Source organism: Bombina bombina, chromosome 5, assembly GCF_027579735.1.
Source record: "Bombina bombina isolate aBomBom1 chromosome 5, aBomBom1.pri, whole genome shotgun sequence".
In the NCBI taxonomy this organism is placed as follows: Eukaryota; Metazoa; Chordata; class Amphibia; order Anura; family Bombinatoridae; genus Bombina; species Bombina bombina.
Genome location: NC_069503.1, coordinates 339196048 through 339484405, shown reverse-complemented (window position 1 = coordinate 339484405; position 288358 = coordinate 339196048). Strand labels below are relative to the sequence as shown.

Here is a 288358-nt window from a genome sequence, read left to right as displayed (position 1 = left end):
TTTTACTACCCCTTTAAGAATTTGATCATGTGAACACCATTCCCTATTTAAGGATCATTCACCCTCTGCTCGCTGCTTGGTAATTTGATATCTTAGGATTGTTTCTGAGCCACAGAGCAGTTAAACCTACAGACGTTCAATATAAAATATATACCAATATATTCTGAAAACCTCATCTACAACTTCGTATCACAGGCATCATTACCTGGTTATCATCTGCATCACAGATTCCAAATTATTCAGCTAACTCACTTTCACTGCTTAACCTGCAGTATTCCTTCACCGCTCCTCGTTTCAGCTTAGCGTGTGACGTCACGCTCACTCAACACTCTCAAGCCTGCAGCTTGAACGGATCTCAGCTGTGTTTCGGATTCAAACTTTTGTCACAGCCATTGTGGTCCGGACCGAGGATTTGAATACTCCAACTTACCAATTACTCCAACATAATCCGGAATCTCAGCAACTTCATTACGGTACAGTGTACTAATACAATATTATTGCTCATACAACTTCTACTATACCTGTGCTCTTTAAGTAGTAGCTGGACTTTCTAATATAAGTATCGTTTTAAAGGTATACCTTAACTATTGCTATCAGTATTGTGAATTACAACTCTAAGCTGATATTTATTATAAAAGGCTTGTTAACTCATCACCAAAGTATGCAAACTGAACTTAGGCCTTCTCTAGTTCATTAACCCTCAACTATCATATGCACAAATATAATTAGTTTGTTTCACTTATTACTGATACAATATATATATTTTTTATATTCCTCACACATTACCATATTCTTTAAGATTACCACCTTAATGACGCCTCCATAGGTCACCCTCAGTCTATGAGCAAACATAAGGCAATAAGTTTTCTAATTGCCTGAAGTGTGGTGTGAGACTGAGTGGAGAATATACCCATATATTCAGGTTCTTGTATATATATATATATATATATATATATATATATACAACAGGGTAATCACTAATAATTAAGAATCCTAACACTCACACCATCAGCGAGTTTCTATAGATGCGGACATGTCCGCTGCAAAAGCTGTGACTACACTAACCCAAGTACAACCTTCACCTCAACCCAAACAAGCAATACCTATCACATTAAGAACAGGATTAGTTGCACCTCCACATTCATTGTCTACCTAATTACATGTAGGGAATGTGGGTTCCAATATGTGGGTATCACTACTCGCCCTCTCAAAGATAGGGTAAGAGAACATTTAACCTTCATAGATGAAAGTTCACCTAGAACTCCGGTAGCTAAACATTTCCATACACACACTAATCATATTAGAAACTTCTCCTTTCAAGCAATAGAACATATAGACAAAGATCCCCAAGGAGGTGACAGGGTGAAGACACTTCTCAAGAGATCCCACAGGGATCAATAGAAGATATGATGTAAATCTATTCATAGAGTAACCTATAGATATTGACATCTTTCCACCTTCTTTTCCTTTCCTGAGCTCCAATAAACTAGCTCAGGAACATAGATAAATTACTTAATTTTTCCATGGATTGTAGACGATTCCTCTAATTTTAATTTTAATTTTATATTCTATATTTCCATATTTTAATTTTCTATTTTATATACGCATAAGATCTCTTGATTAGTACACAAGCTTTCTTAGCACTATAGATATACGGATAAGACCTCTTGCGGGCTCACATGATCTCTTAGCAAGTTTAAAGATGTTATAAAAATACAGAATCAGAAAAACTTATGATCAATATATGGTTTTCACAACCTGAATATACACATATACTTTATCTCTAATCAGAACTGTCATGAAGTGCCATATACGATCTTATCTCTAGCAGTTCATAAGTAACATGTCTGCTATCATAAAATCTCATTTCCTATAAGCTATTAGATAGGACGCCTATTATAGCTCAATCATTCTTAATCCCATGCACAAACACTCCTTGTATATCAGAGAGAAATAATTAATTAATTGATAATTTAGGGACCAATTATAGGCCGTAGCCTAATTATATACTACACATATCCCTTGCATATATGTATGACGCAATGAGGACCATACTATACTCTCAAAAGCAACGGTTGATCCCCACAATGATACCCCAACATCAAGTTTGACTTTTATGGTATTTTTGTACCATTTTAACCTAGAATAAACTTTAATCATGCTATCTATTCAAGTATATTTCTAGTATTATTAGTCTTTTTGCCTATATTTTGTTTATATTTTGTTTATTTAACTAATTTTTTAGATTATTATATTTCCTACTCAGTGTATAACACTGTGTATCATTTCTCTATATAAGAGAAACTGTATGTATATATTACACCCATGTCTCTCTTTTTCTCTCTTTTGTGTTTTAATGGAATATGACTAATAACATCAACACTGTCATTATCCTTAACTATTTAAATTGTGATGTAAGAAAACTGATTTCCTTTTCACTTTCATGTTAAGATGTGCAAAATAATCTGTAATATTACGTTTTTATGTTAATGTACATTTTCCTTTTTTTGTATATCTTTCCAATGCAATAAAATATCATCCTTTAGAGTTAATACTTTGGCTTCCACAGCTGAGCTTAAGTGATCTACCTATTACCTAAGATCAACCCACACTTTTTTAATTGGCTGAAGTAGCCTATTTAAGCTCACCTGTGGCACCCAAACCACTATCTCTGAAGAAGCGCATGTGACATGCACGAAACATGTCAGTTAGTTTAATCTGTCCTTGCTAAACTACTTTACAGAAGAATAAACTCTATTGCACTGGCCATCAATCCGGACTTGTTCTCTTTTTTTTCTTTTGACTATCTGATGCAAGGGGACTGGTGAGGATATCATTCATCAACAATTGGTTCAGATAGAGAGCTCCTTTTTGTAATAACTGTTGTGTATGTATATAAACACAACCATCTTTAGTGATCCCCCTAACAATTACACATAACATGAACATTATAGTAACTGTTGTGTATGTATACATAAATACAATCATCTTGAAAAAATCCCACCCCCAGCACATATATTTGTAAAAATATAACAAAGAACAGTGTGTTCAGGAAAAAGTGTGTACAGTCCCGACTATTTGTATATAAGGGGACAAACAGTTAATATGCTTGTAGTGTCCACAACAATGGATGCCAATATAGTTCCTGTATAAGGCAGTCCACTTCAGCCTAAGTGTCAGGGGTGATAGTGTGTACACAGGGTCAAAAGGTGCCATAGACTCTTACCCTCCACTGGTCTGGTGGGGTGCCTGGGCATGCTGCTGTACTTCCTCTCGGATAGGCGATGAGACCCTTCCCGGGAGGGTGCAGTATGCGTGTCCTTCCTGGCGTGCAAAGAGATCCGGCTTTGTGAGCTAGTGCGTCACCCCTGAAGTTGATAGGCTCATGTGAGTAGCAGGTCACGGAGGGGCGGAGTGTGAGCACGGGATCAAAGTTGGGATAGCAGCAACTGAGCAGAAATGCAAAGCGGTATGCCCAACCGCTAGTAGACAAACTTGTAAGGAAAAGATGCGCTGACTCAAAGGTAGAAATGCTGGATAACAAAAGGTTTATTTGCAGTCCAAAATCATTAACAAGTGAATTAGGTCACATTCAGGAACGCCTGACGCGTTTCGCGCATGCGTGGATGCGCTTCTTCGGAGGCATGTCAGTTAGTTTAAGCTGTCCTTGCTAAACTACTTTACAGAATAATAAACTCTATTGCACTGGCCATCAATCCGGACTTGTTCTCTCTTTTTTCTTTTGACTATCTCCATGATCCCTAATAAGATGCAGAGCGCATCTATAAGGCACTGATGTAAGGGGACTGGTGAGGATATCACTCACCAACAATTGGTTCAGATAGAGAGCACCTTTTTGTAATAACTGTTGTGTATGTATATAAACACAACCATCTTTAGAGATCCCCCTAACAATTACACATAACATGAACATAACCAGAAAATTGTGGATAGGGATATTTAACCACTATCTCCATAGACCCTGTTAAAATGCAGTACGCATCTATAAAGAGCTTATGCAAGGGGGCTAGTTAACAATTAGCTCACATAAAGAGCTCCTTTTTATAGTAACTGTTATGTATGTATACATAAATACAATCATCTTGAAATATCCCACCCCCAGCACATATATTTGTAGGCCTAACATCAAAAATGGAATAAATCAAAATACAAAAGCTTTATTTAAGGAATGACTGAAGTGGATAAATGTATGTAAACTCAGTCATCTTCAAAATGTAGATTGTACATTTAGTCATGAGTTTCTTACCAAAAATTGATTAGATCAAATTGTGAATTAAGTCCCTTGGGGACCCTAGTTTTTAGCCGGAAAATCCAAAAAGTTTCTCTCTCAGCTAGAATCTCATCTTTGTTCCCTCCCCTTCTTTTGTTTTTAACCTGTTCAATAATGGTCCATCTAAAGCTATCTGCTTTTTTGTTGTGGACCATAGTGAAATGGCTAAAAAGGGGTGTTGTTAGTGTACCCTGTCTTATATCTGAGAGGTTTCTTTCATTCTCGTCTTCCCTGGTGGTAAAGCCTGTATACTGAAGATGGTACTCCACACACGTGATTAAATAAACCACATATGTGGAGCAACAGCTCAAACAATGTTTTTAGTAAAAACTTCACCAGTCACAGTGGATTGGAATTGGTCAACCAAGGTCACCTTTTCACAGGCTTTACAAGCCGCATAATTACACTTAAATCTTAACCACAAGGAACCACTCTTGGGTGTGATATTCCTTAGTTCTGTAGGGGCTACTATATTGCCTATCGATTTATTTCTCCTGTATGCAAACTTACATCCTGTTTTGGTTATATCCTTGAAATCATCATCAGCTTCTAGCATGCCGAAGTGTGACTTCACCACTCTACATACGTCATGATACTGGTTCGAATAATCTGTTATGAACATGATTTTATATCCCTCTTGTTTGTTCTTAGATATTGACTTACGGTTTTTGGTTTTATTTTTCAATACATCCGCTCTTTTAATTTTGCTCACTATTCCCTTGGCCTGCTCAATGATCCATATCCTCTCTCTTTCAATTTCTTTGTTAGATTTTCTGCCTCTTCTTGGTAGACACTCTCCTTCAAGCAGTTGCGTTTAAGGCAAATACATTGCCCTTTTGTAACTGTCTTGAAGACCCCTCTCAGATGGCAACTCTTGGCATGTAACAAGGAGTTGACAGATATTGGTTTATAATAAACCAAAGTCTCTATCTGTTCTCCATGAACACCTCTCAATGTAATTTCCAAGAAGTTGATCTCCTGTTTAATATACTCCGAGGTGAAACTGATTCTGACTGTATTGTTGTCTAGCTCTTGGGTGAAATCCAACAAACCCATTTTGTCACCTTTCCAAATAAACAGAATATCATCTATGTATCGCTTGTACCACACAATGCTTTCTCTGTGAGGGTTCCCATCACCATAGACGTGGAACAGCTCCTACAAACCCATAAACAGGTTGGCATAGGAGGGGGCAAATTTGGCCCCCATAGCTGTTCCACACCTCTGCAGATAGTAAACCCCCCAACTCAAAGTAATTGTGGGTCAAGAGAAACTGTTCTACCCTTAAAAGATAATTAACATAATCTTGATTACTGTCAAAATGTTTGGATAGAAAAAAATCCAAGGCTTGTAAGCCTTTTTCATGTGGAATACTTGAATAGAGGGACTTCACATCAACAGTAAGCCATGTGAAGCTCCTGTCCCATTTTACTCCGATCAGCAAATTTAATATTTGTTTCATGTCCGATATATAGCTTTCAAGAGTGCTCACAATAGGCTGTAATATATAATCTGGCCACTCAGATAGATGTTTCAAAAGTGAGCCTAATCCACTCATGATTGGTCTCCCTTTCACTTCTTCAGGGGACTTATGGACCTTGTGTAAATGATTAAACACTGGCGAAGTAATTGGATTCTCCACTAGTAAATGATCCTTTGTTTTCTCATCAATATACCCAAGGTCCACACCATCATCTATCAAAGATGAGAACTGTCTCTGAAAGTTTTTGACTGGATCTGTCTTTAGCATGGTATAGTATTGCCCTTCATTTAGCTGTCTATGGGCCTCAATGACAAAATCTTGCCTATTCATAAGGACCACAGCTCCTCCCTTATCCGCTGAGCGGATAACAAGATCTTCATTTTTTCCTAATATTTCTAGGGCCTCTTTCTCTTTTCTGGTGATGTTATGTCCTTGTGTTAGATCAGTTTTATAAAACAGATCAGTTAAATCCTTCTCTATCCTTTCTTGGAATCTCTCCAGTATTTTCCCTCTATTCTGAATTGGATAGAATCTCGAGTTGGGCCTAAATGAGGGCACTATTATCTCAGTATCCCCGTCCTGAGCAGAATCATCCTGGAGAGATTCCAAAGCCAGTAAGCTGCATACATATTGGAAAATGAAATCTCCTGTCTCCATTTTATGGTGACTACCAACATTACTATCCTCAGCAAATTGACTGGAAGTATAGTCAGACCTGTTGGAACTTTTTTAACGTTAAATTTTTATCAATTTATTAATGTCTTATAAAGTTTTGAACAAATTAAAATTGGCGGTGGGCACAAAAGAGAGCCCTAGACCCAGAACTTTCATTTCCAGTTCATTCAGTGTATATGTTGATACATTTTTCACATTTCGTTTCTGTATTGGGAGGTCCCTTGTCCCTGTCTCAGATGGTATTGATTCTCCTGTCTCTGGAGTTGTTGTCTGTAGCCGTGTCCTCGACCACCTCTTCCCCCCCCCCTTCGGATGTGCCCTGAGGATGGAAAAAACCTGCTCCAGTTGTGCTTGTTCTTCTGCATTTCATCCATTTCTCTTTGGCCATTTGCATGGTCATCCACTCTGTATTTGGAATAGGTAGTTCATACTTGCTTTTTGAGGATTGGTGGCAATCTATTCGGTCCTTATTTAGGTCTCACTGCTGGTGGTCTTTTAGATGGACCTGGTTCGCTACTGATGACCAACTTCCAATACTGGGGTGCCCATTCTTCACCACCTGATGCAGAGCCTTCTTCCATAGATTCAGCTTCACTTTCATAGAAGTTTATTTGCTTTCTTGTTATAGTCATTATTGGCGTTAGCACTGCTACTGGTTTTCCTCCTTCCTCTTCCCCTTTTTCTCCAAGTGTTAGGTTTATAATTTTCCTTAAATTGTTCTTTTCTTTTCTGAAAACAATCCTTTCTATTTCATATATACACTTGACCCAAATCATAGTCCTGCTGGTCACAGATGTATTTGGAGTGTTTGATTTCTAGCAATAATGCCTCAGACAGTGTCTCCTGTAAGATTTTGTCGAACTTAGAATAATTTGGTTTCTCACTCATTTTATTTAATTCCTCCTGGACCAGAGATATTTTCTCCACAATCTCACCCAATGCTTTGGTCTTGTACTCAATGATAAGTTGGATTAGTTTCAAAGAACATTCTGTGAGGTTGTTATTCCAGAGTTATATACACCTTTTGTCCTCTGTTACAAATGTCAGAAATGTATTTATCCTGAGGACTCTAGGAATTAAACCCAGTTCATAATACTTCTTTAGTGTCCATAAATCCCACTTAATCTTGTCTTCCTTCTTTAGAAGGAAATCCATTTCCTCAAATAATGTTACTAGTGAAGAGATGGAGCGATCTGTATTAAATACTTTGTTCCATGATAATAAATCCCTCTCCTGGGCCATGCGTAGTGTAAAGTAATTTGGTGGAATCCGTAAATCCCCTTCTTGTCCCTCTCCTGAAAGCATAATGCCTGCTCTGATTGGAACAATTAGAGCAATGTGTACCCAAAACACCCCCGGAGCCTGGCCAAAGACCCCTGCAAAATAGAGCTTTAATATGAGTGGAGAAGAACTAAGTTGGTGGTGTTACGGCAAATAACTCTCCAAAATCATGTATTATATGTAGAAACCAAAACAGTACCAAATGTATAATTCCTTTTTCTTTGAAACATGAGGAAAGGGCAACAACAAAACTCACACACACTTCTGATGTATATTCACAATATCAAAGATTAATTTTTACCACTGTGTGCAAAACACCCTCTCAGAGTGCAATAATATCTTTCAACAGTGGATATGGTTGCAAATACAGTTCATAATAATGGGAAATAAAACCAGTTCTGCTTCAAGCCTCCCGTTTTTCACATGCAGTATCGCTAGCTGATTGCTTCATTGCAATCTCGTAATTAATGTGTTATTATGATACTCTGAACACTTGGTATTAAGCGATCTCCCATGCAGCATTCATTGTGCCGTCTAACAGTCTGGCAATCTCACCGCAATGACATCCTATGTGTTGGCAGTAAGTGTTAAGGTTAAAGTTCAGTAGCAGTGTGGTTTTCTCCCAGTAACTTTAAGATTATCTAGGTGCAGGTAACATTAGTGATAATGCAGAATGTCTTACCCGAAATCCTAGGTTTACATATGTTCAGGAAAACCGGACCTGGCAGTTGCTATTGCTCAACTCCAGCTTCATGCGACTGTTCCGCTGTTTGGCTGTGTGGCGTGTGACGTGCTCTCATTTAGAAGCCGGTCCGTGTTGTCATTGGGTAATCCTGAAGGTGTGTGTGTGAGTGGCCCTCCAATACAGAGCAGGCTATTCGCTCAAAGATCCGTGCTTCACTGTGCGGCCCAAGCTTGCAGGAGATCAAAGAACAGACATAAAAAAGGAGCACCGGATCAGCGAATATTACAATTTCAAATGCTTTATTCTTAAGATTAAAAATAGCTCATAGCATTCAAAGGAGAGTTAGCAGGGTAGTTTTGGCTATTGTGCTGTACTCCAAGCCACTAAAAAGTATTTGCCACAATACACAGTTTAAAAACCAACACCTGCTGGTTCATTGGACAGATTCCCACCAATAGGTGATCAGAGCATATTTAAGTGTTTCTAGGTGCTACCCTAACATTAAGCTTCATATATATTTATACATTCTTAGAGGGGCAATTTTGTAATAATAATAATAGTCTGTATACCCCACTGTTTAATTATCATACATATGATCACAATATTATGTTATTTGCTCCTGCTCCTGTATTTCTTTTTTTTTTTTTAAATAATTTTTATTGAAGTCATAAACAATTATAACAAAGGAGATATATCCAAAAACCAATGTCAGATAAAAGGTATACAGTGCTATTACAAGAATATTGCCAAGTCAACTAACACAAATTATGCCAACCTAATATATGTTTATGAGTTTAAAAAGTAGTGCATAATGACAGTTATTATCAGTGTGATGAAGCCAAAATTAGCTAGGGATATGGAAGAACAATAAGGTTGACTAGGCAATAAAAGCAAATAGAAGGGACCCTTCAAGTCCCTTTATTCAAAACGTTAGCAAGGCATTTGGACTATCTAAGCTGAGACTTCAGTTTTGTATTTTTGCATAATATGACGATTAAAACTGATCCCTGCGTTACTCTAGAAAAACATAAATTGGAGTGTTGATTTGAAAAATATTGAGGCAAGGCGGGGGTTGGCTTAATGAGTTTAGGGAAGGGGGAAATCAGAGGTGAGTAAAGTGAGTTAAAAGGGGTGGGTGGGAGGGCGGAGCCAGTTAGGTTGTTAGGCTGGTAGAAACTCTTGGGCCTCTGAACTATTAAGTATAGAAATTAGGGGTATATGCATTGAGATCCCTCTGCAAACATAATGGGCTAGCAGCACTAAGTGACAGCGCTTGCCAGTTACACACTTCTGCCAAGAGATGTATAGCCCCTCAGTTCATATATATGAAATGATGCTATTACTAAATATTCAAAACACCAGATTACGCACCAAGCTAAAGGAGCAACAAACATTTGAATATATATATAGATGAGCTAATCAACAAATTCAACTGACATACTAGTAGTACTTATGAAACTAGCCAAGAAGCTCACATATTGGATCTCAGTAAATATAAGGTTACTTAGCCACTGATATCATCTCAGAGTACCTAACTGCTCATAACATTAACAACAAGGATAAGTCCTGGAAATATATATCAACCTCAAATGAAGAGCATATGGAAATCAAGGGGTCAAGCAATAAACAGTTAACACATGAGACCCTATGTATATATACACATATATATATTTATATATATTAATTAGCAAACCTATGACTTAAAGTTAACTATGGATTAGAAATAATTTTTACACTCTAAGAGAGATGTATACCTCACACAGTTAAGAAATAGCAGTGTATAATGATGGGGTATTTGTCCACATCTAAATTGGTAGGACAGGCTGGTAGCGTACCTAGGTATGATGTAAAAGTATGTGTCTAGAGAAGAGTAAACTCTGCAAGGCATGTATGTGTTATCAGTGAGGCTCTACATAAAATATATTTACAAATATCCCATACTATAAAAGTATTAAGAGCGCACGGCATTAGAGTAGTATGCATAATCTTATTGAGAGCTTCTATTCATAGACAGCATAATGGCTAGTAGTAAATATGCAAAGCCTGTAATATACTACAGGATCTCAAATATGTAATATGTCTTAGGAAGAGTGGAGTGTGAGGGTAATTGAGCACCTTAGTGCTGTTGGGAACCTTCCTATAGGTAGTATTATATCCAAAAGCAGAGAATAAAGAAACACCCTTGGGAGGGAGGTTAGGTGAGCCAAGAAGTCAAACTATTTTTCTTTCTGACCTACTCAAAGAAACAAGTGCTTAATTATAACATGAGACTTACTGTGTGCATGAAAACATGTCATCAAACAGTACAATAAACTTGTTGCAGATTTAGAATAAACCTGGGGAGGGATACGTTAATTCTGCTAAAGGAGTATGCCATTCACAAAGTATATCAGTAAATTAGTGCCAGGTACAATATGTTGGGCACCCTTATCAAGCTTGCCAGCTTTCATTAAAATGCCCCAATAGTAAGAACCCAGCATTTTGTTCAGGCTGCATATTCAAAATTATCAGCCTATGCTGGTTTTTGAAACTTTCAGCAAGACATCAGGTAGCTGTCTGACAAGAGACTGGATAGATTGGTGAACACACATCCAGCGGCTGCCTGTCCCCTTTGTATAGTATTGTTCCTTGTAACTACCAAACTGATGCAGGGATCTACCACACATTCTCTGTATTGCCAAAATCCATATTTCAGCCCACATAGTCCTGAGCAATTCGTCATCTCCTCCCGGGGGGCCAATGCTATCATCCCAGTCCATGAGAATGGAGGGTGATACGGAATCCAGTCTCTCCATGATAGTAGACTGTCTATATTGTCACTCAATGTAATCAGAATGAAAATCCACCCCTGCTGCTCTAGCTTGTGATGATCGGTTCTGTATTAGCATTTCTTCATGCTGTGTATGCCCTATTTGATTGACAAAGGTCTGCGAGAGATTCTGCCACTTACAAAGGACCGCTGGTTCCGCCATATGAGACCCAGAGCTCCATCTATCTGCCTCACATGCCTCCGTAGGATCCTGAGACGCGTCTGCTCTCCAGCACGGTATGTCTTGTACATGATATGTGATCCCTTCCTCTGGCCCACAAGCTATTGGTATATCCTGTTTCAGCTCTACAGCAGCCCTCAGCTCCTTAATATGCTTGTGTTGATGAGCATCTAAGGAGAGTAGCAAGTTGCACAGCAAAGTTATAATTTGTCTCTCCATGGCTGAGGCGATTAGGAAAGAATGATCTCTGGCAGTAACTACAATGCATTTTACAAGATGGTGGCTTACCCCATGCGGCAAATATACCAATCCGGGAGATATCTGTGCCTTTGTGGGATCTAACACTTATGAATTCTTAACATGCTTATAATGATGAGTTATTTGAACAAACCGCAGGAGCTATATAAAGAAACATCTTGCTGTTTCGGCTGCTGGCTCCGCCCGCCCTGCTCCTGTATTTCAATACTTCTATCTCTAACTAAAAAGCAAGATTTATGAGGAAAAGAAAATAGCCAAAAATTGTGAATGAGGATAAATAAACACTATCTCCATGATCCCTAATAAGATTCAGAGCGCATCTATAAGGTACTGATGTAAGGGGACTGATGTAGATATCACTCATCAACAATTGGTTCAGATAGAGAGCCCCTTTTTGTAATAAATGTTGTGTATGTATATAAACACAAACATCTTTAGAGATCCCCCTAACAATTACACATAACATGAAGAAAACCAGAAAATTGTGGATAGGGATATTTAACTACTATCTCCATAGACCCTGTTAAAATGCAGAACGAATCTACAAAGAGCTTATGCAAGGAGACTAGTTAACAATTAGCTCACATAAAGAGCTCCATATCAGACATGAAACAAGTATTACATTTGCTGTCCGGAGTAAAATGGGACAGGGGCTTCACTGTTGATGTGAACTCCCTCTATTCCAGTATTCCGTATGAAAAAGGCAAGCCTTGGAATTTTTTCTATCCAAATGTTTTTACATTAATCAAGATTATGTTAATTATCTTTTAAGTGTAGCGCAGTTTCTCTTGACCGACAGTTACTTTGAGTTTGGGGGGTTTACTATCTGAAGAGGCGTGGAACAGCTATGAGAGCCAAATTTGCCCCCTCCTATGCCAACCTGTTTATGGGTTGGCGGTAGCTGTTCCACGTCTATGGTGATGGGAACCATCACAGTAAAAGTAGTATGTGGTACAAGTGATACATAGATGATCTCCTGTTTATTTGGAGAGGTGACAAAGTGGGTTTGTTGGATTTCACCCAAGGCTTAGACAACAATACACTCGGAATCAGTTTCACCTCGTAGTATAATAAACAGGAGATTAACTTTTTGGATATTACATTGAAAGGTGTTCATGGAGAACAGATAGAGACTATGGTTTATTATTGCCATCCGAGAGGGGTCTTCAAGCCAGTTGCAAAAGGGCAATTTATTCGCCTTAAACGCAACTGCTCGAAGAAGAGTGTCTACCAAAAGAGGCAGAAAATCTAACAAAGAAATTGAAAGAGAGAGGATATGATCACAGGATCATTGAGCAGGCCAAGGGAATAGTGAGCAAAATTAAAAGAGAGGATTTATTGAAAAATAAAACCAAAAACCCTAAGTCAATATCTAAGAACAAACAAGAGGGACATGAAATCATGTTCATAACAGATTATTCAAACCAGTATCATGATGTATGTTCTGGTGAACTGCTTGTGCAATTTTAAATGCCAACAGTGTATGCTGTTGGCATTCAGCGATGTCAGTCGGACATGATATGCTACAGCGTATCATGTCGGACAGACATTGATAAATCTACCCCATAGAATCAATGTCTCTAAATAGGTAGCACTCCGTTAGTGAAGTGAGAAGTCACTGGGCATCAGATAAATCTCAGACTTTTAGACCTCGTATAGGCGGTAGAGTAGTGTGCTGACCCTCTAAGTTACCAGAGACATGCTGGAGAATGAGTAGTCTTTTCCAACAGTTCAGAACACATAAGCAGGACTACCAATAAACAAGAAATATACCTGTATTGAGGAACAGTATTCCCAGATCACCCAACGAATTTACCCCACACACTGTCTTTCAGTTTGCTGTATGCTGATCTGTGCGTTAAGCATGAAGTAAAGAGACTGGTCTGCTCTCTAAAGGGATTGTCAGTTATTGATCACTGGCGTTCAAATTGATTTTAAAAAATGAGAGTTAGCTTAGGTTCCCTGTAAGCTGCATATCCTATATCAGTAAGAGCAGGGGATTGGTGACAATGACTAACAAAGCACCCATATAGACTTTGAGACCTCCCTGTTATAGAGCCGTTGGATTATATGAGTAAGGCCCTGCTTAACCGCTTTTTTGTGGGTACCACTGCCTTGCTGGTGCTCCATGTAAAGGCAAGTACCTCTTTCCTACTTGTTTTAACTGCCTCGGTTTCTTTCCAATTCTGTCTGAAATCCGTTAGCTAGCCGCAGGGCGTCATGGCAAAGATCGTGTCTCCAGGCATCCTAGAAATCATCCATGTGGGCATGGGATTTGACAGGGTTTTTTGTGGGTCAGGGTTTGCCAAAGTCTGCGCTGTGACCAAAAGGGCCCCCCATCCCTGCAAGCCCTATCGGTCATGCAGAGATAAGGACTGTTATCCTCCTCTACCAGATCGCAACCAGCCTGTGTCTGGAGGGTTCCATTTTGAAGCCTCCCTCCAAAAAGTATAGCGCACAGATCTCTCTTTAGGTCTTGGTCCGTGCCTTCCATCTTGCCAAAGCCTCCATTTCCACACAATGAATTATATGTGAATATTATTCAAGATAGTGCCTTTTAGTGGCACCTTCTTATGGTTAATGATTCCTTCTTAGAAATAAAAAGGCAGTCTAAACTCAACTGCTATTACCCCATGTGTGTGTGTGTGTGGGGGGGGGGGGGGGTGCTGAATCCTCATGGTGAGGACGCCGCCCTAGGTTCCAGAGGTCCAGATATGCACCCAGTCTTCATAAACTCTGTAAGTTTTAGTATCTTTCAGATCTACAGTTCATGATCTAATCAGAGCTACAAATAGTTTTAGTCAGAGTTGCAGGATGAGCTCGATAACCGTCGGGATAGCCACAGCTATTGCAATCTAACATGGCCACTGCCTAGACACGCAGCCCTCAATGTAGCTTATTTAAAGTATTGTATATATCTTAAAAGGGATTTATTGTTGCTTGCTGTGTTTATTAATTTAAACATAAATACATATTTGAAAATATATGTTTATGTTTAAAATAATAGAAAACTACATTAAATACTTTTTACTCTATAGATATCAACAATACTTTAAAAAAATATGCAATGTACATGACTATGCATATTATTTAAACATTGACCCCTAAACTGCCATAACCTAATACTAACTGTAGAAGCTAAGGCCCTACACAAAATTATTCAATATTTAAAATTATGCATTGTTAAGTAGAATGCACATTATTTAAATGTTTGCATATAAATTAAAATTTAATTAATGTTGCTTGTTGTGTTTATTACTTATTATTAAAGATAGTATAATTAAAATTATAGTTTTACATAACTGAATGACTTCCCCCAGTTTTGCTTTTAAACATTGCTGTGAATCTGCTAGTGAGTGCTGGGTTTTTTGTGGTTTGTGTTAATGTTTGTAATGCTCCCCTGCGGACTTGACACCCAGGTTGCTCGGGGGTTAACTGCCTGGGTTGCTGGGAACTTTGCAGCTGTCTGTCAGTGTTCAGGGCTGTGGAGTTAACAGTGGCTTAGGATGTGTACCCAGTCCAGTCTGTGAGTGCGGTACATTCCTGTGTTTTGCATTTACATAGGGGAGGTTACAAAAGCCTGTGTCACCCTGGGAGGTTCCCAGTTGGTTTGTTTGGAAGTATGCATTGTGTGGGTGCTGGTTAGGGTCCCAGGAAGGGGGAGACCTTGTTGTGGTCCTGGGCTTGATCCTTTGGCGCCAAATGTAACTGACTTCCCCCAGTTTTGCTTTTAAACATTGCTGTGAATCTGCTAGTGAGTGCTGGGTTTTTGTGTTTTGTGTTAATGTTTGTAATGCTCCCCTGCGGACTTGACACCCAGGTTGCTCGGGGGTTAACTGCCTGGGTTGCTGGGAACTTTGCAGCTGTCTGTCAGTGTTCAGGGCTGTGGAGTTAACAGTGGCTTAGGATGTGTACCCAGTCCAGTCTGTGAGTGCAGTCCATTTCTGTGTTTTGTATTTACATAGGGGATTTTACAACAGCCTGTGTCACCCTGGGAGGTTCCCAGTTGGTTTGTTTGGAAGTATGCATTGTGTGGGTGCTGGTTAGGGTCCCAGGAAGGGGGAGACCTTGTCGTGGTCCTGGGCTTGATCCTTTGGCGCCAAATGTAACTAACTTCCCCCAGATTTGCTTTTAAACATTGCTGTGAATCTGCTAGTGAGTGCTGGGTTTTTTGTGTTTTATATAAATATTTATATATATATATATATATATATATATATATAATGTATATATCCAAATCATAGAACCAAGCACTCAAAGAGTGATGTTTTACTTTTTAAAATAAATCACTACCCATCTCAAAATTCCAAATGGTTGTTAGAAACAACTCCACAGATGAAGACAAAACTGCACAACTCAAAGAGATGTATAATACATTTACACAACGACAATACAGAGGGCAACAGATTGATGAGGAATATCAAACAACATACTCTTTGACTCAGCAACAGATTCTTGAAGGTATCACCGAGAGGGGGAATAACAACAATCCTAACAGGATGACTTTCGTAACTGAATATAGCCATGACAAAAAAGCATATGCCAGTATACTTGATAAACATTGGTGGATAATATCAAGTGACAGAGGGTTTCCTCTACAAGAAACCAGTGCTCCCTGGATCAACTATCACAGTGGGAAATCATTGATGGACTTACTTATGAGACGAGACATGACAGCAGCATATACACAACATGTCTACAGAAGAAGAAGGTGGGATGTTTTAAGTGCACAGGTTGCACCACCTGTAGTGGATTAACACAATGTACGTATTTTGTCCACCCTTGGACAAACAAAAGATTTATGATCAGACACCAGGTTACCTGCACCACTAAGTTCATCATATATCTACTACACTGTGTGTGAGGAAAGTTTTATGTTGGCAAAACCAACGACGACCTGAGAACCAGAATGGCCAACCACAGGGCAGCCATCAGAGCTGCGATTGATAAAGGGAGATTTGGAGCAACCTGTGGCGAGACATTTTGCCAAGAAAAAACATACTGTGGTGGACCTTAAATATGTGATTATCGATCATGTCCCCCCACCTATCAGAGGGGGTGACAGAGAAAAGACCCTACTACAAAGAGAATCCAGATGGATCTATGCCCTGGACACTCTGATCCCCAAGTGACTCAATACTCAGTTGGACCTACACTATTTTATTTAACAGCAAATGTAATAGTTTAGATGATGTCCATGGTGTAGATCGGTAGTACTGTAAGACTGATTGACAGGTTTTGGTCTCTTAACATGTGTGTGACAGTATAGGAATGTCAATAGTAATGTATATGTCCAATGTATCACACCTGAGATAATGGGGCTGGTCATGTAGTAAGATCGGGTATTTTTAGTCACAGAATAAAGATTGAGGAGGAGACACTAATACAGAAGAAGACTGTAAATAAATTTATAAGTATGTATGTAATGTTAGGGTTTACAGAACAGATTTTCCATAGACTAGCAGCTTGTTTATAGGTTGTCGTAATGAATAGGAAAGGATGTAACTTAATTTGATGTATATACCTAGAGGAATAATGTTTGCTATATCTGTATTTTCATGTTGTATAATTACGATAAAAAAGAGCTATTGGTCCGCGCCAACTGTGCCCCTATATGCCTAAGGGTGGTGGTACCTAGTTACCACCAAGGGAATGTATAAAGTGGATAAATGTGTGGTCCCTCAGGCGCCTTACTAACGGAGGCAAGGGGATAGCGATGATAATAATTATGTATAACTAGAGGTTAAAACTTGAACAGTTTATTACAACAGTTTATTACAGGTGTATCACAATTTATTCAATAGTGAGAACAAATCTAATGATATAGTCATGGATCCATGAAAATACTTGCTCCAAAAATATACATTAAAAAGTACACGTTAAAAAATACACATTAAAAACACGCATTAAAAATACACATGAATTACAACAATGAAATAAAAACCAATAGACAACTTCCGATATTACATGGAAGGCTAATAATATCACAAAGGTATTCAGACCCACGGCGGGGTACAGTACAATGAAAGTAACAGGGTGGTGAAAATATGTGAAAAACAGGTGTGGAAAACTTCCTGGGATTGAAAAAAACTCCCTGTTTTGAATAGGATAGTCCGCACAGGTCCTCAAATAGTCTGTGAAGTCTAATAGTGGTAAAGATAAGTGCAGCAGTAAAATCAAGTGCAGCAGTAAAATCAAATCGATGTTAAACAATAATTGAGTGCGGCGTGTGGAATCGAAAGTGCAAAAAATCCAAAAATGCTTTGAAATAAAGTCTTCCAAGTGTTAATGAGGTAGAGAAAGATCCTAATATTAGGGAATATTGTACGTGGTGTGGACAATAGAGAAAAAACAACAGTAGATGAAAAAACCAAAAACACATATCCTGGGGTGAAAAAATAACGTGGAAAAAAAAATATACGGCTAGATTTAGAGTTGGGCGGTAGCCGTCAAAACCAGCGTTAGAGGCTCCTAACGCTGGTTTTGGGCTACTGCTGGTATTTAGAGTCAGTCATTAAAGGGTCTAAAGCTCACTTTGCAGCCGCGACTTTTCCATACAGCAGATCCCCTTACATCAATTGCGTATCCTATCTTTTCAATGGGATCTTTCTAACGCCGGTATTTAGAGTCTTGGCTGAAGTGAGCGTTAGAACTCTAACGTCAAGACTCCATCCGCAGAAAAAAGTCAGTAGTTAAGAGCTTTCTGGGCTAACGCCGGTTTATAAAGCTCTTAACTACTGTGCTCTAAAATACACTAACACCCATAAACTACCTATGTACCCCTAAACCGAGGTCCCCCCACATCGCCGCCACTCTATTAAAATTTTTTAACCCCTAATCTGCCGTCCGCACGCCGCTGCCACCTACATTATAGCTATGTACCCCTAATCTGCTGCGCCTAACACCGCCGACCCCTATATTATATTTATTAACCGCTAATCTGCCCCTTCACCATCGCCTCCACCTGCCTACACTTATTAACCCCTAATCTGCCGAGCGGACCGCACCGCTACTATAATAAAGTTATTAAAATTAATAACTAGGTAACTTATTAATTAAGTTATTTGGGGGTCTTTGTTATTTTATTAGGGGGCTTAGAGTAGGTGTAATTAGTTTAAAATTGTTGTAATATTTTTCTTATGTTTGTAAATATTTGTTCTTTTTTATTTTTTGTACTTTAGTTAGTTTATTTAATTGTATTTATTTGTAGGAATTTTATTTAATTTATTTATTGATAGTGTAGTGTTAGGTTTAATTGTAGATAATTGTAGGTATTTTATTTAATTAATTTATTGATAGTGTAGTGTTAGGCTTAATTGTAACTTAGGTTAGGATTTATTTTACAGGTAATTTTGTAATTATTTTAACTAGGTAACTATTAAATAGTTCTTAACTATTTAATAGCTATTGTACCTGGTTAAATTAAATACAAAGTTGCCTGTAAAATAAATATTAATCCTAAAATAGCTACAATATAATTATAATTTATATTGTAGCTATATTAGGGTTTATTTTACAGGTAAGTATTTAGATTTAAATAGGAATAATTTATTTAATCAGAGTTAATTTATTTCGTTAGATTTAAATTATATTTAACTTAGGGGGGTGTTAGGGTTCGGGTTAGAGTTAGCTTTAGGGGTTAATACATTTATTATAGTAGCGGTGAGCTCCGATCGGCAGATTAGGGGTTAATTATTGTAGGTAGCTGGCGGCGACGTTGTGGGGGCAGATTAGGGGTTAATAAATATAATATAGGGGTCGGCAGTGTTAGGGGCAGCAGATTAGGGGTACATAGGTATAATGTATGTAGCGGCGGTATACGGAGCGACAGATTAGGGGTTAAAAAAATATGCAGGTGTCAGCGATAGCGGGGGCGGCAGATTAGGGGTTAATAAGTGTAAGGTTAGGGGTGTTTAGACTCGGGGTACATGTTAGGGTGTTAGGTGCAGACATAGGAAGTGTTTCCCCATAGAAAACAATGGGGCTGCGTTAAGAGCAGAACGCCGCTTTTTTGCAGGTGTTAGGTTTTTTTCAGCACAAACTGCCCCATTGTTTTCTATGGGGATATCGTGCACGAGCACATTTTTTAAGCTGCCCGCGTCCGTAAGCACCGCTGGTATCTAGAGTTGCAGTGGCGTTAAATTTTGCTCTACGCTCCCTTTTTGGAGCCTAACGCACTGAAAACCCAGCCATTCTGTGAACTCTAAATACCAGCGGTATTTAAAAGGTGCGGGAGAAAAAAAGCAAGCGTAGCTAACGCACCCCTTTGGCCGCAGAACTCTAAATCTAGGCGATATTTAGGTGTCTCACAAAAAGTGTAACAAATGGTGACTCAAAGCCTGTAGCTCTGAGGTTCCCAGAGTGTTCAGATTTAGAAAAAATGTTTTAAAAAATCCAATTGTGACCTAGAAAAAAGAAAAAACAACAACATTGCACAATAACGTTTTCACAGTATTGGAAATATTGAAAATAGGCTTACCATCCAGTCAAAGCGTTTCGGCCCGTGATAGGCCTTTATGAAGACTGTATTTTGGTAGGATCGGCTGCCTTTAAAAGCTTAAGAACCGGAAGTGTTGCCTTAGTGTACTTCCAGTTTCACGATTTTATATATTTGATTAACCATAAATAAACGGTACTAATTAAAAATATAAACTTCTTTCATAGTTTATATAAATATATATATAAATTATTTATATTGATAAAAGGGATTCCTGCCCGTTAGTCATCATTGCATTGCCACTCCGTTTGTTGTGACGTCACCTCCGGTTTGGTATTATGGAACTTTTAATCGTTCCAACTACTATCTATTTGTGTCTATATTTCTAGTAAGACTATATTGAATTTGATTTCATAGAGGGTCGGATGTATATTTATCTATCGTTTAATTTAGCCGGATTTTTAGGTCCGATATTTAGACCTTCCGATTGGTTGTGACGTCACAATGGGCGTCTGTGGGAGGATATATCTATATTGTCATGCGCTCCAGGGATATTTCTTCTTTTGACATTAATTGTAAATATAACAGTTCGAGCACCTGCCACAGAGTCAAACAGTTCGAACCCCTGCCACAGAGTCAATAGGAGAGTTAATTTAGAAAATACCTAGTCGTCAAACTTACGATATATTTCTAAGGGTCATGCCATAACAAAATGGTTTGTTATGTCTATGGAGTTATGATTTTCGAGATATTCCAAGATTCAGGATGTAGTCATAAGTGTAAGATCACTGCATTAATGTTATTGAATTAATGTTATGTCAGTAGTCCTATCCTTCTGGTGGGGTGTTAAAAATACCTCTGATATTAAATACGATCAGAGGGATCTGATCTCTTTAGTGCTAATAAAGATGTAGAGCCATGGCTGTTTCCATGATGGAATATAGTCGATGTATGAATTACTCGTTGTCATTGCACAAGTCTATGGAAGCGATTTGGAATCGTATATAGTTTTAAGTTAAACAAATGTTTATCTGTGAGGAATTGCCCATAATTGTAAATGCATATAAAAATATGAATATAAATATAAAAATGTGTGCTTTGCTACTTTCTATTCTATTATATTCTTGTATTTTCTTTCTAATGTTAGTTGGTGGTGTTTATTATATATAGGGCACGAGAGTGCATATACAGTGTCATATTCCCTAAATGGATGGGAATAGCCTGGGAGTTATCAATCTTTTTATGTAGGGGGTGTGTGGAATTCTATTAATTCCTTTTATGTGTGACTTTTGTATGGAGGGATATGCCATTGTGCCTAGGTGAGACAGGTTAATTTGTTACCTAAAAGGAGTCGTTATGTCCGATCTCTTATAGAAGTTGGATCATCGATTTTCCAAGGGATATAAACCCTAAGTGTTTAGAGCAAAATAGATGTAAAAGCATAGGTTGACTTAGCTAGGAGCATGTTTCAATTACATATAGATAAAGAGATTTATCTAAAGAATTGATATCTTCATTATTTAGACCAAAAAGGATTGAATCAAATATAGGGGAGTAATTGAGATCAAAAAGGATTGGATCAGATATAGGGGAATCATTGAGCCTCTGTATAATAGAGTTTAATTTAGTAAATCGAACAGTCACTCTTAGACAGTGGAACCTACCGTAGAACTAAGTGTCTATTAATGCGGTGGAGGGTTAGATAATCTGGCCCTTGTATCAGATTATAGCTGGTTGGTTTCAGATGTCATATGGGTGAGGCATTTCCCTATGCTCTCATTCTGCATATATCTATTCACTTTTCACTTAGAATGATACTGGGTGTTGACTAAGATGGAGGATTGTCATTTGATTATAAATGGTGCTGTGGATGGAGGTTTGTCACTTGATTATAAATGGTGCTATAGATGGAAAAAGCTTGGAAGGGTTAGGATAACTTTGAATAATCTCAAAGGCAAAAGCAGCAGGATTTTCAATGATATTTGAAAATCCTAAGTGGCTTTGGATCAATAAAGTGAGAATTTTTGAGCATATTACAGAGTATATAACAGGCATATTTATACGGATAATAGAGACCCCACATTTATAAAGCCTGTTCTTTTAGCCATATAAATACATATGTGGGTACTATAAGGTACATTTCAGATGGTTTCTTATGAGGTTCTTGTTTAGTCATCATGTCATGTTCAGGAGGTGGAATAGATCTTCTTTATTGTTCAGCCCTTTTGGATAAAGGCAATCCAGATTAAAAATCCATTTCGATTCAGCTGTTAGTAAATTTTTCTCGAAATCACCTCCTCTCCATCTTTTATTCCCCTTTTGAATGCCCAGGAATTTCAGATCTTTCACATTTCCCTTATGTTTAAGTGTAAAATGTTTGTATAGTGGTGTCTCCAGGCTGCATTTTTCAATTGATAATAGGTGTTCACGTACCCTATCTCTAAGGTACCTTGATGTTTGGCCTATGTATTGTAGCCCACATGAGCACTGTAGCATGTATATAACACCTTTATCATGACACCGTATCAAGTCGTAGATCTTAAAGCTTTCTCCTGTGTTATAACACTTGAATGTTGAGGTTTTAATTCCATGTTTACATGCCTTACAAGATGGACATGGAAAGAAACCTTTCACCTTTCTTCCAAAGGCATCTATCACTCCTGGTTTTTTCTTTCTCTGCATACTCGGTGCTATTATGCTTTTCAGATTTTTTGTCCATCTATAAATGAACCTGGGTTTTAGAGGTAGTCTTTCCCCAATCACCTCATCTTCCATCAGGATTGACCAATGCTTATTGAAAATGTTTTCAATAATGTATTTGTTCGCACTATATTCAGTGATCATTGGTACATCGAGTGGTCCGTTTAGTTCTTCTTTAGGTCGTTCAACTTTCTTCCTGTATTTGGTTAGCTCTGTACGTTCTATGTTGCCCACTTCTTCGATTTTGTTTTCCAATAGACTTTCAAAATAGCCCCTTTCCAAAAACTTGGCCTTTATCATTTGGGATTGTTTCTCCCATCCTTCCTGTGTGGAGCAGTTTTTTCTTATCCTTAGTAGCTGCCCTTTATGGATATTCGTCTTTCATTGTTCGTGGTGACAGCTTGTTCTGTGTATGTAGTTGTTGCTGTCTACAGTATTGAAATGTGTGGAAGTTTCTATCCTTCCTTTGTTCACGGCGATTTTCAGATCCAAAAACACTATCTCTGTAGTGCTTGATTCTTACGTAAATTTCAGATTTTTTACATTCTGGTTCATGACCTCTATTGCAAAGTCCAGATCTGCCTTTGTCCCCTTCCATATGATAAGAATGTCTTCAATATAGCGGCGATAAAGGACCAGGTCCGCGCCTGCTGGGCAGGAGTCCCAGAATATGCGTTCCCATTTCCCCATATAGAGGTTCGCATAACTTGGCGCGAACCTGGTCCCCATTGCTGTTCCACAAACGTGTTTGTAATATGTTCCGTTGTTGAAGAAATAATTGTGATCTAGAATGTATCTGATACTACTCAGGATGAATTCCATCTGTTCTGTTGGTATTTCAGAATCATTTCTCAGAAAAAACTCTACCACCTCGATCACTTGCTCGTGGGGGATACAGGTGTACAACGATGTGACATCACATGTTGCCATTATGAATCCATCTTCCCAATCTATTTGCTCTAAAAGATTCAGTACCTGGGTGGAGTCCTTTAGGTATGAAGGAAGCTGTTTGACATACTTTTGTAGTTTTAGGTCTACGTACTCTGATAAATTACTGCTCAGGGGGCCTATTCCTGATATTATCAGTCTCCCTGGTGGATTCTGGAGGGATTTGTGGATTTTTGGTAAATGGTATATGATTGGAGTTACCGGATGGCTTATATTAATATAGCTGAACTCTTTATCATTTAAAATCCCCATATCCTTGGCTTCTTTCAGATTTCATAAAAGTTCTCTTCTGTAGACCTCTACTGGGTTTGAGGATAGTCTTTGGTATGTATTTTGGTCTCCCAGGATTCTTTCATTTTCAAGGTTGTAATCTCCCTAGTTCATAATAACGATCCCTCCTCCCTTGTCCGCAGGCTTGATTATTACCTTATGGTTGCTTTCCAGTCTTTTAATAGTATTGATCTGTTTGTTGGTTAAGTTGTGGTTCTTGATCTTAAGTTGTTTCTTTTGCAAATCTCATCTCTTTACACATGATCGTCTCAAAGGCTTCGATCGCTGCCCCCTTACTTTGTGTCGGGTAAAAGCCTGATTAGGGTTTCAGGTCAGTATGGGCATACATGTCAGGTTTGTCAATGTTGGTTGTCCGACTTTGTCCGTCCATCTTTGCTTTAGTGAAAAACCGTTTTAGGGTCAATTTCCGTACAAATTCTTTTGTGTTCACGAAAGTTTGGAATTTATCCAAGCTTCTGCTTGGGGTGAATGATAAACCAAAACTCAATATAGAGGTTTCTTCCTTTGTCAGTTCATGCGAGCTCAGATTACCATTGGATTTCTTTGTGACTCCTTTGTCAACCTCTTCTAAATCCGCTGTTCCATCATCACTGTTGTTGGTACTCTTTATTTTGTTTATTTTGATCCCCCCTCTCCTTCCTCTGTGGGTTTTTTTCTTGATTTTGATGTTGTTGGTTCTTCCCATTCTGTATTCATTTGTTGTGTCGGGAATCTCTCTCCGTTGTGTGGTGGGCCCCACCCTAAAAAAGAGGGTGACCCAACTCCATCTGTTCTGAGGTGATATTGGAGTCCTGTTTCTATTCTTTTATTATGAGGTTCAGTCCTCTTGGCTTCTCTTCCAGATTGAATCAGTGGGCCTATATTTGATCTTCCATTGTCGTTCCTCATATTTCTCTCTTTCCATACTGGAGTGTTATATGGCTCCCGATAGCCCTAATCTTGTCTTTGATTGACTCTTTTGTATTCCTCTGTGGCTGGATTGTCCCAGTACTGATGGTGTGGTCTCCCATAGTAATCCCTTTTATGCGGGCTCTCTTCATAGTGTTGTCTCCTTGATGGATCATAGTCGTTACCATGTCTATAATCATTCCTATAATTCCATCCCTGAGCGTAGTTTCTTCTATTCTGCCAATAGCCCCTTCTTCTGTCTGGTGAGTAATCATCTCTCCATCTCATATTTCTACCATGCCCTTTATATTTTGTTATAGTATCTGGGTTGTCTCCATTCATCCCTATTCGAATAGGGCTGTCTTATAAAATGCTGCTGTGTATAGTGATCTCTAGCTTTGTGTGAGTAATAATTGTTCCTTTTGTATGTGTTGGAATTGGTATTGTATTCCTGTATAGGAATATTCTGCCCCTTATAATTATCAGATGTTGTATTGACTATTACTTGACCCTCAATGGCTGTGTTCGCAGTATCATTATTTCCATTGGAGTCCTCATCTGTTTCCCTGTCAACCCTATTATCTAATTCTCTTTGTAATTTTTTGGTCTTTTTTAGTATGACATCCTCTCGTGTTTTTGTTACCTTCTTTATCAAGAGTTCTTTCTTTTCAGTGATCTCTTTTGATTCTTGTCCTAAACTCCCTAGATTCAATAGAATTTCTTCGTTTTCTTTGATATCTCTGTCCATTTCTAAGGCTAGAGATTCCCTATACTCAATAATTAATTTCATGAGTTGTCTAGAGGTGTTAATTAGGACTAGTCTCAATTTTTCTGAAATGGACTCTGAAAGAGGAAAGGCACACTCCTTATGTGTGATTAATCCCTTAGGGATAATGTCCAACTCAAGACATTTTTTCAAGAAAGATATCTCTGCTTTGAATTTTACTTCAGATATCAGTAATTTTTCTAGATCTTTAAATATAGATTGGATATCTAATGCATCTCCTGCAGTCTCGTCTAAGTGTTTGGATTTACCATCTGCATTTATATCTATACAGATATCTTGCCGGATAGCCGATAGGGAATCCATCTAAACTGATTGCCAATATAATATAAAACTTTAAGTCGATAAATATATATGTATGTTAGATTAGTTGTGGTTAAAGAAAAAAAAATAGACACTGAGTTCTAAGGTAGGTTCCACTGTCTAAGAGTGACTGTTCGATTTACTAAATTAAACTCTATTATTCAGAGGCTCAATGATTCCCCTATATCTGATCCAATCCTTTTTGATCTCAATTACTCCCCTATATTTGATTCAATCCTTTTTGATCTAAATAATGAAGATATCAATTCTTTAGATAAATCTCTTTGTCTATATGTAATTGAAACATGCGCATAGCTAAGTTAACCTATGCTTTTACATCTATTTTGCTCTAAATACTTAGGGTTTATATCCCTTGGAAAATCGATGATCCAACTTCTATAAGAGATCGGACATAACGACTCCTTTTAGGTAACAAATTAACCTGTCTCACCTAGGCACAATGGCCTATCCCTCCATACAAAAGTCGCACATAAAAGAAATTAATAGAATTCCACACCCCCCCTACATAAAAAAATTGATAACTCCCAGACTGTTCCCATCCATTTAGGGAATATGACACTGTATATGCACTCTCGTGCCCTATATATAAAAAACACCACCAACTAACATTAGAAAGAAAATACAAGAATATAATAGAATAGAAAGTAGCAAAGCACACATTTTTATATTTATATTCATATTTTTATATGCATTTACAATTATGGGCAATTCCTCACAGATAAACATTTGTTTAACTTAAAACTATATACGATTCCAAATCGCTTCCATAGACTTGTGCAATGACAACGAGTAATTCATACATCGACTATATTCCATCATGGAAACAGCCGTGGCTCTACATCTTTATTAGCACTAAAGAGATCAGATCCCTCTGATCGTATTTAATATCAGAGGTATTTTTAACACCCCACCAGAAGGATAGGACTACTGACATAACATTAATTCAATAACATTAATGCAGTGATCTTACACTTATGACTACATCCTGAATCTTGGAATATCTCGAACATTATAACTCCATAGACATAACAAACCATTTTGTTATGGTATGACCCTTAGAAATATATAGTAAATTTGACGACTAGGTATTTTCGAAATTAACTCTCCTATTGACTCTGTGGCAGGGGTTCGAACTGTTTGACTCTGTGGCAGGGGCTCGAACTGTTATATTTACAATTAATGTCAAAAGAAGAAATATCCCTGGAGCGCATAACAATATAGATATATCCTCCCACAGACGCCCATTGTGATGTCACAACTAATCGGAAGGTCCAAATATCAGACCTAAAAATCTGGCTAAATTAAACGATAGATAAACATACATCCAACCCTCCATGAAATCAAATTCAATATAGTCTTACTAGAAATATAGAAACAAATAGATAGTAGTTGGAATGATTAAAAGTTCCATAATACCAAACCGGAAGTGACGTCACAACAAACGGAGTGGCAATGCAATGATGACTAACGGGCAGGAATCCATTTTATCAATATAAATAATTTATATATATTTATATAAACTATGAAAGAAGTTTATATTTTTAATTAGTACCGTTTATTTATGGTTTTTAATCAAATATATAAAATCGTGAAACCGGAAGTACACTAAAGCAACACTTCTGGTTCTTAAGCTTTAAAAGGCAGCTGATCCTACCAAAATACAGTCTTGATAAAGGCCTATCACGGGCCTAAACGTGTTGACTGGATGGTAAGCCTATTTTCAATATTTCCAATACTGTGAAAACGTTATTGTGCAATGTTGCTGTTTTTTCTTTTTTTTTTTTTTTTTTTTTTTTCTAGGTCACAATTGGATTTTCTAAAACATTTTTTCTAAACTCTGAACACTCTGGGAACCTCAGAGCTACAGGCTTTGAGTCACCATTTGTTACACTTTTTGTGAGACACCTAAATATATATATTTTTTTCCACGTTATTTTTTCACCCCAGGATATGTGATTTTTGTTTTTTCATCTACTGTTGTTTTTTCTCTATTGTCCACACCACATACAATATCCCCTAATATTAGGATATTTCTCTACCTCATTAACACTTGGAAGACTTTATTTCAAAGCATTTTTGGATTTTTTGCACTTTCGATTCCACACGCCGCACTCAATTATTGTTTAACATCGATTTGATTTTACTGCTGCACTTGATTTTACTGCTGCACTTATCTTTACCACTATTAGACTTCACAGATTATTTGAGGACCTGTGCGGACTATCCTATTCAAAACAGGGATTTTTTTTCAATCCCAGGAAGATTTCCACACCTGTTTTTCACATATTTTCACCACCCTGTTACTTTCATTGTACTGTACCCCGCCGTGGGTCTGAATACCTTATATCGGAAGTTGTCTATTGGTTTTTACTTCATTGTTGTAATTCATGTGTATTTTTAATTCGTGTTTTTAATGTGTATTTTTTAACGTGTACTTTTTAATGTATATTTTTGGAGCAAGTATTTTCATGGATCCATGACTATATCATTAGATTTGTTCTCACCTGTACACCTGTAATAAACTGTTGTAATAAACTGTTCAAGTTTTAACCTCTAGTTATACATAATTATCATCATCGCTATCCCCTTGCCTCCGTTAGTAAGGCGCCTGAGGGACCACACATTTATCCACTTTATACATTCCCTTGGTGGTAACTAGGTACCACCACCCTTAGGCATATAGGGGCACAGTTGGCGCGGACCAATAGCTCTTCTCTATCTTTCTAGGTCCTAGTAGCTACCAGCTGCCGACTTATATATACTTCAATAATCCTACTCAATCTAGAAATAGATTCTTAGTCCAGGGACTATTTTCTTTTACCACAACTAATCTAACATACATATATATTTATCGACTTAAAGTTTTATATCATATTGGCAATCAGTTTAGATGGATTCCCTATCGGCTATCCGGCAAGATATCTGTATAGATATAAATGCAGATGGTAAATCCAAACACTTAGACGAGACTGCAGGAGATGCATTAGATATCCAATCTATATTTAAAGATCTAGAAAAATTACTGATATCTGAAGTAAAATTCAAAGCAGAGATATCTTTCTTGAAAAAATGTCTTGAGTTGGACATTATCCCTAAGGGATTAATCACACATAAGGAGTGTGCCTTTCCTCTTTCAGAGTCCATTTCAGAAAAATTGAGACTAGTCCTAATTAACACCTCTAGACAACTCATGAAATTAATTATTGAGTATAGGGAATCTCTAGCCTTAGAAATGGACAGAGATGTCAAAGAAAATTAAGAAATTCTATTGAATCTAGGGAGTTTAGGACAAGAATCAAAAGAGATCACTGAAAAGAAAGAACTCTTGATAAAGAAGGTAACAAAAACACGAGAGGATGTCATACTAAAAAAGACCAAAAAATTACAAAGAGAATTAGATAATAGGGTTGACAGGGAAACAGATGAGGACTCCAATGGAAATAATGATACTGCAAACACAGCCATTGAGGGTCAAGTAATAGTCAATACTAGTCAATACAACATCTGATAATAACAATGGGCAGAATATTCCTAATACCAATTCCAACAAATACAAAAGGAACAATTATTACTCACACAAAGCTAGAGATCACTATACACAGCAGCATTTTATAAGACAGCCCTATTCGAATAGGGATGAATGGAGACAACCCAGATACTATAACAAAATATATAGAAGAAACTACGCTCAGGGACGGAATTTTAGGAATGATTATAGACATGGTAACGACTATGATCCATCAATGAGACAACACTATGAAGAGAGCCCGCATAAAAGGGATTACTATGGGAGACCACACCATCAGTACTGGGACAATCCAGCCACAGAGGAATACAAAAGAGTCAATCAAAGACAAGATTGGGGCTATCAGGAGCCATATAACACTCCAGTATGGAAAGAGAGAAATATGAGGAACGACAATGGAAGATCAAATATAGGCCCACAGATTCAATCCGGAAGAGAAGCCAAGAGGACTGAACCTCATAATAAAAGAATAGAAACAGGACTCCAATATCACCTCAGAACAGATGGAGTTGGGTCACCCTCTTTTTTAGGGAGGGGCCCACCACACAACGGAAAGAGATTCCCGACACAACAAATGAATACAGAATGGGAAGAACCAACAACATCAAAATCAAGAAAAAAACCCACAGAGGAAGGAGGGGGGGATAAAAAAAAACAAAATAAAGAGTACCAACAACACTGATGATGGAACAGCGGATTTAGAAGAGGTTGACAAAGGAGCCACAAAGAAATCCAATGGTATCTTTAATCTGAGCTCACATGAACTGACAAAGGAAGAAACCTCTATATTGAGTTTTGGTTTATCATTCGCCCCAAGCAGAAGCTTGGATAAATTCCAAACTTTTGTGAACACAAAAGAATTTGTACGGAAATTGACCCTAAAACAGTTTTTCACTAAAGCAACGATGGACGGACAAAGTTGGACAACCAACGTTGACAAACCTGACATGTATGCCCATACTGACCTGAAACCCAAATCAGGCTTTTACCCGACACAAAGTAAGGGGGCAGCGATCGAAGCCTTTAAGACGATCGTGTGTAAAGAGATATTAATATAAGCCATCCGGTAACTCCAATCATATACCATTTACCAAAAATCCACAAATCCCTCCAGAATCCACCAGGGAGACCAATAATATCAGGAATAGGCTCCCTGAGCAGTAATTTATCAGAGTACGTAGACCTAAAACTACAAAAGTATGTCAAACAGCTTCCTTAATACCTAAAGGACTCCACCCAGGTACTGAATCTTTTAGAGCAAATAGATTGGGAAGATGGATTCATAATGGCAACATGTGATGTCACATTGTTGTACACCTGTATCCCCCACGAGCAAGGGATCGAGGCGGTAGAGTTTTTTCTGAGAAATGATTCTGAAATACCAACAGAACAGATGGAATTCATCCTGAGTAGTATCAGATACATTCTAGATCACAATTATTTCTTCAACAACGGAACATATTACAAACAAGTTTGTGGAACAGCAATGGGGACCAGGTTCGCGCCAAGTTATGCGAACCTCTATATGCGGAAATGGGAACGCATATTCTGGGACTCCTGCCAAGCAGGCGCGGACCTGGTCCTTTATCGCCGCTATATTGATGACATTCTTATCATATGGAAGGGGACAAAGGCAGATCTGGACTTTACAATAGAGGTCATGAACCAGAATGTAAATAATCTGAAATTTACGTATTATTCAAGCACTACAGAGATAGTGTTTTTGGATCTGAAAATCGCCATGAACAAAGGAAGGATAGAAACTTCCACACATTTCAAGACTGTAGACAGCAACAACTACATACACAGAACAAGCTGTCACCACGATCAATGGAAGACGAATATCCCTAAAGGGCAGCTACTAAGGATAAGAAAAAACTGCTCCACACAGGAAGGATGGGAGAAACAATCCCAAATGATAAAGGCCAAGTTTTTGGAAAGGGGCTATTCTGAAAGTCTATTGGAAAACAAAATCGAAGAAGTGGGCAACATAGAACGTACAGAGCTAACCAAATACAGGAAGAAAGTTGAACGACCTAAAGAAGAACTAAACGGACCACTCAATGTACCAATGATCACTGAATATAGTGCGAAAAAATACATTATTGAAAACATTTTCAATAAGCATTGGTCAATCCTGAAGGAAGATGAGGTGATTGGGGAAAGACTACCTCCAAAACCCAGGTTCATTTATAGACGGACAAAAAGTCTGAAAAGCATAATAGCACCGAGTATGCAGAGAAAGAAAAAAACAGGAGTGATAGATGCCTTAGGAAGAAAGGTGAAAGGTTTCTTTCCATGTCCATCTTGTAAGGCATGTAAACATGGAATTAAAACCTCAACATTCAAGTGTCATAACACAGGAGAAAGCTTTAAGATCTACGACTTGATACGGTGTCATGATAAAGGTGTTATATACATGCTACAGTGCTCATGTGGGCTACAATACATAGGCCAAACATCAAGGTACCTTAGAGATAGGGTACGTGAACACCTATTATCAATTGAAAAATGCAGCCTGGAGACACCACTATACAAACATTTTACACTTAAACATAAGGGAAATGTGAAAGATCTGAAATTCCTGGGCATTCCAAAGGTGAATAAAAGATGGAGAGGATTTGATTTCGAGAAAAATTTACTAACAGCTGAATCGAAATGGATTTTTAATCTGGATTGCTTTTATCCAAAAGGGCTGAACAATAAAGAAGATCTATTCCACCTCCTGAACATGACATGATGACTAAACATCAAGTATGAGTCTCTCCATCTCAAAAACCTCATAAGAAACATTCTGAAATGTACCTTATAGTACTTACATATGTATTTATATGGCTAAAAGAACAGGCTTTATAAATGTGGGGGTCTCCATTATCCGTATAAATATGCCTGTAATATACTCTGTAATATACTCTAAAATTCTCACTTTATTGATCCAAAGCCACTTAGGATTTTCAAATATCATTGAAAATCTTGCTGCTTGCTGCCTTTGAGATTATTTAAAGTTATCCTAACCCTTCCAAGCTTTTTCCATCTATAGCACCATTTATAATCAAGTGACAATCCTCCATCCACAGCACCATTTATAATCAAATGACAATCCTCCATCTTAGTCAACGCCCAGTATCATTCTAAGTGAAAAGTGAATAGATATATGCAGAATGAGAATATAGGGAAATGCCTCACCCATATGACATCTGAAACCAACCAGCTATAATCTGATACAAGGGCCGGATTATCTAACCCTCCACCGCATTAATAGACACTGAGTTCTAAGGTAGGTTCCACTGTCTAAGAGTGACTGTTCAATTTACTAAATTAAACTCTATTATACAGAGGCTCAATGATTCCCCTATATCTGATCCAATCCTTTTTGATCTCAATGACTCCCCTATATTTGATTCAATCCTTTTTGATCTAAATAATGAAGATATCAATTCTTTAGATAAATCTCTTTGTCTATATGTAATTGAAACATGCTCATAGCTAAGTCAACCTATGCTTTTACATCTATTTTGCTCTAAACACTTAGGGTTTATATCCCTTGGAAAATCGATGATCCAGCTTCTATAAGAGATCGGACATAACGACTCCTTTTAGGTAACAAATTAACCTGTCTCACCTAGGCACAATGGCCTATCCCTCCATACAAAAGTCACACATAAAAGGAATTAATAGAATTCCACACCCCCCCTACATAAAAAGATTGATAACTCCCAGACTGTTCCCATACATTTAGGGAATATGACACTGTATATGAACTCTCGTGCCCTATATATAACAAACACCACCAACTAACATTAGAAAGAAAATACAAGAATATAATAGAATAGAAAGTAGCAAAGCACACATTTTTATATTTATATTCATATTTTTATATGCATTTACAATTATGGGTAATTCCTCACAGATAAACATTTGTTTAACTTAAAACTATATAAGATTCCAAATCGCTTCTATAGACTTGTGCAATGACAACGAGTAATTCATACATCGACTATATTCCATCATGGAAACAGCCGTGGCTCTACATCTTTATTAGCACTAAAGAGATCAGATCCCTCTGATCGTATTTAATATCAGAGGTATTTTTAACACCCCACCAGAAGGATAGGACTACTGACATAGCATTAATTCAATAACATTAATTCAGTGATGTTACGCTTATGACTACATCCTGAATCTTGGAATATCTCGAACATCATAACTCCATAGACATAACAAACCATTTTGTTATGGTATGACCCTTAGAAATATATTGTAAGTTTGACGACTAGGTATTTTCTAAATGAACTCTCCTATTGACTCTGTTGCAGGGGTTCGAACTGTTTGACTCTGTGGCAGGGGCTCGAACTGTTATATTTACAATTAATGTCAAAAGAAGAAATATCCCTGGAGCGCATGACAATATAGATATATCCTCCCACAGACGCCCATTGTGACGTCACAACCAATCGGAAAGGTCTAAATATCGGACCTAAAAATCCGGTTAAATTAAACAATAGATAAATATACATCCGACCCTCCATGAAATCAAATTCAATATAGTCTTACTAGAAATATAGAAACAAATAGATAGTAGTTGGAACGATTAAAAGTTCCATAATACCAAACCGGAAGTGACGTCACAACAAACGGAGTGGCAATGCAATGATGACTAACGGGCAGGAATCCATTTTATCAATATAAATAATTTATATATATTTATATAAACTATGAAAGAAGTTTATATTTTTAATTAGTACCGTTTATTTATGGTTTTTAATCAAATATATAAAATCGTGAAACCGGAAGTACACTAAAGCAACACTTCCGGTTCTTAAGCTTTAAAAGGCAGCTGATCCTACCAAAATACAGTCTTGATAAAGGCCTATCACGGGCCTAAACGTGTTGACTGGATGGTAAGCCTATTTTCAATATTTCCAATACTGTGAAAACGTTATTGTGCAATGTTGCTGTTTTTTCTTTTTTTTTTTTTTTTTTTTTTCTAGGTCACAATTGGATTTTTTAAAACATTTTTTCTAAACTCTGAACACTCTGGGAACCTCAGAGCTACAGGCTTTGAGTCACCATTTGTTACACTTTTTGTGAGACACCTAAATATATATATTTTTTTCCACGTTATTTTTTCACCCCAGGATATGTGATTTTTGTTTTTTCATCTACTGTTGTTTTTTCTCTATTGTCCACACCACGTACAATATTCCCTAATATTAGGATCTTTCTCTACCTCATTAACACTTGGAAGACTTTATTTCAAAGCATTTTTGGATTTTTTGCACTTTCGATTCCACACGCCGCCCTCAATTATTGTTTAACATCGATTTGATTTTACTGCTGCACTTGATTTTACTGCTGCACTTATCTTTACCACTATTAGACTTCACAGACTATTTGAGGACCTGTGCGGACTATCCTATTCAAAACAGGGAGTTTTTTTCAATCCCAGGAAGTTTTCCACACCTGTTTTTCACATATTTTCACCACCCTGTTACTTTCATTGTACTGTACCCCGCCGTGGGTCTGAATACCTTTGTGATATTATTAGCCTTCCATGTAATATCGGAAGTTGTCTATTGGTTTTTACTTCATTGTTGTAATTCATGTGTATTTTTAATGCGTGTTTTTAATGTGTATTTTTTAACGTGTACTTTTTAATGTATATTTTTGGAGCAAGTATTTTCATGGATCCATGACTATATCATTAGATTTGTTCTCACTATTGAATAAATTGTGATATACCTGTAATAAACTGTTGTAATAAACTGTTCAAGTTTTAACCACTAGTTATACATAATTATCATCATCGCTATCCCCTTGCCTCCGATATTAAGGCGCCTGAGGGACTACACATTTATCCACTTTAGTTACGATAAAATATTTACGATTTTTCACTTTGCTTTTGGACAGTTGGCTTACTCTGGCTTTGATAGTTATCCATTGCGCATGCGCAGTTGTGACGATGGAACGCTTGGGGAGATCCTGGTTAGCAGAGCTGCATAATTAGATCAATGAGGGATATATAAGAAGGCATGTGGATGTTTTTTCACTTTATATGTTTGAGAAAGGGGGAGACCCTGAAACGTTATTAAACCAGTGATTGTTTGTTTATCACAAGTCCAGAATGTGCGGTCTCTGTTTGGAATATAATATATATACTGTTATGACTAATAAACACAACAAGCTAACATAAATACATTTTAATTTATATGCAATACTTAAAATAATATGCAATATACATGACAATGCATAATATATTTTTTTATTTTTTTTTTAACATATTTTATTTTATTGAGGTTTTTAGCAAAAATTACATAACAAATATAATTTGCCATTATTCAATAGAAAACAGGTATAAGAACAATTTTTGTACCATAATGCGAAAGTATATCAAACAATCACAGTTTGGTGAGGCAATAGACATCAAGTATAACAATACAGGTACAATACTGCAAACATATTCATATAAAAGCAAACAGACCTAAAGCTGATTGGCAAATAAATCTGAAACCTCCTTTTATAATCTTTAGAGACCTCCAATGCTAGTATTAGGCCACTCTTTGACCCACTGGTATAAACTAGTTGCTATGGAGGTAAACTAGAATAGTATATAGTTTTATAGACCTCCCTAGCGGTGTTTGGGCTACTTTTGAACCCATGCAAAAAATCTTAGCTTACTGGAGGTGAAAGAACTTTACTTAACTTTGAAATTAAGCCACTTTTATAAAACATAACTATGACCTCATACTATGAAAACTGTGTGACATAATGTTGAACGCAAAAGACATTTCAAAATAGCGGACCAAAGCCACTCACTAGATAGCCCAGTCTTACTACTGGGAATGGAATTCCCCCCCTCCATAGTGTAAATAAATTATTTTAAAATAGCTGGTGAGGCGAGAAAAGTGATAATTTGGTACTTTGGTAAAATTGGAGCCAGCTGAGCATAATATCAGTTGTGATTACAGGAGAGAATAAGGGAATAATGTATGGAGGGGGGGGGGGGAGATGATGCCACAAGTCAACTAAAGAGCCAGTAGGCCTTAGGCATGTCCAACATAGGTTAAGACCTAATGTTGTGTAAAGTATCTCTTCAGGGATGTATCATTATCTTAAGTGGGGGTGGTTAAAAATGTTGTAACCTCCATGATTAAGTTTTAGAAGCTCTGCAGTTATATGTAACCAAAGCCTGAAACAATATTAGAGACCCTCATAATTAATCTTAGAATAAGTTTTGCCTGTAATTTGAAACACATCCACAGGGCACTGCCTCGGCCGCTAACAGTGCCCCACAAACGTGAAACAATTTGGCATACACCAGGCAGGTGTAGTCCAACACATTAACTAGGGCCTATCTTGTCAAGAGTAAAGTTAATAAAACCCCACGTTTATATTATAGACATAAGCTATATACCCTCAATGTATACAAAGGTCAGATGTGAGAACGCTTTGGGGTTGCATGAAACTTCAAAGGTATCCTGTGCTACATTCCAGTCCCCTAAATAAATATGTGAATACATATAATATAAACCAACCAAAAATAAGTCAGCATGGTAAGCAGTGACATATATAAAAATGAGCTATAGCCAACTCAGCAATATAATCCACAGAAGCACATACAAATATGATAGGAGAACCCTGAAAATGTGAAATATGTAATGCAATTCAGGAGGTCGGTTAGGTGGCATGTAGAGCGAAATTGTTCCTAAGGTATCCTTGTGATATGCTCTTCTTATGCGAGACCTATATGTGTAGTCACCTAGATTTTAGCAAATATACATAGAATCACTAGGTGTGTAGGTGTGTAATATATTGAATATATTATGAGGGATGATAAAACCACTGGAGCAAAATAATAAAAGTTATCTAACATAAACTTGTATATAGACTTATTATAACAGTTATCTATAATCCAGAAATGAAAGCCATGATGTATGAATTCTTAGTGGCAATCTTCCGCTGGATCTCTGTACTATTTACCCCACACCTGATCTAGCGAGAGTGGGGACAGTCCAGTTTACTCCTCTACAGGCCCAAACAACCAGAGGTTTCTTGGTCAGATCTTCAAATGCTGCGTGTGGTAGGGTAAGTAGGCTCAGGTCAGTCGATCTCACCGGAATTTGGTTCCCACAGGAGACCATGACGGAACAGTCCCATGTAATCCTATGGAGCTGAAGGGGCAACTCCAGATCTCCTTTAGCTTCTTGCGGGGGCAATGTCCGGCTCTGAGGTGATTTATAAGAGCCATCCGAAGGCAGAGCTATATGAGAATCACAAGGCCAGGACAAGCTGGTGTTATAAACTGCGGAGTAAATTAGTGCATTTTTCTGGATCTCCTCTTTTTGGAGTATGGACAGTGTCCCATCCTTCATAGTGGTAATGTGTTTAGCATGTGCATTAGAGCCTGCATGTTCCGTCACATCAGGGCCTGTACCGCCACTGACGCTAACCCCAAGCTCCGCAGCATCTATCGTGACTCCCACCAACACAGCCTGATGCCTTTCACATGGGCAACTAGGCTGACTCTCAGCAGATAGACTTTCCAGGGATGCAGCGATCATTTGCTTCAACTCAAGGAAGTGCGCATCCAGGAGCCCCAGGACCCTCACCTCCCACGCGGTAATCGCCATCTTGGTTGTCAGCATCCAGTAGTGATATGGCGATTATCCCGGGATACTGTTTGCGCATAAGTATTTATATACAGTATGCTAATTGCACAGCTCAGGGTAGTATGTCTGGGTTAATCCGGGGACCAGGAGATGGGATGGGGGCAATTGTAGACCAGCTATCAATGATAGGAGAAACTGTCACCCGGCTCTGCATCTAGTCTACGTCCTTCAGGAGATATATCTGTAATATTCACCTGGAGTGCTTCATAATCCGTTCCCAACAATATTCTCTGTTGTAGGGATCACAAGGAACACGTTTTTTAAGTAGTAACTTATAGAGTAGACATTGAATAATTCTATTAGGCCTAGATTTAGAGTTCGGCGGTAGCCGTCAAAACCAGCGTTAGAGGCTCCTAACGCTGGTTTTGGCCGCCCGCTGGTATTTGGAGTCAGTGATTAAAGGGTCTAACGCTCACTTTTCAGCCGCGACTTTTCCATACCGCAGATCCCCCTACGCCATTTGCGTAGCCTATCTTTTCAATGGGATCTTCCTAACGCCGGTATTTAGAGTCGTTTCTGCAGTGAGCGTTAGAGCTCTAACGACAAGATTCCAGCCGCCTGAAAATAGCAGGAGTTAAGAGCTTTCTGGCTAACGCCGGTTTATAAAGCTCTTAACTACTGTACCCTAAAGTACACTAACACCCATAAACTACCTATGTACCCCTAAACCGAGGTCCCCCCACATCGCCGCCACTCGATTAAAATTTTTAACCCCTAATCTGCCGACCGCCACCTACGTTATACTTATGTACCCCTAATCTGCTGCCCCTAACACCGCCGACCCCTGTATTATATCTATTAACCCCTAACTTGCCCCCCACAACGTCGCCGCAAGCTACTTAAAATAATTAACCCCTAATCTTCCGACCGCAAATCGCCGCCACCTACGTTATCCCTATGTACCCCTAATCTGCTGCCCTAACATCGCCGACCCCTATGTAATATTTATTAACCCCTAATCTGCCCCCCTCAACGTCGCCGACACCTACCTACACTTATTAACCCCTAATCTGCCGAGCGGACCTGAGCGCTACTATAATAAAGTTATTAACCCCTAATCCGCCTCACTAACCCTATCATAAATAGTATTAACCCCTAATCTGCCCTCCCTAACATCGCCGACACCTACCTTCAATTATTAACCCCTAATCTGCCGACCGGAGCTCACCGCTATTCTAATAAATGTATTAACCCCTAAAGCTAAGTCTAACCCTAACACTAACACCCCCCTAAGTTAAATATAATTTTTATCTAACGAAATAAATTAACTCTTATTAAATAAATAATTCCTATTTAAAGCTAAATACTTACCTGTAAAATACATCCTAATATAGCTACAATATAAATTATAATTATATTATAGCTATTTTAGGATTAATATTTATTTTACAGGCAACTTTGTAATTATTTTAACCAGGTACAATAGCTATTAAATAGTTAAGAACTATTTAATAGTTACCTAGTTAAAATAATAACAAATTTACCTGTAAAATAAATCCTAACCTAAGATATAATTAAACCTAACACTACCCTATCAATAAAATAATTAAATAAACTACCTACAATTACCTACAATTAACCTAACACTACACTATCAATAAATTAATTAAACACAATTGCTACAAATAAATACAATTAAATAAACTATCTAAAGTACAAAAAATAAAAAAGAACTAAGTTACAGAAAATAATAAAATATTTACAAACATAAGAAAAATATTACAACAATTTTAAACTAATTACACCTACTCTAAGCCCCCTAATAAAATAACAAAGCCCCCCAAAATAAAAAATTCCCTACCCTATTCTAAAATACAAATATTACAAGCTCTTTTACCTTACCAGCCCTGAACAGGGCCCTTTGCGGGGCATGCCCCAAGAATTTCAGCTCTTTTGCCTGTAAAAAAAAACATACAATACCCCCCCCCCAACATTACAACCCACCACCCACATACCCCTAATCTAACCCAAACCCCCCTTAAATAAACCTAACACTACCCCCCTGATGATCTTCCTACCTTGTCTTCACCATGCCAGGTTCACCGATCCGTCCTGGCTCCAAGATCTTCATCCAACCCAAGCGGGGGCTAGACATCCACTGAAGAAGTCCAGAAGAGGGTCCAAAGTCTTCCTCCTATCCGGCAAGAAGAGGACATCCGGACCGGCAAACATCTTCTCCAAGCGGCATCTTCTATCTTCTTCCATCCGATGACGACCGGCTCCATCTTGAAGACCTCCAGCGCGGATCCATCCTCTTCTTCCGACGACTAGACGACGAATGACGGTTCCTTTAAGGGACGTCATCCAAGATGGCGTCCCTCGAATTCCGATTGGCTGATAGGATTCTATCAGCCAATCGGAATTAAGGTAGGAATTTTCTGATTGGCTGATGGAATCAGCCAATCAGAATATAGTTCAATCCGATTGGCTGATCCAATCAGCCAATCAGATTGAGCTCGCATTCTATTGGCTGATCGGAACAGCCAATAGAATGCGAGCTCAATCTGATTGGCTGATTGGATCAGCCAATCGGATTGAACTATATTCTGATTGGCTGATTCCATCAGCCAATCAGAAAATTCCTACCTTAATTCCGATTGGCTGATAGAATCCTATCAGCCAATCGGAATTCGAGGGACGCCATCTTGGATGACGTCCCTTAAAGGAACCGTCATTCGTCGTCTAGTCGTCGGAAGAAGAGCATGGATCCGCGCTGGAGGTCTTCAAGATGGAGCCGGTCGTCATCGGATGGAAGAAGATAGAAGATGCCGCTTGGAGAAGATGTTTGCCGGTCCGGATGTCCTCTTCTTGCCGGATAGGAGGAAGACTTTGGACCCTCTTCTGGACTTCTTCAGTGGATGTCTAGCCCCCGCTTGGGTTGGATGAAGATCTTGGAGCCAGGACGGATCGGTGAACCTGGCATGGTGAAGACAAGGTAGGAAGATCATCAGGGGGGTAGTGTTAGGTTTATTTAAGGGGGGTTTGGGTTAGATTAGGGGTATGTGGGTGGTGGGTTGTAATGTTGGGGGGGGGGTATTGTATGTTTTTTTTTACAGGCAAAAGAGCTGAAATTCTTGGGGCATGCCCCGCAAAGGGCCCTGTTCAGGGCTGGTAAGGTAAAAGAGCTTGTAATATTTGTATTTTAGAATAGGGTAGGGAATTTTTTATTTTGGGGGGCTTTGTTATTTTATTAGGGGGCTTAGAGTAGGTGTAATTAGTTTAAAATTGTTGTAATATTTTTCTTATGTTTGTAAATATTTTATTATTTTCTGTAACTTAGTTCTTTTTTATTTTTTGTACTTTAGATAGTTTATTTAATTGTATTTATTTGTAGCAATTGTGTTTAATTAATTTATTGATAGTGTAGTGTTAGGTTAATTGTAGGTAATTGTAGGTAGTTTATTTAATTATTTTATTGATAGGGTAGTGTTAGGTTTAATTATATCTTAGGTTAGGATTTATTTTACAGGTAAATTTGTTATTATTTTAACTAGGTAACTATTAAATAGTTCTTAACTATTTAATAGCTATTGTACCTGGTTAAAATAATTACAAAGTTGCCTGTAAAATAAATATTAATCCTAAAATAGCTATAATATAATTATAATTTATATTGTAGCTATATTAGGATGTATTTTACAGGTAAGTATTTAGCTTTAAATAGGAATTATTTATTTAATAAGAGTTAATTTATTTCGTTAGATAAAAATTATATTTAACTTAGGGGGGTGTTAGTGTTAGGGTTAGACTTAGCTTTAGGGGTTAATACATTTATTAGAATAGCGGTGAGCTCCGGTCGGCAGATTAGGGGTTAATAATTGAAGGTAGGTGTCGGCGATGTTAGGGAGGGCAGATTAGGGGTTAATACTATTTATGATAGGGTTAGTGAGGCGGATTAGGGGTTAATAACTTTATTATAGTAGCGCTCAGGTCCGCTCGGCAGATTAGGGGTTAATAAGTGTAGGCAGGTGTCGGCGACGTTGTGGGGGGCAGATTAGGGGTTAATAAATATAACATAGGGGTCGGCGATGTTAGGGCAGCAGATTAGGGGTACATAGGGATAACGTAGGTGGCGGCGGTTTACGGAGCGGCAGATTAGGGGTTAAAAGTGTAATGCAGGGGTCAGCGATAGCGGGGGCGGCAGATTAGGGGTTAATAAGTGTAAGGTTAGGGGTGTTTAGACTCGGGGTACATGTTAGAGTGTTAGGTGCAGACGTAGGAAGTGTTTCCCCATAGGAAACAATGGGGCTGCGTTAAGAGCTGAACGCTGCTTTTTTGCAGGTGTTAGGTTTTTTTTCAGCTCAAACAGCCCCATTGTTTCCTATGGGAGAATCGTGCACGAGCACGTTTTTGATGCCGGCCGCGTCCGTAAGCAACTCTGGTATCGAGAGTTGCATTTGCGGTAAATATGCTCTACGCTCCTTTTTTGGAGCCTAACGCAGCATTTGTTTGAACTCTCGATACCAGAGTTAAATTTATGGTGCGGCCAGAAAAAAACCCGCGGAGCGTTAACAGCCCTTTTACCGCCGAACTCCAAATCTAGGCCTTATTTTCTAGTTAGCCTCAGGAGCTCTTCATAAACACGTATACTTGCTCTGGTAGCTAGCTCCTCCCCGACAATGCATAATATTTTAAATATTGAATATCTGTGCAAGTCCAGACTACATTATATCTACAATGTTTAAAATAAAATGCCTGGTCATATATAATGCATATTAGTTTAATTGGATATAAATTAAAATTTAGATATTCTTGCTTATTGTGTTTATTATTTTAAATATAAATATAGTTTTAAAATATATATTTATGTTATAAAAGACAGTTACATAACTGCATGCCTCTTATGTAATAATACAATTCTAATACAAATGACTTTTGTAATAAAAATATACATTTGAAAAAATATATTTATGTTTACAATAATAAACAAAAGAAAAATAAATATTTATTTACCTGTATATACAATATTTAAAAGAATATGCATCATACATGAGAATGCATTCTATTTTAAATATTGTAGATAAATGCTAAAATACACTATTAACCCCTAAACTGCCCTAATCTAATCACCTAATCAAACCCCAAACAATACACACCTTATCAACCCCCATTTAATTTTAAATTCTAATCCTCCAATAGAAAGTAAATTATTTTCTATTGGATGATTAGAATTTAAAATAAAATACTTTCTTGCTATTGGCTTTTTAAAAAGCAGCCAATAGGGATGAATCGGTACCTCTATATAAAGGGGTTCCGTGCATCCTGAAATTTAGTGTGCGGCGGTGACCAAATTAATAGAAGAAGCTTAAGACTTGAAGAAAGAATAGGCCACTGAAGTCCGCCTCCACCAAGATGGGCCCCGGTGCCTGTATCATGGATATAGAGGGCCCCGGTGTTGAAGAAGATTGTGGAGTGGAGACGGCAGAAGGGGCAGCTGGAAGTCCACCTCAGTGAAGATGGGCCCTCAGTTCCTGGATAAAGAGTGCCCTGGCAATGAAGAAGATTGTAGAGCGGAGGCAATGGAAGGGGCTGCCCAAGTCTGCTTCTGCCATGAAAATGGGCCCCTCGCGTCTGGACCTGGGATGAAGAGGGCCCCAGTGTGGATGAAGAGGAGCTGGATTTTTGCATGGTGAGTAAAAACTTTGGGTTTAGTTAGGATTTTTTTAGGGTGGTTTTTTTTATTTTAAAGAATAAGATTTTTTATTTGAAACTTAAATTTTTAGGATAGTTTTTTTAACTAAATTTTATTATTTTGGGGGTTGGGGGTTACTTATATTGTAGAGGGGAGGTTTTGTTATTTTTTATGTGTAAAAGAGCTGTATTGACTTTTGCGCAATGCCCTACAAAAGGATCTTTTAAAGGCTATTGTAATTTATTTTAAGTTTAAGGGGTTTTTTTTGGTTTTGGTTTTTTGGTCTCTCTCTCTTTCTCAATTCTTTTTCTCTTTCTCTCTTTCTCTCTCTCTCTCTCTCTCTCTCTCTCTCTCTCTCTCTGTCTCTCCATACTACAATATCTATACAGAGTGCTATCTTTATATACCCAATACAATACAGTCACTGTTCTGTGTATATATTTTTTATTGGGTATAGTGAGACATTACTCTGTATATAGATACTGTACTGTGTATTTAGAGACACATCTCTATATATAGACATTGTACTGTGTTAAAAAAACACTGTTCTTTATATACCTACTGCACTGCATGTAGAAAGCCATGCATGTTGTTTTCGCAAAGTTTTAATGCCCATCCACATTTATTTTTCTCTTTATTAAGATACAAACAAAAAAATAGTCAGTATTTAGTGTGACCTCCCATGACACTAAGCACATCTTGAACTCTTTTGGGGAAACTGCCCTGAAGTTTTCTGAAGTGATTTTCTGGTATATTATACCAGGCTTCTTTCAGCACTTCCCATAGTTCTTCTTTAAATTTAGGTTGTCTTTTATTCATGATTCCATCATGAGAGGAGGTGATAGTTGCGGATGCAAGGAGCAGGTCATTGTTGGATCTTAGTGGACGGGCTGGAGTATACTTGTGTATTAGAGAGGATAGGTAGAGGGGAGTGGCGTTGGTGAGAGCTTTGTATGTAAGGGTGAGAATTTTGAGTTTAATTCTGCTGTGAATGGGGAGCCAATAAAGGGGTTGCAGAGAGGTGCAGCAGATACAGATCGACGGGAAAGGTGGATCAGCCTGGCAGAGGCATTTAGGATGGATTGAAGGGGGGAGAGGCGGGAAAGAGGAAGGCCAGCGAGTAGGTTATTGCAGTAGTCAAGTCAGGAGATAACAAGGGCGTGGATTATTTGCTTTGTGGTGTCAGCGCTCAGAAAAGGGCGAATTTTGGAAATATTGCGTAGATGGTTGCGGCAGGATGTAGAAAGTGATTGGATATGGAGAACGAAGGATAGATTTGAGTCAAGTGTGACTCTGAGGCAGCGGACTTGGGGCAATGGGGAAATGGTGATGCCGTAAATAGGGATAGAGAAGTCAGTTGTTGGCGTAGAGCTTGAGGGGGGATACGAAGGAGCTCAGTCTTGGACATGTTAATCTTTAGGTGATGAGAGGCCATCCAGGAAGAAATTCCAGATAAGCAGTCAATGACATGAGAAAAGACAGAGGGAGAGAGAGCAGGGGTGGAGAGGTAGATCTGGGTGTCATCAGTATAGAGGTGATATTTGAAGCCATAACTGTTGATAAGTTTACCCAGCGAAGAAGTATAGATGGAGAAGAGTAGAGGACCCAGAACAGATCCTTGAGGTACTCCAACAGACAGAGGCATAGGAGAGGAGGAGACGCCGGCAAATGACACAGAAAAAGACCTGTGAGAAAGATAGGAGTGAATCCAGGAAAGAGCAGTGTCACAGAGGCCAAAAGAGCTAAGGGTCTGTAGGAGGAGGGGGGTGGTCAACTGTGTTGAAGGCAGCTGAGAGGTCGAGTAAGACGAGTATAGAGTAGTGGCCAATATTTTTTTGCAGAGAAGATCGTTTGTAACCTTGGTAAGGCAGTCTCAATTGAGTGTTTTGGGAGGAATCCGGATTGCAGTGGGTCAAGCAAGGAGTTAGCGGACATGAAGTGGGTTAGGCGATTATAAACTAGTTTTTCAAGGAGTTTTGATGTTAGTGGAAGCAGTGATATGGGGCAGTAGCTTTCAGGAGAATTAGGGTTAAGGGAGGGTTTTTTGAGTAGAGAGAGATAGGTTGAAGATGTGGGTAGAGAGAGATAGGTTGAAGATGTGGGTAAGAGCAGGAGTGAGGGTGGAAGATAGGGAGGGTATTAGATGGGAAGGGATAGGGTCGAGTGGGCAGGTAGTGAGGCGTGAGGAAGATAGTAAGGAAGAAACTTAATTCTCAGTGGCTGGATGGAAGATAGAGAGGGTGGCAGAGTGAGTAATTGGGCCTGTTGTTGGAATATTGCAGGTTGGTGTTGGGATGTTGCTTCGGATAGTACGTGTTTTGTTTAAAAAGTAGTCTGCCAGGGCTTGAGCAATAAAGACATACTGGGGTGGTGGAGCAGGTGGGTAGAGGAGAGAGTTAAAGGTGGAAAAGAGTTGTTTAGGGTTTGAGGAAAGAGTAGATATGAGAGAAGAGAAATAGTAGAACATTAACTAGGGTTCCATTGCATTTAGGTTTACGAGAGCTAGGTTCCTGCTATTGATCAAGTCTAAGGGGATGTCACACTTAAGCCTATAGAAACAGTTTTTTTAGATTGTTTTCTGTTTTTTTTATACTGCATACAAATAGCCTGTATTTTCTGGTTGTATTCTAATAAAGAGACTGAGAAATATTTATATTTGGTCATTATACCATTGCTAAAACAACAAATCTTTTGGTGGCCTAAAACTTTTGCACAGTACTGTGTATATATATATATATATATATATATATATATATATATATATATATAAACTAAAGGTGGAAACCCTAGTTTGCACATACATACAGTATATACACACATATAAACACATGTATACTCATATATACATACACACATACAAATACAGTGGGTATTGAAAAGTATCACCCCCTTGAAAATAATCACATTTTGTTGCTTCGCAGCCTGAAATAAAGACAGGCACAGTTTCTGTTTATCCAGTTGTACTTACTCAGTGCAACTTATAACATCCAAGTGAAAGATATAACACCAACATGTCAGGCAAAAATAAAGACAATTCAAAAACAGAATCACTGAGTTGCAAAAAGGATCACCCCTTTGCGTCAGTATTCTGTTGAACCATTACAGCCTTTAGTCTGTTGGGATATGACTCTACTAACTTTGCATATCTAGACTGTGCAATATGTGCCCATTCTTCTTTGCAGAGCTGCTCCAGTTCCGTTACATTTGATGGTGATTGTTTGTGGACTGCAGTCTTCAAGTCATGCCACAGCTATTCAATGGCTTTTAAGTCTGGGCTCTGATTAGTCCGTGTAAGGACATTTACCTTTTTCTCCTTCAACTACTGTGTCATATTTTTTGCTGTGTGCTTTGGGTCATTGTCATGTTGGAAGGTAAACATTCTTCCCATTGACAATTTTCTAGTAGAGGGCAGCAGAATTTCCTCAAGATTTTAACTGTATTTTGCCTTATTCATTATTCCTTCTATCCTGACAAATGCTCCAGTGCCTGCTGCAGAGAAACAACCCCATAACAGGATATTACCACCTCCAAGGATATTACCACCTCCATGCTTTACTGTAGGTATGGTGTTATTTAAATAGTGAGCTGTATTGGATTTCCTCCAGACATATAGTTTGGTGTTGAGGCCAAATAATTCAATAAAAGTCTCATCTGGCCATAACAACTTTTTCCATGTGGCCTCAGAATCTCCTAGGTGTGTTATGGTAAAGCTCAGTTGTGACTGCATGTGACCTTTCTTGAGGAGTGGCTTTTTTTTGCAACCCTCCCATACAAGCCACATTTGTGGAGATTCTGTGATATTGTTGTCACATGCAAACAATGAACACTCTTTGTCATAAATTCCTGCAACTGCGTCAGAGTTACTGTGAGCCTCTTGGTAGCCTCTCGGACCAGTTTCCTCCTGGCTCTTTCATCCAGTTTAGAGCGACAACCTGATCCAGAGAGGGTCTGTGTTATACCAAATACCTTCCACTTCTTAATAATATACTTCACTGTGCTTCTAGGCATTGATAAAGCCCTTGATATTTTCTTGTATCCATCTCCCGACTTGTGTCTGTCAACAACATTATCCCGGAGATCTTTTGACAGTGTATTGCCACCCATAGTTGATTGTTTGCTTCAGTTGTACTACCAGGGGACTAAAATGCTCCAGGAAAGCTCTTTTCATGCAGAGCTAATAAATACGCCCACAGCTCATTAAAGTTGAAGGTCACATGGCTTTGTGTGTGTCGTTGAGAAGGTGATTAGCTACACCTGATTGAGTTTACTTTAGGAGGGTGTGATCATTTTTGAAACTCAGTGATTCTGTTTTTAAATTGTCTTTATTTTTGCCTGACATGCTGGTTTTATATCTTTTACTTGGATGTTATAAGTTGCACTGAGTAATTACAACTGGATAAACAAAAACTGTGTCTGTCTTTATTTCAGACTGCAAAGAGACACAATGTGATTATTTTCAAGGGGGGGGGGGGATTCTTTTCAATACCCACTGTATATATAAATATATATGCACTTTTTATCCCTTCTCAGTCAAACACCTTGATATATACCATATCCCTTTTCAAACCCTTTTTAAACATTTATTTCAATAATAAAATTATATTTCTTATTTAATATGTTTATATGTGAGTGTAATACTTTATTTTAATATGTATTACATGTGTTTGTTATACCTTTATTCTAGACCTAACACTTTACTTCAGGTCTCAAATGCAACACATAACTTTCAACTTGTACACTGTGTGCAGAATTATTAGGCAAATTAGTATTTTGACCACATCATCCTCTTTATGCATGTTGTCTTACTCCAAGCTGTATAGGCTCGAAAGCCTACTACCAATTAAGCATATTAGGTGATGTGCATCTCTGTAATGAGAAGGGGTGTGGTCTAATGACATCAACACCCTATATCAGGTGTGAATAATTATTAGGCAACTTCCTTTCCTTTGGCAAAATGGGTCAAAAGAAGGACTTGACAGGCTCAGAAAAGTCAAAAATAGTGAGATATCTTGCAGAGGGATGCAGCACTCTTAAAATTGCAAAGCTTCTGAAGCGTGATCATCGAACAATCAAGCGTTTCATTCAAAATAGTCAACAGGGTCGCAAGAAGCGTGTGGAAAAACCAAGGCGCAAAATAACTGCCCATGAACTGAGAAAAGTCAAGCGTGCAGCTGCCAAGATGCCACTTGCCACCAGTTTGGCCATATTTCAGAGCTGCAACATCACTGGAGTGCCCAAAAGCACAAGGTGTGCAATACTCAGAGACATGGCCAAGGTAAGAAAGGCTGAAAGACGACCACCACTGAACAAGACACTCAAGCTGAAACGTCAAGACTGGGCCAAGAAATATCTCAAGACTGATTTTTCTAAGGTTTTATGGACTGATGAAATGAGAGTGAGTCTTGATGGGCCAGATGGATGGGCCCGTGGCTGGATTGGTAAAGGGCAGAGAGCTCCAGTCCAACTCAGACGCCAGCAAGGTGGAGGTGGAGTACTGGTTTGGGCTGGTATCATCAAAGATGAGCTTGTGGGGCCTTTTCGGGTTGAGGATGGAGTCAAGCTCAACTCCCAGTCCTACTGCCAGTTTCTGGAAGACACCTTCTTCAAGCAGTGGTACAGGAAGAAGTCTGCATCCTTCAAGAAAAACATGATTTTCATGCAGGACAATGCTCCATCACACGCGTCCAAGTACTAAACAGTGTGGCTGGCAAGAAAGGGTATAAAAGAAGAAAATCTAATGACATGGCCTCCTTGTTCACCTGATCTGAACCCCATTGAGAACCTGTGGTCCATCATCAAATGTGAGATTTACAAGGAGGGAAAACAGTACACCTCTCTGAACAGTGTCTGGGAGGCTGTGGTTGCTGCTGCACGCAATGTTGATGGTGAACAGATCAAAACACTGACAGAATCCATGGATGGCAGGCTTTTGAGTGTCCTTGCAAAGAAAGGTGGCTATATTGGTCACTGATTTGTTTTTGTTTTGTTTTTGAATGTCAGAAATGTATATTTGTGAATGTTGAGATGTTATATTGGTTTCACTGGTAAAAATAAATAATTGAAATGGGTATATATTTGTTTTTTGTTAAGTTTTCCTAATAATTATGCACAGTAATAGTCACCTGCACACACAGATATCCCCCTAAAATAGCTATAACTAAAAACAAACTAAAAACTACTTCCAAAAATATTCAGCTTTGATATTGAGTTTTTTGGGTTCATTGAGAACATGGTTGTTCTTCAATAATAAAATTAATCCTCAAAAATACAACTTTGCCTAATAATTCTGCACTCCCTGTAATATGATTGATGTTTAGCTCGGCCACTATATCCATTCAAAGTATAGGGTGTTCTAAAGGGAAGTCGAGCGGCGCTAAACATTCTCTAGTAATTGTTCTGTAATAAAAACTATAAATTTTCCATGGAATATCAATGTGTGTTCTAACCCTAGCATGGTCCAGCTATATTGATAGCACACCCTACACTGTCAATACCGCTCCACTTATAATTCAGGGCTTAATGGGGAATTCAAAACGTGTTCTATGTGCCTCCGAATCTAGTTAGGTCATTCTGCTTGAAGATTTTTATATAGAAATAAGCTTGCTATAAAAAACAATTTTTAGAAAACATTAATTTTACAAAATTACATAAAAAAATATTTTCATACAAAAATAGCAATTAATATTACATTCCATCCCTATACTTTCTTTTATATGTGATATTTTACTAGACATGTATAATGTTTCTGCTAAAACTATGGCAAAAAGTAATGAACAAAGCTTCAACAAATGCATAACATATAACTGAAAGGGACACAAGTAGAGCATAACATTTTAGATTACTTTCCAATTTACTTCTATTATCAAATTTGCTTCATTCTGTTGGTATCCTTTGTTGAAGGAGCAGCATGCGCTAGTGAGAGCTAGCCAAATGCATTGGGTGAGCCAATGGGAAGAGACATATATGTGCAACCACCAATCAGCAGCTAGCTTACAGTAGTGCATTGCTGCTCCTAGGTCTACCAAAGGCATGCATTTCAACAAAGGATAACAAGAGTACAAAGCAAATTAGATCATATAATTAAATTGTAAAGTTGTTTAAGCGACATTCCCATTCCACGTTTAGCCTGAATTCCAAATGCTGTTTTAAATATTGCTTAGACTGAGATAAGGATCAAACTAGGTCAATAGAATAACCAAAGGGAACTCTAGAGTTTACCTAAAAGGCATCATACAGAGAGACCTCAAATTTGTTAACTATAGTACATAGGTGTTCAGCTGTCCCTGTTGCAGGGGATTAGTAGAGGCTAACAAACAAGATAAATATAAGATGTCAACAATATAACTCACTTGGTTGTGGGGGGTCCCTCCCCCTTTTTTTTTTTTTTTCTTATTTTATTTATTTTTTTATGTTTTTATTTTATTCTCTCACTGGTATGGAATGTCATGCAAGGCATGACATCCGAGGAAATTGTCTTGTAACTAAAAAAGGAAAAAAAACTCCTCAGCAGAGCATTCAACATAATCTTGTGAAATGTTAACAACATTGACAAATATTCTTTGTTTATAATTTCATGTCATATTTTTCTTTTTTCTTTTTGTCATGGGCCCTGCGTGGCACAAAATGTGACTTCTCTTTTATTTTTGTATGCTCCGCTGATTATAAATAAAAATACAAAAAAAAAAAAAAGTCATTCTTCTATCAGTATCACAGATGTTTAATTTTGACCTTACTGTCCCTTTAATGTGGTATTCCCAAAGAGTATGTTGTTTCCGTCAGTATTATCATTTATAATATATGTTGCAGATAACTATAACTAACTGCAAACAATAGGAATATAGTAATTACATTTATCTTTGTGTTCTTATAGAATTTTGTTTTAAGTATATCACTATGCTCAAAAACTTGAAGAATTACATATTCTAATCTACTTGCTTACTAGAATGTAACTACACTTTATCATATAGGTCAATGTGTCATAAAATGTACTGACTTGAATGTTATTTATTAATTAATTTTATCTTGGTGACCCTGTATGACTTGCGATTCAGAAAACCGTCTACTGATGCCAAATGAAGCCTGAAGCCGCTTTCTTCGACATAAGAGGCCAACTAAGGTCAAATATGATCAGATATCAAAATTTTCTGTGAAAAAAAAACACACACACATATTATATATATATATACGGTATATAAGACAATGGTTTTACCCTACAGTGTTTTTTAACCAACAGAATGAAAATGTTTAATATTGTGTAAACAGTCTTTGAACTGCTGGTTACAACTACAATAGCATGGTTACTACTTAGCATGTCATTGTTATTCCTCCTGAGACAGCAAGCTTTTTCTGTTATTTTAACTGCTAACAGGTACCAGTTGGTGAAGCCACCCACCAAACCACCCAGCCACACCCCTAACAACAAAGTCACATCCCTCGACAAAAAATCATGACTTTAACTCCACTCATAAAACACTTGTGACTATGCCCATGAAACACCCACAAATCTGTCCATATGCACAAACTCATTCAGGGGAAGCACTTAATTGCTTGAACTTCCGTTAAGATAAATGTTAAGAATCCTAGATTTTATAAATTCACATTGTCAGCTGATAAAGTCTCTGAAAATAACACTTAAACGCACATGAAACCCAAATATTTGCTTTCATTATTTAGATAGCACATGTAAATTTAACCTTTCCAATTTACAATTATTATCAAATTTGCTTTATTCTCTTTGAACTATTTGTTGAAATAGCAGCAATGCACTACTGGGAGCCAGCTGAACACATCTGGGAACTAATGGCATGAGGAATTTATGTACAGCCACCAATCAGCAGCTAGCTCCCAGTAATGATTACTGCTCCTGAGCCTACCTGTGTATCCTTTTCAACCAAGGGTAACAAGAAAAATAAACAAATTAGATAATAGAAGTAAAATGTAAAGTTGATTAAAATCACATGCTCTGTCTGAATTATGAACATTTTTTTTGGGGGGGGGGTTCATGTCCCTTTAACAGACTGCTGGTGCTAGCACAGAGCTAATAAAATAACCTATATGGCAATTCAAGTTAAAGTAATGAATACAGTTTTATTCATTAAATGGAAAATATATTGTTTTATGGAAATCACATCATGGAACCCATTTACTTACATCTAGTTAAATTTGGAGTTCACATCTATGTAAAAAAACAACTTGCATATAAAAATAGATTGTATGCTATCTCATGTAAGTAAAAAGTATCAGGCAAGGGTGCTTATATAAATAAGTAGCTGGGGGAAATTTTGCTGCTCGCATTTGACATTGCACAACCCACTGCTTGTGCAATGCCCCTCCCTGTTCGCAAGCAGGGTTTGTCAATCATCCCAACTGTGACGATTCTCCTCCGCCATACTTTAGGTGGTGAAGAGTTTAAGTAGCAGCAGTCTTAAGGCCACAGCTATTTAACTAGGCCCAGGTGCAGAACTACCATTGGTGCAGCAGGTTTATTGGGCTGCGGCACCAAGTCTATAAGTGTGCAGAATGTGTACAATCCTAAATCTTTTATTAATGCAGGTTTCAGGTCCATGTGTCTATCCTCAAAATCATTATACAGAGCAGCAAGTATATTACTTTTGCTTACTACTGAGTTACCTTTGGGTGGGCCCAAAAAGTTTTGCACCAGGGCCCTCTGTTGAGTAGGTCCACCACTGCTGAGGCCCCAAAGCTACTTTTGCAGCTTTTCATAAATAGGGCCGAACGGATGTGGAGCTGTTTGAGATTTGTGGATTAATATGCACAGCAGCCACTTGTCTGTGCCCTAGTATTACTGTATTAGATTATTATTATATCACACCCCTTTTCATACCACCTGTTACTATATTGTTCATTATATTTTTTTTTTAAAGGGTAAACATTTTACTAATGCAAATATTATGAAGCCTGGAATATCGAATTTGAATGTTATGTCATGGGACAGTGACAGACCTAATAAACAGAGAGCCCTGGTTATATGTTCAGCATATTGTAAAGTAACTGCACTGCTTACTCCCCACTTCTCTGCTATTGTTTCAAATACTCTAGTGTACATGAAGAACCTGCATACATACACACTATTATAGTGAACATGAAGGACAATGAAAGACAGTAATAACACACAAATTCATGTTGTGACAATTCCTTTTGTTTCCTGTCATGGGACTTTACACTGCCACACAATCTTTTAGGGAGAATCCTGTAGAGGATCTGAGGAACTCCCTAATGGCAAAATTAAATATGGGAGCAAGTGGTCCCAATTCTTTCCATCTGTGTCAATTGCACAACATAGCATGGTCTTAAGGGTCTTATTGAATCTCTCCACCAAGCCGTCTGGGGGTGATACACATAAGTTTTTAACTGTTTTATTTTAAGGAGTGTACACAACTCCTTCATAACTCGGGACATAAAAGGGGTTCCCTGATCAGTAAGGATTTCTTTTGGGATTCCCACCTTACTAAATATATGTACTAGTTCTTTTGCTATGGATTTAGAGGAGGACTTATGAAGAGGTATAGCCTCTGGATAACGTGTAGCATAGTCTAAGACCACTAATATATACTGGTGTCCTGTAGCTGACTTTGGTAAAGGCCCCACTATATCCATAGCAATCTGGTCAAAGGGAACATTGATTATGGGCAGTGGAATTAGCGGACTACGAAACACCTTAAAAGGGGCTGTGTGCTGACATTCGGGACATGAGGAGCAATAATTTTTTATATCAGCCATTAAAGGGCCATAATACCCAAATGTTTAAACACTTGAAAGTGATGCAGCATAGCTGTAAAAAGCTGATTAGAAAATATCACCTGAACATCTCTATGTAAAAAAGAAAGATATTTTACCTCAAAAGTTCCTCAGTAGCCACATCCCATTTTAAAGGATTTCTAAGCAGCATATTAGTGTGTCTGTCCTGGGACAGCTTAGGGGATGAGCCTTGTGAACTCTCATATTATTTCACCAATCAGGTAAAGGAAGCTTACAATGAAATCTCCTGAGAGTTAAGTCAAATCTCATGAGATCACAGTAAAATAGTTCATGACCTCAGCACTGCTGATGCTGATTGGCTGCAGTTCATTTCTTCATTTTTTTTATTTTTTTACCTGCAGCTGGGAGCAGCTGAGTATAACTTTTTACACAGAACTTACTCTGCTGAGCTGAGGAGATTGTGAGGTAAAATATCTTCCTTTTTTACATAGAGATGCTCAGGTGATATTTTTCTGTCAGCTTTTTACAGTTATACTACATCAGTTTCAAGTGATTTAGCATATGAGTATTATGTCCCTTTAATCCTGGCCAGTAAAACCTCCTAAGGGTTCTCTCTTTTGTTTTATCTACTCCTAGGTGTCCTCCTAGTAAATGGCTATGAGACTGATTCAAGATAGTATTTCTAAACACCTTTGGTACAAGTAACTGCCTAATTACATCTGCTCCTTTTTGGTCAATTTGATATAGTTATTAGACACTTCAAAGTGTGGAAAAGTAAGCAGCCTTTCTGGTTCCTGTACTATTCCATTTGTGACTCGAACATTCTTTCTAGCTTTCAGCTAGAGTGGGGTCTTCCCACTGGGACCTTCTAAAACCCTCATGACTAGTCTGTATGTGGACCAACTCAGTTTGAGGACTATCATCTGGGTTGTTTCCATCAGGACTTAAATTCTCTCCCAACAGAGTAGTCATGGGGAACAGAACCTTAGCCTTATTTTTTATTTCTACTACTTCTCCCACTATGTCAACCTCTGAGAATGAGAAGTCCTTCCAAGACACAACTTCCTTTTCAACAATTTTTCTTCTGGACTGTTTTCCTTTTTCTAACAAAGCCCACAAATCAAGAAACTTTGGAAAATCTCTTCCAATAACAATATCATGTGGTAGTCGGGGTAATACACACATACACCTTAATTTATAGACCCAAAATGTGTAACAAACTCAACTTCAGCTTTGGGGTATTCTCGGGTATCACTGTGAACACTGTTGTACAGTCAGAGTGGCCTTCCTCTGCTCAGCCAAAACTAGCTGACTTGCTTCTGCTTGTGCAGTCACCATCTGTTACATGAGAGCTTAGTTAGTGCAGCAACCCCCTCCGCCTGGACCAGGACCAACTGTTGTAATAATAATAGTCTCAGTGGTTTTCACATTTGCCTCTTGTTGGACGGCTGTGGAGTGCAGTATTGCTTTAAAAAAGTCCTCCATTTTATTAACAGAAAAAACACTTATGCCCTCAGACTTTCAGTGCAGCTTTCCCCCTACGGGCCACCATATGTGAAAAGATTCCTTTTGTTTCCTGTCTTGGGACTTTACACTGCCACACAGTCTTTTTGGGAATAAGTTTCCACACACAAAGTAATGGAGATCGAGCGGCAGTCTGCCTGTTTATTTTGCACGTCACATGCAATTCAAATGAAAATAGCAGCAAGATATAAAACAAAATCCTGCCTGTCTAGGCACTAACTAAACATACAACAACAGTGTCTAACTAGTGTCAGTCAGCTAGTCTAGAAATTACAAAACTAACATAAAACAAACAAAGTTAAAGACAAAAGATGTTTACATTAATGCATAGGGCCTTCAAACAGCAGGCAGCTGCTCCTCTTTTCTGTAATGAGGAAGGGAAGGCCCTGAACTAACTCAGACTTCAGGCTTTATAGCAGCATGATTACACACCTGTGTACTGCTGCAGTGTCTGAGAAACTGATCAGCTGCAAATCCTGGACTGAAACCTAAAGTAACCAAACTATGTGACAGAATCTTTTTCCTCACATACCTGCCTTCTATGACAAAGCCATGGGATCTGTCACAATGTATAAACCAAACCTGTTGATATACATTGGAATCTGTTTTAAAACACTTGTTTTTATATACCTTGAGTAAAACAAACACCCATAGGTTTTTATATAATTTGTTTTAATAAAATATACTTTGAATTATATGGAAGCCTGAGCATGAATCATCATTCCTAGCACCTGAAAACCTGTGCCTTGGAATCAGTTTTGCTGGGACACTGTGAATTCCCATCTTGTGCCAATTAGCACACTGGGTGCTGCTCTATTTGTGAGTATAACCACAATAGAAGACCTGTTTTAGATAATCCCTTTATTACCCATTTCCCAGTTTTGCACAGCCAACATGGTTATAGTAATAATATACGTTTTATCTATGTGATTACCTTGTATCTAAGCCTCTTCTGACAGCCCCTTATCACATGACTATTTATGTTGTATTATCTATTGACTTGCATTTTAGCCAATGAGTGCTGTGTCCTTCACAACTTCATAGGAGTAAGCACAAAATGTTATCTATAGGAACACATGAATTAGAAGTCTCTTGTTGTGATAAGCTAATAAAAGTAGCATGTGATAAAAGGCTGTCTGTAGTTGCTTAGAAACAGGCAGAAATTTAGAGGTTCAAATGTTATAATGTACAATATATTACTATAACAATGTTGGTTTTGTACAGCTGGGGAATGGTATTATTATAGTATAGTAAAGGCATTATTTATCTCTTTAAATCATAACAATTTTGGCGTAGACTGTCCCTTTAAAGCAGCAACAGCGGTGAGATTAAAACAGAAGTAATATATCATTGGTGTACTGCAAGGCCCCTACTATTAAATCTGTGTCCCCCACAGTTCCTTCACCTATGGGTCGCCTCAGCTCTTGGGCCCCAGTGCCACTGCGCCAGCAGTAGTTCCGCCCTATCATGAGATGCCATTTACTCTGCTATACCTTCTTAAACTGGTGTAATATGAGTGTGTGTGTTGTGAGTGTATGAGTAAGTGTTTGAGTGTCTGTATGTATTATTGTGTGTGTATTTATGAATGAGTGTTTGTGTTCTTATGATTGAGTAACTTTTTATGTGAGGTAGGCACATACAGTAGCTAATGTTCGACCTCTTTAAATGTGTGGATATTGCTCATCACCACAAGTGGGAGAGAAGCCTACAATGAAGGTACATGGGGTTAGAAAAATAATTTAACCACTAGTGATATTAAATGGCTGTGAAAGTTGTATTTACTTATTTCCGTTAATAATCTCCTCACTTGTGTGGTAAAACTGTAATAACTGCGTTATGTAAAAATTGAATATCCATCTGACAAGGTTTTTTTTTTGGCCTACATAATATGGGTGTCACAATAAAATGTACAAATCAAAAAAGGGTCCCAGGTGAAAAAAGTCGCATTATCTGGATGTATGATATCAAAAGCGGGCTAAATCCCTCACATAATAACTTTCTATGGGAGAATGCTGTTTTTTTTTTTTTTTAATTTTGGGTATTGTTTGAGAACTAAGCTGAAGGCACTAAACCTCTACTCAAGTAGTGGAGTTCTTCACTTAGTTTTATACTATGCATTTATATTAAATAATAATACATATACACATAGACATTCACACACATATACACACATGCATATGCACACATACATATACACAAACAAACAAATACACACATATACACACATACACACACCACATGCATACAAACAGGTACACATACATACACATATACATATACACACCACATACATATACTGTACATACATATACATATAAATATATATATATATATATATATATATATATATAAGCATACACATACATACATACATATATACACACATACACTTTAAGCCTTCCCCAATTGTCAGTGTTTTTTTCCTGTTTTGTTTGCCATGTGCTGCTATCAGCCATTTTACTCACCTCTCTTGCTGACTATGGTGCATTGTGGGGGATGCTGCTCATTTCCTGCACTTCCTTTTATGGCCAGACTGGTGTGCATCATCTGTGTGAGACAGGAGGCAGTCTCAGAATTGTGATGTCATCACTTATTATTTAAAGGGCCTCTATTCAGTATGCTTTGCCTTTGTGTTGTCTCAGACCTGTTTGTGAGAGTCCCTGTGTTTTACCTGGCTGTCTGACGTCCTTCCTGGTTCGTGATCCCTGGCTTATTCCTGACTCTGCTGTTTTCCTTGTTCCTGATTCCGGCTCGTCTGACTATTCGCTTTGGCTCCTGACTCGGCTCGTCTGACTACCAGCTCTGGTTTTGACTCCTGGCTTGTTATTAGACTTGTGGACTTTTTATTATTTTTTTGTTATTATTAAAGGTGTGACTATTTTTGCACTTCTCGTCTCAGTCTGATTCCTGGCACCCTGACACCAATATAGCAACTTGTTATGAACCATATCCTATTAAATAACTTTTAAAATAAACCTTTATTTCACATTTAATATTTATAAATATAAGTGAAATGCTTTATTTTAAAGTAATTTTCATGTGTTTTGCTATAGATATTTTCAAGTGTTAACACCATGAGGCCCATTTATCAAGCTCCGCATGGAGCTTGTGGGCCCGTGTTTCAGAAACACCAGTTATGAAGCAGCGGTCTGAATACGAAGAGCGTATTGCTCTCCGCATTCAGAGAGGTCTTGCCGACCTGATCCGCACTGTCGCATCAGGTCCGCAAGACCTTTGATAATTCACCCTCATTGTCAGGTCTCCAAAATCTTAACATTTTTTTACCCTATTTTATATTGTACTCGACGGCAACACTAACTCACCACCTGTAATTTGTGCTAATTGCGCTCCCTGTGCTCTCCATTAAAAGTAAAGGACATGCTAACAAAAATCAGTCACGTTAATATTTTCTGGTTAAGATTTTTACCACCAACCTGTAATAACAGATTTTGCTCTATTCTTAGCACAAGGTTGCAAAAACCATAACGCACCCTGTGGTAATTGCGCTTTACCTGTAATCTATCTAATGTCATTTGAAAGTGCCACTAAGATAGTTTAATTTAATTACAAACACTAACAAAATACTTGTGCAACATGCTTATTTAAAAGCACAGCTAAAATACCTTTAAATATTTATTGGATACAGTGCTTGAATTTTATAATGTCTATGGCTTGCCCAGCTACCACACCCAATACCAGCCATGCCACACCCTGTCCACACTACATCTGCAAGTCTGCTCGTCCTGTCATGGTCCAGCCCACAGAACACCCAGGGATATTTTCTCACAAGCCTCCCATACACTGCACAGGCCTCCTTGCCCTGAAAGGTGTTTGGGAAAAACCTTTTCTTTTTTTGTTAAATTGATTTTTCTGTTCTAAATAAACTAACTTCTTTGTTCTGTGGGAATTGTCTTTGTCACCAGTGTCAGAAGAGTCTCAGGACCTAGTTGAATGTAATCTTGTAATTCCTGTTAGTTTTACCTACACTTTAAACAGCATGTTTTAATTTTATTTTCATGCAAACATATTTTAATAGGTTTAAATGGATAGAAAAGTCAAAATTTAACTAGCATGATTCAGATAGAGCGTGTAATTTTAAGACACTATATAATTCACTTCTATTTTCAAATGTGCTTCATTCTCTTGGTATCCCTTGTTTAAAAAGAATACACACATATCCTATACTAGTGGGAGCTAGCTTCTGATTGGTGCCTGTAAATATTTGCCTCTTGTGATTGGCTAACTAGATGTGTTCAGCTAGCTGCCAGTAGTACATTACTACTCCTTCAGCAAAGTATAACAAGATAATAAAGCAAATTTGATATTAGAAGTAAATGGAAAGTTGTTTCAATATGTATGTTTTATCCAAATCATGAAAGAAAATTTTGGGATTTCCTGTCCCTGTAATTGCTATTTTTTCATATACATGACAGAAAAACAAAATTTATGCTTACCTGATAAAGTTCTTTCTCTTGTGGTGTATCCAGTCCACAGGTTCATCCATTACTTGTGGGATATTCTCCTTCCCAACAGGAAGTTGCAAGAGGACACCCACAGCAGAGCTGTCTATATAGCTCCTCTCCTAACCCCCACCTCCAGTCATTCGACCGAAGACAAGTAAGGAAAAGGAGAAACTATAGGGTGCAGTGGTGACTGTAGTTTTAAAAATAAAAACACAAGATTGTGTAACAGACGTACCTTCTTTGAAGAAGGATTAGGACACAGTGACGGAACAACAATTTCCTGATTGATATTCTTATTAGATACTACCTTAGGAAGAAACTCAGGTTTGGTACGCAAAACTACCTTATCTGCATGGAAGATCAGATAAGGGGAATCACATTGTAAGGCAGATAGCTCAGAAACTCTTCGAGCCGAAGAGATAGCTACTAAGAACAGAACTTTCCAAGATAAAAGCTTGATATCTATGGAATGCAAAGGTTCAAACAGAACGCTTTGAAGAACTTTAAGAACTAAATTTAAACTCCATGGTGGAGCAACAGGTTTAAACACAGGCTTGATTCTAACTAAAGCCTGACAAAACGCCTGAACGTCTGGAACATCAGCCAGACGCTTGTGTAAAAGAATAGACAGAGCAGAGATCTGTCCCTTTAAGGAACTAGCTGATAATCCCTTTTCCAATCCATTTTGGAGAAAAGATAAAATCCTAGGAATCCTGACCTTACTCCACGAGTAACCCTTGGATTCACACCAATGAAGATATTTACACCATATCTTATGATAAATTTTCCTGGTGACAGGCTTTTGAGCCTGAATCAAGGTATCAATGACCAACTCGGCGAAACCACGTCTTGATAAAATCAAGCGTTCAATCTCCAAGCAGTCAGACACAAAGAAATTAGATTTGGATGTTTGAATGGACCTTGGAGTAGAAGGTCCTGCCTCAGCGGCAGAGTCCATGGTAGAAAGGATGACATGTCAACCAGATCTGCATACCAAGTCCTGCGTGGCCACACAGGTGCTATCAAAAGCCGAAGCTCTCTCCTGCTTGATCTTGGCAATCAGACGAGGGAGGAGAGGAAATGGTGGAAACACATAAGCCAGGCTGAAGGACCAGGGCACTGCTAGAGCATCTATCAGTGCTGCCTGGGGATCCCTTGACCTGGACCCGTAACAAGGAAGCTTGGCGTTCTGATGAGATGCCATCAGATCCAGTTCTGGCTTGCCCCATAGTTGAATCAGCTGGGCAAATACCTCCGGATGGAGTTCCCACTCCCCCGGATGAAAGGTCTGCCGACTTAGAAAGTCCGCCTCCCAGTTCTCTACTCCTGGGATATGGATAGCTGAGAGATGGCAAGAGTGAACCTCTGCCCACAGAATTATCCTGGAAACCTCCATCATTGCCAGGGGGCTTCTTGTTCCCCCCTGATGGTTGATATAGGCTACAGTCATGATATTGTCAGACTGAAATCTGATGAATCTGACCGCAGCTAGCTGAGGCCAGGCTTGAAGAGCATTGAATATCGCTCTGAGCTCCAGAATGTTTATCGGAAGGAGGGCTTCCTCCTGAGTCCACGAACCCTGAGCCTTCAGGGAGTTCCAGACTGCGCCCCAGCCCAGATGGCTGGCATCTGTCGTCACTATAGTCCACTCTGGCCTGCGGGAGCTCATTTCCCTGGACAGATGGACCCGAGATAACCACCAGAGAAGAGAATCCCTGGTCTCTTGATCCAGATTTAACAGAGGAGACAAATCTGTGTAGTCCCCATTCCACTGATTGAGCATGCAAAGTTGCAGTGGTCTGAGATGTAGGCGGGCAAACTGAACTATGTCCATTGCCGCCACCATTAGACCGATCATTTCCATACACTGAGCCACTGACGGCCGATAAGTGGAATGAAGAACATGGCAGGAAGTTAGAAGCTTTGATATCCTGACCTCTGTCAGAAAAATTTTCATTTCTACTGAATCTATCAGAGTTCCTAGGAAGGAGACTCTTGTGAGAGGAGAGAGAGAACTCTTTTCTCTGTTCACTTTCCACCCGTGAGACCTCAGAAAAGCCACAATGTCCGTATGGGACCTGGCGATTTGAAAAGTTGACCGCCGTGGCTAACCAGAAGGGAAGAGCCACAAACTGGTAATGCCTGTCTAGGAAGGCGAACCTGAGGAACTGATGATGCTTTTTGTGAATCGGAATGTGGAGATAAGCATCCTTTAAGTCCACGGTAGTCATATATTGCCCCTCCTGGATCATAGGGAGCATGGTTCGGATTGTCTCCATCTTGAAGGATGGGACCCTGATAAATTTGTTTAGGATCTTGAGATCCAAGATTGGTCTGAAAGTTCCCTCTTTTTTGGGAACTATAAACAGGTTTGAATAGAAACCCTGCCCCTGTTCCTCTCTTGGAACTGGGTGGATCACTCCCATAACCAGTAGGTCTTGAACGCAATGTAAGAATGCCTCTCTCTTTATCTGGTTTGCAGATAATTGTGAGAGATGAAATCTCCCCTTTGGAGATGAACCTTTGAATTCCAGAAGATATCCCTGGGAAACAATCTCTAGTGCCCAGGGGTCCTGGATGTCTCTTTCCCAAGCCTGGGCGAAGAGAGAAAGTCTGCCCCCGACTAGATCCGGTCCCGGATCGGGGGCTACTCCTTCATGCTGTCTTAGAGGCAGGAGCAGGCTTTTTGGCCTGCTTCCCTTTGTTCCAAATCTGGTTCGGTCTCCAGACTGGTTTGGACTGGGTGAAATTTCCCTCTTGTTTTGCATTAGAGGAAGCCGAAGCTGCGCCACCCTTGAAGTTTCGAAATGAACGAAAATTATTCTGTTTGGTCCTTAATTTATTGGACCTATCCTGAGGAAGGGCGTGACCTTTTCCTCCGGTAATGTCATAGATGATCTCCTTCAGGCCGGGCCCGAATAGGGTCTGTCCCTTGAAGGGGATGTTAAGAAGCTTAGACTTTGAAGTAACATCTGATGACCACAACTTAAGCCATAGCGCACTACGCGCCAGAATGGCAAAACCTGAATTCTTAGCCGTTAGCTTGGTTAAATGAAAAACGGCGTCAGAAATAAAGGAATTAGCTAACTTAAGAGCTTTAATCCTGTCTAAGATATCATCTAACGGGGTCTCCACCTGTAGAGCCTCCTCAAGAGACTCGAACCAAAAAGCCGCTGCAGCAGTAACTGGAGCAATGCATGCAAGAGGCTGGAAAATAAAACCTTGATGAATAAAAATTTTCTTAAGGAGACCCTCCAATTTTTTATCCATATGATCTAGGAAAGCACAACTGTCCTCGACAGGGATAGTTGTATGCTTAGCTAGGGTAGAAACAGCTCCCTCCACCTTAGCGACCGTCTGCCACGAGTCTTGTATGGCGACATCTATGGGAAACATCTTTTTAAAAGCAGGAGGGGGAGAGAACGGCACACCTGGTCTATCCCATTCCTTAGTAATAATTTCCAAAAACCTCTTAGGGACTGAAAAAAAAACAGCAGTGTAAACAGGCACTGCAAAGTATTTGTCAATTTTACACAATTTCACTGGAACCACAGTCATGGGGTCACAGTCATCCAGAGTCGCTAAAACCTCCCTGAGCAATAAGCGTAGGTGTTCGAGCTTAAATTTAAACGCTGTCATTTCAGAATCGGACTAAAGTAAAGCCTTCCCTGAATCTGAAATGTCACCCTCAGATAGAAACTCCCTTGCACCGGCTTCGGAGCCTAGTGAGGGTATATCGGACACAGTTATTAAAGCGTCAGAAAGCTCTGTATTTGTTCTAGCCCCAGAGCTGTCTCGCTTTCCTTGTAACCCTGGCAGTTTGGACAATACCTCTGTAAGGGCATTAGTCATAACTGCCGCCATGTCCTGTAAAGCAAAAGAATTAGACGCGCTAGATGTACTTGGCATCACTTGGGCGGGAGTTATAGGTTGTGACACATGGGGAGAGCTAGATGGCATAACCTCCCTTTTTTCAGTCTGGGAATTCTCTGGTGATAAATCTTTAAAAGCCATAATATGGTCTTTATAGTTTAAAGATACTTCAGTACATTTGGTACACATTCTAAGAGGGGGTTCCACAATGGCCTCTAAACATATTGAACAAGGAGTCTCCTCTATGTCAGACATGTTTAAACAGACTAGCAATGACACCAGCAAGCTTGGAAAAAACTTTAATAGATGTGAAACAGCAATTAAACAAAAACGGTACTGTGCCTTTAAGAGAAAAAAACTAACACTTAAACTGCAAAACAGTGTTAAAATGTAGTAAAGACTTCGAAATTTTTACAGTGTGAGTAAGGGACTAAAGCAACATTGCACCCACTTGCAAATGGATGATTAACCCCTTAGCCCCCAAACTGGATTAAAAAAAACGTCACCACCGTTAACAGACAGTTACACCTTGCCACAGCTCTGCTTTGGCTCCTACCTGCCCTTAAATACGAGTAGGGAAGAAATAAGCACTCTATAGTGGTCCTCAGATGAAATAGGACTCCTCTAGGGAAGCTGGATGTCTCAGTCTGAAAGAAACTGCACAACAGAAGCGCTAAAACAGGCCCCTCCCACCATGCACTCAATGTCAGAGGGGCCTTAAGGAAATACTCCTAGGAGTATTTGACTATGCCATGTGGAAAATTAGGCCCCAACTAAAGACTTATCACCTCAGAGAAAAAAACGTCCCATTTGTGCAACATGTAAACATTTTGTCACCACTTAGTATGAGCATTAACATGAGCATTATCCCACTTTGTAAGCATGATCCCAGTCGTTATACAATCACTGCATCTAGCTTACCTCAATATACACAAGGATCTGTCAGCATTTTCTAGAACTTATCTCTCTCTCTAGAAATAAAAATACTGAACATACCTCAAAGCAGGTAATCTGCAGACCGTCCCCCAAATGAAGTTTTCCCATTCTCTTTAGTTATGTGTGAGAACAGTAATGGACCATAGTTACAAACCGCTAAGATCATCAATCTCCAGGCAGAACTCTTCTTCTAATTTCTGCCTGAGAGTAAAACAGTACAACGCCAGTACCGTTTGAAAATAACAAACTCTTGATTGAAGGCAAAACTACACTAAATCACCACATATCTCTTTATACTTCCTATCTTGTCGAGAGTTGCAAGAGAATGACTAGAGGTGGGGGTTAGGGGAGGAGCTATATAGACAGCTCTGCTGTGGGTGTCCTCTTGCAACTTCCTGTTGGGAAAGAGAATATCCCACAAGTAATGGATGATCCCGTGGACTGGATACACCTTACAAGAGAAAAAAAGTTAGTCAGTTAATCAGGAGTGGCAGTTACACACCAATAGCCAGCCATGTTCTGCTGCTCGGCTTTCGGCACTCAAGCAGTACGTTATCTGTGATTTTCTGGGTTAAACACATACGGCCGATTATCTAAAATTCCATGGTTTCAAGATTCCTTTAAGAAACCTGGTCAGCATTTTGAAGATTCTGGAAGAAATCTGTCCAGTACTATAAACCTCTGTTGGAATTACATAAAGGCAGTTTTACCTTAAAAACACAAGTCTCAGGGGGCGGATTAAGATGGCCGCATATATCCTTAGCTCCATGTAAGCAGCACATATATAGGAGCGAAAGCACACCATAACCCACCCATCCATGGGATAATTTCATACCCTCTTAACCACTAATTAATACGACACTCATGGCAAGTTACAAGCTTATCAGCCCACATTGGATAACCTGCCTCCAGATCTGCTTGTTTAAAGCTACAAATAGCATATCCTGGTTTCCTATTACCTGGAGTTAAGACACATATACCTTGAGGCTTTCATATAAAATTTGGGACATAAAACAGAGCTTATAAATTATTTGCCTGTCCATAGATATACCTGTATATTTTAACATAAGATATTCCTTTATTTTAAGCATAACTTTAATAGATTAGCTTACAACCCATTCAAGATTGCCTTTATAAACCACAAGATGGCTTTAAAAAGAGCCTCTAAAGTGGACAAACCGCCCAAAACAGCATCATCTAAAGGCAAATCAGTGGCATCTTTCTTCAACCCTATGGACAGCACCTCTATGTCTGCTCTTCACACCCCTTCACACGGGGTATCTTCTCCTGAACACCTCTCCACCCCAGAAATACCGTCACAAGAAATGTTTCCGATTCCGTCTACAGTTTTGTCTACTCTGCCCTCCAAGCAAGATGTGGCGGACATAGTCAGAGCATGCATTAGAGAGGAGTTAATCGACATAAAGCAAGATATAAACACTCTCGGATTCAGGGTAGAGGGCTTGGAAGATGGAAATGATAACATGAGAGATGACTTTGACAAGTTGCAATCACAAGTGAAGGAATACACCTCTGCTATGGATTCTCTGCACAATAAAATAGAGGACCTAGAAAATAGGAGCAGAAGAAAAAATCTATGCATTCGCCGAGTCCCTGAATCGGTACACCCTAAAGACTTGCCTACATACTTGCCTTATTCACTCACCTTAAAGGTGACAACTCTAAAGAAGAAATCCCTTGGGCTAGAGCCCACAGAGCTCTAAGAGCTAAGCCTCCTGATTCTGCACTACCAAGGGACATAATTATAAATTTAAAAATTTGAATTGTTGCGAGCTTGATCCAACCTAATTATCAAAGCCTACAGAGCGGCAAATGTTGAAATTTGTGACGTAACATACAATCCACCAGTCTCAATCCGACGCAGATCGATGCTTACGTCATTACAGATATTCCGAATACACATTCGGCTCTATCTGACACTTTTTCACAGTTATCAAATTTCTAACAGGTACGCTCGCGGCTATTCTGGCCCAGCGTCCCTGCTTTTCAATCCGCCACCCTGGAGGCCGTGGATGCCATAGGAATCAATGGGAGTCTGAAAGCATCGAAAGCTTATGTTTGATGCTGCCAGATATCCCATTGATTTCTATGGTTGAAAACAAGTTACGTTTACACTTAACACCCTAACATAAGCCCCGAGTCTAAACACCCCTTATCTGCCGCCCCCGACATCGCAGCCACCTAAATAAAAGTTATTAACCCCTATCCCGCCACTCCCCGACCCCTCTGCAACCTAAAATAAATGTATTAACCCCTATTCTGCCGCTCCCCGACTCCACCACAACCTAAATACAAGTATAAACCCCTAAACCTCTGGCCTCCTACATCACTACCACTAACTAAATCTATTAACCCCTAAACCGTCAGCCCCCCACATCGCCATAAACTAAATTAAGCTATTAACCCCTAAACCTAACAACCCGCTAGCAGTAAATTAAAATGACAACATCCCTATCTTAAAATAAATTTAAACTTACCTGTAGAATTAAAATAAACTATTTTTAAACTATTAATTAACTTACCCTAACTATTATACTACAATTAAATTAAACTACCAATTAAATTAACTAAATTACATATTAAAAACCCTAACCCTACCCAAATTATTTAAATCTACTATTAAACCTTATTACAAATTACTAAATTACAAAAAAATAAACGCTAAGTTACAAAAAATAAAAAACACTAATAAACTAAATTAAGCTATTAAAGGGCCACTAAACCCAAAATCTTTCTTTCATGATTCAGATAGAGAATAGAAATGTAAACAACATTACAATTTACTTCTATTATTTATTTTGCTTCATTTTTTAGATATCCTTAGTTGAAGAAAAATCAATGCACATGGTGAGCCAATCACACAAGGCTTCTATGTGCAGCAACCAATCAGCAGCTGCTGAGCATATCTAGATATGCTTTTCAGCAACGCATATCAAGAGAATAAAACAAATTAGATAATATAAGTAAATGAGAAAGATGTTTAAAATTGCATTCTCTTTCTCAATCATGAAAGAAAAAATGTGGGTGTCATGTCCCTTTAACCCCTAAACCTAACAACCCGCTAACTTTAAATTAAAATTACAACATCCCTATCTTAAAATAAATTTAAGCTTACCTGTAGAATTAAAATAAACTATTTTTAAACTATTAATTAACTTACCCTAACTATTATACTACAATTAAATTAAACTACCAATTAAATTAACTAAATTACATATTAGATAGAAAACCCTAACCCTACCCAGATTATTTAAATCTACTATTAAACCTTATTACAAATTACTAAAATACAAAAAAAAATAAACGCTGTTACAAAAAATAAAAAACACTAAATTACGGAAAAAACAAACCACATTATCAAAAATAAAAAAGAATTACATCTAATCTAATAGCCCTATCAAAATAAAAAAGCACCCCCAAAATAAAAAAAAAAACCTAACCTACAATAAGCTATCAATGGCCCTTAAAAGGGCCTTTTGTGGGGCATTGCCCTAAAGATATCAGCTCTTTTACTTGTAAAAAAAAAATACAAACACCCTCCAACAGTATAACCCAGCACCCAACCAACCAACCCCCCCCCAAATAAAATAACCAAAGTTCCCCATTGCCCTGAAAAGGGCATTTCTGTGGGCATTGCGGTTAAAAGGGCATTTAGCTCTTTTACATGCCCAGACCCTAATCTAAAAATAAAACCCACCCAAAAAACCCTTAAATAATACTAACACTAACCCCGACGATCCACTTACAGTTATTGAAGTCCTGCTTAAAGGATCCATCCAGCCAGCAAGAAGTCTTCATCCAGGCGGCCTCTTCAATCTTCATCCAGCCGGCGAAGTCTTCATCCAGACGGCATCTTCTATCTTCATCCATCCGGCGCAGAGCGGGTCCATCCTGAAGACATCCTCCAAGATGGCGTCCCTTGCATTCCTATTGGCTGAAAGATTTCAATCAGCCAATAGGATTAGAGCTGCTAAAATCCTATTGGCTGTTCCAATCAGCCAATAGGATTTGAGCAGATCTCATTCTATTGGCTGTTCCAATCAGCCAATAGGATGAGAGCTCAATCCTATTGGCTGTTTGGAACAGCCAATTGGATTTCAATGGGAAGCCCACAAATGTACCCACCGGGGGGGAATTTAATTCATTAAATACAAAGCTCAGCTACAAAAGACTTCTAGACAAACATACTCTGACTTAGTATCAAAACTAACTCAACTTGACATTGCACACAAAAAAAGATTGCACTAACACTAGTATTCTGAAAGAGCTCAGAGCAGTAAGGGAACAATTAAATACTTACTATGCTTTAGAACACCAAAAATCCTCACTAAAACTAAAGCAAAAATTCTATCACAAGGGAAATAAAGCAGGAAAAATGATGGCTAGGGCACCTGAAATATTAGACTAATTCCACCAATATTACTCATAATTGTATCACATCCCACCTGGACCCAATAAAAAAGACACAGGGGGAGATAATGCCCTTCACACATACTTAGATTCATGTAATCTCCCTTCCCTGACCCCATCACAGAGAGAAGATTTAGAATCCTCGATTACAGCAACTGAAATTGCAGTAGCTATCAAAGATTTAAAAAATGGTAAAAGCCCTGGGCCTGATGGATTCACTGCCAAATATTATCAACTCTTTTCCCCAACTCTCATTCCTCACTTACCACCATATAAAACAAGATCTCTCCCTCCATTCCCTTTCCACCCTCAATGCTAGGGGCTCATGTAGTGGTTCTGCCCAAACCAGGTAAACCCCCAAATTCATACCAAAACTTCCGCTCGATATCCATATTTGAATATTGACATGAAACTCTTTGCAAACATTCTGGCAACACGTTTAATTAATTTCCTCCCCAGTCTAATATATGTTAATCAAGTGGGCTTAATAGTGCCCATGACAACACTATAAAAATTATCAATCTAACTGAATATGCTACAAAAACTAAAACCCCTGCTATCTTCACATCCCTGGACGTGGAGAAAGCTTTTGACAGATTAGGTTGGGACTTCCTCAACCAAACACTAATTAAATTCAGCTTCCCAGATGAGTATATATAAAAAATAATGACATTATACAATACCCCAAGTGCCAAGATCAAGCTAAATGACTCCCTTTCTTCCCCCTTCTCAATTTTTAATGGCACGAGACAGGGGTGCCTACTTTCCTCTCTTCTCTTCATCCTGGAAATGGAAATCCTAGCAGCTAGGAATTCCAGACATGATAATTAACCAAATAACATCGGCATACTCCTATAAATTCCATAAGACCTCACTAAAATATATGGGGATACGAATCACCAAAGACCCACAAAACCTATACTCGGCAAACTATTTACCCCTATTAAATAATATACAACAATAATTAAATTTATGGCATAATAAAACGATATCATGGTTGTTGAGATTGCATGCTGTAAAAATGACCATTCTACCCAAGATTTTATATGTGTTCCAGACAGTTCCAGTAAATCCCCCCATCTCATTTTTCCACAAAATACAAAGCATCCTGAACACTTTTCTTTGGCATAATAAACGTCATAGAATCGCCAAATCCATCATATATAGATCTAAACTTAGAGGGGGATTAGGTATGCCGAATCTCCAACTGTACCATACAGCAGGAACATTTACCCAAATTATTGACTGGTGTAAACACACACCTCATAAAGAATGGTCACAAATAGAACACGACCTGGCAGGGAACAGTCAGTTAGGAGCTAGTTGCTGGATACCTCACATACATAGGCTGCTAAGCCCGACAACAGCTACAATAACTAAATTAACATTAGATATCTGGGATAAATATATTATCAAATTCCCTAACATCTCATCCACTCCCTCCCCTCTAACCCCATTACAGAACAACCTGAAACTCCAGATACCCTCTAACAGATCATACACCTGCATGATGACTTTGCAAGAGACAATTACCTGCTACACCGTGTTAACTGATGGCAAACTTAAATCTAAACATGAATTACAGGAAACGTATGGAGAATTTTTTGCTCCTTGGTTGAAGTATTTTCAGATTAACCATTACATCACTTAACATGCAAAAAAGTCTAATATCCGTAGGTCCGTAACATTATTTGAAACGGTATGCCACTCTACCATGCACTCTAAAGGATCTCTCTCATTTATTTATAAAATGCTTCTTAGCCAATATTCTAATAATCTTCCATCATATACTAATAAATGGTCGGATGACCTACATACCCAGATATCCTCAAAAGATTGGTCTAATATCTTTATCAACATGGGAAGCCATACTTCTTCTATAACACAACTAGAAACTAACTTAAAACGTTTGTATCATTGGTATTATACATCAACCAGATTGGCATCCATTTTCAAACACACAAACCCTACATGTTGGAGAAACTGTGGCGAAATGGGAGACTTCCAACACATATGGTGGACTTACCCTGACATTACCCAATATTGTCAAGAAATAACTTGGTGCACAAATACCCTTTGACCCATCTGTGTTGTTGCTAAATAACTTTCCTAAAATAAAATTAAAATGAAGGTATAGATTGTTACTTCTCTTGCTCAATTGTGCTAGAAGACTGATCCCTCGGAATTGGAAATCTACCAAAATTCCATCCCTATTGGATTGGAGGGCTTTGGTCACACAAACTTTGGCATTAGAGGAATATCAATATGCAAATACTAAATGTATGGATGACTTCCTTGATATGAACTTCCTTTGGGAAGAGTATTGTAATTATCATACATAAGGTCCCCCCCCCCGATCCCCTAGGAAAATATACTTTGCCAAATTAGCCTTGAGTTTCTAATATACACATGCAACCTTGACCTTATTCATGTATGTACTGTGCAACTAGTATAACATTGTAAGACAATGTCCGAGATGTGAGATATGTGATATACAATATTCATGCTGTTGAATGTGTTTAGTGTGCTCTCTTTTTTTGCCCAGAAAATGTAAAATTATAACATCTTTTAACTTTGACACAAGAAAACTATTGTACAAGCTGTTATATTGTGTATAAACTGTTATGTTTTCAAGAATAAAAGAAAATTTAAAAAAAAACACGTCACATACCGGGGTGTTCCTTTCAAAGAAGTATGTTAAGGAGATGAATACATTGCAATAGGGCTCATAGAAAGAAAAAAAAAAGAAAGAAATCTTATAAAATGAATAAATGAAGTATTGAAATAAAATATGCAGTAAAATGTACTGTTAAATCACATTTAATTATGTAACAAGATAGTTCTGCAAAAAAACAAGACATTATCATAAAAGTAACAGCAATATCTGTATCTTGGTTCATATCCCTGGATAATAATCACCAATAAGACCCCTCTTACCCTAGAGGGTCGACTGAACTTTCCACTCCACAAGCTACCACAATTTAAGGGCAGTGTTACCACAGAACCCCCTCTAATCTTAGGTATGTCCAGAAGCAAATGGAGAAGAATAAGGTAGGGAGAGATCATGGAAATTATTATCCAGTGATATAATCCAATATATAGAAATTGCTATTATTTGGACAATCATTTCTAGTTATCTTAGCTCACCGTGGATAATAATCACCAATGAAAAAAATTGAAAGCAGCACCAAAAAAATCAAATGAGTGGGAAAAGGGATTGCAAAATCCAAAGAATGCTACGCATTTACAAAGATAACAGAAGAAAAAATGCAGTGAAAAAAAAGTTGTGGAAAGATTTCCTAACAGCAACTTGACCAGTATTTGCAGGAGTAGCATCTGCCTAAAACACCAGAGAAGCTAATGGCTGTTGTCATATGTAACCTGAGCCAGAATGGAAGAGGACAGCTTTCTATTTGTAAAAACTGGAAACATGAACAACCCAATCAGAAAAAAGTAGTCTGAGTGCTAAACCCTTATCAGTCCCTAATTAAATAACAACACTATTGGCTAGATTACGAGTATTGCGTTAGCCTTAAAATTTTCAAAGGATTTTTAGTGTATATAGCGCTGGACTTAAAATGCTTAAGCCTCCTTAATTACTGTCCTCCTCCTAGACAGAAACCTCAGTAAATAAATAAAAAATCTTTTAAGAAGGCGCTAGACAAGCTCTAAGCATTAAAGACAGGGATATAGTATGATGTGGCAATAGGGGTTTTAGTTACACAGAAGGAAATTACCTTAGTATATGTTATTCTAAAACCTTTTTGCAATGTTTTTTAATAAGTATATTTTATTAAGGTGGATACGGTATGATTAATAGATGAAAAATGCCTGATTGTGTATACTATTTTAGACCTTGTAAATGTATCTTTCAATAAAGATTTTGTTTATACAGTTGTTATGTAAAAATAATGTGTTGAAATGTAATGTTTTATAATAAAGATTTTTGATTTTTTGTTCTACAATAAAAAAAATTATATTTAACAGTTTGTATCAATTGCGGTGTCTTACAAAAAGATTCTTTTCCTTTGTATATTTATTATATCTGTTATCAAACCATTCCTAAATTTCTTAATCTAACTTAGAAAAATAAAAGATTTGATCAGTTTTTTAAGATTCCATCTTTACTAATATTACTTGTTAAAACCAGAAATATATACAATCCATTAATCTAAATTTTTTTTTTATAAACAATATATATGAACAATAATTAAAATCACGGTTTCCAATTGAACATTCAAAAAATTAGCATGTATTGTTGGCAAAAAATATGCTTGTATATAGTTCAGGAGCTCCTTGTATGTGCAATTGCAAAATATCAGCATCCCAAAAATATATAGCAGTGTTGCGGTACCGCCTTTTTCATATAGATTTTGAATGAATTAAACAAAGTCTCTCCTAGTATGTTATATGAGTAACAGTATAACACTGTAAAACAATGTCCCCTCTTCATGACAAATAAAATGTCAATATATTTGACAGCAAAGTTTCCCCTGATGCGTTCTGTTGAAACAGTAGAAAACAGTAGTGGCCAACTACTTTGTATCTTATTTGCCTCTCCAAAATTGCTACAGAGATAAGTGTAAGTGGTAATGTTGTTTTTTTCAAATACTGACAGTCTTAAATGGAAAGCACCGTACCTTTGGTACACTTTTGTCGGAGTCCTGCTATGCAGGTAGTCTTACCCTTCTGATAGGCGATTCCCTCTCAAGGACTTTTGCTTATTCTACCACTCTGACAACCAGACGGTTAAAGAAATCCTTCCTTCGATATTTCTGAACTTGCACAAGTTTCTTCCGGACTTCTTCCCCTGCACTTAGTACTGGATGTACGCAAGGGAATAGGTGTTTGCAGTCTCTTACTTTCTCTTACTTTCACAGGTGTTAGTTCCTGCCTCCGTTTGTGGGTAGTTATTAGCCGTCCTTTCTCCCAGAGAGAACTTCAGGCTGCACAATCCCAACGGACAACAACAATCCACCTAGATATTCAGTGGTAATCACAGCTTCTACCGGTTTCACCCTAATTACGGGCTTTCTCAAGTGTATTCTTAGCTCTAGAATTCAAATGTTGTTCCAATTTGTTTGATTGGTCAGAATTTTTTCACGCCAGAAGGGGGGGGGGAAGAGGGGGGTAGTGTAATTTCTTTGTCATCTCGGGGCTTGCTGAATTTTGTTTAGGAATATGAATAGGTTGTTAAGGTATTTTTTAAAAAAGGGGACCTTATATATTCGAAAGTCCACTTTAGTATTTTTTAGAAAGAAACCTTGAACATTTAAAAGAATAAAAAAGATTAAAAAGTTGATATTAAAGGAGAATTCTCCCTACATTTAAGTCACTTTCATATTGCTATATAAAGAAAGTTGGAACATTTAAAATTGCTGTTATACATTCAACACAATTACTTTGTAAATAACCGCATTCATACTAGTTTTAGTATATAAAACCATTGAACAATAAAAAGCTTTTATCATATATTTAATGATGATACTAAAATCTTGAATCAAAATAATTTAGAACAATTCTGTAACTTATATAATGGGCTATTATTAATATTACTGTTACTCTTGGATTCATTGCAAACTTTCAAAATAATTTGTTACATTTCTATACCTTATACATGGGCTAATGTTATTCATTATACCTTGATGTTTTACTGTATATATTGGGCTAGTAAATTTATTGGTTATATTATTTTTGGATTCGTTGGAAACCTCCTAATTGATATCTCTTTTTTCTTATGGTTTGGTCGTTGCTAAAAATGACATGTACTTAATATAATTGTAACTATAAGTGAAAAAAAAACATAGTGACAATAGGAGAAAAAAACAACAAATGTTGTTTCTATTAAATACATTTATATGAAATTATTTATATAGATTTAAATTTGGTTATTAAAACCCTAAAAGTGTTTAGGTTTTTGTATTTTTCTTTATTTTTTAATTTTTAATTTTTTAAGTGCAATTTTTGACATCTAATTTCCTTAGTGACTATATATATATATATCAAATCTAATTATATGTGTTAGTGCTTTTGTTGAATTTAATATTTTTAATATTTCAGGGGAAGAAGTCCGGAAGAAACTTGCGCAAGTTCAGAAATATCGAAGGAAGGATTTCTTTAACCGTCTGGTTGTCAGAGCGGTAGAATAAGCAAAAGTCCTTGAGAGGGAATCGCCTATCAGAAGGGTAAGACTACCTGCATAGCAGGACTCCGACAAAAGTCTACCAAAGGTACGGTGCTTTCCATTTAAGACTGTCAGTATTTGAAAAAACAACATTACCACTTACACTTATCTCTGTAGCAATTTTGGAGAGGCAAATAAGATACAAAGTAGTTGGCCACTACTGTTTTCTACTGTTTCAACAGAACGCATCAGGGGAAACTTTGCTGTCAAATATATTGACATTTTATTTGTCAAGAAGAGGGGACATTGTTTTACAGTGTTATACTGTTACTCATATAACATACTAGGAGAGACTTTGTTTAATTCATTCAAAATCTATATGAAAAATGCGGTACCGCAACACTGCTATATATTTTTGGGATGCTGATATTTTGCAATTGCACATACAAGGAGCTCCTGAACTATATACAAGCATATTTTTTGCCAACAATACATGCTAATTTTTTGAATGTTCAATTGGAAACCGTGATTTTAATTATTGTTCATATATATTGTTTATAAAAAAAAATTTTAGATTGATGGATTGTATATATTTCTAGTTTTAACAAGTAATATTAGTAAAGATGGAATCTTAAAAAACTGATCAAATCTTTTATTTTTCTAAGTTAGATTAAGAAATTTAGGAATGGTTTGATAACAGATATAATAAATATACAAAGAAAAATAATCTTTTTGTAAGACACCGCAATTGATACAAACAGGCCCATTTATCAAGCTCCGTACGGAGCATGATGGGCCGTGTTTCTGGCGAGTATTAAAAAACATTGCAAAAAGGTTTTAGAATAACATATACTAAGGTAATTTCCTTCTGTGTAACTAAAACCCCTATTGCCACATCATACTATATCCCTGTCTTTAATGCTTAGAGCTTGTCTTGCGCCTTCTTAAAAGATTTTTTATTTAGTTAGCCTTAAAAAGCAGCGTTGAGAGGTCCCAACGCTGCTTTTTAACGCCCGCTGGTGTTACGAGTCTTGCAGGTACAGGTGTTATTTTAACTTAGGTTAGGTTTTATTTTACAGGTAAATTTGTCTTTATTTTAACTAGGTAGCTATTAAATAGTTAATAACTATTTAATAACTATTCTACCTAGTTAAAATAAAGACAAAGTTGTCTGTAAAATAAAAATAAATCCTAAGCTAGCTACAATGTAACTATTAGTTATATTGTAGCTATCTTAGGGTTTAATTTATAGGTAAGTATTTAGTTTTAAATAGGAATAATTTAGTGAATTGCAGTAATTTTATTTAGATTTATTTAAATTATATTTAAGTTAGGGGGGGTTAGGGTTAGACTTAGGTTTAGGGGTTAAGAACTTTAATATAGCGGCAGCGACGTTGGGGGCGGCAGATTAGGAGTTAAGAAGTGTAGGTAGGTGGCGGCGACATTTATGGCGGCAGAGTAGGGGTTAATAAATAAAATGTAGGGTTCGGCGATGTTGGGGGCAGCAGATTAGGGGTTAATACATATAATGTAGGTGGCGGCGGTTTCCGGAGCGGCAGATTAGGGGTTAATAATATAATGTAGGTTGTGGCGATGTCGGGGGCGGCAGATTAGGGGTTAATAAGTGTAAGATTAGGGGTGTTTAGACTCGGGGTTCATGTTAGGGTGTTAGGTGTAGACATAAAAAGTATTTCCCCATAGGAATTAATGGGGCTGTGTTAGGAGCTTTACGCTGATTTTTTGTTAGTTTTTTTTCAGCCGGCTCTCCCCCATTGATTCCTATGGGGAAATTGTGCACAAGCACATTTAGCCAGCTCACCGCTACCGTAAGCAGCGCTGGTATTGAGGTGAGATGTGGAGCTAAATTTTGCTCTTTGCTCACTTTTCTGTGGCTAACGCCGGGTTTATAAAAACCGTAATACCAGCGCTGTCTATAGGTGAGCGGTGAGCATAAACTGCTCATTAGCACCGCACCCCTGTTAACACAAAACTCGTAATCTAGGTGTATGGTAGTTACCCAAATATATTAGGTTTCTAAAGATAGGGATACAGACACCGGGCAACCTCTAAACTGTATAGTGATTGTCTTCCATGACAAAAACATGACAGCATAATCTCATGCAGAAAATGAAACAGGAAAAAACACCTCAAAAAGGAGATCTGGAACTGAAACAGAACAATTGTTATTTTAATGGAAGAAAATAAAAAAAGGCTCTTTGCAGAAAAAGCTTAAAGGGACACTAAACCCAAAATGTTTCTTTCATGATCCAGATAGAGAATCCAGTTTTAAAGAACATTCCAATTTACTTCTATTATCTAATTTACTTCATTCTTTAGATATCCTGGGTTGAAGAAATAGCAATGCACATGGGAGAGCCAATCACACAAGGCATTTATGTGCAGTCCCCAATCAGCAGCTCCTGAGCCTATCTAGATATGCTTTTCAGCAAAGGATATCAAGAGAATGAAGCAAATTATATAATATAAATAAATTAGAAAATTGTTTAAAATTGCATGCTCTTTCTAAATCATGAAATAAAAAAAATGAGTTTTATGTCCCTTTTAAAGCTTAGACTTTTGCTCTTTAAGAGATTACTACAGTGGGCAGGGCCGGCGCTTGCATAAAGGCAAGTTAGGCAATGGCCTTAGGGCGCCACAGTATGTGGGCGCAAACTGCCGGTGACAACTGACAACCTGAAGCAGCTTGCGTTGCGGTCTGCCCCCAGTCCAGATAGATAACCTTAAATTTTCTTAGGGCGAATTGAGAAATTGGGGTGCCGTGCTAATACATATGTAGCTAAGTTACATTTTTAAAAATATTTGCTGAAATTCAAATGTTTCCAGCGCGCACAGGCTACATCTGTTCAGTGCGCGCGGGCTTCTGTAGGGAAAGGATGAGGGGGGGGGAGCTGCTGGAGCAGGAGTTGCGCTGTCCTGGCTGGAACTTCAAGTAGCTCAGCAGTTCTGATTTGGCATGGCAGCAGACAGTCACAGGTAAAGCAAAACCTGTACTAAAGTAAAGCGTATAAAAAAAACAAAGCCTGTCCTGTAAAAGCAAGTGTTTATTTAAGCAAACAGCTCAGAAACTGCACCACGGAAAATAGCTCTCAGACAGTTAACTACAAGTTTACTTTTACTGCACTGTCTGAGCTATTTTCCATGCTGCATGTTCTGAACCATTTGCTTAAATAAACACTTGCTTTTAAAGGACAGGCTTGCTTTGTTTTTTTAAATATATATATTTTTTTTCTGATTTATGCAGGGCTGTTGTGTGTATATATATGTTAATGTCCTAAAAGCACTGTGTTTAACCCTTAGTGCCATTTGTGGGAGTATCTGCTTAATGCAGTCCTAGCTCCGTGCAGAGAGATACTGTGCTCTGCTCGGTTAAACAAGATTTATAAGCAAGGGAGCTGTTCCTGCAGAGGGAGGTCACAATGTAACTGGTAAATCGGACACAAGCACCTCACAGTAAGCAGAGGGGAGGCAAACAGGAGAGGGGGATGGGTAGGGAGAGAGTTTTGCTTGGCTGTGTCTCAGCTCAACTTGGGGATATAAGACGTGAATTCAGAGTGACATGACACTTATGCTGCTGTAAATATGTGTGTTTATGTATGTTTAAATGTGTGTGTATGAATGTGTATGTATGTGTAAATATATGTGTGTGTAAATGTGTGTATGTATGTGTGTGTATGTATGTGTAAATATATGTGTAAATATGTGTGTGTATGTATGTGTAAATGTGTGTATGTATGTGTAAATATATGTGTAAATATGTGTGTGTATGTATGTGTAAATATGTGTATGTGTATGTATAAATATGTGTGTGTATGTATGTATAAATATGTGTGTGTATGTATGTGTAAATGTGTGTATGTATGTGTATATAAATATGTGTGTGTGTATGTATAAATATGTGTGTGTATGTGTAAATATATGTGTGTGTGTATGTATAAATATGTGTATGTGTGTATGTATATGTAAATATTTGTGTGTGTGTGTGTGTGTGTGTGTATGTGTAAATGTGTGTATGTGTAAATATGTATGTGTAAATATGTGTGTGTATGTATATGTAAATATGTGTGTATATGTAAAAATGTGTACGTATGTATTTGTAAATATGTGTGTGTATGTATATGTAAATATGTGTGTGTATTTATGTATATGTAAATGTGTGTGTGTAAATATGTGTGTATGTATGTGTAAATATGTGTGTGTAAATGTGTGTGTGTGTGTATGTATCTGTAAATATGTGTAAGTGTGTGTGTGAAAATATGTATGCATGTGTAAAATTGTATGAGTATGTGCGTGTGTAGGTAAATGTTGTTACCTGCACATTTATGTCATGCAGAAATATCTATTACACAGGGTATATCATTTTTTTTTTTTGGGGGGGGCGGCAAAATGTGTCTTTGCCTATGTAGCCAAAAATCCTAGCACCGGCCCTGACAGTGGGATGCCCCCTCCTAATGTTAAATGACATCAAGGACCAGAGAGAGATGCCATGGAGATGTCACCAATCTGTGAACAGAAAGGCTATGACCCAAATTAAGAAGCAAACAAAAAAGTCAAAGGGCTCCTAAACCTAACAAGTACTAAAATAGCAGAGATAATATAGGATTATGCAAAAACAAAAACACACACACACAAAAATGTCAGTACTTGATAGAGAGAAAAAACTGTAGCAAAAAGAACCCTGATTATCATACAATGGAAAGCAGGTATCCTTAGTCTAATAATAGGCAATAATAAATGAAAGCTCTTTGTTGATAGCAGAGGAAGACTGCAAACTATAGATTGCAAAACATTTAGCTGCCATAGCACTACACAGAACTCTTCCAGATTTAAATGGCAGAGGAGATCCAGAAACAAAATGCACAGAGTGACAGGAAAGAACCATGATCACTCTTGTGCCAAACCTTGGGGCAGAAGAAACCAAGTTCTGAGGGATCAGGAGGAACAGTTGCCGTACCTGGTAGAAAGTAGCAAAACAACCTTGAAATTATAGGAGGACCCACAAAACTAAGTAAAATATTTTCATGTCTGCAAAAAAGGCACATCCCAATGAATTGCATATAGGAAAGCCACTTCAGAAACAAGGAAATTTATTATTTTAGACACCATACAATCTATTTCTAGATCCTCCAACTAAAGACTACCCCATTGAAGAGACTGACATGTACCATTCTGAGACACAGAGAAAGTCCAGCTCTCACTTACAAGCTCTTAGCTGAGAGCTTGTAAGTGAGTGCTGGACTTTCTCTGAGTGTTGTATAAATTTGTATTGTAATTTTCCCTATGGTTCTTGCACCCAAACCTGTCTGGGGTTAACTGCCTGTGACTCTGGGGACAGCACAGCTTCCTGTGAGTGCCCGTGAGCACCCAGGGCTTAGCATGTTGCAGGGTCATGGGATGTGTACCCGGTCTGGTATGAGAGTACAGTCCCCTTCCGTGTTATGTACCATTATGAGACCTGGCTGGAGAAAATCTATGTCATAGCACTTTCTGGAAAATATTCTGCTTGTTTTATGTAGGACAAACTTCTGCACCCAGAGAAACATTGCAATTACTTCCTATAATACCAGCAAACTGCAAGTAGTACCCTGGTAGTTAATATATCACAAACCAGTGTTGACTGTCAAGATCCAGACCACTTTGCCCTGAAACTGCTTTTCAAAATGGCCAAGAGAAAACTAACGCCTAGATTACGAGTTTTGCGGTAACAGGGGTGCAGTGCTAACGAGCCTTTTTTTCCCACCGCTCCCTTAAGACAACGCTGGTATTACAGGTTTTTTTAAACCTGGCGTCAGCCGCAAAAAGGTGAGCGTAGAGCCCATAGGAAACAATGGGGCTGAGCCGGCTGAAAAAAACCCTAACACCTGCAAAAAAGCAGCGTTCAGCTCCTAACGCAGCCCGATTGTTTCCTATGGGGAAATGAATTTTATGTCTGCACCTAACACCCTAACATGAACCCCGAGTCTAAACACCCCTAATATTACACTTATTAACCCCTTATCTGCTGCCCCTGCTATCGCTGACACCTACATTATATTATTAACCCCTAATCTGCCGCTCCGGACACTGCCGCCACTTACATTATACTTATGAACCCCTAATCTACTGCCCCCAACATCGCCGACACCTACATTATATTTATTAACCCCTAATCTGCCCCCCAATGTCGCCGCAACTATATTAAATTTATTAACCCCTAATCTGCTGCTCCGGACACCGCCGCCACCTAAATTATACTTATGAACTCCTAATCTACTGCCCCCAACATCGCCGACACCTACATTATATTTATTAACCCCTAATCTGCTCCCCAACGTCGCCGCAACTATATTAAATTTATTAACCCCTAATCTGCCGCCGCAAACGTCACCGCCACTATTATAAATTTATTAACCCCTAAACCTAAGTCTAACCCTAACTCTAACACCCCCCTAACTTAAATATAATTTAAATACATCTAAATAAATTTACTACTATTAAATAAATTATTCCTATTTAAAACTAAATACTTACCTGTAAAATAAACCCTAAGCTAGCTACAATATAACTAATAGTTACATTGTAGCTAGCTTAGGATTTATATTTATTTTACAGGCAACTTTGTATTTATTTTAACTAGGTACAATACAGTAGTTATTAAATAGTTATTAACTATTTAATAACTTCCTAGTTAAAATAAGTACAAAAGTACCTGTAAAATAAATCCTAACCTAAGTTACAATTGCACCTAACACTACACTATAATTAAACTAATTACCTAAACTACCTACAATTAATTACAATTAAATTAAATAAACTAATAATAATAATAAAAAAAAACACTAAATTACAGAAAAAAAAAGAATTACAAGAATTTTAAACTAATTACACCTAATCTAATCCCCCTAATAAAATAAAAAAGCCCCCCAAAATAATAAAATTCTGTACCCTAAACTAAATTACAAATAGCATTTAAAAGGGCCTTTTGCGGGGCATTGCCCCAAAGTAATCAGCTCTTTCACCTGTAAAAAAATACAATATCCCCCCCAACATTAAAACTCACCACCCACACACCCAACCCTACTCTAAAACCCACCCAATCCCCCCTTAACAAAACCTAACACTACCCCCCTGAAGATCTCCCTACCTTGAGCCATCTTCACCCAGCCGACCACAAGTGGACCTCCAGAGGGGCAGAAGTCTTCATCCGATCCGGGGCAGAAGAGGTCCTCCAAGCGGCAGAAGTCTTCATCCAGGTGGCATCTTCTATCTTCATCCATCCGGAGCAGAGCGGGTCCATCTTCAAGCCAGCCGACATGGAGCCATCCTCTTCAAACGACGTCCTGAATGAAGGTTCCTTAAATGACGTCATCCAAGATGGCGTCCCTTGAATTCCAATTGGCTGATAGGATTCTATCAGCCAATCGGAATAAAGGTAGGAAAAATCCTATTGGCTGAGCCAATCAGCCAATAGGATTGAGCTGGCATTCTATTGGCTGATTGGAAGTGGAGGTCCACTTGTGCCCGGCTGGGTGAAGACGGCTCAAGGTAGGGAGATCTTCAGGGGGCTATTTGTAATTTAGTATAGGGTAGGGAATTTTATTATTTTGGGGGGCTTTTTTATTTTATTAGGAGTATTAGATTAGGTGTAATTAGTTTAAAATTCTTGTAATTCTTTTTTTTTCTGTAATTTAGTGTTTGTTTTTTTAGTAATTTAGTTTATTTAATTTAATTGTAATTAATTGTAGGTAGTTTAGGTAATTTATTTAATGATAGTGTAGTGTTAGGTGTAATTGTAACTTAGGTTAGGATTTATTTTACAGATATATTTGTCTTTATTTAACTAGGTAGTTATTAAATAGTTAATAAAAGTGAATGTCAATTTTGATGCTAAAGTGCCCTGTTTTTAAAAATTCGATTAAAAACAGGGGCACTTTAATTCATCAAAATTTAGATTTCACTCCTGTTGAGAAAAAAAACTTACCTTTTAATCTTCACAGCAGGAGAGGGTCTACTGCTCACTTCTTCCAAGACTCGTAATACCAGCGTTAGGCAAATCCCATTGAAAGGATAGGATATGCAATTGACGTAAGGGGATTTGCGGTATGCTCGAGTCGCAGAAGAAAAGTGAGTGGTAGACCTGTACCTTCCAGACTCTTAATACCAGCAGGCGTTAAAAAGCAGCATTGGGACCTCTCAACGCTGCTTTTTAAGGCTAACGCCAAACTCGTAATCTAGCCGTATGTAAGTTAGGGACCGTTCTGTAAGCTGGGCTTGGAAAACAGTAGTCACTTATGACATGCTCAAGTGAATCTTTGAAAATCACTCAGCGTGGCTCTGATACTGGAAAGCCTTTTGTCAAATGCAGAAGGCGCTAAGGAAAAGGAAGAAAATTGAATCCTTTGCAAAAAACAATCAGAAAAAGACACAAAAACCATCTGACCTCCTGGACCATGTAAGAGATAGAAGCCATCCCTCCCAGTGTACAGATTCAAATTCATGCTGAAAGGGATTTTTACTGTAGACTGTTTAAAAAAAAAAAAAAAAAAAATGGCAAAGAAATAAACTTTTATCCACAATAAGGACATTGGTCCCTTCTGAGTGTATGAATACCTCCTAGAATCTTATACGAACTAGTGAAAGTCGATTCACTTAAAAAATAGATTTTTTTCCTCCAAGTGTAGTTTAAAGTAGCAATAAGCAGAATATTGTTTAAGTGCTTGAAGTGCCATCTGTAGACTTATAGCTTGCTACAGACCTCTGATGTCCTGACTATGTTAAAAAAAAGACAGCTTGTTAGATGAAAAAGACTGTTTGTGATCATTCACAGGTATTGACTGAACTTCTGCAAAAATACATAAAAATAGGCAGCCTGCTGAACAAAAGGGCATCATTAGTATTAGGTGCATTACAGCCAGTAAGAATTACATTTTTATTTGATAAAAAACAACACTCTCCTGACATAACCATGTGAGAGGCAATTTCTAAAGCACACAAACCAACATACTGTAACTCTACACAAAAAAGAAGACATTGCAGAATTTCAATTCAAGTAGGAAGCTTTCAGAGGGAGGGTCTAATAGACCAACTCTGTTATACCCAGACAATCCCTTAATGACCAGCGACGTAAGGGTATGATGTGGTTATTAAGAGGTTAAAGTGCACCCCCTGCTCCCTGCATACTTTGGTCTCCCAAGCAGTTTCCCTATTTATTGAGCTTTATTACTTTCTATGGGAGACATCTTGCAGGGACAGCCCCCCTTTTTTTTAAAGAATTCCCTGAGGGCAACCTCTGTTAGTGTCAATGTGTTTTTTAACATCTGCTCTAGAGAATGTTAGATAATCAAGCCCATAGTAAGCTTAAACAACTAATGCACAATTGATATGCTCTAATAAATGAAATCATGTAAATTAGAATTAGAATGTACCTTTAAATAATCCAAACAGGCCTGAATGTAATCACATAGAAAATAAAGCAAAAAACGCACACGCTGAATTTGAATTTAAACATTTGGAGGAAAATCTTATATAAACAGTAAAATGTATTCTTATCTGTTCAACTCAGTGTAACATTTTCCACTCAAAACAGAATTGCTATATGACAAGTAGATACAGATTAATAATACAATAGTTCTTACATATGCTGCTGTAAATAATGTATTTTAATATGAATTTTCTCTAGTTAATATTATACCAACACAAACTGCTACTGTATAATAACAAGACATATCAATTATTTACTGACCAGAGTTAAATGTTTGCCAGAGATGCGTCTTATTATTACTAGAAGCCAAAAGTCAGAATCAAGAGCATAAAACTGACATTATTTGATTGCTGATCTCTAAATCCTTTTATTGTAATCTATAATAATTCTACATACCTTATACTGTAAAAAGACCCTTTTATATGGTGTTTTACTACTCTGTAGCTGTTGTAATTCCCTCTCAGTCTTTGGAACAGGAAGACGTATGATGTTTGCTGACACGTGATTGGAACGGAAGATTGTTTATAGTGCACTGCTCAGGTCATGTGAGAACAGTGTCTCGTACACTCTCTCAAATCCACACACTCACAGCTTCTGTAATAGCATATGCCTAATGTGTCAGGTGCTTTCCAGAAACAAATAACTACCTAGATTATCTTTATATACAGTAACATACAATGTAGTGTAATACAGCTATACATGTTAGAAACATACGGTACATAGATTTTGATGGCAGATAAGAGCTATAGGCCCAGCAAGTCTGCCCGATATTTCCTAAAAGTGTAAACTTATCTAGTAGTAGGATATCCTTATACTTATCCCAGGCATTCTTATTGTCCTGGGATAAGCATAAGGCTATATTACAGTAAATATGCTTTCTATAGAACAGCTGTGACAAACAATACTATACTACAGCTGTGTGGATCATGATATTTACATAGATTGCTAAGTACTGATACTATGATGAGTTATTTTTCCAATCAGCTTAGAGGACAGAAGGGAGAGAAGGATTTCATAGCAATTTGTGCATGGTTTTTTAATTCATTGAAATCAATAACCACATCTTCTTGAAAAAAATGTTGGACTGTTTTACACAACATACCTAAGTAAACACAATACGTTTCTGATTTAGAGGGACATTATAATTAAACATGTGTCATCTCTGTCCCATCTAGGTAGGAATGTTTCAAAAATATTATAGTGCTTTGTTTTTTCTAGGATGTTATTGTGTTAAATAAAAACAACATTGTGTCCCAAGACTCATTTGTACACAGTCGCATACATCCTGTTTGCTTCACTTTATATTTAAACAGCTTAAGGGACATAAAAATAAAAATTTTACTTTATACTCAAACAGAACATGCAATTTTGAGGGACATTTGAATTTAGTTTTAATATCAAATTTACTTTGTTTTTTGGTATCTTTTGTTGAAAAACATAAATAGGTAGGCTCAGGTGGAGCAATGCACTATGGGGAGGTAGGTGGTGTTTGGTGCCCACACACCTATGCTTCCAGTCATTTATTTACCTGGTGTGTTCAGCTTGGTTCCAGTAGTGCATTGCTGCTCTGGAACTGACTTTAACTATGTGTTTCATCTCTTTATAAAAATGTTAAGACTTGGTTAATATATTTTTATATAGCAAATACATTAGTTTTAACATCTTTTGTTATGAATGTGTGAGTGTAAGAGGTCCTTCACAGCATGTGAATGCACTGCTCCAAGACGCCCCTCTGTGGAGAAAGCAAGTGGGAGCAGTGGTGTGTTAAAGGGATATTAAACCCACATTTTTTCTTTCATGATTCAGATAGAGAATACAATTTCTTTTTTTAAAGTCTTTATTTACAACCAGCATTATATACAGTTCAACAAAAAAAGAAAACAAGAACGTATCTTACGCCGCGCAGGGCAGTTCATTTTACAAAACAAATATGAGCCAGAAAGGCAGTTATTGTCAATGCTCTTGATATTATGCAGAGTTTGTAGCAATGTACGTTATCAGTATAACATAACGAAAAAATACAAAGAACAAAAGTTAATTATATTCTCTGCTGGGTTTATTCCTTCAATTTTCTCACCCACCATGAACACCAATCATTCTAATATAAGATCAACTTAAGAAGAAAAAAAAATAAAAATAAAAAAATAATAAAAAAAATAAATAAATAAATAAAAAAATAAAACAATTTACAAAATTAACCGGCCAGTTAACCACCCAACCAACCAGAGAGAGAGAAAAAAAAAAAAATCCCCCCTAACATATCTCTCTCCCCTCTCCCAATCTACCAGATACCAAGAAGAACTATCTCTGAATTTTTAAATGGGAAGATCAAATAGTCAATATCACTTTCATGAAATATTTTTATAAAAGCTGCCCATTTGTTGAAAAAATTCCTTATATCTGGTTCTTTATTGATGTTTGTGTCCTTCTGTTCTAGTACACATTGCTTTTTTAAATAGTTTTTAACTTCAGAGATTGTAGGAAGGGCTCTTAACTTCCATTTCTTACAAATCAAATATCTGGTAGCTAATATAGAAAGAGTTACTAATTTATCATTATCCTGATAGCTACCTTCCGGCTTCAGGCACAGTATAATTTGGTATAATGACAAGGAGAGTGATTTAATTTTTAGTGTAGTTTTGAGCCAGAACTCTTGTCTGTTCCATAAATTTCTTATTTTTGGGCAAGACCAGAACATATGAATCAAGTCGGCCGCTGGGTAGGAACATTTGGGGCATTTATTAAATTGCTGATTATGGATTCTATGGCCTTTCTCAGGGGTGAAGTATGTCCTGTGAAGGAGCCTAAGGTGAGACTCTTGCCATGTGGCCGATAATGTAGAAGATGCAACTTTATTAATTGATGATTGTAGATTTTTCAGTTCAATATTGCTCTGAGGAATCAGAGAGCTCCATTTTAAGGCCAAGTTATCTAATAATAGAGCTCCTTTCTCATAAATAAGTGTTTGATAGCATGGGGAAATAGACATAAGGCCGATTTTTGCTAAGGCGAGCCAGCTTTCCAGCTTGCCTAGTGTCCAGCCATGGCCTTGTTCTTTAATTATTTCGGTAGCGAGGTGCCTTATTTGCAGGTAAGCGAAGAAGTCTTTATTAGGTAGATTAAATTCAATTTTTAATTCCTCAAAAGTTTTGATACAATTCCTATCTTTGTCTATTATATAAATTAGTTTATCCAGGCCCTTATTATGCGATCTATCAAAAACTTCTGATTTTAAACCTGCTTGGAATCGTGGGTTCCCTCTCAAGGGAAGATGTTTCGAGGCGCTGCTGGACACTGAAAGAGATCCGGTTAATTTCCACCATGCCTTAATGGGGTTAGATAAAGTTTTGAGTCTCTTGATATTTGCTGGCAGTTCCTTTGGTGAAGAGTGGATCAAAGCCACAGGGAGATATGGCGCACAGACGTTTATTTCTAATTCATTATTTAAAATTTAATTTTTAGTGTGAATCCAGTCGGCAACAATGCGTGCTAAGAAGCTGAGATTATATGCTCTAATATTTGGCAGTGCCAAGCCTCCATATTCCCTTGACACAGTCAGTTTAGTGAGAGATATCTTGGGCCTTTTCCCTTGCCATAAAAATTGTCTGATTGCGGTATTAAAGAAGCGAACGTCTTTTTCCAGTAAGATTAGAGGCAGGCTCTGGAGAATATACAGAAGCTTGGGAAGGAGAACCATTTTGAACAGTTCTGAATGACCAGAAACTGATAATGGCAAATTCTGCCAAATTTTAAGTTTCTCCCTGATAGTAGAAAGTATAGGGGATATATTAAATTTGTATAAATCTTTTACACTAATCGGTATGTGAATCCCTAAATACTTAAAAGAATCTGTAACCACTTTAAATGGGGTAACTGAGATAGAGCTACTATTTCTTCTAAGCCAGAGTATTAGAGAATACAATTTTTTTTTTTTAAATTTCTTTATTTACAATCAACAATGTATACAATGTTCCAATATAATTTAGAGCCACACAACGGGCATGATAATGAAATACATAACACATATGATAAACTAATTCTATTAACACAAAAATTAGATTTCTGTTCAGTTTTGGGTGTACATTGTTGAGATTTTATATTTGACAATCAAAGAAAAAAGAAAGAAAAGGAAAAAGGAGAGAGGAGAGGGGAAAAAAAAAGAGAAAATAGAGCGAAACAAGGCTATACAAAACAAAGAAAAAAAAAAAAAAGGGGATAAAGGGAAAAGGGAGCAAATTTACCATATCCCCAGCAACACCAGGTCGGAATCCCGAAAAGGGTATATTAGATATTCAATTTCATTTGGCGGGAGTGCTTTTATAAACATTGACCATTTAAGAAAAAACCTGGTTAACTTCATGGTTGTTATCTGTATTAGTATCAATTTGCTCAAGAAGACATTGCTTCTTTAGGCAATTTTTAATTTCTGGTATGCTAGGGACTGTTCGTAATTTCCATTTTTTTAAAATGAAATATCTAGCGGCCAGTATAGTCAGATTAGTAATTTTATTGTTACTTTGCTTACTCTCCGAAAAAGGAAAACCATATCTACTGCAGATATTGTCAGAGAGGGGTTGTTCAGTATTTTGCGAAGCCAAAATTGGACTTTCAGCCAGATGTTTCTAACTTTTGGACAGGTCCATGTCATGTGCAGAAGGTTTGCGGAAGGAAAAGAACATTTAGGACAACTAGCAAAGTTGACATTTCCACATTTAAACCCTTTTTCTGGAGTGAAATACGACATGTGAATTACTTTCAAATGGGACTCCCTCCAGGTTGAGGAAAGAGTTGTTTGCATAACAACTTGAATTGAAGAATATAATAATTTGGGATCTAGTTCTTGCATTAATAGTGCAGCCCACTTGATACATAGCTTATCCAGGTTCAATGTTCCCCGGTCTGAGACTAGGGAATTATACCCTGGAGTAATTGACATGCGTCCATTTTTAGCTAATACCAACCAATTTTCGATATTTCCCAATGACCAATTCCAGCCGTGACCAGTTATCAGTTTTTGAGCGTAATGTCTCGCTTGAAGATAAGCAAAGAAATTTCTTTGAGGAAGATTAAATTCATGCCTAAGGGAGTCAAATGTTTTAACACATTGTCTTTCCAAGTCTATTATTTGTATTACATTAACAAGACCCTTATGCTTCCATTTTTAAAAGAGTACTGAATTTAGACCTGCTGGGAATTGAGGATTTCCCAGAAGTGGAAGATATCTTGAGACTCGGTATTCTATAACTAGCCTATTACACATCTTTTTCCATGCCAAAATTGGATTATATATGGATCTCAATTTCTTTAATGCAGGAGGTATAAAACGAACATTAGCGTGAATGAGTGCAACAAGAGAAATGGGATTTGTTATATTTTTTTCAAGATTGTTATTAGTAATATAATCTTTTGAAAATATCCAGTCTGTTTCTATGTGAGCCAGAGAGACATAGTTATAGGCCTTAAGATCATGTAAAGCTAGACCCCCATATTTTATGGAGAGATAGAGCTTCTGCAGGGAAATTCTAGACCTCTTGTTTTGCCATATAAATGACCGCAAGGCTGAGTCAAAGGATGTCAGGTCTTTTTTCCTAAGAATTACAGGAGTATTTTGAAGAATGTAGAGTATTTTTGGAAGTAAAATCATCTTGTAAGCAGCTATTCGTCCCGAAAGGGACAGCAGTAAATTATGCCAGTTTTTAAAAGTATCTTTAATTTTATTTCTAATTGGTGTAATATTTAGGGAGTACCATTTATCAGTGTTCGGAGATATCATAATTCCTAGATATCTAAATGACTCCTGGACTATGGAAAAAGGTATATTTATGCATGATTCCTTAGTCTGTTTAATCCAGAGAAATTCTGATTTTGTGACATTCACTTTGTATCCGGAAAAGGATCCGAATTGTTGTAAAATTAGAAGAAGTCTGAGTTTATTTGTTTTGGTGTTAGTCATATAGATCAGAATGTCATCTGCGTAAAGTGCAATTTTTTATTCGTGACTTCCTATTTTAATTCCCTCTAATTGCTGTCTTATTGATATGGCAAGCGGTTCGATAGCAATATCAAAAAGGAGGGGGGACAGGGGGCAACCTTGCCGAGTCCCTCGCCGCAGGAGAATATCCTGTGAGAGAGACCCATTAACTATCATCCTTGTAGATGCTTTACGGCACAGATTTGTGACAAACTTAAGAAAATTCCCTTTCAGACCAAATTGCTCTAGTGAAAATAGAATATGGTCGTGCTGAACCGAGTCAAAAGCCTTCTCGGGATCTATGGCTAGAATTGCCTGATCCATGTTAGGCCCCTCCCCTAGTAAATCTGAGCCATCATTTGTTCTAAGATAATCAATAATAAGCATGAGTTCTCTGATTTTAGCGGACGAATTCCTATTCTTTATAAACCCAGCTTGATCAGGGTTAATAATAAGGGGCAGAACTAATTGCAGCCGTTGGGCTAATATGGAAGTTAAAAGTTTGTAATCTGAATTCATGAGAGCAATATGTCTATAAGATTCCTTTAATACTGGGTCTTTCCCTTTTTTTAGAAGCAGTGTCGTGTAGGATGCTGAAAAATTTGCCGTAGGCTCATTGCCCTGCACATATATGTAATTAAATAGAGCAGTTACATAGGGTGTTATACTTTGTGAAATTATTTTGGAGAATTCGTTAGGGAGTGCATCTGGGCCAGGAGATTTATTAGAGGGTAAATTTTTAATTGTGTTGGCCACTTCTAAGTTGGTTATAGGAGAATACAACTGTTCTAGTGCATCCAAAGGTATTAATGGATGCAAAATCTTTTTCCAAAAGTCATCTCTTTGTGTGGTATTCAGAGGTTCAGCGTTATATAAAGTCAGTATAATAGTTAAAAAAGGTTCTGGTAAGGTCTTCAGAAGACCTAACTTTTTGACCATTAACATTTAATGCGTCTATCATCTGAGAGCCCTTTTCCTGTTTAAGAAGTTTTGCCAGCAGTTTACCTGTTTATTCCCATGCCTATGTAATTTTGCAGAAAATCTGATATCCTTTTGTGTTGATTTAAACAACAGCAATGAGTCCCTTTCTCCTAACACTGCGATATACTTAGCCCAGTTTAGCTGTGTGCTTTCGATTAAATAAGAGTTATACGCATTTGTCACTGCACGTAAAATCTCATTCTCCCTTTTTTTAAGTTTTTTGCTTCGTGTGATGGTGTATGCCAGAATTTCTCTCCTTAAGACCGCTTTTGCGGTTTCCCAAAATAAGTCAGGGCGATTCAGAGCTTCCGAATTAAATGTCATGTATTCCCTGAATTTTATTTCCAACCAATTTTTGAACTTAACATCTGATGCCAGGTATGTAGGAATAAAAAATTGATTATTCCTTAAATGGGAGGCGTCTATTTGAAACTCAAGGGAAATAGGAGCATGATCTGAAATGACTATAGGTGAAATTTGAGCAAAAACTTTCCGTTTACATAAACGTTCATCCAGTAAAAGTAAGTCAATTCGTGAAAGCGATTTATGTGCTTTTGACATGCATGTGTAATCACGTGTATCGGGGTGTTGTAATCTCCAAATGTCATGGATTTTGAGATTATTGAACATTCTTAAAAACAATTTTGCCTCTAATTTGTCCCTTTTGGTCTTTTGAGTGGCTAAATTTTGCCGCATTCTATCTAGGGGGTATTGTGGGGCCATATTAAAGTCACCACCCATTATTAAGAAACCCTCTGCACATTCCATGAGCCTGACTTGTAATCTTTCCCAAAATAACAAGTTAAAAATATTCGGAGCATATACATTACATATGGTGTAAAGGGTATTGGCAATTTTTACCTTTAGTATAAAATATTTCCCTTCCAGGTCTGATTCAGTGTCTATCGTTTCATATTTGAGTTTCTTTCCCATCAGAATGGCCACCCCACCCTTACGTTTCACACTAGGTGAAAAAAAAAACTTCTTTTACCCAGGAAGACTTTAACTTGGGAACTTCTTCGGCTCTCAAATGCGTCTCTTGTAACAATGCAATAGACGTGTTCTCTTTCTTTAAATATGATATTATCGTTTTTCTTTTAATGGGGGATGTAAGGCCGCCAATGTTCCAAGATATGATTTTAAATCCGGTTGCCTTACTAATTATTTACACGTAGGAGAGGGAGAGGAGGGGAGAGGAAAATAAAAAAAAAAAACATAGAAGAAAGAGAAGAAAAGAAAAAAACATAATAGAAGGTTGAGAGTTTTGCCACACATACTCTCAACCAACCCAGACAGCAGGAGTTCAGCCATCATTGAAACGAGAAAAGGGAATAAAGGGAATTTAATGCATAGAGAAGAAAAAACAAAAAGAAACATAGGCATCTTTAGTTGACACCTATATCAGCATATCTCTACCTATTTTTCTGACTGATATTTGCATAAAATTTACCTGCTGCTGTAGCTGTGTCAAAAAAATTCATATCATCATCACATGCCACTTTAAGCCTTGCTGGGTGTAAAATAGTAGCCCTTAACCCATGCTGTATAAACTTTGTGCACCATGGGGCTAATTCCCTTCTTTTCATTGCAGTATCTACTGCATAATCCTGAAATATAAAAATTTGTGTGCCCCCCAGAAAAACAGGTTGATGCTTTTGATAAAGTTGGAGGAAAGTTAGTTTATCCTGATAATTCAGGAATTTAACTATGATGGGTCTTGGTTTGGTTTTATTCAAAGCTACCGGGCCCAATCTATGGGCACGCTCTATAATTATATTTGGATAGTTTTCAGGAAACTGTAATATTTGTGGTAATGTATTTGTAAAAAATTTAGTCAGATTCTCAAACTGTTTTTCTTCTGGGATACCTATTATTCTTAGGTTATTCCTTCTAGCACGATTTTCTAGATCCTCAACTTTATTTTGCAGTTTAAGAATATTTGAGGTAGCTAACTCAAGCTTGCTATTCTGAGTGGTAGTGAAGTCCTCTAGATCAGAAACTCTCTGTTCTACTTCGGAAAGTCTATTAGCAAATTGTTTAATTTCTGATGCAAGAAGTGCGATGTCTTGTTTTATCTCATTTTTTAAAGCATCTAGTTTAGGTGCAAGAGCTTCTGAGATGTTGCTAACTAAAGTTTGCATGTCATTGTGATCCTGTGTGATTAGTGTGTTATGCGAAGGTGTCTGTACCTCTGCAAGGGCCTCATTAGAGGTTTTTTTTTTTGTCCCTCTGTCTTGCTGCCATGACTGGAGGTGAAGATTTGTTGTGTGCGTGAAGAAATTTATCCATAAACTATAGTGAGGGTGAAAGAAAGAAAAAAGAAAAATATTGTGAGTGCAGCAAGGGAAGGGGTGTGTGAAGTGAAGGAAAAGTGAAAAGGAGGGCAAAAAAAAAAAAAGGGGGAAGGGGGGAGGGGAGAGGAATCTCCTGGTGAAAAGGGGAAAAAAAAGTGAGTTTATTAATTTATTGATAGGCAGTCATAGAGTGAAACAGAAAGGGATCTTTATCAGTGTAAGCTATGGCCTTGTGCTGCTTTTAATATAGGAGGTTTTAGTGAAGACTTATTTTGTATGTTTTTTCCACTTATCAATTAAGAAGCTTAATTGAAGATTTATTCAGCAGATGCCCTAAGCACTAACAGTTCCACATTCTAACTGAAAACATTATTTATGTCAGTTTTTACATTTCCTTATATTAACAAGACTTTACTGGAGTTGTTATAATATATCTAGGCAAACTTCTCCAGAGAAAGGAAATTCTAAACTGGATTAGCTACCTTAAATTACAATCAAGCCTTTACATGTTTTATATTTATTTAGGCAGTTTACTCAGGGAGCTGAGGGGCTGTATTCTCCAGACCTTGGTCATTAAGCACCTGTGATTTTATTTATTTGGTATCTATAATATTGGTGCTAAGAGACTAGCTTTTACCATGAGTAAATCATTAAAGAAACCAGTTAATAATATTTTGCACTAACACATGATACTTTACATATTACTATCATGCACACAGTAGCATTTATAAGAAAATAAAAAGAGCAAGAAAAATAAACAGCAAGGAGAACAAAAAAACAGAAAAAAAAACAAAACAAAAAACAAAAAAAAACCCCAGTGTCCAGCAATCTTTGCACTTAAGGATATGCAGTTCAATTTGCTTGCATTTTGTCCCAATATAACAGCTTTTTACTCGCCTCCGTGATGAGACAAAATAGGAAAAAAGCAACAGCCAGGCAAAAATTCCCAGATATCTAATGTATCACTATGTTACATTTTAATTGTAGCAAGTTCACTTTTGCTGGTGCGACAGAAACTGCAGCTAGTGTTTCAGTTAAATTGTTGCAAAACGACTCATATACTTTACCGTCCTTAGCTGCAGCTGTGACCTGTGAGAGACCTCCTGGGAGACAAGCCCCCCTCACGCAGCACCGGTGGGAGGGGGGGTACCTGTGCACAAACAATACCCGGCTGCTCTGCAATTTTTGCAACTTTGGCCAGAGGCGGAGAATCAGGAAAAAGCAACCGACCAGAGCTGGACAGATTACCCCGCAGCAGTTTCTGACCCGGGTCCCTCACGCAGCACCAGTGGGAGGGAACTCCAGAACAAGGGAAACAACACTCCCAGATCTGCGCTACCTCTCATATCTCCGTGATACCAGGATGGGCCACACAATCTGTGGCAGGAACCAGGAGAAGGGCGAACCAACTGGGGAACAACGAGCAGGTCCCTGCTCCAAGGCAGGACCGCTCACAGGAAACAGCACCTGTCCCTCTTCCGCCTCTCAGCCCAGCGTCGAGCAGGTTTGATGAATCTTTTCCCGTGGCTGTAATATGTCCGCTAAGCCTAGCGGTAGGGAAAGAGTTCCGTCCTCCGTTAAGCCCCACACTCAGTATACCAGGACAATGAGCAATGAAAGCGTCTTATGGGGAAATCTCTGGGAGAGATATATACACAGCGTGTATACTGGTTACAGTTTGAAATTTTGGGTGCTTTCCCCCTTGTCTTTTTGCGCTGCGAGTAATGTTATAGAGGTATAAAAAATGGTGACCCTGTAGTTGCTGCTATGCAGCTTAGTGCATTGGCAAGGCACTTTTGAATTCCGTGATGGTAAGGGCTATGCAGGCTACCCTAAGTCTGAGGGTTGAAGCGCTGTATCTCGCCAAACAAGCTTGCAGTGGAGCAAGGGATCAGAGCAGGTGTAACACCTGACCATACACCTGGGCTCCTCCTCCGGAAGTCAGAGGTAGAGAATACAATTTTAAACAACTTTCTAATTTACTTCTATTATCTAATTTGCTTAATTTTGCTTAATTCTATTGATATTCTTTCCTGAAAAGCATATCTAGATAGGCTCAGTAGCTGCTGATTGTTGGCTGCACATAGATACCTCATGTGATTGGCTGACCCATGTGCATTGCTATTTCTTCAACAAAGGATATCTAAAGAAAGAAGGAAATTAGATAATAGAGGTAAATTGGAATGTTGTTTAAAATTCTATTCTCTGTCTGGATCATGAAAGAAACATTTTGGGTTTAATGTCCCTTTAAGTAAGAGGACCCTATCATCCTTAGACACGAACGTTTTCTATTTTCTGAGTTTGTCAAGTAAACTGTTACTAACATTTGGCTAGATTACGAGTTTTGCGTTATGAGCGGTTCGGTGCTAACTTGCAAGTTATTGCCACCGTTCACCTCCCTATAGTGCTGCTATTACAGGTTTGCAAAAACAAGGCATTAGCAGGCAATATGGCAGCGTTGAGCAATATTGAGCTCCATACCGCACTCAAATACCAGCGCTGCTTTGAGCTGGTTTTACGTTCTTGTGCACGATTTCCCCATAGTCATCGATGGGGAGAGCCGGCTAATAAAAAGCCTAACTCCTGCAATAAAGGATCGTAAAGCTCCGTAATGCAGCCCCATTGATTCATATGGGGAAACAAAATTTATGTTTACACCTAACACCCTAACATAAACCCCAAGTCTAAACACCCCTAATTTGCTGCCCCGACATCACCGACACCTACATTATACTTATTAACCCCTAATCTGCCACCCCGACATCGCTGCCACCTACCTACACTTATTAACCCCTAATCTGCCGACCCCAATGTCGCCCCCACCTACCTACACTTATTAACCCCTAATCTGCTGCCTCTAACATTGCCGCCCCCTACATTACACTTATTAACCCCTAATCTTCCGCCCCCAACGTCGCCGACACTATACTAAAGTTATTAACCCCTAACCCTAAGTCTAACCCTAACCCTAACACCCACTAACTGGAACATAATTAAAATAAATCTAAATAAAAATTACAATTAATACCTAAATAATTCCTATGTAAATCTAAATACTTACCTATAAAATAAAACCTAAGCTAGCTACAATATAACTAATAGTTACATTGTATCTAGCTTAGGTTTTATTTTTATTTCACAGGTAAGTTTGTATTTATTTTAACTAGGTAGAATAGTTAGTAAATAGTTATTAACTATTTACTAACTACCTAGCTAAAATAAATACAATTTTACCTGTAAAATAAAACCTCACTCGTCTTACACTAACACCTAACCTTACACTACAATTAAATAAATTACATTAATTATATACAATGAACTAAATTACAAAAAAAACCCACTAAATTACACAAAATAAAAAAGAAATGATCAAATATTTAAACTAATTACACCTAATCTAATAGCTCTATTAAAATAAAAAAGCCCCCCAAAATAAAAAAACCCTAGCCTAAACTGCCAATGGCCCTTAAAAGGGCCTTTTGCGGGGCATTGCCCCAAAGAAATCAGCTCTTATACCTGTAAAAAAGAATACAAACAACCCCCCAACAGTAAAACCTACCACCCACACAACCAAACCCCCCAAATAAAATCCTATCTAAAAACACCTAAGCTCCCCATTGCCCTGAAAAGGGCATTTGGATGGGCATTGCCCTTGAAAGGGCATTTAGCTCTTTTCAGCCCAAACCCTAAGCTAAAAATAAAACCCACTCAATAAACCCTTAAAAAAAACTAACACTAACCCCCGAAGATCCACTTACAGTTTTTGAAGACTGGACATCCATCCTCATCAAAGCCGGGAGAAGTCTTCATCCAAGCAGCAAGAAGTCCTCAACAAAGCCAGGAGAAGTCTTTATCCAAGCAGCAAGAAGTGGTCCTCCAGATGGGCAGAAGTCTTCATCCAGACGGCATCTTCTATCTTCATCCTTCCGACGCGGAGCAGCTCCATCTTCAAGACATCCGGCGCGGAGCATCCTCTTCTGTCGACGGCTCTTCAAGAATGAAGGTTCCTTTAAGTGACGTCATCCAAGATGGCGTCCCTTGAATTCCAATTGGCTGATAGAATTCTATCAGCCAATCAGAATTAAAGGTGAAAAAATCCTATTGGCTGATGCAATCAACCAATAGGATTGAGCTTCAATCCTATTGGCTGATCCAATCAGAAAATAGGATTGAGCTCACATTCTATTGGCTGTTCCAATCAGGGTTTGGGCTGAAAATGAACTAAAATGCCCTTTTAAGGGCAATGTCCATCCAAATGCCTTTTTCAGGGCAATTGGGAGCTTAGGTTTTTTTAGATAAGATTTTATTTGGGGGGTTTGGTTGTGTGGGTGGTGGGTTTTACTGTTGGGGGGTTGTTTGTATTTTTTTTTAAAGGTAAAAGAGCTGATTTCTTTGGGGCAATGCCATTTTAAGAGCCATTGGCAGTTTAGTTTAGGCTAGGTTTTTTTTTTATTTTGGGGGGGCTTTTTTATTTTGATAGGGCTATTAGATTAGGTGTAATTAGTTTAAATATTTGATCATTTCCTTTTTATTTTGTGTAATTTAGTGTTTGTTTTTTTTGTAATTTAGTTAATTGTATTTAATTAATGTAATTTATTTAATTGTAGTGTAAGGTTAAGTGTTAGTGTAAGACAGGTTAGGTTTTATTTTACAGGTACATTTGTATTTATTTTAGCTAGGTAGTTAGTAAATAGTTAATATTTTATTTTAGTGTTTGCGATGCGGGAGGGCCTCGGTTTGGGGGTTAATAGGTAGTTTATGGGTGTTAGTGTACTTTTTAGCACTTTAGTTATGAGTTTTATGTTACGGCTTTGTAGCATAAAAGTTATAACTACTGACTTTCAGTTTACGGTACGGATCTTGACGGTATTGGCTGTACCACTAACTTTTTGGCCGGACAGGCAAACTCGTAATACCGGTGCTATGGAAGTCCCATTGCAAAAGGACTTTTTGAAAGCTGCGGTAGTTACGTTGCCAAAAAAGTGTGCGGGACAGCTATATCTGAAAAACTCGTAATACCAGCGGTAGTAAAAAAGAACCATAACGCTGCTTTTTCACTCATAATGCAAAACTCGTAATCTAGCCGATTGTCTGAACAGCAAAGGGACAAAGGAAGGTTAATAGTGGGTTGGTGCAGAGTTTTTTACTAGTCTGCCTTGGCTGTCAGTACAAAGTCTCTGGGTACCCCATTTGCTCGGCCTTTGGGCATCGCTGATTAAGTTCAACTTCAGTCCAATGCTGCTATTGGGTGCAGGGCTATTCCTATAGAACAAGAGTGGACTCTGATCTCTGATCATCTCTCGGCTTTGTTTCTGGATGACCCTGGTCAAGCTGGTTTGAGCCTGTACTCTCCTATGCTGTAGCAGACTTGTCTCTCATGATAGATAAAGCTGTTGATGTAAGCCCCCTAGCATGTTTTGACTTTAATAATATAAGAGGCCAGGTACTTTTTGGGTTTGTGTCCCTACTGTTTATTATTTAGGTTTGTTGGAAAATTTGGTGGGATCACAAGCAGAGATTTTTAGTGTTGGACCTTCCCAGCCACAGTACTGCTAAAAGTCGAGAGAGAAGGGTAAGAGTCCCCATCCATCATAGCTGGGCTATGGGAAACAATCTAAGCAAGGGTAATGCAGTGTCATCCTCAAGCAATGGGCGTCCAAAAAATCCTCCTACCCCAAAGGAGGATATGAATAAAAAAATATGGCATGTGGGTCAGCCGGCATCTGCCTAAATGGTGCAAGCTGACTAAGGGAATGGATTTTGGGATTCCCAAAGGGGGAACCTTTGAATTATCCCACTGGGAGAAGCTCTATAAAATCTTTAAGAAAAAATTGATTGAGTTTAATGAGAAGGCAGCTTGGAGCTCAGAGACAGCGAAGGGCCCAAGGCATTTTTACTATAGAGACCAAGACAGGGAGAACAGACCGGCTGGGAGAGGGAAGTCAGTTAGAATCAGATAGGGAAGAGGCAGAACAAATAGAGTAGCTTGCAGTCTCTCTCTAGTGGAGCATACCATGGACAATGCAGAGGCTCTATTAGACCTAGGGCCCAGACCAAAGACTCCTGCTAGCCTAACCACAGTATCCCCCATTGGAGGATTGCAATCTTCTCTTCCTTTATACCCCCTTTATATGTTGAACCCCAAGTTAAGACCACTGACCCATATTTTGTGCCCCATACCACCTCAGGGCAAGATCTGTATGCCCCAAGGGGAGGAAAAGTACTTTATGGGGTGGATGGAGAACTAATAATAACTACCAAAGTGGACTCTGAGAAGGTAGGTAGAATGACTGAGGAACTTTTTTCACCTCGGGCCTCTGCTTACCCCAACAGAGAACAATTCCTCCCAGGCACAAATGGTCAGTCAGAACGTAATGTTACCCAGCATGTCCCATGGACACTGGAGCAGCCCACAGCATTCTCAAAAGATCAGAAGCTGTTATGAAATGTCAGGCACATCAGCGAGCAATAGATCCTATCACTATGGGTAATAATAGGGTAGATGAAGCAGCCAAGAAGGCAGCTCTCATGATACTCCAACAGACCTCTGAAACCATGGAGAATTTGACAATGATTGTTTTAAAAACCCTCCAAAACCAAACAGGTTCCCTAACTCAGAGCAAGTGGAAAAACGATGGTTGCAAACTGGAGAGTGAGGTTTGGAAACATGGGGATGGTAGATTGTGTGCATCTCCAGAGCTATATCCCATTTTAGCCAGTATATCTCATCTCCCTTCCCATGTTTCCAAAGGGAGAATGATTGCAAGTGTTAATAAATTATGATTGCAATTGTTAATACATTTTGGTTTGCACCAGGTTTATCACAATTTGCCACTGAATGGTGCAAGAAATGTATGATCTGTGCTAGATACCATCATCTGGGAAAGTAGAAAGAGCAAATGGTGTTTTTAAAAAAGCAAATGGTGTTTAAAAAAAATATATAATGGCCAAGATCTGTGAGCAGACAAAACTTACTTGGGTACAAGCCTTACCTTTAGCCCTCTTTGCAGTAAGACACACCCCAAAGGGAAAGCATGGCCTTTTGCCATTTGATATTTTGTTTGGTAGACCACCACTAACAGGTATTTTCTTTCCAAAAGAATTACATGGGCAGTATGCTTCTCTAACTGATTATGTTGTCCAGCTGCATGAGCAACTGACTAATTTGCATGGATAATTTTTCTCTTCATTACCAGATCCAGAGGAAATAACTGGAACTCACCTCCTGCAACCTGGAGACTAGGTAGTGATAAGAAGATATGTGAGGAGACAACTAGAGCCCTGATTTGACGGTCCATACCAGGTGTTACTGACCACACCCACCTCAGTCAAAGTGGAAGGGAACCAAACTGGATACACGTTCCCACTGTAAGTAGGTGGACTTCTATGTTGGTGATAAGAACCTGTTTCAAAAGGTTGAGGCCACTGGGGAAGAAGAGGGTTAACAAACTACCAAAATGCATATACTGTCCTGCTTTTCTCTTTGTCCTTTTCTTTGTGTTTTATACCTCTTTTCACCAGTGAAGGACGACAAACGGACACATTCCATCTAGCTTTTACATTAACAGACTGCCAAGCAGCTGAATGCCACAGACTGCTGGATATGCTCTCATGTTCCTGCCAATCATAAAGGAATCCCTTTAATAATCCGCCTCCCAGTTGTCTACTCCTGGGATGTGAATTGCAGATAGGTGGCAAGAGTGATCCTCCGCCCATTTGATGATCTTGGATACCTCTCTCATCGCCAAGGAATTCTTTGTTCCCCCCTGATGGTTGATGTAAGCTACAGTCGTCATGTTGTCTGACTGGAATCTTATGAATCCGGCCTTCGCTAGTTGAGGCCAAGCCCGGAGAGCATTGAATATCGCTCTCAGTTCCAGGATGTTTATCAGGAGAAGAGACTCTTCCCGAGACCATAGACCCTGAGCTTTCAGGGAATCCCAGACCGCGCCCCAGCCTAATAGACTGGCGTCGGTCGTGACAATGACCCACTCTGGTCTGCGGAAACTCATTCCCTGAGACAGGTGATCCTGGGACAACCACCAACGGAGTGAGTCTCTGGTCATCTGGTCTACTTGAATCTTTGGAGACAAGTCTGCATAGTCCCCATTCCACTGATTGAGCATGCACAGTTGTAATGGTCTTAGATGAATTTGAGCAAAAGGAACGATGTCCATTGCTGCAACCATCAACCCTACTACTTCCATGCACTGAGCTATGGAAGGCTGCAGAATAGAGTGAAGAACTTGACCAGCGTTTAGAAGCTTTGACTTTCTGACTTCTGTCAGGAAGATCTTCATTTCTAAAGAATCTATTATTGTTCCCAAAAAGGGAACTCTTGTGGACGGAGACAGGGAACTCTTTTCTACGTTCACCTTCCACCCGTGAGATCTGAGAAAGGCTAGAACAATGTCTGTATGAGCCTTTGCCTTGGAAAGAGCCGATGCTTGAATTAGAATGTCGTCCAGATAAGGTGCCACTGCAATGCCCCTTGGTCTTAGAACCACCAGAAGGGACCCAAGCACCTTTGTGAAAATTCTGGGAGCAGTGGCTAGTCCGAATGGAAGAGCCACAAACTGATAATGTTTGTCCAGAAAGGCGAACCTTAGGAACTGATGATGATCTTTGTGGATAGGAATATGTAGGTACACATCCTTTAAATCCACGGTAGTCATATATTGACCCTCCTGGATTGTAGGTAAAATTGTTCGAATGGTTTCCATTTTGAACGATGGAACTCTGAGAAATTTGTTTAGAATTTTTAAATCCAGAATTGGTCTGAAAGTTCCCTCTTTTTTGGGAACTACAAACAGGTTTGAGTAAAACCCCTGACCTTGTTCCACAGCTGGAACTGAGTGTATCACTCCCATCTTTAACAGGTCTTCTACACAATGTAAGAATGCCTGTCTCTTTATTTGGTTTGAAGATAAGTGAGACATGTGGAACCTTCCCCTTGGGTGTAGTTCCTTGAATTCTAGAAGATAAACCTGAGAGACTATTTCTAGTGCCCAGGGATCCTGAACATCTCTTGCCCAAGCCTGAGCGAAGAGAGAGAGTCTGACCCTACTAGATCCGGTCCCGGATCGGGGGCTACCCCTTCATGCTGTCTTGGTAGCAGCAGCAGGCTTCTTGGCCTGTTTACCCTTATTCCAGCCTTGCATTGGTTTCCAATCTGGTTTAGTCTGGGAAGCGTTACCCTCTTGTCTAGAGGCTGCAGAGTTAGAAGCCGGTCCGTTCCTGAAATTGCGAAAGGAACGAAAATTGGACTTATTCTTAGCCTTGAAAGGCCTATCCTGTGGGAGGGCATGGCCCTTTCCCCCAGTGATGTCTGAAATAATTTCTTTCAATTCTGGCCCAAAAAGGGTCTTACCTTTGAAAGGGATATTAAGCAATGTTGCCTTGGAAGATACATCTGCCGACCAAGACTTTAGCCAGAGCGCTCTGCGTGCCACAATTGCAAACCCTGAATTTAAGTGCGTGAATTCTGTCCATGACTTCCTCATATGGAGTCTCCATATTAAGCGACTTTTCTAGTTCATCGAACCAGAAACACGCCGCCGTAGTGACAGGAATAATGCACGAAATTGGTTGGAGGAGGTAACCTTGCTGGACAAAAATCTTTTTAAGCAAACCCTCCAATTTTTTATCCATAGGATCTTTGAAAGCACAATTGTCCTCAATAGGAATAGTCGTGCGCTTAGCTAGGGTAGAAACTGCCCCCTCAACCTTAGGGACTGTTTGCCATGTGTCCTTCCTTGGGTCGACCATGGGGAACAATTTCTTAAATATAGGAGGTGGGACAAAGGGTATGCCTGGTCTCTCCCACTCCTTATTCACTATGTCCGCCACCCTTTTAGGGATCGGGAAGGCATCAGGGTGCACCGGGACCTCTAAGAATTTGTCCATCTTGCAAATTTTTCTGGAATGACCAAAGAGTCACAATCATCCAGAGTAGATAGCACCTCCTTAAGTAATGCGCGGAGATGCTCTAACTTAAATTTAAACGTCACAACATCAGGTTCTGCCTGTTGAGAGATTCTTCCTGAATCTGAAAGTTCTCCCTCCGACAAACCCTCCCTCACTGCCACTTCTGACTGGTGTGAGGGTATGACAGATAAACTATCGTCAGCACCTTCATGCTCCACTGTATTTAAAACTGAGCAATCACGCTTTCTCTGAAATGCTGGCATTTTGGATAAAATATTAGCTATGGAATTATCCATTACTGCCGTTAATTGTTGCATAGTAACAAGCATTGGCGCGCTAGATGTACTAGGGGTCGCCTGCGCGGGCATAACTGGTGTTGAAACAGAAGGAGAGGATGATGAACTATCCCCACTCCCTTCATTTGAGGAATCATCTTGGGCAACCTTATTAAATGTGACAGTACTGTCCTTACTTTGTCTGGACGCTATGTCACAATTATCACATACATTTGAAGGGGGGACCACCTTGGCCTCCATACATACAGAACATGTTCTATCTGAAGGTACAGACATGTTAGACAGGCTTAAACAGGCTAATAATGCAAAAAAAAACGTTTTAAAACAAAACCGTTACTGTCTCTTTAAATGTTAAACAGAGCACACTTTATTTCTGAATGTGTGAAAAACTATGAAGTAAATATCCAATCTTTACCAAATTTTCACCACAGTGTCTTAATGCCTTAAAAGTATTGCACCCCAATTTTCAAGCTTTTAACCCCTTAAATGAGGAAACCGGAGCCGTTTAATCAAATAACAATCTTTAACCCCACTACAGTCCCAGTCCCAGCCACAGCGTTTGCTGCGACTTCACCTGTCCTTAGGAGTTATACGATACCAAATTAAGCCTTCCAGGAACGTTTTCAATGATCACCAGACCCTCTCACATGCAGCTGCATGCACTGCATCCAAAAGAAACTGCGCAATTATGGCGCGAAAATGAGGCTCTGCCTACTATAGTGAAAAGCCCTTCCTGACTGGAAAGGTGTCTAAACAACTGCCTGGCGTCAAAAAACGTTACCTCACAATAAAAGTTTTATAAATCACCTCTAGATTTCATAAAAAACTTAAATAAAGCAATCGATTTAGCCCATAAGAGTGTCAACCAGTGTATAGCCCATAATAAGCCTTCATTCTGTTAGGAGTCTAAGAAAATGGCTTACCGATCCCCAAGAGGGAAAATGACAGTCTTCTAGCATTACACAGTCTTGTTAGAAAATGGACTAGTCATACCTTGAGCAGAAAAGTCTGCTAACTGTTCCCCCCAACTGAAGTTCTCTGGGCTCAACAGTCCTGCGTGGGAACAGCAATTGATTTTAGTTACTGCTGCTAAAATCATACTCCTCTTTTAAACAGAACTCTTCATCCCTTTCTGTTTTAGAGTAAATAGTACAAACCGGCACTATTTTAAAATAACAAACTCTTGATAGCAGAATAAAAAACTACAATTAAACACCACATACTCTTCACCATCTCCGTGGAGATGCTACTTGTTCAGAGCGGCAAAGAGAATGACTGGGGGGCGGAGCCTGAGGAGGGGCTATATGGACAGCTTTTGCTGTGCTCTTTGCCATTTCCTGTTGGGGAAGAGAATATTCCCACAAGTAATGGATGACGCCGTGGACCAGACACACCAATGTTGGAGAAATCGGTGCTTGTATCACCTGAATGCTAGTATGTCTAGTTATTTGGGTGGGCTCCTGCTAACATCACTTTCACACCCTGTATTCCAGGCAGAGAAAGGACCCTCTGGCAGAGTTACCTAGTCTGGGTAGCGGAAGTCTGCCACAAGATGGGACCCTGAATACTCGTGCTGTCGGGCATCAAGGGTGGCTACAGGCTGTGGTCACTTGCCAGCTACATAACTGCAGTCGGCAGGGAGGAAGCAGGACCTGTTTGGCGGAGTTACCGAGTTGGGGTAGCCACGGTATCCATCACATTGGCTGGAAGTGGTGGGATCTGCTTCTCTCACACAGTTTCTGCTGACAGAGGAAACGTGCCACAGTAGCTGGTAACTATGGAAGCAGAGTTCCTAAGGAGAGTACACAAGGCGTTGACCCAGCTGGATGGTCCTGGTTCTGAACAGGACCAGATGAGCTGGAGGAGCATTGTTTGTCAGCAACTATGGAGGGAGAGGCTTCAATAAGAAAAGGTTTGTGATGTAAAGGTCCTCCCCATAGATGATGAGAGGTACTGAGTCTGGTGGGACTTGCGAGTGCCTTTCCTGGGAGAGCAGCCCATGGAGGAATGGCTATCAAAGCTAGATGGACTGGTCCAGGCAGAGATGTGGGTGGAGGGCGGCTACCAGGCCCTCCGATGGCTCTCTATGCAAGCACGGCCATGGCTGGAGGATTGCACCCCCACAGAGGGCTTTGGATTCGGCGGCCCTTGATTACTATTGGAAAAGATAACAGAGGACCCAGAATTTGGGAGATGGGCAACCCTGAGAGTAAAGAACATTTGCCTCTCCTGAGAACAGCTGTTGGATCTCTTGAGGGTACCCTGGCTGGTATCCGATATGGTATCGTTTATTTTCCAACAATGGGAACTGGAAAAGACATACAAAAGGCTGCTAGATCGAGTTCAGCAGCATGCCACAGAGTCCACACTCAGCTGTGGTGCAGCAGTCTGGGAATCATGGAGGTTGGCCTAGATACAGATCAACAGCCTGGCCCTGAGCTTATGGACTTGGACAAGGGTGCCACCCCAGCAGAAGTGCTAGCAACAGGGTAGAGAGCCGCCGGCCTCTGCCCAGCCTCTGCAGCAGCTCCGGTAAACCAGGGAGAGGAGGTTGTCGTCCTCCCTCCCCTTACACAGAACCCCTTCCTGGGAGAGGATACAGTCGGTCTCTCTCCCCAGCAGCAGAGCCAGGAGCAGGGAGAGGAGACAGTCGGTCTCAGAGGAGACAGTCAGTCTCTCTCCCCAGCAGCAGAGCCATCCCCTGGGAGTGGAGGTAGTCATCTTCCCTCCCCTTACACAGAACCCCTTGCAGGGAGAGACAGATGTTGATAACTCTCCCCAGTGGCAGAACCCCTTCCCGGCCTCTGCCCAGCTCCTGCAGCAGCTCCGGGATATCAGGGAGAGGAGGTAGTCATCCTCCCTCCACTTACACAGAACCCCTTCCTGGGAGAGGAGTCGGCCATTTCATGGCTTATGGGATCTCCCAGATGCATGCTATGTGTTGTTTTGCTGTGTACACTTGGTTATGGAAGAGCTAATCTATGACCGGGAAAAGCCTTCCTAGTCTGGCCAGGCTCCAGGAACTCCCGGTAGGCCGCCTCACAACAGAAAATCGCCTAACCCCTCTCAGGCTGGTCGGGCTCCTGGAACTCTTGGTCGGCCACAGAACAGCAGGACACACTAACTTTAACCCTGGTAGCCCCAGTGGCCCTTTGCCCGAGAGCTATGATATGGTATTGTTTATTTTCCAAAAATGGGAACTGGAAAAGGCATACAAAAGGCTGCTAGACCGAAATCAGCAGCATGCCACAGAGTCCACACGCAGCTTTGGTGCAGCAGTCTGGGAATCATGAAGGGTGGCCTAGATACAGATCAACAGCCTGGCCCTGCGCTTATGGACTTGGACAAGGGAGCCAGCCTCTGCCCAGCCTCTGCAGCAGCTCCAGGACAGTCGGTCTCTCTCCCCAGGGGCAGAGCCATTCTCTGGGAGTGGAGGTAGTCATCATCCCTCCCCTTACACAGAACCCCTTGCAGGGAGAGACTGATTTTGATAACTCTCCCCAGTGGCAGAACCCCTTCTCAGCCTCTGCCCAGCTCCTGCAGCATCTCCAGGAAACCAGGGAGAGGAGGTAGTCGTCCTCCCTCCCCTTAAACAGAAACCCTTCCTGGAAGAGGAGACAGTCTGCGGCTCTTCCCAGTAGCAGAGCCATCCCCTGGGAGCAGAGATAGTCGTCCTCCCTCCCCTTACACAGAACCCCTTCCTGGGAAAGGAGACAGTCGGTCTCTCTCTCCCCAGTGGCAGAGCCATTCCCTGGGAGCAGAGGTAGTCGTCCTCCCTCCCCGTAGGCAGAACCCCTTGCAGGGAGAGACGGATATCGATATCTCTCCCCAGCGGCAGAACCCTTTACTGGGAGCGGAGACAGCTGGTCTCCCTCCCCAATGGCAGCACCCCTTTCAGGGAGTGGAGACAGCTGGTCTCCCTCCCCAGCGGCAGCACAGCTTCTCAGGGAGTGGAGGTAGACAGCCTCCCTCCCCAGCGGCAGATCCCCTTCCCAGGAGGAGAGTCGGCCCGTCTCTTCCCAGTAGCTGGACATGATCTCTACCCTTTTTCTGCCCAAAAGGATTTCCCACATGGGGCAGACATAACATTGGGCCCGAAAGAGACCCGGCGCTGCAGTTGGTGTCCCAAGTTTGGGCACCCGAGTCTTGCCTGCCCCACCAAGGAGCAACTTCACCCTCCAGTCTGGGGTGGTAATACAGCCCAGAAACTGGCAATAGCTTTGGTTGTGGGTGGATCAGCCAGTACTCAACCGGGGGTCACAGAGGGAGGCAGTGTGACCATGGAACCTAAAGACACTAGAACTTGTGGGAGAGCAACTGTTTGGGAGCCGGCCTTGGCAAACTTGTTTGGGACTTTGCATCGTGTGACTATCACTGCACAGAGGAAAGAGGGCATAAATGCCAGCAGGAACCCCCCAGGATGCCCCAAGCCTAGGAGAGATGGGATAACCTCTCCCAGCAACCGAGAAGTGGAGGGCCACCATCAGACAGCTCCAGGCCAACCCGTTAAGGTCTAGCCGGGTCTGCCAAACTGGAGGGGGGAGATGTCATGGATACCAGACAGCCAAGGCTACCCCCCTACTACATGGCTCACTCCCTGTTACACTAAATTTGGCAATTTCATGGCTTATGGGATCTCCCAGATGCGTGGTATGTGTTTTTTTGTATTACACTTGGTCATTGGAAGAGCTGATCTATGACCGGGAAAAACCAAACTAGGCTGGCCGGGCTCCTGGAACTCCCGGTCGGCCGCCTCACAACGGACAACCGCCTAACCCCTCTCAAGATGGCTGGTCTCCTGGAACTCCACAGAACAGCAGGACACCCGCAAGCTTTATCCCTGGTCACTCCAGTGGCCCTTTGCCCCAGAGCTCTGCTGTTTTGGGGATTGGTAGCCCCTAGGGAGGACAAGAGCTGGGGGAATTACCGGAGGGGAGCTCCTTTGTGAACTGGGGGTTTTGGACACCCCTACCCCCATAACTTCAATGGACTGTATCTCTGGCCCCCCAGTAATGTATCACGCCGCTTTTTGGACTGTGTGCTTTAAAATGACACCTTTTAAGTGCCGCCGCTCCACCGGTATCACCCCGAAACCACCGCCACTGGGTCCTGGGATTCTATGGGACTATGGCTGCTATGGAGGGGCAGGAATGGCAGTAAAATTGTGGGATTGTCCAGTGTCTTATCAAGATGAGATTTGTGTATAAAAGGAGTGTGTGTTTTCCAATAAAATCAGTTCTTGTTTCACCTGAATGCTAGTATGTCTAGTTATTTTGGTGGGCTCCTGCTAAAATCACTTTCCTGGGCTACATAGTTGCCTGTTCCAGGCAGAGAAAAGACCCTCTGACAGAACTACCTAGTCTGGGTAACCGAAGTCTGCCACTGGGTGGGACCCTGAATACTGGTGCTGTCAGGTATCAGGGGTGGCTACAGGCTGTGGTCACTTGCCAGCTACATAACTGCAGTCGGCAGGGAGGAAGCAGGACCTGTTTGGCAGAGATACCCAGTTGGGGTAGCTGGGGTATCCGTCGCAGTAACAAAGCCTACTTATGGCTTCCCATTGGAGCATGGGGTAACTGTACCATAGGAAGAGTTGTACCAGCCATTAGAACACACTCAAATATTTCAGTGTTTGAAACATCCCTAGGGGAAACAAGGTATAAGCGAGAATTAAAGCCTGGATGTGGTTCCCTGCCTGGACAGGTTGGGGAATTGAGCTAGCAAATGACGGGATGCAGTTTGGGCTGCTGTTCTTATTTGATTAGATAGAGATTGCATATTTTGTGTTTGTGTGTTAAAGATGTGTGAGTGCAAAGACTTCTGGTGGGTGGGCACTTAGTGTAGAAGCAGGTCAGTGGAGCTCTGTAGGTCTAGGCTCCTAAACCAGCTGCAAACCTCAGCAAATTGCCTGATACAGCCGCAATCCCTGGCGGGGAGGCTCAGACCCCTGTACGGAACATATTTGGCTAGGAGAGTGAGAAAGCGGCTCCCTCACCGGCAATCAAACTCTGGACAATAACCTTGCAAGAAGTCACGGGTGAGACTCGCGTAGACAGCCATCCACCTGACATCGGAAGCCCACACACATAGGTGCAATCCTGGCAAGGCACCCACGGAGCACATTGTGCAGGAATCCTCACAGCCACTGCTACCCGGAGATCCTGGCAATCAGGTCAGTTGCGGTGCGACTTGGCAGCCGCCATCTTGCCCCAGGGAGAGAGGCCAAGCAAGGGGAACTAATTTTAAACACACAGACAAACAATTTGAGTACATAACACCCAAGTGGGTTGTAAGGGAGCAAAGAGGGGAACCACACGCTGAGGTGTATAAGTGCCGAATCCAGCACAAGTTATGGTAACATACAACAGGGCAGATACTAGGCTCCACTCGGTACCCGTGGCCCTCCTCAAGTTTGAAACCTAGCTGCGCCACACTTAAAGGGCCAGTACAAGTTCTGCTCATCTACAAACCATACTACTATGTGTAAACACATTGAGTATTACCTAATAGCTTGGAAAGCATTACTCAGATACCTGTTTTTTCACTCAAACTCAGACCCCAATAGATTGCAGCTGAAAGGTTTTAAAATGCGACTTACAGGGGGAATTTAGAGAGGGCCAGACAAAAAAAAAAGCAATCCCAAAAGACTTTACAATAATTGCATCTTTCCTGACAAGTACTAAAAAGGAGAAGGGGAACTGAATCCTCACACTGAATGCACCCACACCAAGAGACCTTTTTACAATAATTATTAGCTTTGAACCCAATATGATGGCATAAAGCACCAACACCTGCCCCTGAGCCCCCCCTCACGTACTCCCTTAGTCAAGCGCTTTGGCATTCACATCGTATCTGTAAGATATTACTTGTAGTCCTGTTGCTGGAATCAGCGTTCGGGCGCACCTAAGTCTGTATGCAAAAATATTATACACCTAAGTCTGTACAGCAAAAAAACGGACAATATGTCCAACAGACAGCATCAATCCAGTATAGGGAAACCAGCAATATCTTCAAGCAATGCAATGCAAATGGAAACACAGACAGGAGCTCACTGCTAGCTCCAATAAACAAAGGTGTCCAGAGCATAAGCTTCCAAATCTTTTCTTTATTTAGGAAAGGATTTAAAGGTACAAAAATAGCAGTATGATTTTGACATACAACTTGTTATAGTCTTCCACAGGTAAGCTCTGAAGAAAATCCCTAGATCCCTTTATAAGGGTTGTGATCCTTGCTGCTTCCAACTCAGTGTACATAAATGCCCTTGAATCCTTTGTCCCCATGTCCATTTCTTCATCCATTTTAGATATTGCACAGGATTCCAGCAGTGTGTATCAAACTCAATCCAGTATAGAGAAACCAGAAATATCTTCAATTTATGCAATGCAAATGCGAACGCAGACAGGAGCTCACTGCTAGCTCCAAAGACCATAAAAGTGGAACTTTCAGTGATTTTTTTCATAGGGGCCGATTTATCAAATGTCAGGCAGACATGATCCACTGTAGCGGTGCTAAATGCCGACAGCATACTCTGTCGACATTTAACATTGCACAAGCAGTTCTAGTGAAATGCTTGTGCAATGCTGCCCCCTGCACATTCGTGGCCACTAGCAGGGGGTTTCAATCATCCTGATCCTATCTTATCAGGATGATTGCTGTCTGCCGTCTCAGAGAAATCTTAAGACCACTGCTTCTTAACTTATTTTTCGAGCGAGCCTGATGGCTTGTGCAGATACTGCTTTATTCTCAGCTTGATAATTCGGCCCCTAAATATCAAGAGCGTGTAAGTGTTGATCAATTCTGTTTGCAATTGGTAAAGCTGATCATTTCATGGCATACGTTACCATTAGTGATGTCGCGAATAGTTTGCGGTGAATATAGCATGTTCGCGTTCGCAGCGGATGGCGAACATATGCGATGTTCGGTCTGCCCCCTATTCTTTATCATTGAGTAAACTTTGACCCTGTACCTCACAGTCAGAAGACACATTACAGCCAATTAGCAGCAGACCCTCCCTCCCAGACCCTCCCACCTCCTGGACAGCATCCATTTTAGATTCATTTGGAAGCTGCATTCTTAGTGAGAGGAGGGACAGTGTAGCTGCTGCTGATTTAATAGGGAAATCGATAGCTAGGCTAGTGTATTCAGTGTCCACTACAGTCCTGAAGGACTCATCTGATCTCTGCTGTAAGGACAGCACCCCAAAAAGCCCTTTTAGAGCTAGAACATCAGTCTGCTTTTTTTTTTTCCTGTGTAATCTAATTGCAGTTGCCTGCCAGCGTGTGTGTCAGCCTCACAGCGTATACTGTGCCCACTTGCCCAGTGCCACCACTCATATCTGGTTTAACAGTAGTGTACATTTAAAAAAAAACAACACTTTTTTGACTGTGAAATAATAGCAGACAGCTGCCAGTACCCAAGATGGCCGCCAATAAGGCAGATGGGGAGGGTTAGAGAGCTGTTTGGGGGGTATCAGGGAGGTTGGGGGCTAAGGGGGGATGCTACACCACAGCAAATGTAAATATGCTATAAAACAGAATTAATTTTTTTTAAAAAAACCTTTTATTTTAGTACTGGCAGACTTTCTGCCAGTACTTAAAGGGACAGTATACTGTAAAATAGTTTTTCGCTTAATGTGTTTACAATTGCTTTTTTATCAACTGCAGAGTAAAAAAATTATGAAAATTAGCTTTTAAATGTTTATTTGTGTATATTAAAGCTCTGATTTTGTGTTTTGAAGCCACAACCTAATAAAATGGGTTGAGCTTGTAAGTATAATCAGATCTCATTACTGTATCACATTGTGTACATATACCTGCTTCTTTATCTTATATCTGTCCATAAAACAATCACCAATACTTGGAGAGAACAATGGAAAATCAACATTTTATTACCTTATCTCTGCTATATCCCACTAGGAGTGCAATTTCCTCTACTGGCTGTGTTTACAAAGCTTATCTATAGCTTGGACCTGCGGCCACAAACTTTCAGAATAGGTGGGGACACCACATGCTAATTCAACTATTTTAAATGCCAATATAAGGGTAAAGGAGCTACTTGTAAACAATTTAATACACTCCAACAGGTAAAGTAGATCATTGGGAACAAATTAAAGGGGAGAAATATTTTGAGTAAACTGTCCCTTTAAGATGGGGGGGACAATTGTGGGGTGGGGGAGGGAAGGGAGCTGTTTGGGAGGGATCAGGGGGTCTGATGTGTCAGGTGGGAGGCTGATCTCTACACTAAAGCTAAAATTAACCCTGCAAGCTCCCTACAAACTACCTAATTAACCCCTTCACTGCTAGCCATAATACACGTGTGATGCGCAGCAGCATTTAGCGGCCTTCTAATTACCACAAAGCAACGCCAAAGTCATATATGTTTGCTATTTCTGAACAAAGGGGATCCCAGAGAAGCATTTACAACCATTTGTGCCATAATTGCACAAGCTGTTTGTAAATAATTTCAGTGAGAAACCTAAAATTGTGAAAAAATTTAATTTTTTTTTAAATTTGATCGCATTTGGCGGTGAAATGGTGGCATTAAATATACCAAAATGGGCCTAGATCAATACTTTGGGTTGTCTACTACACTACACTTAAGCTAAAATTAACTCTACAAGCTGCCTACATGCTCCCTAATTAACCCCTTCACTGCTGGGCATAAAACACGTGTGGTGCGCAGTGGCATTTAGCAGCCTTCTAATTACCAAAAAGCAACGCCAAAGCCATATGTCTGCTATTTCTGAACAAAGGGGATCCCAGAGAAGCATATACAACCATTTATGCCATAATTGCATAAGTTGTTTGTAAATAATTTCTGTGAGAAACCTAAAGTTTGTGAAAACGTGAACCTTTTTTTTTTTATTTGATCGCATTTGGCGGTGAAATGGTGGCATTAAATATACCAAAATGGGCCTAGATCAATACTTTGGGTTGTCTACTACACTACAATTAAGCTAAAATTAACTCTACAAGCTGCCTACATGCTCCCTAATTAACCCCTTCACTGCTGGGCATAAAACACGTGTGGTGCGCAGTGGCATTTAGCAGCCTTCTAATTACCAAAAAGCAAAGCCAAAGCCATATAAGTCTGCTATAATGGCATGGCTGGCACACAGTGTTGGGGCAAGGGTCCATCTGACCACTGATACCTGGTCTGCAAAGCATGGTCAGGGCAGGTATATCACCTACACTGCACACTGTGAAGTGGGCGTAACCCTTACACTACCTGATAGATACAACATCATACCTGATGTTTTAAAGGACGTTATTCCAAACAATTTAGGAATGTTAGGTGATTTATGCCCTTTATGGATTAAAACCAGACTCTGCATCAACTATGTAATTTTCCATGGGAGATTTGCCATGGATCCCCCTCCGGCATGCCACAGTCCAGGTGTTAGTCCCCTTGAAACAAATTTTCCATCACTATTGTGGCCAGAAAGAGTCCCTGTGGGTTTTAAAATGTGCCTGCCTAATGAAGTCTATGGCGGTTCGCCGGTTCGCATACTTTTGCGGAAGTTCGTTTTCGCCGTTCGCGAACCCAAATTTTTATGTTCGCGACATCACTAGTTACCATCTGATTTATATTTTATCACAAGATACTTTATTCAAATGTAATAATTATGTCAGCATACAGTAGCAATTTAGTTATTACAATGTTCAGTTGGCACTTTTTTTAATAAAATGTGAGCATGATTTACTAAATTGTGCACACAACTTACGGCCACGACAGAGAATTTAGATGAGTATACATAAATTATACTCAAGGTGTTTGCTAGTAAGCGTGACCCTGACTAACCATATAGCTTAATTTATACAGACTAGCTTCCCACTGCAGCATGGACCTCCCATAGGTGGTGGTGGGGGTTTGGTTTAACTCCATGAGCTGCATTTAAGAAGAGCCAATCATGAAGCATATTTAAGTTAACCATGCGAGAATGAGCTCTCCTGTCCACTATTTATCTATTTATTTATGTAATTCTGCTTTAAAACAAAATGCCTACATCCACATATTCCCTGTCCATAATGCTGATATCCCCTCATTCTTCTATACCCCTCTCTGGGGTTCTGTGTGTGATATGGCATTCCCACCACTCTCCAGGGCACAGGATTCAAATGCACCCCCACGTTACAACTCTGCCGCTCCCCCGCTCCCAGGTTATTAACTCCTTATCGATATGTAGCGGGATCATATCCCACTCCCTTCGCAGTATCTTCAGACCCCGACAGGACTTTCAAAAGCAAATATAGCTGAACCTTACCTTAAAGTAATTAAAGTATATATTATTATATTTTGTCTCTATCCCAACTTGTTTTATGTCCCTTTAAGGATTTACAGCTGGGTTGAGTCATGCCCTGTATGTGATACTGATATCCCCCTGTACACCTTTGTGTAATCCTCTGTGTGATCCAACACACATTTTAGTAAATTGTTTGCACAATTTATTAAAAAAAAAAAAATTGTGGCTACTCTAGGGTTTTGTAGGATAAAAATTCACATGGTTATGCTTTAATTTCTGTATATAAAAGTTGCATTTATGTTTATGATGTAGTAACACATACAACCCCTAGGTGGAGCTAAAGCATAGGATTCCTGTGAGACACAGTTGTGCATAAGCCTATTTAATGGCAGGTAATGTTAAGATCTGGTATGCACGAGGAAGGGTGAAGCTAGGCCCGAAACGTTGCAGTTATTTGTTGACCCCTGATGAAATATTAATAAAGGTCTTTTTTATTGGAAGTGCTGGAGGACTTGTTACTTTATATAGAATATAGAACACCCCACCAGGTAAAAATAAAAAGTCTGTGTGTTTACCCTATCAGAATATAAGAAAAACAATTCTATTTTGAGGCTTATGTGATTCTAGTACAGTGCTTGTAATGTGTTAGAAAGCCAAAAATCAGCTGAAAAAGCATGGATTGAAAAAAATGTGCTGTTTTTTATTGTTACAGTCCTCTGTGTAATAAGGGTCATTATTATAATTTAGGAAACAGAAACAAAATGAATAGTATTATTCTAAATTAGCAAAAGTACATTTCTGTAGTTTAGTTTTAATAACTTCCACTAGCAGTCAGAATTAGTATTTCTATCCCTCATACTACTGCAGAAGCACATCTGACTGTAATGTATGTTAGTCACTTTGAAACTAGCTTTAGAGGAACTGCAGCCCCATTTCAGTATAGCGAAAGTAGAGAGCCTCAAAGTGTATAAAGTAACTTAGGAAAAGTGCACACAAGGTTTTTAGATGATTGATTTTCCCTTTCTTGGAAAATGTCAAAGGCTCTGCTGAATATTTAATTTGTGATTTTATTAATGGCTATATATGGGATCTAGACGCTTCCTTAGAAGTATTGGAGCAAAAACACAAAATATAAAACCAGCACTAAATCCTAATTGAAATGAATGTTACACAAAGTATTGCTACTCAACACATCAGAATATCAAAGTTCAGTATACAGGAAGAATGTGTGCTATGAGAGATTCAAACATATACAATCAGGGGTCAAGTTGAGCGGGAATGCATAGGAACGGAGTATCTACACTATTTTTGCAGGTGGAACTAAGTTCCTCTGGAAAGAGAACAGAAATGCTTTAGTTTCTGTTGGTGGGAGGATCTGTAGCATAGTCTGGTTAGAGGGATAGTGAGATTTTCTAGTCAGAGGCAGTAACATTTCCTACAATACACTAAATGCAAGTCTGTCAGTGGTCCTGCTGTGTGATCACCCCACACTGTGTGGAACACAATGGCCTCTATTTATCAAGGTCTGACGGACCTGATCCGACAGTGCGGATCAGGTCCGACAGACCTCGCTGAATACGGCGAGCAATACGCTCGCCGTATTCAGCATTGCACTAGCAGCTGGTGCAACGCCACCCCCTGCAGACTTGCGGCCAATGGGCCGCCAGCAGGGGAGTGTCAATCAACCCGATCGTACTCGATTGGGTTGATTTCCGGCGATGTCTGTCCGCCTGCTCAGAGCAGCGGTCTTTGTGACCGCTCGCCAGAAACACAGGGCATCAAGCTCCATTAGGAGCTTGATAAATATGCCCAATGGTGCCCGGTTGGACGATACCGGAGAGATTGAAATTCTCCACCTAAAAGGTGGAGAAGAGGTTAGGGAAGCAGCGGTCTAATGACCGCTGCTTGATAAATATGGACTGCAGGTTCTCTTGTGAGAATCTGCAGTCGTAGGGGGATGAAGGCTGGCGAAAGTCTTTGATAAATAGACCCCTAAGTGCTATTGCATTGTCTTGTTATCATGCATTTGTTAATTATTCAAATCTTCAGTATTTACTGGTCCTTTAAAAGCCATGTGATTTATTTCACACAGGAACTTGATTAGATAATCCATAGTCCTGTAGCATTTACACATCACAAAGTGCCAGTAAGTCTCATCTCTATTATATTCTTGCCTGTTTGTGGCCCTCAAGATCAGGTTTAAACACTTCCATGTAATGCAGTACAATAGTTTCCCAACAGATGTGTTCTTCTGTAAAACATTCTGCTGTGATACACTACAATTGTGTTGTCATGCTTAACTGCAGTGTTTCTTTGTACACATTTTCTATATCTTTGTTTTCACATTACGTTATTGTTTGCACATTTACTAAATTAAAGTACGCCCCACGATTTGCTAGAAGCTGTTGATGGCTTCCATATTCTATTATCTTTCCATTCTTCATGACAACAATGATATCGGCATTCTGCACTGTAGACAGTCTGTGTGCAATCATAATGCAGGTTCTTCCTTCTCTAGCTGCATCCAGAGCTTGCTGGACAATCTAAAAATAGAAAGTTAGGTAAATGTGGTAATGCAATCTATCAATATAGAGAGTTAACTTGACAAAAATGCCATAAATGTTTTAATGTGCACAGCAATTAAAGTCATCATTTTAAATGGACATTAAACACCACTTGTCTCTTAAAATGGAATAAAAACCCAATTTTTTTCTTTCAGGATTCAGATAGAGCCTGTAATTTTAAATAACTTGCAAATTTGTTTTTATTATCTAATTTGATTCATTCTATTTGTATCCTTTGTTAAAAATATACCTGCTGATTTGTGGCTGCATGTACATGCCCTAAAGTGAGTTAGCTCTTTTTCTCATTTTTTAAATCTTAGTCCAAGCAAAGAATATAAAACCCTTTCTTTCTATTTGTTGATTGGACTAAGAAAAATCAGCAAAGAGAAATGCAAGGGAACCCCTATATACAGAAGAACCTCCCATTCAAGTTTTAGTGTGTGGTGGTGACCTCATGAAGAGGGCGTCTTCAAGAAGATAAGAAGAAAAGAAGGATTGATATTATAAAATATATTATTAAGTGTTTACACTTGGCTGATATGTTATACTGTAAAATACCGATGTGTCTTGTAATTATATGGTATACAAATAACAATAAGGGTAGATGGCGCTAAAAAGCAATTGGGTAACTAAATAGTGGTATATAGTGAGGGATAATTCTCAAACCTCTCTTCTAAATTTAGACTATATCTAGATAGTCACAATTTTCCAACAAACTGATTCCCAATCTGTAGTTCAATCAAATCTATAACAACTTTTATTATCAGTATTTTTGAACAATTTTGCTCTAATAGACCAACTTGTACAGTAAAATTTCTTCAAGCTTTCATAATGCAAATAAATCTAAAATCATATATATTAACTGACTGTCAGCTTTAAAACATCTTAAAAAACGTTTGATAGACACAATATCTCTAAAATTCTTGCTACAGTGACTGCTTCGTTTCTATGCAGTTAGAAAATACAGCTCTAATGCTTCAAATGTAAAACATATTCACAGTGATAAATGACAGCGGTATCTCTTTAAAAAATTTTTTTTTTTTTAATTATTTTTTTTTTTAATTTTTTTTATTTTTTTGCCTGCAGGCTGTAACATTTTTTCAGATAGTACAGTCTTTCCTTTGTATGCTGTTTTCACAGACAATTGATGCAGGTGCTTTTAATCTTGAAAAAGCCCTGAGTGAAAGGGTGAAACGCGTAGAAAGGATTGTATGCGAGCTGCTGTGAGAGGTAACAGAAAGACACTTGAAAGGAGAAACTCTGCGTACTTGGTACTTAAGAGCAGAGCAACTTTTGCATCTTCATTCCTTGGATGGGAGTCTGATTGTGGTAAGTAAGGCTTGCGCAAGTGAAGAACCACACAAAGTTTTCCAGCAGACTGAGACGCACAGTGCACAGCGTGTCTCAGCGGGAGAAGACCAGCCGGAAGGAAAAGCCAAAAGCAGGTGAGAGTGTATATACACCTAAAGTTTCCTGCAGACGGCAGCCAAAGAGGTGAGAAATCATCTGAACACAAAGAGGCTGAAATAGATTAAGCGTAAGGGAGCTACCTCCCATAAAGCACAAGAACCAATATTTTATTATACTCTGAACTGCATAATCACCTTGTCTCAGAGCACAAAGTTTTTTAAAGAAATACACCCACACCAATTGCTAATAGAAGCAGAGACTGTAATTTGCAACTTAAATGCACCTGCATCAATTGTCTGTGAAAACAGCATACAAAGGAAAGACTGTACTATCTGAAAAAACGTTACAGCCTGCAGGCAAAAAAAAAAAAATGTAAAGAGATACCGCTGTCATTTATCACTGTGAATATGTTTTACATTTGAAGCATTAGAGCTGTATTTTCTAACTGCATAGAAACGAAGCAGTCACTGTAGCAAGAATTTTAGAGATATTGTGTCTATCAAACGTTTTTTAAGATGTTTTAAAGCTGACAGTCAGTTAATATATATGATTTTAGATTTATTTGCATTATGAAAGCTTGAAGAAATTTTACTGTACAAGTTGGTCTATTAGAGCAAAATTGTTCAAAAATACTGATAATAAAAGTTGTTATAGATTTGATTGAACTACAGATTGGGAATCAGTTTGTTGGAAAATTGTGACTATCTAGATATAGTCTAAATTTAGAAGAGAGGTTTGAGAATTATCCCTCACTATATACCACTATTTAGTTACCCAATTGCTTTTTAGCGCCATCTACCCTTATTGTTATTTGTATACCATATTTGAACTATCTAGGAAGGAGGTAGTATATTAAGATTGGCTAGTTGGGAGAGCAAAGCGCATCACTTCACACTAAATCTATAAAAAATTGTAATTATATGGTGTTTACTGTCAGTTTAATGCCATCTAGAAAAGGGGCATTGGAAACCACCTTGAACTACTGTGCAAAGTTTAGAATTGCAACTCTTCAAGGAGCATCGATTAGGCAAGGGAGTTTAGGTGTACCAGGGAGGAAAAGAAAAAAAGAGTATAACAGTTAAAGACAGTGGCTGGGGAGAGGGTGATCTGGATATTTGTTGTATAGATGTGTGTTGTTAATGATTTTTTTCCAAAAAAGTTTCATTAACTGAAAAAAAAAGAAAAAAAGGATTGAATGGAATATGGAAGATGATGGAAGAAGATTATTGATGGCATGAAGATGTAGTGGACTGCCCCGGACGACAACCGTCATGAAGAAAGTATAGGAGCACCGCCCGAGCTGATCTCATAGGAGCCGGAGGCAAGTTGGGTGAGTAGAAACTGTGGGGTTTAAAGTAAGGATTTTTTTTTGGGGGGGGGGGTTTGGGGGGGTTAGCCCAAAAGAGCTGAAATAACTAAAGGGCAACACCTTACAAAATGCCCTTCTTAGGGCAATCTTTTTTTAGGACAGGGATTTTTGAAGGTTAGTTTTTTTTTTAGATTGGTATTTTATTAGAATAGTTTTTTTTTTTTATTGGGCAAAAGAGCTGTTAGACTTATCAGGCAATGCCCAACAAAATGCCCTATCAGTTGTAGGATTTTTTATTTTATTTTTTAGGATTATTTTTTTTAATATAGGTCTTTTTTTATTGAACAAAAGAGCCCACTCAAATGCCCTTTTCAGGGCAATGTTTTTTTTAAAAATTTTTTTAACTTAGCTTTTTGTGGGATAGTTATTTAGTTTTTTTTTAATAGGGTTTTTTAATAGGCAAAAGAGCTGAAATTACTTTAGGGCAATGCCCTTTCAGGACAATTTTTAGAGTATTTTTTTTAGATATTCTTTTTTTTTTTCGGACGAGGGGTTAATGTTATTGTAGAATGGGGCTGTATTTTTTTTTAGAAAAAGAGCGAAATCAATTTAGGGCAATGCCCTACAAAAAGCCCTTCTAAGGGCTTTTACTATAGTAACTTTTAGTGTTAGTTTAAGGTTTTTTATTTTGAGGTTTTTTTTAAGGGGGACTTTAGTTTTAGGATAGACATAACTGATTTGGTAGCGCTTTTTATTTTTTGTAATGTTAGTGTTTGCTGTTTTGTGTAACTTAGGGGTGTTAGGTTAGGAGTCTTGGGGGGGCTAGCTGTTAGGTAGTTATGTAGTGTAGGGCTAGTTTGCATTGGCGGTTGTGGTGGTTTTGGGGGTAATAGGTTAGGAGGTGTTTGCGATGGGAGGATTATGGTGCTATAGGGGTTAAGTAGTGTAGGGATAGTTTGCGGTGGGGGGTTATGTTGGTATAGGGGTTAATATGTTAGGAAGTTTATTGCAGTGGGCTATTGGCAGTATAGGGATTAATAGGTTAGGAAGTTTATTGTGGTGGGCTATTGGCAGTTTAGTGGTTATTTAGTGTAGGGTTAGTTTACAGTGGTGGATTATGTCTGTTTAGTGGTACATAGGTATATTTATTAGGCTTGGTGCTATATATTTAAAAGGAATACTTTACATCACCAATGTTGGTGCCAATACTGCTTGGAATATTTCACCAGCATCGCCACCCTTTGCAATGTTTAGTAAAACACCTTTCAGACCATGCTGCCTTTAAACAGTGATGTCAGCATGTTTTATCATTTTGCTGGCATTCTCAACATCATGTTGGAAACCTTTTGAATATATTGCCGCTTAAAAAGCACTTTTGATCATCAGGGTCTCAGTGTCCATACTTTACCTTTTCACTCTCGTTGTCTAATGCTGAAGTGGCTTCATCAAGTAGTAATAATTTTGGTGAGCGGATAAGTGCTCTGGCAATTGCTATTCTCTGCTTCTGTCCCCCAGAAAGCTGTGTTCCTTTCCCTCCAACTCGAGTCTTATATTTCTATAATAAAAATAAATAAATATACGTCTAGTGAAAGAAGTAAAATCATTTGTAAAACGGATTAGACAATTTTTAAATTCATACAGTGGGGGCTATATATATATATATATATATATATATATATATATATATATAAGTAACATACAGACTGCACTCCAGAATCCTGAGCTGAGGCCCCGGGTGCACAAAAAGTATGTACAGTCAGCAAGAAGGAAGAGCACTCCACGGGACTTTAGAATATTTAAGCACACTTTAATGTGAACGTTTTCGGACAAACTGTCCGTCCTCAGACAAATAAGTGTAAGAAAGCAAACTTACCCACCACCATAAATACATTATACAGCATAATGTATTTATGGTGGAGGGTAAGTTTGCTTTCTTACACTTATTTGTCTGAGGACGGACAGTTCGTCCGAAAACGTTCACATTAAAGTGTGCTTAAATATTCTAAAGTCCCGTGGAGTGCTCTTCCTTCTTGCTGACTATGGGGGGTAGTTATCAAAATGTCTACTTGAAATCGGCCGAAAATCCGCGTCGTACACGTCGCGAACTGGCTTCGCCTCAGTTATCAAAGTGTCTAAATCGTCCGAAGTTGATTTTTGGTGACGTAACATACGATTCGGCGCTCTCAATTCGACACAGATCGATTCGAATAGAAAACCTCTGGAAAACTTGCGGATTCCAATGCTTTCGCCCTGCTATTCAACAGAATTAGAAGCTTTCTGATAGTTATCAAAAAATGACCACTTACGCTCGCGTCGTATCCGACGCAGCGTACCTCATTTTCAATGCGCCGCCTCAGAGGTCGCGGATCCTATAGTAGTCAATGGGCTCGAGTCGATCATGTCACCTAATAAAACAATGGAAAATATATTTTTTTTGTTGCCACTTGTTAGAGTTTATGGAACTGAAAAACACATGCACACAAAGGATAGGCAAAGAATGAAAACAATGCACAGCAAATGTTATAATTTTGAACATGAAAAACACATGCACACAAAGGATAGGCAAAGAATGAAAACAATGCACAGCAATTGTTCCATTTTGAAAATGAAAAACACATGCACACAAAGGATAGGCAAAGAATGAAAACAATGCACAGCAAATGTTCCATTTTGAAAATGAAAAACACATGAACACAAAGGATAGGCAAAGAATGAAAACAATGCACAGCAATTGTTCCATTTTGAAAATGAAAAACACATGCACACAAAGGATAGGCAAAGAATGAAAACAATGCACAGCAAATGTTCCATTTTGAAAATGAAAAACACATGAACACAAAGGATAGGCAAAGAATGAAAACAATGCACAGCAATTGTTCCATTTTGAAAATGAAAAACACATGCACACAAAGGATAGGCAAAGAATGAAAACAATGCACAGCAATTGTTCCATTTTGAAAATGAAAAACACATGAACACAAAGGATAGCAAAATATTCGAAACAATGCACATCAATAATGCTATTAATTAATTATACACAATACAAAAGAGCCTATTATTTAATTACACACAATACAAATTAGACTATCAATCAATTATCCAAAACACATGCAAATTTACATCGGCATTATATGAATTCTGATTTGGTTTGGATGGCAGCATCGTTGAGGCTAAGGTAAATCATTAGGATAATGTTTGATAATGTTTTGAAGTCAGTTGCTAGTATCCCTTTTTGGAGATACAATGCATTTATAAATTTCATGGATTGATGTCACTGTGTAACTTTGTACTTTAAAAATAAATTGAAATGAGTTCAGTCATTTGCTAGGATACCTTTTTGTAGCTACAATGCAATTATAAATGTCAGCTTCATGTCAATGTTTAACTGCACTTTCAAAATACATTTGATTTGAAAATGTTCTTAGGAATCACATCCAGAATAACCCAATATTTCACATAATGTTCAACACAGCATTCTTTTTGTTACTTAGGATAGAAAATTCTTAATTCTCTAATATTTAATAGTAAAACACAGTAATCACTGACCTTTTTCACCTTCATAATGCTGCCATCCAAACAGAAAAATATTAAATAACATTGAAACTAGAGCAACATACTCATGTGTTTTGAATAAATAATTTTCATAATTAAACAGACACCTGCATTTCTTACAGGTGAAACACACCTGAATGGCTCAATAAGATACGTTTATGAACATCGTATTGTGCTCGTCAAATGACGCGTTAAAAAAGACATATACGTCACTAGTATTTCGTAGTTTATCAATTAGTCACTTTAATTGAGCGTTATATGACGCGATACTTAACAAAATGTGCAAGCCATGTCTTAGGTAATGATTGCTGCACCAATGTAGTTAATTACTGAAAACGTTCACATCTGTGAAACTAGGCATTATAAAAGGGGCTGTTCAATCACTGCTTTTCATTATTATTGTTTGGTTCTTGGTTTGAGGATGGACATCCTCAATGTTGTCAATTTTGTGCTTTTATTAAGGAGACGCAGGGCAAGACGGGTGTTGATGGCTGCAATACAACATGGAAGACGCCGGCGAGTGCCAAGGGTTTTCTACCCAAGGATTGGGCTCCATGCCCTCAGTGACCGAGAGGTGATCCGTCGATTTCGACTGGATAGGGCCTCTATTGAGAGGCTCTATGTCGAGATTGCGGACTCTCTCGAGCCACTCACTAGAAGAACGAGGGCAATCCCTGGGATGGTAAAGCTTCTTGCGGTCCTCTATTTCTTGGCAACTGGGTCATTCCAGGCTGTGACAGGTCTAGGCGTTGGTATGAGCCAGACAACCTTCTCACGTCATCTGAAGGTTGTCCTGGATGCTTTGCACCGACGCCTAGTCCATCATGTCCACTTCCCAAACACACCGGAGGAGTGGCATGCTGTCAAGCTCCAGTTCTACCATCGAGCTGGATTGCCAAGGGTATTGGGGGCCATTGACTGCACTCACATCCTAGTGCAGCCTACCAGGGATGAACAAGAGCCCTACCGGGATAGGAAATCCAATCACTCGCTGAATATCCAGGTCATCTGTGACGCCAGGTTGAGGGTGATGAGTGTTCGATCTGGACTCCCTGGCTGCAATCACGATTCCTTCATCCTCCGGAATTCTGCCATCTACCATCGGTTCCAGGAGGGCCAAATGCCAGAGGGAATCTTGATAGGTAAATATCTATTACATACTCTAACCCAGTGATTTGAAACCTTTTATTGACCGTGGCACACTTGATTACATTGAAAAATGTTACAAAATCATACATTGTAGCCTTATACAGGATATATATATATATGTGTGTTTATATATATATATATATATATATATATATATATATATATATATATTTATTTATTTATATTGATATATATGTGTTTATATATATATATGTTTATATATATATATATATATATATATATTCACACACACACACACACACTGTACTGTGCTGTCATGCCATGCCTCCTACAAAATATACATGACATATTTACACTCATTCACAAGCAATCATAGTGATTGTCTGTGAATGAATGTTAATGTCATGGTTGTAAATGATGCCTGATGATCCCCTCAAATACCTACCAATATTTAGAGTTTTGAAAGAGGTACACAACCGCACTGTTGTCAGCCACAGCACACCTGAGGATCTCTGACATGGCACACTAGTGTGCCACGGCCCATCGGTTTAAAAACAATGCTTTAACCATATGTATATGAAATATTTTAATCATTACTATTGCTAATGTCATTTTTTTTTTTTTTTAAAGGTGATTCTGGGTATCCGTGTCTTCCGTGGCTGTTCACACCCGTCCAAAACCCCAACGGAGTGGAAGAGGTGCGCTACAACCGTGCACACAAGGCAACAAGATCTGTGATTGAGCGCACCTTTGGCGTGCTGAAGAGCCGTTTCCGCTGCTTGGACATCTCTGGTGGTGTCCTTCAGTACGCCCCCTCCAAAGTCTCCTTAATTTTTTTGGTTTGCTGTATGTTGCACAATATTGCCCTACAAATCCCGGATATAGATATGGAGAGCTTGGACAATGAATATGGTGAATTCATCGACCCAGACCTGGAGCACAATGCTCTGGGTGTCCAAGCTCGATCAGTCTATATCCAGGGGGTTTTTGGGCAAGAAGGTTGATTGTGCAACATACAGTTTTTATTTGTGTTTTTCTTTACATTATTATTTGTAATCCAAAAGCTGCTATATTTTGGATTACCTTTGAGCAAATATTGTCGTTTCTATGAATGAAATTGTATATCATTGTAAATGCATTGATTGTAAATGGTTTATTTTGGCAAATGTTGCTATTGTTTAATGTAAAGTTGATGAGACACATGTTTAATAAAATCTCATTAAACACATTTTTGAAGATCTACACTTGACTCTTTTGTTATTTGTAAGCCTATAACAAGAAATATTTATTATTATGTGTTAATATTCTGCATTTCCTTTTATAAAAATGACCTTTTTATTTCATTTCTTTAGGCATACTTGTATTTTAGAATAAACCGGTTTATCACCATAAATGTCACAGAATCAATAATTACATTGTTGCATTTACAATTAATCAAACAAGATAATGAAGAACATCGTTGATTAGGAGAAAATTAAAAGCTTGATTAAAATGTCATGCTCTATCTGCATAAAAAATACAACAAATTAATTGGTTAATTATCACTTTATTGGTCATGAGCTCAATGTTATGTACATTAATTTTAACGGTCACATTATAATAATATAAAATAGCCAAAAAATTTTTTATTAACATTAATGGACCTAGCAGCAGTGCACTACAGTTTTATAAATGTATATAGTTGTTTTTCGTACTGTCTGTCTTCATCTATATCACATTTCTTCTCTATCTCTCTCTTTCTCTCACTCTCAATATCAATCTCTCCCTCTCTCTCTCCCCCCTCTATCTCTCTCTCTCTCTCTCTCTCTCTCTCTCTCTCTCTCACACAAACTTCCCTCACAATCCCTCTCTCTCTCTCTCTCTCTCTCTCTCACACCATCCCCCGCCTCTCTCTCTCTCACACACCATCCCCCGCCTCTCACTCTCTCACACAATCCCCCCCCTTTCTCTCTCTCTCTCTCTCTCTCTCACAATCCCCTTCTCTCTTACAATCCCCCCTATTTCTCACTCAATCCCCCCCTCTTTCTCTCGCTCTCTCACACAATCACTCTTTCTCTGATACAATCCCCCCCTCTCTCTCTCTCTCACACACAATCCCCCCTCTTTCTCTCTCTCTCTCTCACACAAACACTCTCTCTTTCAATATCTCTCTTTATCAAGATTTTCCTATATATAAATATATTTATTATAATGTTATAACTAATAAAGAGACACTGAACTAAATTTTTTTATGTGTTATTCATATAGAGCATACAATTTTATTCAAAATATTAATTATTAATATTTTAAAATTTAAAACAATATTAATATATTTTAAAATAAATATAATTTGTGTAACTTTCGATGCAAAACCATTTTGTTGAACTACCTTGGTTGTTCTTCTTGATTAGTGTATACATTCATCAACCAATAAAAAAGTTCTGTCGAAGGGTAGGGACTTTAATTTTAAAATAAAGATATTAAGACAATTATAAAAAATTTGAACAAATGTGAATATCACATTTATACAATGAATATTTATACTAGAAATATTGATTCAAGTACAATTTATTATAATAGAGTTTTTTATCCAAAAGCTCAATATTCCAAATCTTATATAAAATAAAAAATAATATGTTTATTACATTTAACATTTAATAATAAGAGTAGTTAATATTTTACTTCTGCATTCGATTAGAACATCAGTCATTTGTAACGTGTGAATCAAGTAATAACAAACACATTTATTAATAATGTTGATATATATTTTTATTAAAAAATAATTTTGAAAACAAATATTGGAATCATATGTTTTAATTAAAAAAAAAAAAAAATAATTATTGTAAAAATATTTGAATCATATTTTTAAAATAAAATTCATAAAAACATCGACATTTATGTAATTTTAAAATATTCATTACATATTTAAAAATTAAAAATAGTAAACACATCGACATTTTAAAATATTTTAAAAATATTCAATACATATTTTTAAATTAAAAATAAGAAAAACATAAAGACATTTATTTAAAACATTAAAAATATTTAATTCATATTTTTAAATGTTTAAAAAAACATCAATACATTTTAAAAAATATTTTATTCATATTTTTAAAATGTAAAAAAATTAAAAATAAACACATACCTAATAAAAATTATATAAAAGACCCTAATAAAATGAGCACATTAAAACACCCTAATCTTTTTTTCTTTTGGGTGAGGGAGAGAGGGGGGGTGATCTCTCCCTTGTTCCCCTTCTCCCAAAGTTTAAAATCAGCTGACGATTTAAAACCCTGTTGTCTTCGTCCACCCTCTCCCGACGCTGCCGTTCTAGCTGTTCTTCAGCTGCTCTGGCCCTATCAAAAGCTAATCTTTCCCTATCAAAATTTAATCTATCGCTATCCCTCTGCATTTCATAATTTAATCTATCCCTCTCTAACTCTATTCTACAACTGTCCCTACGTCGCTTGTATTCAAATCTTTCCCTCTCTAAATCTAATCTAGCTGTATCTACTCTACACCTTTCTCTTTCAAGATCTAATCTTGCTGTATCTATTCTACACCTTTCCCTTTCTATATCTAATCTTTCCCTATCTACTTGAATGACCCGATTTAATACCTGCCCCTGTTGCTCAATAGATAAGCTTAATGCCCCACGCAACTCACGGTGTTCTGCCCGGTACTGCCTGGCCAGATCTAACATTTCCCCGACTGCCTCCTCATCAGAGATGCGAGGCAGTCGGTGGCCAGGATCAGCACGGCCATGAGCTGATGGGGCATGACCAACAGGGGCATGAGGGTCACCAGGGTCCAAAGCAGCTGGTTGTTCGGGGTCAGGAGGGGCAGAACGGCTGAGAGAATCTATTTCTGATGTTCCCTGGGAAATTCCCTGATCCTGTGATTCTGGAAATAGGGTCTCTCCCAGGGACGACTCCTGTGTGAAATCTCTCAGCTCACGAAGACAACAGTCGATCTCCTCCGAAGTCAGTAATGCACGCTCGGCATCTAAAAAAAAAAAAATTTAAAATATATTGTTAGTTAAACTAATGTATTTGGAAGTATTAAATGCATATGATATTAAACAGATATATTAAATAAATCATAACACAATCAAATTTGTAAGACACAGAATTTTAACATTACTGATTTGTATATTGTATGTTATCTTAAATGTCGAAAATAAATAAGAATGTGTATATTCATTTCTACTTGTAAAGGGGCTTATTATCAAAAATATTTCATATTCAAATTTATAATAAATTATTCACCGTACAACATCATTGTTAACACATCAATTGTAGAAATTCAACAATATCAAAATCTGATTAGATTGTTGATTAATCAATGACATGATTACAAGCACCACTAATGGTGTGATAAGTTTGCGTATTGACAATGATGATGCACAGAGAATATATTCTAGGAGTCTTTTTCTTTGTTCTGTTGGACATGATCCAACAGTGCAGATCATGTCCACAATAACTCACTGAATGTAGAGAATGGCCCCTTCAGAGTAACGGACAATGGGCCGTCAGCATGTGTTGGTCAATAAACAAGATCAGACTCAATTGTGGTGAATAGCGTCAAGGGTATGGAGCAGCATTCTTTCTACGTTTGTTTATAACTGCATTTTCTTTAAATCCTGCATGCTCGCAATAAACTTTGTAGCTACAACTCCATTTGTTGTTTAATACATAAGAGAGAGAGAGATATAGAGGTCCATTTATCAAGCTCCGTAAGTAGCTTTAAGGGCTTTTAAAGTTTTTATTGGGAGTATTCAGACTCTTGGAAAACAACACTTATGAAGCAACAGTCTAAAGACCACAGCTCCATAACCCTGTCCACATGCTCTGAGTTCTGAGAATGTATTGCTCTTCACATTCGGCTATGTCTGTCAGACCTGATCGGCACAGTTGGATAATGTCCGACAGACATTTGTTAAATAGGCCTCAAAGAATGGTCATGCGATACACAGGTGATTATACAAACCTTACATTCATTTTAATTTGCAGAGAATTGTAAATTAAAATATATGTAAATATCATTACAGTGATAGTCTAGTATGAACTAAACTTACATGATTCAGATAGATCATGACATATTAAGCAAGATTATTATTTAATCCTATTATCTATAATGATTATTTTTCTTTTTGTCTTTCCTTGAAAATCTAAAAAAAAAATATATTACAAGCAGGCACATAAAATTTCAATAAAAGGTAGACCATTTTTTGATTGGATGTTTACATATAGACAACAATCAATAAGCGTTACCCAGGTTATAAATCCCCAATGGCCTGTCTTTTAAGCTTACATTCAGGATTTGCAAAGAAAGATAATATTTATAAAAAAAATTTATTTAATTTTATATTTTTTACCTGAGGAGGAGATCGTAGATCTTGGAGGTGGTCCTAAAGCCCTTCGGACATCAACTAGATAAATAAAAATGAATATACATATTTAGAAAATTGAACAATCATACCACTTTAAAAATAAAATGATATCAAGCTAATAATAGTAAACATACCTGTAGATCGGCCAATGCTTGCTACATCAGGGGTGCTGCACATAATGTCCGGGAGCGTGGCGGCCGAGGAGAAGCTGTGGCTGGATTCAGTGTGGATACTGACGGGCAATAGTAGTGTTTCATCACCATCAGCAGCATCTTCACTATCTGTGTCATCAGCAGGGACAGCAGCTGCTGCACTGGTAGATGCTTCAACAACAACAAAAAATAAATAAATTAAGAATAATATTGCACATAATGATCTTAAAAGGGGCATTAAACTGCAATTCTTTATTTCATGATTCATATTGATAATATAAATGTGAAACACATTCCTATTGACTTTAATATTTTCTTTTTCTCAATTTCTAAAATTTCCTTATTTGAAGTAAAAGCAATGCACAATGGTGTTCCAATCACATGATGCTTCTATGTGCAGCATCCAATCAGCAGCTATTGAGCATATATAGATATGCTTTTCATCAAATAATTTTAACAAATATTCCAAATAATAGATAATATAAGTAACTTAAAATGATGTTTTACATTATATTCTATTTCAAATTCATAAAATAAACAATGTTGGTGTTATGTCCCTCTAAAAAAGCTTTGATGGAACATTAAATAAAATGTGCCACAGGAATATTTCTATAAATATCATCTTACCTGCTAACTCGTCAGTATCATGCCCCACTAAATCCAGACCGAGCGTCATGTTTGCTCCCAGCTTCTCCCGCAGCTGAACTTCATAGTCTCTAAGTTCAGCCACATATGGCTCGCCACCACCGGTCCGACGTGCAGACTGTAACTCCCTGGCCAGCTTGGCCTTTAATCGTCTTTTGATGTCCGAAAATCGCTTCTTACAGTTGTCCACCGTTTTGGGATAATTCCCTTCGGCGGACACACTGTTGGCGATTGCTCTCCAAATTGCAGATTTTTTGGAGAGCGAGGTCTTATGGGCTTTAGAACCAATAATAAAATCATAATGTTCTAAAACAAGGGTCACTAAAATCCGGTTTTGCTCAAAATTAAATTGCACGCTGCGCCCTGACTTTGTTTTACCAGGCGCAGACATCACAAGATAAAAATAGCAGCAAGAGAATAAATGAATAAATAAATAATCTATCTCAATAAATAGTAACTCTTGCACCTACAGCTCTTGTAAAGCATAGGTGATTTGACTCCATTTTAGATTTCCTTTTATAGACTTAGATTCCAAAATTTCAATTAGCAGTTAACAATTGACATTTCTTATTGTAATTATAACAAATTGAATAATATCAATATAATTTCGTCATTTATGACGCCCGTTTACTTTAATGATCGAATAATAAGAATCTTTTGATGTCTCTGCAAATCTATCGTCGATAAAGTTTTAAATTAGATTGATGTCGCAGTATTAATTATTTGATGACGATAAATCCGTCATACTTGTCTACAGTGTGTCATACTTGTCTATAGTGTGTCATACGTGTCTACAGTGTGTCATATTTGTCTATAAAAGGGGTCAGCTTATTTTACTTTTTGTCTATTATCCGACAGGAGAGGGATCTCTTTAAATATTTGCTTATACTTTGTACACGCATGAATACAGGCAATCTCACAAATCGATATTTGAATAAACCGTAAGTAAAATAATTGTATATGCCTTGCTTTAATACTCATGATTTTTTTATGTTAAGCTTTAATACTGTCGCATGTTTTTGTTATAAGTAGTTATGAACCCGTGAAACATTTAAATAGCGTACCGAATATTTGTTATATTTTTTAGAACCGGTAGTAATGAACACGTGAGACATGCAATTAGCCAACCGAATATCATGTATTTACAGCCAAGAACCAATCAAATTAGTCTTTATTTTGTATATCGCCGTCGCACTAATATATGAGATATTTTTGTAGTTGATATTGTCAATAGTCACTCAGGCCTAATTGTTAACGTTTGTGTTTGGAATGAATGTTCATCCTCTATACATCAAAATATTTATACTAGTAGACATGTATGACATCCTACAGACTATCATGACGGATTACAATTTGCACTTATTTAAATTACGCCATCGTTGTATTTTTTTGGATGTTTATTGAGAAAGATATTCATTGTAAACAACATTTAGGCCTTAGTGAATCTTGACATTTTTAAATAAAAATATTTTAATTTTTTAATGCGACAGCAATATACCACAATTAGTTTTGATTACAAAAATGACAGTAAACAGGAATATTATGATTCAAGACAATCCTATGTAAATCTCGTATTTGACATTTATAGTTTGTGATTGCCATGAGAGTAATTAGTGGTGCATGTATGATATCATTTGAAAAGGTCAATTGCATGTTTATTAGTCAGGAACACGTGCTACATATAATCCGCCAACCAAATATTGATATTTTTATGTACACTTACAACAACCAATGATATTTCTCTATTATTGATATATATATGTCGCACTTTGATAAAAAAAATCATAAATTTTTTTTGGATTGATATTGCAATGTCTGTACCATTCACCCAGGGTGAATTATTGATATTGGTGTACGGGATGAATAGGTACTTTCCCCGTCGCATAGGCGGTGTACGGGGGATGATACACGAGGACAGAGACCGCATCATCTATGAGATGATGCGGAGGATGAGGAGGGTGTCCGGTATCACCAGGACACGTCGCAGCTGCCTGCGAAGGTTTTCTGACCTTCGGCGACGGGAGCGTGAACGCTATGAAGCGTTAAGAGCACTGGTCCGTATATGTACGTATATCAGAAGTTTATATGAGGGATACTTAAATGACGCAAGCAATCATCAATTACATTGATTCTTCATTGATTAATATTTTTATTTTTTTATTTTACTGTGTTACAGGAATTACATTACATTTTTTTAAGAATGTAATTTAATTTTTATCCTGACATTTTTTTCTTTCTATGTATTTAATTTACTGTAATTCAAAAATTCATTGCCAAAAAAAAATTGTTAAGAGTCAATGCAATACTATTTTGTAGTTCAACCTTACCTATATTATCCATATATATAATATAGAATGTAAAAAAAAATGTTCATGCTCCATCATATACATTCAAGTTTAAACATATATAGAATATAATTTTTTATTTGTCTATATATCTATATATATATCTATATATCTATATATCTATATATCTATATATATCTATATATCTATATATCTATATATCTATATATCTCTATATCTCTATATCTCTATATCTATATATCTATATATCTCTATATATATATATCTATATATATATTTAGATATTGATATGTATATAGAACTATATATCTAGATCTAGAGAGACAGACAGAGAGAGAGACAGAAAGAGACAGAGAGAGAGAGAGAGAGAGATAAGATGAGAGAGAGAAAGAGAGACAGATGAGAGAGATAAAGACGAGAGAGTGGAAGACAAGAGAGACAGGGAGAGACAAGAGAGAGCAAGATATTGCTAGTTATCTCGCATTTTTTTTTTGGGGGGGGGGGAATTTACATACATGGATGCTGAAGATACATAACAATAATATCTAACCTGTATCTAATGTGTACATAAACATTTATATTTTCACAGATCGCAGGCGTGATCTAGTGCCACGATATATGCGGCCAGTATCTATGGCAACGCCCAGGAGCAACCACTCCTCACCACCGTTGCCGATGAGGTATATAACAGCACCTCATGTGGATTCAGGGAGAGCTGAAGTCCCTGATATCCAAGGTAAATTTTAAATTATCATACTATGTTTGAAAAATCTAACTTTACAATTTGTAAGATTTTAAATGTTATTAAAGCCAGCATGTTGAAAGGACAATAAAAACCAAAATATTCTTTGCAATTTTACTAAAAACATTTGAATAATTTTAAACATTGACAATATAGTTTAAATCCATTTACTTAATTCTATATCTATCATTTGAGGAAGTTATCACATTGCATATGGATTTTGATTTTAATCAAGACATCTCTGATCATTAACAAATCTTCAACTACGGAGAATATCTAGATATGCTTTTCTTAGAAAGAGAAGAATGAATTAAACTATCATGATTTAAAACATTTATAATCTCTTTATAAAAGATGAAAGGGAAAATTTATCTTTTTAAATTATTTTATGTATTTATAAAATTATTTAAAAAATTGAAAATGTTTGGAGACTTTGAACATTTTTGTTAATGAAAGAATCGTACAATTTGGTATTGGACATTGATCTGACTAATACTTATTCATTACTATGTTTCATCTCTTACAGACGACCAAGTACTGGGGACAATTCCACCAGCAGTGGAGGTGGCTAGGGGGGGGGAGGAGGAGGAGGAGATGCCGCCTTTTGAGGAAGAGGAGGGGGAGTTATTGGTTGACGAAGCATTGCCAAGGGAGGAAGAAGAGGAGGTGCCTATAGTGGAATGTAAGTGAAAATAATATACTGTTTTCAAAATTCAATATTGAAAAATTATTTCTCTAACATACATTATTTGGTTATTTTTCTAGATCGAGATCAGGGGACACAAACGGGACCATTTCTGCAGCCGGTGTTTGATGAACTTGCAGAGGCCCTACGTGCAGTTGCTAGGGCAGTTCGTCAGATGCAGCAGGCGCTACATGATCTTTGATTTTTTTTTGGTTTTGTTTATTTTGATCAAAAATTTTAAAAAAAAAACATTAAAAAATTAGTTTATTCCAGTTATTACTGTCTCACTGTATTGATTTAAATATTAATTGATAGTGACATGGAAAAAAAAAAGGTAAATAAGTATAAATATGCAACAATTTATAAAAATATATAGCTGCAGTATATAAAAATATATTGCTGCAAATATATATAAATGAAAGCACATAAGGGGACGTGTTTCTGGCAATTATTAAGAATTACAAGAAATAGTAAAATAGGGAGCAGCAGTATAAAGACTGATGATTGATAACACTGTCCACCAGATCTTATGAGGCGGACAGTAATCGCAACAATTACAAATTATACAGTACCATCGTGTTGATTGACAATACCTTCTGGTCGTCAATTATCCTCAAGTCTGCAGGGTGCGGCGTTGCAGCAGGAGCTCACAAGACCTGCTGTTGCAATGCTGAATAGAGAAAGGATATTCAGCAAGGTCTTGCGGACCTGATCCACACTGTCGTATCAGGTCCACAAGATATTTGTAAAATTTGAATTGTTATATGATTGACTATGGCATCTCCATTGCTATTTCACATAGAATAGGTTATCTGAGGAGTCAAGTGAAAGTAAATATGAAAAATTAATGTTCATGCTTCAGATATTAAGTTTTGAGTATGGAGCTAGACCCTTATTGAACAATTACAAAAACTTCAATAACACGGGTAAAATATATTTTGGAAATAAATTGTATAAATGGTGGGGAAAATGGGGAGGATAAGGCAAGCACTAGAAATTGAATCAAATACAGCACTTTTTAAGGCTTAGTAAATTTATACTCTCATCCTCCTACCTAGAGACATAAAAGACAACGGTAAACTGACTGTACTGGCAGTACAATTCAATTATCCATTGGCAATCATTCATGAGTTGACCTTGCAGATTAAACAACAATTCAAAATTCAATTTTAAAGGGTGGTTCAATTGAATTTCTCTTGATTCTCAGCCTAGATTCCTTCTTTTTAAAATAAAGGTAACAAAAGCACTATTTAAAAAGTTTAATATTAATTTTTTAAATAATTATAAATGGAATTTTAAATGATAATTTGGAACGTACATAAATGTGCTTGGTTTTCCTTTGAGAAGAGTTCAAGGTTGTTATTGTCGCTTGAAAAATTATTCTATGATATTGGTGTTCCATTTATTAATTTAAAGTATATATGAATTAAAAAATATAAATATATAGAATTTGTTTTTTAAGTATCTATTAATATCTATAACTTCATATCTCTCTCTCTTTGTATGTATGTACATATATATATATATACATACATACATACATTAACATTATATTTTAAAATGACATAGAAACATATGTACATACATACAGAGAAATATAAAGTGATAGATACAGATATATTAATATATATATAAAAATAGATAGATAGACATCTCTCTCTCTCTCTTGCTCTCGCTCTGTATTGCTCTCTATATATCTAGATATGATGTTGCAAAGGAAACAGAAGTCTATTATAAAATTAGATGTACACAATGTGGGGGGGGGGGGGAGGTCGACATAAAAAATGCATTCGATCCAATATATAAAAAGAAAAAAATGCCTTTAATGAATTTGGCTACAAGTGTGTCTCTCTATTTTGAGCACAGTGTGGGACCGAACTTGTCGCAATTAATTACTATAGAAATAAAAAAAAAAAGGCTCGATGGTAAGCTAGCTCCCACTGTTGTAGTTATTAGTCGTTTCCTATACCCTGCATATATATATATATATATATATATATATATATATATATATATATATATATATATATATATATATATATATATAAAAATACAGATAGATATCTATCTATCTATATGATGCTGCAAAAGAAAGAAGTTAATTAGAAATTACGTTAAACACTAGGGACGGGCCATGTAATGCATTCGTTATAGCATACGAAATGAAAATTTTTATTTGAAGGAATTAGGCTCCAAGTATGCCTCTCTTTAACAATTAGTATGTGCAGTGTTGGACCTTACTTATCGCAATGAATAAAAATACAAACAGAAATACATAGTAGGCTCAACGGTCAGCTAGCTACTTGCTATATTTACTATTCTATAGCACAATAAAAATAAAATTGGCAAAAATATATATATATATGTACATAGATATGGATATAGATATCGATAAATATACAAATAAAAATAAATATATATATTTAGATATCTATATATATCTATATATATATATCTATATATATATCTATATATATCATCTGCTGAAAAAGTAGATGCTCTGTTCATTGAATTTACAGGATATATAAATAAAGTTGGGAAAAGCTCGAATCGCTCAGACTTCGATCACAAGAGTCCGCTTCTCTTCGCACCGTACTTGACGCGCATATTTTGGACGTGTTTTTTGATAACTATGGCGAACGTAATTACGGTCCGCGACGGCGATGTATGTCGAACTATGGCGAGCGTACTTGACGTCGCGCATGCTGCATATTAGACGCTTTGATAACTAGCCCCCTATATATATATATATATATATATATATATATATATATATATATATATATGGTAGAAGAGTTGGGAAAAAGAGTTTTACATTTTATTTTCAATTAAAGCCCTCCCCCCTCTTAAAAAGCCATTTTGGCCTTGGAAGAATAAAATCATTTGAGACTGAAATTAATTGTTTGCATGTTTAAAATAATAATTATAAAATGAACTGAAAAAGAATATGAACGTTTTAGCTTCACACATCATTAGCTGTGACTATTAGTAAAGAAAAAAAATGTTATTCAAACTCATCATCATTACTGATTCAGATAGCTAGCCACCATGTTTGTTTTTCTGTGAATTCAATACTCTGCAATTGCACAAGGTGGCGCTATGTGATAGAAGTTAAAGGTGAAAAAATACCCTTAGGGGGCAAAAAATTATATAAAACCTCAAAAAACTAAAATAGATGGTCTAAAGACCAATATGTATAAAAAAAAATGAAAATAAAATCAGCGACACTCAAAGATATAAATAAAAATAAAATACAAATGGAAAACAAATAAAGTCCAAACCATCAAATAATGTCAAACTGGAGTGAAAAAAGGTCTGTGATGAACGTGGAAAAATATATCCAACAAAAAAATTAGTGATGAACTTGTAAATGATGTGGGCAGCTCCTCTTCTCAACCTAAATTGGTAGAATTCATTGAACTTTATTTAAAATAATGAATAAAACCTGGTCATATAGACCAACAAGTGTGTATTTTACCCCTGGTCTATATGACCAGGTTTTATTCATTGTTTAAAATAAATGTACATGTGCTTTTAAATAAAGTCTTGTTGTCCCTATACTGCTACCAATATTACTGGATTGTCGAATTGTCTTCAAGTTCCTGCTAGCCAGGGTTCAGTGAGCTCAGGCACTGCAAATCTTAAAGCGTGTTCCTACTAGCACATCAGGGTGCTGCCATGAAATGTGAGTACCCTGTGTATTTTTACTACTGTGAAAACATTTATAGGACGACTTATACACACATGAGACACCCTCTTGTTTGCTTTCATTCGCAGAGTTCTATGATTTCCACCAGTTGAGGTTGAGAAGAGGAGCTGCCCACATCATTTACAATTTCATCACAAACTTTATTTATTTTGTTGTATATATGTTCTATGTTTGTTTTTCTTCTGCATTGTCCATGCACTCTCCTGGACCTCCAGACTGAACCCCAATCCCTTTGAAAAAGCCCTTTATGAGCGAAACATGTCAGGGTTAGGCGCATATGGGAGCTCCTTTTTTTAACTTTCAAAAGAGCTGGTTCACATTTGCAGTATACCACATTTGTATATTAAGGCCGACCTATGTGCTGATCAGCAGAATGGTGATCCAACACCAACGTACACATTCGGAGGATACATTCTAACATAGCTCCTACTGTAATATACATCCGGTAGTCCTAACCTTTGTGCAACCATGATATCTAGTTATAAATGCACAGCCTTAATCAGAAAATATAACCAACATGAAACTTTGGTTATATTAGATACTATATGTATCAGTAATTTGCCCGCTTGTCTTAGAAGTAGCTGAAATATGTCAACGCTGCACATAACCAACTCCAGACTGGGTGGACGTTGATTACTTATATCATTCACCGTTGGGCTATTTCAGCCAGACATAAACTGTAAGACTGTTACGGGTACTTAATCTCTATTCCACATTTGATATTGATGCATATTAACACTGTGTTTGTCTGATTCCAGACTGAATTACTCTAATAACGACAATGAGATTATACAACCAACATTAACTTTGGTTACATTAGATACTAAATGTATCAGTAATTTGTCCACTTATCTTAGCAGCAGCTTAAGTATATTAAGGCTGCATAAAATCTATACAAAACAGCAGAAAGGGAGTAGGTACTTCAAATAAGAAGTCTCTAAAAGTCTAGGAAAGACAGCACAACTGCACAGAAATCAAAAGAGACCGGATATGCCAAAAATACAAAGCACACTTTAATATACTAATGTAATAACACACACACACACACACATACAAGGGATCCCTTAGTGTCACATAAATGAAACCAGCTTTAGAAATGTCTGGTGCACCAAAAAGAACAAAGAAATAAAGTCAGATTCTCCAGTTGTAATTATGTATGACTGTATAAGGGTAATCCAAAGTTATAAAGGCAATGAGATGTACAATGAATAATTCACAGTCCCAAAGGTGCCACAAAGCCAGAAAAGATAGGCATCATCCCCACACTGAAGGTTTGTAAGAGACACGCTAGCATAGAAAAGAGGAGCCTTATATGTACACGTATCAACAGGTATGACCACCATTGAAGCGTCCTCCAACAAAACCAGTCATAATATATAGTACCTGTCTCCTTTACGCAAGTGCTCCTCCTAACTTCGCTGCTGTATTTGCGTGCTGACTTCCAGTGTGATCCTGTACATGGGGGGATCCTATGTGGGTAAAAAGCTGCTGAACACCGACGAGTCGTGTCGCTCGTTTCACTCCTTCATGTATTGCAGCATGGAGCTTCTTCCGGGTGCTGGCGTCATCTAGGAAAACGTGCCTTCTTATTGGGTACAACACCTCATCAAGTCTAATCCTTATTGGTCAATGGATTTTGCACTTTAAATAGTCAGTGCCTGTGTTTTTACTAACTTCAATTGATGTTAAGTATACCGTAACAATATGTTTGAAACAATTGCCAGTATATTTAATAAGGCATTATTGTATTACCTAGATGGCAAACAGATCTTATGCTAAAACGTTACTATACCAATAATAATAATAATAAAGTTTCCTTTTAAAACACACACAAACAGACCACTGAATGTTAGTAGCATAATCAGGGATTTAGTAATACCCTTATATTCAGAAATATCTTTTGTGTATATGTAACATACATTATCTGTTTATTCTTAAGAATAGGCCTCTTCTTTCATTTGTTATAATTATTCGCTGTACCTTTAAGAAATAACTGCCCTATAAAGCCTCTGACATCACCTCTAATCATTGCTTGGTATTCTATGGTATTCTGTGACATCCAGTGTTGTGAAATCCTTCTACAAGCCTATCTCTGTAAGCATCTGATCTGTGTGGCCCAGAGTTTTCTACACAGAGGTTTTGCCTGCTGCAAGCTGTTCACTTCACAGTGATTCATCTGATCAACACTTCCTGTCTTCTGCTACTCTTCCCTGCGGTGACATCACCCGCTCACATCAATGGTCAGTCTGTTTGTTTGCTCAGTTCATGTTTACTGCTGCAGTATATCTTTTCCTGACATTTTTCCCTTTCACTCATTTTGCATTCATAAGATAATTTATGTCTCTTGTATCTGATATCAGCCTACAGACTTCTCAGTTTATGTTCCTTTATGAAGTTTAATAGAGGAGCCTAAACCTTTTTGTTTATAGTAAATTTGCTCAGTGCTTGCAACAGAGTATTCAATATATATACTTTTATTGCAAGTAATCATTCAGACTCTGCTTGTTTTAAAACATATGTTTTTGAGTTCACATTCTGAGCAAACACATTTAAGGTTCATTAACATTTTGGTGTAAATTTAAAGTGACAGACCCCAAAAAGGAATAAACTCCCTGCAGGACCGCAGTTGTGATTCTACTTCACATTTGTTATGTTTTACAGACAAATTCCACATAGTTCTATCACAGTATACATATACATCATATTCAATTTGGTCATATTAGTTTGGGTAAGTGCTTTTAAGCTTCAATAGAAGTTTAATCTATGTATAGTGGGAATTAATATAAAAAGAAATTCCTGAGGAGGAAAAAACTTAAGAGGATGCGCTTGGAACACAGGTTATCAAAGTGGGACCTACCACTTTATGATTGGGTTTGTACCCGTATGCATAAAAAAAAAAAAAAAAAAAAAAAAAAAAAAATTATTTTTTTTTATAAACAGCACAGTGTTTGGTATGTGTAAAAAATTATAATAATGACGAAAATAAATTGTGTGTAAAACAAGTGCTCAGGACAATTTGTGTATAATATTAGTGATACATTGAAATAATCAGATATCACAGATAAACAATGATATTTGTGGCGATTAGTAAAATATATAAAAAAAGTACTTATCAATGTCCCAAAAATTGCTGTGATGTAAAAAATAAGTGTCCAATCCTAATATGTGAACAGTGATGTGTTCAGGTGTTTGGCGTGCTCCTCTTGTGTCCCGCGGTGCGATGGGTCAGGGTGTCTAGAATGGAAGATAAACAAGGGGCGCCAACATAGTGTGAATCGTTCAAACAACAAATATAAAAGTGATGTGCAAAAAACTACTCACAAGGAAAGTGGCACCTTAAATGAATAAGGTGCGATAAAGCAGGCTGACATTCAAATTCCAGCAGTCAGTACGCTGGAGGTCTCACCCAGAGGACCTGTGGAATCCAGATAGGCGTCTAGAAAGTAGCACCCACGTTTTTCAGGGCCAATGGCCGGACCAGGTGAGCTGCAAGCTGATAGGTGTTCTCCTGCTGCACTCACGCCACCGAGACTTTTCTCCAAAAACGACAGTGTCAGTGTATGAAAGGTTCCGTGGTAAAAGTCCTGTTTCAAAAACAAGTGGATCGTGGAAAGAAGCAAAAATACCGGGTCGTGGTATAAAACAAACAGTATTTATTTTGCAACGCGTTTCTCAGTCTATTCCAGACCGTTTCATCAGGCATAATCATAGTTAACAATAGAGATCTATTTAAACCCACAGTGACCCGGAATTGAAACAAAAGGTCAACTCTATTAACAATGTTGCAATTGCAAAAACATTTAACTTTTGATACATTGTATAAATTGGTTTGAACAATTGTGACCACACAGATAACACTTAAATAAAAAGTATATAAAAAACCCTAATCGCAATTACCAAATATATCTGGAAAAAAATAAAATATCTCATAGTAAACTGGACATATATTAACATGTGTGTATATGTATATCTCATCTCCTGGTTGGATTCGAACCCAGGACCTAATGTGTGCTAGGCAATGGAAAAATCAAAAGGATACCTTTATGTCTTGTTTGAATTTCTTGCAAAAAGGATTAGTATTGATACAAAATATATAAATTGATCTACATGTCTCACAATGTCTAGAAGATAATCTTATTTGGTCTTTTTAATAAATGACTCTAATTTTTAAAACCAAACTAAAAGGAATTTTCTTATAAATATAAAACTAAAAAAGAAATGTTCGTGACAAATGCTTACTATAAATAAGTGACATATAAAAATTGTAAAAAATATATATGTATATATATATTTTATTTTATGGCTCCACTGGACTTGAACTTGGGACCTTCTGTATGTTAAGCGAGCATGAAATTGATAAGGCTATCTTGAAGGGCTATTTTTATGTTATATATTGGAGCAGAAATATGTTAGGAATTATGTGATTAATAATATGTATATATATATTTGGAACTCCACTGGACTCGAACTTGGGACCTTTTGTATGTTAGGCGAACAAGAAATTGGTAAAGCTATCTTGAAAGTTTATGTTATATATTGGGGCGGAAATATATTTGGGAATTATGTTATTAATTGTTTCCAATCATATACAACAACCAAATAGACTAAAAAGTGTATCCAGAATGTATATAAACAATTGTAGGTGTATGTATTGATGAATAATCAAACATTCAAAAAGATGAAATGTGCAAAATAGTGTATCGTAGAAAATAATATAAATCAGGTATGTAAAATATAATATAATATGAAACTATATAGGTGCTTGGACTATTAGGTTTAGAACCGGATAGACAAGTGCATACATATACACAACTATGTGGACATGCTCATCATGGGCATATACACATAAATATAAGTGTATGGAAACATAACATATTCTATATGTGTCTAAATTGCATTAATGCAATATATTATTGAAGACTGACAAAGAAGAGAAAAAGAAATAAGAGAGATATAATGTAGTGGTATCAACATATGGTAGTGTTTGTTAATGTATATCAAAAAATATAAGAAAATATGATGTACTAGACCCTAAAAGCTAAATCTCATATTAGATATAAATGTAACCTGTATAAAAGTGATAATTTATGTGAAGGCTGCCAAATCTACATTGGCGTTTAAGCCTAATGGATACAAGGTTTTGAGTTTGTGTATCCAATATGTTTCTAATTGCCTGAGTTTAATCAGACGATCATAATCTGTGGAAGGTGGTACATGATCAATAGGGATAATTTTATAGATATCTGAACTCCCGTCGTGTATCGTTTCACAATGGTTGGGGACACTATGGTTGGTTTTAGTTTTTTTACAATTTTTACAATTTCGATGATGTTCACCCCAACGGGTACGGAGATTTCTAATAGTGCGCCCTACATACTGGACGCCACAAATACAATTAAGGAGATACACTATATATTTAGATTCGCAATTGAGACGATGTGTGATTTGATAAGTTAAACCAGTAATATTGGATTTAAAAGATTTTTGTGAAATTGTAAATTTGCACATGTTGCAACCTCTTTTGCCACATTTAAATGATCCATGGGAAGCTAAAAAGTTTAAAGTTTTGGTTTGTTTATTGGACCGAAATTGGCAATGTTTTACTCTTTTACTGGGGGCTAATTGATTCCTTAAAGTGGGAGCTCGTCTATATACAATTTTGGGTTTTTCACCGACTATATCTTTAAGGAAAGGATCCTTTTGGATAATGTTCCAATGTTTATGTAGTATGTTTCGAATTTTGTAGTGGTTGTTATTGTATTGTGTAATGAAAAGTGGTTCACAAACAACGTTGTTTGTGGATTTCTTTTTGGTTTGATTGTTGGTGCTATTTTGGACTTTTTCAAAGATTAATTCTCTATCTAGATTGCGTGCTTTTTTAAGACATTGATTTAGTAGATCTATAGGATAACCTTTGTCTACAAAGCGTTGGTAAAGAACCTTGCTTTGAATGTCAAAAGATTCTAAATTGGAGCAATTCCTGCGTATTCTCTTAAATTGGCTGTATGGGATGTTTCTTTTCCACCCTATATGGTGGTTACTAGAGAAGTCTAGATAGCTGTTGCTATCGACTTTTTTGAAAAAAGTCTGAGAAATGATGTTACCTTGATTATCCCAACTTAGTAATAGATCCAAGAATTCTATTGAAGATTTTTGTATATTAGCTGTGAAGGTTAAACCCATCTGATTCTGATTTAAATGTTCTATTAGTGTGTTAGCTAGCTCGTGGCTCCCTCTTAAAATAAAAATCAGGTCATCTATATAGCGGCCATAGTATACCAGGTTCGCCCAAAAGCTTGAGGAATAAATATATCGGTCTTCAAAGATTCCCATAAACAAATTTGCAAAGCTCGGGGCGAACCTGGTACCCATGGCCGTCCCCTTGACCTGTAGAAAAAATCTATCTTGAAAAATAAAATAATTGTGCTTGAGGATGTATTCTATTCCTTCCAATATAAATTCTTTTTGGATGTCTGGCATATATAGGTCCTTTTCCAAAAAGATGGAAACTGCATTAATACCCATGTTATGGCAAATGTTAGAATAAAGGGAGCCAACATCACAAGTGATCCAAATTAGATCATCGTTAGTAGAAATGTTTTTAAGTTGATATAGTAAATGTGTGCTATCTCTGATATAGGAGGGTAAAGTAACAACATATTTTTGTAAAAATTGATCTAAATAAAAAGATAAATTGTATGTGAGGTTACCAATGCCTGCTATAATGGGGCGTCCAGGTGGATTAACTTGATCTTTGTGGATTTTGGGCAGGTGGTAATAGTGTGCCACACTAGGATTTGTGACTTTGAGAAATTCTTTCTCTTCTTTATTTAGAATACCTGTGGATATGCCCTTTTGTATTAGTGTACTGTACCCTTTTAGGAAAATACTTGTTGGATTGAAAGAGATTTCCCTATAATATTCAGTGTCTATTAAAATTCTATTGGCCTCTTTGAGATAATCTCCTAGATCTTGTAGGACAATACCACCGCCCTTATCTGCATCCTTGATTATCAGATTTTTATTGTTGGCTAGCATACGTAAAGCTGTTTGTTCGCTTTTGTGTAAATGGTACTGTTTTTTGTGATCTTTTGAAAGTTTTTCAAGATCCTCAATGACTGATCTTTGATATAATTCTATATAGTGGTTTGTTGAAAAAGATGGTGTAAATTGGGATTTTACCTTAATATCTGTATGAATATAATCATCAAATAAATGGGTAGTTAGGCTTTCTGTTTCTGCAAATATGACCTTCATATTCTTATTAGGGGTCATATTATTGACTAGTATAGTCTGTGTATTTTCAGGTTGTATATATTTTTGTTGTTTTAGTTTCTTTTGTGCAAAGAATTTCTGCAAGGATAGTTTCCTTGTAAATTTATTAACATCCACAAATAGATGATATAAGTTGTGAGGATTGGGTGGGCAGTATGAAAGGCCTTTGTGGAGTACTCTTTTCTCATTAGTTGTTAGAATGTGCGATGATAAATTGAATATACCTTGTTCTAATTTGGATAATTTTTCTTTTTTGGCTGATAAACCCCTTCCTCTAGACCCTCTTGGTCTGAAGTGTACGGTCTTTTTCGTTGTTTTTCTACACTTAGGTTGCTGTTTGGAAAGGGATGTCTGTTGTGATTTTGGCCATTCTCTAAAAAAGAAGAGGAATGTTCATATGAGGTGCCTGGTGTGTTTTCTTCATCTGGCAAAGATGCTAAAATATTGAATCTATTTGTGTGTTCTAATGGATTGTTTGGTTTGAGTATATGCCCATGGGGTCTCTCCAAAAGTGTTCTATTAGGTTGTTGTGTATGATAATTTGTTGTAACCTGATTGTGAGAAGTAGGATGATTGGAATGAGGCCTGAAGCCATGCTGGGGTGAAAAATGTTGTTGATATGTGTTAGAATGGTTATCACGAAATTGACTCTGATATGTCCCTTGTGGATATTGTTGGGAATGTCTATTTGTGTTGGAGTAATGAGTTCTAGGTCCATAGTTATTACGGGGGTTTGGGGAATTGAATCTGTAATTCTCATTGTAGTGCGGTCTATAATTAGTATTGTAATTACGTTTATCGCACCTTATTCATTTAAGGTGCCACTTTCCTTGTGAGTAGTTTTTTGCACATCACTTTTATATTTGTTGTTTGAACGATTCACACTATGTTGGCGCCCCTTGTTTATCTTCCATTCTTCCATAGTGGGAATTAGACAAATGAGACTTTAGTAAAATTAAATAAGAATGAAATAGCTATATTTACAAACAGCTATCTTTTCAAAACAGGCATGGGGAGAGTGTATATTGCATGAAAAAATTAGCCTAGAAAGGATGCAAATTCCAGTTTTTCATTAAGACCTTTTGGAGACAGTGTATCTAATTTATATATCCATCTTGTCTCTTTCTGCAATAAAATTTTATCAATGTCTCCTCCTCGTGTACTTAATTTGACAGACTCTATTCCAAAAAAGTGGGGGTCATCAGTTTTTGAATTATGTAATTGGGCAAAATGTCTGACCACAGGGCTGTCAATGTTAAAATCTTTTACAACCAAATTAATTTTCTTGATCTCCGGATCAGTAAAAAAGATGGGAAAATTGAAACTAAAGTTTTTCGAAAGCCCACTGCTACTAATAGCCTACTTCTGGGATCAAGCCACCATCCCGAAAACTTGAAGAAAGGAATACTCTACGGGCAATTTTTGCATTTACGCAGAATTTGCTCGGAGGAGTCAGTTTTAAAAAAAAACAGGCAAAAGAACTCGCTTCCATGAGAGAGGCTATCCTAAAAGAAGCGTTAAAAGAGCTCTTTTTAGAGCATCTCCACAACAGAGAACATATATTCTATACAAAACAAAGGGAAAGGATAGTGATGAAATAAAAATTAGATTCATTACAAAGTACAATGCCCATTGGAGAAAGGTTAAAACTATTTTAAGTAATAATTGGTACTTGCTCTCTAATGACCATAACCTCCATGAACATGTGGGTGACTACCCTCTCATGACAGCAAGGAGATCCATCAATCTTAAAGACTTCCTTCAAAGAAGTGAATTTGCAAAAGTTCCTACATGTAATTGGTTAGAACTAAATGCTCAAAATATTACTGGTAGCTCCCCATGCAGTCACTGTGTCTGCTGCCAATTCATGCAGAGAACAAAAATATTCAGCACTAATACTGGAGTCACATTTAGGATTAAGTCCTTTATAAATTGCTCCACTATGGTGGTTATATATTTATTATATTGCTCTTGTAAATACTTTTACGTGGGAAAAACCTTTAGAGAACTTCGATCCCGAATCACAGAACATAGGGATGACATAAAAGATTTTTACATTGACAGCCCTGTGGCCAAACATTTTGCCCAATTCCATAATTAAAAAACTGATGACCTCCACTTTATTGGACATTGATAACATTTTATTGCAGAAAGAGACAATATGGATATATAAATTACATACACTGTCTCTAAAAGGTCTGTTTTAAAAGGAAACTGTTTTATTATTATTATTATTGGTATAGTAACGTTTTAGCATAAGATCTGTTTGACATCTAGGTAATACAATAATGTCTTATTAAATATACTGGCAATTGTTTCAAACATATTGTTACGGTATACTTAACATCAATTGAAGTCAGTAAAAACACAGGCACTGACTGTTTAAAGTGCAAAATTCAATGACCTATAAAGATTAGACTTGATGACGTGTTGTACCCAATATGCAAGAAAAAGAGAGGGTGCGATGGCACTACTATGAATTTAAAGGATTGGGCTGGTAATAGTATAAGTATCGGCCTTATTGACAGTTAAACTCGCCCTTAGGTGCTGTATACCTTTTATATTTACAAACAAACAACCAAGAGGGTTGTGAAAAAGGGGTACACTTAAATAGCACTCATATCCTCAATAATTACATTAGTGTGTGTGTGGCGTGAAGGGTGTGAAAAAAAGAAAATGACACAATAAAAATAAAACTTTAATAGTATTGATTAAAAATTGGGCACACTTTAAAAACCCTAGACAACTAGAAGTTGTATGAGATAACACATATATAGTACATCTGATAAAGTGATGAATTACTATTAGACAACCCACCTGGGGGATACAGTATTATTATCTGCTGTAACACCAGTTTAATATAGGTGTAATGCTAAAGCTAAATCAGTGACTGAAAGGTTAAACCCACTGTATATCCTTGTGGGTATAATGTTGTTATATATACCAAACCTATTCAGTATGATTGCTAAAGCAAAGTAATCAAGTGTATAGGAATACAAAGAAATCACAGGATGCAACGCAATAAACAATATGTGTTAATATATTCTAAATAATAAGGCTCGTATTCGATTAAATATATTATTGGCAATGCCTCATATTTATACTATGTAGTAGACCATAATAGAGAAACTTTAGGGTATCTGATAGGTTATTTGTGACTGGTTAGCAGTTAAATGCTATGATACCAGTGCATCAGATTTGATACCCATAAAGTAGATTCACTACGTCTCTACTAATATGCCGATATGTGCTGCAATTGCCAAAATAATCCTTCTGTGGATTTAGTGTTTAGCTGTTATACAGCGTTTTAGCAATAGGTTATCACTAGTCATGTATCAAATTGATATTCTTAGGAGAAAAAAAACATTAAAATATTTTAAATCAAGTTAAGTTTGATATATTTTGAATTTTCAGCATGCAAGAGATAAACTCACTTGAAATAATAACATTGGTATATATGCCACGGGTTTACTTGTATAAAGTCCTGCAGTAATAGTCATGTGTCTTAACTGCTACATTGTACGTAAAGCATACAAAATAGATACATAACTGCCTATGTAAACACTAGTTATTCATTCAATCCAATTGACTGAGCAGAGTAGTATTAAGTTTGCACCCTCATATGTTCTGAGTTGCTATATATTGTAAATATAAACACAATGTGTTCAGCTTATCTAAATATCACCTTTAACACCGCATTCAGGTAGTGATTGGTCGGTGTATTCAGAGAGTATAACTCAAGTTTTCTGCTAATGCTGATAACAAATAAAGGTTTCTATGTATTATATTGCTATCATAATGAATCATTACATAACCTTCTTATGTTAAGAGCCGTTAGGGATATAGAGTATTAGATAAGCATGATTGTATTAGAGCTGCCTGCTCCATACTTATATTAGATTATAGCGAGAGATAATTCTAGATATGTAATTTATCTTTGTAATCAAAGATATTGATGTTACAAGCAGATAGTGTGTAATGGCTAGCTACTGTTTGGCAAATATACAGTTCAATGATTAAGTTATCAGTAGTATTAGCCGTATACACACTTAAAGTTATAAAACAGAAGTGCAGCACACGCTGTCAATTATCAGCGTATGAGACATCAGTCTCAGTAATACAGTGTTAGTGCACCTCTCAGTGCGATAGTCTATCTAGTAAAATCTGAGTATACTTGTTCGTCAGCTCAGATATCAGTATGTTAACTAACTAGTTAGTCTAGATTTAAAACATGAGGGGTCCCAATTCCCCTACTCCTGACATGTTTTGCCGGGTATACCGGCTTTTTCGAAGGGGGGGGCGCCGCGGTTTGCGCGGTTTTTTGTACTTGTTCTATCCACGCCTTAGGGTTTTTGATGACGAATCAGATCCAGAGTTTGGTCTGATGTAATTTGATTGACATATTGTTAGATTTTCTATAGTCAAGCGGTATAAGAGTCAGCCGCTGTTGAAAGTAAGATATTATTTCAAGTATTTAGGGTTAGCATTTTTTTGAAATTTTATCATCTTGAAATCATCGGTTTAAGTAATGTTAAGATGCCTTTATTTCGCATATTTGATTTTCATGGTGCGATATAATAGACATGTAGTATTCTGTTTATTCATGTTTAAATTATAGATAGTGTTTATTATACTCCATTGTCCTCTGTGAACACACTTGACTCTACCTATAATACTAGATGCCAAGACGGTGATAACATTAGATTTTTATATCATATATTAAAATGACATGAATACTGGTCATATTCTATATAAATTAAGGAGAATAAAAATTATTATAAATCTATATATGGGGGGAAGAAAAAATGGTTTAGTGTAACAAGTGAACAAAGAATAAATAATAAATAAAAACAAAAGAGGAATGTGAACAAATAAAGTGCTCAAGTACTGATTCTATTAATGTGTCAGGATTTTATCACTCAGATGTGATCAATTGTGATCTGTTTAATTATAATAAATAATTTGTGCTAAAAAAGTGTTTCTGTAGTATCTTGTGTTTACTTATGAATTAAATAAAAGTGTAAACCTGATTTTATTTACCAGGTTGTGCAAAAAAAAAAATTTTTTTGTCTATAATTGTGATCTGTGGCCTTTTATAATTATGATTGCAGTTTAATAAGTGTGCTAAAAAAGTAATACTTTAGTACCTTGTGCTATCTTATAAATTAAGTTGTAAGTGTGAACCTGATTTCATTTACCAGGTTGTGCTAAGAATTATTTCTGTTTATACTTATATTTCTTGAAGTGTAAAATTCTTCTCTTAAATAGATGTTATTGGTTATGAATAGGACCATGAAGTTTAAGTCAAAAATTCTTATCTTTAATATATATTATTGTTAACTGTAGATATCAACATACAGAATAATTCTATAGAATCTTTATATATTTCATCCTGTACTTTTAATTCTGTATGTTAAAGATAAACATACACAGGTTATAATAAATCATTTAGAGGTAGGTAAAAAAATTGTTGTTTTCATTCATGCCTGCTGGATATACTGAATTCATAAGGTAAATCCAACGGCTTTCTCTTTTTAATAGTGTGTCTTCCAGATTCCCCCCTCTAATTCCTAGGGAGATTTTTTCTATCCCATGAAAATTTTGTGCTGAGGTTTGTCCTTTATGGTATCTGAGAAAATGGGATGCTACACTGGTGATGTTTTTATGGTCTGCTGCATCCTTAGCTGCATTTCTTACATTACTCAGATGTTCGAGCATCCTAGTACGGAGTTTCCTTGTAGACATCCCAATGTAATACTTGTTACAACTACATGTGATGGCATAGATAATATTGGAGGTATTACAGTTAATGTGGGTCCGAATTGTGTGTTTCTGGCCGAATCTATCTTTTATTGATTTTACTGGTAGCATATGTTTGCAAATGGAGCAATTCCTGCATTTAAAATTTCCTAAGGAAATTGGATCATTTTTATTTTTCCTCCTCACAAAGTGACTTGGGCTTAAGGTGTCTTTAATGTTTTTGGCCCGTCTGTATCCTATTTGGATTTTATCACCAATAATATTCTTCAATTTAGGATCAGCTTGGAGAATATGTATATGTTTGTTCAGAATATTTATCACTTTGTTTGTTTGAGGCGAATATGTGAGGATCAGTCTAGTATTTTGATCTTTATTTTTCTGCTTTTTTTGAAGTAATTCCTTTCTGTTGGTATTGTTTGCTCTATGTTTTGCTCTTTTTATACTTCTGTTGCTGTAACCTCGTTGTTGTAGACGAAATTGTAATTCTTCAGCTCTAAGTTTGTATGTTTCTTGGTCTGAACAGTTTCTTTTCATCCTTAAAAATTCTCCTATCGGTAATGCCTGAATAGTGTTGGGTGCATGTCCACTTGTGGCATGAAGTAGATTATTGGTTGCTGTTTTCTTATGGAACAGATCAGTTGTTATTGCTCCAGATTCTCCTTTGGATATCTTCAAGTCCAGAAATGTCACTTCTTGTTTGTCATATTCGTATGTCAATTTAATATTTAAATCATTATGATTTAATTTATTCAGAAATTCCAGTAGTGCATCAGACGTTCCTTCCCATAGGAAGAACACGTCATCTATGTACCTCAACCATAATGGTATGTGGTTTGTGTACAGTGCATTGGTGTCAGAAAACACTATTTGTTGCTCCCACCAACCTAAGAAAAGATTTGCATAGGTTGGTGCGCATGAAGTACCCATTGCCGTACCTCGAATCTACAAGTAAAATTGTTGATCGAATACAAAATAATTATGGTACAGAATGAATTGCAGTAACTTCAGAATGAATGTATCGTGTGCTTTTTCTTCATTGGAAGAACTGTTTAGAAAATGTTGTACTGCTTTCAGACCCAATTGATGGTCAATGCTTGTATATAATGCTTCAATATCTGCAGTTACTAATATAGTATTGTCTGTTAACTGGATATTTTCAAGATTATGTAAGACTTCCATCGTATCTTTTACAATGGATGGCATTTGTGTAACAAATTCTCTAAGTCTGAAATCTACATACTGACTCGCCTTCTCTGTGAGATTTCCTATTCCTGCGACAATGGGACGTCCTGGTGGTATTGTTGGATTTTTGTGCACCTTAGGTATGGCATAGAATATAGCTATTTTGGGGTCACGTACTGTCAGAAATTTCTGTTCTTTAAGTGAAATGATTTGATCTTTTACAGCATTTGATATTATGTTGTTATAACTAGCAAGATAGTTGTTAGTAGGATCAAATAGTAGTTTTGAATAGCACTCTTTATTGCGTAGTTGTTTATGTATCTCCTGTAGGTACATGTCTTGTGGCCAAATTACCACATTGCCACCTTTGTCTGAATTCTTAATGAGTACATCGTCCCATTTCTGCATTTCATGTAGCGCTTTAATCTCTGGTTTTGTTAGATTTGATTTCGTGATATGAATATGTAATTTAGCAATTTCTTGTGTTACAATTTCATTGAAAATCTCCACATGTCTTGATGTATTGAATTTTGGTGTGTATTTTGATTTATTTACCATTAGATCTCTCCAATTGGATTCAGTATTTGAATCATTTTCTTGAAGTAAGTCCTGCATAGTTTAAATTGTTAATCTCTCTTCATCTGACCATTCATTATTTATACCTTCAATTTCACAAGTAAGGTCATTATTTCTCATGAATTGTTTTTTTAGAAGAATTTTTCTCAGATATAGTTGTATATCTTTTGTTGTCTCGAATTTGTCTAAAGATCCTGTGGGGCAGAAAGAGAGACCTTTCTTTAAGACTGCTTGATGTTCCTCAGACAAAATTTTGTTAGATAAATTTATTATTTGCATTAAGTTAGTCTCATTTTGGAAAATGGACTCGGTGGTCTCTTGTAGGGTTTCCATCGTTTGGATTCCTGCTTCGATTTGTCTTTTGTTTTTTTTGGCTTTGGATTTATTTCTGCCTCCTCTCCTGGTGGTTCCTCCTGTTCTGAGATACCCTCTTCTAAAAAATCTTTACGTTTTCTACTTTGGTGTCTGGTTAACCGTTGGGTCGAGGTACTGGGAGTTGTACTTTCTGTATCAGTAGCATCTGATTCACTTCCTTCTAATTCTGAGGCATCACTGTCTATAATGTGTGTTCTTGTTCTTCTATTAGAGTTTTGTTTAAATTTATTTCCCCATTTGTAAACCTTGTTGTTTTTGAAGTCAGCTATATCCCTATTTAATTTGGATTGTTTTGTTTGTCTGATTTCGGCCTCATATTTATCCAATTCCACTTGGTACTTTTTGTATCTTGCCTCAAACTCTGGTACGTTTTCAAATGTTTTTAGTTTAGTTGACAGATCTTCAATTTCACTTTCTAGCCTATCGTGTTGTGCAGTGTCATTTTTAATCAAAATTTTCATTAATTTAAAGGAACATTCCGATAATGCTTCTTCCCATTCTTTACTGTGTTCAGGATTCCTGAACTCATAGGCTGGGAATAATTGTATCCTTAAACCGCGTGGAATTAGTTTACGTTCGATGTATTTATCAAAAAAATGCCTGTTCCACCATACTTTATCTTGTTTAAAAAATAATTTGTGGATATCTCTTAGGGTATTTTCCATAAGATTTTTATCATTACTGGGTGTCTCATTGCTTTCTAAATTAAATACTTCATTCAGATCATTCTGTCTCTTTTGTTGTCTGTTGATTCTGTCTGTCTGGTAATTATTCGTCATCTTTTACTAAGTATTGAGTGTGCTCTATCGCGGAAACCTATTGCTAGGTTATTATCGATTTGCAAGAAAAAGAGAGGGTGCAGGATGAAGGATGGCACTACTATGAATTTAAAGGATTGGGCTGGTAATAGTATAAGTATCGGCCTTATTGACAGTTAAACCCAATAAGAAGGCACGTTTTCCTAGATGACGCCAGCACCCGGAAGAAGCTCCATGCTGCAATACATGAAGGAGTGAAACGAGCGACACGATTTGTCGGTGTTCAGCAGCTTTTTACCCACATGGGATCCCCCCATGTACAGGATCACACCGGAAGGCAGCACGCAAATACAGCAGCGAAGTTAGGAGGAGCACTTGCGTAAAGGAGACAGGTACTATATATTATGACTGGTGTTGTTGGAGGGCGCTTCAACGGTGGTCATACCTGTTGATACGTGTATATATAAGGCTCCTCTTTTCTATGCTAGCGTGTCTCTTACAAACCTTCAGTGTGGGGATGATGCCTGTCTTTTCTGGCTTTGTTGCACCTTTGGAACTGTGAATTATTCATTGTACATCTTATTGCCTTTATAACTTTGGATTACCCTTATACAGTCATACATAATTACAACTGGAGAATCTGACTTTATTTCTTTGTTCTCTTTGGTGCACCAGACATTTCTAAAGCCGGTTTCATTTATGTGACACTAAGGGATCCCTTGTATGTGTGTGTGTGTGTGTGTTATTACATTAGTATATTAAAGTGTGCTTTGTATTTTTGGCATATCCGGTCTCTTTTGATTTTTGTGCAGTTGTGCTGTCTTTCCTAGACTTTTAGAGACTTCTTATTTGAAGTACCTACTCCCTTTCTGCTGTTTTGTATATAATTTACTCTAGTTTGTACCTGTCCTATATAACATATGCATAAGATTTAAAAGTGAGCTCTCCCTCTTTATTATAATTTTGCTGCATAAAATCTACTCCAGACTGGGTGGAAGTTTATTTCTTATGGCTTAATATCATTCATTGTTGGACCATTTAAGCTAGATACAAACAGCAAGAATGTTGCTGGTACTTAATCTCTATACTTAATTTAATATTGATGTATATTAACACCGTGTTTGTCTGATTCCAGACTGAATAACTTTAATAACCATCATATTGGCTGTATTCAATTATTTTGTAACACTTGCGGTAAGATTATACAGAGCAACAGTAATAAAACTTCACAATATTAGAGTAAGCAATCTTTATTTACTCTATGATAATATAGGTACTTGATAACACGTGTTAAAGCACAACATATCCACATTACTAGGTGTATCATGAATTAACAATAGTAGCACAGAGCAGATAATAACTGTGCAGACATTTCACTTTTCATTTCTAATTTCACCATAGTACAAGAATATGTGACTTAGTCGTATCTAAGTACCTCCTACTATTAGTACCTGACCCACTTTTTACTTTACATAACAGTTGAAACTGGACTATAATTGTGTAGATACATTTCAGCTTTCTATGAGCTATATGATCTACCACAGCTGATAATAAGTGTTCAAGCTGATTCATAATCAGATTTACTCTAGCAGGGTCACATCACTGCAACGTTAGTTACTTATCGTTGGTTACATATTTGACTGCAAAGCAGTACTTATTCCTGTTAATTATTCTGAACAACTCAAAGGGAATTATTAACACAGGAATTTGATATGATACCAGCTTTACTCATTATTTTAATGTATACTATATAGATAGGTTGATATTAAGGCCCATAGTTATCAAGGTCTGGCGGACCTGATCCAACAGTGCGGATCAGGTCCGCCAGACCTCGCTGAATGCGGCAAGCAATGCACTCGCCGTATTCAGCATTGCCGCCAGCAGGGGGGTGTCAATCAACCCGATCGTACTTGATCGGGTTGATTTCCGGCGATGTCTGTCCGCCTGCTCAGAGCAGGCGGACAGGTTATGGAGCAGCGGTCTTTGTGACCGCTGCTTCATAACTGCTGTTTCTGGCGAGCCTGCAGGCTCGCCAGAAACACAGGGCATCAAGCTCCATACAGAGCTTGATAAATATGCCCCTATAAGTTATGTTTTATTAGTTCTGATCTTTCCACCCACTTTAGTCGAGGCATTGAGTGCTACATGTGCAGTCTGTTTGTGGGTTTCTCTTATCCCACTATCTGTTTCTATAGCTTACTACTGCACAACATGACTCCCTATTATTGATTGACTGTAATATAGGTGTTGACATATTCGATAGTCTCACCAATTTATCAGCTAGACTTAGAGTTTTGTCGGTAACGACCCGCGTAGCTAACGCTGGCTTTCCCCCCCCCCGCACCTTTTAAATACCGCTGGTATTTAGAGATCACAGAATGGCTGCGTAAGGCTCCAAAAAGGGAGCATAGAGCATAATTTACCGCCACTGCAACTCTCAATACCAGCGGTGCTTACGGACGCGGCCAGCTTCAAAAACGTGCTCGTGCACGATTCCCCCATAGGAAACAATGGGGCAGTTTGAGCTGAAAAAAAACCTAACACCAGCAAAAAAGCAGCGTTCAGCTCCTAACGCAGCCCCATTGTTTCCTATGGGGAAACACTTCCTATGTCTGCACCTAACACCCTAACATGTACCCCGAGTCTAAACACCCCTAACCTTACACTTATTAACCCCTAATCTGCCGCCCCTGCTATCGCTGACCCCTGCATATTATTATTAACCCCTAATCTGCCACTCCGTACACCGCCGCCACCTACGTTATCCCTATGTACCCCTAATCTGCTGCCCCTAACACCGCCAACCCCTATATTATATTTATGAACCCCTAATCTGCCCCCCTCAACGTCGCGCTACCTACCTACAATTATTAACCCCTAATCTGCCGACCGGACCTCGCCACTACTATAATAAAGTTATTAACCCCTAATCCGCCTCACTCCCGCCTCCATAACCCTATAATAAATAGTATTAACCCCTAATCTGCCCTCCCTAACATCACCGACACCTAACTTCAAGTATTAACCTCTAATCTGCCGACCGGACCTCACCGCTACTATAATAAATGTATTAACCCCTAAAGCTAAGTCTAACCCTAACCCTAACACCCCCCTAAGTTAAATATAATTTTATTCTAACAAAATAAATTAACTCTTATTAAATAAATTATTCCTATTTAAAGCTAAATACTTACCTGTAAAATAAATCCTAATATAGTTACAATATAAATTATAATTTTATTGTAGCTATTTTAGGATTAATATTTATTTTACAGGCAACTTTGTATTTATTTTAACCAGGTACAATAGCTATTAAATAGTTAATAACTATTTAATAGCTACCTAGTTAAAATAATTACAAAATGACCTGGAAAATAAATCCTAACCTAAGTTGCAATTAAACCTAACACTACACTATCAATAAATTAATTAAATACAATACCTACAATTATCTACAATTAAACCTAACACTACACTATCAATAAATTAATTAAATACAATACCTACAAATAAATACAATTAAATAAACTAACTAAAGTACAAAAAATAAAAAAGAACTAAGTTACAAAAAATAAAAAAATATTTACAAACATTAGAAAAATATTACAACAATTTTAAACTAATTACACCTACTCTAAGCCCCCTAATAAAATAACAAAGCCCCCCAAAATAAAAAAATGCCCTACCCTATTCTAAAATTAAAATAGAAAAGCTCTTTTACCTTACCAGCCCTTAAAAGGGCCTTTTGCGGGTCATGCCCCAAAGAATTCAGCTCTTTTGCCTGTAAAAAAAAAATACAATACCCCCCCAACATTACAACCCACCACCCACATACCCCTAATCTAACCCAAACCCCCCTTAAATAAACCTAACACTAAGCCCCTGAAGATCTTCCTACCTTATCTTCACCACACCGGGTATAACCGATTGCTCCAGGCTCCAATGTCTTGATCCAAGCCCAAGCGGGGGGCTGAAGACGTCCATCCTCCATCTGAAGTCTTGATCCAAGAAGTCCATCTTCGGGCAGATGTCTTCATCCTATCCGGGCAGAAGAGGAGATCCGGACCGGCAAACATCTTCATCCAAGCAGCATCTTCTATGTTCTTCCATCTGATGACGAGCGGCTCCATCTTCAAGACCTCCGGCGCGGATCCATCCTCTTCTTCTGACGACTAGACGATGAATGAAGGTTCCTTTAAGGGACGTCATCCAAGATTGCGTCCCTTGAATTCCGATTGGCTGATAGGATTCTATCAGCCAATCGGAATTAAGGTAGGAAAATTCTGATTGGCTGATGGAATCAGCCAATCAGATTCAAGTTCAATCCGATTGGCTGATCCAATCAACCAATCAGATTGAGCTTGCATTCTATTGGCTGTTCCGATCAGCCAATAGAATGCAAGCTCAATCTGATTGGCTGATTGGATCAGCCAATCGGATTGAACTTGAATCTTATTGGCTGATTCCATCAGCCAATCAGAATTTTCCTACCTTAATTCCGATTGGCTGATAGAATCCTATCAGCCAATCGGAATTCGAGGGACGCCATCTTGGATGACGTCCCTTAAATGAACATTCATTTGTCGTCTAGTCGTCGGAAGAAGAGGATGGATCCGCGCCTGAGGTCTTGAAGATGGAGCCGCTCATCATCGGATGGAAGAACATAGAAGATGCTGCTTGGATGAAGATGTTTGCCGGTCCGGATCTCCTCTTCTGCCCGAAGATGGACTTCTTCAGTCACCGCTTGGATCAAGACTTCAGATGGAGGATGGATGTCTTCAGCCCCCCGCTTGGGCTTGGATCAAGACATCGGAGCCTGGAGCGATCGGTGATACCCGGTGTGGTGAAGATAAGGTAGGAAGATCTTCAGGGGCTTAGTGTTAGGTTTATTTAAGGGGGGTTTAGGTTAGATTAGGGGTATGTGGGTGGTGGGTTGTAATGTTGGGGAGGGGGTATTGTATGTTTTTTTTTCAGGCAAAAGAGCTGAATTCTTTGGGGCATGCCCTGCAAAAAGCCCTTTTAAGGGCTGGTAAGGTAAAAGAGCTTTTCTATTTTAATTTTAGAATAGGGTAGGGCATTTTTTTTATTTTGGGGGGCTTTGTTATTTTATTAGGGGGCTTAGAGTAGGTGTAATTAGTTTAAAATTGTTGTAATATTTTTCTAATGTTTGTAAATATTTTTTTTATTTTTTGTAACTTAGTTCTTTTTTATTTTTTGTACTTTAGTTAGTTTATTTAATTGTATTTATTTGTAGGTATTGTATTTAATTAATTTATTGATAGTGTAGTGTTAGGTTTAATTGTAACTTAGGTTAGGATTTATTTTCCAGGTAATTTTGTAATTATTTTAACTAGGTAGCTATTAAATAGTTATTAATTATTTAATAGCTATTGTACCTGGTTAAAATAAATACAAAGTTGCCTGTAAAATAAATATTAATCCTAAAATAGCTATATTAGGATTTATTTTACAGGTAAGTATTTAGCTTTAAATAGGAATAATTTATTTAATAAGAGTTAATTTATTTCGTTAGAATAAAATTATATTTAACTTAGCGGGGTGTTAGGGTTAGACTTAGCTTTAGCGGTTAATACATTTATTATAGTAGCAGTGAGGTCTGGTCGGCAGATTAGGGGTTAATACTTGAAGTTAGGTGTCACTGATGTTAGGGAGGGCAGATTAGGGGTTAATACTATTTATTATAGGGTTATTGAGGCGGGAGTGAGGCGGATTAGGGGTTAATACATTTATTAGAGTAGCAGTGAGGTCCGGTCGGCAGATTAGGGGTTAATACATTTATTAGAGTAGCGGTGAGGTCCGGTCGGCAGATTAGGGGTTAATAATTGTAGGTAGGTGGAGGCAACGTTGGGGACGGCAGATTAGGGGTTAATAAATATAATATAGGGGTCGGCGGTGTTAGGGGCAGCAGATTAGGGGTACATAGGGATAATGTAGGTTGCGGCGGTGTGCGGTCGGCAGATTAGGGGTTAAAAAAAATTAACAGAGTGGCGGCGATGTGGGGGGCCTCGGTTTAGGGGTGCATAGGTAGTTTATGGGTGTTAGTGTATTTTAGAGCACAGTAGTTAAGAGCTTTATGAACCGGCGTTAGCCCAAAAAGCTCTTAACTCCTGACTTTGTTCTGCGGCTGGAGTTTTGTCATTAGATTTCTAACGCTCACTTCAGCCAAGACTCTAAATACCGGCGTTAGAAAGATCCCATTGAAAAGATAGGATACGCAAATGGCGTAGGGGGATCTGCGGTATGGAAAAGTCGTGGCTGCAAAGTGAGCATTAGACCCTTTCCTGACTGACTCTAAATACCAGCGGGCGGTAAAAACCAGCGTTAGGAGCCCCTAACGCTGGTTTTGACGGCTAACGCCAAACTCTAAATCTAGGCGTATGTAAATAAGAGGGAGATTGCCGTTTTGGTGCCATTGTATACATGTTTACATAAATCCCAGTGAATAGTGTCTGCAGACTTTATTTTCCAAGTTGGGAGAATAAAAGACACCCCCCAGAAAAATAGTTTGGAAAAAAAAGGACATAGATTGCCTCACTGAATAATACCATAGGATTCTATGAGATAGTTGAGTAAAATTTTTGCAACATCGGCGAAGCATGCAAAGTTGAAGGGGTCTTATATGGAACCGTGCAAAAGGAAGAACACAACGCTACAATCAATAGACCTAAAATTTACCATAGATTGAGCTACAGATGGGATGGAAATTTAGTGTAATTGTGAGCAAACTGACTGTAACTTTGATCCCTGATCCGTCAGTTAAAGCTGCATAGTCACTAAGTCTATAATGACTCCTCGAAAAGAGACTCTTGATAAATGAGAAATATATCTATTTTAAATTAATTCTCTATGTCTGTAAAGAATGTTGGTATGAAATACAGCTGAAGGAAAAAATGGAGCCTGAACCAATGTTGTCCAGGTGTAGAGCCAATGAACTACACAAGTAAAAATTGTGGGAGCTGCAGATATATCAAATGGAAGATTTACAAACTGGAAAAGTTTGTCCTGAAAGGCAAATCTTAGAAGCTAGAGATGGTTTAGAAATAGGAAGGAAAGGCACCCTTTAAATTAAACGTTGATATAAATGAACCCTTTTGAATTGTTTAGATTGTTACTATTTTGAAAATAGGAACTCTAGAATTGATCCTAGAATTCCCTACATCTTGTGAATATTAGAAAAGAATAAAATCCTGGGCCTTTTTCCAAAACTTAAACTGCAGCTAAAATCGGAATGTCTTTTGTAACATGAGACAAGGCCTTGATTTGAAAAGGCCTTGATTTGAAAACTATTAATTAATCCTGGGAAACTATGTTTAGAATCCATAGCTCTTGGACAGACTGTAATAGGCCTTCTAAAAAATGCATAAACTGCCCCTTTTTTAGAAAAGAATCTGGATTGGGACCATACCATCATGCTGATTTGGAAGAATAAGTAGGCTCATAAAATGAATGGTCTTGTTTCAACTGGATTAAACTTCTACAAAGATTTGAAAGATTTAGGTCATTGTAAGGGGGAGGAAGATTTTCGGTTCCTAGATTGAAAATGAATGAAAAAGGTGTTCTATATTAACCTTATATTTCTTGTCCTGAGGGAGAAAAGTTCATTTTCTTCAGACACAGTGGAAATAATAACATCAAGACCAAGTCCAAATAAATTCTTTCTTAAAAAGGAGGTAAAAAAGTTCTATTTTTGGATACCCTTTCTGCTGACATTGACTTAAATCATAAAGCCCTTCTGGTCAGCACTGCTAGTTATATACTTTGAATAAAATAAAATTATGTCAACCATTAGACCACAAATAAGTGCATTAGTCGACTTTAGAAGTTTTAAACAATTTTAAAAATCTTCATCCACGAGTCTTCTGAGATTTGCTCAGACAAATTGTAACATCAAAGAGCAGAACTGCTACAGAAGCTATGTTTGATGAAAAAGGCTTTTTGATGAAAGGTTACCAATTTCATGTCCATATGGTACTTGAAAATTGTAGTATCCTCTAAGGGAATAGTAATGTGTTTGGCTATAGCAAATAGCACCATCCACCACTAGAAATGTTTCCCAAAACTATACATTAAAGCCAGTAAAGGAAACTTCCTATTAAATTTAGAAGACTTTAATAAGAGCCTCATGAAACAGAAAAAAAACTTTTGTGACTTAGCAGAAATTTAAAAATCAAATCCAGTTGTTTTAAAGGTTTTCCCTCAAATGATTTAGGGTCTTGGGTGCTTAAAGTACATTTAACCTAATTAAACAAAGAACTAACATGTTCAAGCTCAAACATGAAAGATGTAGACTCTGTGTCCTGATCAGTAAAAAAAACTCCTGATCATCATGGAGCGGTTCAGCTTGCTGCGCAACGCTGGTGAAAGTCGCGGGTTGTTGCTGTCCCTACTTGGCTGTATTCTGGGCCCGTGTCAAAGTGGTAAGCTTGAAATCTACCTGGTTCCCTAAGGAGGACTGTTGTATTTAAGCCCCAAAGCTTAAAAGTTGTTCGTTGAGGATCAGGTTTTCTTCCTTCTGCCGGCCACTGGGTTGCAGTTCTGGTCGCTGAAGCTGACTGTTTGCCTCAAGAAATCCCTCCACAGTTATTATTTTGCAAAGTCACATTTTTCTGGCAGGGGTTAGGGTGAGTGAACACCATAGCTCAGCCCCCCACCACAGGAAGGGTATCAGTGCCCGTGAGAAAAGAAAGAGTAAATTCTTTCCTGATACAAGTTCTGTGGGTATAAGTTGTGATTATAATTGCTACAGTTATATGGCCCTAATGGTCGGGAGTCGTGGAGAGAGAGCAGTTAAAAGTAAAGTTCCAACATTTATTGCTGGGGAGCGCAGAAGTTAAGTTCCCCATCATACTTTCATAAGAGTTAAGGGGCCAATTAGAGTTATTTTGTTGGACAGTGCAAGCTGGCGGTCCCCCAGCAATATTGACTTCCTGACCCGCTGAATACAACTGTGGACTGGCCCCTTCCTTTCTAAATCAAGTTCTCCTCTTTTTCCTTGTTGTTTTATTCGCTTGATTTGTGTTTTCCTTTTTTTTTTTGTTTTCTCCTTTTTTTTTGCTTTGTCCTTGCTTTAAAAATGTAACTAGCTGTTGCTAAGTATTACTGGAGGTATCAGTCTAATACCTGGGTAGAGAAGGGCTGTTTTACTGTTATTACAGTAATAAGGTTGATAATCACTTGTTACGATTGTTAAAAGATTGATGTGTGTTTAGTTCAGTCAGCAATGTTTAGGCTGGTAATAGTCTTGAGACTTTAATTTGCAACATTAAATCTTAGTTCTAGGCCGTCAAGCATCTAATCCAGCCCCCAGCCTTGTTCAGATTCTTCCCTGTATAAGGTAGTGTACCTGGCAGATAGATAGACATTTACAGGGTATAAAAGATTTCTTATCAAATTGTTTTTTCAGGTGCAGGGGATAGGAACTAGCTGCACAAAGAGTTCACACGTTGAAGGCAAGGATGGCTCATGACTAAAATTAGTCAGTGATCCCCCTAATATATATTTTTCCTGGTTGGGGTCTTGTTCCTTCTATACTGTTTTTTTTCTTTTTCACATTGTGTATGCGCGGTGCATACTCTTAGAATTCTAGGGCCCTTCTTTCACAGGAGGGGCACGGGCCCCCCTTCAGAGATCTCTCTTTGGTTTTTTGTTTTGGCACTTGCAAAATTTCAGGCCAGTCTGGGCCTTAGTCACGTATCAATAAGGGTCGCGTCTCCCTACCAGATAGGGGCCGGATATCTTTCTTAATTTCTTGCACATATAATATATAAATATCTACACTTTGGGGGTATCCTTTTTTTTTTTTTTTTCTTTCTCCTCTTTTTCTTGCACACGGGTGGTTTTTCTGGACTTGTACCCCTCTTATAAGGATTTATGGACAAATATTTGCAGGGGAAATCTTCGCCCAAAATGCCCATTAAAGCTAAAGACAAAAAAGCCAAAGTGTCGGAGCTTGCTCTCGACACTTTGGTTGAACCAATTACTAACCTAGGGGATACTCATTCTTTATTTTCACAGCTGTCTGAGTTATTTTCTCCCCAATTCGAGATGATCAGGAAAGAACTAGGTTCTATCTCAGCTGAAATTACCACTTTGGCAGTGGAAGTAAGGCAGTTCTCACATAGAATGCAAGAGGCGGAAAATAGAATCTCATATTTAGAAGACCAAGTTAATTCTCAGGAAACTTTATTATCCCAACAGGATACTAAAATCATTAATCTTCAGGGGCGTCTAGACGATATGGAAGATCGGGCTAGATGAAATAATATTAGAATTGTGGGTCTCCCGGAGGATGCTGATTTTGAAGACCTTTTGAAGTTTACCTCGGTCATACTCCCGCAGAAGCTGGGCGTCCCACAATCTAAGTTACCTATTATGATTGAGAGAGCCCATAGAATTGGCCCAAAAAAAAATATGGATTCAGGTCAAAGTAGGAGTAGGGTGTGCATATGTAAGGTCCTTAATTTTCAGGACAAGATTGAAATGTTGAAATTGTTTAAGAAACTAAATGAACCCCTAATGTTTGGTAATGGTAAAGTATTATTGTTTCAAGATTTTTCAGTTGAAACCTCCATGAAGAGAAGGAAAATGGCGCCCCTCTGTACTCAAATTATTAACAAAGGAATCAATGCACGGATGGTTTATCCTGCCAAAATAATAGTTGTGTACAGAGGGACTCATCAGGTCTTCACAGAAGAGGGGGAGGTGAAAAATTTCCTTAAAGATAAATAAGGTTTTATTTAATTCCTTTTACCCCAGGTTACACAAGTGCGATGTGGTACTACAAATTTATATGTGGCTTGTTGTTGTTCCTGTGTTGGTTTTTTTTCTTTTTTTTCCCTCTTTTTCTTTCTTTTCTCTCTTTCTCCTCCCCCCCATACTGATCGTCTAGAATATCTACTATATAAATAGGATATGGAATTAAAGATAACCTCTTGGAATGTGGGGGGGGGATTTCCTCTCCCTCAAAACGAAAATTAATCATTAAACTCCTAGCTAGAAATAAGGCTGATATTTCTTTTTTACAAGAAACCCACCTTGAAGATCATGAAGCTAAAAAGATCAAGATTAAATGGGTGGGTGAGGTTGTATCTTCTTCTTCTGGAGGCAGGAAATGTGGGGTTGCGATCCTTATAAATAAGACCTTGGATTACAAAATTGCCCGGATAGAATTAGATCCGGAAGCCAGATTTATTATTCTCCATATTTATATAAATGGTTTAAAATTTGTTTTTTGTAATATCTACGGCCCTAATAAATTGGACAAAGTATTTTGGGATAAGATCAAATGTAAATTGTTACCTTTGGTTAAAGAGAACTTGATCATTGGAGGTGACTTAATATGACTCTATTTCCAGAATTAGATCGGCTTGTAGGTAGAAACATTTCAGAGAATAAGAGAAGTTCAAAGTATTTTTTACGATTTTGCCAGAAATTGCAGGTCCATGATATATGGCGTAGGTTAAATCCGGATGTGCAGAATTTCACATGTGAATCTAAGGCGCATAGGACGTTTTCTCGTATAGACCTATTTCTAATCACAGAGTCCTTGCCTGTGGTCAAATTAGAGACGGAGATCGGTGAGATAATGGTCTCGGATCACGCAATTATTTCTCTAGTTTTGTTTTTCCAGGATATAAGGGACATTAAGTCCCCTAGATTCCTCTATCCAAGATTTCTTTTCAATGATCCTAGATTTTTGTCCTGGTTAGAATATAAATGGCAGGAGTATGTCAGGTTCAATTCCGGGTATATGCATAAAATAGAGGTTTTCTGGGAGGCAGCTAAAGCCGTGTTGAGGGGGGATATTAAAGGGTTTATGGTTACACGGAATAGGAAATCGCGGGCGAGAGATACTCAATTGTCTAATCAAGTTAGGAATGCCTTTAGGAAATACTGCAGTGACCGTTCAAAGTTCAACTGGAAGTTGTATATAGAAGCCAGAAAAGAAAGAGATGCTTTCTTGTTGCAAAAACATCAGTAAGAGGAGACCAAAATTAATCAACGATTTAGAGGTATTCATGGTAGCTCTGCGAAACATCTGGCCAGACTGGTTAAAGCTAGGAATAAGAAGAACCTTATCCCAGTAATCCAAGTTGAAGGGGGGCGTACCTCGGATGTTGATAAAATATCCGGAGTTTTTTTCAATTCTATCACCAATTATACTCAGAAGGAGATTTCAATCAAGACAATCAGACAGAATTTTTTTCATCAATTTCTGTTCCTAAAATTCAAAAAGAAGAACTGGACATGCTAAACGCGCCGGTCTCAGCTGAAGAGATAAGTCAAGCCATATCCCGGGCCAAACTTAATAAAGCAGCAGGGCCGGATGGCCTACCTGTTGAATTTTACAAAAGTCTAGCTGATCAGGTTATACCAATTTTAGAGAGATTATTTCTTTATAGCTGGTAAATATTAGCCATTACAATGTTAACGGATACGGTTAAACTTATAAGGACAAAATATAGTTTAGAAATTGTTTTCCCTGATACTGACGGTTGTCTTTGTTTCTTTTATTTTGCATTTTTGTGAGAAGATATTGCTGACAAATGTTTTCTTTTGGTTTGTCCTGCGTGACAACAATTTTGTTGATATTATGATTTCTTGTTTTGTTTGGAATGGCTATAACAAATAAAAATATAAAAAAAAAAAAAAAAACTCTTGACTGCAGGCTCGCTCATGCGAGACTACAGCTGGAGGTGCTCCAAAGCTACTATTGAAACTTCTTAAATGGGACCCTATGTATGAAAAGTTTAAGTAATAAAAGTGGAATTAGTCTGTTACATGTGTATGTCCCCTGGCTATGAGGGCCCTCTTAATGAAGAATCTGGAGCACCTCAATTCTTCACCCTTCTCCTGTGAGGCAAAGAAAAGACTATAATACCAGAGAGGTAGGAGAAATTAAGTGCTTTTAGAGCTTTTGGAATCTTTAACTCCTCCTAGCGACCAGGAGTTGAATTCCAGGAGTAATGGCTCAATAACCCTCCCCACCTTATGAAAGAAAAATAAGACTGAAAGATTTTTTCCCTCAAAAAGAGCAACACCAGAACAATGTAACATGACATCAGACTAGAGGGTAGTAGGTTCAGGAGTGATTTGAGGAAAATAATTAAAATAGAGGTATTAAGGACAAGAACTGTAAGGGAATTTAGGACTGTCTGGCATATGCATATGGCTATAATAGAAATGAATTAATCTTACATAGTAAAAGGAAAAAAACTTAATGGACCTGGGGCTTTTGATTCTTATATGCTTTCAAAATATATGTTCCTATATTAATTTGTTGATTCAAAGTTAAGTTGTTTGTATTGTTCTATAATCTGTCTCAAGGGGTTACTGAATAAGAGAAGAGAGAAGGACAACTGATATGTCTGTTTCTATTCCTTAGAACAGGAAAGCTCCTGAATAATATAATTATTTGTCTAATATTGAGAGTAGAGAATTTGAAATCGAGTTTGTTAGACTTGTTTCTTTAAAAAAAAAAAGAATCTTTCTCAGATTAATTAACAATAAAATAATATGGAAAAAAAAGGAACAAAGTAATGTACTTACAAGATAAAAACTTCAAATGTGCACATAGACATTGACAAATAAAACAGTCTCCGTCTCCACCTTATAGCTGGTTACCATTACACAAAGGGAACACAATCCGTGGATGCTCGATCCATGGATGTTGGTTGCCAGAAGTTGTAAGGTATGGCAATCACCAAATGCCATACAGTCCCCTTGTCCAATGAATAAATCCTCAGTACACTGTCTGTTATATGCCATTAAATGTAGGGGGATATGAAAAGAGTAAAAGGAATAGGTAAATACTACCATTTACACACGTCCCTCGGCGTCCGCTTTCCTGTTCCTTTCAGCACAGCAAATAAAATAATATACATAAAATAGTGCAGCCATTTTTTATTTTTAAGCTTGGAGTTTGTGATCAATATAATAGTTTGTATTGCAAAGTTAGATAGATATAAATTAGACATGTATATGAAAAGATATATTTATAGGTTTTAAGATTTTTTTTTATTCACAGGGGCTAGATGTTCACAGTCCCCAATAGTTTACTTCTGGCTCCTAAACATTTAGATTATTTTACATATATCCATGTATTATTTCTTCATGTATTCATTCTTTACTTGGTGCCTAACAATGAAAAGCTGGCTTCTTAATACTGGGTCTGGCTTCTGTGTTTCATATAATTATCAGCTGCTGATGCCTTTTAGGGTAGAGATGACAAATAGGTTGGAAATGTAAGAGCCACGCAGAATACAGAGGAGAAGCCGAACTACTTTATAAGCCATGGTTGGTTTTTATGCAGGGATTAATGTAGGAGAATCCAAAAAGTTACTACAGATTTATAAGTTTAGGAGCCATGGCTTCTAGGTGTTTGCTAAATTATTTTCACTGGCTGTCATTGGAAATATGTATATCATTTTTTTATCTTTTGGGAAGAGTAAATGATTTATTTTACAATTAGCTGCTTCACTTTTGTACACTCTTTTTTTCTTTCTTTGTCTAAATAATGAAAATAAAATGTATGAATGTAGTATCTCTCAGTTCATATGGATAAAATGTATTTTTATAAGTTACACTTCTATTTTGAGAAACAGAGCTTGCACTTCAATACCTCAGGTAGGCCTTCTATAAATGAATGGATGTTTGCTGCTTTTGCTGCGTTTTCTATTTCATCCATAGAAACAGTGCGTGAGTTGTCACCGTAGGCAATGTTTTCAGCAATGCTGCAGTCAAACAGCACAGGTTCCTGAGACACTATTCCAATCTGAGCACGGAGCCACTGTATGTTTAAACCTTTGGCATCCAAACCATCAAATAGCTGCAAACAGAAAATGCAATAATGTTATTGTTTGCTACCAAAATGTATTTTGTTGTTTTGTAATACAAATGAAACCTTCTCCTCTTTTACTGTAATTATAAGAAATAGATATGTCATTTCTAATGCTTCCTCCACTGGAACTTATTAACGAGTCTTTATTTTTGTCACAAAACAATGTTATATGATATAAGCTTCCATATTTGTTAATACCATTTTTACTGACGTAGTGCTTTGTTTGTATTAGAAGGCAACAAAAGATGAGTATTTCTGAAAAATATCTGTGTTCAAATTACAGCATCTTTATCCCACAAAAGTCAAAATTAAAGTTTCATGATTCAGATAAAGAAGACAGTTTTAAACAACTTTCCAATTAACTTCCATTATCTAAATGTGCACATTTTTTTTATTTGCATCCTTTCTGAGGCTTCAGCTCCTTCTGAGCATGTGCAAAAATTCACTGCATATACATATATGTATTTTGTGATTGGCGTATGGCTGTCACATGATGCAGTGAGAAGGAAAAGAGAACTTACTTTTTGCATTGTCTTTTGATGCATTTCTTGATTATCCAATTCTACTATGTTTAGCGGTCCTTTAATTATGATTTATATTCAGTACATTAGATATTGTTTAAAAGGTCTTTATATATAATGTAAAAGCAACACCTCTGTACTTTGTGCACAAATTAAATAATTGGTCTCATAGTGCAACGCACTTATTGCACTGGCAGAAAAAGATATGTAAGTGAAACTAGAAGCAAGTGTTATAATATTCTAAAAAAAGTGTGTTTAAAAAATGTTATCAATGCTGGGTGGTCCTTGTGATATTCACTCTCACTTTTGAGATTCTGCATTAATTACACATTACTATGGGACACAGCTTGCAACTCTTTTGGAGTTAATATTGACACAATGATTTTGTATGGCACTTGGTTTAAGAAAAACAAAGTTCTAATAGAGAACTATATTTGCTTGTTCCTTCACATAGACACATATTACAATTGAAGACAAAATAATGGACTATGGTTGAAAGAGATAACAAATGCCACAAGAACCTTTATATAATAATACTTAAAAATATATATTAATTCAAAACTACAAACTCTATGTTGGCATTGGCAAACAATACTTTTTCAAGATTTCTAAAAAAAAAAGGTTATCATACCACTTTCCCTTGAAGTGGATCATAGAATCTCTGGAGGAGCTGAACAGAAGTACTTTTGCCACACCCACTGCTACCAACAAATGCCACTGTTTGTCCACTTCCAATTTTAACAGAAAATTCTTGTAGCACAGGAACATCTGGACGAGATGGATAATTGAATGAAATTTTCTGTAACTCTAAATTCCCTTGAAATATATCCTATTAAAAGAAAAAAATAAATATCACAACTTAGACTTTAGATTTGTTACAAAATTTAAAATACATTGCTTAGTAAAACTTAGTAAAACTGAAAAAACAATATACAGACCAATGTAGTATATAATAACATACATACACATGTAGCATAGAGTTACATACAGACATTCATGCAATCCAAACGGTTACAAGCACTTGAAAACAGAGTTGAACATTGAACGTTCTGGCATAAAGCAGCTGCATTACAGGGAGTGCAGAATTATTAGGCAAGTTGTATTTTTGAGGATTAATTTTATTATTGAACAACAACCATGTTCTCAATGAACCCAAAAAAACTCATTAATATCAAAGCTGAATAGTTTTGGAAGTAGTTTTTAGTTTGTTTTTAGTTATAGCTATTTTAGGGGGATATCTGTATGTGCAGGTGACTATTACTGTGCATAATTATTAGGCAACTTAACAAAAACAAATATATACCCATTTCAATTATTTATTTTTACCAGTGAAACCAATATAACATCTCAACATTCACAAATATACATTTCTGACATTCAAAAACAAAACAAAAACAAATCAGTGACCAATATAGCCACCTTTCTTTGCAAGGACACTCAAAAGCCTGCCATCCATGGATTCTGTCAGTGTTTTGATCTGTTCACCATCAACATTGCGTGCAGCAGCAACCACAGTCTCCCAGACACTGTTCAGAGAGGTGTACTGTTTTCCCTCCTTGTAAATCTCACATTTGATGATGGACCACAGGTTCTCAATGGGGTTCAGATCAGGTGAACAAGGAGGCCATGTCATTAGATTTTCTTCTTTTATACCCTTTCTTGCCAGCCACGCTGTGGAGTACTTGGACGCGTGTGATGGAGCATTGTCCTGCATGAAAATCATGTTTTTCTTGAAGGATGCAGACTTCTTCCTGTACCACTGCTTGAAGAAGGTGTCTTCCAGAAACTGGCAGTAGGACTGGGAGTTGAGCTTGACTCCATCCTCAACCCGAAAAGGCCCCACAAGCTCATCTTTGATGATACCATCCCAAACCAGTACTCCACCTCCACCTTGCTGGCGTCTGAGTCGGACTGGAGCTCTCTGCCCTTTACCAATACAGCCACGGGCCCATCCATCTGGCCCATCAAGACTCACTCTCATTTCATCAGTCCATAAAACCTTAGAAAAATCAGTCTTGAGATATTTCTTGGCCCAGTCTTGACATTTCAGCTTGTGTGTCTTGTTCAGTGGTGGTCGTCTTTCAGCCTTTCTTACCTTGGCCATGTCTCTGAGTATTGCACACCTTGTGCTTTTGGGCACTCCAGTGATGTTGCAGCTCTGAAATATGGCCAAACTGGTGGCAAGTGGCATCTTGGCAGCTGCACGCTTGACTTTTCTCAGTTCATGGGCAGTTATTTTACGCCTTGGTTTTTCCACACGCTTCTTGCGACCCTGTTGAATATTTTGAATGAAACGCTTGATTGTTCGATGATCACGCTTCAGAAGCTTTGCATCCCTCTGCAAGATATCTCACTATTTTTGACTTTTATGAGCCTGTCAAGTCCTTCTTTTGACCCATTTTGCCAAAGGAAAGGAAGTTGCCTAATAATTATGCACACCTGATATAGGGTGTTGATGTCATTAGACCACACCCCTTCTCATTACAGAGATGCACATCACCTAATATGCTTAATTGGTAGTAGGCTTTCGAGCCTATACAGCTTGGAGTAAGACAACATGCATAAAGAGGATGATGTGGTCAAAATACTAATTTGCCTAATAATTCTGCACTCCCTGTATACTAGTGTATACAAATGTAGCATATAGTAGCATACAGGCAAATGTAGCATAGTAGCATACAGACAAATGTAGCATATAGTAGCATACAGACAAATGTAGTATATGGTAGAATGCAGACATATGTAGTATATAGTAACATACAGACCAATGTAGCATATTGCAGCATACAGACCAATGTAGCATATAATAGCATACAGACAAATGTAGCATATAGTAGCATACAGACCAATGTAGAAAATAGTAGCATACAGGCAAATGTAGCATATAGAAGCATACAGGCAAATGTAGCATAGTAGCATACAGGCAAATGTAGCATAGTAGCATACAGACCAATGTAGCATATAGTAGCATACAGACCAATGTAGCAAATAGTAGCATACAGGCAAATGTAGCATATAGTAGCATACAGGCAAATGTAGCATAGTAGCATACAGGCAAATGTAGCATAGTAGCATACAGACATATGTAGCATATAGTAGCATACAGACAAATGAAGCATATAGTAGAATGCAGACAAATGTAGCATATAGTAGCATATACAGACAAATGTAGTATATAGTAACATAGAGACCAATGTAACATATAGTAGCAACAGACCAATGTAGCATATAATAGCATACAGGCAAATGAAGCATATAGTAGCATACAGACCAATGTAGCATATAGTAGGATACAGACCAATGTAGAATATAATAACATACAGACAAATGTAGCATAGAGTAACATACAGACAAATGTAGCATATAGTAGCATACAGACCAATGTAGCATATAGTAGCATACAGACCGATGTAGTATATAATAGCATACAGGCAAATGTAGCATAGAGTAACATACAGACAAATGTAGCTTATAGTAGCATACACACAAATGTATCATATAGTAGCATACAAGCAAATGTATCATATAGTAGCATACAGCCAAATGTAGCATATAGTAGCATACAGACAAATGTAGCATATAGAAAAAAGGAGAAAATATCCCAGATATCCAAGATAAGAAAAAATGGCTTTATTAATTGTAATTTAAAAATGACATGTAACACACAAAGAGATGAAAAGGGTTTTACGTGTTTCGATATTAGCCGTACTCATAAACCTGAAAAGGCACAGGTGAGTGCCACTTATAAAGGATTGATCTGTGTCGGTCTTTGGCTGGTGTTAAACACACCAATATTAATCGACAGTATACTGAATCAACACAACATAAAGGCCTAGATTTAGAGTTTTGTCAGTAACGACCCGCGTAGCTAACGCTGGCTTTTTTCTGGCCGCACCTTTTAAATACCTCTGGTATTGAGAGTTCACAGAATGGCTGCGTTAGGCTCCAAAAAGGGAGCGTACAGGCATATTTAATGCCACTGCAACTCTCGATACCAGAGTTGCTTACGGACGCGGCCAGCTTCAAAAACGTGCTTGTGCACAATTCCCCCATAGAAAACAATGGGGCTGTTTGAGCTGAAAAAAAAACCTAACACCTGCAAAAAAGCCGTGTTCAGCTCCTAACGCAGCCCCATTGTTTCCTATGGGGAAACACTTCCTACGTCTGCACCTAACACTCTAACATGTACCCCGAGTCTAAACACCCCTAACCTTACACTTATTAACCCCTAATCTGCCGCCCCCGCTATCGCTGACCCCTGCATATTATTATTAACCCCTAATCTGCCGCTCCGTAAACCGCCGCTACTTACATTATCCCTATGTACCCCTAATATGCTGCCCCTAACACCGCCGACCCCTATATTATATTTATAAACCACTAATCTGCCCCCCACAACGTCGCCTCCACCTGCCTACACTTATTAACCCATAGTCTGCCGAGCGGACCGCACCGCTATTATAATAAAGTTATTAACCCCTAATCCGCCTCACTAACCCTATAATAAATAGTATTAACCCCTAATCTGCCCTCCCTAACATCGCCGACACCTAACTTCAAACATTAACCCCTAATCTGCCGACTGGAGCTCACCGCTATTCTAATAAATGTATTAACCCCGAAAGCTAAGTCTAACCCTAACACTAACACCCCCCTAAGTTAAATATAATTTAAATCTAATGAAATTAATTAACTCTTATTAAATAAATTATTTCTATTTAAAGCTAAATACTTACCTGTAAAATAAATCCTAATATAGCTACAATATAAATTATAATTATATTATAGCTATTTTAGGATTAATATTTATTTTACAGGTAACTTTGTATTTATTTTAACCAGGTACAATAGCTATTAAATAGTTAAGAACTATTTAATAGCTAAAATAGTTAAAATAATTACAAATTTACCTGTAAAATAAATCCTAACCTAAGTTACAATTAAATCTAACACTACACTATCAATAAATAAATTAAATAAAATACCTACAATTACCTACAATAAAACCTAACACTACACTATCAATAAATGAATTAAATACAATATCTACAAATAAATACAATTAAATAAACTAACTAAAGTACAAAAAATAAAAAAGAACTAAGTTACAAAAAATAAAAAAAATATTTACAAACATAAGAAAAATATTACAACAATTTTAAACTAATTACACCTACTCTAAGCCCCCTAATAAAATAACAAAGCCCCCCAAAATAAAAAATGCCCTACCCTATTCTAAATTATAAAAGTTCAAAGCTCTTTTACCTTACCAGCCCTGAACAGGGCCCTTTGCGGGGCATGCCCCAAGAAATTCAGCTCTTTTTCCTGTAAAAATACACATACAATACCCCCCCAACATTACAACCCACCACAAACATACCCCTAATCTAACCCAAACCCCCCTTAAATAAACCTAACACTAAGCCCCTGAAGATCTTCCTACCTTGTCTTCACCTCACCGGGTATCACACCGATCCATCCTGGCTCCGATATCTTCATCCAACCCAAGCGGGGGCTAGACATCCATCATCCGACGGCTGAAGAAGTCCAGAAGAGGGTCCAAAGTCTTCATCCTATCCGGGAAGAAGAGTAGATCCGGACCGGCAACCATCTTCTTCCAAGCGGCATCTTCTATCTTCATCCGATGAGGACCGGCTCCATCGTGAGGACCTCCAGAGCGGACCCATCTTCTTCCGGCGACGTCATCCAAGATGGCATCCCTCGAATTCCGATTGGCTGATAGGATTCTATCAGCCAATCGGAATTAAGGTAGGAAAATTCTGTTCCGATCAGCCAATAGAATGCGAGCTCAATCTGATTGGCTGATCGGATCAGCCAATCGGATTGAACTTGATTCTGATTGGCTGATTCCATCAGCCAATCAGAATTTTCCTACCTTAATTCCGATTGGCTGATAGAATCCTATCAGCCAATCGGAATTCAAGGGATGCCATCTTGGATGATGTCCCTTAAAGGAACCGTCATTCGTCGGGAAGTCGTTGTCGGAAGAAGATGGGTCCGCGCTGGAGGTCCTCACGATGGAGCCAGTCCTCATCAGATGAAGATAGAAGATGCCGCTTGGAAGAAGATGGTTGATGGTCCGGATCTACTCTTCTTCCCGGATAGGATGAAGACTTTGGACCCTCTTCTGGACTTCTTCAGCCGTCGGATGATGGATGTCTAGCCCCCGCTTGGGTTGGATGAAGATATCGGAGCCAGGACGGATCGGTGTGATACCCGGTGAGGTGAAGACAAGGTAGGAAGATCTTCAGGGGCTTATTGTTAGGTTTATTTAAAGGGGGTTTGGGTTAGATTAGGGGTATGTGGGTGGTGGGTTGTAATGTTGGGGGGGGGTATTGTATGTGTTTTTTTACAGGAAAAAGAGCTGAATTTCTTGGGGCATGCCCCGCAAAGGGCCCTGTTCAGGGCTGGTAAGGTAAAAGAGCTTTGAACTTTTGTAATTTAGAATAGGGTAGGGCATTTTTTATTTTGGGGGGGCTTTGTTATTTTATTAGGGGGCTTAGAGTAGGTGTAATTAGTTTAAAATTGTTGTAATATTTTTCTTATGTTTGTAAATATTTTTTTTATTTTTTGTAACTTAGTTCTTTTTTATTTTTTGTACTTTAGTTAGTTAATTTAATTGTATTTATTTGTAGATATTGTATTTAATTCATTTATTGATAGTGTAGTGTTAGGTTTAATTGTAGGTAATTGTAGGTATTTTATTTAATTTATTTATTGATAGTGTAGTGTTAGGTTTAATTGTAACTTAGGTTAGGATTTATTTTACAGGTAAATTTGTAATTATTTTAACTATTTTAGCTATTAAATAGTTCTTAACTATTTAATAGCTATTGTACCTGGTTAAAATAAATACAAAGTTACCTGTAAAATAAATATTAATCCTAAAATAGCTATAATATAATTATAATTTATATTGTAGCTATATTAGGGTTTATTTTACAGGTAAGTATTTAGCTTTAAATAGGAATAATTTATTTAATAAGAGTTAATTAATTTCGTTAGATTTAAATTATATTATATATTAGTGTTAGGGTTAGACTTAGCTTTAGGGGTTAATACATTTATTAGAATAGCGGTGAGCTCCAGTCGGCAGATTAGGGGTTAATGTTTGAAGTTAGGTGTCGGCGATGTTAGGGAGGGCAGATTAGGGGTTAATACTATTTATTATTGGGTTAGTGAGGCGGATTAGGGGTTAATAACTTTATTATAGTAGCGGTGCGGTCCGCTCGGCAGATTAGGGGTTAATAAGTGTAGGCAGGTGGAGGTGACGTTGAGGGGGGCAGATTAGGGGTTAATAAATATAATATAGGGGTCGGCGGTGTTAGGGGCAGCAGATTAGTGGTACATAGCCATAATGTAGCTGGCGACGGCGTGCGGACGGCAGATTAGGGGTTAATAATAATATGCAGGGGTCAGCGATAGCGGGGGCGGCAGATTAGGGGTTAATAAATATAATATAGGGGTCGGCGGTGTTAGGGAGAGCAGATTAGGAGTACATAAGTATAACCTAGGTGGCGGTCGGCAGATTAGGGGTTAAAAATATTTAATAGAGTGGCGGCGATGTGGGGGGACCTCGGTTTAGGGGTGCATAGGTAGTTTATGGGTGTTAGTGTACTTTAGAGCACAGTAGTTAGGAGCTATATAAACCGGCGTTAGCCCAGAAAGCTCTTAACTACTGACTTTTTTTCTGCTGGAGTCTTGTTGTTAGATTTCTAACGCTCACTTCAGCCACGACTCTAAATACCGGAGTTAGAAAGATCCCATTGAAAAGATAGGATACGCAATTGACGTAAGGGGATCTGCGGTATGGAAAAGTCGCGGCTGAAAAGTGAGCGTTAGACCCTTTCCTGACTGACTCCAAATACCGGCGGTAGCCTAAAACCAGCGTTAGGAGCCTCTAACGCTGGTTTTCATGGCTACCGCCAAACTCTAAATCTAGGCCTACATATTTTAAAGGAGCATGGATGGTATTGAACATAATGTGTGAAATATTAAAAGATAACATAACAACACAGTATAAAGTTTACACAGCTATAAGTAAATGCAAGAAAATTGATGAAGAATAACTATCTAAGTAACTATGCATGTTTAAGGATTGAAGTGCTAAATAAATGTGTTCAGATGGACTGGACTGAGCTATGTAATAGACCTACATGATAATTTAAACGGACATATGTACACAAATCATTTACATTTGTCATACTGAACTCGGTGCACTTGTGCAAAGTATTATTTCTTTGCAATTCAGTGTAGTAGTAGATATATATGCTAACAGATGCACGGACAAAAGCACAAAAAAATGGGAGAAGCATTATTTGTCTTAAATATACACAACAGGTAAGTAGTTAATCAACGCTTTCCTGGCCAGACAATCATATATGTGAACAAATAAAGTAATAAGGAAACACAAATGTTCAACCCAAAAAATATGTAACAAAACTTATAGTAGAAATGTTTTATTTGTATTGCCATATTAGGCTGTCAAGAATTTGGAGGTGGGGGTTTTTACCAAATGTAGGGGCAGACAGTGGCAAGGCGGAGATGCACCGGACCACAAAACCTTTATTGTATGGAGTTTTATGATCCAGTACACCTCCTGCCTTGCCAGGAGCTGGTCCCTGTTACCCCCCCCCCCCCCCGGGAGGCAAGCATATTGTTTCAATAGCTCGCCATTTGAACGACTTAATATCCTTGTTGTGTACCTCTAAAAAGTGCCTTGAAAGAGCAGAGCATGGTTTGATGGTTTGTCATATTTAATATAACCCAGATGCTCCCAGATACGAGTCCGGACCTCTCTGCTAGTCATGCCAACATATTGTTTTAAGTGTTCAAGCACTCTGTGAGGTACACAACATAGGACATGGAGCAATTAATGCACCCTTTAGTTTGAAAAGTGTGTGAAGTGTCACATAAATAAAACTCCTTGCCTTCAATGATGTAATCGCAAGCTTTACATTTATGGTTGCCGCATTTATAGGTCCCATTTACTTGCTACCATGATCCTGCATTGCTGGTTTTGGTAGGTAATTGACTTGGGGCTAAAATGTTACCAAGTGTAAGATTTTTTTGAGTAAACACATTAAAAGCCTTTTTATACTGTAGATTTTAGGTGAATGTCTCCTAAAAGTATAGGAAAATATTTCTTAACAATATTGCAAACAGACAAATAATCTGATGAGTATTGTGTAATAAACGTCAGTGGTCTGTTGCTTTTTGTGTCATTTCTTATACTCTGTGTTTTTGACGGTTGTCTTCCGTTTGCAAGTGTTTCTGTAGCTAGATGGTCAAGTAGTTTTGAGGAGTATCCTATTGTTTTAAGTCTTTGTTTTATGTCTTGGCTTTCATCAATGTAGTCCCTATCCTTACTGCATATTCTCCTGGCTCTTAAAAATTGGCTTTTTGCTATCCCTTTAAACACATGCGAGGGATGTCCACTTTTGTTGAGTAAAATGGTATTCCCTGAAATTGGTTTTCTATATAACTTAGACAGAATTTTGTTCCACAGTATCTCCAATAAGAGTGATGTCCAGGAAGTTAACACTTTTCTTGTGCCACTCATAGGTAAATTGTAAACCATTTTGACCATTATTTAGAAATTGGACAAATGATGTGGCCTTAGTCTCATTGGAAGACCAAATAAAGATTAAGTTGTCTATGAAATGACAATAGAACACTACTTCTGCTCTGAAGGGGTCATCCTCATTGTAAATGAAGGTACGTTCTAACCAGCCCATAAACAAATTTGCATATGAGGGGGTGAATTTCACCCCATGGCTGTGCCTTCAAAGTAGTTATGTTCTAGCAAAAACTGAGTAACACGCAGAAGATATGATATATGGTCTGCAGTGAGATGAGTTCTAAGTATAAGAAAAAATGTAATGGCTTCCAACCCCATATTGTGTGGTATGCTGGAGTATAAAGAAACCACGTCAATTGTAAGCCAGCTGTAATTGTCCAACCAATCAATATCTTCCAGCATACTCAAAACATAAGGTGTATCTCTAATATAACTAGGTAAGGATAGAACAAAGGGTTGAAGAACCCCATCCAGCCAATCACATAAAGGCACCAACATGGAGCCTATTCCTGACACAATGGGGCGGCCTTTTATATGGATAAGACTTTTATGTAGCATATAGTAGCAAACAGACACATGTAGCGTATAGTAGCATACAGACTAATGTAGCATATAGTAGCATACAGGCAAATGTAGCATTTAATAGCATACAGCCCAATGTATCATATAATAGCATACAGACACATGTAGCATATAATAGCATACAGACAAATATAGTATATAGTAGCATACAGACCAATGTAGCATATAGTAGCATACAGGCAAATGTAGCATATAATAGCACACAGACCAATGTAGCATATAATAGCATACAGACACATGTAGCATATAATAGTATACAGACAGACCAATATAGTATATAGTAGCATACAGGCAAATGTAGCATATAGTAGCATACAGACAGACCAAGGTAGCATATAGTAACATACAGACAAATGTAGCATATAGTAGCATACAGGCAAGTGTAGCATATGGTAGCAAACTGACCAATCTCTGGGGATACAAATCTTACAGATCTGTTTGATTATAATTACTCAAAGTAAATCATTGCATTTTGGCAAACCCTGAATCTTTTTTTCAACATACAAAAAGCACCTATTAGACAATAAAATCTGCATGTCTTCATACAGATAAATGCAAATTCTTTTGAACTAGGCTAATTAATATCATTGTATATAGATAGTGAAAACTATGGCCTAGATTACGAGTTGTGCGTTAGCCTTAAAAAGCAGCGTTAAGAGGTCCTAACGCTGATTTTTAACGCCCGCTGGTATTACGAGTCTTGAAGGTACAGGTGTACCGCTCACTTTTTTGGCCAGACTCAGAAATACCGCAAATCCACTTACGTCAATTGCGTATCCTATATTTTCAATGGAACTTGCATAGCGCCGGTATTACGAGTCTGACCAAAAGTGAGCGGTAAACCCTCTCCTGTCAAGCCTTGTACCGCATTTAAAAGTCAGTAGTTAAGACTTTTACACTACAACGCCGTAGCATAAAACTCTTAACTAAAGTGCTAAAAAGTACACTAACACCCATAAACTACTTATTAACCCCTAAACCGAGGCCCCCCCACATCACAAACACAAATATAAATATTTTAACACCTAATCTGCCGAACCGGACATCGCCGCCACTATAATTAATATATTAACCCCTAAACTGCCGCACTTCCGCATCGCAAGCACTATTGAAATATTATTAACCCCTAATCTGCCGGCCCTAACATCGCCGCAACCTACCTACATTTATTAACCCCTAATCTGCCACCCCCAACGTCGCCGCCAATAAAATAAACTTATTAACTCCTAAACCTAAGTCTAACCCTAACCCTAACTCCCCTAACTTAAATAAAATTTAAATAAATCTAAATAAAATTACTACAATTAACTAAATTATTCCTATTTAAAACTAAATACTTACATATAAAATAAACCATAAGCTAGCTACAATATAACCAATAGTTTCATTGTAGCTAGTTTAGGGTTTATTTTTATTTTACAGGCAACTTTGTATTTATTTTAACTAGGTAGAATAGTTATTAAATAGTTATTAACTATTTAATAACTACCTAGTTAAAATAAAGACAAATTTACATGTAAAATAAAACCTAACCTAAGTTACAATTACACCTAACACTACACTACAATTAAATTAATTACCTAAATTAAATACAATTAATTACAATTAAATACAATTATATAAAGTACAAAAAACAAACACTAAATTACAGAAAATAATAAAGAAATTACAAGATTTTTAAACTAATTACACCTAATCTAATCCCCCTAACAAAATAAAAAAATCCCCCCAAAATAAAAAGCCCTACCCTATACTAAATTAAAAATAGCCCTTAAAAGGGCCTTTTTGCAGGGCATTGCCCCAAAGTAATCAGCTCTTTTACCTGAAAAAAAATTACAATTCCCCCCAACATTAAAACCCACTACGCCACACAACCAACCCTACTCTAAAACTCACTCAATCCCCCATTAAATAAAAAAAATAACACTAACCCCCTGAAGATCACCTTACTGGGAGACGTCTTCCACCAACCGGGCCGAAGTCTTCATCCAAGCCGGGTGAAGTGGTCCTCAAGACGGGCAGAAGTCTTCATCCAGACGGCATCTTCTATCTTCATCCATCCGGCGCAGAGCGGGTCCATCTTCAAGCATCCTCTTCTTTCCACGGCCGACGACTGAATGAAGGTTCTTTTAAATGACATCATCCAAGATAGCGTCCCTTCTATTTGGATTGGCTGATAGAATTATATCGGAATTAAGGTAGAACAAATCCTATTGGCTGATGCAATCAACCACAACCAATAGTATTGAAATGCAATCCTATTGGCTGATCCAATCAGCCAATAGGATTGAGCTGGCATTCTATTGGCTGTTCCAATCAGCCAATAGAATGCCAGTTCAATCCTATTGGCTGATAGAATTCTACCTTTTTTCTACCTTAATTCCGATTGGCTGATAGAATTCTATCAGCCAATTGGAATTGAAGGGACGCCATCTTGGATGACGTCATTTAAAGGAACCTTCATTCAGTCATTGGCCGTGGAAAGAAGAGGATGCTCTGCGTCGGATGTCTTGAAGATGGACCCGCTCCACGACGGCTGGATGAAGATAGAAGATGCCGTCTGGATGAAGGAGGACCACTTCTGACCGGTTGGATGAAGACTTCTGCCCGTCTAGAGGACCACTTCTGCCCGGTTGTGTGAAGATGTCTCCCGGTAAGGTGATCTTCAAGGGGTTAGTGTTAGTGTTTTTTTAAGGGGGTATTGGGTGGGTTCTAGATTAGGGTTGGTTGTGTGGGTGGTGGGTTTTAATGTTGGGGGGGGATTGTAATTTTATTTTCAGGTAAAAGAGCTGATTACTTTTGGGCAATGCCCTGCAAAATTCCCTTTTAAGGGCTATTTGTAATTTAGTGTAGGGTTGGGCTTTTTTATTTTGGGGGGCTTTTTTATTTTGTTAGGGGGATTAGATTAGGTGTAATTAGTTTAAAAAATCTTGTAATTTCTTTATTATTTTCTGTAATTTAGTGTTTGTTTTTTTTGTACTTTAGATCATTTTATTTAATTCTAATTAATTGTATTTAATTTAGGTAATTAATTTAATTATAGTGTAGTGTTAGGTGTAATTGTAACTTAGGTCAGGTTTTATTTTACAGGTAAATGTGTCTTTATTTTAACTAGGTAATTATTAAATAGTTAATACCTATTTAATAACTATTCTACCTAGTTAAAATAAATACAAAGTTGCCTGTAAAATAAAAATAAACCCTAAACTAGATACAATGTAACTATTAGTTATATTGTAGCTAGCTTATGGTTTATTTTATAGGTAAGTATTTAGTTTTAAATAGGAATTATTTAGTTAATTGTAGTAATTTTATTTAGATTTATTTAAATTATATTTATTAGGGGGTGTTAGGGTTAGGGTTAGACTTAGCTTTAGGAGTTAATAACTTTATTATAGTGGCAGCGACATTGGGGGCGGCAGATTAGGGGTTAAAAAATGTAGGTAGGTTGCGGCGAAATTGGGGGCGGTAGAGTAGGGGTTAATAAATAAAATGTAGGTGTCGGCGATGTTGGGGGGCGGCAGATTAGGGCTTCATAAGTATAATGTAGGTGGCGGCGGTGTCCGGAGCAGCAGATTAGGGGCTAATCAATATAATGTAGGTGTCGGCGATGTCGGGGGCAGCAGTTTAGGGGTTAATAAGTGTAAGATTAGGGGTGTTTAGACTCGGGGTTCATGTTAGGGTGTTAGGTGTAGACAGGAATGTATTTTTCCCATAGGAATCAATTTGGCTGCGTTAGGAGCTTTATGCTGCTTTTTTGGGGGGGTTTCAGCCGGCTCTCCCCCGTTGATTCATATGGGGAAATCGTGCATGAGCACGTTTTACCAGCTCACCGCTAACGTAAGCAGCGCTGGTATTGAGGTGAGATGTAGAGCAAAATTTTGCTCTACGCTCACTTTTTTGCGGCTAACGCCGGGTTTGTAAAAACCCGTAATACCAGCGCTGTCTGTAAGTGAGTGGTGAGCATAAACTGCTTGTTAGCACCGCACAGCCTCTAACGCAAAACTCGTAATCTAGGCGTATATTTGTTCAGTTCTTAATAACACTAAAAAAACTCTAGAAATGTATTTAACATTTTCAGTATTCACAAACACAGAGGTTGCTTATTCATGCAATCCAAACGGTTACAAGCACTTGAAAACAGGGTTGAACATTGAACGTTCTGGCATAAAGCAGCTGCATTATACTAGTGTATACAAATGTAGCATATAGTAGCATACAGGCAAATGTAACGTAGTAGCCTACAGACAAATTTAGCATATAGTAGCATACAGACAAAAGTAGCAAATGGTAGAATGCAGACAAATGTAGCAGATAGTAGCATACAGACAAATGTAGCATATAATAGCATACAGGCAAATGTAGCATATACTTCAAAAGCAAATGCAATGGATATAGTAGCCATTCAAGAATACACTTATAGCACTCATAGTAGACACCCCCTTTGAGAAAGCCGTGAGAACCACAAAACATGTTAGGGCACTGGTGAGGAGTCAGGGAGCTCCTGTGACTGTTAGGGCTAGCTGAAGCAAGGGGAATACGATGTTCTAGACTTTGTTAAATAATTTACCGACCGGATTAGCCAACTATTATTTAACTACCATATTGGCACATAATACTTTATATTTAAATGTGCTTATCACACTGAGTACACGGCTTTCCGGTAATTACTAATGTGGAGGTGCATACCTTCGATCCTGGTTACGGTTGTTAGCCAAGGGTTTTAACGTTTAATTAGTGTTTGATGCCTAAATTGTGATCTATACACTTCACTAAGATCGCACAACTATTATTACTAGATTCAAGGTTACATACTATAGGATATACAAATAATTTTCATTAATCTCTATATTACATGTAGTTTTGTCTCAAGATATCTAGTAATTTTATTTAAACCTCTTGTAAAGATTGTGTAGACATTATTATATATCATTTGATTTAGGTGTGCACAGTGGTCAACACTGAAATAACCTAACATAACGTTTGGCTCCAAATTGGGTCTCCCTGTTGAGATACTAAGTTACAAGCGATTAGCTATCAGCATATATTTGATAATACAGCATCTCAGCTCAATAAGTGTTCAATTTGGACCCTTAGCACAACACTAGGTATTAATTGTAATCTGTTACTCCTGTTGGAAATCAGACAACATAAATGCATTTATCTTTTCTAGCTCCACTAGTGTGGTTATTATCTTTATTATAAGTAACCAAATTACCAACTTCTAAGGGAAGTGGTTCATTATGAGTACTTCTTTGTATAACACCAGGTATTATTTGCAAACCGTTACTTCTTTTGAACCTTTGTAACCAAATAATAATATATATGATTATACCTCCTTAAAACTTCACTAGTGTGGTTAGCATTTGCAGCACAGACAACAAGCGGCCAGCTTCTAAGGGAAGCTGTGGTTTCTCTGAGGACTATCAATTGTGAATACCTAAGTATGCACCAATCACACTGATTACTAACATTGATACATTGTATTTGATTATAATTTGATCTTGCAATATAGCGGATACATTATATCCCATGGCTTCAGCTATTGTTTTTAATTGCACATCCCTTAATTTTATCTCCTATTTTATTGCGAACCTAATAAAAGTTATATTTTAAGAATTGCCGCGAAATCCCCAATCCATTTTGTGACCTTCTTTATTAATAAAATATACACCATATGTCTACTATGAGTGCTATAAGTGTATTCTTGAATGGCTACTATATCCATTCCATTTGCTTTTGAAGTATAATCAATACACAGCACCATCTACCCTTTTTCCTGAAAGAGCACACAAGCTCACAAATTTATTTAGGGTGTAGTCATTTTTACCAATAGGTACTGCCATTGAACTTTCTGTGTAATAAAATGTAGCATATAGTAGCATACAGACCAATGTAGCCTATAATAACATACAGACAAATGTAGCATAGAGTAACATACAGACAAATGTAACATATAGTAGCCTACAGACCAATGTAGTATATAATAACATACAGGCAAATGTAGCATAGAGTAACATACAGACAAATGTAGCATATAGTAGCATACAGACCAATATAGCATATAGTAGCATACAGGAAAATGTAGCATATAGTAGTATACAGACCAATGTAGCATATAGTAGCATACAGACAAATGTAGCATATAGTAGCATACATGCAAATGTAGCATATAGTAGTATACAGCCAAATGTAGCATATAGTAGCATACAGACAAATGTAGCATATAGTAGCATACAGGAAAATGAAGCATATAGTAGCATACAGACAAATGTAGTATATAGTAGCATACAGACCAATGTAGCATATAGTAGCATACAGGCAAATGTAACATATAATAGCATACAGACCAATGTAGCATATAATAGCATACAGACACATGTAGCATAAAATAGCATACAGACAGACCACTGTAGTATATAGTAGCATACAGGCAAATGTTGCACATAGTAGCATACAGACAGACCAAGGTAGCATATAGTAGCATACAGACCAATTTAGCATATAATAGCATACAGACAGACCAATGTAGCATATAGTAGCATACAGACCAATGTAGTATATAATAACATACAGGCAAATGTAGCATAGAGTAACATAAAGACAAATGTAGCATATAGTAGCATACAGACCAATGTAGCACATAGTAGCATACAGGCAAATGTAGCATATAGTAGCATACAGACCAATGTAGCATATAGTAGCATACAGACCAATGTAGCATATAGTAGCATACACACAAATGTAGCATATAGTAGCATACAGCCAAATGTATCTTGTAGTAGCATACAGACAAATGTAGCATATATTAGCATACAGACAAATGTAGCATATAGTAGCATACAGACAAATGTAGCATATAGTAACATACAGACCATTGTAGCAGATAGTAGCATACAGACAAATGTAGCATATAATAGCATACAGGCAAATGTAGCATATACTTCAAAAGCAAATGGAATGGATATAGTAGCCATTCAAGAATACACTTATAGCACTCATAGTAGACACCCCCTTTGAGAAAGCCGTGAGAACCGCAAAACATGTTAGGGCACTGGTGAGGAGTCAGGGAGCTCCTGTGACTGTTAGGGCTAGCTGAAGCAAGGGGAAAACGATGTTCTAGACTTTGTTAAATAATTTACCGACCGGATTAGCCAACTATTATTTAACTACCATATTGGCACATAATACTTTATATTTAAATGTGCTTATCACACTGAGTACACGGCTTTCCGGTAATTACTAATGTGGAGGTGCATACCTTCGATCCTGGTTACGGTTGTTAGCCAAGGGTTTTAACGTTTAATTAGTGTTTGATGCCTAAATTGTGATCTATACACTTCACTAAGATCGCACAACTATTATTACTAGATTCAAGGTTACATACTATAGGATATACAAATAATTTTCATTAATCTCTATATTACATGTAGTTTTGTCTCAAGATATCTAGTAATTTTATTTAAACCTCTTGTAAAGATTGTGTAGACATTATTATATATCATTTGATTTAGGTGTGCACAGCGGTCAACACTGAAATAACCTAACATAACGTTTGGCTCCAAATTGGGTCTCCCTGTTGAGATACTAAGTTACAAGCGATTAGCTATCAGCATATATTTGATAATACAGCATCTCAGCTCAATAAGTGTTCAATTTGGACCCTTAGCACAACACTAGGTATTAATTGTAATCTGTTACTCCTGTTGGAAATCAGACAACATAAATGCATTTATCTTTTCTAGCTCCACTAGTGTGGTTATTATCTTTATTATAAGTAACCAAATTACCAACTTCTAAGGGAAGTGGTTCATTATGAGTACTTCTTTGTATAACACCAGGTATTATTTGCAAACCGTTACTTCTTTTGAACCTTTGTAACCAAATAATAATATATATGATTATACCTCCTTAAAACTTCACTAGTGTGGTTAGCATTTGCAGCACAGACAACAAGCTGCCAGCTTCTAAGGGAAGCTGTGGTTTCTCTGAGGACTATCAATTGTGAATACCTAAGTATGCACCAATCACACTGATTACTAACATTGATACATTGTATTTGATTATAATTTGATCTTGCAATATAGAGGATACATTATATACATTATACATTATATCCCAAGGTAGCATATAGTAGCATACAGACCAATTTAGCATATAATAGCATACAGACAGACCAATGTAGCATATAGTAGCATACAGACCAATGTAGTATATAATAACATACAGGCAAATGTAGCATAGAGTAACATAAAGACAAATGTAGCATATAGTAGCATACAGACCAATGTAGCACATAGTAGCATACAGGCAAATGTAGCATATAGTAGCATACAGACCAATGTAGCATATAGTAGCATACAGACCAATGTAGCATATAGTAGCATACACACAAATGTAGCATATAGTAGCATACAGCCAAATGTATCTTGTAGTAGCATACAGACAAATGTAGCATATATTAGCATACAGACAAATGTAGCATATAGTAGCATACAGACAAATGTAGCATATAGTAACATACAGACCATTGTAGCAGATAGTAGCATACAGACAAATGTAGCATATAATAGCATACAGGCAAATGTAGCATATACTTCAAAAGCAAATGGAATGGATATAGTAGCCATTCAAGAATACACTTATAGCACTCATAGTAGACACCCCCTTTGAGAAAGCCGTGAGAACCGCAAAACATGTTAGGGCACTGGTGAGGAGTCAGGGAGCTCCTGTGACTGTTAGGGCTAGCTGAAGCAAGGGGAAAACGATGTTCTAGACTTTGTTAAATAATTTACCGACCGGATTAGCCAACTATTATTTAACTACCATATTGGCACATAATACTTTATATTTAAATGTGCTTATCACACTGAGTACACGGCTTTCCGGTAATTACTAATGTGGAGGTGCATACCTTCGATCCTGGTTACGGTTGTTAGCCAAGGGTTTTAACGTTTAATTAGTGTTTGATGCCTAAATTGTGATCTATACACTTCACTAAGATCGCACAACTATTATTACTAGATTCAAGGTTACATACTATAGGATATACAAATAATTTTCATTAATCTCTATATTACATGTAGTTTTGTCTCAAGATATCTAGTAATTTTATTTAAACCTCTTGTAAAGATTGTGTAGACATTATTATATATCATTTGATTTAGGTGTGCACAGCGGTCAACACTGAAATAACCTAACATAACGTTTGGCTCCAAATTGGGTCTCCCTGTTGAGATACTAAGTTACAAGCGATTAGCTATCAGCATATATTTGATAATACAGCATCTCAGCTCAATAAGTGTTCAATTTGGACCCTTAGCACAACACTAGGTATTAATTGTAATCTGTTACTCCTGTTGGAAATCAGACAACATAAATGCATTTATCTTTTCTAGCTCCACTAGTGTGGTTATTATCTTTATTATAAGTAACCAAATTACCAACTTCTAAGGGAAGTGGTTCATTATGAGTACTTCTTTGTATAACACCAGGTATTATTTGCAAACCGTTACTTCTTTTGAACCTTTGTAACCAAATAATAATATATATGATTATACCTCCTTAAAACTTCACTAGTGTGGTTAGCATTTGCAGCACAGACAACAAGCTGCCAGCTTCTAAGGGAAGCTGTGGTTTCTCTGAGGACTATCAATTGTGAATACCTAAGTATGCACCAATCACACTGATTACTAACATTGATACATTGTATTTGATTATAATTTGATCTTGCAATATAGAGGATACATTATATCCCATGGCTTCAGCTATTGTTTTTAATTGCACATCCCTTAATTTTATCTCCTATTTTATTGCGTACCTAATAAAAGTTATATTTTAAGAATTGCCGCGAAATCCCCAATCCATTTTGTGACCTTCTTTATTAATAAAATATACACCATATGTCTACTATGAGTGCTATAAGTGTATTCTTGAATGGCTACTATATCCATTCCATTTGCTTTTGAAGTATAATCAATACACAACACCATCTACCCTTTTTCCTGAAAGAGCACACAAGCTCACAAATTTATTTAGGGTGTAGTCATTTTTACCAATAGGTACTGCCATTGAACTTTCTGTGTAATAAAATGTAGCATATAGTAGCATACAGACCAATGTAGCCTATAATAACATACAGACAAATGTAGCATAGAGTAACATACAGACAAATGTAACATATAGTAGCCTACAGACCAATGTAGTATATAATAACATACAGGCAAATGTAGCATAGAGTAACATACAGACAAATGTAGCATATAGTAGCATACAGACCAATATAGCATATAGTAGCATACAGGAAAATGTAGCATATAGTAGTATACAGACAAATGTAGCATATAGTAGCATACATGCAAATGTAGCATATAGTAGTATACAGCCAAATGTAGCATATAGTAGCATACAGACAAATGTAGCATATAGTAGCATACAGGAAAATGAAGCATATAGTAGCATACAGACAAATGTAGTATATAGTAGCATACAGACCAATGTAGCATATAGTAGCATACAGGCAAATGTAACATATAATAGCATACAGACCAATGTAGCATATAATAGCATACAGACACATGTAGCATAAAATAGCATACAGACAGACCACTGTAGTATATAGTAGCATACAGGCAAATATTGCATATAGTAGCATACAGACAGACCAAGGTAGCATATAGTAGCATACAGACCAATGTAGCATATAATAGCATACAGACAGACCAATGTAGCATATAGTAGCATACAGACCAATGTAGTATATAATAACATACAGGCAAATGTAGCATAGAGTAACATAAAGACAAATGTAGCATATAGTAGCATACAGACCAATGTAGCACATAGTAGCATACAGGCAAATGTAGCATATAGTAGCATACAGACCAATGTAGCATATAGTAGCATACACACACATGTAGCATATAGTAGCATACAGCCAAATGTATCTTGTAGTAGCATACAGACAAATGTAGCATATATTAGCATACAGACAAAAGTAGCATATAGTAGCATACAGCCAAATTTAGCGTATAGTAGCATACAGACAAATATAGCGTATAGTAGCATACAAACAAATGTAGTATATAGTAACATACAGACCAATGTAGCATATAGTAGCGTACAGGCAAATGTAGCATATAATAGCATACAGACCAATGTAGTATATAATAGCATACAGACACATGTAGCATATAATAGCATACAGACAGACCAATGTAGTATATAGTAGCATACAGGCAAATGTAGCATGTAGTAGCATACAGACAGACCAAGGTAGCATATAGTAACATACAGACAAATGTAGCATATAGTAGCATACAGGCAAATGTAGCATATGGTAGCAAACTGACCAATCTCTGGGGATACAAATCTTACAGATCTGTTTGCTTATAATTTCTCAAAGTAAATCATTGCATTTTGGCAAACACTGAATCTTTTTTACAACATACAAAAAGCACCTATTAGACAATATAATCTGCATGTCTTCATAAAGATAAATGCAAGTTCTTTTGAACTAGGCTAATTAATATCATTGTAAATAGGTAGTGAAAAATATCGGCTAGATTACGAGTTTTTTTCGGTAAGGCTGTGCGGTGCTAACGAGCAGTTTTCATTCACCGCTCACCTATAGACAATGCTGGTATTACGGGTTTTTAGAAACCCGGCGTTAGCCGCAGAAAAGTGAGCATAGAGCTAAATTTAGCTCCACATCTCACCTCAATTCCAGCGCAGCTTACGGTAGCAGTGAGATGGCTAAAAGTGCTTGTGCACGATTTCCCCATAGGAATCAATGGGGGAGAGCCGGCTGAAAACAAAACTAACACCTGCAAAAAAGCAGCGTTCAGCTCCTAACGCAGCCCCATTGATTGGGAAATATATTTTATGTCTACACCTAACACCCTAACATGAACCCAGAGTCTAAACACCCCTAATCTTACATTTAATAACCCCTAATCTGCTGCCCTCGACATCGCCGACACCTGCTTTATATTATTAACCCCTAATCTGCCGCTCCGGACACCGTCGCCACCTACATTATACTTATGAACCCCTAATCTGCTGCCCCCAACATCGCCGACTCCTACATTTTATTTCTTAACCCCTACTCTGCCACCCCTAATGTCGCCGCCACCTAACTACACTTATTAACCCCTAATCTGCCACCACAAACGCCGCCGCCACTATAATAAATATATTAACCCCTAAACCTAAGTCTAACCCTAACATCCCTCTAATTTAAATATAATTTAAATAAATCTAAATAAAATTACTGTCATTAACTAAATTATTCCTATTTAAAACTAAATACTTACCTATAAAATAAACCCTAAGCTAGCTACAATATAACTAATAGTTACATTATAGCTAGTTTAGGGTTTATTTTTATTTTACACGAAAGTTTGTATTTATTTTAACTAGGTACAATAGTTATTAAATAGTTATTAACTATTTAATAGCTACCTAGTTAAAATAAAGACAAATTTACCTGTAAATTAAAAACCTAACCTAAGTTACAATTACACCTAACACTACACTACAATTTAATTACCTACATTAACTACAATTAAATACAATTAAATACCATTATCTAAATTATGAAAAAAAAACACTAAATTACAGAAAATAATAAAATAATTACAAGTTTTTAAAACTAATTACACCTAATCTAATCCCCCTAATAAAATAAAAAAGTCCCCCAAAATAATAAAAAGCCCTACCCTATACTAAATTACAAATAGCCCTTAAAAGGGCTTTTTGCGGGGCATTGCCCCAAAGTAATCAGCTCTTTTACCTGTAAAAAAAAATACAATACCCCCCAACATTAAAACCCCCCACCAACATACCCAACCCTACTCTAAAACCCACCCAATACCCCCTTAATAAAACCGAAGACTAACCCCTTGAAGATCACCCTACCTTGAGACGTCTTCACCCAACCGGGCAGAAGTGGTCCTCCAGACGGCCAGAAGTCTTCATCCTATCCGGGAAGAAGAGATCCTCCAGACGGGCAGAAGTCTTCATCGGGATGGCATCTTCTATCTTCATCCATCCGGCGCGGAGCGGGTCCATCTTCAAGACATCCGACGTGGAGCATCCTCTTCCTTCTGACGACTAACACTGAATGACGGTACCTTTAAGTAACGTCATCCAAGATTGGGTCCCTTCAATTCCGATTGGCTGATAGAATTCTATCAGCGAATCGGAATTAAGGTAGAAAAAATCCTATTGGCTGATTGGATCAGCCAATCGGAATTGAAAGGATGCCATCTTTGATGACGTCATTTAAAGGAACCTTCATTCTGTGTTTAGCCATCGGAAGAAGAGGATGCTCTGCATCGGATGTCTTGAAGATGGACCCGCTCCGCACCGGATGAAGATAGAAGATGCCGTCTGGATGAAGAGTAGACTTCTGCCCGTCTGGAGGACCACTTCGCTTCGGCTTGGATGAAGACTTCTCCTGGCTTTGTTGAGGACTTCGGCCCGGTTGGGTGAAGACTTCTCCCGGTAGGGTGATCTTCAGTGGTTAGTGTTAGATTTTGTTAAGGGGGGATTGGGTGGGTTTTAGAGTAGGGTTGGTTGTGTGGGTGGTGGGTTTTAATGTTGGGGGGGAATTGTCATTTTTTTTCAGGTAAAAGAGCTGATTACTTTGGGGCAATGCCCCGCAAAAGGCCCTTTTAAGGGCTATTTGTAATTTAGTTTAGGGTAGGACTTTTTTATTTTGGGGGGCTTTTTTATTTTTTTAGGGGGATTAGATTAGGTGTTATTAGTTTAAAAATCTTGTAATTTCTTTATTATTTTCTGTAATTTAGTGGGGGGGTTGTACTTTAGATAATTTTATTTAATTGTAATTAATTTTATTTAATTTAGGTAATTATTTTAATTGTAGTGTAGTGTTAGGTGTAATTATAACTTAGGTTAGGTTTTATTTTATAGGTAAATTTGTCTTTATTTTAACTAGGTAGTTATTAAATAGCCAATAGGATTGAGCTTGCATTCTATTGGCTGTTCCAATCAGCTAATAGAATGCAAGCTCAATCCTATTGGCTGATTGGCTGATTGGGTTGGTTGTGTGGGTGGTGGGTTTTAATGTTGGGGGGGAATTGTCATTTTTTTTCAGGTAAAAGAGCTGATTACTGTGGGGCAATGCCCCGCAAAAGGCCCTTTTAAGGGCTATTTGTAATTTAGTTTAGGGTAGGACTTTTTTATTTTGGGGGGCTTTTTTATTTTTTTAGGGGGATTAGATTAGGTGTTATTAGTTTAAAAATCTTGTAATTTCTTTATTATTTTCTGTAATTTAGTGGGGGGGGTTGTACTTTAGATAATTTTATTTAATTGTAATTAATTTTATTTAATTTAGGTAATTATTTTAATTGTAGTGTAGTGTTAGGTGTAATTATAACTTAGGTTAGGTTTTATTTTATAGGTAAATTTGTCTTTATTTTAACTAGGTAGTTATTAAATAGCCAATAGGATTGAGCTTGCATTCTATTGGCTGTTCCAATCAGCTAATAGAATGCAAGCTCAATCCTATTGGCTGATTGGATCAGCCAATAGGATTGAACTTCAATCCTATTGGCTGATTTCATCAGCCAATAGGATTTTTTCTACCTTAATTCTGATTGGCTGATAGAATTCTATCAGCCAATCGGAATTGAAGGGACACCATCTTGGATGACGTCACTTAAAGGTACCGTCATTTAGTGTTAGTCGTCGGAAGGAAGAGGATGCTCCGCGTCGGATGTCTTGAAGAAAGACCCGCTCCGCGCCGGATGGATGAAGATAGAAGATGCTGTCTGGATGAAGACTTCTGCCCGTCTGGAGGTCCTCTTCTTCCCGGATAGGATGAAGACTTCTGCCCGTCTGGAGGGCCACTTTTGCCCGGTTGGGTGAAGACGTCTCAAGGTAAGGTGATCTTCAGGGGGTTAGTGTTAGGTTTTATTAAGGGGGTATTGGGTGGGATTTAGAGTAGGGTTGGGTGTGTGGGTTGTGGGTTTTAATGTTGGGGGGTGTATTTTTAATTCTTTTTACAGGTAAAAGAGCCGATTACTTTGGGGCAATGCCCCGCAAAAAGTCCTTTCAAGAGCTATTTGTAATTTAGTATAGGGTAGGGATTTTTATTATTTTGGGGGCTTTTTTATTTTATTAGGGGGATTAGATTAGGTGTAATTTGTTTAAAAAACTTGTAATTATTTTATTATTTTCTGTAATTTAGTTTTTGTTTTTTATGTAGTTTATTTTATTGTTATTAATTTAATTTAATGTAGGTAATTAATTTAATTATATTGTAGTGTTAGGTGTAATTGTAACTTAGGTTAGGTTTTATTTTACAGGTATATTTGTATTTATTTTAACTAGGAAGTTATTAAATAGATAATAACTATTTAATAACTATTGTACCTAGTTAAAATAAATACAAAGTTGCCTGTAAAATAAAAATAAACCCTAAGCTAGCTACAATGTAACTATTAATTATATTGTAGCTATCTTAGGGTTTATTTTATAGGTAAGTATTTAATTTTAAATAGGAAATATTTAGTTAATTGTAGTAATTTTATTTAGATGAATTTAAATTATATTTAGGTTAGGGGGGTTAGGGTTAGGGTTAGACTTAGATTTAGGGGTTAATACATTTAATATAGTGGCGGCAACATTGGGGGCGGCAGATTAGGGGTTAATAAATGTATGTAGGTTTTGGCGAGGTTAGGGACGGAAGAGTAGGGGTTAATAATATTTAACTAGTGTTTGCGAGGCGGGAGAGCAGCGGTTTAGGGGTTAATACATTTATTAAAGTGGCAGCGATGGCCGGTTCGGCAGATTAGGGGTTAAAAATGTTATTATAGTGTTTGCGATGTGGGTGGGCCTCGCTTTAGGGGTTAATAGGTAGTTTATGGGTGTTAGTGTACTTTTTAGCACTTTAGTTAAGAGTTTTATACCACAGCGTTAGCCCATAAAACTCTGAACTACTGACTTTTAAATGCGGTAGGAGTCTTGTCAGGAGAGGGTGTACCGATCACTTTTATGAAGACTCGTAATACCGGCGTTAGGAAAATCCCATTGAAAAGATAGGATACACAATTGACGTAAGTGGATTTGCAGTATCTTTGAGTCACGCAAAAAAAGTGAGCGGTACAACTGTACCTGCCAGACTCGTAATACCAGCGGGCGTTAAAAAGCCACCGCTATAACACCAGCACCTTTCGCTCTCTCAACATCAGTAAATCATCAGCATGCCACCTCGCATCCCCGACGAACACCAGAGGACCATTCACCTGCAGCAACTGCTCTTTCACCACCCTCCAGTCCACAAACCTACCAAACATCCCTCACTCAAACAGCCACGAGAACCTCAACTGCATCCTCCTCAACACCCGCTCCATCCACAAGCATACCATCGAAATATGGAACCTGCTCGACTCCACCTCCCCAGACATCGCCTTCCTCACCGAAACCTGGCTCAACCCCACATCATCACCAGACATCGCCAACGCCATCCCCGATGGCTATAAAATCTCCCACAAAGACTGCAGCAACCGACCTGGAGGAGGCATTGCCATCATCCACAAACACTCCATCCAAGTCACAACCACCAGATTGGTAACATCTACACTTCAAAATCAAGGTTAACCACAACACCACCCTCCACTGCACCCTCATCTACAGACCTCCAGGACTGTGTCCCGCCTTCTGTGACTCCATCACTGACCACCTTGCACCTTCAAAGGACTACATCCTACTCTGTGACCTCAACTTCCATCTAGACAACCCCAATGACCACAACACCACCAACCTGCTGAAAAACCTTGGAACCATTGGACTGAAGCAACTTGTAAATGCCCCAACCCACATAGCCGGACACACCCTCGACCCGATCTTCTCCGCAGGCAACTACATCTCAGTCAACCCCATAACCGAACTCCACTGGACTGACCATCACTGTATACACTTTTCCTTCAACAAACCCACCACACACCTCCAGCATTACCACCCACCCTGCAGAAACTGGAACAACATCACCCAACAACTGCACTCCACCCTGATCAAGTCCCCCCCAGTGACCTCCACTGATGCCAACTCCTCCGCCCACCACCTACATCGCTGGATCACAGACTGCACAAATACCCTCACCCCCTCAAGAAACCATCCAGCCACCATCCCACCAACAAGGCCAACTGGTTCACCCCCACCCTCCAGGACTCCGAACGCCACTGCAGATGATTAGAGACAACATGGAGATCCAGCAAGTCCCCCTCGGACAAATCTGCATACAAAGAAGCCGTCACCACCCACCACCACCTCATCAAGCCGCTATCCTAGACAGAATCCACACCAAAACCCACAACAGCAAGGAGCTGTTTACAGTCATCAAGGAATTCTCCAAACCCAACAGTGATACTAACAACATCCTACCCTCCCAGGACCTCTGTGACAACATCGCTACTTACTTTTACCGCAAGATTGTCAACATCTACGACAGCCTTGAGTTCCAGAACTCACCACTCACCGCAGACCCACCCACCACCACCTCACCCAAACGCACCACCCACCACCGTCTACGGACTACCTGGAGCCCCCTCACCACGGAGGACACACTCAGAATAATGAAATCTATCCACTCTGGAGCACCCTCAGACCAATGCCTGCACCACATATTCAACAAAGCGGGTTTTACCATTGCCCACGAACTCTGCCTCACCATAAACTGCTCCATCAAAACTGGCACCTTCCCAGAAGACTGGAAGCATGCAGAGCTGAAACCCCTGCTGAAGAAACCCACAGCTAATCCCATAGATCCTAAAAACTACCGCCCCATCTCTCTACTCCCCTTTCCAGCCAAAGTAATTGAGAAGGTCATCAACGCACAACTTGTTGACCACATTGAGACCAACCACATCTTGGACCCCTCACAATCCGGTTTCAGGAGCAATCACAGCACCAAGACTGCCCTCCTCGCAACCACAGATGACATCCGCACCCTGCACGACCAAGGAGAGACTGCCGCCCTCATCCTTCTAGACCTCTCAGCCGCATTCGACACTGTAGCCCACAGCACCCTCCTCACGTGCCTACATGATGCTGGCATCTGCAAATTTGCAATAAGGCCCTGGAATGGATCACCTCCTTCCTCAGCGGCAGAACCCAGAAAGTCAGACTCCCACCATTCTCCTCCAATCCCACAGCAATCAGCTGCGATGTACCCCGAGGCTCTTCTCTTAGCCCCACCCTCTTCAACATCTGCATGGCCCCCCTCACCACCATCATCCGTCAACACAACCTCAACATCGTCTCCTACGCCAACGACACCCAGTTAATCATCTCACTCACCCGAGACCCCGCCACCACCAAGAAAAACGTCCACGAAGGACTTACAGCAATCGCCACCTGGGTGAACAACAACCGTCTTAAACTCAACATTGACAAGACCTAAATCCTCCTCCTCCTCCTCGGACCCACCAAATCTACATGGGATGACTCCTGGTGGCCCACAGCCCTCGGACACCCTCCAACTCCAACACACCACGCACAAAATCTAGGCATCATCCTCGACTCATCACTTTCCATCGACCGCCAAGTCAACGCCGTCTCTTCAACTTGTTTTCACATACTCCACCTACTGCGAAAAATCTTCAAGTGGATCCCCACCGAAACTAGAAAATCTGTCACCCACACCCTCGTCAGTAGTCGACTGGACTACTGCAATCCACTCTACGCCGGGTCCACCATCAAGCTCCAGAAACGACTCCAACACATCCAGAACACCTCGGCCAGACTCATCCTTGACATCCCTCGCCAAAACCACATCACCGAACACCTAAGGAACATACACTGGCTCCCCGTCAACAAGAGAATCACCTTCAAGCTCATAACCCATGCATTCAATTCCCTCCACAACATCGGTCCTGAATACATCAACCACCATGTCAATTTCTACACCCCCTCCAGACAACTCCGCTCTGCCGACCAAGCACTCGCAGTCATCCCCCACATCAAGAAAAAACAGCTGGAGGAAAATCCTTCTCGTATATGGCAGCAAGGTCATGGAACTCCCTCCTGCTGCACCTCAGACAATCTACCTCCCTTACAAACTTCAGGAAGGACCTCAAAACCTGGCTCTTAGACTGAATCATCTTCCCTTAGCCCCCCTCCCCCCCCCCCAGAGCACCTTGAGACCCTCACGGGTGATTAGTTTGCAGTTTACAAGTACCCAATAAAATAGAATAGGGTGATTTTGCCACAATCCAGCCATCTATGAAGATGCCAGTTCCATGAACAACTACTGAGTGATCTATTAGTTGATCCAGAGCTGCAGAAGGCGAGACAGCCAGAGCAGAGTCAGAGGCCTACTCAACTGCCTCCCTGAACTTAGAGGAATGAAACTTTCCTCCCAGAGAGACCATGAAGAGATTGGCCTAAACCTGTGTACCACCGCATTGAGATCTCCATTAAAGGCGTTAAGCTGCACACCCAAAGCACACATCTGCACAGTAAGTTATATGATATATGCCATGCAGCAACATTACCTTTTCTCTACCTACTATTTTAAATTTACTTTAAGGAGACTCTATGTTCTATATAGCTGCCTAAGAATATCTTCTAATATTTAACTGTCTATATAAGATGGCAATTATTAGTTCTAAATAATACCATTTTTGCTTATTATTCCCTGTTTGTCTATGTTGAACTTATAATTGCAAGGTCTGCAGACTCAGATTCAGTGAGAATGTATCCCTTAATATTGCTAGTGCAACATTGTACGTCTAGCAGATTAAACACTTCTACAACCAACTAGTTTCCCTGGGCAGCCTGAATCTCCATTTTTAGCGTAGCTCACATAGCCTGGTTGATCCATTCATTCACTGTATTACCACAGTCATTTTGCTGTATATTAATTTGTAAACCTTCAGCTATTGCAACAAGGAAATCTATGAAGCAAATTAAGCTAACCATTTGATACCACCAAAAATTATCCCCTCTTTACAAATACTTATTTTGAATACTAGATATTTGCATTAGCTAAAGTATCTTTAAAATCACTTCAACATATATTGCATTTTTACTTGACAAGTCTGCTTGTGGCTCAGTGGTTAGGTTAATAGTTTTTCAATCATTAGGTTGTAAGTTCGAATCCGACCATTACTGTAATTTTTCACACTTATTTTTATGACTTTATTTTTGTTTTTGTATATTATAATAATAATTTATTCATTTAATTTATTATTATTTATTATTTTTATTTCTATTTTCATTTTATTAGTCTATAGTCCTATGAAATAGATTATCTTGCATATGTTTATCTTCATTGGTATTGCATTGCGCTCAAGATCGAAATGTTCGGACATTGCTGTTTTAACAATTTGAAATTATATATATACTTTTTGGTGACTTATATAATTTTTGTTCTCCGTACTAAACGATTAAACTTTTAAAGTCTGTACAACATGTAATGATGATTTTGTGTTAATAATGCTATACTAATGATGGGTGATACCTATTAATCTAATAGTACACCTGTGTGTAGGAGGTGTGTGAATCTTCAGGGTTTCCGATTGGTTCTGTCAGCTCTTTTAAGCAAGCAAGGTGACTTTTAGAATTATATAGCCTGATGAAACGGCATGTTGGCCGAGAAACGCATTGCTAAGTTGTTTTAATGTTTTAATAAAACTTTTACCATTTCCACCTTGCTTGATTCTGGTTCATTCAAGAGCAGCAGTACAGATTCTGGGGAGTCAGCCGAACGGCTCGTTTAAGATTCGGCACGCCTGATATTGCACTACTTGTGCAACTCCGCTTGTGAGTATAAACCCTCTGACATCCGCTGTGTGTGTGTTTTGTGTCTGGGTTTATCTGCACCAAGGGCAGTATCTACTTTTTTATTTCAGGACAATTTCTCCAATCCTCTGGACCGTTGGTTATATGCTTACTCAGTGGATGGTTACATGCATACTCAGTGAACAGCTGCTGTGTATCTCTAGTGAGTCAGCCGATCGGCTCTGAAGCTTCGGCTCACCTGTTATTGCACTGCATGTGCAAGTATTTTTGTGAGTATCACATTTCTATCTTAGTATATTATACTTTGTAGCCAAGGATTATCTGCACCAGAGCGCCTCTTCTTTTTTGTTTCTTATAGAACGCAGCCATCTTTTAACCATTTGATATCTAGATCTCATACTTTCAGGTTTGACATTTCATTCACCACCACTTGCTTAAATCTCAACTCACTAGAGCACTCACTCCTTTTAAAAAAATATGCTTCTTATTAGAAATATCTAAAGGACACGTCTATTGTATATAAACATTTGCGGACCTATGGGTCTGTTCAATACCCCTCTTTTATAAATAAATTGGAGATGGAGCTGGAACACTGTTGTGATAATGCTGACTGGGAGAAATGGTTTTTTTTTTTTAAACGTGAAGAAGTCCTCATTATCAGCAGAGCTATAGTCAAGACAAATTATAAGATTTTGCCAAGATGGTACCTCACCCCCTCATTTCAGCAAAAAACAGGCTCACTCTCACATATCTGGTGGTATTGACCTCAGATCAAACCATTCTGGGATGAGATTGCAGATTATATTATCAGGCTTATAGGGAACGATCTATGTTTAGAACCCTCAACTATCCTTCTAAACAAATTGCCCCACATTGGTTGTAAGTATAGAAAGCAGCTTTTTCAATATATGCTTAATAACTCAATCACCTAGCATAACTCAATGGGATAAAGAGGTCGATCTCTTGTCCTTAGAAAAGATATACCACGGTTTTGAGGGCAAGTCGGATTCCTTTTTAAATGTAGTCTTCCTCTGGAATCAGAAATAGTTTACTATGCCTATACTCAAACAATCCATTATGTAATTCACTGTTTACTAAGTTTAGAACTTAAATACATGAGGCCTGCTTAAAAAGTGTTCAATTTACTTGTACCAGAGATTTGTTATTTCTACAATTATTTCTACTCAATTATATATTTCCTGAAGTTTTGCTTTTGGTTTCCAACTCTTCTTTTCCACCCATTCTTTTCCCTGTTTTTAATACATGCTTGCTATTGTGTAATGTTATGTTCTCTCTGCCTATTTAACTGAAAATACAATAAAGACTATATAACTTTAAAAAAACATTTATATTAAATGAAAACCTGGACCAAATGTCTGTAGGTGTGGACAGTCTTTGGCAGAATACTGAGATGGGGAGAAAAAGGGTTGGATTGTAGCAGGTGGTATTAGAGTATTTGAGGGCATTATGGTTTGGGGTTTAGACATTCCCATGATTCTTAAAAAAAACCATTTTTTACATAAACAAGATTGAGCTTCCAATATGAGGTTGGCCTGTATATTGTGAGACAACTATTTCTTAACAGGAATACTTTCTTTTAAACTATTTCTAAAAAAAAAAAAATGTAAAAGACCACTTACAGGTTTTTGTCCTTGATGGCTGTAGGTATCAATAGTTGGTTCTCTTTCAAAGAGGTAAAACAGATGGGAAGCAGCTGATTTAGCTTTGGCATAATCTGGTGCAAAAGATAATGTCTGTCCAAGTGCAATTGCTCCATATGCTAGGATGGAAAATACACTAAGGAGAAAATATAGATAGTAATATTAATAATTATACAATTATGTCATCACCACAGCATTAAAATGAACTGAAACGCTATCTTTTAGGTTGCATTGTATAGATAAGATTGTCACCGCCAGCCAGGGAGCATTAAAGGGACACTCAAGTCAAAATTAAACTTTCATTATTTAGCATGCAAATTTACACAACTTTAAAATTTACTTCTATTAGCAAAATGTGCACAGTCTTTTTATATTTTTTTGAGTCACCAGCTCCTATTAAGCTGTGTAAGAACTCACAGAATATACTTAATGCTTTTGCAATTGGCTTTTAATTGAAGCTCTTTTATATTCATATACAAAATAGCTGTTCTCCCTGTTACTTAGCTAAAAAAAACAAAGCACTTGGTAACTATGAAGTAAGGTGGTATAAAAGAGGAATGGTTTTGTATCTACATATAATCCTTAAATGGACACAAAACCTAAAATGTTTCTTTTATAATTCAGAGAGGGCCTATATTTTAAACAACTTTCAGTTTTACTTCTATTGATTCATTCTCTTGGTATCCTTTATTGAAGGAGCAGCAAAGATGTAAATATTTGCAATTCAATGAAAATAATACTTACAGAAATACTTCTTCAGGAGTCATCCTTCCAATGGCTATCATATAAGCACCAAAACGATAACTTGCTGCATAGGTAATGTGTATGAACGACTGACTGAATGCAAAACAGATACCATATATTTGAGCTTTTCGTTGGGCATTCCTGAAACACATTTTTAGTAACACTGTAAACGTGTGATTAAAAGAAAATGGAACACTACATATTAGTAAGAAATTTCAGTAAAATGGATACAACATAAAATAAACATAGAAACATTCGGCTAGATTACGAGTCTTGCGTTAGGCTTAAAAAGCAGCATTGGCCGGTCCCAAAGCTGCTTTTTAACGCCCGCTGGTATTACGAGTCTTGCAAGTACAGGTCTAATGCTCACTTTTTTGGCCAGACTCGGAAATACCGCAAATCCACTTACGTCAATTGCGTATCCTATATTTTCAATGGGACTTGTATAGAGCCGGTATTACGAGTCTGACAAAAAGTGAGTGGTAGACCCTCTCCTGTCAAGACTGGTACCGCATTTAAAAGTCAGTACAACACTGTAGCATAAAACTCTTAACTAAAGTGCTAGAAGGTACACTAACACCCATAAACTACCTATTAACCCTTAAACCGAGGCCCCCCCACATCGCAAACACTAAAATACATTTTTTTAACCCCTAATCTGCCGAACCGGACATCGCCGCCACTATAATAAATATATTAACCCCTAAACCACCGCACTTCCGCATCGCAAACACTATTTAAATATTATTAACCCCTAATCTGCCGGCCCTAACATCGCCACCACCTACATACATTTATTAACCCCTAATCTGCCACCCCCAACGTCGCCGCCACTATAATAAAGTTATTAACCCCTAAACCTAAGTCTAACCCTAACTCTAACCCCACCTAACTTAAATATAATTTAAATAAATCTAAATAAAATTACTACAATTAACTAAATAATTTCTATTTAAAACTACTTACCTATAAAATAAACCCTAAGCTAGCTACAATATAACTAATAGTTACATTGTAGCTAGCTTAGGGTTTATTTTTATTTTACAGGCAACTTTGTATTTATTTTAACTAGGTACAATAGTTATTAAATAGTTATTAACTATTTAATAACTACCTAGTTAAAATAAAGACAAATTTACCTGTAAAATAAAACCTAACCTAAGTCATAATTACACCTAACACTACACTACAAATAAATTAATTACCTAAATTAGATACAATTAAATAAAATTATCTAAAGTACAACCCCCCCCCACTAAATTACAGAAAAGAAATTACAAGATTTTTAAACTAATAACACCTAATCTAATACCCCTAACAAAATAAAAAAGCCACCCAAAATAAAAAAGTCCTACCCTACACTAAATTACAAATAGCCCATAAAAGGGCCTTTTGTGGGGCATTGCCCCAAAGTAATCAGCTCTTTTACCTGAAAAAAAATTACAATTCCCCCCCAACATTAAAACCCACCACCCACACAACCAACCCTACTCTAAAACCCACCCAATCCCCCCTTAAAAAAATCTAACACTAACCCCTGAAGATCACCCTACCGGGAGACGTCTTCACCCAACCGGGCCGAAGTCCTCAACGAAGCCAGGAGAAGTCTTCATCCAAGCCGGGCGAAGTGGTCTTCCAGACGGGCAGAAGTCTACTCTTCATCCAGACAGCATCTTCTATCTTCATCTGGTGCGGAGCGGGTCCATCTTCAAGACATCCGATGCGGAGCATCCTCTTCTTCCGACGACTAAACACAGAATGAAGGTTCCTTTAAATGACGTCATCAAAGATGGCGCCCTTTCAATTCTGATTGGCTGATCCAATCAGCCAATAGGATTTTTTCTACCTTAATTCCAATTGGCTGATAGAATTCTATCAGCCAATCAGAATTGAAGGGATGCCATCTTGTATGATGTCATTTAAAGGAACATTCATTCTGTGTTTAGCCATCGGAAGAAGAGGATGCTCCGCGTCGGATGTCTTGAAGAGGGACCCGCTCCGCGCCGGATGGATGAAGATAGAAGATGTCGTCTTGATGAAGACTTCTGCCTGTCTGGAGGACCACTTCGCCTGGCTTGGATGAAGACTTCTCCCGGCTTCATTGAGGACTTCGGCACGGTTGGGTGAAGATGTCTCCCGGGAAGGTGATCTTCAGGGGATTAGTGTTAGGTTTTTTTAAGGGGGGATTGGGTGAGTTTTAGAGTAGGGTTGGTTGTGTGGGTGGTGGGTTTTAATGTTGGAGGGGGAATTGTAATTTTTTTTCAGGTAAAAGAGCTGATTACTTTGCGGAAATGCCCCACAAAAGGCCCTTTTAAGGGCTATTTGTAATTTAGTGTAGGATAGGGCCTTGGATTAGATTAGGTGTAATTAGTTTAAAAATATTGTAATTTCTTTATTATTTTCTGTAATTTAGTGTTTGTTTTTTTTGTACTTTAAATAATTTTATTTAATTGTAATTAATTGTATTTAATTTAGGTAATTAATTTAATTGTAGTGTAGTGTTAAGTGTTTGTGTAATTTAGGTTAGGTTTTATTTTACAGGTAAATTTGTCTTTATTTTAGCTAGGTAGTTAGTAAATAGTTAATAACTATTTAGTAACTATTCTACCTAGTTAAAATAAATACAAAGTTGCCTGTAATATAAAAATAAACCCTAAGCTAGCTACAATGTAACTTTTAGTTATATTGTAGCTAGCTTACGGTTAATTTTACAGGTAAGTATTTAGTTTTAAATAGGAATTATTTAGTTAATTGTAGTAATTTTATTTAGATTTATTTAAATTATATTTAAATTGGGGGGTTAGGGTTAGACTTAGGTTTAGGGGTTAATAACTTTATTATAGTGGTGGCGACATTGGGGAGGCAGATTAGGGGTTAATAAATGTAGTTAGGTTGCGGCGATATTGGGAGCGGCAGATTAGGGGTTCATAAATATAATGTAGGTGTCGGCGATGTTGGGGGCAGCAGATTAGGGGTTCATAAGTATAATGTAGGTGGCAGCGGTGTCCGGAGCGGCAGATTAGGGGTTAATAATATAATGTAGGTGTCGGCGATGTCGGGGCGGCATATTAGGGGTTAATAAATGTAAGATTACTAGTGAAGGGATATCTTTGGACTTCCATGTTCTAGCTATGAGGATTTTAACAATATTTATAAATATCTAAAATGGGGGAATGAGATGTTTAGGGGTAGTTGGGTGGATTTATTTAGCAACCAGATCTGGGGATCTGGAGGTATTTTTATTTGCAGGATATATTCTACCTCTTGAATAACATCATACCGGTAATGATCCATTTGCGAACACCACCACCACGTGTGTCCCATTCCACTCCCCACATGTCTGCATCTCCAACATCTATTGCTGGTTTTGGGGAACAGGCAGTTTAGTCTTCGAGGAGTTAAATACCAACAATGTAAGATTTTATAGTTAATTTCCAGGATGGAAGCTGAGGTAGAGGATTTTTTAGTATTTAAAAATATATTAGCCACTGTTTGTGGGAGAATGATTATTCCTAGCTCCCTTTCTCAATACAGTATGGTAAGTTGCCTGGAGAAGCTGGATTATAGTTTAATAAATAATGGAGAGGGAATGTCTTACAGGTGAGTTGGATAACTATAATTTCTCCATGTTAGTGGGTGGTCAAACCATGTTGTGTTTATGCACGTGAGTGGTGATGTAATTATGTAATCTCCTATAAGTGAACCAGTTTCTAGCCCATTCATATCCTTTGTCAATCAATTGATCTTGTGTGCATATGGACTCATTAGTAGTTATGTGATGAACTGAAATATCCTTACCTAGTGGGTCTAAGGTGTTTGGGTTGACTATTAGGGATATGTAGAAGTCCGTGTTTTGCAGTAGAGAAGTCAGGGGGCCCGGTTGGATGAGAAGCAGGGATAACGCTTCGAGGTTAGCTCCCATTGTAGTGCGGTTTCTCTCATAATAGGGGATTGTGAGCGATTTCGTTTTCTCATGGAAATCAGGTCTCCAGCAAAAACTAGCAAGTGGGAGGTTGAAGTTTATGTGTTCCTCAAGCCGAACCAACCTTCTCTGTGTCCCACCCACCCTCCAGTCTAGTATCCTCTGTAGGAACATAGAGGTTCTGTTTGCCATAATGTCGGGTAGACCTAGTCCGCCAAGAGTCCTTGGGAGGGACATAGTGACCTAATTTATTCTGGGCGGTTTTTTTTTTCCAAACAAAGGAACTGAAAGCATTTTGAATTTGGATAAGATATCTAGGGGGCAGTGGGATTAGTATCGCTTCCATTATATAAAGAAGTTGTGGGAAAATATTTATGCGCCCCAACCAGGAAAGTTTCATTGAGCCCCAGGAGGACATGTCTCTAATGATTTCCTCTTTGATTGGGAGGTAATTTACTTGAAATATCTTGTCAAAAGAGTCAGGTAAGTGTATACCCAGGTATTTCATCGACCCATCACTCCACCTAAAAGGGCAACTATTTTTATTAGATAAGACGGTGTTCTCTGGTTGGCTGAAGCCCATGATTTCAGATTTGTTCTGGTTTATCAGAAAGTTTGTGAGGTTATAAAAGGTGGAAAGTTCAGTCAGAAGTGGGGGAACAGATTTTTCGGGATTAGTCAGGGTGAAAAGGATATCGTCAGCATATAGAGAAAGCTTGTACGTTTCTTTTCCTAGGAGAATGTCTGTTATTTCCTCGTTATTCCTAATCTTGGAAGCTAAGGTTTCAACTAGGAGCGTGAAAAGTAGGGGTGATAGAGGGCATCCCTGACTGGTGCCATTCCTAATTTCTATAGGGGGGACAGAATACCGTTAACAAAGATGCGAGCACTTGGGGATGCGTAGAGTGCAAAGATATGGTTTAGAGTGATGGAGCCAAAGCCATAGGCCTCTAATACGGCTCTCAGGAAGGACCAATTGATGCGGTCAAAGGCCTTTTCGGCATCCGTTGAAATTAGTACTGAAGGGGTGTTTTTATTAGTGATATGCCAGATTAGTTGTATATTTCGGACAGTGTTATCTCTGGCCTCGCGGCCTGGGACAAATCCGACCTGATCATTGTGTATGAGGCTGGGGAGGAAACGATTTATTAGGGACATCATTATTTTTGCAAAAATTTTCATGTCCGAATTGATGAGAGAAATCGGGCGATAATTAAGGATTAAGTCTGGTGGTTTGTTGGGCTTAAGTATTACTGATATATAAGCTTGGAGCGCAGATGGGGAGAAGGCTCTATTTTCGTTAATGCTCTGAAAATACCTGAGAAGGTACGGGGCTAGGATTTCTTTGAATTGTGAGTAGTAAGAATTCCCAAACCCATCAGGACCCGGGGCCTTCCCCGAACGGAGAGAGGAGATGGCTTCTAATAGCTCCTCCTTTGAGTATGGGGTATCTAATTCAGTTTTTTGCTCATCAGATAACTTGGGGAGGGTTAATTTAGAAAGATAGTCTAGTATATCGTCGGGGTTGGGGTCGGCCGTTGCATTACCTATGTTGTATAGTCTATCGTAATAGTCTTTAAAGGCCAGAGTGATGTCATTAGTGGAGGACTTTAGCCCACCCAATGCCCCGTGTATACCTATGATAAATTACTTATTTGTTCATCTTTTAAGCTGCCGCGCCAACATCTTACCTTGTTTGTTAGCCCCTTTGTATTAAATCTTTCTGAGGAATAGGGCCATATTTTTAGCCTCAGTCCCCAAAAGAAAGCGGAGCTGACTGTGCTTATGCGTTATACTTTCCATTAGTGAAGAATTTGTAGGATATGTTTGTGTATGTCCTGCAGTTTTGCTAGGTCGCCTAATAGTGAGTTAAGGTATACGTTCTTTTGTTTGAGCCTTGCGGCCCTGAGAGTTATAAGCTCACCTCTAATTACGCATTTATGTGCATTCCAGATGTGATGTATATCCATGTCAAAAGTGTCAAGGGGTCCCTTAGTAGGGAATCGTCAAATTTCCAATTAGCAAATGGGGGGGGGGGGCGTGAAGAGGGCCATTGAAGTTGGAAACTAATTTTGGCATGGTCAGACCAGGTTAAAGGGTATATGTCTTATGATGTATGATAAACTGGTGACATCTGCAAATAGATAATCAATTCTAGTGTATAAGTGATGAGGATTGGAGTAGAATATATAGTGTCTCATGGTGGGATGATGAAGTCGCCAGGTGTCATAAATTGCTAATTGATAAAGGGACACTTTTATTTGTTTGTGTCTTATTGGGAACTGAGGATGAGCCTGTGGAGCAATCCAACTCTGGATTGAGTGCGAGATTAAAGTCGCCTCCTAGGATCAGGCTGCCCCGGGTGACCTCCAGTATTTTTTTACAGAGCTGAGAGAAAAAGGGAATTGGATCAACATTAGGAGAATAAATATTCACCAGAGTTGTAGGTTTATGGTAAAGGAATCCCACTACTATTATATATCTTCCCTCTTTATCCCTGTGGACCGAAGTCTCATGGAAGGGCAGCTTTTTATTCAACAATATCCCCACTCCATTGTGTTTAGTAGTATGGGAAGAGAGGTAGACCTCGCCAAATTTTTTAAGAGCAAACAGGCTCATATCCTCTTTTAAAGTGGGTCTCCTGTAGAAACAGGATATCCCCCCTACTTCTCTTGTAGTCTCTCAGGGCCATCAATCTTTTTTGGGGACTGTTGAGTCCTTTTACATTGTGGGAGATAAATTTAATATTTGTCAGTGTATTATCAATGTGATTGTATGAAAGTGTATTTGGGAGCTGGCAGTTGGTGAAGAGCCATGCGCCTTATCGTGTAGCACAACAGTATCTGTAGCTATTTTAGGATTAATATTAACTTTACAGGCAACTTTGTATTTATTTTAACCAGGTACAATAGCTATTAAATAGTTAATAACTATTTAATAGCTACCTAGTTAAAATAATTACAAAATTACCTGTAAAATAAATCCTAACCTAAGTTACAATTAAACCTAACACTACACTATCAATAAATAAATTAAATTAAATACCTACAATTATCTACAATTAAACCTAACACTACACTATCAATAAATTAATTAAATACAATACCTACAATAAATACAATGAAATAAACTAACTAAAGTACAAAAATAAAAAAGAACTAAGTTACAAAAAATAAAGAAATATTTACAAACATTAGAAAAATATTACATCAATGTTAAACTAATTACACCTACTCTAAGCCCCCTAATAAAATAAGAAAGACCCCCAAGATAAAAAAATGCCCTACCCTATTCTAAAATTAAAATAGAAAAGCTCTTTTACCTTACCAGCCCTGAAAAGGGTCCTTTGCGGGGCATGCCCCAAAGAATTCAGCTCTTTTGCCTGTAAAAAAAACCATACAATATCCCCCCCAACATTACAACCCACCACCCACATACCCCTAATCTTACCCAAACCCCCTTAAATAAACCTAACACTAAGCCCCTGAAGATCTTCCTACCTTATCTTCACCACGCCGGGTTCACCGATCGATCCAGAAGAGCTCTTCATGGCTGAAGATGTCCTGGATCCGACTGAAGTCTTCATCCAAGCGGGAGCTGAAGAGGTCCATGATCCGGCTGAAGTCTTCTATCAAGCGGCATCTTCAATCTTCTTTCTTCCGGATCCATGTTCATCCCGCCGACGTGGAACATCCATCTTCACCGACGACTTCCCGACGAATGACGGTTCCTTTAAGGGACGTCATCCAAAATGGCGTCCCTCGAATTCCGATTGGCTGATAGTATTCTATCAGCCAATCGGAATTAAGGTAAGAAAATTCTGATTGGCTGATGGAATCAGCCAATCAGAATCAAGTTCAATACGATTGGCTGATCCGATCAGCCAATCAGATTGAACTCGCATTCTATTGGCTGATCGGAACAGCCAAAGAATGCAAGCTCAATCTGATTGGCTGATCGGATCAGCCAATCGGATTGAACTTGATTCTGATTGGCTGATTCCATCAGCCAATCAGAATTTTCTTACCTTAATTCCGATTGGCTGATAGAATCCTATCAGCCAATCGGAATTTGAGGGACTCCATCTTGGATGACGTCCCTTAAAGGAACCGTCATTCGTCGGGAAGTCGTCGGTGAAGATGGATGTTCTGCGTCGGCGGGATGAACATGGATCCGGAAGAAAGAAGATTGAAGATGCCGCTTGATAGAAGACTTCAGCCAGATCATGAACCTCTTCAGCTCCCGCTTGGATGAAGACTTCAGCCCGATCATGGACCTCTTCAGCTCCCGCTTGGATGAAGACTTCAGTCGGATCATGGACATCTTCATCCCCCCGCTTGGGCTTGGATCAAGACATCGGAGGAGCTCTTCTGGATCGATCGGTGAACCCGGCGTGGTGAAGATAAGGTAGGAAGATCTTCAGGGGCTTAGTGTTAGGTTTATTTAAGGGGGGTTTGGGTTAGATTAGGGGTATGTGGGTGGTGGGTTGTAATGTTGGGGGGTACTGTATGTTTTTTTTTACAGGCAAAAGAGCTGAATTCTTTGGGGCATGCAGGTAATTTTGTAATTATTTTAACTAGGTAGCTATTAAATAGTTATTGTACCTGGTTAAAATAATTACAAAGTTGCCTGTAAAATAAATATTAATCCTAAAATAGCTACAATATAATTATAATTTATATTGTAGCTATATGAGGGTTTATTTTACAGGTACGTATTTAGCTTTAAATAGGAATAATTTATTTAATAAGAGTTAATTTATTTCGTTAGATTTAAATTATATTTAATTTAGGGGGGTGTTAGTGTTAGGGTTAGACTTAGCATTAGGGGTTAATACATTTATTATAGTAGCGGTGAGATCCGGTCGACAGATTAGGGGTTAATTATTGTAGGTAGGTGGAGGCGACGTTGGGGGTGGCAGATTAGGGGTTAATAAATATAATATAGGGGTCGGCGGTGTTAGGGGCAGCAGATTAGGGGTACATAGGGATAACGTAGGTTGCGGCGGTGCACGGAGCGGCAGATTAGGGGTTAATAATAATATGCAGGGGTCAGCGATAGTGGGGGTGGCAGATTAGGGGTTAATAAATATAACATAGGGGTCGGCGGTGTTAGGGACAGCAGATTAGGGGTACATAGGTATAATGTAGGTTGCGGCGGTGTACGGAGCGGCAGATTAGGGGTTAATAATAATATGCAGGGGTCAGCAATAGCGGGGTCGGCAGATTAGGGGTTAATAAGTGTAAGGTTAGGGGTGTTTAGACTCGGGGTACATGTTAGGGTGTAAGGTGCAGACTTAGGAAGTGTTTCCCCATAGGAAACATTGGGGCTGCGTTAGGAGCTGAACGCTGCTTTTTTGCAGGTGTTAGTTTTTTTTTCAGCTCAAACAGCCCCATTGTTTTCTATGGGGGAATCGTGCACGAGCACGTTTTTGAAGCTGGCCGCGTCCGTAAGCAACGCTGGTATTGAGAGTATAAATATGCTCTACGCTCCCTTTTTTGGAGCCTAACGCAGCCCTTCTGTGAACTCTAAATACCAGCGGTATTTAAAAGGTGCGGTGGAAAAAAGCCAGCATAGCTAACGCACCCCTTTGGCCTCAGAACTCTAAATCTAGCCGTATGTCTATTTCTCCCTTTGTTATAGCTGGTTCATCAGCCCCTAAGTAATCATTAAGTTGCAGTACTGAATCAAACTTACCTGAAGTAACCGGCAGTGGTGTTGCCTAGGCCCATCCACGAGCCGGTAAGTTGCGGGTTTGTTTGAACCTCCTCAAGTCTCGCCTCCTCTGAGAAACACTCCCTGGTCCATGGCAGTCATCTGTGCTGTAATCCTCCGCGGACGGAATTTTATCGAGTGCGTGGCTTAGAGAAGGTAGTGTGAGGCCTCTGTCCTGTCAAGATGGCGGTGCTCCGGTGATTTCTGGTGTCATAGCTAAACGAAACTACTCATGCTGGTCTCTTGGAGTCCCTCCGGTATGAATTCTAATTTCTGGGACTGTCCCCTGCCGAATCATTTAAGTTGAGAGCGTTGGTTGACACGGAGCTCTCCTAATGTGCGGCCATGTACCTGCACAGCTTGGCTCCTCCCCTGTTACCTCCAATTTTGTGACAACAAACAAGGATCTATGTTGTCTACAACAAAAATAGGTTTCTGGTTGCTTTATGTTATTATGTTGTCTACTATTTGATTGCACAAACTATCCATTATTTAAATGGTAAGCTACCCCTCTTTGATATAAAGGTTCATATATTTCTGTGGTGAGGAAGTTGATAAAGGTTCTATTGGGATTACAGACCCTTACAAAATTAGTACAAAACTGTTAGGTATCATCTAAGAGTTGAGTGGATACATGACAACAAAAAGAGGAGGATTGCTGCTTTCAGGCCTGCGGTTCACAGTTGTCTTCTGACAGGAAATTCACAGAAGGAATAATATACACCTTAATATCAGTTAATATTAACATCAGTAAATATTGTTTGTGAATGTATATTGTGTATTGTTTCTGATTTGATTTGGCGCCATCTAGTTCATATATCCTGTCCTTTAAGGGTTTTGAATATTTGAGTATAGACTCATTTATTTGATACTTTTAGATTAAATGATAATATAGACCGCACCTTATTAACCTAAATATATTGTACTGCACCTGTAGGCCAAGTTTAGAAAGTTGTTAATGTGGTATTATTCTACTAATACTAATATTAATTCAGTGACTGAAAAATGCATGGTCAAAACAAAAAGACAAGAGAATAATCAGACCTGTATGGCTTCTGCAGGCTTTCAGAATACATATATTCAAAAGTTGTTTCTCTAGTCAATGATACAACAGTTCGTATATTATCCACAGCTTCTGTTGCAATCTGTAAGATAAAATGAAGAGAAAAATGATTATGTACGGATTATAATGTGTATGATAATAAAACACTATTGTGAGTTTCAGATTTTTACTTGTATGTAACTAATGTAACTATATAGCGCTAGATTATAAGTGGAGAGTTGTTGCGCAGGAGCGATATAAGGTTTTTGCTTGCGATGGAAATAGCATATGTATTATGAGTTAAAAGTAAAACGCATTCGATCAAGCGCAAAAGCGATTTACGTGCGTCGGGTTAGAGCGAATTGAGAGGGGAAAGGTAGGGTAAGAAAAGTTGCATTATAAACAACATAAATACATTTAAAAGTACAGTTACACTCTTTTAAACACTATGGCCTAGATTTGGAGTTTGGCGGTAGAAGGGCTGTTAACGCTCCACGGGCTTTTTTCTGGCCGCACCATAAATTTAACTCTGGTATCGAGAGTTCAAACAAATGCTGCATTAGGCTCCAAAAAAGGAGCATAGAGCATTTTTACCGCAAATGCAACTCTCGATACCAGAGTTGCTTACGGACGCGGCCAGCCTCCAAAACGTGCTCGTGCACGATTCTCCTATAGGAAACAATGGGGCTGTTTGAGCTGAAAAAAAACCTAACACCTGCAAAAAAGCTGCGTTCAGCTCCTAACGCAGCCCCATTGTTTCCTATGGGGAAACACTTCCTACGTCTGCACCTAACACTCTAACATGTACCCCGAGTCTAAACACCCCTAACCTTACACTTATTAACCCCTAATCTGCCGCTCCCGCTATCGCTGACCCCTGCATTATATTATTAACCCCTAATCTGCCGCTCCGTAAACCGCCGCAACTTACATTATAGCTATGTACCCCTAATCTGCTGCCCCTAATACCGCCGACCCCTATATTATATTTATTAACCCCTAATCTGCCCCCCTCAACGTCGCCGACACCTGCCTACACTTATTAACCCCTAATCTGCCGAGCGGACCTGAGCGCTACTATAATAAAGAAATTAACCCCTAATCCGCCTCACTAACCCTATCATAAATAGTATTAACCCCTAATCTGCCCTCCCTAACATCGCCGACACCTAACTTCAATTATTAACCCCTAATCTGACGACCGGAGCTCACCGCTATTCTAATAAATGGATTAACCCCTAAAGCTAAGTCTAACCCTAACACTAACACCCCCCTAACTTAAATATAATTTACATCTAACGAAATAAATTAACTCTTATTAAATAACTTATTCCTATTTAAAGCTAAATACTTACCTGTAAAATAAATCCTAATATAGCTACAATATAAATTATAATTATATTATAGCTATTTTAGGATTAATATTTACTTTACAGGCAATTTTGTAATTATTTTAACCAGGTACAATAGCTATTAAATAGTTAAGAACTATTTAATAGTTACCTAGTTAAAATAATAACAAATTTACCTGTAAAATAAATACTAACCTAAGTTATAATTAAACCTAACACTACCCTATCAATAAATTAATTAAATAAACTACCTACAATTACCTACAGTTAACCTAACACTACACTATCAATAAATAAATTAAATACAATTGCTACAAATAACTACAATTACATAAACTAGCTAAAGTACAAAAAATAAAAAAGAACTAAGTTACAAAAAATAAAAAAATATTTACAAACATACGAAAAATATTACAACAATTTTAAACTAATTACACCTACTCTAAGCCCCCTAATAAAATAACAAAGACCCCCAAAATAACAAAATGCCCTACCCTATTCTAAATTAATAAATTTAAAAGCTCTTTTACCTTACCAGCCCTGAACAGTGCCCTTTGCGGGGCATGCCCCAAGAAAATCAGCTCTTTTGCCTGTAAAAAAAAACATACAATACCCCCCCCCCAACATTACAACCCACCACCCACATACCCCTAATCTAACCCAAACCCCCCCTAAATAAACCTAACACTAAGCCCCTGAAGATCTTCCTACCTTGACTTCACCATCCAGGTATCACCGATCCGTCCTGGCTCCAAAATCTTCATCCAACCCAAGCGGGGGTTGGCGATCCATCATCCGGTGGCTGAAGAGGTCCAGAAGAGGCTCCAAAGTCTTCCTCCTATCCGGCAAGAAGAGGACATCCGGACCGGCAAACATCTTCTCCAAGCGGCATCTTCGATCTTCTTGCATCCGGTGCGGAGCGGGTCCATCTTGAAGCAGGCGACGCGGATCAATCCTCTTCTTCCGTTGTCTCCCGACGAATGACGGTTCCTTTAAGGGACGTCATCCAAGATGGCGTCCCTTGAATTCCGATTGGCTGATAGAATTCTATCAGCCAATCGGAATTAAGGTAGGAATATTCTGATTGGCTGATGGAATCAGCCAATCAGAATCAAGTTCAATCCTATTGGCTGATCCAATCAGCCAATCAGATTGTGCTCGCATTCTATTGGCTGATCGGAACAGCCAATAGAATGCGAGCTCAATCTGATTGGCTGATTGGATCAGCCAATCGGATTGAACTTGATTCTGATTGGCTGATTCCATCAGCCAATCAGAATATTCCTACCTTAATTCCGATTGGCTGATAGAATCCTATCAGCCAATCGGAATTCAAGGGACGCCATCTTGGATGACGTCCCTTAAAGGAACCGTCATTCGTCGGGAGACAACGGAAGAAGAGGATGGATCCGCGTCGCCTGCTTCAAGATGGACCCGCTCCGCACCGGATGCAAGAAGATCGAAGATGCCGCTTGGAGAAGATGTTTGCCGGTCCGGATGTCCTCTTCTTGCCGGATAGGAGGAAGACTTTGGAGCCTCTTCTGGACCTCTTCAGCCACTGGATGATGGATCGCCAACCCCCGCTTGGGTTGGATGAAGATTTTGGAGCCAGGACGGATCGGTGATACCTGGATGGTGAAGACAAGGTAGGAAGATCTTCAGGGGCTTAGTGTTAGGTTTATTTAAGGGGGGTTTGGGTTAGATTAGGGGTATGTGGGTGGTGGGTTGTAATGTTGGGGGGGGGTATTGTATGTTTTTTTTTACAGGCAAAAGAGCTGATTTTCTTGGGGCATGCCCCGCAAAGGGCCCTGTTCAGGGCTGGTAAGGTAAAAGAGCTTTTAAATTTATTAATTTAGAATAGGGTAGGGCATTTTGTTATTTTGGGGGTCTTTGTTATTTTATTAGGGGGCTTAGAGTAGGTGTAATTAGTTTAAAATTGTTGTAATATTTTTCGTATGTTTGTAAATATTTTTTTATTTTTTGTAACTTAGTTCTTTTTTATTTTTTGTACTTTAGCTAGTTTATGTAATTGTAGTTATTTGTAGCAATTGTATTTAATTTATTTATTGATAGTGTAGTGTTAGGTTAATTGTAGGTAATTGTAGGTAGTTTATTTAATTAATTTATTGATAGGGTAGTGTTAGGTTTAATTATAACTTAGGTTAGGATTTATTTTACAGGTAAATTTGTTATTATTTTAACTAGGTAACTATTAAATAGTTCTTAACTATTTAATAGCTATTGTACCTGGTTAAAATAATTACAAAATTGCCTGTAAAATAAATATTAATCCTAAAATAGCTACAATGTAATTATAATTTATATTGTAGCTATATTAGGATTTATTTTACAGGTAAGTATTTAGCTTTAAATAGGAATAATTTATTTAATAAGAGTTAATTTATTTCGTTAGATGTAAATTATATTTAAGTTAGGGGGGTGTTAGTGTTAGGGTTAGACTTAGCTTTAGGGGTTAATCCATTTATTATAGTAGCGGTGAGCTCCGGTCGTCAGATTAGGGGTTAATAATTGAAGGTAGGTGTCGGCGATGTTAGGGAGGGCAGATTAGGGGTTAATACTATTTATGATAGGGTTAGTGAGGCGGGTTAGGGGTTAATAACTTTATTATAGTAGCGCTCAGGTCCGCTCGGCAGATTAGGGGTTAATAAGTGTAGGCAGGTGGAGGCGACGTTGTGGGGGGCAGATTAGGGGTTAATAAATATAATATAGGGGTCGGTGGTGTTAGGGGCAGCAGATTAGGGGTACATAAGGATAACGTAGGTGGCGGCGCTTTGCGGTCGGAAGATTAGGGGTTAATTATTGTAAGTAGCTGGCGGCGACGTTGTGGGGGGCAGATTAGGGGTTAATAAATATAATATAGGGGTCGGCGGTGTTAGGGGCAGCAGATTAGGGGTACATAAGTATAACGTAGGTGGCGGTCGGCAGATTAGGGGTTAAAAATTTTAATCGAGTGGCGGCGATGTGGGGGGACCTCGGTTTAGGGGTACATAGGTAGTTTATGGGTGTTAGTGTACTTTAGGGTACAGTAGTTAAGAGCTTTATGAACCGGCGTTAGCCCAGAAAGCTCTTAACTCCTGCTATTTTCAGGCGGCTGGAGTTTTGTCGTTAGAGCTCTAACGCTCACTTCAGAAACGACTCTAAATACCGGCGTTAGAAAGATCCCATTGAAAAGATAGGATACGCAAATGGCGTAGGGGGATCTGCGGTATGGAAAAGTCGCGGCTGAAAAGTGAGCGTTAGACCCTTTAATCACTGACTCCAAATACCGGCGGTAGCCTAAAACCAGCGTTAGGAGCCTCTAACGCTGGTTTTCACGGCTACCGCCGAACTCTAAATCTAGGCCTATCTAATTAAAATTATTTTAAAAAAATAATAACGTTATAAAGGCTCAAAGATATATGGTATAAGGTGTTTGAAAAAAGGGCTGCAACGGCTTTAACATATATATATATATATATATATATATATACACATGTCTAAATATTTGTATGTATGTGTATATATACAGTATATATCCTATATTATGTTGGTTGTACTATTTAGGAGTTTTGTTTTCTCTTATTTATGTAAAAATGTCTTAAAGCATAACCAGGGTCCACTTAAACCTAGTCCAGAAATGCCTTACACCTTGAAGTTCTCACCCCAAGATATCTGGTCTTGCCCAAGGACTCCTCTCACTCGTCCCTGAGCTGCTAAACCCTACCCCAAGCATTGTAGATATGCTAGACTCTGCCATCCCATTAATGGACAACTTGTAGGTCACTGGGCTAGCTGGGACCAATTGACCCTCCTCAATGCTTTACCTGTGGCCCCACCCTTGACCCCACCATTTATATTTTTCACATCAGATGATTTTATCTCTTTGGCTGCCAGTAACACACACAGAAGTGTTTTTACACCCTCACGGTTAGCAATGAAAATCACAAACCAGAGCTATTACTACAATGGCTACATATATCACACACACAGTTTTAATGCCTCCATGGCTACTGTTAATACATAAATACATAATGCATTAAGTGGTTTTGTAACACACAGAGATGTGCCAGTCAAGGGACTTTAAAAAAAAATGGCCATTTAAGTGTCCAGTATTTTTGTAAAGATTTTACTGAAATGCCTGCTAAAATACTAGACTGGCCAGTGGAACCTGTTACCCCTCCTTGCCACTCTCTGTTTTTTTGCTTTCTGCTTGGCATTACAATATGATACTGAGCACGATTAACTGAACTGCATAACTGACAATAACACAATTTTGGTGTAAAAAAACTCAGCAACATTAAAAAAGCTGACTTTTATTTATATATTTATTTTTACTTGTGGAATCAATAAGGCAATTTTAGAAATTGAATTGATTGAAGCAATGTAAATAAACATACATTATTAGTGTTTAAGCAACATATATGAAGTATTTATGCTTTTACAAGTGCATAATCTTACATATACCAACAGACCCAGAAACACATTCAGTGGATCTTGGACAAGAATGGCTAAAAATAAGCCAGCACTTTCATTTTCAGGTGATTTTGCCTGCATGGATGAGTCACTTTGGTGGCACTATGTACTGTACATTACAAGTGGAGCAGTTAGTGAAAAGCCAATTGATCCATAATTACATTATGAATAGTGTTTGCACATAATTAGCTTGGGGCAGTCTGTATTTGAAGCAAATGTGTAGCAAATTATGCTCAAGATTCAGAGTAAGAGTAAAAAATCAGGAGCCAGATAAATGTAGAGGAGGCCATTTTGTGGCCCCCAGCACTTGGGTCATGTAAATCTGATCCTGCAACAGTACTAAATATTTGAAAACTTGATTTAATTTATGTTTAAATATCATGTGTATGACATGATACCTTCATTTAAGTCAGACATGAATAAAAATATGTAAAATAAAAAAAAAGTTATGAGCCATGTACCAGATAAATAGATGGAGTAACGCATGGCTTTAACATAAACAGTTATAGGGCTCAATTTATCATTGTGCGGACGGACATGATCCGCTATAGCGAACCATGTCCGACCCACATCCAGCATACGCTGTCGGCATTTAACATTGCACCAGCAGTTCTTGTGAACTGCTGGTGCAACTCCACTCCCTGTAGATTTGCGGCCAAATGGACACCAGCAGGGCGTGTCAATCAACCCGATCATATTGGATCGAGTTGATTTTCGGCGATGTCTGTCCGGCCGCTTCAGAGCAGGAGGACAGGTTATGGAGCAGCGATCTTCATAACTGAAGGCTCGCCAGAAACACGGGGCATCAAGCTCCATGGAGCTTGATAAATAGACCCCTCAGTCTTTGTTGCATAAAAGATAGGATAGGTACATAACGACGGTGATCTGCTCCTTTAAGGATTCCAGGCAAGTTTCGTATTTCAATATACTTGAAGCTTCAACTGCATAAACAAAAAATATATATATATTTTTTGAGATAACTTCTCATAAATCCAAAGAAAAGAAACCAGCATTCAGCTAGGAATCTGCCTTTTGTCTCAACCTGTCTAGTGGTTCAGCGTTTAATCCCCAGCACAGGTGTGTCTCCTAGATTGCCAGAGAGTTAACTCCTTCACGGGTAACTATGCTCTGAAAGAGTTAGCGCAATAAAAAGGCAAAATAATAAATATCTAAAACCGGAGGCAAAAGAATATAAATGTTATAACAGACTTAAAGAGTGCAATTTTAATATTGTATTTGATATAAACAACACTGTGTTTTATCCTTACACAGGTAACTACCTCAAACATAAGTGCTTAGAAAGTAATCATGAATAACAGGATACCCCTGTCAAAGCCTGAAGTAAAATTCTAGACATTGATAAGTCTTAGTACATGCAAATTACTACTAATAGAAAATGATTGCTCAAAATTGTATTCAAAATCATTTAAACAGCTTGCATTAATGGCCATGATAAAAATATATCTAAAGGGACATTATTATTATCATCTTTTTCAGCATCGTCATCATATTATTATTATTATTAGTAGTAGCAGTAGTAATATGCATGATCTGAGGTTAAAGTGACACAAAATATTAGTCATAGGAAAGAGCTGGATTTAAACTTTTTTTTTGTTTTTTTTTTACAGAAAACTCATGAAGATAAAGATTTTAAATAGAAATATAAAATGGTGCATGTCCTGCTAGTGCTTTTTGGATGATATGTAGAAATGCTCATTGTTCCTATAAACCAATGAGTATTAGCCAATACACATTAGTAGGAAGTATCTATCAGCCAATGAGCATTAGGGGTAAGTACACTAGTGATTCAGCTGTATGAGTTTCTGTTTAAATTTAAACAGCTTTTACTTTACTGATTTCAGTCGCAAATACAATAATAAAATCAACACATTCAGGGCCAGATTACAAATGGAGCACTAAATATCATTTTTTTTTAAAGTGATATTAGCGCTCCCCTTAGCAATACCAGTGCACGCTAATGTGCGCTTGTATTACAAGTTGAAAGCAATGTGAACGCAAGCTAGGAAGCATTGCGCTCATGAGAGCAAGCTTCATAGACTCAAATGGGAGCCTTGATCTCATGCTGTGACACACAGCATGAGAACTCGCGCAGCGCAGGGGATAATTTGCGGAGTGATGGGCAGCAATTTGTAAATATATATGTATGTAAGCAAATAATTATATATTTACAGGGATCACACAGTTCCCAAAGACCTCTATTTTAAAGGCATTTGGGTCAGTTTTATAAAATTAACCAGAGATCTAATCTCTGGTTCATTTTTGGATCGCTAATTGCTACTGCAAACTCCTAGTAGCAATAACCAGCCACTTGTAATGGCTGGTTAATTATCACGCACCACAAACGAGTAAAGTTACCTGTTTTCGAGCACCCGATAATTTAGTGCTCCACTTGTAATCTAGGTCATATTTTGAAAATGCTCGGAAGTACAATAACCCTTAAAATTAAATATATTTTAACTGAAATTAACTAAATTTAGCACTGTTTAGCACTGTATTAATTATTGTTTCTTAACACAAATAAAGATTACAGTTATACATACATTTTGAAATCTCTGGTGATTATTAGCTTTAATTTTTATATTTAAGCAAATTCCCACTAATACTTTTTTTCATCTCTTTTATGTGTCTTCCTTTTTTGCAATTTAATTATTTTGATGAAACATGGAATTCCAATCAAATTAAACATTTTTAATAAAAATTCCCATTGTTATTTTATCATATTTCAGACAATTCCCCTTCATGTAAATATTTAATTATATTTTATCAAATTGAATAAAAAGTAAACAGCAAAATGTACCTTTCCAGCCTGTTGAAGTACTTTTTTATCACGGTTAGCAAAGCCAGTTAATGCCCTTGTCTCAAGCAGTCCAGTGGCAACAAGAATAGGAATCATAGCCAAAAGGAGTAGAGACATTTCCCATCCAAAGAAAAATGCAATTATAAATGATAACCCCATACTCGCTACATTCTCAGCAATTAAGCCCAGTCTGGAGCCAGTTGCCTAAAAAAAAGAAAGTATAATAAATGCAAAAACATTAACAGAAGAGTTAAATATTGTAAATTTAAGAATACAGCTTAAATATTAATAAATAAATATAAATGTAATATGTGAAATACTATGTACTTACTGTCTGAATTTGTGAAGCATCTGTGGCAAGTCGAGTTGTTAAAGCTCCGGTATTATTTCTCTTGTCATCAAACCACGCAATCTCCTAAGGAAGAGTTCAACTGTTACGCAATGAGTTCAGACTTTATCAAATAATATTGCATTTTATCTTCCTTATTAGTTAAAACCAACCTGATGCAGCATGGCTTCAAATGCCATCCTTCTTAATCTCATTGTTAACACTTCTCCAGACCTTCCAAACAAAAATCCCTGAAAAAACATTTAAATAAACAATCAATGGTCTCTAGACTCATAAAAACTTGTGAGGCTACTGATGGGCCTCGTTATAAAGGCCAGACCATGTTTGAAATTCATTAAAGGGCCACTAAACCCAAATTTTCTTTTTAATAATTCAGATAGAGAATACATTTTTAAAAATCATTCCAATTTACTTATATTATCTAATTTGCTGTAATCTTTAGATATCTTTTGTTAAAGAAATAGCAATGCACATTGGTGAGCCAATCACATGAGGCATCTATGTGCAGCCCCCAATCAGAAGCTACTGAGCCTATCTAGATATGCTTTTCAGGAAAGAATATCAAGAGAATGAAGCAAATTAGATAATAGAAGTAAATTAGAAAGTTGTTTAAAATGGTTTACTCTATCTGAATCATGAAAGAAAAAATGTAGGTTTAATGTCCCTTTAAGGCTCATTTAACCTAACTTTTCCAGCATTTGATTTGTGGATTTCCTGCCATTAATCTACATAATGGTTTTGAGTGCCCCAATTCATGAAATCTTGCAATATAAACAAGAACCGCAAGCTTAAAAGCAATAATTACAGTCACACTTAGGGAACACATTCTAGAAACCTGACTGATACGAATGAGGGGCTGTCAGTGGTTGTTCGAGGGCATTCTAGTGACCTGGTCTGAGTTTTACACTTAAACCTTGCTCAAGAATACAGCATTTATAGACTCTGTTTCCTCTGTCAATTATCTCATCTTGTCACTGAGTCTCACAAAAGCTTACAAAGCTTTATTTCTCTTAAACTTATGCAAAAAAGAAAACTTGAAAAAAGTTAGACTTTTTCATTTAAAAGGACATGAAACCCAATAGTTTTTGTATGTTGTTCATACCTCAGATAGAGAATACAATTTTAATGGGACACTGAACCCAAAAAAATTATTTTGTGATTCAGATAGAGCATGCCATTTTAAGAAACTTTATTATTTACTCCTATTAGCAATTTTTCTTCATTCTCTTGCTATCTTTATTTGAAAAAGAAGGCATCTAAGCTTTTTTTGGGGTTCAGAACTCTGGATATCCCTTTTTTTATTGGTGGATGAATTTATCCACCAATCAGCAAGTACAACCCAGGTTTTTTACCAAAAATGGGCCGGCATCTAAACTTACATTCTTGCATTTCAAATAAATATACCAAGAGAATGAAGAAAATTTGATAATAGGAGTAAATTAGAAAGTTTCTTAAAATGTCATGCTCTATCTGAATCACGAAAGTTAAAAATTGGGTTCAGTGTCCCTTTAAGCAGCTTTTCTATTTACTGCTATTATCACATTTGCTTTATTCTGTTTGTTATCACTTGTTGAAGAAGCAGCAATGCACTACTGGGAGCTAGCTGAACACATCTGCTAAACTAATGACAAAAGGCATGTATCTGCATCCACCAATCGGTATCTAGCTAGCTTTGGTTTCAAGTCCAACAAAAACTATATATAGGTAATGATTCATCTTTGTCTTTGAACATATAAATGTGTGCATATATGTCAAAAAACTATTAATCCTTTTAGTTCATATATGATTAATTTAGCATGTAAGTTACGTTATGGTTTATAAGACGAATACTTGAAGCTGTCAATTTTATTAAACTCAATCAGTAAGAGATAACATTAATTTGAATGTTCATATAAAATCTGTATAAATTAAAAGACACATTGATTAAAGGAACTTTAACATTTCGGTCATGTGTACTTAAGTTTATGTTAACACTGTTTAAATAGATACTCAAAACTAAAAGGACCCTTATAGTTTCTGCATAACTGGTTTGTGTGATAGATGCTCACTGGCTGATAAGAAACAGTTACAGTTCTATTGGTTAACAGTCACATGCTTCATAAGAACAAAAACTGCAATGCATTAAATAAAAATGAAAAAAGTAAGTCCCTTTAAGTTTGTGTTAGTTAATTATTATGTTGAAAATAATATTGTGTTTAGTCTTCTTCATTCAGACCATGAGAAACATTATTTTTTTACTATGACTTGGCATATATAGGCTGATAAATAATGAAATTAAAATGTACCTGTAAAAAATAGGTCAAAAATGACATCACGCCAATAAGTGCAACAATTATGGCATAGACATTTGATTCATGTCGAATTCTTTCTTCGTCATTAGTTCCAAAAATCTGTCAGAGAAAAGGGTGTTAGATATAATCTTTCTAAATGACATATTTCGTATATATTTTCAGTATATAATGAATAGAGTAAATACTTACTGCTAACATTTTTGCAAACATGATACTAAATAAAGGATGAACTCCCCCATTAATTACTGCAGCAAGGGTTCCACCGAGAATATATGGCCACTCAGATTTGTTTAATTTCATAAGTTTTGCAAAAGAGACTTTAGGGAGGTCAATCTGAAAATAAAACAGAAAAAAATGTTACTATATATTTGATTTTTGCATTTGAAGTATTTTCAAGGAATTTACGTGTATTACACATTGTGGGCCATATTACAAGTGGAGCGCTAAATATCACTTTCATGACAGCAATATTTGCCCTCCACTGAGTAATACCAGCATACGCTAATCTGTGCTGGTATAACAAGTTGAGAGCTATGCGAACGTGGGCTCGCGTTCGCATTGCTGGGATGCAGTGTGCTCTTGAGAGCGCGCTTCCATTGGCTACAATGGGAGCCTTATTCTCATGCTGTGAGACATGATATGAGAACTAGCACTTCCAAGTCATGCAGTGATGGCAGCAAATTGTAAATTGCAAATTGCAATATACAGTATATATATATACATATATATATATATATATATATATATATATATATATATATATATATATATATATATATATATATATGTTAATATGGGTATATACAGGGAGTGCAGAATTATTAGGCAAATGAGTATTTTGACCACATCATCCTCTTTATGCATGTTGTCTTACTCCAAGCTGTATAGGCTCAAAAGCCTACTACCAAGTAAGCATATTAGGTGATGTGCATCTGTGTAATGAGAAGGGGTGTGGTCTAATGACATCAACACCCTATATCAGGTGTGCATAATTATTAGGCAACTTCCTTTCCTTTGGCAAAATGGGTCAAAAGAAGGACTTGACAGGCTCAGAAAAGTCAAAAATAGTGAGATATCTTGCAGAGGGATGCAGCACTCTTAAAATTTCAAAGCTTCTGAAGCGTGATCATCGAACAATCAAGCGTTTCATTCAAAATAGTCAACAGGGTCGCAAGAAGCGTGTGGAAAAACCAAGGCGCAAAATAACTGCCCATGAACTGAGAAAAGTCAAGCATGCAGCTGCCAAGATGCCACTTGCCACCAGTTTGGCCATATTTCAGAGCTGCAACATCACTGGAGTGCCCAAAAGTACAAGGTGTGCAATACTCAGAGACATGGCCAAGGTAAGAAAGGCTGAAAGACGACCACCACTGAACAAGACACACAAGCTGAAACGTCAAGACTGGGCCAAGAAATATCTCAAGACTGATTTTTCTAAGGTTTTCTGGACTGATGAAATGAGAGTGAGTCTTGATGGGCCAGATGGATGGGCAGAGAGCTCCAGTCCGACTCAGACGCCAGCAAGGTGGAGGTGGAGTACTGGTTTGGGCTGGTATCATCAAAGATGAGCTTGTGGGGCCTTTTCGGGTTGAGGATGGAGTCAAGCTCAACTCCCAGTCCTACTGCCAGTTTCTGGAAGACACCTTCTTCAAGCAGTGGTACAGGAAGAAGTCTGCATCCTTCAAGAAAAACATGATTTTCATGCAGGACAATGCTCCATCACACGTGTCCAAGTACTCCACAGCGTGGCTGGCAAGAAAGGGTAAAAGAAGAAAATCTAATGGCATGGCCTCCTTGTTCACCTGATCTGAACCCCATTGAGATCCTGTGGTCCATCATCAAATGTGAGATTTACAAGGAGGGAAAACAGTACACCTCTCTGAACAGTGTCTGGGAGGCTGTGGTTGCTGCTGCACGCAATCTTGATGGTGAACAGATCAAAACACTGACAGAATCCATGGATGGCAGGCTTTTGAGTGTCCTTGCAAAGAAAGGTGGCTATATTGGTCACTGATTTGTTTTTGTTTTGTTTTTGAATGTCAGAAATGTATATTTGTGAATGTTGAGATGTTATATTGGTTTCACTGGTAAAAATAAATAATTGAAATGGGTATATATTTGTTTTTTGTTAAGTTGCCTAATAATTATGCACAGTAATAGTCACCTGCACACACAGATATCCCCCTAAAATAGCTAAAACTAAAAACAAACTAAAAACTACTTCCAAAAATATTCAGCTTTGATATTAATGAGTTTTTTGGGTTCATTGAGAACATAGTTGTTGTTCAATAATAAAATTAATCCTCAAAAATACAACTTGCCTAATAATTCTGCACTCCCTGTACACATATTAACACATATATAGACCGCTATATAAAGGCACTTTTTAGTTTTCTAACACCCTACAGCTACCGACTTTAGCTCCCAAAAAGTGTAGCTTTTTTTTTTTTTTTTAAAGCTTAAAAAAAAGAAACGAAAACTAACACTTAAGTTTGGGGGCATTTGGAGGACATTTATAAAATTAACCAGAGATCTGATCTCTGGTTAATTTTATAAGCGCTAATGGCTACCGTGAGCTTGCGGTCAGAATAACCAGCCACTTGTAATAGATGATTATTTATAGCGCTCCACTTGTAATTTAGCCCTGTATTTGCTAAGAAATTGAGATGCCTGTGACGCATGACTGCCTTTGGGAGTAAAGGTGCTTCTAGATCATAACATTTTAGAAGTGCTATGAAGTGACCACAAAAATAAATATCATGGGCTAGATCGCAAGTTAATCATTAAAGTGTGGTGCTTTATTCTACCCTCCGCTGTTTACAAACAATAAGCACAATTATGTATAAGAAAGATCACTGATCCGGGAAAGTATCTCAGGGTTTGAGAAACAAAAAGCAATGTCTATTTCTTGGGCAGCTGAAGTAGATCTCATTTTAACTCACTAAATTCCTTAATGATGCATTTGTCAGATGTTTATTCTTCAGCAGATGAGTTATTGAAAAAAAAAAAAAACATTTTTGTCCTTTTTACAGCCTGATAACTAAAACATATTTTTCTTCTTTTTTCCTAGTGTATGTTTTTGACTACTTAATTGCTAAAGTATCAGTCACTAAATACTCCCTTATTTCACTACTCTACATGTTTTCAGTCATGTTTTTTTTTTTGCTTTATGCCAGAAGGAAATGTATAGTTTGGGGTTCCTGTCTTCTAAAAAGGGAACAGATTTCTGTTTGTAAATTCCAGTGTGGAAAAGAGCCAAGAAAATGAATTTTGAGAAGAGAAGAACCCATTTCACTCTCACAGATTGTTACCTGTTCCATTTCATCATTTTCGCCTTTTTCTTCTTCATCCAATAACCCAGAATTTTGAGCAGATATTTTTGAACTCAGACGCCTTACTAATGATGGTCTTCTACATACTCCATTTGCAATTGATTCTGAAGCTTCACTAGCTTCAGATATTTGAATAGCCTAGTAATCAATAAATTAAGTATTAAAAATACATCACCGAAGATCACAAGTAAACCTAAATGTGCTCTTTAAATAACAATACTTTATCTATTAAATGTAGTCACGTTTTTTAGTCACTTTTGATATCCATTAGTTACATTTTATCTTCTCAAACTATATCACTGTACACTGCAGCTGAATTAAATGAAAAACTACAAATAATCCAGACCCGTTCAATGCATTCTTGTGGCAAAGATTGATATAAAAACATGTAATCATCAATCGCAAAAATGAAAGTTTTACACTTTTTGAAGAATTAAACATCCTAACCAAACTAATACATGAACTGCCTGACTCACTGCTGCAACTACAACCAATGTAACAAGCTACCCCAACCTTATGTCTCTGCACCCTAAACCTGTAGACTGTGAGCTCTCCGGAGCAGGGCCCTCTTCCTCCTGTACTAGATTTGTTTAGTTTTGTTATTTTCTCACAAATCCTTGTCATTGTATACCCCTATCATTGTACCCAGCGCTATGGAATTTGGCGGCCCTATAAAAATAAATGATAATAATAACCTGGTACAATGTTAAACAATGCACTGAGTTAGGGTAACAGTTGTTGCATTTTAAAGCTTAAGGTCCTATAGACAGTAGGACCAACTCAACAGAGGGCCCTGGTGCAAAAAAATTTTGGGCCTCAAAAAGATTACTCAGTAATAAGCAATAATAATAATATACATGATGTTCTGTATTAATAGTAGGGTTATGATAGCTCTTATGGCTCAGCTAATATATTACACAGGCTGGTAGCATAATCGTAGGTTAAAAAATAAATATGAGCATTAATTGCCTAGTTCGCATTTCTAGCTGATTGTATTTATGTTCCTTTTTTTAAATTCTGAATCTTCTCGGTGCCTTTGGTTAGATTTACTGCCAAGAGCAATCAATGTATTATCTGCTTTAATAGAATGGAGCGTGTATAACTCAAAGAGCTCATATGATAACAGCGAGTCATTAAAAAATGCTGCATTTTTATACTTTTTATACCTAAGTTTGCAAATCCGCTGTGTGAAAGTGATAAAAGGGATTAATGGAGTGTGGCAAGGGACTGTTGGTGTTTTGTGAAGTTAAACATGAAATACAAGATAAAAGTGTTACAGAAGGTTGTGCTATAGGGGAAGCCACAGTGGTGATTTGCAGTATCCGGCCTCACCACCACTGGTTTACCCTTAGTTTATTCAGTTTGATCTGAAGCTGCAGAGCTTTTTTAGGATACTATTGATTGCAAGGCTGTAGCTCCTAAACTAAACTATAGTAGTAAAATTGTTATGTAATTTTTACATAGATAAACATTAGTAGATTAAAAAATGTAGTTTCTTTGACTACTAATTCATGTTCATGAACATACCTGAGCTGTTGCTAGTGTGTGGTATATGCCATTTTTCTCCATTAATTCAGCATGAGTTCCTTGTTCAGCTACATCACCATTTTCTATCACAACTATCACATCAGCTGCCCAAATTGTGCTGAGACGGTGAGCAATGACAATTGTGGTCCGACCTTTGCTGGCCTGAATAAGGTAACCATTGGTAAGATTGCTAGTTGTATCAATGATAATAATTAAGTATGCCAACATGTTTACAGACAGAATACACAAGCCGTCATAGTGACTAGCATGTGCTGAATTATATTTCCAGATTACTTCCTGTGATTTATATACAGATTTTAATATAACTTCTGAAATACGCTAAAAGAGTCATCCAACGTTAACATTTTCCATCATGTACATGAGAGAAATAAAACATTTTAAACATGTTTAAACTAAGATTTTCCTTGGCAAAAGGTTAACACTGCTTACTTTGAATTTAGTTAAAGCCAGTTTGTCCAATACTGGACTGTGAGATAGACCAGCTGGCTCAAAAGAAAAACTCCCACAGCTCTTTTGGTGGACAAGGACACACCCCATAAGCAAAACCCCCCAAATAGAAGGATCCATTTTACAAAAAATAAATAAATATTGATAAAACATTTTAAAATACAGTTTTTTAGATTAATTTAAAAAATGACTACTATATCACATTAAACATGCTGATAGACGAATAACATTAAATTAAAATGAAAGACCAATATGTAATAGTAGAATTAACAGAATGCCATTTATATATAACATTGTATTGTATAAGACCACTAAACAGTTTGTCTTGAAGACAGCCAGCCAGATTATGCGTTTTGCATTATGGCTGCTCGCTAATTACTTGTACGTTATTTTCACCGCTCACCTTTCATAGCGCTGCTATTACAGGTTTGCAAAAATCAGGCTTGTGCAGGCGATATGGTTGCGTTGAGCTCCATACCTCACCCAAACACAAGCGCTGCTTTGACGTGCTTGTGCACGATTTCCCCATAGACATCAATGGGGAGAGCCGGCAAAAAAAAAGCCTAACACCTGTAGTTAGTAAATAGTTAATAACTATTTACTAACTAGTCTACCTAGTTAAAATAAATACAAACTTACCTGTGAAATAAATATAAAACCTAAGATAGATACAATGTAACAATTAGTTATATTGTAGCTAGCTTAGGTTTTATTTTATAGGTAAGTATTTAGTTTAAATAGGAATTATTTAGGTAATAATTGTAAGGTTTATTTAGATTTATTTTAATTATATTTAAGTTAGGGGGTGTTAGGGTTAGGGTTACAATAGGGTTAGGGGTTAATAGGTTTATTAAAGCGGTGGTGTGGGCGGACGGCAGATTAGGGGTTAATAATATTTAAATAGTCATAAATAAAAAGAGAGAAGCGCTCAACCTGGGAACGAACAAAAGCATAATAGCTTGTTCTATGGCTAGTTACCACCCTAGAAGCAGCCTCTTTTTGCTATCTTCGTATGCAAATTATTATGACCCTGGGGAAGTCTCCCTATGGGTGATGGGGGAAACCAGACGTGGACTCCTTGCCCAGTGTGCTTAGAAGAATGTGGCTGCACCTCACTGACGAGGCCCATAGGAGGCCGAAACGATCGTCTGGGGTTGTTATGTTCCTTGTTCAGAGGAGAATTGCCTGGTATTTTGGGGCTGGACTGACCTTACTTGGAGGAATCAGACTGATATACTTCAGGAAAGTTTTCTTCTGTGAAAAGCACACTGGTCTAAAAGAGGCTGCTTCCGGGTGGTAAATCGCCATAGAACAAGCCACTGAGCTGTTGTTTGTTCCTGGTAGAACGCTTCTCTCTTCGTATGCAAATTATTATGACCCTGGGGAAGTCTCCTTATGGGTGATGGGGGAAACCAGATGTGGACTCCTTGCCCAGTGTGCTTAGAGGAATGTGGCTGCACCTCACTGACGAGGCCCATAGGAGGCCGAAACGATCATCTGGGTTTGTCATGTTCCTTGTTCAGAGGAGAATTGCCTGGTATTTCGGGGCTGGACTGACCTTACTTGGTGGGATCAGACTGATATACTTCAGGAAAGTTTTCTTCTGTGAAAAGCACACTGGTCTAAAAGAGGCTGCTTCCGGGTGGTAAATCGCCATAGAACAAGCCACTGAGCTGTTGTTCGTTCCTGGTAGAGCGCTTCTCTCTTCGTATGCAAATTATTATGACCCTGGGGAAGTCTCCCTATGGGTGATGGGGGAAACCAGACGTGGACTCCTTGCCCAGTGTGCTTAGAGGAATGTGGCTGCACCTCACTGACGAGGCCCATAGGAGGCCGAAACGATCGTCTGGGTTTGTCATGTTCCTTGTTCAAAGGAGAATTGCCTGGTATTTCGGGGCTGGACTGACCTTACTTGGTGGGATCAGACTGATATACTTCAGGAAAGTTTTCTTCTGTGAAAAGCACACTGGTCTAAAAGAGGCTGCTTCTGGGTGGTAAATCGCCATAGAACAAGCCACTGAGCTGTTGTTCATTCCTGGTAGAGCGCTTCTCTCTTCATATGCAAATTATTATGACCCTGGGGAAGTCTCCCTATGGGTGATGGGGGAAACCAGATGTGGACTCCTTGCCCAGAGTGCTTAGAGGAATGTGGCTGCACCTCACTGATGAGGCCCATAGGAGGCCGAAACGATCGTCTGGGTTTGTCATGTTCCTTGTTCAGAGGAGAATTGCCTGGTATTTCGGGGCTGGACTGACCTTACTTGGCGGGATCAGACTGATATACTTCAGGAAAGTTTTCTTCTGTGAAAAGCACACTGGTCTAAAAGAGGCTGCTTCCAGGTGGTAAATTGCCATAGAACAAGCCACTGAGCTGTTGTTCGTTCCTGGTAGAGCGCTTCTCTCTTCGTATGCAAATTATTATGACCCTGGGGAAGTCTCCCTATGGGTGATGGGGGAAACCAGACGTGGACTCCTTGCCCAGTGTTCTTAGAGGAATGTGGCTGCACCTCACTGACGAGGCCCATAGGAGGCCGAAACGATCGTCTGGGGTTGTTATGTTCCTTGTTCAGAGGAGAATTGCCTGGTATTTCGGGGCTGGACTGACCTTACTTGGCGGGATCAGACTGATATACTTCAGGAAAGTTTTCTTCTGTGAAAAGCACACTGGTCTAAAAGAGGCTGCTTCCGGGTGGTAAATCGCCATAGAACAAGCCACTGAGCTGTTGTTTGTTCCTGGTAGAGCGCTTCTCTCTTCGTATGCAAATTATTATGACCCTGGGGAAGTCTCCTTATGGGTGATGGGGGAAACCAGACGTGGACTCCTTGCCCAGTGTGCTTAGAGGAATGTGGCTGCACCTCACTGACGAGGCCCATAGGAGGCCGAAACAATCGTCTGGGTTTGTCATGTTCCTTGTTCAGAGGAGAATTGCCTGGTATTTCGGGGCTGGACTGACCTTACTTGGCGGGATCAGACTGATATACTTCAGGAAAGTTTTCTTCTGTGAAAAGCACACTGGTCTAAAAGAGGCTGCTTCCGGGTGGTAAATCGCCATAGAACTAGCTAATGAGCTATTGTTCGTTCCTGGTAGAGCGCTTCTCTCTTCGCATGCAAAATATTTAAATAGTGTTTGTGATGCGGGAGGTGGCAGTTTAGGGGTTAATAGGTTTATTATAGTATTTGCGATGAGGGAGGGCTTTGGTTTAGGGGTTAATAGGTAGTTTATGGGTGTTAGTGTACTTTGTGACAGTTTAGTTATGAGTTTTATGGTACAGCTTTGTAACATAAAACTCATAACTACAGACTTTAGATGGTGGTATGGATCTTGTCATTTTAGGCTGTACCGCTCACTTTTTAGCCTCACAGCAAAACTTGTAATACCGGCGCTATGGAAGTCCCATTGAAAAGGACTTTTCTTAAAGTGCGGTACTGACTTTGCGTGATGGCCAAAAAAGTGTGCAGTACAGCTATACCTACAAGACTTGTAATAGTGGTGTTAGGGAAAAAGCATTGCTATGGGCCATAATGATGCTTTTTCATTCATAACGCCAAACTCGTAATCTAGCTGTTAGAAATTTATTGCATTTGAATAAATCTTGGATTTTAAGTTTTGTGGCTGTTTTTATTTCCTGATGTGTGGTCACTAAGAGAAGAGAAGAAGTGTTTTTGGCCAGAACTTAGCTAACTGAGTGATGTGATTATAGCACTATATTTAGTACCACTAGAAAGCGTGAATTTGAAAAGTGTACACTTTGCGTTTGCTTTGATTATTTGATGGTGCTGAGTTACGCTATATGGCTCTCTTTTGTTTGTGCTTGAACTTTTCAGATTTTTGTACCTTATCCCAAGGATATGAAGAGGGGCTTCTCTGAGCTTGTTTTTACTTTATTCTGTGAGAGATTTTATAAGCAATTCAAATAAATTGATTATTGTTACCATTTTGAGAGGCTTCAATTGACATTTTCAAAGTAAACCATCTTTGTATGCTTAAAAGCACTTTGAGACACTTATTTACTTGTAACTGTAAATATTATTTACTTTTACTAATTTTATTTTGCGAAAAAGAGGAGTAAAAAAACAAAAACAACAACAAACAATAGGTATATCATAACTGTCAAAAAATATTGAATAAATGGACTTTGCACAGGTTACCAGTGATTATAGAAAATCAACCCTGCAAGTTTGAAAACAAAGAGGCTAAAAGTAAATATAGGGAGTCTCCTCTTGAAAAACATAATTTATGTAAGAACTTACCTGATAAATTCATTTCTTTCATATTAGCAAGAGTCCATGAGCTAGTGACGTATGGGATATACATTCCTACCAGGAGGGGCAAAGTTTCCCAAACCTTAAAATGCCTATAAATACACCCCTCACCACACCCACAATTCAGTTTAACGAATAGCCAAGAAGTGGGGTGATAAGAAAAAAGTGCGAAAGCATATAAAATAAGGAATTGGAATAATTGTGCTTTATACAAAAAAATCATAACCACCACAAAAAAGGGCGGGCCTCATGGACTCTTGCTAATATGAAAGAAATGAATTTATCAGGTAAGTTCTTACATAAATTATGTTTTCTTTCATGTAATTAGCAAGAGTCCATGAGCTAGTGACGTATGGGATAATGACTACCCAAGATGTGGATCTTTCCACGCAAGAGTCACTAGAGAGGGAGGGATAAAATAAAGACAGCCAATTCCTGCTGAAAATAATCCACACCCAAAATAAAGTTTAATGAAAAACATAAACAGAAGATTCAAACTGAAACCGCTGCCTGAAGTACTTTTCTACCAAAAACTGCTTCAGAAGAAGAAAACACATCAAAATGGTAGAATTTAGTAAAAGTATGCAAAGAGGACCAAGTTGCTGCTTTGCAAATCTGATCAACCGAAGCTTCATTCCTAAACGCCCAGGAAGTAGAAACTGACCTAGTAGAATGAGCTGTAATCCTTCGAGGCGGAATTTTACCCGACTCGACATAGGCATGATGAAATAAAGATTTCAACCAAGATGCCAAAGAAATGGCAGAAGCTTTCTGGCCTTTTCTAGAACCGGAAAAGATGACAAATAGACTAGAAGTCTTTCGGAAAGACTTAGTAGCTTCAACATAATAATACAAAGCTCTAACAGCATCCAAGAATGCAATGATTTCTCCTTAGAATTCATAGGATTAGCACACAATGAAGGAACCACAATTTCTCTACTAATGTTGTTAGAATTCACAACCTTAGGTAAAAAATTCAAAAGAAGTTTGCAGCACCGCCTTATCCTGATGAAAAATCAGAAAAGGAGACTCACAAGAAAGAGCAGATAATTCAGAGACTCTTCTGGTAGAAGAGATGGCCAAAAGAAACAAAACTTTCCAAGAAAGTAATTTAATGACCAAAGAATACATGAGTTCAAAAGGAGGAGCTTGAAGAGCCCCCAGAACCAAATTCAAACTCCAAGGAGGAGAAATTGACTTAAAGACAGGTTTTATACGAACCAAAGCTTGTACAAAACAATGAATATCAGGAAGATTAGCAAACTTTCTGTGAAAAAGAACAGAAAGAGCAGAGATTTGTCCATTCAAGGAACTTGCGGACAAACCGTTATCAAAACCATCCTGAAGAAACTGTAAAATTCTCGGTATTCAAAAAGAATGCCAAGAAAAATGATGAGAAAGACACTAAGAAATATAAGTCTTCCAGACTCTATAATATATCTCTCTAGATACAGATTTACGAGCCTGTCACATAGTATTAATCACAGAGTCAGAGAAACATCTTTGACCAAGAATCAAGCGTTCAAACTCCATACCTTAAAATTTAAGGATTTGAGATCCTGATGGAAGAAAGGACCTTGCAACAGAAAGTCTGGTCTTAACGGAAGAGTCCACAGCTGGCAAGAGGCCATCCGGACAAGATCCGCATACCAAAACCTGTGAGGCCATGCTGGAGCTACCAGCAGGACAAACGAGCATTCCTGTAGAATCTTGGAGAATACTTTTGGAAGAAGAACTAGAGGCGGAAAGATATAGGCAGGATGATACTTCCAAGGAAGTGATAATGCATCCACTGCCTCCGCCCGAGGATCCCGGGATCTGGACAGATACCAGGGAAGTTTCTTGTTTAGATGAGAAGCCATCAGATCTATTTCTGGGAGTTCCCACATTTGAACAATCTGAAGAAATACCTCTGGGTGAAGAGACCATTCGCCCGGATGCAACGTTTGGCGACTGAGATAATCCGCTTCCCAATTGTCTATACCTGGGATATGAACCGCAGAGATTAGACAGGAGCTGGATTCCGCCCAAACCAAAATTTGAGATACTTCTTTCATAGCCAGAGGACTGTGAGTCCCTCCTTGATGATTGATGTATGCCACAGTTGTGACATTGTCTATCTGAAAACAAATGAACAACTCTCTCTTCAGAAGAGGCCAAGACTGAAGAGCTCTGAAAATTGCACGGAGTTCCAAATATTGATCGGTAATCTCACCTCCTGAGATTCCCAAACCCCTTGTGCCGTCAGAGACCCCCACACAGCTCCCCAACCTGTAATACTTGCATCTGTTGAGATTATAGTCCAGGTCGGAAGAACAAAGAAGCCCCCTGAACTAAACGATGGTGATCTGTCCACCACGTCAGAGAGTGTCGTATAATCGGTTTAAAGATATTAATTGAGATATCTTTGTGTAATCCCTGCACCATTGGTTCAGCATACAGAGCTGAAGAGGTTGCATGTGAAAACAAGCAAAGGAGATCGCATCCGATGTGGCAGTCCTAAGACCTAAAATTTCCATGCATAAGGCTACCAAAGGGAATGATTGTGACTGAAGGTTTTGACAAGCTGATATCAATGTTAAACTTCTCTTGTCTGACAAGGACAGAGTCATAGACACTGAATCTATCTGGAAACCTAAAAAGGTTACCCTTGTCTGAGGAATCAATGAACTTTTTGGTAAATTGATCCTCCAACCATGATCTTGAAGAAACAACACAAGTCGATTCGTATGAGATTCTGTGAAAATGTGAAGACTGAGCAAGTACCAAGATATCGTCCAAATAAGGAAATACCAAAACCCTGTTTTCTGATTACAGACAGAAGGGCACTGAGAACCTTTGAAAAAATTCTTGGAGCTGATGCTAGGCCAAACGGTAGAGCCACAAAACTGGTAATGCTTGTCTAAAAAGAGAATCTCAGAAACTAAAAGTGATCTGGATGAATCGGAATATGCAGATATGCATCCTGTAAATCTATTGTAGACATATAATGCCCTTGCTAAACAAAAGGCAGGATAGTCCTACAGTTACCATCTTGAATGTTGGTATCCTTACATAACGATTCAATATTGATAGATCCAGAACTGGTCTGAAGGAATTGACCTTCTTTGGTACAATGAAGAGATAGAATAAAACCCTAGCCCCTGTTCCAGAACTGGAACTGGCATAATTACTCCAGCCAACTCTAGATCTGAAACACATTTCAGAAATGCTGAGCCTTTGCTGTGTTTACTGGGACACGGGAAAGAAAAAAATCTCTTTGCAGGAGGCCTTAACTTGAAGCCAATTCTGTACCTTTCTGAAACAATGTTCTGAAACCAGAGATTGTGAACGGAATTGATCCAAATTCTTTGAAGAAAACGTAATCTGCCCTATACCAGCTGAGCTGGAATGAGGGCCGCACCTTCATGGGTACTTAGGAGCTGGCTTTAGGTTTCTATAAGGCTTGGATATATTCCAAACTGGAAATGGTTTCCAAACTGATACCGCTCCTGAGGATGAAGGATCAGGCTTTTGTTCCTTGTTGTGAGGAAAGGAACGAAAACGATTATTAGACCTAAATTTACCTTAGATTTTTTATCCTTTGGTAAAAAAGTTCCCTTCCCTCCAGTAACAGTTGAGATAATAGAATCCAACTGAGAACCGAATAATTTATTACCCTGGAAAGAAAGGGAAAGCAAAGTTGACTTAGAAGACATATCAGCATTCCAAGTTTTAAGCCATAAAGCTTTTCTAGCTAAAATAGCTAGAGACATATACCTGACATCAACTCTAATGATATCAAAAGATGGTATCACAAATAAAATTATTAGCATGTTATAGAATAATAATAATGCTATAAAATTATGATCTGTTACTTGTTGCGCTAAAGCTTCTAACCAAAAAGTTGAAGCCGCAGCAACATCCGCTAAAAATATAGCAGGTCTAAGAAGATTACCTGAACATAAGTAAGCTTTTCTTAGAAAGGATTCAATTTTCCTATCTAAAGGATCCTTAAATGAAGTACTATCTGCCGTAGGAATAGTAGTACGTTTAGCAGGAGTAGAGACAGCCCCATTAACCTTAGGGATTTTGTCCCAAAAAACTCTAATCTGTCAGATGGCACAGGATATAATTGCTTAAACGTTTTAGAAGGAGTAAATGAATTACCCAAATTATTCCATTCCCTGGAAATTACTTCAGAAATAGCATCAGGGAGAGAAAACACTTCTGGAATAACTACAGGAGATTTAAAAACCTTATTTAAACGTTTAGATTTAGTATCAAGAGGACCAGAATCCTCTATTTCTAATGCAATTAATACTTCTTTAAGTAAAGAACGAATAAATTCCATCTTGAACAAATGCAAAGATTTATCAGCATCAGCCTCTGAGACAGAAACCTCTGAACCAGAAGAACCATTATCAGTATCAGAATGATGATGTTCATTTAAAAATTCATCTGAAAAAAGAGAAGTTTTAAAAGACTTTTATGTATACTAGAAGGAGAAATAACAGACATAGCCTTCTTAATGGATTTAAAAAATAAAATCTCTTATGTTATCAGGAACACTCTGAAAATTAGATGTTGACGGAACAGCAACAGGTAATGTAACAGTACTAAAGGAAATTTTATCTGCATTAATAAGTTTGTCATGACATGCAATACAAACAAACGCTGGAGAAACAGATACCAAAAGTTTATAGCAGATACACTTAGCTTGGTAGCTCCAGCACCAGGCAGCGATTTTCCTGAAGTATCTTCTGACTCAGTTGCAACGTGGAACATCTTGCAATATGTAATAGAAAAAACAACATATAAAGCAAAATTGATCAAATTCCTTAAATGACAGTTTCAGGAATGGGAAAAAAATGCCAGTGAACAAGCTTCTAGCAACCAGAAGCAATAAATAATGAGACTTAAATAATGTGGAGACAAAAATGACGCCCATATTTTTTAGCACCAAATAAGACGCCCACATTATTTGGCGCCTAAATGCTTTTGGCGCCAAAAATGACGCCACATCCGGAACGCCGACACTTTTGACGCAAAAAAACGTCAAAAAATGACGCAACTTCCGGCGACACGTATCACGCCGGAAACAGAAAAAAAATAAAAAAATTTGCGCCAAAAAAGTCCGCGCCAAGAATGACGCAATAAAATGAAGCATTTTCAGCCCCCGCGAGCCTAACAGCCCACAGGGAAAAAGTCAAATTTTTTAAGGTAAGAAAAAAAGATTGATTCAAATGCATTATCCCAAATATGAAACTGACTGTCTGAAATAAGGAATGTTGAACATCCTGAGTCAAGGCAAATAAATGTTTGAATACATATATTTAGAACTTTATAAAAAAAGTGCCTAACCATAGCTTAGAGTGTCACAGAAAATAAGCTTACTTACTTACCCCAGGACACTCATCTACATGTTGTAGAAAGCCAAACCAGTACTGAAACGAAAATCAGCAGAGGTAATGGTATATATATAAGAGTATATCGTCGATCTGAAAAGGGAGGTAAGAGATGAATCTCTACGACCGATAACAGAGAACCTATGAAATAGACCCCGTAGAAGGAGATCATTGCATTCAAATAGGCAATACTCTCCTCACATCCCTCTGACATTCACTGCACGCTGAGAGGAAAACGGGCTCCAACCTGCTGCAGAGCGCATATCAACGTAGAATCTAGAACAAACATACTTCACCACCTCCATAGGAGGCAAAGTTTGTAAAACTGAATTGTGGGTGTGGTGAGGGGTGTATTTATAGGCATTTTAAGGTTTGGATAACTTTGCCCCTCCTGGTAGGAATGTATATCCCATACGTCACTAGCTCATGGACTCTTGCTAATTACATGAAAGAAAAGAGAAATATAGGTTGCGGCTGTATAGGGATTGGTCCACATCAAAGATATCAAGAGACCTATCTATCAACCCCCGAATGGAGCTTGAAGGGCTGTGTTTCTGGAGAGTCTTCAGACTCGCCAGAAACACAAGTTATGGAGCAGCAGTCTAAAGACTGCTGCTCCATAACCTTGTCCGCCTGCTCTGATGAGGCGGACAGGAATCGCCGGAATTCAACCCAATCGAGACCTCCCTGATTGACACCTCCCTCACAAGAGCTGCTGGTGCAACCCGCCCCCTGCAGACTCGCGGCCAATGGGCCACCAGCAGCTCTTGTGAGCTGCTGGTGCAATGCTGAATATGGAGAGCAGATTGCTCTCCGCATTCAGCGAGGTCTTGCAGGCCTGATCCACACTCCACTCCTACAAGTAATAAGAGGGAAGGGAATTTACATATTATTCTCAAAGAAACTTTGTAGAATCATAGTCAAACAAGCGGTGTTGCATCATGTAGTGAGGCAGACAGTGTGTGTTACCTGGCCAGCAAATCTTTGATTGAAGGGACCATAAATTGTTTCCAAAATCTAGATATAAGCTATTGTGCACTATTAAGACATATGTTATAAAATCTAATGCTCAGTTTGCAATTGACACAAACAAGTGAATGAAAGAGAAAAATGAGAGGGTCTAGAGGGAGTTTATGAGAGAGTAACCCCTCATAAGCTAAACTAAACCAAACCAGAAAGGATTAGTAATAGGGAGAGCCCACTATATATGTGCAAATGTACATATTCTAGTGAACCTCTCCAACACAGGTTGGAGACTCCTGGATAGATTGGATTCAGATGGCTAAGGGTAAGATATCACATTGTAAGTATTTTTGAAATAGTTTCAATTATACTTGAAGATGGTGGAGTTTGTAATAGATTTAATATGTTAATCCAATCCTTTTCTACAATCAAGATTTCCTAGTGTACAGTTCATTCGACACCATAGAAAGAAAGCAGAGAGGATTGATGAGGGAGATAAAGTGCTCCTCTCAGTTATGAGTTAAAAACAAAGGTATCTAGAGGCGGAGCTTAGCTGCCCTGGAAGATGGTAGCGTAGCCAGAAAGCTCTCAGGCCCAAGTCCCCCAAGCCTAACCAAAAAACAGGTGCTAACCAGAACCCAATAACACCCTAAGAAAGCGGCGGACCCGAGGGGCAGAAAAAGAAGACAGGCCTAATAGCCGGAACCCTGCAATCATCCACACTGCATCAGATGCCGCCATTACAGCATGGCAGCGGAACTGGGAGTCGACAGATTAATGATAGCGAGCTGCTGCACATCCACCACAACAACAATACCCCAGGGAACAAGTGGTTCGGCACTGGTGCCCAGTAAGTGAGAGAACTGCATCCGGAATATGGAGGGTTGCGCAGATTGCCAGTGGAGGCGGATGGATAAGACCGGCACCATAAACCTAACAGGGTAAGATTCCAACACACATGGGTCTTAGGAAGCCTGCAACAAGAAACATACAAACAGTACACCATCACTTAGAGACTCAGAGGCAATCGCCCTTGGGGAAATAAAAATAGAAATAAAAAAAAAAAAATAAGAGGACATAAGAAAGCTAATAAAATAAATAACGGCACACATAACACACCTAACAGTGTGGCTGTGGAATCCAGGAAAGGGCAATATTGGACATAACACAGGAATGGATGCAATAAGGCTGCACAGAGGCACAAAGGAGTATAATGACAGGGCCACACCGACACTTCTCAGGGTCAGCATCAACAGACTTTAAGCTAACAGGAGACCAAGGACCCCAGGGGATAACAAACATAAGCCCCTAACAAGCAAGAATACTACAAGCCCTGCATACATAACGCTTTCCACAATTAAGGGGAAAGAAGCTAATTAACAAATAGTTGCAGGCCCTGAAGAGCACTCATAAGCAGCACACTGCAGTGCAAATAAAACTGTGCATTAAAGGAACATACAAGCAATTAAACGGGGTCAGACACCTGGCCTTAAAACCCTACTTCTTACTGAGAGGAATACTGAATATGCCTGGCAGAAAACCAAGCAGACCTGATAATATGCCACGCTCCAAGATGTTACAACAATACCTAAAACCCCTGGAACCACAGCAGAGTGCCCCCTCTGAAACACCAAACACCTATCCCCAAGGAGACAATGAAGGGGAGCCATCCTCACCAGTACATACCACCACAGGTCTCAAGAAAGAAGATCTATTGCCACTGTGTACCAAAAATGATCTGAAAGAAATAGTGACTGAAGTCAAAAATTGATATGGAGACCTGAAGAGGGACTTAACCCATGTCACGCAAAGGGTCACTAAGTTAGAAGAAAGCTATAACATAATAGACACTGATATCCAGCATATATCATGACTGGCATACGATCAAGAATAGACCATACACCACCTCTTAGAAAAAGTTGAAGACCTGCACAACAGGGGTAGAAGAAACAACTTAAGGATAAGGGGTATATCGGAATCCATACTACCAGCGGCACAGGCATTGTTTAGGACGGTCAAAGGGAATAATAGTGCGCCGGACATAATCCTAGAAAGAGCACATTGCGCATTAAGAGCAAAGCCGCCCCCTAAGGCCCCCCCAAGAGATGTGATAATCAAAATATTACACTTTAAAGATAAGGAGGAGATTTTGTGAGTTGCGAGGCAAAAACAAGACATCGCCCGACCACACTGCAAAAACAGAGGGAACTGAGAGAACAGAAGATAGTCTACAGATGGGGCTTCCCTGTTAGTATAATTGCCACAAAAGGAAACATAACTGTTGTTTTCAAAGGCGATGACAACTTACCTCACTTCTGTAAGGCCCTCCAGCTCAGCATCTCACCACCAGATTCCTCCAGCAGAATGGACAAGAGCCCACACCCTCGGGACAGCAGACATCATGCATACCTAGGGGAGATGATAAAGACAGCGACAGAAAACCCATCGCTAAGAGAAGGACAAGGACAGAACAGCAAGGATACCGAATCCCAGAAGGGACTTTTAACTCAGGACTTGAACAAAAAGAGACTCTGGAAGTACATTGCAGACTACAGGTCATATGCTTATTATGTTCAAATTTTTTCTTTACAGGTTAGGCTTGGGAGCAGGGATACTGCCTCCATTGTATTGTATCTTATTGTATTGTATTACCTTTATTGTTGTGTATTATCGTTACTGTTCGTTTATACTTGCAAACCACTTACACCTGACATAGCCTCATATTGCAAACTGAGTGTAGGTTTTGGATCTTGGGGATTGCACTGAATAACTCTAGATAACTACCAACCACATAGACTCCCTGCACCACATTGTGCCTCTCCCCCCCCAATAATAACCATCCCTTGGGATACTGGTGGAGTAACTTGGAATAGAGCACACGGTTGATTATCTAAACTATAGGTCAGAGTAAGGGAGGGGACAGGGGAATCAGATTTCACGGAATACACACCACCACAATAGTAGACTTCCCCGCAATAGGAAGCTACTCCACAGTTACTGACATCATGCCCTCACGACCTCTGAAGATTATAACCATTAATGCAAAGGGACTAAACAGCCCAGAAAAATGATCAATAGCATTTACCCAGCTTTATAGGGAGGTAGGAGACATAATACATATTCAGGAAACTCATTTCAAGAAAGGAAGGGAACCTAAGTACATAAACAATAGATACAAGACTGTGTTCCTGGCCTCAGGCAGCTCAAAAAAAGGAGGAGTGGGTATATTTATTCGGAATACCATACATTTCAGCCCCACGAACATGATCAAAGACCCAAACGGCTCTTATCTGGTGGTCACTGGTTTGCTTTATAATTCATATATAATGCTAGTAAATGTTTACCTTCTGAACCAGGGCCAGCAGGTAGTGCTTAAGCAGGTGACTCAACACTTACTGGAATACTCAAAAGGCATTATACTACTAGGAGGGGACTGGAATCTGCCCTTGGACCCATACCAAGACACATCTCTAAGTAGAACCAGTACCCCACAGAAGGTTATCAAGACTGTAAACTCCCTACTACAACAACTTAGACTTCACGATGTCTGGAGGACAAAACACCCACACGTAAGAGATTATACATTTTATTCCCACCCTCACCAGGTGTGCACTAGGATAGATTACATAATAACAAATCAGATAGGGCTAGCACTGATATAAGAATCCAACATATTGCCGACTATGTGGTTAGATCATGCCCCAGTTATGTGTACTATCAAATGGCCAAGCGCTCCCATTAAACCATATATATGGAGATTAGACGAACACATGATAGACAACCCACTGATCAAATTGGAGATTGACACCGCAATAGGTCACTACTTTCAGGAAAAAGCAGTGGGAATGGTACCAACGCACATAGTATGGGAAGCACATAAATGTGTACTAAGGGGGGAGTTTATTAGGCAAAAAGCTATAGAAACTAAAAACAACAGTCAATTTGTCAACTCAACCACCTATCAGATCAGGTACTGGGAGTCAGAGCTTAAAAGCAACCCTGACTCTATGGAAATTTTAGAAAGACTGACTCACGTCAGGCATGAACTCAACAACCACTTGGTTAGGGAATACCAGAGAAAAGCAGCTAAACTGCAACAGAGGTATTTTGACACAAACGACAAAATTGGACCCTCCCTAGCCAGAACCCTTAAAAGAAAACAATTAGATACCCATATACACTCGTTGACAGATGAGAAGGGTCGGATACATAGAGACAGCATTCGCATCGCTGAGACACTAAGACAATACTATGGGAAACTATATAACATACAGAATGACCACAGGCAAGAATACATTGACAGATTTCTAGGGGATGTACACTTAAATACCCGGGATGACATAGAACAGCTTGACTCGCAAATAACATCTGACGAGGTCAAATTGGCCATTAAACACATGCCCAATGGAAAGAGCCCGGGTCCAGATGGTTTGAGCATCAAATACTAGAAAACTTATTTACATCACATGCTCGTCCCATTGACTGCACTATTTAACTCCCTATTAAAAGACAAGGGTTTCTCAGATCAGATGCTGGAAGCACACATAACAGTAATCCCTTGTCAGGGTTTTTTCCCTGCCTTGTTTGCCATGTGCTGCTGGCAGTCATTTTACTCACCTCTCTTGCTGACTCTGGTGCATACTGTGTGATGCTGCTCATTTCCTGCACTTCCTTTTATGGCCAGACTGGTGTACATCATCTGTGTGAGACAGGAGGCAGTCTCAGAATTGTGATGTCATCACTTATTATTTAAAGGGCCTCTGTTCTTTATGCTTTTGCCCTTGCATTGTCTCAGACCTGTTTGTGAGAGCTCCTGTGTATTACCTGGCTGTCTGATGTCCTTCCTGGTTCCTGATCCCTGGCTTGTTCCTGACTCTGCTGTTCTCATTGTTCCTGATTCCGGCTCGTCTGACTCTTCGCTTTGGCTCCTGACTCGGCTCGTCTGACTACCAGCTCTGGTTTTGATTCCTGGCTTGTTATTTGACTTGAGGACTTTTTATTATTTTTTGCTATTAATAAAGGTGTGATTATTTTTGCACTTCTTGTCTCAGTCTGATTCCTGGCACCCTGACATTCCTAAGCAGGGGAAGAATCCAGAGCAACCTGAAAGTTACAGACCTATATCCCTTTTAAATCTACATATTAAGATATTCGCAAAAATACTAGCCACAAAAGTAAATAAGATTTTACCTAGATTAATACACCAGGCCAGGTGGGATTTGTGCCCATTGGCATTTTCTAAGATCTGTCCTAGTCAAGATGAACTTTAGTGACACCTTCATAAATTTAGTCTTCACCCTCTATCAGAGGTCCACCGCCCGAGTTAAAGTAAATGGACTCCTCTTTGATAGTTTTGGCATAAGGAATGGCACGAGACAGGGCGGCCCACTCTCCCCCATCCTATTTGCAATAGTTAGAGGCCCTAGCACAAAAAAAAAGGAATGACACTCAAGTAACAGGTATCACTACAACAACAGGAAATTACAAACTGGCCCTTTATGCTGATGATATCCTGCTCACCCTGACAAACATCGACACATCACTACCACAAGCTCTAGAGATATTTGAAAGTTTCGGGACAGTATCCAATTTCAAACTGAACCTATCAAAATCAGAACTGCTGTGCAACCCGAGGCTCTGCACCTACCCAGACTAAGCAAATTAATAGTTGTTTGGTTGATAATTTCAAGTCTACTCGTTCAGAACAGCTTGGGGACTATTGTATACAGCAGACAACAACTTTTGGCTCTTGAATTACAAAGTTCATATGATGTTTATAATAACTTACAAGTCATCCAGGAAATCACCAGACTGCCGTGGTTTGTGGTGCAAAGTCCGCCGACAGAATGTGTCCGTCGGCGTCAGCGACGAGAACTTAAGCAGAGACGTGGAAAGACTAGAAGGTTGTGATGTTTTTAGAGTGGATAGAGTGGCAGAAGACTCAGGTAAGACCAGAGGTGGAGGTTTGTGCATTTATGTCAATCAAACTTAGTGTACAAACACTGTAATCATGGAGAGTCACTGCTCTATTAATATGGAGTATTTGCTGATAAAGTGCAGGCCCTTTTACTTGCCAAGGGAGTTTACATCCACTGTTATTACTGCAGTATACATCCCCGGATGCTAATGCTAAACTGTCAGTTTAAATACACTGATTGGAGCATGTTTGTCAGGCAAGCTATAAGGGATTCACATATAGATATTGAACTATATGCCTCCTCTATTCTGGATTATATCAGCTTGTGTACCAATAGTGTAACCACTTTTAAAAAGATAAGAATCTTTTCTAACCAGAAACCATGGATGAACAGGGAGGTTCGCCTCTTACTGGATGCACAAGATGCTGCTTTTAGATCTGGTGATGCTGAAGCCTACAGCTCTACCAGGGCAAATTTAAAAAGGGGAATAAAAAGTGCTAAACATGATTTCAAGATTCGTATTGAAGATCACTTTTATAACATCTGTGACCCCCGATGTATGTGGCAGGGTATCCAGGCCATCACAAACTATAAATCTGTAAATACAATCTCCTCAGTCAAGGATGCCTCCTTTCCAGACAAGCTAAATCACTTTTATGCACGTTTTGATCGGGACAATAATGAACCAATCATCAATGTTGTGTTCCATCCAGATGAACAGCCTTTAACACTCTCTGTCTCTGAGGTGTACCAAGCACTTTCCAAGGTAGATGCACACAAGGCTGCCGGCCCAAATGGTATTCCTGGCCATGTGCTAAGGGCATGTGCTAGAGAACTAGCCAAGGTCTTTACTGACATTTTTAATCTGTCACTGGCTCAGGCGGTTGTCCCAGTGTGCCTTAAGACAGCAATCATTGTGCCGGTGCCAAAACAATCCTCTGCAGTGAGTCTGAATGACTACTGTCCCATTGCACTTACCCCAATCATCATGAAGTGTTTGAGAGATTGGTCATGGCCCACCTTAAAGACTGTTTACCATGTACACTGGACCCTCATCAATATGCCTACCACCAAAATGGGTCAACAGAAGATGCTATATCTATTGCATTACATTCTGTTTTGACCCATTTGGACATAACAATACTTTTGTAAGGATGCTCTTTATTGATTTTAGTTCAGCATTCAACACTGTTATTCCCACAAAGCTAGTTGCCAAAACTTCATGACTTGGGCATCAACACCTGGCTCTGTAATTGGACCCCTGGACTTTCTGACCAATAGACCTCAGTCAGTGAGGTTAGGTAATTTCATCTCCTCTACCCTGACACTTAATACTTGAGTTCCACAAGGCTGTGTACTGAGCCCTATACTATATTCTCTTTTTACCCATGACTGCCTGACTAAGTTTGTGTCGAATACCATCATTAAGTTTGCAGATGACACTACTGTGGTAGGCAGGGTAAGCAAAAATGACGAGTCGGCCTATAGGGAGGAGGTAACGCACTTGGTGACTTGGTGACAATCTGTCTCTTAATACCAAGAAGACCAAAGAGATTATTGTGGACTACAGGAAGACCAAACGCTGTACACACATGCCCATTTATATTAATGGGTCTGAGGTAGAACGACTGGTTTTAAATTCCTGGGAACCAACTCTACTGAAAATCTGTCCTGGTCATTAAATACCTCCATTTTAGTTAAAAAGACGCAATGGCGACTATTTTTTTAAGGAGGTTGAAGAAAGTTTACCTGTCCTCTCAGATTTTGGTTAATTTCTATCGCCTGCACCATTGAGAGCATTCTTACCAACTGTATTTCGGTGTGGTACGGCAACTGTACTAACCTTGACCGGAAAGCTCTGCAACGGGTGGTGAAAACTGCCCAGTACATCATTGGTGTTCAGCTACTTCAACATAGGCAATGCCTGAAAAGGGTGCGCTACATCATCAGAGACTCCTTCCACCCTAGCCATGGACTGTTTGTTCCTTTGCCATCTGGGAGGTAGTTCAGGAGTCTGAATAGCAAGAGAGCCAAGCTAAGAAATAGTTTTTTTTCCCAGAGCTGTTGCTATGCTGAACACAAATACCTAGTGCTGATTTAGCTAATTTTTTTATTATATCTTTTTAGACTATTCCATTTTTTTAATTGTAGGCTATTTCGGATTATAATTGCTGTTTATCACTCATATTTTATCTATTATCTGTGCTTACTACACAGATTGCACTATGCACTTATCCATAACACATTGATAATTTGTATTACACTGTTATACCTTTTCTGTGTTTTATATATATTTTTTACAACTGATTTGCTGGTTGCTATTGATCTGCACTATGCACTTTTTTACTATGCTGAATTATTGTCACACTGGGATTCTCAGTGAGTAAACCATTGTTTCTTGACATATTATACCTATACTGCACATATTGTTTTATGCATTAACACATAGAGTATCTCTCTTTTTAATTATCGATATTAGATATGTTACAATGTATGTACTCAACACTTAAGCTATTTTATTTTATAATCTTTTAATTATCTATGATTATTATTGTATTAGCTTCTGCACCTTATACTATTTATTTGCAATGCCTGGGTTAGATGTTTTTAAATATATTTTGTTGCCCTTGTTTTTTCTAGCTTGTGCAATGACAATAAAAGGAATCTTATCTTATCTCTTATCACATATGATGTCACACAGCTGGACTGCATACTGCGGGACTGCCCCCTTAAGGAACAAGAAACGACAATGAAATACCTAGGCATTTTCCTACCCCCTGATCAACAGGAAGTATTTCAGATAAACTATAAAGGACTGGAGACTAACTTAGTGGCAGACCTGTCAAATTGGAAAAAACAAATCAATGTCATGGCTGGGCAGGGTTAATGTGATCAAGATGAACATATTAACCAGACTACTATACCTGCTACAGACCACTCCTATCCCCACATCAACAAGCTTCTTGCACAAACTACAAAATACCATAGAGCAGTACATATGGTAGGGTCAGACCTAGAATCAACAGGAGAACATTGTACCTACCCAGGGACAGAAGTGGCCTTGGGATACCAAACATTCTGAATTACAAACAAGCTATCACACTGCACAGATTATTAGAGCGGTGCCACAATGACCAAAAATAAATTATGGGTACAACTAGACAGCAATATACTAGGCACAGGGAATGCAGGAGATACGGCCTGGCTGACGAGGAAAGACAGACCCCCAGAAACCTCTAAATACCCACTATTTATAGATTTTTATGATCAATGGGATAGGGCTTATCAACACCCCAATGAACATTTCATCAACACCCCCCTCCCCGCTGACACCTATGTATCAGAAACCGGCACTTCCATGGAACCATAAGAGACACACATTAATTATAAATTACCCTTCAAAGTAAGAACGTTCTCATATATAATAGAGGGAATAAACTGAAACCCCTTGAGAAAATTAAAGAGCAGACACCTGATATTAAAATGAACTGGATGGCACACACACAGCTGAATCATTTCTTGACAACCCATAAACAAAAACACAACCTCACTAGACAGCTAGCCCAATTTGAGACCACATGCCTACGTGAGACACCAATGACACATGCCATCTCACTCTTATACGCCCCTACTATTAATAGAGGAAGTGCAAATGCTACACTCCTACACTAAAGTGTGGGAGAGAGAACTACAAGCAGACATCAGTGTACAGGACTGGCTGACAGCCTTCCAGACTACAAAACAGGCTTTGGTATCTGCTAGGGTACAAGAATCCAGTTACAAATATCTATCCAGATGGTACTTAACGCCAAGCAGATTAAAACACATATACAAATCAACATCAGGGGAAGTGCTGGAGAGAATGTGGGGGGAGGACTCACTCACACATAGTATCGGTGGGAATGCCCGGGACTTGACAGGTACTGGACAGAAATCATGAACTATATTAGAATTGCCACAGGAAAATCCTTACAGGTTAACCCAGAGACATTCCTGTTCCTCCATCTACCTAAGATTGAAAGTAAGGCAAGTGAAGCCCTAAGAATAGTGATGTTAAACAGAGCAAAAATGCTTATCCCGAAATACTGGAAAGATAAGGCAGTCCCAACAGTAGAGTGGAAGAAGCAAGTTGACACTCTAATACAACTCGAGAGATAACACCACATGCAGAATGACACTCTAGACACACATGAATACATGCTGATGAGGTGGAAGGAATGCATAACCCATTAGGGTGGAGGAGGAATTGGAAAGCAATAACTAGCAAATTACTGTAAGGGCCACTTAATCTTAATAATAAGGGAGGGACAGAGAATGGGGAGAGGCACACCAGGTTAACACTGACTACAATTGTGGATGGCTTGTGGTCGGAGGGGAAAACTGAAAATTGAAACGTAGCTTAAGCCCCAGCACATTTGTGGTTGTTGCATTATTATGTTTCTTTTTTCCTTACACCCTTGGACTTTGAAAACCACGGTGGGTGTCATGTGATAAATACCTAGATATGGACGATGAACTTGTGAGAGTTAAAGAGATAAGCACAGCGAGACACTTTGTGTTAGAATTGATAGGAATTTTATAGTCAAGGCACTGCGTGCCGAGAATTTGACAATTGTGTATACTCAGTTAAAAATGAAAAACATGTTATATTTTTATAATTTTTCAATAAAGATCTTTGGAAAAAAAACAAAAAACAAAAAAAACAAGGTATCTTAAAGGGCTGAGTGGTCTTTGGAATTATGATTTGTGTGGTGAATGTAGTAGGATTGAAAATTGTGCAACAATTTTTGAAAATAACCTCCTTGAGATAGTTCAGCGTATCCACTCAGAAAAGTCAAAATACTCTGAGGGGCATATTTATCAAAACTCATATGGAGCTTGATGTCCCGTGCTTCTGGCAAGCCTTCACGCTCACCGGAAACAGAAGTTATGAATCAGCGATCTAAGACCACTGCTCCATAACTTGTCCACCTGAGGCGGCGGACAGAAAATCAGCACGATGGGAATACGATCGGGTTGATTGACACCCCCTGCTAGCGGCCAATTGGCTGTGAATCTGCAGGGGGCAGCATTGCAACAGCAGTTCACAAGAACTGCTGGTACAATGATAAATGCTGACAGCGTATGCTGTCAGCTTTTATCGATGTGAAGCGGACATGATTCGAATAACGGATCATGTCCACGCACACCTTAATAAATAGGCCCCTGAGTGTTGAAAGCACTGCAGTAACTTTTTATCTGGCCCATAATCTTCTATGTAAAATATCCTTTCTACAAAGAAGGTTGCAAATTCCAATGAGGTCAATTGTGCACCATGTCCGATAACAGTTCTTTTGGATCCCTTTCCCAGCTAAAAGAAAATGTAATCACTGTAGCAGAAGTAAATTGCAATGTAAATACATCTTCAGGCCATTAACTGAAATAGTCTATTAAACTGATAACATAGTAACAGTCTGTTGGAGCATTGTCAAACGTAGTACAATGTCAATTGCAATCTCCATGTGGGAAAAGGAGAAAGCTGTTACAGTGGTGAATGTGTCACCTGTATCTTATCATGCAGATTTCAGGTAAAACAGGCTTCATTATCTGTCTCCACCTGGGAATTCATTCCTGGCTACCAATATAGATCTGATGGCCTGTATTTAGCTGTGACAACCCCTAATGAGCATGAGCAACAGGTGAATGTAAATAATACTTTTAATCAGGCAAGATAGAGAATTCTAAACCAGTGCCAAGTGTTAAATAGTTCAAAAACCTAAGACTTGCCTGAAGCTGTAGCATAAACCTTAAGAGTGCCAAAATACAGAGGGCTAATTTACAAGTGGAGCGTTACATTATCACGCGATAATTAACCAGTCTTTACAACTGGATGGTTATTGCTACCACAAGCTTGCAGTTGCAATTAGCCCTTAGAAAATTAATCAGAGGTCAGACCTCTGGCTAATATGTATAAAAATGCCCCAAAATCCCCCCAAATTACTGTGTAGTGTATTTTATTAAAAAATAAAGATGGCAGCGTCTTTATTTTTTAATAAAATTACAGCACTAGGCCGTATTTTGGGGCAAAAGTTGGTGGGAGTGGGGTGTTTGAAGAAAAATAAAATGTCACTTAAAAAGTGCCTTTACATTGTGGTCAATGGAAACTGTGAGTTCCCAGAAAATATATATGTATATGCTGATATACATATATATTTATGTGTTAATAGGCATATATACACATAGTAACACATAAATATATATGTATATAATCCTATACATAGATATTTAGCACTGCTGCCCATTGCTGTGCTACTTACCCCCCTGTGCTGAGCGAGTTCTGATGCCATGTATTATGGCATCAGAAAGAGGCTACCATAGGAGCCTATGGAAGAGCACTCTTGAACAATCTTGCATTATCATCAATAACAAATATTGAAAGTTCATGAAAGTGGAATTTCCGCATTAAAATATAAAGTCTGTTTTAGGAAGAGCAAGCAGTCTTTAGCATGCAAGTTCCTTCAATGCATGCCCAATAAACTTCAAATCCATGAAAAAATAAAAGTACAGCACACCTTTTATTCATGGGTACATACACAATAATGCACATACTAGATAAAATACACATGAGTTTATATAAGTGGATGCCTGTGGTTCTTTCAACATGTCAATCAGAACTCCTTAAGTGGTCCAAGAGGAGATCCATGGTCTACACACAACTACTGTTCACAGGTCTACTGAACACCAGTAAAGACAGCTGAATACTCGAAGCTCAGACTTAGAGTGGGACTGATTGGCATGTGGGAAAGGACTCAGGCATCCACTCATATAAAGACACACTCCCACAGTACCATGAAGTTTTCAAAGCTTTATTGGAACATACAGGTCCAGGCCATCACAGGAAACATTTTGGGTTCAATCATTTCATCATTTTTACAATTCAGTGGAGGACTCGCAGCTTTTGGCACCGGGGGACAAGTACACCAAGTGGCCCAGGTATACCAGCCACCTCTTTTAAAATACTATATTTTATATAAATAAAGAAGAAATTGGTAGTGAATCTCTGGATGTCATGTGGCTATGGGGGACTCATGCAGGGCAGCCTACAGTTATAGTAACCAGGACTTCTGTGGGTGTACAAGCACTGGGCTGGTCAGGCACAGCTCTTTAATGAGTGGGGCAATGTTGGAGCAGACAGCATAGTGTGCATATATCTATAGCTACAAATAAATACTACACACTTATATATATACAGGGTATGTTTACATGTATATATTATATACACGGTATAAATGATATACACATGCTAATAGAAATATAAAAATACACTGCTGGGTACTGCAACTTCTGCATTGGCCCCTGATTCTGTCATCAACAGCGACCTGTGGGCAATTTCCCCTCTAACCCTTGGCCCAGTCCCCACCGCTGCATTGCTTTTGCGGGACATTTTGCATAGCTTTCAAGATGCAAAGTAGAGCTACAGTTGAAATATGTTTGTTTTCAACTTTTATCCCGCTGGAGGAAATTTGTTTACTCGTGTGTGTGCTTTAACCCTGAGCCTGTACTAGAGCTTTAAGGGATCTACACTCTGTGCCTCCTGTATCCAAGTTCATTATTTTTGCTTCTGCCAGATCTGCCTCAATCTGGGTTGCAATAGTTATGTTTTTTTCTAGTAAAAATTAAAAAAGCAAGCCTTCTCTTATATGAGGCATATTTTGTTTTTTCAGTAAGCTGATCTCTAATCAATTCAGCAGCCATATTTTCAAAGTCACATAAAGCAATTAGACCTCTCAAGGTGGCAATATACTGTAGAGTCCATTTTCCTGTTTCCCTCCACATTGGCAGAATTAGCAACAATTTAGCCGCTGTGTTTATTTTTTTTCACAAAAGATATTTAACTCTATTTCAGTAAATGCAGTAGTAGTTATGTTATATAGGTGTCACTGGTATCCCTATAATAAAGGAAACCTCTGATCCCCCAGACCACCCACTGCCATTTCTCCTGTTGCCTTCTCATACTGCCCTTAACCATTACCATGACCTCTAGTCACATCATTAATTCCCTTCCTCCTATACTACACTACCAGCAAAGAAATACAATATCGATAGAGGACTATTCCAGTGCACCATCCCATCACTGAAGAGTCTCTGTAACATCTAAAACTCCTCCAATGGAAGACGCCCCTAAATAAAGTTAGAAAAATAACTCAACTACGCATTTTGGTCTACCTTAATCCTTATTTCAGTAAAGGCGATATTCAGCATTTTCCAACCACAGTGAAAATTGATACTAGTGTTCATCTTGCTCTTAGTTTTCCAGACATGTTGGGTGCTACTAAGTTACTATAAGGATGTATAAACATCTTTGAGTATTTAGCTTTTTAAAAAAAAATAAAAAAAAAAAATAATCCCTTATTGGTTAATACATTAACAAATGTAAAATTGTGGTTGAAGGACTAAGTGTTTGGGATCTTTACTCTGGCATAACAAACATAGAGGCAGGGGTGGCAGGGCATAGAAAGTAATGGGAAGGTGGGAGTGTGGTTGGTAGAGAGGAAATGCAGAGGTATTGCCTGTGACATGGAGACACAGGCACATACAGACAGCAAGTATAAAGAAGTGCCATTCCCACCAGAAATAGCTTAAGTATGATAGACTGTAGTACACACCTTCATGGATATACCTGATGCCCAAAACATCACTACTGAAAGGATTTACTCTAAAGCTATATGTTAATTTAGTAAATCAAATCATAGATCAGATGACTCACTAAGTCAAGAGTGCCTGAATTTCGGATACATAGACCTTTCTGTTGTGATGCAAAAAGGTAAATTGACCAAATAGATTAAATAATTACCTTATCTAAAGCAGCTTGTACAACAGATTCACTCTCAGTATCCAAAGCAGAGGTAGCTTCATCCATTAGAAGGATTTAGGATTTCGTACAACGCGCTCTAGCTATAGCTATTCTTTGCTTCTGACCACCCACTCAGCTGAGCTCCTCTTTCCCCAACAAGGGTTTCAAATTTCTAGAAGAGAGTTCAATTGACACAAATAATACATTTTAGTTAATGTCACAAGCAAAATAGGATGGTCATAATAATTAAGATACAGATGCAAAACTTTCTCATAGGGCAAATTTATATACAGTATATATATATATATATATATATATATATATATATATATATATATATATATATATATATAGGGCATTGTAGTGTAGCTATGTTCATGTTTTTCATATGCTCTATAATAAACCCTGATATTTTAGATTGTCAGCACTAAAATGAAATAATGGGGCCTATTTAACAATGGATCAGGTCCGACAGACCTCGCTGAATGCGGAGAGCAATACACTCTTCGTATTCAGCATACCACCAGCAGCTCTTGTGAGCTTCTGGTGCAACGCCGCCCCCTGCAGATTCGCGGCCAATCGGCCACCAGCAGGGGGGTGTCAATCAACCCTATCGTACTCGATCGGGTTCATTTGTGGCGATGTCTGCATGGAGCAGCATTATGGAGCTGCTTCATAAGCTGCTGTTTATGGTGAGCCTGCAGGCTCACCAGACGCACGGGCCCTCAAGCTCCATCCGAGCTTGATAAATGGGCCCCAATGTATTTACTTGACATTTGTATGATTGGAAAGATTTAAAATCACTACAGAACTAAAATAAAATCATACAATCTGGATTCATTAAACTTCTGTAATTCTGCAGAACTCAATGTATCTTTTAAACTATTAAAAAATAAATAAATATATATGCAATATATATGAAATTAGAAATAAATATGTTAAGCCACTCAAACAGAGTTTTAACAGTTCAGTTTCCCACTGTGTTAAACATTTCATTCCTCCCATTACTTTCTCTTTTAAGTGTCTTTGAGATCAAAGAACTTAGGGTTGAGCACTAATTTTTAATTAATTTTACAGAGACCAAATCTTTCTGAGAGTACTGAATACTTACATCAGGCAGTCTCATAATGAAATCATAGGCATTTGCTTCTTTAGCAGCTTTTTCTATTTCTTCATCAGTAACATTATCTCTACCATACTTTATATATGTTTAATTGTTGTCCCAAATAGGATAGGCTCTTGGCTAACCACACCAATAAATTCTCTGTAGTGTCTCACATTCAGTGATCGTATGTCCTGATCATCCACAGCAATCTGAAAAAATGGTTAAAATAAATATTAATGGAGATTACAAGTAGAGCGGTATTTACTGCTCCTGCTCGCATGCTAACTCTGCTTGAAGTAAGCTTTTGTGCGCATCAGGTAGCACTCATGTTACAATTTGAAAGTAAAAAGTCGCTCTCACGGTAACCCAGTGCGCGCAAGGAGCCGAACTTGGAATATCTAGATCAAGTTAATGTGTTCCCCCATAGAAGTCAATGGAGGAAAAAAGTGGAAAAACACCCTACTCTCGCACAAACACAATTGCATGTTCTTCACATAACAGAATATGTTCTATTTATTTATAAATATAGATATGATGGTATTTTCTTACTATATCTTTACCTATTTATATAGATGACTATATATAGGTATAGATATCTACAGATATATGAAGGAATATCTATTTATAAATGCTTAGAACATATTCTGTCAGGTGCAGAACATTGTAATATGAAAATATGTTTTATTATATACACAGTATAACACTTTATTAAATATATATAAATCAATGTAAATATTTGCATAGGAAATTAGCACATCTAGGCAAGTATCCCCGCTTGCTTTTCTCCAGAAATAACTCATATACAATGTTACCAATGCACAAGAGAATTCTGGGTAAGTTATGCAAATTCTCAGTTTTTTGCTTCAAAATAATACTGTTTTAACACAGTTATCATTTTAACATGATTATTACAGCAAAAACAGAAATCACTCACTAGACAGCCTGTTTCGTTCTTTTTGGAACTCATCAGTAGGAGATAGATTTCTGGTTGCTGCATTGGTGAAGCTATTTTCAAGGTTAAACCAAAATTCATTAAAATTATGGGGGAGATAAAAAACTGAAATTAAAATCCTCCATGTCTCAAAATTAAATCAATGTAAATATTTGCATAGGAAATTAGCACATCTAGGCAAGTATCCCCGCTTGCCTTTCCCCAGAAATAACTCATATACAATGTTACCAATGCACAAGAGAATTCCTGGGTAAGTTATGCAAATTAGATATGCAAGTTCTCAGTTTTTTTGCTTCAAAATAATACTGTTTTAACACAGCTATCATTTTAACAGGATTATTAAAGCAAAACCAGAAATCACTCACTAGACCAGCCTGTTTCGTTCTTTTTGGAACTCATCAGTAGGAGATAGATTTCTGATTGCTGCATTGGTGAAGCTATTTCAAGGTTAAACCAAAATTCATTAAAATTATGGGGGAGATAAAAAACTGAAATTAAAATTCTCCATGTCTCAAAATTAATCAATGTAAATATTTGCATAGGAAATTAGCACATCTAGGCAAGTATCCCCGCTTGCTTTTCCCCAGAAATAACCCATATACAATGGTACCAATGCACAAGAGAATTCTGGGTAAGTTATGCAAATTCTCAGTTTTTGCTTCAAAATAATACTGTTTTAACACAGCTATCCTTTTAACATGATTATTACAGCAAAACCAGAAATCACTCACTAGACAGCCTGTTTCGTTCTTTTTGGAACTCATCAGTAGGAGATAGATTTCTGGTTGCTGCATTGGTGAAGCTATTTTCAAGGTTAAACCAAATTCATTAAAATTATGGGGGGAGATAAAAAACTGAATTTAAAATCCTCCATGTCTCAAAATTAAAATCAATGTAAATATGTGCATAGGAAATTAGCACATCTAGGCAAGTAATAGCTTCACCAATGCAGCAACCAGAAATCTATCTCCTACTGATGAGTTCCAAACAGAATGAAACAGGCTGTCTAGTGATTGATTTCAGGTTTTGCATATCTAATTTGCATAACTTACCCAGAATTTTTTTTGCTTTGCAAGGGTTGCATTTTATAAAACAAAATAACTGTTGGTTTGTATATAAACATTTTTTTTTTTAATTTTGTTTTTTATTGTTTCCTGTGTGGATAATTAGGGGTGGGATTTTTTTCAGCTGTTTGGGCCTAGCTAGATTATAAATTTAGCACATTTACTCTGGGAGCTTGCTCTTTAAGGGTTGCTGTATTGATTCTCTGTTAAAGTAAGATTGTCTGTTTAAGTATTATAGTTAGCTAACCAAGATAGTTAGGCAAACAAGGTTTTGGGGTAACCAAGGGGAAATATATTTTATACTTTTAAGTTAAAACTTTTATTAAGAATGTGTGGAGAATCTCATTCAGTGTACAGCTTGCCACATGTTTGCATCACTGGAGCAGCCGCTTCTGGGATTATATGTTTGTGGCAAGTGTGAGCATATTGTCTCTTTAGAAACTCGTATTGGGGATCTGTAGGAACGAATTGCAACACTACATGAAATTCAGACACTTGAAAGGGAAATGGATAGGACTGAGCTGGTTGTTAATGGCTCCAGCAGTGGAATGGGGAGGATTCAGATGAGGAGACTCCAGGATGTAGCTGGGTCACAGTCAAAGGGCGAAGTAAAGGTAAGCGGAAGAGACAGGCCAGTTCTGAGCTGGTACACCCCAATAGATTTGCCAGATTAAGTGAAGATGTTGGGGATATCAGTTCAGGGGTGGCAGTGTCAGAGAGGGCTGCGTTGCCTAGTATAGTGAACAGTCCTTTAGCTGTGGAAGAGGAGCATACTATTGGTGGGCAGTCCTTCATTCATGGAAGAGGGGGGCATACAAGTCAGGGCCAGAGGCAGATGTTGGTGGTAGGAGACTCTATTATTAGGAAGGTTGATAGGGTAATTTGTCATCCAGACCCTTTACATAGAACAGTTTGCTGTCTTCCAGGGGCTCATGTTAGGCATATTGTGGAGCGTATTGATAGATTGTTAGAGGGATGTGGGTCTGATCCTGCAGTCATGGTGCATATTGGTACTAATGAAGGAATTGGTGGGAGATGGAGAGTCCTAAAATATGACTTCAGGGAGTTAGGTAGCAAGCTTAAAGCAAGGACCTCCAAAGTAATATTTTCTGAGATATTACCAGTGCTGTGTGCTAATTCAGTAAGGCAGAAGGAGTTAAGGTCTGTTAATTCATGGCTAAAAACATGGTGTAAAAATGAGGGGTTTGACTTTTTAGAACACTGGGCTGTTTTTTCACTAGGGTACAATTTGTACAGTAAGGATGGAATGCACCTGAATGACATGGGTGCAGGTGTGTTGGGGGAAAGGATGGTAGCACGTTTAGAGAACCTTTTTAAACTAGGCAAAGGGGGGAGGGTCAGTTAGAACAAAATAGAACAGAGAGATAAGTCTGTGAATATGACAATCCCTTAATATCTCAAGGAAGGGGATGACTTAGAAATGTCACATTAGAAAATATAGAGGAAAGCACACCAAGTAGCAGGAGAAAGCACATGAAATTAAATGTATGACAACAAATGCAAGAAGCATGACAGGTAAAATGCGGGAGCTGACGCTCTTAGTTGCAGAAGAGGACTATGATGTTATCAGTATAACTGAAACTTGGTGGGATGATTCACATGACTGGGCAGTTAACTTAGAGGGGTATACATTATTTAGGAGGGACAGGAATAATAAATGGGGTGGAGAATCTTGCATGGTATATTAAACCTAGCCTTCAACCTACAATAGGGGAAGATATTTATGATACAAGTGACAATGTAGAGACCCTATGGGTTGAAATAAAGAGTGGGGGGAAAAATCCTAAAAAAAATATTACTAGGAACATGCTACAAGCCTCCCAACATTAGTGACCCGAGGAAACTCACTACTTATCCAAATAGGTAAGAGGCTGCTAATAACAGTGCTGTAATTATGGGAGATTTTAACTACCCTGATATAAACTGGGCCAATGAAACTTGTAATTCAGCTATGGGGGATAGATTTTTAAATGTTCTCAGGGATAACTTCTTGTCACAATTAATAGAGGAGCCAACTAGGAGTAAAGCTATATTGGATTTAGTGCTATCAATAATACAGATATAATATCAAACATAGAAATTAAAGAACATTTGGGTAACAGTGATCATAACATGGTCACATTTGAAATCTATTTTCAAATGCAGTGTTTTAAAGGCTTAACTAAGACTTTTAATTTCAAGAAAGCAAAATTCAATGATTTAAGGAAATCAATAAATAATATAAATTGGGACAATGTATTTTCTAATAAAAATACAGAGAATAAATGGATAATATTTAAAAATGTGTTAAATAAATATACATATCAACACATACCATATGGTTATAAAAATAAAAATAAAAAAAACAAAGCCGTTATGGCTAAATAATATGTGTTAAGAGAAATTAGGAAAAAACGTAGGGCATTTAAATTATTAAAAGAAAAATAGTACAGACTCTAGCATACAATATTTATAAGGAATGTAACAAAGCATGCAAAAAAGCAATCAAATTAGCCAAAATTGAAAATGAAAAATTAATTGCCAAGGATTCTAAGTCTAACCCTAAAAGGTTCTTTAAGTACATAAATAGCAAAAAATCTAAGAAGGATAATATAGGTACATTAAAATGCGTGGAGGGTAGCATGATAAATAATGACAGGGAGAAGGCTGAGGTACTAAACCAGTTTTTTTCTTCAGTATACACAAGAGAGGAACCATTGAATGATACTTTGGAATCAGAATAGAACATGCCAGTCCATACCACTAACTGGGTTTTGTTAGAGAATATCAGGAAAAAAATGGAAAATATTAAGGTAAATAAAACTCCAGGCCCAGATGGAATACACCCAAGGGTGTTAAGGGAACTTAGCACTGTTATAGACAAACCTTTACTCTTAATTTTTCAAGACTCATTATCCTCAGGCATGGTACCCCAGGATTGGCGTAAAGCTGGATGTGGTGCCACTCTTCAAAATGGGAAGCAGGGATGATCCAGGAAGCTATAGACCAGTTAGTCTGACATCAATAGTGGGGAAGATATTTGAAGGGATTATAAGGGATTATAATTGATGAGCATATTCGTGTAAACAAGATTATGAGTTCTAATCAGCATGGCTTTAGGAGAAATAGATCATGTCAAACTAATCTAATTAGATTCTACGAGGAAGTAGTAAAAATATAGATAAAGGGGAATCAGTTGATGTGATATACTTAGATTTTGCAAAGGCATTTGATACAGTGCCACATGAGAGATTAATGCACAAAATAAAGGGACTGGGAATAGCTGAAAATGTTAGCTCATGGATAAATAACTGGATAAAAGATAGGGAGTAACGAGTAGTAGTAAATGGATCATACTAAGATTGGACAAAGGTAATCAATGGTGTCCCCCAGGGATCAGTACTGGGCCCTGTTCTTTTTAATATTTTTATAAATGACTTGGAGCAAGGATTAAATAGCGACATCTCTATTTTTGCAGATGATACTAAGTTAAGTAAGGTCATAAGGTCAGAGCAGGACGAACTCTCTTTACAAAGGGATTTGCTAAAATTAGAACTATGGGCAAGTGAATGGAAAATGAGATTTAATACGGAAAAATGCAAGGTTCTACCTTTTGGAAGTAAAAATAAGCAGGCTACATATTTTTTAAATGGGACAAGACTTAGCCAAACACAGGAGGAAAGGGATTTGGGAGTAGTAATAGATAACAAGCTAAAGATGGGTGCACAATGCAGGGCAGCGGCTCAAAGGCTAATAAGATACTAGCATGTATTAAAAGAGGCATTGATTCAAGGGAGGAAAGCATAATTCTGTCATTATATAAAGCCCTGGTAAGGACCTCACCTTGAGTTTGGAGTGCAGTTCCTGGGGGACCAATTGCTAAGAAAGATATTGCAGAACTCGAAAAAGTTCAGAGAAGGGCCACAAAAGCTAATAAGGGGATTGGAGAAATTAACCTTTGAGGAGAGGCTAGCCAAACTGGGCTGTTTTCTTTAGAAAAAAGGGCGCTTGAGAGGTGACATGATTACTTTATATAAAATATTCAAGGCCCATAATACAGAGATGGCAGAAGCTCTGTTTATTCCAAGAAAATTGTTTCTGACAAGAGGTCATAATTTAAGGTTGGAGGAAAGGAGATTTAATCTCCTGCAACGGAAACGTTTTTTCACTGTAAGAGCAATAAAATTGTGGAACTCATTACCAAAGGAGGTAGTGAATGCCAATACCATAGATACATTTAAAAATAGTCTGGATACATTTCTGTATATAAACAAAATACATGGATATGGATTGCTAGTATTAAATGGGTCACATTTTAATGGGGTTATTTAAGCTTAACTGGAGCTTTTTGTAAGTATTTTAGATTTGTATAGGTTGAACTCGATGGACTTCAGTCTTTTTTCAACCTTATCTACTATGTTACTATGTTACTATGTTAATTCTCTTGTGCATTGGTTACATTGTATATGAGTTATTTCTGGGGAAAGCAAGCAGGGATACTTGCCTATATGTGCTAATTTCCTATGCAAATATTTACATTGATTTAATTTTCTCTCTATCCTGACGTGTGTTAACTTGTGCTTAAGCGGTCGCATTTACTTTCTACTTGTAATACAGGCGCTACACCCGACGTGCACAAAAGCTGCAATAAACCGGATATTGATTGTCCGCTACTGTTACCGTGCCACTTATAATATCGCCCTAATTGTTAATTTTTTAAACACATCAAAATGTATCTTATGGGAAACAAATTAGTATTTTACCATTCCCTCTTGTGGATCATACAGTCTCTGCAGAAGCTGAACTGTTGTGCTTTTTCCACATCCACTTTGTCCAACTAATGCCACCGTTTGTCCTGCTTTAACTGTTAAGTTAAGTCCCTTTAAAACCTTTAAAAGCAAAAATATGAAATACCTTGCAGTTCAAAATGTTTTTTATGAACTGTGACAGAACCAATTCACATGAACAGACATAAAATAACTCCTATATAAATATTATAAGATTAAAAATTATTACTGTGTATGAAAATATTGTGAGATATGTACAAACTCAGGGCATGATTCTAAAAACCTTTCCAGGCTAGATGTGTTTTTCTATACTGCCACTTGTAGGAGCAGCCCTCATGGAATTCTATAGAAAAGGGGGGCTGTCCCTGCGAGTGGCGAGATGCCTCCCTTAGAAATAATGTGAGCTCTCTGGTATGTAAAAGTTCTCAATGGAGGACAAAGTACACAGGCAAATTTGAATATTACATTTAAAAAACACAGTATTAGACTAGAAATACCATTTTGAATTTGAATATGACATTCAAATTCGAATGTAGCATTCAAATTCGAATATTGCATTTATTAAACACAGTTGTAGACTAGAAATACTATTTCGAATTCGAATGTTACATTCTAATTCGAATATTACATTTCAAAATTGAATGAATACATAGCTAAACATTCTATTACTTGAACGAATATTTTCGAATTTTTTTGAAAAATTTGAAAACAAAAATTTGAAAATAGAGTGTTAGAATGTTATATAAATTCGAAATTCGATTTGAATGAATTAATGTATCAAGATTCGTTTTAAATTTCGAATGTTTAGAAACATTCACCCATCCCTACTGACGAGCAATCTTAGAGAATCTCACCAGCCCAGAAACCTTTAGATAACTGGGATCTCAGTTTGAATAATGTATATTTTCCAACATGAAACAAATAAAATTTCATTATGACATTAACCTCTTTACAATAATTTAATGGTGTATTATATAAAAAATTGCATTAGATTATAATGTGAAAATTTGATTTGTATACTTATTTGAAAGAGGATAATTTCTCATAAGGGTTATTTTGCAATTCTATGTGTGTTGTATGTTATCTGTAGAAGATAGAGCTAGAGATTGGAGCTGCAATCCTAGTATAAATTACATTTATTTAGTAGTTTATAAACATGACAGGGGCATATTAACAGTCACTGGAATCATGAGATACTCTCTGTATAGTTTGAGGGGATAAAAGAAGATTGAAAGAACCTCATCCCCATTTTTACATTGTAAAAGATCCCTGACCACCGTTTCTCACAATGTATGCCTCATTGGTTCAGTGTAATGCAAAAAACATATATTAATAAATACAATAAAATACATTTAATCAATGCCACAAACACATATAGCTATTTCTCACCTGAACATTTGGTCTTGAAGGATAACTAAAACAGACATTTTTAAATTCCACGTTTCCCTTTATATTATCCGGCTTATATCCATCTCTTGAAAAACTATCAATAGTAGACTTCTGAAAACCACCAGAAAAATTAAGTATATTAACCAGAGTTAATGGGCAAGGTGTGATCAGTTTTGTTGACTGTATTTTCTTTTTTTTAAGATAACATTAGTATTTATAATAGGCATGGTCCAGAAATATGAACAGTATGGGGTAGATTCTCATGTTTCCAATACACTTATTGCACACACACAGTTAAGGGTTTTCTCATTTTAAGCTATCACAATCCATTAAGAAAGCCTTACTTTTTTGTCATTCAGGATGGCTTCTTACTGAGCCAGATATTATCCATTAGGAAGCCTCCCAAACACTATTCCAATATGCTTGAAAAGATTTAATGAGTGATTATTTTTTGCATGAAATTTTTCCACTAACATTTTCACTTGCACACAGCTGTTTAAAATACATAGGGGCATATTTATCAAGCTCCAAATGGAGCTTGATGCCCTGTGTTTCTGGCGAGCCTGCAGGCTTACCAGAAACAGCAGTTATGAAGCAGCGGTCACAAAGACCGCTGCTCCATAACCTGTCCGCCTGCTCTGAGCAGGCAGACAGACATCACCAGAAATCAACCCGATTGAGTACAATCAGGTTAATTGACACCCCCTGCTGGCGGCCTATTGGCCGCGAGTCTGCAGGGGGTGGCGTTTCACCAGCAGCTCTTGTGAGCTGCTGGTGCAATGCTGATTATGGCGAGCGTATTGCTCGCCGTATTCAGCGAGGTCTGGTGGACCTGATCCCCACTGTCGGATCAGGTCCGCCAGACTTTCTTAAATATGCCCCATAGTGTAAGCTATGAAGTGATTAATATGATAATGCTTACTGTTCAATAACCAAACGGTAAGTGCATGCCAATGACAACACTTTACATATTTATGTATATCCTTTTTGCTCTTGGTCCTAACAACAATATTTATTATTGACTGCCTGACAGAGCTGCAGTACAGTATATAGAAATGTATTTTAGTTCTTTCTGGATACCAGGGGGTTAAACAACACTGACCCCTCACTGTGTTAACCTCTAACATAATTAACCTTCACATCATCCATATCTATTCCCCACAAAAACTTCCAACCAAGTTAACCCCTAAACCAGGGTCGCCTCCAAGGGGGGGCATTGGGGGGCAATGCCCACCCAAATGGAATGCTGTGCCCCCTCAAAAAATATTGATATGATCATACGCTTTAAAAATAATAAATAAAATAATGAATTGTTATGTAATGCTGCATAGCTAAATCTAATCTACAAAATTAACAGTACCTGAAAGCCTAGTATCCTCACTGCTATTGCAAAGAAAGGGATTCATTGCATTGGGGGGTTTGGGGTGCATGGCAGTTTAGGGGACATGATTGAGATTTGAGAATGAGTTTAAGGGTTTTGGATCATGGTGATTAAGGAGTGAATTGTTTTTAAGGAGTTATTGCACTGGGGGTCTCAAGTTTAATGGCTCTGTTTTAGTGCACTGCATAGGATGTAGACTTCATTCTTTTACCGAGTGATTTAGCACATATTCTCCAAATGGTAATGGTGGGGGATAAGCCAGCAAGAAACTAAACTTTCCTTCAGAATATGTAGGTCTGCTCTTATTTTTACTCTCATACATGCTTTGTAAATGTGTGCCCCCTACTGAAAAGAAAATGCCCCCATTTAATTCATTCTGGAGCTGACCCTGCCCTAAACCATCAGCATCCCTACCACTGACAGACACCATAATCTAATAAACCTCTAAACAATTAGTATAAGAAACCCTAATGTATATAGTCAATAAATCTCCAGCCTTCCCCACTGCAAGATACCCCAAAACAACCAGCTTTGCCAAACTGCTAGGCCCTCTCAATTAATAAGAGCAGACCTCCTAATTCTTATCTCACTCACTCTATATGCAAAAGAAATGGTTAGGTATTTAAATGTGCATTTTAGGTGGCGATTTTTAATGAACAAAACCAAATATTTTAATTGCAAAAAATAAATCTCATGAAGAAAATTCCAATACATTCAATATACAACTTATTCAAAACAACAGAATGTAATAGCAAAACTGGTCTTTTTGTTTATTGCTAAACATCGCTTTTAAAGGAAGAAAAAACATATCCACTGGAATTACAGTTCTTTTATTACAAACATTATATACAATTTGTATTCTTTTTAAAATAAAATTTCATGAGATAGATGTGTGGAATAATGTTGTAATTTTATTTACCTGATCAATTACATTAAAAATATCATAAGCAGCACCCCTAGCAACAGAAAATGCTTCAAAGTGGGAAGATGCTTGACCAATGCAATAACTGCTGAGGACAACATTAAAGAAAATCTGGAGAAAGAAACAACAAATTAATAAAATTACAATTTTATATTTCTTTAATTGTATTTACTCTATGGGGCCCATTTATGAAGCTCCGAACGGAGCTTGTGGGCCAGTGTTTCTGGCGAGACTCACCAGAAACACCAGTTATGAAGCTGCTGCTCCATAACCCTGTCCTCCTGCTCTGATGAGGCGGACAGGAATCGCCGGAAATCAACCTGATCGAGTACGATCGGGTTGATTGACACCTCCCTGCTGGCCAAGAGTCAGCAGGGGGCGGCGTTGCACCAGTAGCACTGTCGGATCAGGTCCGCAAGACCTTTAATAAATAGGCCCCTGTATGTTAATCTGTTAAAATAAAGATGCAATTAAAAACAATAAAAAGTAGGGTTTTTCTGTCCTTAATAAAAATCATTCCAAATAATGTATCCAGCACTCACACATCAACTAGCTGGATGTGCATAAAGCTCTGCTGGCCACTGCAAAAACTAAACTCTCTTAAACCAACAGTTCATAAATGAGAAGCACATCCAATGTTGCTGAATTAAGGTTTATTCACATAGAAAAATAGCCTCACAAAAACATAAGCAACGTTTTAGGACTCAACCCTTCCTTATCCTTATAGGCAAAATGCTGCTCATTTATGAACTGTTGTCTCTATAAAAATCCTGACAATCTGTAGGTGACTGTGCTACAATAGTCAGTGGGGGTCACACAATGCCCCTCACCAAAGCTCTACCATAGACCCTATTCTTAGTCCTACCATGTATATTTTTTCACAACTGGGCAGTCATTTAAACCTTTGGCTGCCAGTAACATAGAAATCACTAATTGTACCTCCTTGTTTACCTGTAACACATGTAAACAATATAGATTGGTAAATAGTAGAGATTGGTAAACAACAAAGATTAGAACTCCTTGACTACCCTTCACCGTTTTTTGTTCTATATTTGTAATACATTGAGGCAAAGGGGTATATTTATCATTGTGGAAGCGGACATGATCTGATATAGCGGATCATGTCTGCTGCACATCGATAAATGCTGACAACATACGCTCTCTGCATTTATCATTGCACCAGCAGTTCTTGTGAACTGCTGGTGCAATGCCGGCCCCTGCAGATTTGCGACCAATCGGCCACTAGCAGGGGGTGTCAATTAACCCGATCGTATTTGATCGGGTTAATTTCTGTACGTCTCCTCAGAGCAGGCGAACAGGTTATGGAGCAGCGGTCTTGCTAAATATGCCCCATAGAATACATTATACAGTTAAAAAAATGGACATTTAAGTGCACAGAATTTTTGTAAAGATTTTACTGGACAGCCTGCTAAAATACTGGACACAGTTATATGCAGTTGATTGCTAACTACAGTCCAAAAAAAGCTGAACTGGACTTTGTTAAAGGGGCAGTCTAGTCAAAATTAAACGCTCATGATTCAGATAAGGCATGATATTTTAAACAACTTTCCAAATTAATTTTATCATCAAATTTGCTTTGTTCCCTTGGTGGTAGTTTTGAAAAGCTAAACCTGCTAGGCTCAAACTGATTTCTGAAACAGTTGAAAACCGACTCATAGCTCAGAGCATTTTTAAAGTTTTTCACAGTTAGACAATACTAGTTGATGTGTGTCATATAGACAACATTGTGCTCACTCCCGTGGAGATATTTAGGAGTCTGCACTGATTGGCTAAACTGCATGTCTGTCAAAAACATTGAGATGAGGGGGCAGTCTGCAGAGGCTTAAAAACAAGATCATCACCGAGGTAATATGTGTATTAATATATCTGTGTTGGTTATGCAAAACTGGGGAGTGGTTTATAAAGGGATTCTCTATCTTTTTAAACAATAACAATTCTTGAGTAGACTGTCCCTTTAAGAGTTTATGACTTGTTATATAGCTTTAGGGAGGATTCAGTGATATATTGTGATGGAGGAATTGATACACTGAATAAAATCTAAACAAATACAATAAACATACTGCAAGTTATTTTAATTTCTAGGAAGAGTATATACGTCTAAGCAGAAAATTAAAATTCAAAAGGTCTTCTTTTCTATAGGAAAATGTACAGACTAGACTGACATTCTTGTTTATGTGCTAGCAAAATCTATGTTCTTAATTATGAGTAAAGACTACATAATTAATAGTGACTAAAAAAGATCCCAATTGCTATGGAGGTCATTGCAAACCAGTAAAGTAGTTTATTGATTATTGTTACAGAACCACTAAATGCAGTAGAATGTCATCAAGTGCATAATAAAACAACAATGCAATAGCATAGTCTGAATCTTAAACGAGCAGCAGATGTTTTTCAATTTGCTGGCCCCTGTATCATGTGACAGCTAGCAGCCAAACACAGACCAATATATATGTGTATATTTGTACACTGTGAACTCTTGCAAATGCTCAGCAATAGCTGGTTCCATCAGAAAGAGTGAATATAAAAAGACGTTAAAAAATGTGATAATGACTTTAGAAAAGATTAATATAATTTATCATTTTCCAAAACATAATTGCTGATATATATCATGAATACATAGCAAAAATAAATGTCCCTGTAAAAAAACATTGTTTAGGTGATACTGTGTTTGAAACTCATTGAGGCTTGTTTCATCTTATCTTTTCTAGCTGATCACCAGTGGGCAATCCTTCCATTACCATAAATGTAGTTAAATTTACCAGAAGCACATAGACGTGTTAGACTTACCATGAAGACATTACCAATTGTATAGCCATTTTCGTATAAAACTAAGGTTGCACCATACCAGAAGCCAAGTCCATAGGAATCGTAAATAATAAATAACATGAGGCCAAGCGCTAGCTGAGAAGCAACAGCTTTCTTTATACCAATTTTTTTGGCCTCTCCTAAATTGTTTGTGTATCTGAAAAACAAAAAACAGTTGAACATAAAACATAAAATGAACATATTTAACACAAACAAACCCTGAACATATCAAAGCCAAATGCAAACCTTTGTATTTCTTTGTCCTGTCCACCAAAGGCCACAACAGTGCGTATAGATGAGAGCACTTCTTCAGCCACTGCCCCGGCTTTAGCATAAGCTGAAAGTTCCTTACTTGTCAATGAGACAATCATCTGTAATAAAAAAATGCTAATGAATAAATATAAGAAATAAATACATAATTAAATCTGTTTTAACGTCATGTTTTACAGTATAAATCTGAAGACCCATAATCCCTTACCTTAGAGCATATTGCTGTTGATATTGCTACAAGTGGACTTGTAGCCATCATAACTAATGTGAGCTTCCACCCATACGCTAGAGAAATGATTACACCTGATAGACATGTTGAAATATTTTGGAAAAGATGACCAACTTTGTCTCCAATTCCGTCATTGATTTTATTTATGTCTCTAGTAAAAAAATAAAATTTAAAAAAAACATGATATCAGCAATTATACAAAGCAAATTATTATGTTTTACAAATAAAAGGTAATAGAGGTTTCTTACTCAGTAAGGCGAGTGTTTAGTTCTCCAGATTTAGTGACATCAAACCAGCTCATGTCTTTAGACAATACTGAATGGAAAAAAGCTTCCCTCATTTTTCTGGTCTGCCTGGCAGCAGCCAACACCCAAAATGAAACTTGCACATAACCACAAAGTAGAACACCTGCTGCTATACCTACATAATATAAGGAGAACCTGTGGAGTTAAAAGATATACATGAAAAAGTTACTTATATTGTAGTAAATAAGACAGCAACAAAATAAAGATGTGTGTAGTAAGGATTGTAATACTGATTTGAATGTTAATTACAATTGCAAATAATTAATTGCATATACATTAAACTATCAGCAGTTGCAATCTGTTATTTCAGTTGGTTATGTTATGACCAGACAAACTAATTGTGAATTAAAATGTAATGCTCCTCTCTGTCCTCCCTCTTAAACGTCTCCCTATGACCTCTCTACCTCTCCTCTTTCACTCCCATCCTTCTTTTCCTATGCTCTCCCTTCTCTCTTTATCCTCTCTTCATTTTCTGCTGCTGTCTCTCTTCCTCTCTCTTCCTCTCCGTTATTTGCTGCTCTGTCTCTTCCTCTTCTCTCGCTTCCTCCCTTATCAATCTCCCCCCTTATATCTCTCTTTACTTTCTTCACTCTCCATCTTTATTCCATCTCTCTCACTCCTCCTTTCTTTCTCTCCTCCAACTTGCTTCCTATCACTTTTCTTTCTCCACCACCCTCTCTAGTTCTTCATTCTCGTTTTCTCCCAACCCTCCATTATCTCCTTTTAACTCTAATATCTTTCTAAAGCCTCATTGGCACAAATTAACTCTAAAACATAATTTATTATCTAACTAAAAAGGGGGGAGTTAAGTCCTGCAGCCAGGGGTGGCAGAAGTATCATTGTTTGGAGAAAGATAATAACTAAAATCTTGTCTATTTACTGAATGCCAAGTGTCTATAATGCCAGAGTTAGTATTCATTTAAAGGTACCAAAGTATTGAAAGTCACTGTCTTTAATAGGACAGTGTCCTGTGAACCTAGTTTCTCTTATTGTTTTTTCCAAATACTTGCTATATCAGTAATAGAGTATTAAACCTATGTAAATAGCCTCCTTTTAGATACATTTTAATCTCTATATATGCACAACGGCCAAGACTTAGGTACCAAAAACCTTTTCAGTATAGGTATAGGTAACAGTTTCAACAGTCAAGAGCAGCTATTTTAATTGAGAAAAAAAGGTAAAGGAACTTTACTTTTGTAAACAACTTAATACACTCCAGCAGGTAAAATGGATAACTAAGAACATGTTAAAGTACAATACAGAACAGCTACAAAAAAAACATATGAACTTACATCACCATTTGTTCTTCTAAAGGTTTAAACTTTGAGCATTCAGCTGCAAGTTAAAAAAAATAATGAATTATATAGTTTTAATCAATTAAATATAATTAGAAAAATATTATAACATTTGTATACAACCAATTTATGCATACATTTTAAAAAAAATTTTAGAATTAGGTCAAAAATAATTTGTGATCAAGGTTGCTGAATTAAGTTATCCAAAATCATATGAAAACCAATGTGAAAGTTGTTTTCCTATAGATCAAATAATGTTGATACGGGGTCTCAATGCAAAATGCATTTTAATGTCAAATCTGCTTGAACCCGGCTTGAATGCAGTCTCACTGCAAAAACATTTTTAGCTTGATGCTCTGCTCTAGCCCCTCCCACCCTCCAATTTGCATTTAAAGGGACATTGTGGACACCAGGTTAACCACCCTGCTACTAGCTCACTTGTTTGGCATAGAAAAGGGTTAACAGGGCCCTATCCACTTTAATCAATCTGTCACAGTTTAGCCACTCAAGGCAAGCCTGGACTTAGTTCAGTGGGTGTAAAATGCCCAAACTTCCCTTTAATGTCACACCCACACCTAAACTATCTCTAGTTGCCAACACTTAAGATTTATTATATGGAAATCTTAAGGAAAACCCAAACTAACATACAATTTAGCAAAACAATAATCTAATATTAGACTAAAGGCTAAAAATTATGCACAGCAAATGATTAATAAAAAATATGTTAACAAATAGAATTATACACAAGCAAACAGTTTTAAAAATAAAAAGGAAAAATAACAGACCTAATACTTTTCTAGCTTTAGATGTCTGTGCCAGAAGACATTGGGGCCTAGTTATCAAGCCGTCAACCTCAAATACGCTGGAATTCCGCAGTGTATTGTGTGGCGAGGCTGATTCGCCTTTTATATCAAAGGCTCGAGACCGGCAAAAAGTAAATTTTGTGACGTAAACTTCGATCCGCCGGACTCAGTCCGACACAGATCGATTCTTACGTCACTCCAGATGTTCCGCACACAAGTGCGGCACAATCTCACTACTTTTGCTAGTTATCAAAAAAACTAGCAGGTACGCTCGGCACTTTTACGGCCCAGCGTACCTGGTTTTCAAACCGCCACCCCTGGAGGTGGCGGATCCCATAGGAATAAATGGAGTCTGACCATAGCGAAAGTACAAGTTCGCTGCTGACAGACATCCCATTGATTCCTATGGGGAGGCTTGTCTACACCTAACACCTAACATGTACCCCGAGTCAAAACCACCGCTAATCTGACCCCCCCCCTACACCGCCGCAACTAAATAAAGTTATTACCCCCTCAACCGCCGCTCCCGGAAGCCCACCGCAAGCTACTCTATACATATTAACCCCTAAAACCGCCGCTCCCGGAGCCCACCGCAACTATAATAAATGTATTAACCCCTACCAACCGCCGCTCCCTGAACCCGCCGCAACCTATATTAAATGTATTAACCCCTATCCTGCCCCCCCTACACCCGTCGCCACCTATAATAAATTTATTAACCCCTAATCTGCCCCCCCTAACACCGTCGCCACCTATAATAAATTTATTAACCCCTATCCTGCCCCCACTACGCCGCCGCCCACTGTAATAAAATTATTAACCCCTAAACCTAAGTCTAACCCTAACCCTAACGCCCCCCTAACTTAAATATTAATTAAATAAATCTAAATAAATTAACTCTTATTAACTAAAATGAATCCTATTTAAAACTAAATACTTACCTTTAAATAAACCCTAATATAGCTACAATATAAATAATAATTATATTCTAGCTATCTTAGGATTTATATTTATTTACAGGTAACTTTCAATTTATTTTAACCATGTACAATAACTATTAAATAGTTATTAACTATTTAATAGCTTACCTAGCTAAAATAAAGAGAAATGAACCTGTGAAAATAAAATCCTAACCTAAGTTACAATTACACCTAACACTACACTATACTTTAATAAATTATTCCTATTTAAAAATAAATACTTACCTGTAAAATAAACCCTAAGATAGCTACAATATAATTAATAATTATATTATAGCTATCTTAGGATTTATATTTATTTTACAGGTAACTTTGTATTTATTTTAGCTAGTTAGAATAGTTATTAAATAGTTATTAACTATTTAATAACTACCTAGCTAAAAGAAATACAAAATTACCTGTAAAATAAATCCTAACCTAAGTTACAATTAAACCTAATACTACACTATCATTAAATTACTAAATAAACTACCTACAAATAACTACAATTAAATACAATTACATAAACTAACTAAAGTACAAAAAATAAAAAAGCTAAGTTACAAAAAATAAAAAAGTAAGTTACAAACATGTTAAAAATATTACAACAATTTTAAGCTGCTTACACCTAATCTAATGCCCCCTAATAAAATAACAAACCCCCCCCAAAATAAAAAAATTCCCTACCCTATTCTAAATTAAATAAATTTCAAGCTCTTTTACCTTACACAGCCCTTAAAAGGGCCATTTGTGGGGGCATGCCCCAAAAAGTTTAGCTCTTTTGCCTGTAAAAGAAAAATACAACCCCCCCCCCAACATTAAAACCCACCACCCACATACCCCTAATCTAACCCAAACCCCCCTTACAAAAACCTAACACTAATCCCCTGAAGATCATCCTACCTTGAGTCGTCTTCACTCAGCCGAGCCACCGATGGAACTGAAGAGGACATCCGGAGCGGAAGAAGTTAATCCTCCAAGCGGCGCTGAAGAAATCTTCCATCCGATGAAGTCATCATCCAGGCGGCGCTGAAGAAGTCTTCGATCCGGCCGATGTCATCTTCAAAGAGGCGCTGAAGAGGTCTTCTATCCGGGCGAAGTCATCTTCCAAGCCGGGGTCTTGAATCTTCCTTCCGCCGACGCGGAAACCACCTTCTTCACCGACGGACTATGACGAATGACGGCTCCTTTAAGGGACGTCATCCAAGAATGGGCGTCCCCTCAATTCCGATTGGCTGATAGGATTCTATCAGCCAATCGGAATTAAGGTAGGAAAAATCTGATTGGCTGATGGAATCAGCCAATCAGATTGAGCTTTGCATTCTATTGGCTGTTCCGATCAGCCAATAGAATGCGAGCTCAATCTGATTGGATCAGCCAATCGGATTTGAACTTGAATCTGATTGGCTGATTCCATCAGCCAATCAGATTTTCCTACCTAATTCCGATTGGCTGATAGAATCCTATCAGCCAATCGGAATGAGGGGACGCCATCTTGGATGACGTCCCTTAAAGGAGCCGTCATTCATCGTAGTCCGTCGGTGAAGAAGGTGGTTCCGCGTCGGCGGAAGGAAGATTCAAGACCCGGCTTGGAAGATGACTTCGCCCGGATAGAAGACCTCTTCAGCGCCTCTTTGAAGATGACATCGGCCGGATCGAAGACTTCTTCAGCGCCGCCTGGATGATGACTTCATCGGATGGAAGATTTCTTCAGCGCCGCTTGGAGGATTAACTTCTTCCGCTCCGGATGTCCTCTTCAGTTCCATCGGTGGCTCGGCTGAGTGAAGACGACTCAAGGTAGGATGATCTTCAGGGGATTAGTGTTAGGTTTTTGTAAGGGGGGTTTGGGTTAGATTAGGGGTATGTGGGTGGTGGGTTTTAATGTTGGGGGGGGTTGTATTTTTCTTTTACAGGCAAAAGAGCTGAAACTTTTTGGGGCATGCCCCCACAAATGGCCCTTTTAAGGGCTGGTAAGGTAAAAGAGCTTTGAAATTTATTTAATTTAGAATAGGGTAGGGATTTTTTTTATTTTGGGGGGGTTTGTTATTTTAATTAGGGGGGCTTAGATTAGGTGTAAGCATCTTAAAAATTGTTGTAATATTTTTAACATGTTTGGTAACTTACTTTTTTATTTTTTTGTAACTTAGCTTTTCTTATTTTTTGTACTTTAGTTAGTTTATGTAATTGTATTTAATTGTAGTTATTTGTAGGTAGTTTATTTAGTTAATTTAATGATAGTGTAGTATTAGGTTTAATTGTAACTTAAGTTAGGATTTATTTTACAGGTAATTTTTGTATTTCTTTTAGCTAGGTAGTTTATTAAATAGTTAATAACTATTTAATAACTATTCTAACTAGCTAAAAGAAATTACAAAGTTACCTGTAAAATAAATATAAATCCTAAGATAGCTATAATATAATTATTAATTACATTGTAGCTATCTTAGGGTTTATTTTACAGGTAAGTATTTAGTTTTAAATAGGAATAATTTATTAAAGTATAATGTAGTGTTAGGTGTAATTGTAACTTAGGTTAGGGATTTATTTCACAGTGCATTTCTCTTTATTTAGCTAGGTAAGCTATTAAATAGTAATAACTATTTAATAGTTATTGTACATGGTTAAAATAAATTGAAAGTTACCTGTAAAATAAATATAAATCCTAAGATAGCTAGAATATAATTATTATTTATATTGTAGCTATATTAGGGTTTATTTTAAAGGTAAGTATTTAGTTTTTAAATAGGATTCATTTAGTTAATAAGAGTTAATTTATTTAGATTTATTTATATTAATATTTAAGTTAGGGGGGCGTTAGGGTTAGGGTTAGACTTAGGTTTAGGGGTTAATCATTTTATTACAGTGGCGGCGTAGTGGGGGGCAGGATAGGGGTTAATAAATTTATTATAGGTGGCGACGGTGTAGGGGGGCAGATTAGGGGTTAATAAATTTATTATAGGTGGCGACGGTGTAGGGGGGGCAGGATAGGGGTTAATAGGTTTAATATAGGTTGCGGCGGGTTCATGGAGCGGCGGTTTAGGGGTTAACTATTTATTTAGTTGCGGAGAGGGTGCGGGATCAGCAGGATAGGGGTTAATAATTTTATAATAGAGGGCGACGGTATAGGGTGGGCAGGATAGGGGTTACTAGGTATAATGTAGGTGGCAGCGGTGTCCGGGAGCGGCGGTTTAGGGGTTAATACATTTATAAGACTTGCGGCAGGGTCTAGGAGCGGCGGTTTAGGGGTTAATACATTTATAAGAGTTGCGGCAGGGTCTAGGAGCGGCGGTTTAGGGGTTAGTAACTTTATTTAGTTGCGGGAGGCTCCGGGGCGCCGGTATAGGGGGTAGAATAGTGCAGTTTAGTGTGAGTGCTTAGTGACAGGCTAGCAATAAAGCTGGGAAAAAGCCGAAGGGCAGCGAGATCGGATGAGTGATAACTGTCACAGTCCGCTGCTCATCGCCCCGCGGCTTTTTTGACAGCTTTATTTGATAACTTAGGCGTATTTTTTAAGGTCCGCGGCGGCGAAGGTAGGCAAGCTTAGGCAGACGTATTGGGCCGACGAAGCCAGAAAAGTAGACGGCTTGATAACTACCCCCCTTTGTCTCTCATGCTGACATTTTTACTTACTTGATGCATCAATACATATATGCAATAACATTTAGTCAAGTGGAACTTAGAAACTATTTATGACAGGACGGACTGTTTGGTTAAGGAAAATACATAGGGACATACAACCTCTCAAATAAAACAGAATAGCACAAAGAGAAGTTAACCCCCTGCACCTAAAATCATGAGGTTTTCATAACACACATGAAACATTTTTTTTCTTTCCTGATTCAGATAGAGAACACAATAAAAAAAAATCCAATTTTTTTCTATTATCAAACTTGCATAGTTCTCCTGTTATTCTTTGTTGAAGAGATATCTAGATAGGTAGCACGCATGTGTCTGGAAAACTACGTAACAGGAAACAGTGCTTACATCTAGTGCTGTTGCTAATGTATATCGTTGTTGCTAAACCGCTACCAAATAGTGCTGCAGACATGTTCACAATTCTGAACTCACCTTCCTGCTTTTCAATAAAGGAGAAAAAGAAAAAGAAGCAAGTTTGATAATAGAAGTAAATTGGAACGCTGTTTTAAATTGTATGTTCTATCCAAATCATGAAAGAAAAATGTTGGGTTTTATGTCCCTTTAATATTCTTTTAAGGAAAGCACTGACACAGATCACAAGAAAAAAAAAGTGTTTCTTCATTGATCACATATCACTTTAGTGAGGGACTCAGCAGACTTATCTATTTAGCTTCAGAGTCTACTGTTTCCTTCAGAGTTAAAACAATGTATTACTAGTGATGTCGCTACCTAAAATTTTGCGCTCGCGAACGGCGGAAGCAAACTTCCACAACTGTTCGCGAACGGGCAAACCGGGCGAACCGCCATAGACTTCAATAGGCAGACGAATTTTAAAACCCACCGGGACTCTTTCTGGCCACAATAGTGATGGAAAAGTTGTTTCAAGGGTACTAACACCTGGACTGTGGCATGCCGGAGGGGGATCCATGGCAAAACTCCCATGGAAAATTGCATAGTTGATGCAGAGTCTGGTTTTAATCCATAAAGGGCATAAATCACCTAACATTCCTAAATTGTTTGGAATAACGTACTTTAAAACATCAGGTATGTACACTACTGTTACACCAGATATGAGTTGCACTGGGGTGACACTGTGCCCTGGCAGGCAGGCACTTAAACGCACACGTGTGAAGGAAACTGACTGCTATTTTTTAACACAGTCAAAAAACTGTTTTTTTTTTTTAAATCTACACTACTGTTACACCAGATATGAGTTGCACTGGGGTGACACTGTGCCCTGGCAGGCAGGCACTTAAACGCACACGTGTGAAGGAAACTGACTGCTATTATTTAACACAGTCAAAAAAGTGTTGTTTTTTTTAAATCTACACTACTGTTACACCAGATATGAGTTGCACTGGGGTGACACTGTGCCCTGGCAGGCAGGCACTTAAACGCACACGTGCGAAGGAAACTGACTGCTATTATTTAACACAGTCAAAAAAGTGTTTTTTTTTTTAAATCTACACTACTGTTACACCACATATGAGTTGCACTGGGGTGACACTGTGCCCTGGCAGGCAGGCACTTAAACGCACACGTGTGAAGGAAACTGACTGCTATTATTTAACACAGTCAAAAAAGTGTTGTTTTTTTAAATCTACACTACTGTTACACCAGATATGAGTTGCACTGGGGTGACACTGTGCCCTGGCAGGCAGGCAGGCACTTAAACGCACATGTGTGAAGGAAACTGACTGCTATTATTTAACATAGTCAAAAAGTGTTTTTTTTTTTTTTAAATCTACACTACTGTTACACCAGATATGAGTTGCACTGGGGTGACACTGTGCCCTGGCAGACAGGCACTTAAACGCACACGTGTGAAGGAAACTGACTGCTATTATTTAACACAGTCAAAAAACTGTTTTTTTTTTTTAATCTACACTACTGTTACACCACATATGAGTTGCACTGGGGTGACACTGTGCCCTGGCAGGCAGGCACTTAAACGCACACGTGTGAAGGAAACTGACTGCTATTATTTAACACAGTCATAAAAGTGTTGTTTTTTTTAAATCTACACTACTGTTACACCAGATATGAGTGGTGGCACTGGGCAAGTGGGCACAGTATACGCTGTGAGCCTAACACACACGCTGGCAGGCAGGCAACTGCAATTAGATTACACAGGGAAAAAAAAAGCAGCCCTAAAAAGGGCTTTTTGGGGTGCTGTCCTTACAGCAGAGATCAGATGAGTCCTTCAGGACTGTAGTGGACACTGAATACACTAGCCTAGCTATAGATGTCCCTACTAAATCAGCAGCAGCTACACTGTCCCTCCTCTCACTAACAATGCAGCTTCCGAACGAATCTAAAATGGATGCTGTCCAGGAGGTAGGAGGGTCTGGGAGGGAGGGTCTGCTGCTGATTGGCTGGAATGTCCCTGCTGACTGTGAGGTACAGGGTCAAATTATTACTCAATGATGACGAATAGGGGGCGGATCGGGAACTATTCGCCGGCGAACAATTCGCAACATCACTATGTATTACATTTAAGAAATATATTTATAGGGATTCTTCGAAAAAGGGTCTAATAAAAATTGATGCAATCATATTTTTTTCTTATGAATACCTAAGATATACTATATCAGCAATTAAGTTTTAATGTCTTAATTCTTTTTTATGGATGTGAAAGAGAAAAATAGTCTTAATCTTTCTTTATATTTTAAAAAAAGGTCTCACAAAAACTCAAGAGAACTCTTATAGAGGATTACTGAATGATCCAGTTAATTATTACTGGAAAATGAATGATCCTTTTATTGAATGTGAGCTTTATATATATATATATATATATATATATATATATATGTGTGTGTGTGTGTGTGTGTGTGTGTGTGTGTGTGTGTACATCTGTTATTATGTGTTTTACTGTATATTTACTGTACATACATTTTTGCGAAACCTAATGGGCAAAATGCATATTTTACATTGCGACATTCTTCACTTACAGGAAAATATCCTTTTTATTGTAAATACCTATATCTGTATATCTCTTCAAATAGATATATAGGTATAGATATGTATTTTACATGAATAGTATCAGATATATATAGAAATACATATATTAATAATTAAAAGTACATTAGTTTCCATGTAAAGAACATAGGAATGTAAAATAAAGGTTTTGCACATCGGGTTTCGCAATTTTGATTGAACGCGGTCGGGAAAGCACACATGAAAAAGTAGTAACTTGAGGTGCATTATTGAAATATTCAATACTAAAAAAATAATAAAAAATGATTAAACATACTGTTAAAAAATATTTTATATATATATATTCTTTGGATTATTTAGAATGGTTTACAGTCAGGCCCATTTATCAGCTCCGTATGGAGCTTGAAGGGCCGTGTTTCTGGCGAGTCTTCAGACTCGCCAGAAACACAAGTTATGAAGCAGCGGTCTAACGACCGCTGCTTCATAACCCTGTCCGCCTGCTCTGAGCAGGCGGACAGGAACCGCCGGAAATCAACCCGATCGAATACGATCGGGTTGATTGACAGCTCCCTGCTGGCGGCCGATTGGCCGCGAGTCAGCAGGGGGCGGCGTTGCACCAGCAGCTCTTGTGAGCTGCTGGTGCAATGTTAAATGTGGAGAGCGTATTGCTCTCCGCATTTAGCGAGGTCTTGCGGACCTGATCCGCAGTGTCGGATCAGGTCCGCAAGCCCTTTGATAAATGGGCCCCAGTATGTTTAATCATTTTTGTTATTTTTTTTTAAATATTTTATATTTAATATTTCAATAATGTGCCTTAAGATTAAGGGGGCAGATTTATCAAGCTCCGTATGGAGCTTGATGCCCCTTGTTTCCGGCGAGACTAAAGACCGCTGCTCCATAACTTGTCCGCCTGCTCTGGGCCGGCGGACAGAAATCAACCTGATCGAATACGATTGGGTTGATTGACACTCCTTGCTAGCGTTGGCCGCGAATCTGCAGGGGGTGGCATTGCACCAGCAGTTCACAAGAACTGCTGGTGCAATGATAAATGCCGACAGCATATGCTGTCGGCATTTATCAATGTGCAGCATACATGGTACGCTACCTTGTATCATGTCCGCTCACAGTATAATAAATGTACCCCTAAATCTTAATAAGAATAAATATATATAGTTATATATAGATATATCTAGAAATATGTATTTACAATAAAAAGTACATTGTTCTGTATGTGATGAACATTTGAATGTGACATTTTCAAAACTCCTGTCAGGTTAGCGCACGTGTATGGGTGTCAGGTTTCTTTGCAGTGTATGTGCTCCATTTAAGTCTATGGGAGAAGTTAACATGGTCACAATATTTTTTATAGCGTGCGTAGGGACATTGTAGACATTGTTCTGTATGTGATGAACATTGGAATGTGACATTTGCATAACTCCTGTCAGGTTAGCGTACGTCTATGGGTGTCAGGTTTTTTTTCAGTGTATGTGCTCCATTGAAGTCTATGGTCACAATATTTTTTATAGCGTGCGTAGGGTTTATACTCGTGCAAACTTTTTACTTTCAGCTTGATATATGAGCGCAATCCGTCGTCCCAAAAAGTATCAGTCGAGTGTAGTTTACGCTCAAGCGGGAGGGCTAATTTGTGGTCCACTCGTAATCTAGCCCATGTAGAAAGCATAACTCATACAATAGGAAGCAAAGCTGTACAAGTTTTGCTTCCTACTATATGTGGAATTAATATAACCTTGTTGATATTTTGAAGATTGGATATTAAAGTTTATGTTTTTATAAGTATTCAGTGCTCCTCGCAATTGTTTGTTTGTTGGTGATACAAGGCTGTCTGATTGGTGGTACAGCATATTAGGAAAGAGAAGGACCAATGAGCTTAGCTTGCAGATGTGGACCTACCCAATAGTCCGAAAAAGGATGGACAAGAAACACTCCCACTTCCAACAATCACACTGGAGTACTCTGGGTTTATCTGAATCAAGCAGATGCAGTGAAGATGGGCTATCTGGATGGTGGAAAAGAGTGACAGTACTGATTGTAACTGTGGTGAAAAGAAAAAAACCTTTGCCAACACTCACCGACGGGTATTTCCCATCCAATGACCGGACTACACCAGGTTGGCTAAAACAAGTGTTGCATAAGCTAAGTGTTAACTTTGAAGTCCTAAATGTTATAATACATATCACCATTCAGTATTAATTGCTTGCATACAATTTGCACGTGTTATCTCTACTTAAGTCTCTTATGAGAATTGGCTTACCCATCTTTGAAGTGTTTTGAGTAAGGATGCAACCCATTTTAGAGATATTTTTAAGGTGGGAGGGGCAGGAGTTAGCTAAGAACTTTATGTGGGGAGCAAAAGAAAGTTCTGAGGCAAGTGTGACTCCAAAGCAGCTGGTCTGAGGAGTGGAGTTGATGACAGAACTGTCCAATGTAAATGAGATTTTGGGAATTAGGAGATCGTAGAGGGAGGCAATAGAAGGAGTTCAGTTTTAGAGAAGTTCAGCTTTAGGTAGTGAGAAGCCATCCAGGATGAGATATTAATTTGGTGACACGAGTCAGCAGGGAAGAATAAATTTCTAGTGCAGAAGGTAAATTTTGGTGTCATCAGCATAAAGAGGATACTGAAACTCACAGGACTTAATTAAAGAGCCTTGAGATGATGTATAGACTGATAAAAGAAGCAGACCTAGAACTGAGCCTTAAAGTGCCCCAACAGAGAGGTTTAGAGGGGAGGAGCCAAAGAAGGATATACTGAAGGTACTGTTAGGAAGGAGTGAAGGGAGCCACAATAGAGCTGTGTCGCAAATACCCATGAATGGAAGAATCAAGAGCAGCAATACATGGTCAATAGTGTCAAAGGCTGCAAAGAGGTCTAAAAAGATTAGCATAGGGTAATGACCTTTAGACTTGGCAGTTTTGGTAGAGTGTTGGGGGCGAAAGCAAGATTGCATAGTGTCAAGAAGATGGTTATATGAGAGCCAGTGTGATAAGTGTTTATAAATAATCCATTTAAGAGGCTAGGGGAAGAAGAGAGATTGAACGATAATTGCAAGGGTATGCTGGATCAAGTGACGTTTTTTAAGAATAGGTGTAATTAGAGCATGTTTAAAGGATGATGGAAATGTACCAGATTTAAGGGAGAAGATTTGTGTGAAATATGTGTGTGAGGATGGGTGTAAGTGAAGGGGTAAGGGAAGGAAGCAAATGTGAACAAATATGATTAAGTGGACAGATAGAAAGATGTGAAGATGAAAGGAGAGCTGAATCCTCCTCCTCTGTAACTTGAGTGAAAGTGCTGAATTTTTGGGTAGACTGAGAATAAAAGTTTGCAGTGATTTGTTAGGCGTGGATATTGTTGCTGTGTTATGAGGTTAAGTGTGGTAACTTACAGGAAATGGTTGGTAGACCTGATAAATTAAACCTGTATTGAAAGTGACAAAGGTATTATTATGTTTCAAAGTCCCGTGATAAAATATCAAAGTCCAGATACTGTTGTAATGTCCTACGGATGCATCTAAAGGTAGGTATATAACTTAGTGTCTTAGGTTATCCAATAGAGAGAGCTGAAAAGCAAGAACTGAAAAAGCAATGTTCATATCCTTGAGGGATAATTGGTACCTAACAAAGATAAAAGTAAAAATAAAAATAAAAGCAAAAATATATGGAAGTAGTGAAAAAATATTATGTGAAAAATTGGGGGGGAAAAAATGTTGTGGTGAAAAAATAATCTTGATAAAGGCCTAACAGAGGGCCGAAACATGTTGAAATCTATGGTAAGCTTAATTCTGATTATTTCTACCTGTCTTTAGCAATATTGCACTATGTTGTATTTTCTTTATTCACAGGCATAAAGTTTAAGTACACTAAGGGAAGTTTTTGGATAACTCTGGACCTTCCCCAATGTTTTCTCCAATTTCAATCCCCTCCTTAGAGGATTCACAATAGGAGGGAACATCCTTTTTGGTTTACCACCTGATTTAAGTGCACATTTGGAGATCACAAACATTATTTTGAATTTTAACACATTTTCATATTCATTTGCTTTTGTCATTTAAGTTGTATTTTTCTCAATTTTTTACATTTATTTTTTCACAACATTCCCCCCTCCCCGAATTTTTCACCTAATATTTTTTCACGACTTCCATGTATTTTTACTTTTATTTTTACTTTTATCTTTGTTAGGTACTAATTATCCCTCAAGGATATGAGCATTGCTTTTCAATGCTTTTTAGGGAGGAAGCTATGTATGTACTGCATTGCACCTCTGAGATAGTTCCCCCATAGAGTCCCCCATTATAGAGAAAGTGACTAATTATCACAAAGAGGTACAGTGAAAATGTTTGACATAAGTATTTGTTCATTAGATCAGAGAAATAACTACAATACATGGAGTTTGAAACAAATGTGCATGTTCTTCCAATTAACCAAAACCCATAATGCTTGCATATACCATTCAAATATTCAGAACATAATAACTCTCATAGGTTTAAAAAAAGAAACATTTATTTATGAAATAAAAAGGAGACTCTTACTTGAATTTTGTATTGATGAGTTGTAGCACAAAAAACTGTCGGCCATTTCACCAAACACAATATATGTTAATGGAACACAGAGACCATTCCCAAGTGCTCCAAGGGCTCCAATAATCATAAATAAAACATCAACTCCATCAGCAAATCGAAACTTGGAAAGAAAAGCACAAAGAAAAAAACAAACTCAGATTTTCATATTTCTGTAGTTTTAGCACATTGATCAAGTTCTATGTATAATAACATTCTTTTTTTGCTAAAATTTTTTTTTTATTTCTTCATTTCAAAGGTAACTAAAGAATGTATTTAATGTATACCAAGAAACTGTCAAATCTGTGCAAAAATAATTAATATATTAGTCTTATGTATATTATATACTGACTTGTGTTCTGAGGTAACAATAAATGTGCACTTATTTATGACCTACATACCCTAGTACATTTTCTGTCTGAGATAAGCAAGGTCAATATATAGAGATAAAATATTTAGAAAAAAAAATAGATTTACTTACAATTTGTAACAAACCTATTGACTTTGTTTTCTCTTTTTTTCTTTTTTCTTCATTTTCTTTTCTTTAAAAACAAGTACTTGTTATTATTAAGACACAACAAATATTTAAATCCATTCTCTCACCATTTCCTTCCTTGACTATTGCAACGCCATCCTCTCTGGTCTCCCTTGCTGCAGTTTATCTGCTTTACAATCTATAATGAACGCCTTTGCTAGGTTGATCTTCCTTATACTTTACTTCTCATTTGCTGCACCTCTCTGCTAATCTCTTCTTTGGCTTCCTCTAGCCTCCAGAATAAAAACTAAAATATTGACCCTATTATTAAAGGACTTTAATAACACTTCTCCCTGCTATATATTTGCCTCCAGATACTCTCAACCCCCCACCCCCTTAGTTCTGCCCTTGACCATCTTCTCTCCCTCCCTCTTGTTTCCGCATTACATTCCCATGAATTGGACTTATTCAGATTAACTACAATCTTGTGGAACTCTCTGCCTCACTCCAGAAGACTCAACCCCAGCTTTCCAAGCCTTCCATGGAGATTCTACTGCTCAGGGATGCAGACAATCTATGCTAACCTTTTCTTACCCAAGTTCCTCTCCATCTTCTGTAAGCTCCTTGCTCCCCCTTAGCATGAGCTTACAAGCCAAGCTATCCTATAGATCAACCTCTTGTAAGGTGACCTACAACAGTTGACAACTCTTGGCAAGGCCCTAAGTATGTTTTTTAACAAATAGAAAAATAACAAAATGCCATAGGAAAAAAGTTAAAGTAATGACAGAAGTAAATTTTATTGCATTCTCTATTTGAACCAATACATTGTAATGTAAACTTACATGCACCTTTAATTCAACCTCTTACTTCCCTTACTCAAACTATTCCTCACTCTATTTGTAATACACAGATACTCATCTTTTCTGCAACTAGTTTGTTCCTGATATCTTTGTGTATTTCCAATGCATTGGTATCTGGATTGATGTGTAATTAAATGTTGCCATTTTTAAGGACGTTTAAATTAAAATTACAATGACAGATTTTATTTATAATCATTGGGAACACCTATATAATAATTTTCTCTCTGGCTGACAGAAATTTGTAGCTTCAACGAGGGTGTTTAAGAGGATAGATAACTGCTTACTGTGGCCTCCCCTTTGAATTGGGGTTTCCATTTGGCTTTTTGTGTTTCGTTTACATGACAGTGTCCCTTGAGCACATGTATACAGTGGGGCAAAAAAGTATTTAGTCAGCCACCAATTGTGCAAGTTCTCCCACTTAAGAAGATGAGAGAGGCCTGTAATTTTCATCATAGGTATACCTCAACTATGAGAGACAAAATCTGGAAACAAATCCAGACAATCACATTGTCTGATTTGGAAAGAATTTATTTGCAAATTATGGTGGAAAATAAGTATTTGGTCAATATCAAAAGTTCATCTCAATACTTTGTTA

The 288358-nt window shown here is 38.0% G+C and overlaps 2 protein-coding genes across 2 annotated transcripts in view; both read right to left on the bottom strand.

The window, feature by feature from the left end:
• The window catches only part of LOC128660336 (ATP-binding cassette sub-family B member 5), a 414907-nt gene extending 329027 nt beyond the window's left edge, over positions 1–85880 (bottom strand). Inside the window, exons 1-2 of the mRNA XM_053714135.1 lie at positions 85807–85880; positions 8413–8644 (exon numbers count right to left, since the gene is read on the bottom strand). The gene's annotated coding sequence lies outside the window, so the exon portion shown is untranslated. The remainder of the gene's footprint in view (positions 1–8412; positions 8645–85806) is intronic.
• A 30920-nt stretch (positions 85881–116800) lies between these two features.
• Positions 116801–286957, bottom strand: LOC128660335 (ATP-binding cassette sub-family B member 5-like; the record flags this gene model as incomplete). The annotated part of the gene is given in 28 exon segments (XM_053714134.1): positions 116801–118664; positions 122813–122959; positions 170244–170450; positions 171615–171812; positions 203576–203732; positions 204341–204481; positions 215022–215122; positions 223663–223866; positions 223994–224077; positions 224164–224241; positions 226297–226401; positions 226492–226635; positions 229614–229772; positions 231162–231323; positions 256995–257123; positions 257125–257166; positions 258106–258200; positions 258203–258308; positions 264879–265004; positions 266292–266402; positions 268592–268705; positions 271403–271577; positions 271667–271791; positions 271899–272070; positions 272168–272359; positions 273517–273559; positions 286402–286552; positions 286910–286957. Coding segments are annotated over 28 exon segments (3714 nt in total), but the record flags the coding sequence as incomplete, so codon positions are not given.
• Positions 286958–288358: the final 1401 nt, after the last annotated feature.